At 35.6% G+C, this 288,358-nt stretch overlaps 4 protein-coding genes across 10 annotated transcripts; 2 read left to right on the top strand and 2 right to left on the bottom strand.

The window, feature by feature from the left end:
* Nucleotides 1-6,461: 6,461 nt before the first annotated feature.
* LOC148954599 (small integral membrane protein 14) lies at nt 6,462-64,600 on the bottom strand. Of its 3 annotated transcripts, none has more exons than XM_089086633.1 (4): nt 64,576-64,600; nt 27,775-27,867; nt 23,044-23,235; nt 6,462-6,661 (listed from the first exon to the last, which is right to left on the bottom strand). In XM_089086633.1, exons 2-4 carry the CDS (start codon nt 27,859-27,861, stop codon nt 6,620-6,622), a joined length of 321 nt encoding a protein of 106 aa, XP_088942759.1. In that variant the 5' UTR covers nt 27,862-27,867; nt 64,576-64,600; the 3' UTR covers nt 6,462-6,619. The 3 variants fall into 3 exon arrangements, with proteins under 3 accessions (XP_088942759.1, XP_088942760.1, XP_088942761.1); XM_089086634.1 differs by lacking the exon at nt 64,576-64,600 and adding an exon at nt 64,246-64,378; XM_089086635.1 differs by lacking the exon at nt 64,576-64,600 and adding an exon at nt 64,242-64,373.
* A 16,697-nt stretch (nt 64,601-81,297) lies between these two features.
* On the top strand, nt 81,298-100,989 carry NdufA3 (NADH:ubiquinone oxidoreductase subunit A3). The gene is made up of 4 exons (XM_089086631.1): nt 81,298-81,382; nt 87,888-87,959; nt 92,919-92,996; nt 100,856-100,989. Exons 1-4 carry the CDS (start codon nt 81,364-81,366, stop codon nt 100,927-100,929), a joined length of 243 nt encoding a protein of 80 aa, XP_088942757.1. The 5' UTR covers nt 81,298-81,363; the 3' UTR covers nt 100,930-100,989.
* Alr (Evr1_Alr domain-containing protein Alr) lies at nt 100,921-261,304 on the bottom strand. Of its 5 annotated transcripts, none has more exons than XM_089086627.1 (5): nt 190,645-190,667; nt 177,447-177,540; nt 158,115-158,381; nt 105,706-105,853; nt 100,921-101,148 (listed from the first exon to the last, which is right to left on the bottom strand). In XM_089086627.1, coding segments are annotated over exons 2-5 (582 nt in total). In that variant the 5' UTR covers nt 177,448-177,540; nt 190,645-190,667; the 3' UTR covers nt 100,921-100,982. The 5 variants fall into 5 exon arrangements, with proteins under 5 accessions (XP_088942753.1, XP_088942754.1, XP_088942751.1 ...); XM_089086628.1 differs by lacking the exon at nt 190,645-190,667 and adding an exon at nt 190,585-190,603; XM_089086625.1 differs by lacking the exons at nt 177,447-177,540; nt 190,645-190,667 and adding an exon at nt 261,178-261,304.
* Nucleotides 203,299-247,273, top strand: LOC148954597 (developmentally-regulated GTP-binding protein 2). The gene is made up of 7 exons (XM_089086632.1): nt 203,299-203,418; nt 227,161-227,492; nt 230,097-230,240; nt 236,282-236,392; nt 239,153-239,301; nt 242,312-242,522; nt 247,132-247,273. Exons 1-7 carry the CDS (start codon nt 203,355-203,357, stop codon nt 247,216-247,218), a joined length of 1,098 nt encoding a protein of 365 aa, XP_088942758.1. The 5' UTR covers nt 203,299-203,354; the 3' UTR covers nt 247,219-247,273.
* Nucleotides 261,305-288,358: the final 27,054 nt, after the last annotated feature.

Raw genomic sequence — 288,358 nt, 5'->3', positions numbered from 1 at the left:
GTAGAGGGAGTGCATCATTCTCGTGCCGATCATCGCTGGAGATAATTGTTGTCACTGGATACAGAGTAGCCTATAACATTTACAAATGTACCCAAATGAGCAAAGACCAACCGAGTACACCGTCTGAGTAAAATTGCTCATTTTTGTGAAAATGGTCCTATATAAAATTAGGTTTCGAGTGCGAAAACATTCACGCTGTAATGTAATTTTATACTTCTCTTAACAGTTGGTGTTGTTGTTGTTGGAGCGAATTTTCCCAAATCAAGTGAAAATTACAGTAAAAACTGAAGAATGAGCCATATAGTACCATGATGGTAAAGATACACTGAAGAAAACAGACCCTTTTCTGCGGATGCTTGAATTATATAGGCTTATCTTAGTTTTGACAAGATTTTTAAAGAAACCAAAATTCAGCTGAAGGTAAGGGGCAAACTGAGGTCTGGGAAGGACTGTTGCCCCCTGCCCCATAGCAAATTACGCCCCTGTATAAAAGTAATGTTTATTCTTTTCTTGACAAATATCGATATATAAACGCAACTTGTATGATTCTCTAAATTTTTTAATGTCTTGATTTTTCATGTTTAATTTTTTTTATTATTATTTTTTTTTGGAGGGGGGGGAGTGGCTCTAGCCTGGGTTGGAAAAGTTTGTTGTGAGGGGTACTGAGTTTGTCTAATATTTTTTGTGGCTTGGTTTCAATTATATTTTTGGAATTTAGTTTAATTTATAGGATTGTCCTCTCCTTTCTTTTTATTTTATTTTTTTGTTCGGGGGTGGGGTCTCATAAAAATCGCTTTCTGTTTGGGTCTTTTAATTATTGTTTTTTCTCTTTTTTGTTTTGTTTTGTGTGTGTGTGTTGAGTCTTTGAAAGGTTGAAATTACCTTTTTTTTTTTTTTTTTTTTTTTTTTTTTTAGTATTTATGCTATTTCTGTTTTTTTTTTTCCTGGCCATAGAACCTTACGGGGTTCTATATTGAAGTGTTTGTCGTAAATTTATTGGTTGAATAAATTGATTGATTGATTGATCATAGGGTAGTCCACACGGAATAAATTGATTGCTTGGTAGTCCCCTGTTTAGTTTTTGATTTTTTTTTCTCTCTCTACTTTTTTTATGTGAATCTTTGTATTTTATGATTTTTTTTTCTTGTTTTTTTTTTTTTTTGTTTATTTTTTTTTCTTGTTTTGAGTCTCTTAAAGGTGTGAATGTATGATGCTGAAAATGTTTTTGTTTTTTTATGTATTTGCTTCATTTTGTTTCTCCCCTGTTTTTTTTTCCTGGCCATAGAGCCTTACGGGGGAGTTTATATTGAAGTGTATTTTGTTAAGTTTATTGATTGAATAAATTGATTGATTGATTAATGAATATCGATATACAAATGTAATTTTTATGCTTCTCTTGATGAATTTATATTTTTCTCTTGATGAATATATATTTTTCTTTTATGAATATCATATTCATATAATCATATTTACTTTTCTCAATGAATATCAATATATAAAGTAATTTCTATTCTTCTCTCAACGAATCTCAATAATTAAATGTAAATACGAGGGAACTGAGAGCTGCATCCAAGTGAATAAGAAGCGGAGTATGTCATTTACCATCAATTGGCGAGCGTCGAGGGTGTGCTGTCACTTCAGAGCTGTTTAATTGTGTCATAGGCCGCGTCATGACTAGAACGATCGATAGATAGTCCTTTAATTTGGAGATCGAGTACTGATCGACGCCGACGACCTTGCGTTTGTTACAGACACCATACAACAGCTGATAGATGCTCTGAATATCCTGTAGGAAGAAGCTGTAAAAGTCGGGCTAAAAGTAGATTGGCAAAAAAGATATAACGGTAGTTGAACCGCCAAGTCCAGTTAGGCCCCCGGAATTCATTACAGCTTGTGGAGCCCACTTTGAAGTTGTGACTAACATCACCTATCTTGGCTCCGTGATTTCAAATGATGGCTCCATGGACACAGAACTGGGCTGCTGAATCACAGAAGCTACCTTTGTCATGGGGAGACTAAATGTCATTTGGATATAACCCCATATGTATAGGCGCATGAAGATGCGCATACATAGCTCAGCCGTGAGCTCAGTCCTGCTCTACGGGGCTGAGACATGGCTTCTAAAATCTATCATCTTGAGTACGATAGACCACCTGCCAGACGAAACAACTCTGTCGAATCGAGGGGCTCCGATGGAATGATTTTGTGAGTTATAAAAGGCTCCTTGCCCTTACTCACCAGGTTCAATTCTCAACTCAAATTGCCCAACAAAATCTTAGATGGTTTGGGCGTATCGGATGCCACAACCAGGCCCTGCTAGAATCCTATATGACTTTAACCCCAGATCCCATGGTTGGTTGCACCCGAGGGGTAAATCTCAGGCCAGGTGGAAGCACAGTCTAAAGAAATTTCTCAAGATGGCCAACATTGCTGCTGACGAGCCCCCCCCCCCTCATTGCAGCAGAGCGTTCCACAAGGGGGAGCAAAGTTGCCACACTCTCTACGCCACATATCATGCGGCAGAAGCCTGAAGTCAAGTAAATGAAGAGATCACAATAAGGGGCGTCAGTTCACAGAACTGTAGGTGGTAGGGCAAGGATTTTTTCGGTCTTTTTCTAACAAAATACAAAAACAAACCTTTTTCAAAATCTAGGAGGACAATTTTGTTCCTTTTGCACTTTTTTTTTCAATGAAAATGTCAAAAATTGTTTTTCAAAAGCTAGAAGGGAGGGGGGGGAATATAAATTAAGGGAGGACAATTGTCCTCCCTCCTCAAACTGGGGACCTTGTTTAAAACTATCTCAAGTTAATGAATTCAAAAATTTCATTTTCGTTTACTTACTGCTGATCGGCTTGCGGCAAAAAAAGAAAAAACTACTCACCCAAAATTCATCACTTTTTTGTTGGGAAATGTTACTGATATGTTGCCAAAACATGTTTTATGTGCAGAAAAAAGCATTACCATAATCTTACGGTCAGTTTCAACCTTATTTCAGTCATCCGGCTTTCCTATATACTTTGTCGGTTTCCCTATACACTAAGCCTAATAATATATCCTGAGACTTTACCTACTAAACGTTTCCAACACTAACAACAAAACTTGAACAATTCACCGAAACATTAATTTATTGAATCCCGTATATATAAAATCCAAAATCACGTGCGAAAAATAAATCATATTAGGATAAATAGTACCTTACAGACAAAAAAAAAAAAAAAAAAAAAAAAAAAAAAAAAAAAAAAAAAAAAAAATACCAGCAGAAACATAACCATATATTAAACTATCTAATACTTGTAAAAGCCTGGTCAAGAACAAATGGCTTATTTTAACTCAGTTAGCAAAACTAGAAATATTATAATTAGTTATACTGATTCTGAATTAGAAAAACCCCTAGCAGTTGAACCCGAATAATAATAATATTAGAGTTAGATTCTAAAATTGAAAACAAATGATATATGGACGCAACACGACGCGATTATATTCATTACTTAAGGTTTAAGTCCAGACTATTCGTTATTAACCTTCGACGTCACAGAACCAGTTGACGTTTTTTTTAAGAATCAAACTGAGCAGGAGATAAATTTTATTAATATAGAATATTACTGGAATTGCTCGTTTACAACATTGTTATGAAGTTACCATGCCACCATTTTTAGAGTATGAGGTAACTAATCTACTAAGAATGATTTTGGGAATTTCCAGGGCAGACAGGGTTGTGAGTACGAAAGTGCCTGGAAGTGATTTTCCTTAATTCCTTGAAGATAGAAATTATTTTAGAGATGTCACTTCAATCTCTTATTAAACTTAATTGATCTACAGTTAACGGAGAATAAATCAACATTCTTTCCCTATTTTTTTTCCTGATTATGAAAAAAAATCAAAGCCATTTTACTCAGATTCACACGGTAAAACAAATGATATATACATGGTTAGAGGGAAAACTAATGTGCAAACCAGTAAAAACAAAATTAGACAAAACCGAGGAAATTAAGGCAAATACATAGCCAAGCTCTACTTCTGATAGACATGTAAAAAAAAATCCTTCTGCCGTGTGCAAGTGACATTTTTATGCGGAACCTTGAGAAGAGCCTAACAAACCCTGGCTATGTATTAATATAGCACTTAAAAGCTATTTATTCTCCTTTTATTTTTGCATGCACAATCATTTTAACCTTTATAGTTACTTGCAAAATCAGGAAAAAGATCTGTAAAACCAGTCACGAAACCAACAACACATTTTCACCCTTATTCAAGTCGACTTTTATAAATAAATGAGCTTCAAACGAAGAAGTGATTGCTTGCAAAAAAAAAAAAAAAAAAAAAAAACTGACCAGGTTTGAAAAGTTTAACTTGTTTCAGGAGTTTAATAAAAAATGCCCCATTCCATAGCTGGAAATACTAATACTAAAATTAGCGTTTTGTGTTTTGATTTTTTACACGAGAAAGAGATGAAAATGTTTTTTATATAGGTATCCCACATTGTAACTTTACTCATTGTCTAGCCCATTCTTTGGAAATTGGCCCCTAGTCCTAAGGATTCCAGCTAGTTACGCTAATACACACGCTTATATTTGTAGCTAGACTTAAATTGTGCAGGCACATTGAAATAGAACAAAAGAAAATGATACAATACGGATTGGAATGACTCCGCCAATACTCAAATCACGACCTAAAATAACAAACTAATAAATGAAAAACAGCCGCAACTTAAAAATAATACAATTCTGAAAAATAGGTCCTTTTAATCCAACGAATATCCACATATCAGTAATATTACTCCCCTCTGAATCCATCACTGAATTCCAGAATACATGGTATACACTGATGCAATTCATGTTCAATGTATATCATTTTATATCTATCTACTTTGTAAAGGTTATCATCCGCATAGAACAAGTGCCTCAGTACGCTTTACCTCAAAGATAATTTCAAAATTTTTTTAAGGAAAAGACATTCCTTTAGTAACTTTGAAATACCAAACATAACTGAAGATAATTCTTATGTAAACCATTTAAAAAGAAATTTCAAAATTTTAATTCTTTAAAATTATTACAATTTAAATTAATGTCAACGAGGCCTTAATGGTTCAAGCGGATTTCAGTACCTACTTTTCAAATACTTTGCTTCCAAATTGAAATTAGCAAGGTCTATCAATTTTCCATCTCAAACAGCATCACTTAATTAAATCTAGTAAGCCCAAATCGGTTCATATTTAGCCTCCCCATACAACATAGAATCGATTATGTCTTCCCTTTTGTGAATAACTTCCTATGAATCACCCCAAACTCTAAAAAATCACCAAACTATGTCTTACCGCGACAAAGTAATCACAGACATATCAACGGATCAATTTACTGAATCAAAATTATTTACAAAATCAAACGCTGATCCTCGCTTAGAAATGAGGAATCCTAACTAATAAAATGCTAACATAATGCAGCATTCAACCATTTGGAGAAATATTAGAATTCAAGGTTGATGTGTATGTCAAAGAGTATGGGTAACTTACAAGGGTGAAAACTGGCGCTACTGTGGACGAAAAAAAACTATCAACACCATCTAGCATATGGTGACACTTGGCATTTTTTCATTGTAATGAAAAAAGATTAGCTTTCTTAGTGTAATTAGTAAGATTAAGGTAGTAACAAGTGTCTGATCTCAGTTTATGAGACAAAAATGGTTACACAGCTTGAACAAATGCCAAGTATCGCCAAACACTAGATGGCGCCAACAGTAACGCCAGTTTCTAATCTTATAAGCTACCCATACTTTTTGGCATGTTACCAAAGTTCTCATTTGCCCATAGCTCAACCACCTAAGATAAAGGGACATTCATAAAAAAATTGAATTTGAGCAAGTACTATATAAAAGCTGAACGACAACAGCCTCTTTTTCATTCGGCCATTCATAAGGCTGAACAGAAAAATTACTACAAACGTTATCTTTAAAACAAAAATAACACACTGGTGATTTTCAAACATAACCAATCAATACAGTAGGGAAACAACAATGAATAAAACACCTAATGTTGGAAGTGTGTTAGGGTTTCGGAGAGGCTATCAACTGACACTGTCTCCATATTCACAAGAAAATTCTGTTCCTCTACACCTTATTTAAAATCTAGGAGCCTCTTTGTTGGAAATCATACGTTTTTTTCTTTCTCAGCATCAATGCCGGTAAAAAAGACTAAGAAATTTTCTTACATAAAAACAATTATCGCCATCTACAAAAAAAGAACAGCAGGCGTTTTACAATTGTAATTCACACACATGCACAGCTAGATATCAGTGCTTATCCAAAGTCATTTTTGACTAATCACAATTTGTTTCCTTATGTATAAGCAGTCTCCATTGACTCAAAAATGTTTTGTATTAAGAGAAGGGGCTTAAGAGAAGAGCTCACCGAAAGTATATATATATATTTGTTATTACACTAAGAAAAGATGAAGTGTTTGAGATGGAATATAGTTATGGTAAAAAATAAAAATAAAATAATAATCGACCACATAATTTAAAGGTACTATTATCAAAGGCAACACATTTTTTTTCTTTTTATAATTAATCACCACGTTCCAACAACACAAAGGAAAGACTGGTTCGCCACTAGATGAAACGTCTTCTAGTTAATCATCGGAGGAGGAGGTGGGCTCGGTCCATTTCCCTGAAAAATAAGATCAATTAACACAAAGATCAGTGACCGTCACTTGTCTACAAAAAATATAGCCACGAGACAAAAGTTGAGCTTTTGAGCTGAAGTTCCCAATCTTCAAGCAAAATCCAACGTTGTTAATGTTATTACTTGGGAATTTGATTCTTGGGGAGCGGGGGTGCAAGTTTTGGGCAACATTCAAATTTGCCAACGCAATAGTAAGAAGCAAATTCAATCGGAACTAAAGGGACAATATGAGGACAGTCACAAGATTGCATGTTCAGTAGCCACAATGTGTCATACACACGGACAAACTAAGTATTTGAATGACCAAGACTTCACTGGCTAGATATTAGTTAAAGAGCCATGCTGGCTAAACAAACCAATAAAAGTCAATGCTGTGACTCTGTAGGCTCAGCCAGAGTTGACCCAGCTCTAAATAGGTACCTGGAAAAATACAGGAAGCTTTGGATGATTTACCCCTAACCACATTGCACTCCCGGCCGAAGGTATCAAATCAGGAGATCGGTACCTGCGCAACGCAGACCATTGGTCAGCATACGAAAAAAGTTTCTTTTAAAGTAAGTAGCTTTACCCAGCTTTAAGGTAGCCTTTGTTATGGTATTAAAAACGAGCTGAAATTAAAAAACAACAACATATTTTTCGAAAGAAAGTAAAGAACGACACTAAAACTTGAAACAAATAGAAATCATTCCGGGTACGAGGGGGCTATCTTTCCTTAGCCTTCCACTGTTTACGCTAAAGTTTGATTTTCTGTCCTTATTAAGAATTACTATTGATAATGTGTTGTTAGGCCGTCGGCGGGGTATATTGTTTTGTTTTTGTTTATTTATATAGAAATATGTGTTGGAAGTTGGAGTTGGCCTAACAAACCGAGGGTTCCCTGGCACTTATTTTTGTAAATTTGTTAGTAAATAAAATGATACTCCTAAAAAAAGAAAAGATTACTCGGGAATAAGGGCCAAAGGAATGGTGTGTTTTTATTTAGAAATATCATAATCCAACAGATTCCTTATTAGTTTCCAAAATCGTACTAATTGTGATGCAGGCGAGACACTTTGGTTTAGTCTTTTTTCCTCCTATGATGCCGATTTAGCTTTGTTGCGAGAAAATGATAAGGGTCTAACCCAGCAGTTTTGGGCCTGCCCCACATAGGCCTTTCTGAAATCCTGATGCCCCCCTCGTGGTATTTAAATTTTAATATTCGAAATTGTACGTCTATTCACGTGAAGGAAGCTTAAAAGGTCACAAACTTATATCTCTTTTTTGTGTCGTCCTCGTGTCATACAATACTCATGAAAAATATTGTCTGAATACAAAACCTTTTATACAATGTATAACGTCTTGGCAATACTATCGTGCATCAATTTTTGCTCTTTAAATTTCATTGAATGTGACGTCATTCATGTGATATTTTTTTTTCTTCAAAATTAACGCTCTGAAGTATAGTCAGCCGATGGGTGAACGTCCTGTCCATGATCCACCAAAACATTGCCATGCCCCCCCGGTGGGGCTTACACCCAACTTTGGGAATGGCGGGACTAACCTTTGCAGTTTTTAAAGTGTTTACCTCATGCTGGATTAATGAATACATTACATTTAAGCTGCGAATAAAAAGCTACGGTGCGTGAGCTGAAGCGGAGTTTGAGGTCTATATTGGAGTTTCCCATAGCTTTCGTTTATTCAAACCATTTTTCTGCTATCGGATGGAAAGCCATTCTAGAAGGTAAGAAAAGTAAGCACAAGGTCCAAATTGGCGTTGGACTAAATAAATAAAAGTTCAAATAGGGATAAAATCCTTTTAATAGACAATGATGATGATAACAATGATAGAAATTCATAAAAATACCAGATATTTCGGTCACATATGCAGTGACCGTCATCAGTAGTAAAACTTACTCACGTTTTCAGGAGGGAATTTTTTCTGGTAGTGGGGGGGGGGGGTGATCGGAGGTTCAGTGGGAGGATCTTTCCACGGAGGAAGTTGTCATGGGGGGAGGGACATTGCTATAAAGGGGGCGCCGGATTTCCCAGCATTATTTAAAAAAAAAAACGATCAGAAATTAAATGAAAAAAAAAACACGTTTTAAACTGAAAACTTTTCAACGCAAAACTTTTCAACATCAAAACTTAAAACGAACATAAACTATTACGTATGTGATTAAGAAACTATTACGTAGGTGATAAAGACCTATTTATTCTAATTAACCGCCTTTGTGATTAAGGGGTCATTCTTAAAGAATAGGAAAAAAAATAATTAAAACTCTAGTGTAAAGAGCGAGGTATTGACTAGAGGGGAAAACCCCCCTAATATACGTAATAAAAATATACGAATATAGAAGTTCGTTAGGTAAGTTAATTCTTTAGTTATGTATATTTATTACTAATAAAAACGTTCGTAAATAAAATTAAACAACTTTCGAGAAAGCCATTTATCCAAAGAGAAGTTAAATTAATATGCAAATTTTTTTAATTATTCATGTACGGTGAGCCAGAATCAAAACCTGCATTAATTTAGAGACGTTCAGAAATTAACTAAAAAACTAGTTTTTTTTAACTGAAAGTAAGGAGCGACATAAAACTTAAACGAACAGAAATTTTTCCGTATATGAACGGGGTGTCCCCTCCTCAACGCCTCGCTCTTTACGCTAAAGTTTTTTATTGTTTTAAAAAATATAGTTGTCAGAACGAGAGAAACTTTAGCGTAAAGATACACAATATTACACAAGCCTGTTTGCAAGTGAAAAGAAAATAGGGCATGAAATTTGCAACATTCCAATTCTTGCCAGAAAAATTCGTATCAGTTTTCAGCCTTTATAACGACAAATCTTTTTTTTTCATTTAAAAAAAAAAAAAAAGACAATGAAACACAAAAATAAGAAAATCCAATTAATGTACTTCCCCATCTGTTTGAGGACATTAAACACTTTTATCTGGCACGAATACGTTTATTTCCAGAACAGTTTTCTTTAACGGAAAAACGATATAAATTTGCTCAATTATTTAGAATTAATCAAAGAGTTCGTGGTAACAAAATGTAAGCAAGGACCGAGTCGGCCCAATAGTAATCGAAACTATAAAAAAAACGAATTGGATAACTACTATTACATTAAAAAATTGCGTTTTATGCTGATTCTAAATATATAAAATTCATTGAACATAATAATACCCATCAAAAGCTTCGAGCCTTAGAAAATTTGCAATGATTTCCAAAAAAGGGGAGAAATACCCCCAAAAAGTCAAGTGATCTTAATGAAAATCATACCATTAGACTCATCATACCAGAAAATCTTACAGTACAGGTTTCAAGATCGATCTAAAACATGCTGAATTTTGCATATTATTTTTTGGCCAGAAGAAAGATCATGGATGCGTGTTTATTTATCCCAGGGGTAATCGTATCAAATCAATAGTCCTAGAAGATCCGAAGAGGGTTCATTCGAACAAAATTGTTTTCGAACGAAAATCAATTATATAGCCCTTTTTAAGCGACCAAAAAGATTGGAGGGCTGACAGTCCCCCTCCTACTCCTGGAAAGTTTTCGGGGGGAATTTTCTAAATTGAGAATTTTCCTTGGGATAGAAAGTCTCCGGGAGGAACTTCCATGGGATTTTTACACAGAGGAGAGGGAGATTTTCTGGTATGATTTGAAAGAATGCCAGGAATTACATAAGGAAAAAACAAGCTTTTTTCAATTGAAAGTAAAGAGTAACATTAAAGCTTAAAACAAACAAAGATTATTCCGAATGTGAGGGGTCCCGCCTCTTCCTCGCCCCTTATTTTTTGTGCCAATTTTATATTTATGTCTCAATTCTTTAAGAAAAACTGCTCAAATACAAGGCCCGTTGAATTTGAATGAGAAGTATTTTAAAGAACTTCAAGACTTTAGAGTAAAGAGCGAGGGTTAAGGAATGGGCAGCTCCCCTCATATACGGAATAATTTCTGTTCGTCAAGTTTTAATACTGCTCCTTACTTTCAGTTAAAAAAAAAACTTGTTTTTTTCTAATTTAATCTGAAAGACGGACTGTTTTTTCAAGATTAGAGCGAAGGAACTATAAGAAGTAGATGTCGAGAAGTCTGCTCTCACTTGATAGCAGGCTAAGAAAACCATGGCTCCCCAAGTTCACGAATCAGTAAAACATTTATTTTTTAATGGAAAATTAATAATAACTGGTAAAAATTGCTGTGTACATTAGACCCTTTTTCAGAGTTTTTTTTTCGTTTTTGCCCTTCCCCATAGAAAAAATGTATTGACTCCTCTACATACAAGAGAAAAGTTATAACTTTTCAGGTATCAGTAAAACATTTATTTGTTAATGGAAAAATTAATTGTAACTGGTAAAAATTACTGTGCACATCACGGGCGCCCATATGGGGGTGAGGGGGGCTCTAACCCCCCCCCCCTGGTTGATTGATGCTGCCTTATAATTTTGTTTTGATTTCTTATACAGCATTGGAAGTGCCGATAAGACCAGGTAAGACCCCCCCCCTAAAATTACGCTTATGGGCATCCGTGGTGTACATTAGACCCTTCTTCAGTGTTTTTTTTTCGTTTTGCCCCTCCCCATAGAAAAATTGTAATGACTCCTCTATATACAAGACATTTTTATAAGTTATAAATAGGGAGCACAATAGCACTACCTAAATAAAGAGCGATGTGGGCACACGTATTATTTAATTAATTTTTTTTTCTTTTAGACCACGGCACTTCGTATCGAATAAGTTGTCGTAGAAACTTCGAAAAGGGCTCATTTGATTGGAAATTGGAAGGGCTTGTGCCCTTTTTAACAGTCGAAAGTGATTGGAGGGCAACTAACACCCCTTCCACGCCCAACATTTTCCCAAAGACATCCAATGAAAATTATGAGATAGCCATTTTGTTCAACTTAGTTGAAGGGTCTGGAAATTATGTCTTTGAGGATGACACCCCCCCCCCTAGAGCACTCAAAGGCGAGGGTTGTAAGTTATGTCTTGGAGTCGTATAAGACTTATAAAGAAAGGGTGATCGTATAAACTTCGGAAGAGGCAGATTGGATTGTTAATCAGAATTTTAAGTACGCTTTTTGAGATTCAGTGATGGGAGGGTGGATACCCCCCCCCCCGCCGTCCCTCGTATTTTCCCAAAATACACATGACTGAAATTTTTAGACGGCTATTTTTTGTCGTAGAAACTTCGGAAAAGGCTTATTCGATTGGAAATTGAAAGGACTAGTGCCCTTTTTAATAGTCGAAGGTGATTGGAGGGCAACTAACCCCACTCCCACGCCCACCTTTTCCCCAAACACATAATCAAAATTTTGAGATACCCAAATTTTGAGATAGCATTTTGTTCAACATAGTTGAAAGGTCCGGAAATTATGTCTTTAAGGATGACCCACCAGAGCCCTCAGGGCAAGGGTTGTACTTGTTCCCTGGGGGCATATAAGGTATATATAGAAAGGGTGATCGCATAAACTTCGGAGGGGGCATTGTATTGGTAATCAGAAGTTCTAGTGCCCTATTTAAGATTCAGAGTGATCAAAGAGTGGATACTCCCCCCCCATCCTCGACACCAGGTATTTTCCTAAAAGGTATCTGATGGAAATTTTGAGATGGTCATTTGTAGCCTAGTTGTAGAAACTTCGAAAAAGGTTCATTTGATGGGAAATTGAAAAAGCTATTTTTAATAATCGAAAGTGATTGGAGGGCGACTAACCCCCCTCCCGCACCCACCATTTCCCCAAACACATCCAATCAAAATTTTGCGATAGCAATTTTGTTCAACGTACATGGAAGGTCCAAAAAGCATGTCTTTGAGGATGCCCCCCCCCCCCGGAGCCCGCAGGGCAAGGGTTCCCGAAATGCATCTGATAGGAATTTGAGATGGCTATCTGTTGTCGTAGAAACATCCAAAAAGGCTCATTCGATTAGAAATTGAATGAGATAGTGCCCTTTTTAATGGTCGAAAGTGATTGGAGGGCAACTAATCACTCCTCCATGTCCACCATTTCCCCAAACACATCTAGTCAACATTTTGAAATAACCATTTTGTTCGACGTAATTGAGAGGTCCAGAAATTATGTCTTTGAGGATGACAAACCCCCCAAAGCCCTTAGGGCAAGGGTTATAAGTTAAGCTCTGGGGCGTATAAGGTATCAGAGGCAGCATAATAGCGCTGCCTAAGTAAAGAGCAATGTGGGCACTATGTATTATTATTATTTTTTTTTAGACCAGGACACTTCGTATGGAAGGAGTTATCGTAGCAACTTCGAAAAGGGCTCATTCACTTGGAAATTAAAAGGGCTAATGCTCTTTTTAATAGCCGAAAGGGATTGGAGGGAAACTAACCCCCCTCCCACGCCCACCATTTTCCAAAACGCATTCAACAAAAGTTTTGAAATAGCCATTTTGTTCAACGTAATTAAAAGGTCCACAAATTATGTCTTTGAGGATGGCAACCCCCCACAGCCCTCAGGGTAGAGTTGTTCGTGGCATAAAAAGTGCGTGGCAAAGTACTTTTTATGCCCTGGGGGCATAAAAAGTATATATACAAAGGGTGATCGTACACATTTCGGAGGGTGCTTATTGGATTCGTAAACAGAAGTTCTACTGCCCTTTTTAAGATTCAGAGTGATCGGAGGGTGGATACACCCCCCCCCCACACTTCGTATTTTACGGAGATGCATCTGATAGAAAATTTTGAGAGGGCCATTTGTTGTCGTAGAAACTTCGAAAACAGCTTATTCAATTAGAAATTGAACGGGCTAGTGCCCTTTTTAACTTCAAAAAGGGCTCATTCAATTGGAAATTGAAAGGGCTACTGCCCTTTTTAACAGTCGAAAGTGATTGGCAGGCAGCTAACCCCCCTCTCACGCCCACCATTTCCCCAAACACATCCAATCAAAATTTTAAGGTAGCCATTTTGTTCAACGTAATTGAAAGGTCCGAAAATTATGTCTTTGGTGATGACAACCCCCCAGAGCCTTCGGGGCAAGGGTTGTAAGTTATGCCCTGGGGGCATAAAATGTATATATAGAAAGGGCGATCATTTAAACTTCGGAGGGGACTCGTTGGATTGATAATCAGAAGTTCTAGTGCCCTTTGTAAGATTCAAAGTGATGGGAGGGTGGATAACCCCCACCCCTCCAAACCTCGTATTTTCCCGTAATGCATCTGATAGAAATTGATGGCCATTTGTTGTCGTAGACATTTTGAAAACAGCTTATTCAATTAGACATTGAATGGGCTAGTGCCCTTTTTAATAATCGAAAGTGATGAGGTCAACTAACCCTTCCTCCCACGCCCACCATTTCCCCAAACACATCCAATCAAAATTTTGAGATAAAATATAAATGTTTTTACTTTTATAACATTAATAAATCAAATAATATTAACATTTTGATTACTAAATACCAGTATATGTATATTAAACTGACAATGCACATTCATCTGTATTTTTTTCAGTGAAGTGCAAATTATGCTCTGACCTTGGGAAGGAATAGGGGTTTTGAGCCCAACTTATGTTAATTTCTGCTCGTTTTGAGTTTGAATCGGTTATCTATTCTAATTTCTGTTCGTTTTGGGTTTCATTTATTTATCGATGCTTATTTGTGGTAGTTTTACGCTTGGTAGATAATTTGATTTTATTTTTGCTCTTTTTTGTTTAATGGAGTTCTTTACTTTTCCTTGAAAAACTTATTTTGTGGAATTTTTTTTTTAATTATTTTCTGTTCGTTTTATATTGACATAGTCTTTTCAGGGAAAAAGAGAATAATACTTTAAATCTTTTCGTTTTTTAAGAATTTATATAATGGCCTGCTTTTTAAAGAATTTATAGTTTGGCCTGCTATTTGTATGCTGGAGAAAAATTTTCAGCAATTTTTAACAACATACACCTTTTTAAAAATATGGACACAAATATTAGTGCTTAACTTTGTTTTATACATCCTGTAGTCGAATTTAAATGGAAAGATGTTATTCGCAAAAAAATCTTTTCACTTTCTTAGATAGGTTGGGCAAATTTGTGCTATTTTGATTTGATTCCAAATAAAAAGAAGAATTAGCCTCGAAATTTTTAACACAATACCCTCAGCCGTTCTTAGAATACTGCTGAGATGCCTTATTGGGAATTAACATTAACACTGTGCATTTTGATTGAATCTTAAGGCAACATTTATTTTTTAAACATAATGGTAAATGGGAGGGTGGGCGTGGGAGAGGGATTAGTTTCCCTCCAATCACTTTCGACTATAAAATGGCATCAGCCCTTTCTATTTCCAATCGAAAGAGCCCTTTTCGAAGTTCCTACGACAACTCCTTCGATACGAAGTGCCCTGGTATAAACAACAACAACAACAACAAAAAAATAATAATACATTATACCCACTTCGATCTTTACTATAAATTAATTTAAAAAACTTTTTCCACAAAATAAGTTTTTCAAAGAAAAGTAAAGAACTCCATTAAACAAAAATGAGCAAATATAAAATCAAATAATCTACCAAGCACGAAACTACCACAAATCAGCATCGATAAATAAATGAAACCCAAAACGAACAGAAATTACAATAAATAACCGAGTCAAACTCAAAACAAGAAGAAATTAACAGAAGTTGGGTTCAAAACTTCTTTGCCGTACCATTGCCGGAACATAATTGGCCCTTTACTGAAAAAAATATAAATGTTTTCAATTCTATAATTTTATTAAATCAAATAATATTAACATTTTGATTACTAAATATCAGTATACTGACAATGCACATTCATTTGTATTTTTTTTTAGTAAAGTGCAAATTATGTTCTGGCCTTTGGAAGGCATAGGGGTTTTGAGCCCAACTTATGTTAATTTCTGCTCGTTTTGAATACGCGTTCTATAAAAATCTTATATGCCCCAAGGGCATAACTTATAACCCTTGCCCTGAGGGATGGGGGGGGGGGAGGTATCATCCTAAGAGACCTAATTTCCAGAACTTTCAACTACGTTGAAGAAAATGGCTATCTTAAAATTTTGATTGGATAGGTATGTGGAAATAGGGGGCGTGAGAGTGGGGTTAGTTGCCCTCCAATCGCTGTCTATTATTAAAAAGGGAACTAGCCTTTTCGATTTCAAATTGAACAAGCCCTTTTGTGAATTTTTTACTACAGTGCGTTGTACAAAATCCTTATATGCCCCCAGAATATAACTTACAATACTTCCCCTGAGGGCTCTGGGGGAGTGTCCTCCTCAAAAATATAATTTCTATCTGGAAATCAACTTCGCTGAACAAAATTGCTATCTAAAAACTTTGATTGGATGTGTTTGGGGGAAAGGTGGGCGTGAGAGGGGGTTAGTTGCCCTCAAATCACTTTCGACTATTAAAAAGGGCACTAGACCTTTGAATTTCCAATCGAATGAGCCCTTTTTCAAAATTCTACGACACAGATTTCAATAAAAACTCATATACCCCCAGGCCGTAACTTATAACCGTTGCCCTGAAGACTGTGGAGGGGAGTGCCCTGCTCAAAGGTATAATATCCTGAACTTTAAACTGTGCGGAACAAAAAGGCTATCTCATAAGTTTGATTGGATGAGTTTGGGGAAATGGTGGGCGTGGAAGGGGTGTTAGTTGCCTTCCAATCACTTTTGACTATTAAAAAGGGCACTAGCCATTTCAATTTCCAATCGAATGAGCACTTTTTGAAGTTTCTACGACAACACGTTCTATAAAAAACCTTAAGTGCCACCAGGGCATAACTTACAACCCTTGCTCTGAGGGCTATGGGGGGGGGGGTGTCATCCTCTTAGACCTAGTTTCCAGGACTTTCAACTACGTTGAACAATATGGCTATCTTAAAATTCTTATATGATATGTTAGGGGAAATGGTGGGCGGGAGAGGAGGGTTTGTTGCCCTCCAATCACTTTCGACTATTAAAAAGGACCCTAGCTATTTGAATTTCAAGTCGAATGAACCTTTTTTTAAGTTTCTAAGACAAAGCTTTCTATAAAAACCTTATTTGCCCCCAGGGTATAACTTACAACCCTTACCGTGAAGGTTGTTGGGGAGTGTCCTCCTCAAAAACATAATTTCTATCTGGAAATCAACGAAGCTGAAAAAAAATGGCTATCTTAGAATTTTGATTGGATGTGTTCCGGGAAATGGTGGGCGTGGAAGGGGTGTTAGTTGCCTTCAATTCACTTTCGACTATTAAAAAGCGCACTAGCCACTCTAATTTCCAATCGAATGAGCCCTTTCTGACGTTTCTACGACAACTCCTTCGATACTAAGTGCCCTGGTCTAAGACCAAGAAAAAAAAAAAAAAAACATTGTGCCAACATCGTTCTTTACTTAGGCAGCGCTATTGCGCTGCCTATGAAAAAATGTCAACCCTACCAATCACTTTCGACTATTAAAAAGGGCACTAGGCCTTTCGATTTCCAATCGAATGAGCCCTTTTTGAGTTTCTACGACAACGCTTTCTATAAACCCCTTATATGCCCCCAGGGCGTAAATTACAACCCATACCCTAAGGGCTGTGATGGTGGTTGTCATCCTCTAAGACCTAATTTCCAGAACTTTCCACTACGTTAAACAAAATGGCTATCTCGAAATTTTGATTGGATGTGTCTGGGAAAATGGTGGCAGTGAGAGGAATATTAGTCACTCTCCAATCACTTTCAACTTTTAAAAAAGGCACTAGCCCTTTCAATTTCCAATCAAATGAGCCCTTTTGAAGTTTCTACGACAACGCTTTCAATAAAAACCTTATATCCCCCCAGGGCATAACTTATAACCCTTGCCCTGAGGGCTGGGAGGGGGGTTGTTATCCTCAAATATCTAATTTCCGGAATTTTCTGCAACGTTAAACAAATTGGCTATCTGAAAATTTTGATTGGTTGTGTTTTGGGGAATGGTGGGCGTGAGAGGGGGGTTAGTTACCCTCCAATCACTTTCAACTATTAAAAAGGGCACTAGCCCTCTCAATTTCCAATTGAATGAGTCCCTTTTGAAGTTTTTACGACAACTCTATCTATAAAAACCTTATATGCCCCGAACTAACTTGCAACCTTTGCCCTGGGGGCTCAGGGGGGTGTGTCATCCTTAAATCGATAATTTCCAGAAATTTCAGCTACGTTGAACAAAATGGCTATCTCTTAACTGTAATTGCATGTTTTTGGGGAAAAGGTGGGCGTGAGAGGGGGGTCAATTACTCTGCACTCACTTTCGACTATTAAAAAGGGCCACTTCAATTTCCAATCACATGAGCCCTTTTTGAAATTTCTACAACAACTTTCTATGTAAACCTTATATTCCCCCAGGACATAACTTACAACCCTTGCCCTGAGGGCTGTGGGGAAGGTTCCTCCTCAAAAACATAATTTCTATCTGGAAATCAACTACGCTGAACGAAATGGCTATCTCAAAATTTCGATTGGATGTGTTTGGGGGAAAGGTCGGCGTGAGAGGGGGGTTAGTTGCCCTCGAATCACTTTCGACTAGTAAAAAGGGCACTAGCCACTCTTGAATTTCCAATCGAATGAGCCTTTTTTGAAGTTTCTACGACAACGCTTTCTGTAAAAACCTTATATGCCCCTAGGGCATAACTTACAACCCTTAGTCCTTTGAATTTCCAATCGAATGAGCCTTTTTTGAAGAGAAAAGGTGGGCGTAAAAGGGGGGTTAGTTGCCCTCGAATCACTTTCGACTATTAAAAAGGGCACTAGCCACTCCAATTTCCAATCGAATGAGCCTTTTTTGAAGTTTCTACGACAACGCTTTCTGTAAAAACCTTATATGCCCCTAGGGCATAACTTACAACCCTTACCCTGAGGGCTGTGGGAGAGTGTCCTCCACAAAAACATAATTTCTATCTGGAAATCAACTATGTTGAAAAATTTCATGTTGAAAAATCTCAAAATTTTGATTGAATGTGTTTCGGAAATGGTGGGCGTGGAAGGGGTGTTAGTTGCCTTCCATTCACTTTCGACTATTAAAAAGGGCACAAGCCACTCTGATTTTCGTTTCTACGACGACTTCTTCGATACGAAGTGCCCTGGTCTAAAGAAAAAAAAATAATAAATAATACATTGTGCCAACATCGTTCTCATATGCCCCCAGGGCATAACTTAAAACCCTTGCCTGAGGGTTGTGGATGAGTGACCTCCTCAGAAACATATTTTATATCTGGAAATCAACTACGCTGAGCAAAATGGCTATTTCAAAATTTTGATTGGATGTGTTTTGGGAAATGGTGGGCGTGGAAGGGGTGTTAGTCGCCCTCCAATCACTTTTGACTATTAAAAAGGGCACAAGCCACTCCAATTTCCAATTGAATGAGCCCTTTTCGAAGTTTCTACGACAACTTCTTCGATATGAAGTGCCCTGGTCTAAAGGGAAAAAATAATAAATAATACTCTGTGCCAACATCGTTCTTATATGCCCCTAGGGCATAACTTAAAACCCTTGCCCTGAGTGTTGTGGGGGAGTGTCCTCCTCAAAAACATGTTTTCTATCTGGAAACCAACTACGCTGAACAAAATGGGTATCTTAAAATTTTGATTGGATGTGTTTGGGGGAATGATGGACGTTGGAGGGGGGGGGGGGCTAGTTTCCCTCCAATCACTTTCGACTATTAAAAAGGGCACTAACCACTCCAATTTTCAATCAAATGAGCCCTTTTCGATGTTTCAACGACAATTCCTTCGATACGAAGTGCCCTGGTCTAAAACCAAGAAAAAAAAAAATTAATAATACTTCGTGCCAACACACTTCTTTACTTAGGCAGCGCTATTGCGCTGCCTGTGATAATCCTCTTGTTATCTATTCTTGAAGCAATTCTTGTTGGTCTAGTAGGTAATCTCGTCCCCTGGTTATTATGTAAAATCAAAAAGAATTTCTTCAAGAATAGCTAACAACAGGATTATTTCGCAACAGAATAATTAACTTCATTTCAATTTTTACACTTTTTTACTTAGTTGCTTTGGTGTTCCGATTGAGGTAACCCTAATAGCATCTGTTCCCTACGTGGACCGGTTGTGACAATTGTATTTTATTAATATTGGTAGGGGTTTTATTATTTTTGTTTTATCTATGTTTTTTCTTGTGCTGATGACGCCTAGTTTACATACAGGCGAAATTTCCGCGTTGTTTTAGTCTTTCATCTTTTCACTCTACTGGCCGCAGTCTCGTTTGTTGCTTTTCATTGAGTTTTACCACTCTTTGTTGTTGTCATGGCTGGCCAGTTCGGCTCAAGAACTATCATTTTCTAGAGAAAAAAGATGATGGGTGCGTGTTTATTTGCCCCCCCCCCCCTAGGGGTTATCGCATCGAAACAACGGTCTTAGCAAATTGGAAAAGCGCTCATTAGAACAGAAATCAGAAGTCCTAGTGCCCATTTAAGTAGCAAAAGACTGCGCCCCAGAAAAGTAGCAGTTTTGCCATTTTGTCACTCAAAACAATTATTTTGGCCCAATGGTTGATAAAAACCCATCAAGTGAAAATTCTGGGGTAGAAAAATTGATTCAAATTTTATTGAAAAATACTTGTTGAGCTTTCCAGTTTTTAAGTCAGTTATGTCGCGCGGTGGCACATTCGTACCTAAAGATACATTTAGTTCAAGCAAAACAAATGGTTCACATAGGCAAGTACTTTAAAGCTTCATTTAACTAATATGATGCATTTGAGGTTTGATAAGTTTATGCGCATTGATGCATAATTGTACATCGGTCACGAGGACATTATGGAGGAGGGCTCATGGATCTTTGTGTAGGTGGAAGAAGTGGGCTTGGATTTCAAAAAGTGCGATTTTATACCCAAATTTCTTGTCTCGTCGTGAACTTTCAATCAAATACATAAGAACATTTGTGTGTGTGTGTAGCGGGGGAGGAAGGGTAAAATTGATCTCTAATACCCTTGATTCCCAGGGACATTCATAGGCTACACCTCTAATATGGATGTTGCACGTTGATAACGCCTTCCTTACTGCAGACAATCCGTTTCAGTGCAATATTGCATTTACAGACTTGCCAGTAAATAAGGTGGAAGAGACAGGTATTTTGAGCATCACCAGAAAATTTCCCGAGGGGGAGGAGGTTTTGAAGAACTTGCCTTGGAAACCTGGAAATGATGACCCTGTAATTTATTTTTGACAATTCAGCCGCACCCTCAAATATATGTTTGGAAGGGTACATTTTTTCAAGGACAAATATTATTCTTGAAGCATTGTTTTACAAATGTTAGATCTGAATATAAAGAACCGGGGTTAAAGGAGCGATTAATAGCCTCCTTCAAATTCATAAACAGCCATGGATCAAACAGCTGTTAGTAAAAATGTAAGTAAAGAGCGGCTGTTGTCAATAGAAATCGAAAAACGAAAGGCAACATTTTGACTACAATATATATATACATATATATATATATATATATATATATATATATATATATATATATATATATATATATATATATATATATGCAAGGGTGTATCCGGGATTTTTGTCAGGGAGAGGGGAGGTTGAAGGCGGTTAAAAAAGAACTTTAAAAAGACATGAAAATTTGTTTATATGTATTTTTGTTACGTTTTTACGAGTCGGACAAAAACTTGGGAGGATTCAAACGCCGTGTCTCCCCCCCCCTGGATACGACCTTGTATATATATATATATAATGTGGTAACCGTAAAAGCATGAATGTGTTAGTATAGCTTGTCAAAACTTACAACAAGGAACTAAGAGTTAGCAAATATGAAGACCTCAACAGACTATAAACACACAAAAAAAAATTGTAGCCCCTCACAGTGGATTCAATTTAAAATTATATGAACAAATATCTACTACATTATTGTGACAACGTTAACCTAGGTTTGAGCTGAACCACAACCCCAGTATGATCATTTTTGTTAAAAATTAGTATATTATGGATTTAAAAAAGCATACATATAAAAACAAGTAGGATTAGCCCACTAACGCGAAAAGTTGTACAAAGCCTATGTCTCGAATCATATGCGCACATAACCAACGTTTTAAAGGAACAGGGAAGGAGGTTTATTTCGAGGGGAGGAAAAAGTGTCAAATAAGTGCATTTCTTGACAATTTTTCAAACTAAACACATTTCTCGATTGTGATTGTAGTTTGTGTTTTAACGTCCACTTAACGTCTTTAACGTCTTAACGTCTGCTCTTAACGGTGTTGTTTAACGGTGTTTTAACGTCTGCTCTTAATCAAAAATATTTAAAAATGGTTGTTCTTTATTAATCAAGAATCAAAGATTACCAAATACTATCAGGAATTTGTTCCACAGGGTAAAGGATTTTATGCTATTGATGCTCTTATTATATAGAAACGAGGTTCTGTTCGCATTCTGGCTCCATTTTTTGGACAAAAATTTATCACACTATGCACTGGGTCAGTTTCAAATAGATCAAAGACCTGTGATCTCAATGATCAATAACTGATCTGGTTCTTTGTTCTCTCCCCAAGGTGAAATCTACCACGAAAGAAGAATGTTTTTCTTACAGTGATGAACGCAAAAAAGCTTGACTCAGAGGCTAAACAACGTACTTCGGTTGGATCTTTTACTAGTATTTTTATCTTTATTATCAATTTAGCACCAAATTGAGTTCAGGAGGACTAGCTTCAGCTAATACAAATTAATAATTCCTGATGTAATCGGTTGCCATTCTTAATAGTTTCATTACTAATCAGATACACTGTGTGCATGTACTTCATAATTTCACTTATTCTTACAAGCATGCTCGAATTTCCAAATAACAAACTGAAAATAGCACACAGGTGATCACTCCTTCTATGTCCCATCCTGATTTAGTAATCCACAAGGGAATATATTTAAATTCTAGGTTATCTTTTATTGTTTCATTCTACCTGCTCGAATTTCCAAATAACCAACTGAAAATAGCACACAGGTGATCACTCCTTCTATGTCCCATCCTGATTTAGTAATCCACAAGGGAATATATTTCAATTCTAGGTTATCTTTTATTGTTTCATTCTACCTTAAATTGGGCTGTCCAACTTTTTAAGTGCCCCTCCCCTGCTTCATGTATGGTAAAACTACTCTAATAACACAGTCTTTGTGCATCCCGAGGAGATGTAAAAGCACTCTTACCACTCGTTCATGCTATACGTCCTGATGGCACATCAAATCGCCTTCTTTGTTTGGCACCTCATTACTAAAATGTGTGCATAAACATTGATCTCAAAAATACTATCAAGACGCTTAGTATGTTGTTCTCACCATAGAGAAAGTGGGGCAGGAGGGATTTAAAACCCAGACGACTAAATTTTTGCAAATCAAGCACTAAAATTTTCTATAACTTGAGAAAAAATTTATCATGTTGTCGGGAGGGGGGGGGGGAAGAATACACCTACCGATATATGCAGCAATAAGACAAAACTAACCTGAGCATCATCTGGTTCCTTTTGTTGTTCAGGTTGTCGACGAGGACGAGCAAAGAACAAAGCCAAAGCGAGCAGAAGCCATACACAAATAATTCCCATAAAGCCTGTATCACTGGTTTCGGAAGGTGGTCGTTGCAACGGAAGGCTATCAAAACATTCAGTATCTGTACACGCTGACTGCGAATCACGGAGCTACAAAACAGGATAATAAGTTGCCAATCATCTGATAATTTTGTTACACATATGCACATAAGTACAAGAAGCGAGAACGAAACACAAATCAGTGGCGACTAGAGCAGGAATCGGTATTTTTAGGTGTCTTCTATAATTCCCTGTATTCTTCAAATAGCTCACCAGGTTTTTCTACTGCTTTCGAATTCCCCCGAAATAAACTTTTAGGCCCGAGAGAGCTGGGTATCCTGAGATGCTTTCAGTCAATATCTCCATAACGGCTAAATTTAAATAACTTTAGTAGCAGGTTTCAAACTCAACTATTGTTCTTCCTCTAGGAGAGTTCCTAGATTTTTTGGACTCAACTTTTCTCTTATAATATACAGTTCCTGACCCCCTCACTTTGTCAAAATCATCCCAAGTACTGGGTACTCTGGAAGACAGTCATTTAATTAAAAAAAAGCTGTCGGTCACTAAATAGGAGTTGATTTCAGGAACGAAACAAATCTGAAAAAACGTAAAACCTGGGATTATGAAAAACCCGGTTTGTCACTTGAAAAACCGTCCAAATATTAAAATTTTTGGTACTTCAGACCCAAAGCCGCAGCCCTCCATGTTTTTTATTGCTCCTACCAACTAGTAGATAGTCTAAAATTCGAATAGCATCTATGAAGTAACACTTTCAACATTACCTATTTGTACGCTCCCAAAATACACACCAACTGATTTTCTAGAAATTGCTAATAAAATGACAACACATCATAACACTTAGTTATAAATTTATATAAACTTTGTCTTAATAATTTACTTACAATTCATTAATGGTAATACATAAAACCAAGAATATTTAAAAAATCTATCTTATTAAACGAGCAATAATTGTAAAGATGAATATATTTTTTTTTCAAAAAAGGGGGTGATTTTTTTTTCTGAAAATTAGCATACTTCTATTTTCTGGTGTGAAAAAACGATCTAGATTGATCACGACTTTGGAAAAACACGTTTACCAGTCCCAGTTCCCTTACTATTTTTCATAAATCGTCCGCCGACAGAGATTAAAGACTGCTGAAATCGTGCTGGGCTGATAATCAGGGGCACCAATTGATGAATATATACAGGATTTTAATTTTAGGGGGCAGTTATCCCTCCCCCCTATTGACGTTCCTAGCTTTGTTCCTAGCTTTTGAAGAAAGCTCCTTCCCTTCGTATGTACCCGATTAAGGATTAATAAGTCAATCTCTTTTTACTGACCAATCAACCAAAGAAGAGAGTAAGCAATTATTAACGTAACTTTGATTTTCAGATTCCATAAGTTCTTTATTTTTATATAAGTTGTTCTACAGAAATGAAAATTTGTATTTTGGGTTTGGTTCTATTTTTATCGGTTGTAAAACCCAATGACATTTATTATGTCAGCGACCCAGCATCAGAGTAAGATATTCCGGGGTCGTCACTTACCAGGGATGCCAATTGACTCCTAGATTTTTGAAAATACCTTCCCCTTTGTATCTTCATAAAAAAAACACTGTTCTTAGCTTATATTCTACAAGCATGAAATTAAAGTTGTTTTGTGAAAGGATCTAACCTATAGGGCTACGAGAAAAATTATTTCTTTTGAATTCATGAGGAAAGATATAAGATAAATTTAAAAATATTAATGGTGAAGTAACCATGATGCTTCTACTTGGACATCATTCACACATTTTCAAAAATCTTTTTGAATCATATAGGCAAGTCTTAACCGGACACACACACCAGGAAAGAGGAGACGGCCATACACCCCCCCATCCCAATCCACTAAAAATATAGCTGTTCTCCCAAGTTTCCTACATTTTGGGTTTATTTTTAAGTTCCTTACATTTATGTCACAACCCCCCCCCCCTCCCTAAATTTCTTCGTAGGTGCATGGGTCATTGATGCCATTGTTTGTTTGAAACCCTGGCTAAACATATGATATCTTTGAATGAAAAATTATTTAAGAACAGCTTAAAAGAGTGGCACCTTCAAGCATCAAGAGTGACTGATTCAGGCATCATATTTCACACAATATGACTTGCCATTACAGGATTGGAATCTGACCTTACAGAAGAAGTAAATAGAATTTGAACTACGTTTTTTTGTATTGCAAAGATGATATTTATTTTGATCAGAGGTACAAGAAGGTGGAACACCTAGGGTCAGGGGAGAGGGCAGGGGGATCACACTGAAGCTGAAAAAAATAAAACATGTCCATAAAAGAATGCATAGCGATCCAAGATCAAGTTTCTTGAATGAGGTTTCTAGCTTTATTGTAAGCCTTAGAAAGCGACTTTAAAGGAGAAGGCATAGTTGATTTCGTATTTTTGGACACTAAAAAACATAAGATTCGATCATGCAGTTAAAAAGGACTTTCAAATCTGATCCAGGAGAAGTGTGTTTAAGCTTTCTTAAAATACCAAGACTACTGCATATCTTCATTTTAATCAAATCAAGGTGACGTTTGAAAGACAGGTTTTCATGAATAAAAATGCAAACACAAACAAACTTGCTGATCTTTAGATATACTGATGGTCCCATTTGGCAGATGAATATTAGGTAACTGAGGAGGAGCCTGAGAAATGCGCGAGAAAATGAAAAACTTGACTTAGAGAAAATTTAGTGTGAGATGGTAAACATCAAAGCATAGAATTACTCTAACGAACAAATTTGCTAGCTTTGACCAAATCTCTGATTCGAAAAGCCCCAAAATACCAAGTGTGCTATCATCAGCGAAAAAACAAGGACGTAAGAAGAAAGCAAACTATAGTTACAAGTATGGACATGAGAAGGTTTAGGATGACCAAGTCCATCTACAGCAATTAATAGGTTTCAGTTCTTTACCACTTAAAAATAATCCTTTACATAAATCAAAAATAGCAGACCCTAAACCTGATCTTCAGGAGATGCCAGAATTCACTTATGAGGGTGACAAGAAAAGTGAATTAATCTACCATTCAGGTAAGACTTAAAGAAAGAAAATATGTTCCTCCCTTGTACCAAAATGAGATATCTTCAACAAAAGAATTTCATGGGATAAGGAATCAAATGTCTTATGATTGTCCAGGATTGTAGCAACATGAATTAATCTTGAATATAACACAAAATATATAAAATTCAAAACAGTCATATATAGATGTTCAGTTGAGTGCTTCTTTTAGAAACCACACTGAAAATCAGAAGAAAATATTTAGAAACTAGAAAATTAATGGGATGAGATTGCAGAGCCTTTTCAAAGATTTTACTATATATTCATAACATTGAAATTGGTCGATAGTTTGCTGGGTCATTTTTTGTCCACTTCTAGGTAAAACAATAACCTGACCAAGCTTCAGAGCATTTGGAAAAACTCCACATTCAAGTGAAAGATTAACAAGTTTTATTAGAGGCAATATTATTGAATAGATTTAACTATCTGAGTAGGAATGGAACCTGGGACCTGGGCCAGATGACGAGTTTTTTAAGCCATTAACAATCTAAGTAACTTCACTTACTGATACCAGCTCTAAAAACATGGACTTAAAGCCAGGTGGCCCGAGATAAGATCTAAAATCGGGTTTGGACGAAGACACAGTAACGCTAAGAGCAATATTCATACCAATATTAGTGAAAAATGAAGTTAATGCCTCTTGAACATTAAGCTTAACCTCCACAGCTTTGTCATCAGTGACCAGACTCATAGGAACAGAACTAGACCAAGAAATGGGCTTAAGTACAGAATTTATTACCTCCCTAGTTTTATAAATATGATTGTCATATCAGAAAAATTATTAAGATAATAAGATAGACTTGGCCTGCCTTCAAAAGGAACTATGTATGTTCCAGTAAATTTTGAATCAACACAGATAAATGGCATTTGCTGAAATTTTAGTGGATTCATAAGCCCTCCAGAGATCATTTTTCCTTCTTCAGCATTTGAGAAGGCCAGATGTTCTGTCTGGGTTCAGAGGAACAATCCTTTTAGATCTAAGGTTAAAAGGCAGCACAATTCCTTTGCTGCAAGTCACTGACATTTATGAAAATAGGCAGAAAATTCAATGCAAGGATCTTAGTGGTCAAGAAGCATCATTAATCCACTACATACATATATAAACATAGAGTTCTAGGTACTAGAACTGGGAATCTACATCAGGTTTGATCTTTTTTGGTAAAACTGAAAAATGACCAGCATGCAAGGGCTCAACACTCAAGCGAAGGATGCATGACATGATAAAAAGTGTTCAGGAGCCAAAGGGCCAAGCTTGTTTGCGAGGGGCGAAAGGCCAAGTAAGCAGAGGGAGGCAACAAAAATGAAGGTGTTAGTAGATATATATCACCAGTCCTAAAAAATGGCATTTTCAGTAAAAAGACTTACTGATGAAGAGTCATCTAGTGATTTAAGATTACAGAAAAAAATGGTAGCTTGGTATCAGCTGCTTGCCAATATATGCACTACTTTACTTTGTAACTGTCACTATCTCTTAAGTAACTATGGCCTTTTCTCTTAACTGCTACCAGCTTGCAGAGAAAATTAAAAAGACAAGATTAAACAGCCTATGAACATACCATATTGATAAGCCTCCTCATTGCCATTTCATGGCTCCACACACATTCACAAGGATCATAGCCTCCTGGGCCTCCACTTGGATCCATTTTAACCTATAAAAGAATACAATAGGCTAAAGAAAAAATCAATAAATATGCTTCAAATTCAATAAGAAGAAATGACATTAGGATAGCTATTCATAATGCTTGGTTCTCAGTGAATCAAACATAAATTTGTGTCCAAATTATCAGATTTTTTTTTACTATTTCCGAGCCAAATACGTTGAAGGTAAAAAATGTATGCTTGATTTCTTGCAAAACTTTGCAGCACTTGCAATGCGATTTTACAAAGATAGCAGCATTTTTATAGTAAAGTGTAACGCAAAGGGAACATTATAACTGCAAATTTAGTTTTTGGTGGAAAACAAACACAAGATTGCTGCCAATAAGCAGTAGTGGCTATTCCCTTCTTTAGAGTGTTAAGATGGAAAAAGAAAAGAAGAAAAATAATATATATATAAAACAAGGCATAAATAAACTTAAGCGATTATCTAAACCAGAAAAAAATAACTCATAGAGAAAATAGGACAAATAAATTGCGAATAAACCTTCACTTTGGACCAAAAAAAAAAAATAAATAAATAAAACATATAATTCTAAACTTTTTAAACGAAACCAAGCTTAGCCAAAAATCTGCAATTTCAGCATTGCAAATTTAAATTTATTTTCCAAATTAGCCTATAAAGTAGATATTCTTATTTGAGAAATTTAAAAATTGCACATAAACTAAAATTTCCCAAGATATGGGACAAAAAAATAAATAAAAGTACCATAGAAATGAGCAAGCTGTCAATAGAAATCAGACAATCTTCAATCTTGATTCATTATTGTTTTTTAATTTTTTACATTCATCATACACATTTCTTAGCAACTAATAGAATATTCTTAAAAAATTACACAAACACAAACAAATTCGTAACTTTGGCGAAAATTTCCAACATTCAGAAAGTATATCAACAATTTTTTGCTCAAAAATAGTCCAAGATGCATATTAAACTTTAGTTTCGTAATTGCTTTGTGTTTTTAGTTAGAACTAAAAGGGAAAAACTTGGAAAATAGTAACTTGCAAAAATATTTATTCTTTTTAAACCAAACAAAGCCATTAAAATAATTTTGCAAGTTAAAAGGGGATTGAGTGGAGAGTGTAGTCAGTTCATTGTAAATTAAACATTGCAGATTATTATATTGAAAATTTCGCATCTACAAAACTTCAACCTTTTTGCTTACTGTGCCATGAAAACTGAAATTTGGGGGTAAAGAGGCATAAAAAATATACATGGGACCTTTTTTCAAAGGTAGATAGATAGATAGATTTATTCAGACAAAAGCCCAATTGGGCAATGGTGACATACACAAAACAAGCGAAAAAATACATCAACAAAACATAAACTGAAAAGACACTAAAACTGATTATTTAAGAAAATCATCACAATACCTCATACCTACCCAGATAAACTTTCCAAGTTAGCTAAAATTATTGAAAATTAGCTAAAAAGTGGACAAACTAAATAGTGAACACTTCTTGTAATCCATGTCACACAAATAAGGAAAAAGAAAGTAATTGATATTCTTAACCAAATTATACTATTCTGTTCTTTCGTTTTTTTTGTAAATTAATTAAAAAACTTATCCATAAAATAAGTTTTTCAAAAAAATGTAAAGAACGCCATTAAACAAAAATGAACAAAAAAAGAATCAAATAATCTACCAAACATACAAATACCACTAACCAGTATCAATAAATAAATGAAACCCAAAACAAACAGAAATTAAAATAAATAACAGAGTCAAACTCAAAACAAGCAGAAATTAATACGAGTAGGGATTTAGACCCATATGCTTTCTAAAAGCCAGAATACAATTAGAACAAAACTAAAAAAAAATTCAAATGAGTTTACTGAAAAAAATGTGCATTGTCAGTTTAATACACATATGCTGATATTTATTCATTAAAACTTCAATTAACTTTTGATTTCTTAAAGTAATAAAAGTGAAAACATTTAAAAGAATTTTTTCCAGTAAAATACAAATCATATTCTGGCTTTTAGAAATCATAGGGGTTTTGAACAATCATATTAATCTCTGCTCGTTTTGAGTTTGACTCTGTAATTTATATTAGCTTCTGTTTGCTTTTGGTTTCATTTATTTATTGATACTGATTTGTGGTAGTAGTAGGCTTGGTAGATTATTTAATTTTTTTTTTTTTTTGGTTTAATGAAGTTCTTTACTTTTTTGAAAAAACTTATTTTGTGGAAAGTTTGTTTTTAATTAATTTCTGTTCGTTTTATATTGAAATAGTCTTTTGAGGGAAAAAGACCCAGCCTCTTCTAAAGTTAAACAACCATCCCTTCCATAAAAACCTTAAGTACCCCCTGAGCATAACTTAAAACCATTGCCCCTAATCTCTGGGGTTTGTTTCAATCCCAAAGCCTTGTTACATGATATTTAGACTATTTTGAATAGAATGATTGTCTCAAAATTTCTATTAGAAGCATTTCGGAACAATACAACGTGTGTGTGTGGGGGGGGGGGGGATAGCCATTTTGTTCAGCCTAGTTGATTACCAGATAGAAAATATGTTTTTGAGGAGGAAAATCCCCCACAGCCCTCAGGGCAAGGGTTTTAAGTTATGCCCTGGGGTCATATAAGGTTTTTAAAGAAGGTGTTGTCGTACAAACTTCAAAAAAAAGCTCATTCGATTGGAAATTCAAAGGACTAGTGCCCTTTTTAATAGTCGAAAGTGAAGTGATTGGAGGGCAACTTGCCCCCCCCCCCACGCCCATCATTCCCCCAAACACATCCAATAAAAATTTTGAGATAGCCATTTTGTTCAGCGTAGTTGATTTCCAGACAGAAAATATGTTTTTGAGGGGGACACTCCCCCAAACCCTCGGGGCAAGGGTTTTAAGTTATGCCCTGAGGGCATATAGGACAATGTTGGCACAATGTACTATGTATTATTTATACATAGAAAATATGTTTTTGAGGAGGACACTCCCCCACAACCCTCAGGGCGAGGGTTTTAAGTTATGCCCTGGGGGCATATAAGGTTTTTTATAGAAGGCGTTATCGTAGAAACTTCGAAAAGGGTTCATTTGATTGGAAATTGGAGTGTCTAGTGCCCCCCACGTCCATCATTCCCCCAAACACATCCAATCAAAATTTTGAGATAGTCATTTTGTTCAGTGTAGTTGATTTCCAGATAGAAAATATGTTTTTGAGGAGAAGTCTTCCTCATAACTCTCAGGACTTGGGTTTTAATTTACGCCGTTAAGGCATATAAGAACAATGTTGGCACAATGTACTATGTATTATTTTTCTCCTTTAGAGAAGGGCACTTCATATGGAAGGGGTCACCGTAGAAACTTCAAAAGGGGCTCATTCGATTGGAAATTGAGAGTTCTAGCGCCCTTTTTATTAGTCGAAAGTGATTGGAGGGCAACTAGCCCCCCCCCCCCGCCCATCATTCCCCCAAACTCATCCAATCAAAATTTTGAGATAACCATTTTCTTCAGCTTGATTTCCAGATAGAAAATATGTTTTTGAGGAGGACACTCCCCCACAAACCTCAGGGCAAGGGCTTTAAGTTATGCCCGGGGGCATATCAGGTTTTTTATAGTAGGAGTTTTTGTAGAAACTTCAGAACTGGCTCATTCGATTGGAAATTCGATGGGCTAGTGCCCTTTTTAATAGTCGAAAGTGATTGGAGGGCAACTAGCCCCCCCCACGCCCCTTCAGTAAAGATCGATGTGGCCACAATTTTTTTTTTCTCTTCTTCTTCTTAGTCAGGCACTTCGTATCGAAGGAGTTGTCGTAGAAGCTTCGAAAAGGGCTCATTCGATTGGAAATTTGAATGGCTAGTGCCCTTTTTAATAGTCGAAAGTAATGGGATGTCAACTAGCCCCCCCCCACGCCCCTCATTCCCCCACACACAGCCAATCAAAATTTTGAGATAACCATTTTCTTCAGCTTGATTTCCAGATAGAAAATATGTTTTTGAGAAGGACAATCCCCCACAAACCTCAGGGCAAGGGTTTTAAGTTATGCCCTGGGGGCATATAAGGTTTTTATTGAAGGTGTTGTCGTAGAAACTTCAAAACATGCTCATTCGATTGGAAATTCGATGGGCTAGTGCCCTTTTTAATATTCGAAAGTGATTGGCGGGCAACTAGCCCCCCCCCACGCCCCGTCAGTAAAGATCGATGTGGCCACAATTTTTTTTTCTCTTCTTCTTCTTCAGTCAGGCACTTCGTATCGAAGGAGTCGTCATAGAAACTTCGAAAAGGGCTCATTCGATTGAAAATTGGAGTGGCTAGTGCCCTTTTTAATAGTCGAAAGTGATTGGAGGGCAACTATCCCCCCACTCGCGCCCATCATTCCCCCAAGGCCAGAACAAAACTAGCACTTTACTGAAAAAAATACAAATGAATGTGCATTGTCAGTTTAATATACATATATTGATATTTAGTAATCAAAATGTTTATATTATTTGATTTATTAAAGTTATAAAAGTAAAAACATTTATATTTTTTCAGTAAAGTGCAAATTTTGTTTTAAGGTTTTTATGGAAGGGATGGTTGTTTGCCATTAGAAGGAGCTTTGTCTTTCTCCCTGAAAAAGACTATGTCAATATAAAAGAAACAGGAATTAATTAAAAAAAACTTTTTCCACAAAAAAAAGTTTTTCAAAAAAAAAGTTAAGAACCCTATTAAACCAAAAATCAAATAAAATAGAATCAAATTATGTACCAAGCATACAACTACCACAAATCAGTATCAATAAATAAATATAATCCGAAACAAACAGAAATTAAAATAAGTCAAACTCAAAACAAGCAGAAATTAATATGAATAGGGTTCTAAACCCCATGCGTTCTAAAAGCTAGGATATAATTTGTATTTTACTGAAAAAAATTCAAAAGAATTTAGGGAAAAAAATGTGTATGGTCAGTTTAATGAACAAAATAGAATCACATAATCTACCAAGCATACAACTACCACAAATCAGTCTCAATAAAAAAATGAAACCCAAAACAAACAGAAATTAAAATATATCTAACTCAAAACGAGCAGAAATTAATCTTAGTAGGGTTCTAAACCCTATGCTTTCTAAAAGCTAGAATATAATTTTGTACTTCATTCAAATTTTTTTTTTAATGTTTTCACTTATATAACCTTAAGAAATTAAAAATTAATTAAGATTTTATGGAATAAATATCAGCATATTTACATTAAACTGACAATGCATATTTTTTTCAGTAAATTCATTTGAAATTTTTTCAGTTCTTTACTGAAAACGTTTGAGACTAAGTGCTCCAAATCCTATTCTATGGCCAAAAAAATATATTCTTTTTCTTTTTAATTCTTATATAGTAATTCTTTAAAAAATTCTTTTAATGTTGTCACTTTTATTACTTTAGGAAATCAAAAATTAATTAAGATTTTAAGGAATAAATATCAGTATACGTATATTAAACTGACAATGCAAATTTTTTTCCGTAAATTCAATTGAATTTTTTTCAGTAGTGTACAAATTATATTCTGGCTTTTAGAAAGCATAATGTTTAGAACCCTATTCAGATTAAGTCTTGGTTACATCATGTGTTGGTTAAGCCTGGGAATGAATTAAAAAAAAAAAAAATCAAAATTAAATTTAAAAAATTATTTTCAACTATGACTGGGGGAGGGGGTAATTTTCCTCAGGGAGTATACTTAATGGGGTTTGAGAATTTTCCTAGAGAAAACACCTAAACCTATAGATAATAGCCTAAACAATTAAAGTATTTCTGAAGGATAGATTGTCTTTGGACTCATCAAATTATTAATGTCTAAGCTGTTAAAGACGAAAAACCCGCTGAATCTATTGAACTAGCTTTGCTTATTTTTTGCACCGTAGTAATTTAAACGAAAATAGAACATTTCCCTTGAAAATTTTGAATGAAAATTCTGTGAATGTGGAATAATTTCAAGGGAAATGCTACATTTTCGTTTAAATTACTACCGTGCAAAAAAATAAGCAAAGCTAGTTCATTAGATTCGGTGCGTTTTTCGTCTATAAAAGCTTAGACATTAATAATTTGATGAGTCCAAAGACAATCTATCCTTCAGAAATACTTTAATTGCTTAGGCTATTATCTATAGGTTTAGGTGTTTTCTCTTGGAAAATTCTCAAACTCCATTAAGAATACTCCCTGAGGAAAATACTCCCTGAGTATCAAACGTTTTCAGTCAAGAACTGAAAAAAAATTCAAATGAATTTACTGAAAAAATATACATTGTCAGTTAAATGTACATATGATGATATTTATTCCATAGAATCTTAATTAATTTTTTATTTCTTAAGGTTATAAAAGTCAAAACATTAAAAAAAAATTTTATGAATAAAGTACAAAATTATATTCTAGCTTTTAGAAAGCATAGGGTTTAGAACCCTATCCAGATTAAGTCTTGGTTACATCATGTCTTGGTTAAGCCTTGGCATGAATATAAAAAAAAAATTAAAATTAAATTAAAAAAAATATATTTTCAACTATGACTGGGGGAGGGGGTAATTTTCCTCAGGGAGTATTCTTAATGGGGTTTGAGAATTTTTCAAGAGAAAACACCTAAACCTATAGATAATAGCCTAAGCAATTAAAGTATTTCTGAAGGATAGATTGTCTTTGGACTCATCAAATTATTAATGTCTAAGCTTTTATAGACGAAAAACGCACCGAATCTAATGAACTAGCTTTGCTTATTTTTTTGCACCGTAGTAATTTAGACGAAAATGTAGCATTTCCCTTGAAAATTTTGAATGAAAATTCTGTAAATGTGGAATAAAAACACAATTGAAAAATTAAAATGAAACAAAATAATACCTTTTTTGACACATTTTTTGATTAAATATAGATGCATACATATGTGGGCATCTAGTTAGAACTTAAGCTCGAAAGATTACTGACTTGTAATAATATTTCTTCTCATGTTAAAAAATAACCTTATTAGCAGTCATGTTAAAATTACTGAGAATTCCAAAGTTGAATCGGAGCTCTCAAGCAGGGATGTAGCTACAACACTTTATTGGGGGGGGAGGGGGCAAGATGGATCTCCATCCGACAGTGGTGGATCCAGGGTTTCAAGGGGGCACGCGCCCCCCTAGCGTAGTCTAAAGTAGTGTAATTTACTTAAATAATCCAAGTTTGCGTTAATTAAACTTGCTTTTAACGCAAGTTTATCGGATCAATCTATTTTGTGCCCCCTAAATTATTTTTATAGGATCAATCAATTTTGTGCCCCCCCTTAAAAATCCTGGATCTGCCCCTGCCATCCGAAAAGTCAAGAGCATGGGCTATAGAATCATTTTTTCTCCAAATCATTGCCCGCCTAAAACAACACTATTGCTCTCAAAGTTATTTTTAGAGATATAATTAATTATGAATAAATTTTTTTGGCCATAGAATAGGATTTTGAGCTCTTAGTGTCAAACGTTTTCAGTCAAGAACTGAAAAAAATTCAAATGAACTTACTGAAAAAAATATACATTGTCAGTTAAATGTACATATGATTATATTTATTCCATAGAATCTTAATTAATTTTTGATTTCTTAAGGTTATAAAAGTCAAAACATTTAGAAAATTTTTTTTGAATAGAGTACAAAATCATATTCTAGCTTTTAGAAAGCATAGGGTTTACAACCCTAATCATATTAATTTCTGCTCGTTTTGAGTTTGACTGTAATTTATATTAGCTTCTGTTTGTTTTCATTTATTTATTGATACTGATTTGTGGTATTTGTATGCTTGGTAGATTATTTGATTTTTTTTGTTTTTGCTTTAATGGAGTTCTTTACTTTTTTTGAAAAACTTATTTTGTGGAAAGTAAGTTTTTAATTAATTCCTGTTCGTTTTATATTGATATAGTTTTTTGAGGAAAAAAGACCCAGCCACTTCTAAAGTTAAACAACCCTCCCTTCCCATAAAAACCTTAAGTACCCCCTGGGCATAACTTAAAACCCTTGCCCCTAATCTCTGGGGTTTGCTTCAACCCCAAAAGCCTTGTTACATGATATTTAGACTATTTTGAATAGAATGAAAAATTTCTATTAGAAGCATTTTGGGACAATACGACGTGTGTGTGTGTGAGTGGGGGGGGGTAGCTGCCCTCTGATCACTTTGACTCTTACAATAAGAACTAGAGCGTCTGATAACTGATCTAACGAGCCCCCTCCGAAGTTTAAATAAATGATCATGCTTTCTTTAAATACCTTATTTGCCACCAGGGCATCTTACAACCCTCTCCCTGAGGGTTGTGGAGGGTTGTCATCCCCAAAGACCTAATTTCTAGAACTTTCAGCTACATTGAACAAAAAGTATATCTCAAAATTTTGACTGGATGTGCTTGGGGAAATGATGGGCGTGAGAGGGGGGGGGGGTAATTGCCCTCCCATCACTTTCAACTATTAAAAAGGGCACTAGCCCTTTGAATTTTCAATCAAATGAGCCCTTTCTGAAGTTTTTACAACAACGCTTTCCATAAAAAAAACCTTATATGCCCCCAGGGCATAACTTACAACCCTTGCCCTGAAGGCTGTGGGAGGAGTGTCCTCCTCAAAGACACAATTTCCAGATCTTTAAACTACGTTGAACAAAATGGCTATCTAAAAATTTTGATTGGATGTGTATGGGGAAATGGTGGGCGTAAAAGGGGTGTTAGTTGCCATCCAATCACTTTTGGCTATTAAAAAGGGCACAAGCCTTTCCAATTTCCAATCAACTGAGCCCTTTTCGAAGTTTCTATGACAACTCCTTTGATACAAAGTGCCCTGGTCTAAAACAAATAAATAAATAATACATTGTGACAACATTGTTCTTTACTTAGGCAGCACTATTGCACTGCCTATGATGATTAAAGAAATATTTTTGGTAAGAACTTACTGAAAGACACTGAAAAATACTGAAAGATTACATTTGGGTTTCTTTTTCAATTCTTACTGCTTCTATTTTGAGATCTCAGCATTTACTTCTAGTAGGCTAAAATTACCAGAACTAATATTGTACCATCCATGACATGTTAATGAATGGAAGGAAAATAAACTGTTATCTGCCTCCAACCCACCTTGACCAAGAAAGTACACTATGGACAGAAGGATATGAACTCCACAGAAAAGAGAGATCATGACCACAGAAGATATGAACAACTGAACCCACACTAATCAACCCTCCAATGGAGCCTATTGAGATTCATAGTTTGAATGTCATCAATTAACTTAAATTGCTAGGTGTCAACAAATCAGATGGGCCAGATAGGTTACATCCATATCTTCACCCAATTCACCACTCTCCCAATTATTCAAACTTTCCCTATGTACCAAAGAAGTGTCAACAAATTAGAAAACAACACTGGTCAACTCTTTTTCAAAAGAGGAAATAAAGCCAGAGCAGAAAACTACTCTCCCATAAATATAACTTCTGTTGTTGCTAAAATCCTGAAAAGATTGGTAAATGGCTCTGCCATGAAGCATCTTGAACTTAATGGAATACTATTACCCAGTCAACATAGATTTCAACCAGGAAGGTAAGTAGAAAAAAATTTCTGGAGACTTATGATGTAATAACGGACCTGATTGATCAGGTCCTACCTGTGGATGTCCTGTTGCTTGATCTGTCAAAAGCATTGGTCAAAGTTTCACACATGGACCTGAAAATAAAACTTATCTCAAGTGAAAGTAATGGAATGGATCTCGGCTTTTCTTACAAGTAGAGCACAGAGAGAGGTTTTTTACTAATGAAGGAGAATCAATTCTCTCTGAGAGATGTGGAGTCACCAGTGGTGTCCTGCAGGGTAGTGTCTTAGGACCTACCCTGTTCAATATCTATGTAAATTATATTTTCCAATTAGCTACAAATTATCTCACTCTATGCTGATGACCCAAAATTGTTTGGTGCAGTCAATCATGAGTCACTATAAGCAGATCTCAACCATATTCAAAACTGGGGAACAACATGAAATATGGGTTTCAATATTGACAAATGTTATGTTATACATTTTGGCAAGTGCAACCCAGGTTTTAACTATACTATAGTCCATCCAACTATAAACAACACACAAGAGCTCTAAAATGCGGATGAAGAAAGGGATCTTGGGATTGTTGTTGACAACCACTCTAAATTCCATTCAAACTGCAAGAAGACTTTGTCTCTTGCAAACTCTGTCCTTGCACTCTTGAAAAAAAAAAAACTATTTCCAGTAGGTTTCTTTATATTTTTGTGAGGTTGTACAAGACCCTTATAAGGAATGTGCATAGCATCAGCCAGATACAGGGGTGATGTGCAGCTTCTGGAAGGGGTGCAGAGGAGACCTACTAAGGCAGTAACAAAGATAAGAGACAAGCCTTATGATGAATATTTGAAGGGGTTGAAATTATCTACACTTGTTTACTGATGACAAAGAGCTGATATGCTTACGACATATAAGCTTACTTCACCCCCCCTCCAATTCATTTATCACTTTCCAAAATATTTTCACTGACAAGAGAGGGCATTTAAAGAAGCTTTTCAAGCCATCTGTCAAAACTCAACATGGACAACAGTTTATCTCCTGCTATGTAGTAAACCACTAGAATAGTTTCTCAGATACAACAGTCTCAACATGCAATGATAAAACTTTCAAGGAATTACTAAACGTAGAATGGAATGGTGTTCCCTGAAAGTGCCTGTGGGATGCATTTGATTTTTGATCATCCACATCATCAAGCCTCGATTGGATCAATTCTGATTCAGTCTTGAATCAGACAGTGATGAGGATAGCTGAGCAGTGATTATTAATAACATAAACAGACTTAACTGAATAGCCAATTCCAACCAAATTCCCATGAGACGTTTTTTATTTATAACCAACTTAACTGACCAGCTGATTCCAACCAAATTCCTTTTAAACTTTCATATAACCAGTTTATCTTAAGCCTGTGATGATTCTGTGTGATAAATTCAGTGAACTTGACCTAATAGGCAAATTTTAAATCATTGATTGTTTGGAATTTTGTATCAATAATACTATATTTTATAATGAGTACTAATTGCATGACCACAGTTGCTGTTAAATAAGTGAGAATAAAAATTTCATGGATTGGGTTGATTCTTTTGCTTTTCCACTCACTGTTTCTTGTTTACGAACCTTCTCTCGTCTATGATATAAATTCGCCTCGCACCCACTCTGTGATATGTCAAAACCAAAGAATTATTGTCCCAAGTGCTGACTGCTGGTAACCACAAAATCTGTCCAATGCGTGTCACGATGCGGCTGCTGGTACCACGTAGGCGTTAATAAATGTGCCCAAATCGGGCTAAAGGACCATACTGGTTAATAGTTATTCTTGGACGGTCATACAAAAAAATACCCGTAACTCCAAAGTCGCAAGCACCTCAACCCCCACAAAAGCCTAGTGCAAACAGATCTGTAAGAGGAAGCAGAATCGGCACCTCTTCGCCAAAAACTACTACGGGGCCTAAAACCACCCAAAGCTACCAAAAGGTACTGGCCGTCTGCAGTAAGTGTAGACATTCTTAGCTATGAATCCAAAACAATTTGTCTAAGAGAGAAAATTAAGACCCTGGAAGCCAGTTTATCAGTATCTCAAGCAGAAAATCCAGAAATCCAGACAAGGCACTCAACATTTCTGTCAGAAATGGAGGAAAAGAACAATCAAATTAAATTGTTGACAGGTCATTTGGAGGTTAAAGACTTTCTTATAGCCCAGCTACAAGAACTCTTAGTGGCTATCAAAACCTACCCTTGTGACCCTTTGCAAACTTCCTGGGACCAAGTTACAATGTAAATGCAAATGAACAATGATATCACTGTTGCTAACCAAATACCACCGCCTGATAATGAAATACAAAATATAACATTTAGCCCAAGCATAGCCCACAACTGCGTGATCTTATCAGACAAAATGAATCCTGGTGATACATCATCAGCTAGTGCAAGTGCACCCATTCCAACTCTCACAAAGAAGCTTGACATAAGAATGTATGATGGTAAAATGGACAGTGCTACTTGTAGTATGCTGTAGTGCTGTACTGCTTGTACGCTGTACTGCTTGTAGTACGCTTTGCCGGTTCTTTGAACAAGGGTTTTGTAGATAGAAGAAAGTGTTGGTTTTTACATATATACTAAAAATTTTAGATCAAAATGTTACAACAGAAATGATTACAATTTAGACTATGTAGATTTGTTTAGTGTTTTAACTTGTACTGACATAGAATGCGTTTTTGCTCATGTCAATCCTGACTTTTGGAAAATAAGAGGGCATGTGCCAACAAGCCTGCCATTATCACTGCCTGATGGTTGTGCTTGCTGGTGTCAGCGACAACCTTGCGAATGTCAGACAAAAATAGTTTCGAATCTCTGCAAAACTTTCAATAACCAAAATTCAATCCCTAACCCCCCCTCCCTGAATACCCCCTACTTTAGTATCCCCTTTCACTCTTCCTCCCCCTCACATATGCACTTCTCTCCCACCTCTTCCCACCATGCCCTGGCATAACCATTTTTGGAATTCTCAGATAGCAGGCTCCATGCAGTTTCTAAAACTTCAAATAGTGAGACAAACACTAATATATTTTCTGCTCCTTGGTTACCGTTTCCATCTCGTAATCGTTTTGCAGCTCTTCATGATGAATCAGATAGCCTGGTTATTGAATTAGATGAGCCTGAAGTTACTCTCCCGCCTAAATAGATTTTCCCAAAACAGACAAAAGTAAACAAATGTAAACTTGTTGAAAAAGAAGTCCCTCAATCACATTTTCATTTTCCCTTCTTTTTTAACTTTAAATGCGGAAAGTCTCAAAACTGATAAAATGGGGGAACTTAAGGGTTATGTTCATGTAACAGGAGCTGATATTATTACAGTTACAGAAGTACATAAACTAAGTCCTGAATATCTTACAATACAAGGTTACAAACAATTTATTAAACTAAGATATAATAATAATATTTTATTACCCATCAAAATCAAACAAAAGAGACGGAGTACATAAAAATACAAGAAAAAGATAAATAAGACAAACAAAGCCTACACAACAAAAACAAAATACACAAAAGTACAAGTTTTACACACTAATGTAATACTCACTAGCAAGAAAAGACTGGTTAAACCATAGAGAAAACAAAAACACACTGAGTTCAACCGGTGGAGGATTTCAAACCACAAATGGCTTTTAACATTATTATTGAACTGATTTATAATGGCTGAAGTTGGGTCTGCTATATTATAATTCCTAATAAGAAAAAGAATTTCGCGACCAAAGCGGGAGACGAAGCATACTTAAACTTAGCATACTTAAAGAAAACAGATCGAAGTTTATGTTTATTGCACTTGGGAAAAATTCTCCAAAAAGGACTCAAATACAAAAAATGGGGGAGTGCAATTGCATTATAAAGGCAAAAAAAAACTTTTCTGTTGAACCTCAACTTCTTTGAAGCAATTTTACTATATGCAAAACCAATTTGCTTCTGTAGATGGTTGATAAGCAATGGTCAATGGGTTGTTTTTCGAGTTGAACCGACAGGAAGGCCAAGGTAAGTAATGAACTGGACAGGCTTAACATTTTTATTTCCAAGAGCAATCGTAAAACCTTCGGGGATTGATTTCCAATTAAAAAGCAGAATTTCCGTCTTTTCAGCATTAAATTCTAATCCAAAGCGCTTATAATCATTCTGGAGGATGTTAAAGTTTTGCTCTATACCCGAAACAGTGCGACTCCAATTAAATACATCATCCACACATGATATTAACAAAATATCAATACATTGCAAGACACAAGTTGTTTTAAATCTCTCTTGCCCTCGGATTATTGTATTATTAAAACAGTGAGTGAAGTTATTGCCCCTTTTCGAGCCCCTTTTTTAACTGGGACAATAGGATTATTTTTTATTTTATGATCTGGATGCTGATGCGAGAGCTTAAGTTTGGCTTTCATATTTGCATACATATCTTTTAAAGGAAGAAGGGTTCCTTTTTTAACACCGCGCTTTCCCATATCCAATATCAACTCATCATGAATCAGAGTCAAAAGGCACGTTGAACATCATACACCATGAGAGCCATACTTTCTCCAGTTTTCTTGGCATCAGCGAGAATAGATGCTACGGCAGACAACGTATGGCAACAACCCAGACGCGGCTGGAACCCAAACTGTGAGTCCGGGCTATAACACTCATTTTGGACCTCATTAATTATCAAAAGCTCAAATATTTTACAAAAAGTTGTCAAAACCATGATCGACCAAAAAGACGAACATTCCCAATGAGGTTTACCTTTCTTAGGGATTGGAGTTAAAGCCCCAATACAAAAAGATGACAGAACTATTCTGGTGACAAAAATCATTTGAAATAACAGAGTAATATGATGAAGGAATAATTGACTACATATTTTGACATGGAACACAGAAATATGATCTGAACCCTGGCTGGTTTTATCTTTGTCGTTGTTAAAAAAGTTCTGTGTAATATTTGAATTTTTAAAGGCGATGCTAAGTTTATGTTTTTTAAGGATTCTTTTCAATTTGTTACTCAATTTTGGAATGTAGGGTAGAACAGTGAAAAGTTTCTTATCAACCACCAATGGGACGGTATCTGTTGGGGCTTGTGGACCTGATGCACTCCCCTCTACCTTTTTTCGTCTTCTGTCTATAATGGTCTCAAGTAATTTTATAGGGTAGCCATTGCAAAATAAAATTTCCTTAATATAGTTCAATTATGAGTCTATGTGAGGCTCTGAGCATATTCTTATTACTCGGTCAACCAAAGAAATAACAACTCCTCTTTTTGTGCAGGGAGAGTGGTTGGAGGAAAAATGCAAATACCTATCGTGATGCGTAGGCTTTCTATAAATAGAAAATTCAAGGCCAGGAGACTTATTGAAAATTAAAACATCTAGGAAAGGAAGTTTGTGGTTATGTTCTAGTTCTAAAGTGAACTGAAGGTTAGAGTCCAAAGTGTTTAGATGAGTTAAGAAGGAGTTAAGTGACTCTCCTCCATGCTCCCAAGAGAAATAACATCATCCACAAACCGACCCCAGAAACGGTGTTTCATCGGAAAATTTTCCAGAGCAGAGATTTCTATGAATTCCATATAAAAAGTTGCCAAAAATGGTGAAAGACTTGTACCAATGGGTAAACCCCTAATTTGGGTGAAAAATTGATTATTGTATCGGAAATATGAGGAGGAACTATTGCAAAGACGGACGAGACGCATAATAGTCTCTATATCCAGTGTTTTGTAGTCTATTTGATCAATATTATCTTCTAATTTCCTTTGAAGAGCTAGTTCACATTTTTTAATGTCGCAAGACGTATACATAGAAATGGCATCGAAACTGGCCAAAATTTTATCTTTTTTTATTTCAATGTCTTAATTTTTCAACAAGGTGAATTGAGTTTCTTTTGAATGAAGTTTGCGTTTGCATAAGGGGGCAAAAAAGTGTTGACAACCATTTCCCCAATCTGGCAGTCGGAGAGCTATAAGAAGCCACAATTGGGTGTAGAGGGACTCCATCTTTGTGGATTTTTGGGAGCCTGTAAAATTTCCGATATAATAATCAATTTTTCACCCAAATTAGGGGTTTACCCATGGGTACAAGTCTTTCACCATTTTTGGCAACTTTTTATATGGAATTCATTGAAATCTCTGCTCTGGAAAATTTTCCGATGAAACACCGGTTCTGGGGTAAGTTTGTGGATGATGTTATTTCTCTTGGGAGCATGGAGGAGAGTCACTTAAGTCCTTCTTAACTCATCTAAACACTTTGGACTCTAACCTTCAGTTCACTTTAGAACTAGAACATAACCACAAACTTCCTTTCCTAGATGTTTTAATTTTCAATAAGTCTCCTGGCCTTGAATTTTCTATTTATAGAAAGCCTACGCATCACGATAGGTATTTGCATTTTTCCTCCAACCACTCTCCCTGCACAAAAAGAAGAGTTGTTATTTCTTTGGTTGACCGAGTAATAAGAATATGCTCAGAGCCTCAAATAGACTCAGAATTGAACTATATTAAGGACATTTTATTTTGCAATGGCTACCCTATAAAATTACTTGAGACCATTATAGACAGAAGACGAAAAAAGGCAGAGGGGAGTGTATCAGGTCCACAAGCCCCAACAGATACCGTCCCATTGGTGGTTGATAAGAAACTTTTCACTGTTCTACCCTACATTCCAAAATTGAGTGACAAATTGAAAAGAATCCTTAAAAAACATAAACTTAGCATTGCCTTTAAAAATTCAAATTTTACACAGAACTTTTTTAACAACGGAAAAGATAAAACCAGCCCCATTCTGGGTAGTGGTGTTTATAGAATTCCTTGTTCTTGTGGCTGTTTTTATGTTGGTAGAACCCAACAGCAATTGGGGGAGAGGTTATCTGAGCACAAGTCCTCAATCGACAAGGCAATGAGGTTACGCCAAAGGCCTGAGGTTTTTGATTCCGCCTTGGCACAACATGTGTACGAGAATCCACACCATTTCATTTTGTTTGACGAGGCCTCCATCGTTGCCTCCGTTAAAGGTCTCACGCAAGTTTTCAGGGAGGCAGTTGAAATAAAAAAGCACATTCACCAAAAGGTAGCTCTCAATAGGGACACTGGAGAAATTTTTCTAAGTCCCATTTATGACAAAATTATTAATTCTGATCGTTTTTTACATACATCCACAAAGTTACATTGTGCAATCGAATAGAGTCTCCAACAACAATCAAACTGGAAATCGATCAGCCTTTAAAAGTGCTTTACGCAAAATGCAATTCTGAAATGCCATTTAGACTTGTGTTTTTATTCAGTTACCCTTTCGTTGTTACTGTGAAAGGGTCGTCCAATTTTAGTTTTGTGTTTTTATTTTAAGGTTTTGTTTTAATAATTTTATCAGTTTTATTCTGAACTGATGACGGTCAATCAGATGTCTTGACCGAAATATTTGCATAATTTTTCAATTTTTTCACTGGCTGTTAATTTGTCCTCGTTTTCTTCCTTTCTTCGCGTTTTTTTGGTTTAACAAGTTTATGCCCTGCTCCATAGTAAAATGCTCTAGCAGGCATATTATGTTGCACTCACAAAGAAAATCAAGGACAAAAGTGGATTGGTTTATAAAGTTCCCATTGATATTCCAAGATATCAGACTGTGTGATGTTGGGGGTTGCTCAGTCATGGCCTAGCAGAGGTCAGATTCTGTTTAGCAAGAGGACAATTTACGCTGTAGCATGTGTGACCGCTTTTCTTACATACTACACAAAACATATCACCAGTGCATGGATTGGATTTGCTGGACATGTGGTCAGCTGCTCCACAGCAACCACAAATGGCGGCATTATTACAATTGGCTGCAAGATGGCCTTCAGCGTGACAAGAGAAGCATCTTCTTGGCAAAAACTTATATTCGTCAACAGGAAGTACTTCGTAATCAATTTTGGCTCCGTGTTTAAGGAAGGAGTCCAAGTCAGCGCGGGTGTCAAAGTAAACTTTGTAAGAACGTGAGCTTCCGATCCTGACTGCTTTGCAAGCTCTGGGGATAAGTTGCAACACATCTTGTTCTTCTATTTCGACAGGAATTCTTTTCACTACCCCAATAAAGTTTAGAGCCCTTAGTAATGCATTTATTGTTGGTTGTTTGCCTTTTATGTGGTCAACGATAGCTTCAGCAGTATCTCTAGACTTAACTATAAGTTTCCAGTTGGCTTTAATCTTACGTAGTTCACTGATTTGAGAAGGATTTGAACACACTGAATCAACAAAGGACTTACAACAACTGGGGGTGTTGATTGGCTATTCAATAATATCCAATAAAAGGATTATTTCGCAACAGAATAGTTAAAATAATTTCCATTTTTTTATTTTTCCTCAGTTGCTCTGGTGTTCTCACTAAAGTAACTCCATAATAGCATCTTTTCCCTACGTGGATCAGTTTGCGCCAATTCTAGAATATTTTTTTTTTTTTTTTTGGTGGGGGTTTTATTGTTTTTTTTTTATCTTGTTCTTCTTCTGTCTTTCGTGCTGAAGACGCCTTGTTTGTGATAAAGGCGAAATATCCGCGTTGTTTTGCATTTGTCTTTTCTTTTCTCTCCACTGGCCGCAGTCATGTTTGTTGTTTTTTTTTTTCATTGAGATTTTTCTCTTTGTTGTTTTTTTTGGGGGTGTTGAGTGATCCAGGTAAGTTATTGAGTACAACTGCATAAGATGGAGCCTTGAACTCCAATGCATTGAATTTCGAGGGCCAAGAAATAGATTTGTTATTGTTTGATTCTACTAAATTATCGATTTTCCAGCCTAGTTCGTCTACTTTCACAGCCAGAGTAGCCACTATTGCATTGCCTAAAGTGGGAACAGAGCAAGGATTCTCAATTACGAATTTTGGCATTGGCTTCTTTTCTTTATCCCAAGCATGTAACCATTTACAAATTTCTGTAACATTGTCTTCGCATTTCACATTTCTAACAAACCTGCTTGTAAACTGGAACTTATTGTGCAACATTTCTTTTGCTGTAATTATGTTGTCTTTACTGTTTTACCAACAGCTTGCTTGTTTTACCAAGCTTGTTGTTTTACCAACAATTAACTCAATGTTTGCACCCTCTGTCATTGATCAATAAATAAAGTTCAGAACAGGGCTTAATATTAATCCCATCATGATACTAGAAACTTGTCTACCTGGACTTATCACCTAGCGATCAAACTCCAAATCACTGTCAAAATATCCAGGGCAAAAGTCCATTCATTTCACTAGGTAAAATAAATTCATAAAAAACTTGCCAAACAGCTTCTTAATAGGAATTCTTTTCACTACCCCAATACAGTTTGGAGCCCTTAGTGATGCATTTATCGTTGGTTGCTTGCTTTTTATGTGGTCAACAATAGCTTCAGCAGTATCTCTAGACTTAACTATAAGTTTCTAGTCAGCTTTAATCTTACATAGTTCATTGATTTGAAAAGGATTTGAACACACTGAATCAACAAATGACTTACAAGCACTGGGGGTGTTGAGTGATCCAGGTAAGTTCTTGAGTACAACTGCATAAGATGGAGCCTTGGATTCCAATGCATTGAATTTCGAGGGCCAAGAAATAGATTTGTTATTGTTGGATTCCACTAAATAATCAATTTTCTGGCCTAATTTGTTTACTTTCACAGCAAGAGTAGCCACTACTGCTGTGAAGCCACTCTTCCAGAGCAAGGATTCTCAATTACGAATTTTGGCATTGGCTTCTTTTCTTTATCCCAAGCTTGTAACCATTTACAAATTTCTGTAACATTGTCTTTGCATTTCACATTTCTAACAAACCTGCTTGTAAACTGAAACTTATTGTGCAACATTTCTTTTGCTGTAATTACATTGTGTTTAATAATGAAGCTTGCTGTTTTACCAACAATTAACTCATTCTTTGCACCCTCTGTCATTGATCAATAAATAAAGTTCAAAACAGGGCTTAATAGTAATCCCATCATGGTACCAGAAACTTGTCTAACTGGATTTATCACCTGGCAATCAAACTCCAAATCACTGTAAAAATATCCAGTCTAATATCCAGGGCAAAAGTCCGTTCATTTCGCTAGGTAAAATAAGTTCATAAAAAACTTGCCAAACAGCTTCTTAATATCCAGAAAATTGCTATTTTTTGTTTGTCCACATTGAATGAAAGCTAGTTGAAGATTCCTTTTTTTTCCAATCCTGACTGCTTTGCAAGCTCTGGGGGTAAGGTGCAACACGTCTTGTTCCTCCATCTTGATGGGAATTCTTTTCACAACCCCAATAAAGTTTGGGGCCCTTAGTGACGCATTTATCGTCAGTTGCTTGCCTTTTATGTGGTCAACAATAGCTTCAGCAGTATCTCTATACTTAACTATAAGTTTCCAGTCCGCTTTACTCGTACATAGTTCACTGATTTGAAAAGGATTTGAACACACTGAATTGACAAAGGACTTACAAGCACTGGGAGTGTTGAGTGATCCAGGTAAGTTCTTGAGTACAACTGCATAAGATGGAGCCTTGGATTCCAATGCATTGAATTTCGAGGGCCAAGAAATAGATTTGTTATTGTTTGATTCCACTAAATAATCGATTTTCTGGCCTAGTTTGTTTACTTTCACAGCCAGAGTAGCCACTACTGCATCACCTAAAGTGGGAACAATGCAAGGATTCTCAATTACGAATTTTGGCATTGGCTTCTTTTCTTTATCCCAAGCTTGTAACCATTTACAAATTTCTGTAACATTATCTTTGTATTTTACATTTCTAACAAACCTGCTTGTAAACTGGAACTTATTGTGCAACATTTCTTTTGCTGTAATTATGTCATCTTTACTAAAGAAGCTTGTTGTTTCACCAACAATTATCTCAATCTTTGCACCCTCTGTCATTGATCAATAAATAAAGTTCAGAACAGGGCTTAATATTAATCCCGTCATGATACCAGAAACTTGTCTAACTGGACTTATCACCTGGCAATCAAACTCCAAATCACTGTCAAAATAAGTTCATAAAAACCTTGCCAAACAGCTTCTTAATATCCAGAAAATTGCTATTTTTGTTTGACCACACTGAATGAAAGCTAGTTGAAGATTCCTTTTTTTTTAATAATAATAATATTTTCATCAGAAAATATAATCAGAACCATCTGTTAGGTAAGAAAGGTGGCAGTGTAGCATGTTTCATATGTGAGCAGTTGGTGCTGCAGCTTCTGCAGATTCCCCATACTGATGACAATGACTTGGATTATGATTTGACCAAAAAAGCTTCTGAGATATGTAACTGGTATTGTTATTGGAGTGTTTTATTGCTCACCTAGTATGGCATCTTTCCAAAAAAAGGTCTTTTCTGAAAAGTTAGATTTTTGAGTTGATTTGATTACTTCTAAGTACCTGAATGTTGGAATTTGCACTACTAGTGAAAAGAATGATCTAAGAATTGAAAGTTTCCTCAGAAGTCAAGGACTCAAGCAAATAGTAAAGTTTCCGGCTACTAAAGGTAATACTAAACTCAACATAATTTGCACAAATTTGTAAGAATATTATAATGAGCCTATTATATGAACATAATAAAGTGGGCTCTGCTGCCTTCACATAAAGTAAAATATGTCATTGAGAAAGTTTCCTACCAACCTCTTTCAGACAGGGGTCTCTTAGAATTTGGAAATTGGATTACATCCAAGCCCTGGGATGAGGTAGCAATTTTAGAGTCCTCTGATGAAAAAGCTAAATTTTTGCAAGATAAATTAAGAAACAAATATGACAAATGCTTTCCTGAGAAAACATTCAAGTGGTGCAACACAGATTGTCCTTACATAACCCAAGAAATTAAAGATTTGATTCAGTATAATATTAAACTAAGAAAAGAAGGGAAAATAGGAAATGCTAATATGCTTGCAAAACAAAGTATGTAAAATGACAAGAAAAGCTGCAGCTGAGTATTACCACAACAAAATTGATAACCTTTTTGAATCAAAGCCTCGCATGTGGTATAAGGAAATAAAATTAATTTGTGGAAAATCCCCTAGTGGTGTTGATTTTTTGTTCAGATTCTAATAATGAAACAGTTCGTAACCAGTTAAATGGTCATTTGGCCAGAATAATCCAGTCTTTGTTGCCTCTTGATGTAAATAAAACAAACCATGAGTATCAGAAAATTCCACATGATGGCATACCTGTACCTACTATTTCTAAGGATCAAGTTTTAGTAAAATAAAGAAATTTAAAGAAACTAGTATAACTCCCACAGATATTCCAATTGAACTTATAAAAGCATTTCCTGACAAACTGATTAAGCCACTAACACAAATTTTTAATTGCATTTCAACTTCTTCAGTTTACCCACAGGTATAATTTCAATGGTGTGAGGCCAATCACTTTGACCCCCTTATTCAGCAAAATGTACAAAATTTTTGTAGCAAATTGGCTAAAAGCTGTAGTTGAATCCCTCTTTGATCCTTATCAGTACAGTAACAGAAAGAATACATCAACATTCCATTATCTAGTCAGTCTTCTATATTTTATTTCTAAGCATGTTGATGAGCCTGGTAAATGGCTAAACTTAATAACAATTGATTTTAAAAAGGGTTTCAATTTGATTGATCATAATATTTTCATTTCTAAAATTTAACTGATTTTAGAGTAAATCCTGCTGTTGTAAAAATGATCCAAAGTTTTTTAATAAATAGGTTCCAAATTTTAAAATATAAGAAGTCTTTCTCTGAACCTGAGCCAGCTTTTTTGTGGCATACTTTAAGGCACCATTCTGGGCCCTATTCTTTTTCTAGTTATGATCAATGATATTGCTAATGATTCTGAAGACTGCTGGAAATATGCTGACAACCTTACCCTTGGAGAAATTTGTGAGGCAAATGAATGTGGCAAAGCCCAAATTTTAATTGATAATGTGAAGACTTAGCTCCCAGTTCAAATATGACAGTAAATCTCCAATTTTAACTATTTCATTTTTAAATTCTTCTGAACCAAATTTTATACCAACTATCTCTGATTCTCTTAAAGCCAGGAAGATTAAACTCTTGGGAGTTATTATTATCAGTTATCAGTTATGCTTTTGGTACTGCAACAGCAACTGTGAGGTGTGAAATTGAATAAAGGATTGTTGACCAAATTTGTGAGAAAGAACATTTATTTCTACCCATTTTTTACCATATCTCCTTATACTTGATATTAAGTTTCTTTTTAAGTGGTTTTCCCTGGTGTTTCACTTTATTTACCTGATTTTTGATGTTAGAAAATTTTTATTTTCTATTCCCAAAGGACTTGTCCTTTGTCTGCTAATAAACAGCTGATTATCTGTTTGTAAATAAAGCCAGGCTGAATTCAGTGTCCTTCTTCTTCTTCTGAATTTGTAGCCAGTAATAAAGTGCAGTTGCCAAACGCTAAATACTAAAATACCATTGCTTACGTTGGCTCGTCCGTTTTTGCGTATTTTTGGTGGATAATTTGTGCAGAAGGACGCAATAGCAAACAAACAAGAGGCCGAACTGGTACCAGCGGGATTTGAATCCTTAAACTGCTGTGAATAGGCGATTTGAGTATTGCACTTCCCACATTCTGTCTACCTTAAATATTGTCAAGTGAAAATTTAACACGGATGAAGTGAGCCTACTCCATCAAAAAGTGACATTCAAGGATAGACTAAGGTTAATTTAAAAGTTAAACTCACCATCAAAGTATTTCTGGACATTTTAACCATTATAAATATCTAGCTTGCGTGAAGCAGTGTTGCCGACTCAAAACAAATTAGAACAGCATTGCCAGCATAATGCGGCCAAAGAAACATTTCGAGAGCCCAAAAAAAGGGACCAATAAGTGTGCGACATGTGATGAGAACTTGCATGAGGATTCATGTGCTATGAACTGTGATGGCTGTGGCCTCTGGATATGCATTGACTGTCTAGAAATGTCAGAGGCAGAGTACTCAATACTGACTAAAATGACGCGACGAGTTGGCTGTGAGTGGAAATGCCCACTTTGCAAAAGTAACCCTCAAGTGGCGAGTGGGGCATCTTTGAACAATATTCAGAAGATTATGGATAAGAATCTCGAACCATTCCGGTCTGCTCTTAGTGCTGTAAAGGAACTGGACACTAAAGTTAAGGATGCAGTGAAAGAAGCGTTTGCCGAACTAAGAGACCAGCTAACCACTGATATTGATAACCCCTTTAGTGGGGTTGAAAGTCGGTTGGCTACTATCAAACAGTGCACCTCATTTGACCAGGCAGCAGTTCAGAGATTGGTCGAGTCGGAGATTTAGACATTGAAAAATGATCTTGAGGTGCAGCTTGAAACTAAAGTTAGACACATGATTGCAGACGAAAGGGACCGGCAGCGCCGAAAGCTTAATATTGTCGTCTTCGGTGTCCCCCCTCAGACAAGTGATGAACTGTACATCAAGAGGTACCTTGCGAGTGATTATGGGCTGCCAAATGTGAGCATCTCAAAAGTCCGTCGTCTGAGTAATCTGCAAACCCAAGGACAAGCTGCAACCACCAGCACCGGAAACAAGCCTGTTCCTATAATGTTCTCGGTCCCTCAATTTAAGACTAATAAACAAATCCTTCAAAAGTCTTACGAAAGAAAAGGGTCAGATACGATCCAGTTCCGTAATGATGTCTCAAAGACTGACCGCGAGAAAAGAGCAAAATTATATAAGGAGTTGCAGGCTAAACGAGCACAAGGCGAAACCAATTTGGTTATCTGAGGCAACGCTATAGTTCCAAAAAACTTGCTGACTCGTATAGTCCCGCCGGCTGCACTGGAACTCTAGAAGATATACCAAGTGAAGTAACTTATGTAAATAGTCAGTTAGATGGTAGTGATTTTCAAAGTACAGTGTATGCAAGTGATAATTATAGTGATGCAAACCCAGAGACTTCTATGTCTTCTTATGGACTTAGTACAGATGCAGGCAACAGTCATTGCAAGAAAATTACTGGACTTAGTGTGGTGTTTAGCAATGTTGATTGCCTAACCTCGAAATTTCAGGAGGTCAGATGTGTCCTCTCCGCAAATGAGGCTGATATTTATGCGTTCTGTGAGATTAAACCAAAGTGAACCTCCCTACCCCTGATAGAATCCCAGATACAGATTTCCGGATACAGACTGATGACAAACTTACTAACGGATGGTGGCAGAAGAATAGCCATATATGTACGAGAAATGATTCAGGTAGGCACTGTTGATATCAAGTCAGAATATGAGCCATGTGTAGAACAAATTTTGATATCTATTAACCTACCTGGGGGTCCCAGTATACTTGGTTGTTTTTATAGAAGTCCCACCTCAACGAGTCTGGAGAACTCACTCTTGGCTATATGCCGGTCTATTCATGGTGCTGCTCGGAAGTGTAAGAATCTAGTCACAGTTAGCGACTTTAACTCACCTATGATTGAGTGGACTGAGGGGTACTGCCACACAAGTAATGCAGTTACGCAGTCTTTTCTTGACTGCTTAGAGGCACACTCGCTGTTCCAGGCGGTGACATTCCCGACCAGATATTAAGATGGACAGAATCCTTCACTCCTTGATCTTGTTTTGGTAAATGATCCTGAGTCACTCATTGATATAGAATTGCAACCCCCATTTGGAAATAGTAATCACATAGCTATAAAATGCAGATTTCGATTGTACCCACAGACATCTAATCTAACCAGACATGTGTATACAAACTACAATCAAATCAGGCATGAACTCTGTCAGTGCAATTGGTCATTTGTCGAAACGATGGAGGCAGAGGACACATGGGAAAAAATGAACAATATGTTGTTAGACACCGTCAGTAGAAATACAACTCCCACATGGAGATCAAAATCAGAAACTCTTCTCTTTATGACCAGAGAAATGAAGTGTGCAAGGAACAAGAAGAAGAAACTGTCGAAGCTCACAAATCAGGACCCCCACAGAACGGACTACCTGGTAAAGTTCAAAGCAGCAAGGAACAAAGTTCGAGCCCTGTCCAGAGAACTGATAGATAAATACGAGGAGGCCATCGCAGCAACCTCAAAAACCAATCCCAAGAAGTTCTGGAATTATGCCTCAGCACATAAGCCTGGTAGACACACAGTTTCGGAGCTGGTTTGTAATGGAGCCCAGTCAAATGACCCCCAAGAAATTGCTGATGCCTTGAACCACCAGTTTACATCAGTCTTCACACCCGCAGACAAAGCCTCCCTGCCAACCCCACCATGTTACAAAATCACCACTCAAAGGTTACCATTAAGAGTGTATCAGGCTGAGCTCGAATCTCGGCTTAAAAAGCTTAATCCAAATAAGTCTGTTGGGCCTGATGGCATACATCCATGACTCTTAAAGGAAGCTCATTCCCAACTAGCAATACCCCTCTCAAGACTCTTCCAGAAATCTATTGACACTAAAGTCATACCAATGGACTGGAAAGTAGCCAATATCTCGCCAATACATAAAGGAGGAGACAAGAGTAAAGCTTGCAGTTATCGGCCAATCAGTATTACGTCTGCTGTTGGGAAAATCCTAGAAGGTATTGTCAACACTGCCGTTCTTAGACATTTGATCACAAATAACCTTCTATCAAAACAACAACCTGGTTTCCAACCAGGCAGATCAGTCAAAACCAATCTGATTGACTTATATAATTACATAACTGAGCTCCTCGACCAAGGTCTCCCAGTGGATATGGTCTTCCTAGACTTTGCTAAAGCCTTTAATAAAGTCTGCCATCAAAGGCTTCATTTGAAACTTAAGGCAATTGGAATTCAAGAGGGAGTGGTGGACTGGATCACGTCTTTCCTAAAGAGAAGAAAGCAGCAGGTCAGAGTTTTTGGTGAAGGTGGCAGAGCTTACTACTCCAAAATAGCTGAGGTCTTAAGCGGGGTTCCCCAAGGACCAGTTTTGGGACCTACACTCTTCAATGTACATATTAATGACACTCCAAGAACTGTTATAAGCAAACTTAGCCTGTGCAACAACAACTTAAAGCTCATTGGTCCTGTTGGAACTCAGCACGGTATGACGTCAATACAGTCAGATCTTGACAGCTTTGGCGAATGGGCCAAGATATGGAGGCTCAAGTTTAATGTTGAAAAGTGCAAGGTTCTCCATTTTGGAAGAAATAACCCACGATGGCAATACTCGATGTCAGCAAATGCGGTGTGAGACAGCCACTCTCTGAGAGTCCCTCTGAAAGAGATCTGGGGGTCGTTGTAGACAAAGACCTTAATTTCAACTGCCACACCCGAGCTGCAGCAGCAAAGGCGAACCAAACTCTCGGTCTCATCAAATGTACAATGACGAGTAGATCCCCTGCAATAATCACAAAACTTTACAAGAGCCTGGTGAGACCGAGATTAGAATTTGGAATGTGTGTCGCCACGCCAATTAATAAAACAGACCAGATGGCTCTCGAGTCTGTCCAAAGACGGGTGTCAAAATGAGTAAAGGGGCTCAGAGACAAAGAGTATGAATGCCGACTGCAGAGCCTCAAGCTACCAACTCTGACATACCGTCGGCGAAGAGGTGATATGATAATGACCTAAAAACTGCTCAAGTCTGACGACAAGTACCTCTTTCAGCCTGCCCAGTTGTCAAGAACCAGGGGTCATTCAGCGAAGCTTTTTCGGAAGCGTGCTAATACAAGAAAGAGGAACCATTTCTTCTCCAACCGCATCCTAAGCCTCTGGAACGATCTGAGCAAAACGACAGTGAGTTCACCATCCGTTGACAGTTTCAAAGCCCATCTTGATAAGGAATGGGAAACCAAACTATGGCTCACGCAATGGGATGAAGCTGATGTCCCGCGGCCCTATCATCACTAACTGGTATACACTGGACTCGTCCATATCGCAAGCAAGTGCGATTTAAGGTAAATTTAAGGTAATTTAAAATGGGAAGCAAATACATCTAGTCTAGTAAAAGATAGCAAAACAAGGAGGAAAAAGCCAAATGGAACCAGGGAAACCTATCACTATAAAGGATGTTACTAGATTACAAGTGAAAACATAACATAGATTAAGGCCACCAAACTTACCCCTCTTTCCAACCTGGATGAAATCAGTCTAGTTCCATTGCCTCTGTACAAAAACAGCTAACTTCAACCACCATTCCTTTTCATATAAAATAAAGCAGCCAAATAAAGAAGTTACCAATAGCCCACTTTGCAAGTATTGTAGGCACAAAGAAGAAACCCCTGAGCACTTATTATTTTAAGTGCCAATCTCTTCAATTTGCCAACTTAACTATGACCAAAACTAAACAAACTGACAGATGTAAAAACTTGAACCCATTTTTCAAAAAGATATTTTTCATACATACTGTATACCTTTTAATGGATTTAAACCTACAACACTATATACTGTAGGTCAATATAGGCTGAATATATAATGAGAAGGGTAAACCCTACTATAATGTTATCATACATTTTTACCTAATTTACTAATTTTACATATTCATCAATATTTTGATATTTATTTTAATAAGCAGTGTTTATAACAATAGCATTGTCTATAATATAAACACAAATTTTATTATGCAACAGCAACTACACAGCATGGCAACATCAGATTCAGTTTTTAGTCATCAGCCACAATAGGATTGTCCCAAGAAGATGCTTATGAACTTATTGCAAGAAAAGAAGAATAAGTTCCTAGACTCAAAAGCGCTACTGCAAGATATATAATCAGAACTGAGACACTGCAAGACAAACAACTAACAACCACGTGCAGTAGTCCAACTCATTTTATATATAGAATCAAAAGGAAAAGGACTGAATAGTCTCAACTGAAAAGCCTATTCAACCCCTTACAGATGAAGAAGGTTAAACTAAAGATTGGGATATTGTCAGACAATATCCCAATTGATAGACAATTGAGGATGCATGCTTCAATTGTCTAAAGTTGATTGATTGAAGCAGAGTCTAATCATACCACAGGTAGCACTACTAATTATCTATCCCCATTTCTACTGTGTTCAAAATTGATGAAGCTTATGCTTTTAAGACATGAGGCAGCAAAAGATTAGGCATGATAAAATAATCATGAAGACCATGTTAGAAAACAATAGCAATGAAGAAACTGATCCAGACTTCCAGCAGCAAAAAAAAGATGTCAAGAAGTAGACAACAAGCATAACATCAGTTTTGGCTCCCCAGAAGGCCATAATCTTTGGGTGAATTATTATATTTAGGCCTAACATAAACATTAGAAGAGATCTCAAGTAGAGTGTACACCTTGTCCATGTCAGTTATGGAATCTTGTATGTGTTTACCAAAATATTTAGGCATGTTTCCAGAGTCTAAATACAGGTTCTGGTGAAAATACTGTTGATCAACAATTGTAAGAATAAATTTTTTATTGATGGGATACCAAAAGCAGGGTTATTCCTAGGGTTTGTGGCACCCATGGCAAAATTAATAACAGCACCCCCTCCTAATTCAAACATAAACAAAAAAAAACTTCACAAGAGCACCTGTGGCAGCTTGCCTGGTCCCCTTTGAATAACCCTAACCACAAGAAAAGAGTGGCTCTTAGGGAAACACAATAAAACAAAAGGAAGCTAAAAATAAATTCAGAAGAAGCTTAATTTCACCTTTGGCAGTTTAAATTTAGAAAAATATTTAGTGGTTGGCCTCTTCTGAAGGAAGCATGCTAATAAAATTAGTACCCTTAAACTAGGTATAGGCCTAGAGAAGGAAACATGTTAAGGAAACATTTTATACTTCATATTATGCAGAATAAATTTGCATTTTACATGCAGCCCTGCTAAACTTTACCCCCCCCTAGAATGCAAATATACAGACCAAATTGTATATATCTAATACATTCTGTCACCCATCACCTGTTTATCTCATTCTTGTATAGTCACAGTTGATTCAATTTTCAGGTAGATGTGTTGAAACAAAGGAGACTAATTGGGACAATAGATGGGAAATATATAATTTTGAGTATAGACCTAGATAGGTTACTAGACATAAGGAAACATGTTAAGAAAACAATTCTTACTTTGTAATATACAGAATAAGCAAAGTTGTCACATTTTGAAAGGAGAGAACCTTTATATTCACTTCTTTCATAATTGTACAATTTTTTAAACAAACCTCTGAAAAAAGCATGGATTTGACATGCATTTCCTCTATTTTCAAATACAAATTAAATGCCATCAATCCATCATATTACACATAAATAGAAAAATAAGGTTAGATGGTGATTAGGTGTTTGTTTGACCACAACTTTCAAGGCTTAGAGAATAGACATGAAAATTTTAGAAATGTAGTAGTGAAAGTACAAAACAATGAAAAAAGTGAAGATAGAGGTTCTACCTCTGCATAATATGTTAAATATGATCAGTGGTGTAATTTCATCAAAATCCTGGGGGGAGGGGGCAAAGTTGGAGCCAATTTTCCTGAATCAAGTGAAAATGACAGTGAAAACTGAAAAATGATACATATATTACCATAAAGGCAAAGATAGACTAAAGAAAACTGACCTGTTTCTCTGGATACTTGAATTATGCAGGCCTATCTTAGTCTTAACAAGATTTTTTGCAGAAACTAAATTTCAGCTGGGGGGGGGGGGCAAATTGAGGTTATGGGGGGGGGCTTAGGTCTGGAGGGGGCAGTTGCCCCTCCCCTTTGCCCCATAGAAAATTACACTCCTGACTATCATTATTTTGCATATTATGAAGTAAGAATTGTTGTCTTAACATGTTTTCTTGTGTCTAGTAATCTATCTAGGCCTATACTGCTGTAACTATTCTGCACATTATGGAGTATGAACAGTTTTCTTAACATAATTCCTTCTGTACAGGTCCTTTTCTAGGCATATACTTTAATTTCTTTATTTTATATTTTTTCCAGATATCATTGTCCTCTTTTTGCCCTCTCCCTCTGATTGGATGAATTTTCTGCAGTTCATATTATTGACTTACAATAAAGTAAACACACAACATGATGCCTTTTTTTATGTTCTTTACAAATATAATAATCATTTTTGTTGGAAATGAACTTTACCCCCACCTTTATATATACCAATTCAGGGCATATATACCCTGAATTGGTATGTATAAGGGCGGGGTAAAATTCATTTCTGACAAAATGACTGTTATCATAGGCAGTGGGCTAGCGCTGCCTAAGTAAAGAACAATGTGGGCACAATATATATTTTTTTTTTTGGTTTTTTCTCCATACCTAGGCACTTTGTGTTGAAGGAGTTGTTGTAGAAACTTTAAAAAGGGCTCATTTCATTAGAAATTGGAGTGGCTAGTGCCCTTTTTAATAGTTGAAAGTGATTTGAGGGCAACTAGCCCCCCCCCCATGCCCATCATTCCCCTAAACACATCCAATCAAAACTTTGAGATAGCCATTTGGTTCAGCATAGTTGATTTCCAGATGGAAAATATGTTTTTGAGGAGGACACTCCCCCACAACCCTCAGGTCAAGGGTTTTAAGTTATGCCCTAGGGGCATATAAAGTTTTTATAGAAGGCATTGTTGTAGAAACTTCAAAACAGGCTCATTCAATTGGAAATTCAAAGGGCTAGTAACCTTTTAAATGGTCAAACTTGATTGGAGGGCAACTAGCCCCTCCCCCATGCCCATCAATTCCCCCCAAAACATCCAATCAAAATTTTGAGATAGCCATTTTGTTCAGCATAGTTGATTTCCAGATAGAAAATATGTTTTTGAGGAGGACAATCCCCCACAGCCCCCACAGCTAATTCGATTGGAAATTCAAAGGGATAGTGCCCTTTTTAATAGTCAAAAGTGATTTGAGGGCAACTAGCCCCCCCCCCCACGTCCATAATTCCCCAAACACATCTAATCAAAATTTCGAGATAGCCATTTTGTTCAGCGTAGTTGATTTCTGTATAGAAAACATATTTTTGAGGAGGACATTCTCCTACAACCCTCAGGGCAAGGGTTATAAGTTATGCCCTGGGGGCATATAAGGTTTTTATTGAAATATTTGTTGTAGAAACTTGAAAAAGGGCTCATTTGATTTGAAATTCAAAGGGCTAGTACCCTTTTTAATAGTCAAAAGTGATTTGAGAGCAACTAATCCCCCTCTCACACCCACCTTTTCCCCAAACACATCCAATCAAATTTTTTAGATAGCCATTTTATTCAACATGGATTAAAGTTTTGGAAATTGGGTCCTTAAGAGAGAAAACCCCTCCCCCCACAGACCTCAGGGCAAGGGTTGTAAGTTATGCCCTGGGGGCATATAAAGTTTTTATTGAAAGCATTATCACAGAAACTTCAAAAGGGCTCATTCAATTGGAAATTGAATGAAACTTTGAAAAGGGCTCATTCAATTGGAAATTGGAGTGGCTTGTGTTGAAAGTGATTGGAATGCAACTAACACCCCTTCAATGCCCACCATTTCCCAGAACACATCCAATCAAAATTTTGAGATACCTATTTTGTTCAGCATAGTTGATTTCCAGATAGAAATTGTTTTTGAGGACAGTCCCCCACAGCCCTTAGGGCAAGGATTGTAAGTTATGCCCTGGGGGCATATATGGTTTTTTATAGAAGGCATTGTTGTAGAAACTTCAAAAAAGGCTCATTCAATTTTAAATTCAAAGGGCTAGTGCCCTTTTTAATAGTCAAAAGTGATTGGAGGGCAATTAACCCACCTCTCAAGCACACCTTTTCCCCAAACACATCTAATCAAAACTTTGAGATAGCCATTTTATTCAACATAGTTTTAAGTTTTGGAAATTAGGTCTTTGAGGATGACAACATCCCCACAGCCCTCAGGGCAAGGGCTGTAAATTATGCCCAGGGGGCATATAAGGTTTTTATATAATGCATTGTCATAGAAACTTCAAAAAGGGTTCATTCAATTGGAAATTGAAATGGCTAGTGCTCTTTTTAGTAGTCAAAAGTGATTGGAAAGCAACTAACACCCCTTCCACACCCACAATTTTCAGGTTCATGAAATTATACCTCTGAGCAGGACACTCCCCCCACAGTCTTCAGGACAAGGGTTATAAGTATGCCCTGGGGGCATATAAGGTTTTCATTGAAATCTTTGATGTAGAAACATGAAAAAGGGCTCATTCAATTCAAATTCAATTCAAAGGGCTAGAATTTCAAATTCAAAAAAAAATCAAAGGGCTAGTGCCCTTTTTAATAGTTGAAAGTGATTTGAGGGCAACTAACCCCCCTCTCACTCCCATCTTTGCTCCAAACACATCCAATCAATATTTTAGATAACCATTTTATTCAACATAGTTGAAAGTTTTGGAAACTAGGTCTTTAAGGATGACAACCCCTCCCTCCCCACAGCCCTCAGGGCAAGGGTTGTAAGTTATATCCTGGGGGCATATGAGGTTTTTATTGAAAGCATAGAAACTTCAAAAGGACTCATTCAATTGGAAATTGAAAGGGTTAGTGCCTTTTTTCATAGTCGAAAGTGAGTGGAGAGTAATTAACCCCCCTCTTATGCCCACCATTTCCCCAAAAACATTCAATCAAAGTTTAGAGATAGCCATTTTGTTCAACATAGCTGAAAGTTCTGGAAATTATTTATTTAAGCATGACAAACCCCCAAGAGCCCCAAAGGCAAAGGTGGCAAGTTCTGCCATGGGGGCAGATAAGGTTTTTATAGATAAAATTGTCGCAAAACTTCAAAAGCGGTTTATTCAATTCAAAATTAAGATGGCAAGTGCCCGTTGTAATAGTCGAAAGTGAATGGAGAGTAACTAACCCCCCTCTCACACCCACCATTCCTCCAAACACATCCAATCAAAATTTTCAGATAGCCATTTTATTCAATGTAGTAGAAAGTTCAGGAAATTAGGTCTTTGAGAATGACACCCCCCCCCCCCCCCTGCACCCAGGGCAAGGGTTGTAACTTATAACATGGGGGCATATAAGATTTTTATTGAAAGTTTTGTTGTAGAAACTTCAAAAGGGCTCATTTGATTGGAAATTGAAAGGGCTAGGACCATTTTTAATGGATGAATGTGATTGGAGAGCAACTACCACCTCTCTCAAGCCCACCATTTCCCCAAACACATCCAATGAAAATTTTGAGATAGCCATTTTGTTTAACACAGTTGAAAGTTCTGGAAATTTGGTCTTAGAGGATGGCAACCACCATAACAGACCTTAGGGTAGGGGTTGTAATTTTTGCCCTGGGGGCATATAAAGTGTTTATAGAAAGCGTTGTCATTTCAAAAAGGGCTCTTTCGATTGGAAATCAAAAGGCCTAGTGCCCTTTTGAATAGTCAAAAGCGATTGGAAGGCTTGACATTTTTATAGTAAAGATCAACATGGGTATAATGTATTTTTTTTTTGTTGTTGTTGTTTGACCAGGGCACTTTGTATCAAAGGAGTTAATGAGGGAACTTTCAAAAGATTCAATTGAAAATAGAAAGGGTTGATGCCCTTTTTAATAGTTGAATGTTATTGGAGGGCAACTAATCCCCCTTCCACTCCCACCCTCCCATTTTCCCATTATGTTTAAAAACTAAATGTTGCCTTAAGATTAAGTCAAAATGCACAGTGATAATACTAATTCCCAAAAAGGCATCTCAGCAGTATCCCAAAAACAACTGAGGGTATTATGTTCAAACTTTTGGGGCTACTTCTGCTCTTACAATTTAACCAAATCAAAACAGTGTAAGTGTATCCAAGCTATCAAAGAAAGTAAACAGATTTTTTTGCAAATGGTATCAAGTTTTCCATTTCAGGTCAACTAGAGAAGGTATAAAACTAAATTAAACAGTACCATTTGTGTCCAGATTTTTAAAAGGGTGTATGTTGTTAAAAATTGCTGAATTTTTTTTTTCCAGCATACAAATAGCAGGCCAAACTATAAAGTCTTAAAAACAAGAAGATCTTAAGTATTATTTTCTTTTTCCCTGAAAAGACTATGTCAATATAAAATGCACAGAAATTAATTAAAAAACTTTTTTCCACAAAATAAGTTTTTCAAAGAAAAGTAAAGAACTCTATTTAACAAAAAATGAGCAAAAATAAAATCAAATAATCTACCAAGTGTGAAACTACCACAAATCAGTATTGATAAATAAATGAAACCCAAAACAAACAGAAATTACAATAATTAACCAAGTCAAACTCAAAACAAGCAGAAATTAACATAGTTGAGCGCAAAACCCCTATGCCTTCCTAAGCCCAGAACAAAATTTGCACTTTACTGAAAAATACAAATGAATATGCCTTGTCAGTTTAATATACATATACTGAAATTTAGTAATTAAAATGTTAATATTATTTGATTTATTAAAGTTATAAAAGTAAAAACATTTATATTTTTTCAGTATAGTGCAAATTTTGTTCTGGGCTTGGGAAGGCATAGGGGTTTAGCACCCAACTTATGTTGGTAAATATCTACCAAATCATATTATTGACTTACGCATAAAGTGAATATACCACTTGATGCCTTTTTTATGCTGATTACAAATATAATAATCATTTCTATCGGAAATGAATTTCAGTCCCCTATATATGCCAATTCAGGGTATATATTTCTACATTAGGGGGGGGGGGTAAAGTTTAAAGTTACCTCTCATTTACATCAGAAACAAAATTTGCACTCACCCCCCCCTAATGTAGAAATATATACCCTGAATTGGCATATATAGGAGGGGGAGGGCTGAAATTCATTTCCGATAGAAATGATTATTATATTCCTAATCAGCATAAGAAAAGGCATCAAGTGGTATATTCACTTTATGCATAAGTCAATAATATGATTTGGTAGATATTTACCCTTATGTTAATTTCTGCTTGTTGTGAGTTTGACTTGGTTAATTATTGTAATTTCTGTTTGTTTTGGGTTTAATTTATTTATTGATACTGATTTGTGGCAGTTTCACACTTGGTAGATTATTTGATTTGATTTTTGCTCATTTTGGTAAAATTCTACTTTAGCTACTTTTGGCCATCTTGGAATGGGTTTAGGTTAGGAAAATGAAACTTTCAGGTATGGGTTTACAGGCCAAAGAATGTCCTGGGAAGGTATTTTGAAGCACCTACCTCTACTCCTTCTCCCTCTAGAGGGTCCTGAAATTTGCCTACATGATAGGTCTATACCCATTGAAATTTTGACAAAACAACATTTTACCTTAATTTTCAGTTATCAGTTTCTTTCTCTCTGGCTTTAGCTCTGAAAATGCAATTTTAGTTATTGGAGCAGAATTTTAAGCCATATCAATGTTTTCATTCCAAAATTTAGGAAAAGTATTTGCATATCTTTAAAACCTTATAAATTGAGATTGAGCAAAGTTGTGCAGCTGAAAACAATTTTGTTATGCTTCATTTAATCAGAAGATCTATTTTGCAAGGTTTCACTTCTATAACTCACAGATTTTTAAAGGTCATCAAAGGTCAGGACCCTCTAGAGGGAGAAGGAGTGGAGGTCAGTACTTCAAAATACCTTCCCGGGACATACTTTAGCCTGTAGACTCATCCCTGAAAGTTTCATTTTCTTAACCTAACCCCTTTCTAAGATAGTCAAAAGTAGCTAAAGTAGAATTTTACCCTCATTTTTTGTTAAATGGAGTTCTTTAGGCCTACTTTTCTTTGAAAAACTTATTTTGTGGAAAGTTTTTTAAATTAATATTTGGAAAGAGCATAGGGTAAAACAGGCACCAAGTGGTGTGTCAATAATATAAACTGCCAAAAACTTACCTCTGATTGTACTAGATGTAGCTTAGCCCTGGTAATATATTTCGTTATGTTGAATCTTGTGCTGAAACACTTGTTTATTAAAATGGGTTGCTAGGCCTATGTTATCAAGCTGGTGAAATTTAGTTTTACCAAAGTGAGAACAATAGCAGGTTGAATTTCAAAACCTACTCTTTGAAACTAGTAATCTAACAATGTCTTTTTGTTCTAGAATTTCTTGTTCTTTAGTTGAGAAAGAAACAAATAAGTTGAGAAAGAAAAAAATTATACTTCAATATTACCTACCAGTATAGGCAAAAGAAAAGTACTGTAATTTCTAAAGTTACTGAAATCAGGCAATTTCTACGCAATGTTCGTCTTTCAAAACTATTACTAGCTCTGTATATCTTAGCCTATTTACTTTTCCTTCAATGAATCAGACAAATATTGATGATTTTGAAGTACTGCACAGGGTTGCGCCAAGAAAATAAACGTAAGAGTTTAGTCTATAGTGTGCTACAGGTAATTACTTGGTAAAAAAAAAAGAAAAGACAGAAAAAACTGTCATCCTAATTTAGTAACTGAGATAAATGAGCACTTGAACAAGGTCTAGACCTTAATCATCCATCCAATCACCTTGGACAAAACAGTAAATCCAAACAAATAGTCAAAAATCATGTCCAAATAGAGCAAATTCAACATTAATAAATGTAAAAGCCAGTCTCCATTTGGCAGATTTTGCCATTCTGCCATCTTGCAGAAAAAGAAACGTCAAAGGTTGCAGCATCTGCAAACTGCCAATACGGAGCCGGAAAAGAAGTCTCCATTGAAATAAAATTTGCAGATTGGCGGTACAGATTTGCAGAATCTGCCAAATAGAGACTGTCATTTAGAAAAAAAAACAAGCCAAAGCGCCTTAAGTCTACAAAATTTAATCTAAACCAAAATTTAAAACAAAGATAATTTTTTCAACCACATTGGCCTGACATCACATAAAGAAAGAAAAACGAGCAAAAAGGGGTTTTTTAAAGGCCAAATTAAAATACTGAAAAAACACAACAAAGCGAATATTTCGAGAGTACAAACGCCTCTCTTTTTCAGCGCGAAACGAAATAATACATCCAAGGAAAATGCCGAAGAAAAAAACAACAAAAAACAAACGCGGAAAGTCAATGTGAAAAAAACCAAACAAAAAACCAAAAACTTAAAAGATGAATAAAATTCAATAAAAGCCGAAAAATTATAAGAATTAAAACTAAATACCTAACAATCAAAAAGCTGAGTTATTCGCCAATATCCGCGATCTGAACAAAATCCAAAAAATTATGAACTGCCACCGACAGATACTAGCGAACAACTGAGAAATAAAACAAAAGAAAACAATTCATTCACTCAAAAACAAAACGAACCAGGAATTAAATAAGTTGGAGAACTATGTCATCTGATTTCGTATTTTAATTATTGCATTTCTTGCAGACACCATTTGAGACCTAAGGGGCTGTTCACGTGTTTGATTATATGACTGGGAAAGTGGTTCAAGGTTTATTTAAGGAATTACTAAAGTATCGGCTTCTCTTTTGAGAAAAACGAAACATGACTCGTTTATTCTTAAATTACCGGAATCTCTGTTTAAAGCTAGACCTAAATGTTGGTATTTATAAATTTCAACAGCTTCTCTGTAGTGCTGTACAATACCTTTGTCATGCGAAATTAGGCTAGCTTGATTAAACAAAATAGTATGGTCTGGAGTCAAAATTTAGAGTCAAAATTTTCTGTTTTTTTTCGCTTTTTAAGTGTATTATTAATTGAACTAGGCTGCTGAGTTAATCTATCCGTTAGTCGCTGATCAGTTCTTCCGATATACCAAAGACCACACTAACAAGGAATTCTGTAGACACCGGAGTTTTCAAATATCGGATAAGGTCTTTACCTTGATAAATTTGGGAACTGATAGTTTTTCTGGGTCAATAATAAGTGTACATGTTATTTTTTCTTAGATTTTTTTAAATGTGGTCTGAAACCCCTATAAGGTATGGGAGACCAAAATAAACTGAATTTTCCCTTTGATTTGTGTTTTCTGTGTAACTGTCTGATAATCTTTTAATGCATTTTGCAATTACAGAATTTATTAAATAATTGGATAACCATTCCCAAATAAAATATCTCTAAGGTGGTTGAGCTCTAAATCCAAGAAGTGTCTTGAACAAACTTTCAATGCTCTATCAACTAGAGATGTGACAACTTCTCTTTTCACAGCAGGAGAATGATTAGACGAATAATTTAAGTAACGGTCATTATGTGTGGGTTTTCTATAGACACTAAACTCGAAATATGTATCATTTCGGTACACCAGAACCTCTAAGAAAGGAAGACGCCTCTCTATCTCTGATTCCTGAGTAAATTTAAGTTTTGGATCCAAGGAGTTGAGCAAGTGAAGAAAAGAACCCAGAGACTCGTCACCATGCTCCCACAAACAAAAATATCATCTTTAAAACGAACCCAAAATTCAAGTTAACAAAGACTTTGCAAAATAGCCCTTTCTTCAAGGTCTTCCATGAAGATATCAGCCTGTATTGGAGAAAGGGGGGCACCCATGGAAAGCTCATATTTGTGTCTATAAAAACTGTCTCTATGATGGAAATAAAAAGAAGTTTTGTTACAAAGGACTGTAAGTGAAAGAAATTTCTGATTCGAAAAAGTCGATTTTCTGATATAGATGGGTTAGAATTAATTTTATTCTCCAAAATCAGTTCAGCCTTTTGAGGATCACAATTGGTATACAATGAATCTGCATCAAAACTACCAATTCTTGTATTTGGTTTAACCGAAACTTGCTTTACCTTGGAAACGAAATCAGCGGAATTTTTAGCATAGGATTTTTGAGCCTGAATTAGTGGGCGAAATACAACTGATAAGAATTTCCCTATTTTTACTGTAGGAGAATTAAAGGAAGAAACAATGGGTCGAAGTGGATTACTGGGCTTATGAACTTTAGGAAGACCATAAAAGCAAGGGGACGGGCACCCGCGTGGGTAAAACCTTTTGTACAATTGGTCTGTGATTTTTCCTTTTCCTTTTAGATAAGACAGCTCTTTTCGGACTTCCTGGACAAATTTTTCTGTGGGATCGGTAGCTAATTTTTCATATGTGTTAGAATCATTTAAAATTTCTCTAACTTTTTTTTCGTAATCATCTGAATCTAATACTACAACAGTATTGCGTTTATCGGCTTTCGTAATAATCCTGGAATTATCTTTATGTAGTGCGTGTAAGACCAAGTGCTCATTTTTACTGAAATTTTTTAAATTTTGATTATTAACAGAAAATAAATCCAACAAGGTTTCAACAAATTGTGCTCTAACCTCAGCAATCTCTCCAATCTCCGCACAAGAGTCATGAAATGCCACCTCTGTATTCGCGATAATTTCACTATAAGGTATTTTCGAAGGGGCTATCGAAAATTTCAATCCTTTCGACAGAACCTGATTTTGCTCTGTTGTAAAGGGCTTGGAGCTGAGATTTATCACAGCAGGACCAAGATACGCTTTTGGGACAAAAGGTAGATTATTAGAGAGTTTGTCCAATTTTAAACGGTGTAATTTCTCAGAAAGTCTTTGTCTAGAAATCCTAAAATCATGCTGAAAAGAATTTTCAGCAATAGCCTTAATTTGATGAAAATCAGCATAAGAAAGCGTACATAAAATTTCTCACTCTGGATTTTGTGAAAATCGCGGATATTGGCGAATAACTCAATTTTATGGTTGCTAGGTTTTTTGTTTTAATTCTTATAATTTTTTGGCATTTATTGAATTTTATTCATCTTTTAAGTTTTTGGTCTTTGTTTTTTTGGTTCTTTTCATATTGACTTTCCGCGTTTGTTTTGTGTTGTTTTTTTCATCGGCACTTTCCTTGGATACATTATTTCGTTTCGCGGTGAAGAAGAGAGGCGTTTGTCCTCTCGAAATATTCGCTTTGTTGTGTTTTTTTCAGTATTTTCATTTGGCCTTTGAACACCCCATTTTTGCTCGTTTTTAAAAAAAAAAATTTAAAAAATTTTTAAACCGAGCCAAAGCACCTTAAGTCTACAAAATTTAATATTCCCAAAGTAATCACTACATATCAGGGTTCCTAGGAGGAAAACTCACTTGCCATTACGGGTTTCGGGGCTTAAATATCCTGACCCAGGCACATGATCGCACCTGCGCCTGCCCTAGAAACCACATGGCATCCACTTATGTAGTGTCACTTGTGGAATATCTACGTCTATTTGTATTTTCGCCTTTTTTAGTTGAATTAATGTAAGTTTATTTGTAGAAAATAAGGCCCAGTTGTATTCATTACACGGCCGATCATTATTTCAGCAAAACAATGTATTTCATCATCTAGCTAATGATAAATACCAAAAACAAAAATTCATCTGAACCAGACTCTTAACTGGCGCATAAGTTAACATGATATTCAAATGATGGAAAAACAGATAATCTTATTGATTATGTTATTGTATACCAGAGACTGTCAGGATTGATACAAGATACAAGGTATATATGAGTGTCGTTATATATGTTCAAAGTAAAAATCGCCATCAAATACTGTCTGGGGTTAATTTAAAGCTGAAGTTTAGGCCTGAGGTTAATTTACCGCTGGGAAGCTATGACGTTGGTAGACTCCAGGTTGAGAATTAAGTCTCGTCTGACCATTTATTTTTTATTAGACCTGCTAAAAATACTACTGGCCGTCCATCTGGTGGCTTATTAGTTGCAGTAAATAAGAAGTTTAAATGTAGTTGAATCTGGAGATCTATACCTCGCAGTTGATTTAGGCAGTATTGTTCTTGTATGTGTTTATGTGCCAACTAATTATCGAAATTCTACATCTAGCCAACAAGATGCTTTAGCTTGTGCGTCCCTGTCAAAGTGACTTCAACCCAGACCTCAAAGATGCTGCTGCACCTTTTACACAATTGCTCCTTTCTTCAATGCCAAGCGAAATATTTTTGCTTTCAAAGTTCAAATCTTTCTCTTACGTTCACCATTCTGGTTCCACTTCCGATCTTGATTTTGTTCCCTCGAATATCCCGGAACTCCAGAGCGTCATTGTTGACGTTTCTGATAATATGTTAACAAGTGACCAAGTATGTTAACAAGTGTTAACATGAGATAATATGTTAACAAGTATGAATTTGTTTGTTCCAAAAATCAGTCAACAGCCTCAGTGGTTTTGGAAGATGAATTGGGATAATGTATATATATCACTATATCTAAGCGTTTTGGATTTTATGCTGTCTAAAATCAAAATTCCTTTTCACCTTCTATCGACAACGCTGAAGGGCGGCAGCCTTGATCTAGATTGTCATCTTACTGAGATTGCTCATTCGTTTAAAGTAGCCGCCTCAGCGGCAGTATCATCTGAGAGAATTAGGATTGGTACACGGAAAAAGAGCTGGAGTGATGACCCAGAGCTACAACTTGCAAAGAACCGTAACAAGTTTTGGTTTAAGATCTGAGGGGATTGTGATCGCCCCAGATCTGGTTTAATTTTTAGGATCCTTAAATCGACTATAAGAGAGTACCGGAAAGCTTTACAGGTCTTCAAAAGAAGGCAAGTATCTATTCTATCTCGTGATATCCGAAATCATCCGCAGATACTAAGGAACAAAGTATCAAAGTTCACTTCATCGTCATTCTCGAGTTCTAACCCTATTGATGTAACTTCCTGGGAAAAACACTTCTCCTCGGTATTCTCTGACAGCCACCCACCACTGGACACCACTTTTTGGCAGATTCTCTTACACCATTTTTCTCAACTAGATCATAGCCGAAATATTGTATCCATCACGCCATCGTCAGTTCTTACGGTAATTCGTCTCCTTAAAAAAGGCAAAGCTCCTGGTTCTGACGGACTCCATTCAGAACATTTGATTTATGGTAGTGCGAAACTAGTTGAGCATATGACGCTACTTTTCCAAGCTTGCATTGCGCAGCAATTCGTACCGACTGTACTCTGTGAGGGTATTGTGACGTGCATCCCAAAAAAGAATAAGGACTCTCAAACTTGTGACTCTTATCGTCCAATTACAGTCTGTTCAGTTATTGCAAAATTATTTGAAAAGATTCTTCTTTAAAAAATTTCGAATAGGTGTGACCATGAGAGGTTTCAACACCTCTCTAAGTTCAAAGCTACAGTGATTGTGACCTTTGTCCAAATGGCAAAACAAAAACGAAACTGTCCAGAATGCAGATTACGAGTTACTTCTAACTCAATCAAATGTGCAAATTGTGACTCTTGGTTCCACGCAGGGGCCGAAAAGTGTGCCAGGATAGACATTACTAATTGAAGTAACTCCTGGATGTGCCTTGACTGCTCCACTAAATCCAAGGTAAACCTTACTTCTTCTCCGGGTCTTCCTGTACCCCGTTCTGGCTTCCCTCGAACGCCTCGTACCCCAGTTGAAAGAAAAAGAATTCTTAGCATCCTAAGTGACCTAAGCAGTCCTACTCCTTATCCTGACCCTCCACACAGCCAGCTTTCTGTTTCAACAGATAACTCAAACGAGCCCCAGGAGGCTAGTTCAGTTGGTCCAACAATTTTACCTGCCCCACCCCAGTGCCAAGTTCTTGAAGTCCTTCCCAAAGATCCAACGCATGTATTATGCCAAACCACTGAATGCAGCATGGATAAATATGTTCAAACGGACAGCGTCACAACATCCCCCCCATCACAAGCATAGTTTACAAAAATTTTGACTTTAAAAGAAAAGCTAGCGGATGTGTTAATGCTAATTAGAGATTCTTTGTCATTTTATGAAAATGATTCAAGAAGTCAACTTACAAATTATTCCATCACAAACAAGGTAAATAACACCTTAGATTTACATCATCAAAACAGTGTATTGTCCCCAAGCTCAATGAATATTAATGAAGGAAGCAGAGGATTAAGTTCATCAACTTTAGCATTGTCCCCAAGCTCAATGAGTATTAATGTAGGAAGCAGAGGATTAAGTTCATCAACTTTAGCCACTACGAGTGACATTAACCCAAGTTCAGAAATTGTACCTGGCCCCAATATACCCTCTATTCAACCTAATTATAATCCTGACCTTGAGAACTCAATCAGAGGTGCCCGAATTTGCTTTGAAAGTACTGAAGTGATTCTGACTAATAATAAAAACTTATCTGCAAATAAGCGCAAATGTGCAAATACTATTTTAGCACGTATTTGCAAATTAGATAATAAATGTCATTTTAAACATTATCGTGCTCCAAGCAAGCTGCAGGAAAAAAGTATTCCTGATAATAGTGTTATAAAAAATTGTAAGTTTTTTAAGCAAGGCTATTGTAAATTAGGTTCAAAGTGCCCCTATAATCATGGATATATTACCCGTAACTTCAAAAAACAAAATGAAGCTAGTTCAAGAGTTTGTTCTCAATTTTTATATAACAAGTGCGAGCAAAAGAAGTGCTCGTTGTTGCATTTATGCAATAACGAGCAAAAGAAGTGCTCGTTATTGCATTTATGTCGTTTTTACCTCACTGGCAAGTGTACTAAAACAAAGTGTAATTTTGACCACGTTCCTTTATGTAAGTTAGCATCAAGTGGGCGTTGTTTTGGGTGTGATAGCCTGCATATTTATGTCCCCCCTTCCTTTTTACGAAATAAATCGAGCTGCAAAAAAAAAACAAGTGCACAAACTTGGGCAGTCCCAGCTGTTACCAGTCAAGGTAACAAGGTAACCCAACGTTTTTTAGGGCGACTCCAAAAGTATTCACGACCCCCCCCTCCTCCCCTAGGTCGTGTTCCATTCGACTTTCAGTCTTATCCCGCTGTATACCCGATACAGCGCAGTATACCTCAGGAATCTATCCCTCAAAACAATCCTCTGCCCCGTGTACTTACGCCTGCCCAGTCTGTCCCACCCCCACCCACACTTGACTCCATTCGGACCATCCCCAAACCCTCCCTCACTCATTTTCTTCCCAAAAATCCACTTCCTTTCGACTCCGTTCTTCTCCGTGCGTCCAAGAAGTTGCCGACCGGTTCTGGACTCCACCCGTTATTTGCCGAAACAAACCCAACCCCTCCCCTCTCAGACTCCCCCCACCGTACTTCCCTCCCTCAGCATCATCTTGCCTCCCCCCCCAACTCCCATATAAAGAACACTCCCAATTTGAATTATTCTTAGGTAACTAGGAAACTTTTCTCTCTTCCCTTGCAATTTATCCCCCCTGGCTACCCTACCAGTATGTCACAGGTTTAAGAGTAAGCTGGCAGAACGATCCACAAGTAGCACCTCCGAGCAGAGTTTCTAAAACTTCAAGTAGTAAGACGAATTCCACCGTAGTTCCATCCCAAATTAATAATATTCCCATAATTTGTTCGCTGTCCTCCTTTTCTCTCAAGCCCGGTCCAGTCCCGTCTTTTAATAATGCCTCAAAACCACACCCTTACCCACAGCATCCTTCTCATAAACTTCAACCCCAAATAACTCCCTCCTGAATTGAAAAAAATCCCAATACCCAAATCGGTTTAAATTTCCAACTTTCCTACTTACCAATGCTGAGAGCCTGAATTTTGACAAAATTACCGAACTCGAGGGTATCTCTGAAATTCATAAAATTAATATTATTGCTGTGACAGAGGTTCAGTCCCAGAACCCAGATTTTCTAAAAATTAGCAATTATACTCAGTTTATAAAACTTCGCCCTCCCGATCACCCTCTCGGGAAAAAAGGGGGTGGTATATTATTTTTTGTCCAGGATAACCTCCAACCCAAACTCATCCCCACCCCCAACTTATCAGATTACGTTGAAATTCTATGGCTGAGCCTTCGACCGAAAGTACTTCCCCGCCCTTTCAATTTAATTGTCACCACCGTCTTTTATCATTCCCCTAACCAAAGTATTGACCAGAAACGCAAATGTATCCAACAATTTCTTATAAGTGCTGACTTTGTGTTATCAAAGTATCCGAACGCCGGTATTTGCTTACTTGGCGATGCGAATGACCTGAGGATAGACTCTATCTGTAACTCTCTTAATATTAAACAACTGGTTAAAATATCTACAACAAAAGGTAACACCTCTCTGGATGTTATTTGTTCAAACATGAGTAAGTATTACAACTCCCCGCAAGCACTGCCACCACTAGGAGGCAGTTACCACTATTGTCTTCTTTTTTCTCCCTCCTCAGCCATTGAACATTCCTTTACTACCTCCATTGGGGTTTGCCGTCCCCTCAGTTTTGGATCATGGCTGACCAGTGAAAGTTGGTCAGACCTTTATAATTCTAATAACCTTGATGACAAAATTATGATTTTTCACAAAAAACTAATTGATTCCTACTCATTATGTTTCCCAGAAAAAAAAATCAGAAAGTGCTCCAGTGATAAACCTTACATAAATAATCACAAAAAATTTTAATCCGCAAAAAAATAAGCTTATTTAACAGGGGTAATTTAGCTGAAGCAAATAAGTTAAGAAAGGAATTAAAATGTCAAATTAGAAAAGCTGCCCGAGCCTATTATAAAAATAAAATTAAATACTTGTGCCTTGATAAACCAAAGAACTGGTACTCTGAAATTAAAAAAACTTACCGGCAAGAGTCAAGAACGACTAAATTTTAATATCAATGAACCTCCAAAGACCACAGATAATAACCTCAATAAGTTTCTGGCTTCTATTGTCCAGAGTCTCCCACCACTATCTTACGAATTTCCAGATATTCCTGTTCCTTTTTCACTCCCACATATTTCTTCACTTGATGTTGTAAAAAAATTGAAAAACTAAAACGATCAAGCATTTGCCCTTTAGATATTCCTGTTCCTCTGATTTAAGCTTTCAGTGATTACCTCTCAAAACCCCTATCCACCCTGTTCAATGAAATTACCGAATCTGGACAGTTCCCTCAATATTGGAAACAAGGCTTTATTACCCCAATCAAAAAGAAAAATTGGAAGCCTGGCTTTGATGGCATTCGTCCTATTACCCTCACCTCGATTTTTTCAAAATTGTATGAAAGTTTTCTCGCAGACTGGCATAAGATGAAAGTCCTCCCCCTCATTGTTCTTAGACAGTTTGGTAATCTTAAATCCACGTCAACCTCTCATTACCTGATCTATCTTGTTGATACCATGGGTAAACTAATTGAAAAACCTAACACATGGCTTAATCTAATTTCTATTGATCTTCAAAAAGCCTTTGATTTGATTAACCACAATTTACTCATAGATAAACTTATAAATTAATTCCACATTGAAACTTTCCTTGTTAAGCTCGTTGTCTCTTTTCTTTCTAATAGATCTCAAGCAGTTAAATGTCTAAATTGTTTCTCAGATCACCTCCCCATATTTAATGGAAGTCCTCAGGGGACTATTCTAGGCCCTCTCCTTTTTTCTCTTATGGTTAACAGCCTTTCAACCCTTTATGACAATAGGTGGAAATTTGTCAATGACTTGAGAGTTTTAGAGATATGTCATAAAAACATCTTTAGCAACCCAATGGGCATACTCCAAGATATTGCCAGGGAGGCCTCTTCCTTTGACATGACAGTTAACCCTTCTAAATCCGCAATAGTCTCAGTAAGTTTCCTTCAATCCCCTCCCCTTTTTCTTGCTCCTATTCCTCCTGAAACCTCTGTCACATCTCTTAAACTCCTTGGTGTTACAATTTCTTCCAATTTGAAATGGGATATCCATATAAATAATATCCTACGACAAGCAAACTCCTCGCTTTCCCTCCTTAAACTTTTAAACAAATTCAGTTGCCCCCAATCACATTTACTACAAGTATACATTTCTTTTGTGCGTCCCATATTAGAGTACGCTTGTCCTGTGTGGCACCCTGGCCTCTCTAATGAAGCAACACAAAAAATTGAAAATGTCCAAAAGAGAGCTCTAAGAATTATTTTTAAAGAGGGCAAGATACCCTCTTTGTATTTGTTAAATATTTCAAAACTAGAGACCCTCGAGAGAAGAAGAAATAATTTGTGCCTCCGTTTTGGTAAGTTCGCACTTTTGAACCCCTGTACTGCGAACCTTTTCCCTGAATACCATGTACCTGATAGAAATTGTCCTCCATGAACTGTGTCCCAGCCTATCCCCACCTTATCTCCCAATCTTTGTACTACCTTGCGGTATAAGAAATCTTTTATCCCTTTTTGTACTGATTTAATAAATAGTGGTTAATTTGTGCATAAATTTTGTCGTTTCTCTTATATAATAAAAGAAACAGCTCGGTTTTATCTATACTCTTTTTTTTGTTCCATATCCCCGTTTTATGTTGTTTTTTAAAAATTTTTTAATGTGTATATTATTTTTTTTTTTTCAGTTTTATTAGTTTTTATATTATTAACTAGTTGCTATTTTGAAGTTTTTTAATATAAGTGACAAAGGAATCATACAGCATTCCGATATTTGATTATTTATTTATTTTAATTTTTTTTTTTTAATTGGTTGCCAATCTTTAAATTGTTGTGATTTTGTTATGATTTTCTTGCTTGTTTGTTTTTTTATGGACTTCGAAATTCGAATTCGGCCCTTCAGGGCTTGTGATAGTAATTTCTCGAAATAAATATCTTATCTTATCTTATCTATCATCAGTTTGGTTTTTGTGCGGGTCTTGGTGTTGGGAATGCACACGCAGTTTTCGTGTCTGTTTTGGAGAGGTATGAGAGAGTGAATAAACCTTTATATGTTTGTGCAATAGATATTTCTAAGGCATTTGATTCAATCCTACACTCCCAAGCTGTTTTAGCACTTTTGAGGAGTGGAGTAAACCCATTCATTTTTGTCTCCTTGTGGCACTGGTACCAAAACTCTTCTATACGTGTCCGCGTGCAAAATCTTTATAGCAACCGAATTTCTGTATGTCGTGGAGCAAAACAGGGCTCAGTGTTAAGTCCTGCAATATTTAACAATGCCATCCGCTGCGCAACCTGCAGAATACTGCATTTTCTTATCGAGCCATCCATTGACGCAGGTCACCCTTCATACGCAGATGACATTCTTCTGCTGTCTGATAATTTGTAATCACTAGAGGCTGCCGTGAACAGCCTTTATGCCGGGTTGTCTGACATCGGGCTGTCAGTCGCTTCTGCTAAAACTTAATTTCCCGTTTTTGTTGTCATCACCCTCCCGATTCAAAAATTCAGGTTGGTCATGATTCAATTTCTGCCCCTGCTTCCCTCAAGTACCTTGGACTTGCATTCGGGACCTCAATTCGAACAACAAGGTTATTAACAATAAATGTGTTGAGAGAAAAGTTGACAAAGTCCTATGGACGTTTTTCTAGAGTTAAAGGTCGATTTGACAAAAAAACGCTTGGTCAGCTTAATAGCTCGTTTTTGCTCCCCATGCATTTTTTCTGGTGCCATTATGGAAATGTTTTACCACGTCTGAACGTCAACAAATTCGGTCTGTCCTTTTCAAATTTTCTAAGTATTTTCTTCGTGTTCCTATTTGGTCTCGTAACAGTTATATCTCCAAACGTTACGGTGTTTTTGAGATATGTGATAAGATGGATGTTTTAGAAGAAGATTCAGACAGCAATCTGAGTCAGTCATAGATTTTCCGTTGGGATGCATTAATCAGTTTGTGAGTCATTGTTAGTGTATCTTTTTTTTGCTAAGCGTTTATACTTTGTTTATTTAACGCTTGTTAATATTTATAAATCTCTTTTTCCATAATCCTCCAAACACATTTTTGTATGTATAGAAGGTTCAAATAGATTATTACTATTCTTATTATGTTTGGTATTCAAGTCTAATGGATTTATCACCAAAGTAAGGAATGACGTTTCGGAAATTCTTCTCAAATTCCTAAGTTGTGAAACAACTGCTAACACTGTGATTTATCTTCAGATATTCTGAAGATAAATCATCGTAGTGAAAAGGAAATTTAGACTACGCTCAAGCATTGAGGCTGGTGAAGTCATTTGTTTTAAGACTAAAATCTCTACGAAACAATTCGAAGAAACACTGGCTGCAGCCAAAACATTTGACATTTGTAGAAAAAATTAAGCCTCGTAAAAAAAAACTGCATTTTTAAAGATGTGCCCATTGTAACAGATATCAGAAAAAAGCAAATATGGAAAGGCAAAAGACGGCAGGAGAAGAATCTGATGATAAGCGAATTCGATCATCTCCTGAGGATTTGTTTAGAGCCAATATATTTAACTTTATTGTTGATTCAATTACACAACGACTGAAAACCAATTTCTAAAACAAACATTGACTGCAGTTAGACATGGTATTGTTTGACCCGAAAAATTTTACTGAGTTCAAAGATAGATTTCAAGAAAATGCATTTGACATAATTTGTGCATTGACACTACTATTAATAAAGGCGAATTTAGAGAAGAAATTACATCATTTATTTGTATTTGGCCCAGAATAAGCAAGAAGTATTGTTATTGACGAGCGCCAGCGACCCGAGATAATAACATAATGAATCATCTTCTTTGTCTGGCCGTCGTTACTATACCAAGTGTATATGTCGTCTCTGAAAGAGCGTTTTAATATGACCAAGCCATGCATATTGCATGGCCTGGAGAAGTCTTTTGCCGTTAATATTCAGTGAATCCGGAGTCACATGGCCGAGAACATTTCTCCACACGCCCTCTCTGTCATTTATTGTCGCGTTAAGGTCTCCCAGTAGAGTGAAAATGTCGGGGGGGGGGGGAGGACTCTAGAAAGGGTCGATGAGAGCTCTGCGCAGAACTGATCCTTCACTTCTGCAGGGCTCGGATTGGTGGGAGCATAGCACATAATAATTGTCCACTTTCCATTCTTTTGCAGGAGCTGGACCGTCAGTATTCTATCTGAAATTCGTTTGTAGAAGACAAGGCATCTCTTGGCTCTGGCGTTCAGCACAAGGCCTACACCATTTGTCTTGCTTTTTGGGTCACCAGACCAGATCAGGTAATATCCTTCACCAATATCCTAGGACCCTCTTTCGACAAGGCGGGTTTCCGTAAACCCAACCACAGCTACACTGAAGCGTTTTGGCTCGAAGGAAAGCATTGATTTAGCTCCAGGAAATTTGAGTATGAGTACGTTTCAAGGTGTGAGATGTATTTAACATTAGGCAAGAAGGTTCATTCGATGGTCTAAAATCGGTCCAGGTACATGATGGGGTCTTGGAAGGTAAAAGAGGGATAGGTCATCCAAGGCAGTATCATCGTTTTTTGTTGCAGTAAAATTTTGGGGTGGAGGGCTGCAAGCCCAACCGACCCTAGGCCTGGGATCTAATTCGAGCTAGGACTTGCCTAGATACTGAGAGTCCCTAGGGTGGGCTCCACCCACCTCATCAGGTTGAGGCTGCCTACTAACATGGAGCGTTTAGTTAGAGGAAACCCCATATCCAGAGGCACGTGGTCACCAGACATAGTCTGCCTCATTCCGTACGAACTCCATCCGCCTCCAAAATATAGGGACTTACAGGTCGGCCCAGCGTGGAAACACAGAACATAGGATGGTAATTGCCACGCTTAGCCTACGCCTGAGAGGGCAAAGACAAGAAAGACAGCCTCCCAAATTCAATCTGAGTAGTCTGGCTACATATGAGATGCAACAGAAGAATGCTCTCGATATCTTTAGCCGGTTCTGCTACCTCCAAGGTTTGGACGATTCTGAAGTAGCATGGAAGTCTTTCAAAAATAACATACACTGCTCGATTCTGCTGGCAATACTATTGGCCGCAGCAGACACAAGAATAAACCTTGGGTATCCCAGGAGACTCTGTCCGTGATCAAGCTGCGCCGGAAGATCCGCTTAGCAAAGAATATGCCAGAGTACAGACGACTCAATGGCCTGCGCAATAACCTAATGCAAAGAGATAGGAAGGCCTCTGTCGACAAGAAAGCCAGTGATCTTGAAGATGCTGCAAGGAAAGGAGACAACTGCTCCCTGTACAAACACATCCGCGAGCTGTTTACTTTGGCTGATACTGAGAACTACAGGCCTATACCAGAAATATTGCTCACTTTTTGAAAAGCTGTATGACGATACGGAGAGCTGCGTGCAAGTCAATGAAAGACGCAGCCCCACATTCTCGGTGAAGACTGGTGTCCGGCAAGGTTGCGCCGTCGCTCTCGAGCTCTTCAACTGCATCATAGACCATGTTATGACCAGTACGATAAATCGCCTTCAGTTAGGTCTTCAGTTCGGAGACCGACTACTCTCCTATGCTTACTTTGCCGACGACATAGCTCTAGCTGTGGAAACCGTCGAAAAGGGTCTCCAAAGCTCTCCAGGTGCTCTCAGAAGAAGCCTCGAAAGTTGGACTGAAGATCAACTGGCAGAAGACCAAAGTTATGCTCCTTGAGCCTACTACATCCCGTTCTCTTGTAAAGGAAGTCAACATCGGAAGCAACCGAGTAGATGTGGTTGAAGACTTCACTTACCAGGGATCTATTCTGTCGAGGGATGGTTTGATCACAAAAGAGCTTATATCTCGAATAGCAAAGCGTTGGCACGGCAAAATGCGCATTTACAATGTGTCAGTCAGCACCGTGCTGCTGTATGGAGCGGAGACGTGGCCAGCTGCAAAATCTATCGTCAGTGCCGATGATGTTGCACAGATGAAACATCTTCGAAGAATCGAGGGACTTCACTGGACTGACTTCGTTAGTAACCAGACCCTCTTGTCACGTACGGCACAAACTCCTTTCTCGACGCAGCTCACATAGCGTACTGTTCGGTGGTACGGCCACCTCCTTCGCATGTCAAGCGACGCCCCAGCGCGGGCTCCATTCAAATTTGACCCACCCTACGCGGATGGAAGTGACCCAGAGGATGCCTCCCCACTAGATGAAAAGACAAAGCCGATGAATTCCTCGCCTAAGCCCACATCCCAGTGAAAGAAGCTGTGAGCTTTGCAAGTGATAGGTCAACCTGAAGGCACCTGGTCTCATTGTTCTCTACGCCGAACACTTGGCAGGAGCCTTAAGTCAAGTAAGTCATATGAACCAAGATTATACCGCTAACGTTTTTGAGGGTGAGGTCTTTGTTACTTATGAGTGCATGGAGAACAACAAACCTGAATGAAATGAGAACAAACGGAGAGAACAAATGTTTTTTCTGTGGTATGAACTAAGCATAAACCACAATTATGCTCTCTTTTACTGCCATCAGGATTCAGGAACGGGATGATTTCCCTCTCGCTGTACAGCCCAGGGGACTTCAGTGGCTATCTAATCTTCACTTCTTATTCTTCAAGCACGTATAAAGTCTCTTCTTTATGAACTGCTTTCAAATGTTCATAATTCTTCCACTTTTCTTCAAAAACTCTATTACAAGACGTGCTATCACACAATTTTCTTTTTCACTTTCTAATCCACGGAGTAGTAAATTTAGACTTGGCTGCCTTCTCTTAAGTTTAAAAAATTCTACTATTTCTCGTCTTTCTACTTCACTCTCACGGCACTTTATTAACAAGTGTTCAATCATCTTTAAGCTCCCACATTTGGGACAACTGTCAGTTTCTCCGCAAAATCTTGTTCTGTAATATCCGACTCCTGCATGGTTTGATTGAAGGCAGAATATTTTCTTTGCTTCAAATCTATTTAATTCTTTATGCAATTTAGTTTCCATTTTCCTTTGATTTTTCTTAGTAACGAACAAATTTCCCTGTTTGACAGAGAGCCTTCTTGGTTCAATTCTTGAATTACTTTCTCGAGCATCATATATTTTTGAGGGGTGTCCAATTCATTCAATCTTATTCCAACTTCAACTGCAGACTTAGCATACGTGTCTGCAATTTCATTCCCTATGATTCCAGCGTGAGTGGGAATCCACTGAAGGAAAATCTTCTTCTTCTCCGTTGCTGCATGTAGCTTAATGTAGCACTTTATGACTTCTCTACTTGGTTTTGGCATGATGTTAGTATTTGTAATAACTTGAAAAGCGCTCTTTGAATCGGAACATATTACAAATTTTTCTTCTTGAAATTATTCAGTAAATTCTAAGGCCTTTGTAATAGCATAAAGGCCATTCTTTTACTCATCTTTGGGCTACGATTTTACATCTTTTGACAAAGAACGCTTAAAACTGAAATCTTAGCACTTAGATCTTACATCTTATAGCGTTCTTTTGCAACCGTGTTTTATCTGCTCTGATCAGCGGTCTGAGAACAATGATGAGTATAGCATCAAAGTTCTCTCATCATTGTTCTATATGACAGAAATATAGCGTCTTTCACACTTTTTGCCAACATCAGTGAGCTGTAAGATCTTAGAACAAAGATGAGTTAAAAGAACAGAAATCTTTGCAGAAAGATGTAAGATCTTGGTGCAAAAGAACGGGCCAATATACTTCTGCCGGAAATACACTGCATTCGGGGGGCAACAATTTTAATTTTCTTGATACTTATACTGCCATCTGATATTTTATTTAGACTTTAAATAGAAAATTTTATTTAGAAATATTTAAAATATGAGTCTGGTAAACAGAGGTAAAACAGTTCTTTGTTCTCTACTTTTTAATGGTTGAAAAGAAGCAGAGACGGTAAAATTCTACTTTAGCTACTTTTGGCTATCTTGGAAAGGGGTTAGGTTAGGAAAATGAAACTTTCAGGGATGGGTCTACAGGCTAAAGTATGTCCTGGGAAGGTATTTTGAAGTACCTACCTCCACTCCTTCTCCCTCTAGAGGGTCATGATTCTCTCTAGAGATCATGATACCCTCTAGAGGGTAAAATTCTACTTTAGCTACTTTTGGCTATCTTGGAAAAGCATTAGGTTAGGAAAATGAAACTTTCAGGGATGGGTCTACAGGCTAAATTATGTTGTGATAGGCCTAAGGTATTTTGAAGTACCTACATCAACTCCTTCTCCCTCTAGAGGGTCCTGGTCATTGATGACCTTATAAATCTGTGTGTTATAAAAGTGAAACATTGCAAAATAGATCTTCTGCTTAAATGAAGTACAACACAATTGTTTTCAGCTTCACAACTTTGCTCAATTCTAATTATAAGGTTTTAAAGATATGCAAATACATTTCCTGAATTTTGAAAAAACAACAACATTGATATGGCTTAAAATTCTTCCCAGATAAGAGGAATTGTATTTTCAGAACTAAAGCCAGAGAAAAAGAAACCAATAACTGATAATTAAGGCAAATTGTTGTTTTGCCAAATTTCAATAGCTATAGGCCTAGACCTATCATGTAGGCAAATTTCAGGACCTTCTAGAGAAAGAAAGAGTGAAGGTAGGTACTTCAAAAAACCTTCCCAGGACATAATTTAGCCTGAAGTTTCATTTTCCTAACCTAACCCCTTTCCAAAATAGCCAAAAGTAGCTAAAGTAAAATTTTACCATTTATATCAACAGACTATTCAGGTAGAAAAGGAAAAAGCTTACCTATATAGTCAGAATTGCATCCTGAATCCAAATTTAACATTAATTTGTGTTGGAAATGAATTTTACCTTCAATTCTATGGTAAATTTCCACTAGCTAAGATGAAAGTGAAAATATCATTTGATGCAGTTTTTTATGCTCTTTAATAATTCAATATTGCTTATGGTGCTAATTGCATCCCAGCCCCTTAAATGGGCCCAGGAGGTATTTTATATGAATTATTAAAGAGCACAAAAAAAAGCATCAAATGATGTTTTCACTTTCATCCTAGCTAAATTATATGGCCAACTGCAAATTTACCATGAACTTTACCCCCCCCCCCCCCCCTAATGTGCAAATATATACTTTCAATTAGAATATAACCTGAATAGTCAATGACAAAGTTTCAAATTGTAAAATTCAGTGCTATTTTTGTTAATGGCATTTGAAAAACTTGAAACAGTAGGAAAATGGTTTATATTTGAGTTTCCAAGTAAATGAGGTTTGAATTGTTATAAATAAGTATTTTTGGAATATGTTACTCTTGAACAACTTATTTACAAACTAGTTATATGGTTTTAACCATTTTTCAATTACTTAACAAGTGTTGATAACTTCTGTGTGTGGTTAAAAAAATGAAATACCTTTGGGGCCCCTCTAAGGGCTCAAAATGAAATTAGCCCCAGAAGTGATTATTGAACTATGAAATAACATAAAAAAGGCATCAAATGAGGTTTTTTCCTTTCATCTTAGCTGAATTATATGACCCACTAGAAATTACCCACTCCTATATATGCCAATTCAGGGTATATTCCAGTCCATGGTATATATTTCTACATTATGGGGAGGGGCAAGGGTAAAGCTCATTTCTGATGCAAACAAATGTTAAATTTGGATTCAGGGTGCAATTCTGACTATACAGGTAATTTTGAACTTTACCCAAACCCCCCACCCCCTAATGTGCAAATATATACCCTGAATTGGCATAAATATGGGTGGGAGTAAAGTTCATTTCCAATGCAAATACATGCTGGATTTTGATTCAAGATGCAATTCAGACTATAGAGGTAAGTTTATTTCTTAGCTACCTAAATAGTGTGTTAATATAAACATTACCCAAGGAAACATGTTAATAAAACAATCCTTACTTCATAATATAGAGAATAATCATAGTTAACACATTTTGTATGCAGCATTGCTATACTTTACCCCCCCCCCCCCTCTAATGTGCAAATATATAGCCCAAATTATTTTTTTTCAATGCATTATGAACCTTTAACTTGTTTTTCCAGTTATTGTTTTGTCATAGTTGATTCAACTTACAGGTACATGGGTTGATAAAACAACTGAGACACATTCTGAGAATAGATAAGAAATATATATTTTTGGTTTCATCTTTGTACATTAGGGGGGGAAGTAAAGTATTGTGGGGGTATATGCAAAATGTGCTAACTATAATTATTCTGCATATTGTGAAGTAAGAATTGTTTTCAAACATAATTTGGACTATATATTTTCACATTAGGAGAGTTATGGGTAAAGTATAGTGAGGCTGCATGCAAAATGTGTTAACTATGATGATTCTGCATATTATGAAGTAAGAATTGTTTTCTTAACATATTTTGTTTTCTGCAGGTAGCTATCTAGGTAAATATACCAAAATTACCATTTGCTGCAGATGCAGGAATGGTAATTATTATTCTCATTAGTCTCATATTTTTTCTATTGAAGGGCTTCTAATTTTTAATAATATTATTTCATTTGTTTCACCTGAAACTCAGATATCATATTTGAAAAATAATGCTATATGCCCTGCAGAATTGCTATCTTAGAGAAATATTATAATCCAAAAAAGTTTTGGCCAACCTGTTTCCTCTATAGCCTATTTACCAATATTAGTATAGCATTCCATTCTTTAGAAGGAAATACTATAAAATTCTGGAAGCTACTTTGAAACAGTCTAAAATGCTTACTTATATCATTGGTCAGTGTGTTCAAGACTGTAGAACTGACATAGAGAACATGCTGCTTCTCTTTTTTATTTCTCTTTCCAAATATAATAATTTTTTCACTTGCAAATAGTGAAATATATAGCCCATAACAGTGATAGTAAAATATATAGCTTGTGGAATATGTAGGAACTAAAAGAAAACAATGAATAATTCTACAGTATTTCCTTATGAAGAATTGATCCATTGAATATATACCATTGAGGTTAATTTGCTAGCTAAAAGTGTACTCATTCTAATCACAGGACCTTTGAGTGAGTCCTATATTGTTATTTTTTGTCATTACCTCCCCATGCTTGGAGTGGGTAATTTGCATGTGTGCCTTCCTTTGATGTGGTAGCTTTTTCTCAGGTTCCCTCTCTGGAATTAAACCCCAATTTCCCATTATGTATTGCTACCATGGTAAGTACATATCCTACCATCAAAAGTTGATAAGGCAGAAATTTGAAAGACATGTTGCTGGTGCAAGACTATGTGATTGCCTATAGTTATTCAGAGTCATGAAGAGACAAGCCAAAGCCAATTCTACCAGATAGAAAGTGGATTGTTTCACAATCAAATGTATCTAAATTTTCTTAATAAGTATGTGATTAGCTTACTAAATTTAACACTTACTATTTAAAATGTTCTTTTAGACAAAATTAGAGCCTAATAATATGTACACATTTTAAGCTTGAATTGAATCTTGTAAAGTGCTGCTCAATCTTGGAAGTGGAATCTCAAAGTTAAAACAAAGTATCCAGATCATAGACAGACTTGGCAATGCATACATTCAAGCCAAGGCTGGTGCTGCAAAGTGGAACAATTGCATTTGAAAAGGCTAGGATGTAAGGACAACTTCTTTTTAGGCTTAAATGTCAAGTAAAATATGTTTTATAGATTGTAGTCAGTCAATCCTAACTAATACAGTCCCAACCATTAGGTATCTCAATCCCAAGTATCTCCAGTGCATCCAAAATTAGAAACCTAATGTCCATGTTTGTGCAAGATACATTCTAATAAAAATTGTGTTTGTTAGGTCTATAAGGTATTGCATATTTTTTTTTTTTTTCAGCTCATAGTGCCAAAACAAAGCCAATTTAAAAAGAACAATAATATCTGCAAACATTTGCATATAGCCAAGGGGTATATCAAGCCCCATTAGGGGAGGACTAGGACACTATTGTGACAGTAATGATTATTATATTTGGAGAGAATATTCAATAAGAAAACAAATGACATTTTCTTCTTTTTCCTACCTGATGTCTGTCTTACAAATTAATTTTTCTGTCAAGGCTCATTTTCTCTCAATTTAGTTAATTAGAAGCAACTTGGGATTTGTCTCATTTGTGCCCCTGTGATTTATTGACAATAGTAAAAGTTTTGAGATTTCTCAGTTGTGAAGTTTATTGTATTTTTTTGTTAAAAGTATATTCATTTTTAATAGATGATTGAGAAAACATCAATCTACCATTGCAGTTTGAATCAAATTGTATATGTTTGTCTTTATCCTACAAGCAAAAAACGAACAAGGTGTCACTTTGAAGGTCCTTCTAAAGGCTAAAAACCAAAATGTAATGGTAATGATTGACACATTTGGAAAGACCTTTGAAAGGTGTATAATTGAGTGATATGCTCATCTGTGAGCTACCAAACTGAAGAAAAGATCCTTAAATTTTCAAAATTTCATGCTGTAATCTTGAAGAATTTTCAATTTTTAAATTACAAATGTATATCTAATTGAGCTGTTGTCATGCATATTTTTTATTTTATCCACAAGTGTGATTATAATATAACCTGGAATTTAAATAATACACCTTTTACTGGTATAGTGCCTTCTCAAGAGCACTTTTTTTCATGCTAGGCCTATATATCACCTGAATGCTAAGTTGTATCTTTTAAAATTTCTTACAGGAATGCTAAGCAGTACTGTTAATCTGGTAATATGCACTGTCTGGTAAAAAGTACTGTTAAAAGTAAAATCTACTGTTAAATTAAGTTTTTTTTTAAATATTTATTCACTTCCTAAAAGATGAATATGCTCATCAATGCTTTTTCAAAATATACTAATCACACATGATAAAGTAATCCCCCCTCCTATTAGGGCTGGGTATACCCCTAGGCCATTCAGAATAGCTTACTGATTCTGTGAGCTTGTATTATTGTGTATGGTTATATCTTGCCAATAGTTGGTTCATAACACCAAATAAAGCCATTTTGAAAAATAATTAGCAAACTGTTGTAAACAGCCAAGGGCCACATCCTGGCCCATTTGGGGAATATTTTTATAACTGTGACAGTTAGTATATTTACAATAAAATTAAAAGGTGCATCCAAGAATATGTTTGTGTTTTATCTAGAAAACTGATGCAGAATTTTTCAATGTTGCTGAAACGAAGTTTCAGCAACAAAAGCTATTTTTTAGCTACAAACAGTCTATCCAGACCATTTTTTTCAGTTTCATGTAAAATATCCTGTGTACTGTCCATGGCTTGTTTCCCAGTTTGCTGATGATAGCCTTGAAATGACTCCTTTACTTCAACTTTCCCTTTTTGTGTGAACATAACGAATGACTTCACTCATTTGACCAATGCACGAGGCATCATGTGTGCTGTAAAAAAAGATGCTATAATACTTTGCCTTTTAATATTATTGACAATTTTATTCTGTATCATGCCACTGAGTAGTAGGTTAAACACAGTTTATGTCACAGGGAACAAAGAACTTTTTAATGCTTTATGTGAGTTTGATTGCTTCAAAATCTGTATTTTGCTTAAGTGCTTTCTCAATACAGGTTCAAAATTTCATAACCTATTGAGAAAAAAATAAAAAAAAAAACATGAAAAATTCACAGAGTGAGATCACTCACCGCTCTGGTCAGCTTTAAGGACTAGACTGGCACTGGTGCCGAAATGACCAAGAATTGAAAGGGTCCCCCCCAGCCTTGTAGATTTCTCTGAAAGGGCACAAGATGTAGGATACTCTAGTATTCATATGTATGTTAGCCTACCATGGCTTCTTAAAATCGTGTATCCACGTTTTGTACAAAATATCTCAATCAAAATTTAGGTCCTATAATATGGTGGTTATGGGTTAGGTGAGCAGCAGAAAAGGTCACAAAAGCAACACTTTATCCTCAAATTCCTTTCTGCTCTTAAAAAAGGGCACTGAGACTATTTACTATTAGTTTGATTGTGATGGTCTATCTTTGTTTCATACTGTTCTTAAATAGATCTTATGTGCAAGTTAGGAACTATATGGGTGAAATATGATTGGCCCATGAATAAAAACACATAGAAAGAAGTTGGATATTTGGACTTTTTGAACTTCATCATATAAGCAGCATAATCTTATTCTTGGAAAAAAAAATGTTTTTAAAAGGGGAGTCTGATACTGTAACTGGTACGGAATAGATCCCGTGGCGTCAGTTCATGAAAATTTTTCTAATATATTTTCTGAATCTGATGGGAGGGGTGCGATTTTTTTTTCAACTTTCCCAATGAAAATTGATGCCATTCAATATATCGTCATTTTTCTGTAGTTCCTTGTATATTTTTGAAGTTACAAGGTTCTTCTGGTTTTAATAAAGAAATATTTATTGTGTCCAATAAATCAGAGATATGTTTTTTTGCAGGAGTGACTCTTTTTAAAAAAGGATGGCATGAAATACCAGAAGTTGTTGGAGCTGGTTTTATGTTTCTCTTTGGTATGTTAAATCGTTCGTATTGATTTTCGCCAGGTGATTTTTTCTCTTTCCTCTCTCCTTTTCTGTTTTCATTTTTTGTTCATGTCTGTAGGATGGATGTCTCTGAGCAATGTTGGACAGTCATGCTGGTAATATTCATTGCGCATGTTTCTTCACACGCGCTTTGCTTAGATTAACTGGTGAGCAATGGACAGCACTTGGTCATGTTTTTGTTTTATGGGGAATAGGCGAATATAATGATGAATTTGTCCTTCTTTGCTGGATAAATTAACTCTTAACTTTGTTTTTTTTTTTCATGCTAATCTAGTCATGTTTGGACCTACTAATCGTGAGCCAAGTAATTGTAATTGAAAAACGGTAAAATTTCATAAATCAGGAGAATTTTTTAATTTTTTAAATGATTCTACACTGCAGCTTTGCTTTATCAATTTAAGGAGAAGTAATCTTTTTTATATACATTTGCAATTCCTATCTTTATAATGTAACATCTTCAGTATATTTTGGAGTGAACGCTTTCTGCAAACCTAAAGCTCAGTAGATTTTGAATTGTGGCTTTGAATAATCAAACATAAAAAATTGAATAGGGTGTATAGAATTTTGAATGGCATGTCTCCTTAAGAATTAAAAATGGAATTCCGTTTCTAAGCTATATATGCAAGTTACAATTAGTTTAACAAGTTTTTTTTTGCTAAAAAAGGAAAATTATTCAAAAAAATAACTGCAGGAGGTATAGATTTGCTTCCCACAAAAGGCATATATTTTTAGCCAGAAGAGCGTCTTTGAACATACATTACACTTTTGTTTGCAATAATTACATTATGTGAACATACATTATTTTTTTGTGTAGAAGGAGCGATTTGTTAGAAAAAAAGGGACAAATTACTGGGAAACGGATAAAACCTTTAACTTTGGCTGTATTTGTAATTTCTGTTTTCTTTGAGAATGACTTTTTATAGTTGTGTCCACATTGTCTGAGCTCTTTTGTGGAAAAGCTTTGCTGCTTTAAATACGTTTCTGTTTGTTTTTTTTGCAATAGTTTGTTTATGTAAATGGTACCAGGCATGCCCCCTCGGAAAATCCCCCCGCGGAAGCTTCCCCTCACCAGTGTAAAATTGAGCAGCGACATACAAAATATGGCAAATAAAAAAAAAGAAGGAATTTTGGATTGTTCTACCAATATAATATTTGTATTCTACAAATTATCTTTTCATGTTTTGGGGGTTGAATTGTCATAGCAGTATAAACAAATCTTAACATTGGGGCTATAGGGGCGGGATATTGACCCCAAAGACAAAATTATTAGACATTTTGAAGTTTTTGAACAAAACAGATGTCTCAAACTTTGATATCCTAGAGTTAGAAAAGGACCGGATAGCAGAAACCGAACCGAGAGGGAGGCTGATTGCCCTCCAGTAGCTTTCGGCCCATAAAAAGGATTCAAGAGCTTTCAATTTTCAATTGGTTTAATCCCTCGCTAGTTTTTGAAATAACACCTTCAATTTGAAGTGGGTAGGCAAAACATTTTTTTTTACTTTCCTGGCCCCTTTTTTGGGCTGCATTTTGAGGGAAGCAGCATTTTTTTCCCTTTTGCATTGCGGTCCTCTTAGCCCAAGGTTTCAAATACGCAATTTTTCGCCAGTCATTCGAAAAAATTCGTTTTTTTTATTCATCTCCCTTTGTTAGAGGAGTTACCAGTCATTTGAATTATTGTTTGTAACATAGATCTCTTTGGTCCAAGGCTGGAAGTCTAAGGCTGGAAGTTTCGAATTGATCAGGTAGAATAGTTTTTGTAACTCCTTTCCTGGCCACTGGTTCCTCCCTCTTCCCACAGCAAAATGTTGATCTTTTTGACCAAGAAAATAATCTATGAAAATTTCGAGCCACTGGATACCCAAGATCGAATATGCCCCCTTTTTCCGTTCTAAAATATATCTGTAAAGAATTGACAGTTGCCATAATTTACTTCCCATACCCATAATGTGGGGGATTATGCCATCCTTGGATGCATATCTATTGATATTTTGAATAAATATTTCAACTATTCTGAACAAAATGGCTTCCTCGAAATGTTTATCAGATGTCCTGAGAGATTACAGAAGGACCAGATCTCAAAAACGGTTCTAGGATGAGGCTGCTTGCTCTCTGATTTCGCTTTTGATTTTAAAAAAAGATTCTCACTTTTGATTTTAAAAAAAAGGCACTAGAACTCTCAATTTTCGATCAAATGAGCAGCCTCCAAAATTTCACCGACGAGATGAGAGGAGGAGAATAAAGCTCGCCTCATTTGTTTTAGGGTTTACTGTTGCTCTTTTCTTTTATCTGATAATACTTGTTACTTTTTGTTTAATAGCAGAAAATGTGGTCATGTTTTGCCTTGGTCGTCTTGTCAGCTAGGAGCTCCTAGGGATCATTTGCTAAGCCAAGATATCAAAATTTTGCTATGTGTATTTTCTAGAAACGGCATGCGGGACTGAGGATATCAAAAGACGCTATGTACAGTCGCCATCTCCCATGAACTGCTTGAGAGATTGACCTGAAAATTTTCAAGGAGTGTTGGATGTTAATTGGACCTTAAGTTCTTTAAGGGAGGTAAACCGAAAGGGTAAAGGTTAACAGAAAGGTCACGTGTATCCAGTCATCGAAATCAGAAGGACGCAATTACTTACTTGTAAAACTATACTAACGTTGTGATTTTATTATGTTTTAATTTAAATAAAATGGAGTAAACTGTATATGAAAGCCAAGCAAATTTAAAGCTGAAAGAACTCTGTTCACAAAAAAGTATTGGGAATCGTCTATTCGGCGTATATCAGAAGATTTTCTGTCCGAAGTTGTCCTTTAAATGGCGTTTTCCCATTTTCCTCTTTCAGTTTCCCGTGGACTTGGTCTGATAACCGCAACTAGAGTATATGCTACAGTTCACCCGTTGGGATCGTTACGCGTCCGCTAGGTGTACATGAGATGGTTTTTCTATTTCAATTACCTTTAAGGGATTTTTTTTTAATATTATGAATTCAACTCAAGGAAGTCAGATCCAAGTAAATATATATTGATATTTATAAATCAATCTCAACTGCAAAATCTGAAGCATGTCATTTTACTTAAATGAAGCTTTAAAATAAATGTCAGAAAAATCTTTCTGCAATAAAAGGGGAGGTTTCACCACACATCATCCTAATTCAGGTCTAGTTTAAATGAAGGGAGATTAATTAAATACCCCCCCCCCCCCCCGTACCCCTTCCTACATTTATCTGAAGGCTCATGGAGATTTGGACATTGAAATGCGCTCTTTTATACATCTGGCACCCCTCCTGCCTACACAATGGGCCACCACCCCTCCTTCATTATAGCTGATGTACAATTACATGGTTTTCTTCATTCTTCTTATTTGTCTTGATTTCTCTTTGGCTGCTCGGTTTTATGTTTGGGGACGATTATCCAGGCAGAACAGAGGATACGTGATTGAACTTGAAATTAGGGAGGTAAATCTAATTACCATGAATAAAAGAGGTTTGAAACTTCCCTGTTTTTTCTTACGTTCTTCACTATTACATTGTTATGATACTTTTTTTCACACGCCCTTGTATTCCCATTAACAGGAAACGACGGAGTCAAGACACTTTACAAGGAAATTTGACCCTAGAAGATTTAACTAGTTTTGTACCATAAAATTAAAGATTCTAAAACTTGTTGGGTCGACTTTTTTAATGTATTGCTGATTCCACGGTACCGCTTATAAGTCGATCTATTGGTTGCTCTGGATGTCGCGAGCGTTGAAATATTTTACTTTTGTAGCTCAGTGCTAAGATTATCATATTTTATCTTTAATACCATATTTTACTTTCAAGGTTGGGTTTGTGCAACGCATTTTTCATTAACCTCTTTTGCCTCAAAAAGCAAAAACAAATTCGTTTTTCTCACATCTGCTATAATTTTTTTAGGTATCTTTTAGATATTACTTAGTTTTTTGTTTTTATTCTTAGTTACTGTTTCAAGCTTTGAATAAAGGTTATCATTGTTTCGCAAAAACGTTTTTCTGATAATTTATTAAAGACTCCAGTCATGATCTGAAAAAGCATATAATACAGAAAAAAAAAAAAAAAACAGAAAAGATGCAAGAGTGTATAAGAAATTACAAAAAAAAGACTTATTTCAGACTTGACTTAAACAGTGGTGTGACGGCTTTTGAATATCCAACATGGCAATGAAAGGTCTAATGCCGAATTAAAAGAAAGTGAGCTTCAAAGAATTAAAAGAAAAAAGGTATGTCTTGATCTGAGGGTTCTAGCCATTGAAATTCACATGCTATCACCAAACCATCTAGTTAGCTAGCCGTCCAGAGGGAAAGCCCACGTCAGGTTTTACGTGGAAGTTTTTCGTGTAATTTCCTGTAAAACACTAGCATCATAGGTATGACATAACCATGTTTATAATAGTAGTGGTAATGGCTTACTGTTGTTGTGTTGTAATTCGGTCAAATCGAAAATTGCTTACAACGTATGGCACCAAGAACATAATATTTTGGTTTGTAACGTTTGTGGGACAAGTGTTTCTTCCTTAGAACAACTTTTTTGTGACTCACAGTCATTTGTAACATTTTATCCTTTCGGAAAGCCGGTGTACAGGGCAGGTTTTTACACAGAGGTAGGACACTTGCTTACAGGACAAACCTCCGTCTAATTCCAGTTGATAGCCAATAACATGTTTTTAGAGCCTGCTCTCGGGATTTTTTAAATCTGGTTTAATTTGGATGAAAATTCTACAGATGCTAGATTTTGACTGTGTAAAGATAAAATATAGACTCAAATATTTAGAGTTATATGATATAGTCTGTTGGCAGCGTCTAATTACATTATTAGTATCATTGCTAGGAGATTAGTGACAAAAATACAGGTTGTGAAAGAATTTAGGACGAGTTTTATCATGTTGAAAGTGAAAGTCCAATTCTTTGTGTTGCAGGTTGTGCACTCTCCATATATGTAACCTCCAAACAAGCCAAGTTGACGGGAAAGAAACCGTTTAAAAGGGAATATATTGGTAAGTTTATATATATATATATATATATATATATAATCATACAGGCTTTGTTTTGAAGGTAAAATCCACTACCATTTATTACGGTTGCAGCAATAGCGGACCTAGTAGAAAGCAAGCCATAGGGCATAGCTGTTGTAATAAAAAAAAACGCATTTTCAAAAAAACTATCTAGTGGAAAAATATTCACAATTGAGGTTTAGGTAACTTTTAACTAGACTGAACTGACAGTAATCCTTAACTATGAAAAAATTGAATTCCGAAAATAAGAGCATAAAACCTCAGTTATGACTTTGACCGAAAAGAAAACACTATAAATTGTCATTACTGAAACACCCCTAATGGATATTTAGTCTCTCGCCTTGAAAATGAGCAAAAATTGCGTTTTTGCATGGATAGCACTGATGTATCTACCCTTTTCCCTTGGTCATCATATAGAACAGATAGTCGTTGAGAAACGTATAAACTAAACAAATGCTATATGTAAACAATAGGCAAATTGCATAACTTACAGCCCTTTCCCCAGAGACTGAGAGGGCACGTCATTTCTAAGGGTTATTTCAGATTTTGATTCGATGTCTTAGGGGGAAAAGTGGTATGGGAGGGGGGCTAGTTGCCCCACAACATTTTAGGTCTCTTGAAAAGGACATTATAATTTTTGTTTTCCGTTCTAATGTACCCTCTCCCTATTTTCTTGGACCAATGATTCGATACGATCATCCCTGAAGAGAAAAACACTCATCTGTGATCTTTTATTGGAAAAAAAATAATAAATTCATTACTCTTATAATACGAGCTTGAATTATCCTGAATCTGATGGTGTGATTTTCATTAAGATTGCTTTGCTTTTTGGGGGTGTTTCCTCCTTTTTCGAAAATCAGGCAAGTTGTCTCAGACTCGTAGCTTTTGGTGGGCAACTTCAAAGTTAATGAGTTTTATGTATTTGGAATCAGCATAAAAAGCAAAGTCTTTTAATGTATTAATTGTTATCAACATTTCTTTTTTAGAGTTTCGGTCACTATTGGGCCGAGTGGCTCTTTACCAATATTTCGTTATAAAGAACTGTTTGAAACGTATTAAGGCGAATTGCATAAATAAGTATAAACTTGATAGTATGCAGAGGAGAAGCGCAAGGTGAGGTATTCCCACTCGGAACTATGACTTAATATCATGCTAAAGTCATAGAGAGACGAATTAGGGCTTGTACAAAAACTATTGTTGAATTCCATGTACTCTTAGTGAATCTGTACTGATAGAGCCACGTTTGGGTGCCGTATGACCTTGAAAAGTACCACTCCTGGGTGTCCTTTATGGAGTGGAAAGGGGTTAGAAAACTGGTTAGCCTCTTCTAAAAAATGTATTGTTAGGGGATTTGATGAAACAGGTTTAAGTTCGATTAGATACCCAGAGAAAGCACCACCTGAGGTAATGTCACGTGTAACTGACTTCGTATCGTCTAATCTTACAATGGAACAGTAATACATTATAACTTGGCTCTGACTGTAGAGCGTTTGTTTAGCATGTAATTTGTACCGTGATTGATACACCTCATCTCCATTTTCAAACAGTTCGTGGTAACGAACTGTAAGTAAGGAGCGACCCGGCTCAATGGTAACCGAAACTCTAGAAAACGGTATTTTGATACAAATAGATACATCAAAAAAATCAAATTTTAATGCTGATGTCAAATATATAAGTTTCATTAAGTTTAATTGTACCCATCAAAAGTTAGGCGCCTGAGAAAATTTGGCTGATTTTCGAAAAAAGGAGGGAAGACCCCCTAAAAGCTATAGAACCTTAATGAAAATCACACCATCATATTCAGCGTATCAGAGAACCCTACTGTAGAGGTTTTAAGCTCCTATCTACAAAAATATGGAATTTTCCATTTTTTGCCAGAAGAAATATCACGGTTGCGTGTTTATTTGTTTGTTTGTTTTTTTTTTTGTTTTTTTTTCCCCAGGGGTAAGTGTATAGATCCAGTTGTCCTAGAATATCTTAGGAGGACTCAGTGGAACGGAAATTAAAAGTTATTGTGACCTTTTCAAGTGACGCAAAAACATGGAGGGCAACTAGGCCCCCTCCTATGCTCATTGTTTTCCCAAAGTCACCTGATCAAAATTTTGAGATAGCCATTTTGTTCAGCATGTTCAAAAATATAATAAGTATGTCTTTTAGGATGACTTAATCCCCCTAAATTCCCGGGGGGAGGGCTGAAACTTATGAATTTTACCCAATGTTAACATATAATATTGGTTATTTGGAAGTATACAGACGTTTTCAGGGGAGATTTTTCCTGGTAGGGGGGGAGAGGGGTGGGTGGGGGGTTATATGGGAGGATCTTTCCATGAAGGAAGTTTTCATGGGGGAAGGGACATTGCTATAAAGGGGACGCCGGACTTCCCAGCATTATTTAAAAAAGATCAGAAATTTAATATAAAAAAACAAGTATTTCAACTGCAATAGCAGCAAAATCGAAACTTCAAACGAACAGAAAATATTACATATATTATTGGGTTCACCCCGTAGTCAATACCTCGCTCTTTAAGTCAAAGATTTTTCATAAGAGCTATTTATTCCAATTAACGGCCTTTGTGATTAAGCGGTCATTTTTAAATTGGAACAAAATTCGAATTTTCGCTTAAAGAGCAAGGTATTGACTAGGGGGCGAACCCCCTAATAAACAAATTAAAAATATATGAATATAGAAGTTCGTTACGTAAGTTAATTCGTAAGTTACGTATATTTATTACTAATAAAAACGTTCGTAAATAAAATTAAACAAGTTTCGAGAAAGCCATTTAACTAAATAAAAGTAAATTAATATGAAAATTTTGTTTTAATTATTCATGTACGGTGAGCCAAGATCAAAACCTGCATTTATTCAAAAACGTTCAAAAATTTAATAAAAACAAACAAGTTTTTTAAACTGAAAGTAAGGAGCGACATTAAAACTTAAAACGAACAGAAATTATTCCGTATATGAAAGGGACTGTCCCCTCCTCAACGCCTCGCTCTTTACGCTAAAGTTTGACTCTGTCTCACAACTTTATTTTTTAAAACAATAAAAAACTTTAGCGTAAAGAGCGAGGCGTTGAGGAGGGGACAGTCCCTTTCATATACGTATATTTATTACTAATAAAAACGTTCGTAAATAAAATTAAACAAGTTTCGAGAAAGCCATTTAACTAAATAAAAGTAAATTAATATCAAATTTTTTTTTTAATTATTCATGTACGGTGAGCCAAGATCAAAACCTGCATTTATTCAAAAACGTTCAAAAATTAAATAAAAAAAACAAGTTTTTTTAACTGAAAGTAAGGAGCGCCAATAAAACTTAAAACGAACAGAAATTATTCCGTATATGAAAGGGGCTGTCCTTTCCTCAACGCCTCGCTCTTTGCTCTAAATTTTGACTTGGTCTCACAACTTTATTTTTTTAAACAATAAAAAACTTTAGCGTAAAGAGCAAGGCGTTGAGGAGAGGACAGTCCCTTTCATATACGGAATAATTTCTGTTCGTTTTAAGTTTTAATGTCGCTCCTTACTTTCAGTTAAAAAAACTTGTTTTTTTTTATTTAATCATCTAAAAAGAACAACAGGAAACCGAAATACCGTGGCACGTATTAATAGGTAATAAACAAATTTGTATTTTACTTATTTGGATTGACGCATAATAATTTTTTTTCCTCTTAAAAGGAATTTAAATAGTCATTCACTAAAATGTATCTTTAATCAGAAACTATGATTCTTTTTGACAAATTTTGTGTCAGTCAAACGGTTACCCAAAACGATTCGTAGACAAGTCCTCTGTTAAACATCTGACAAATCCCCCTCTGTCTTCCGTAGTACCCACGTTTCAGAACCATACTTGACCACTGCCATTACTGTAGCTTCCAATATTCTAATCTTGTTTCCTATACTTATTTTCTATTCTTCCAAACTTTTTTTCAATCATGAAAGAACATCCTGGGCCTTCGCTATTCTAGTTTTCACTGCATCCATCATCTTTACTAATAGTAATACCCAGGTAAGTGAAGCTATGCACTTGATAAAGCCTGGGAGAGTTTAATAACAATAAAAACATATCTTCCTTTAATCGAATTATGAACTGATTTTAATATCACGGATAAAGAAGCAAAATTCTATTTGCTGTACAAAAATTCTATTCTTTTTTGTGTTTTCAGTAAAGCGATGGTTTTACATAGTCCCATAATATTGTCCGAAATGTGGCGCTGCCTAAAAAACTTCACAATCTTTAATCGCCCAAAACGCAAATTTTATGAAATGGAGATTTTCAGGTATGAATAAACCCATTATTCGTCCAGATGGAAAAAAAAAAGTTTGACTTAGATGTACTAGGCAATATAAATAGCTTTATGCTTTCTGTTCTGGGCCAAATTTTCCCACAAATATACGATTTTATTTGTTTTAATAGCCGTTCCCGCTTTAGATCTGGAAATTGCTTCTCTCCCTTATTCTATTTCAGTATATTGACTGGGAACATCGCCTTTTGGCCCTCTTTCTTCTACATGTTTCTGATAAAAAAGCGGTTAAAAATTTGAAGATAGCGTATGGGAAAATTTAGCCCAATAAAGGAAGACAGAAGAAAAACAGACCAAGTAATATTTATCACAGTTATTCTTTTCCGTTTCTGCACTAAAAACACTAGAGCTGGTGAGAAAATGGATGTTTCAAAATTTTCTTTTTTGTGGAGAAAATTTCCTGTGTTCCAAGACCAAATGACCAAGTCTGACTTTTTTTCCGTAGAGAAAATATAAAGATATTAGCCGTTGTTATCCCTTTTATACGCTTAAATGGAAGCATCAATTTGCACCCTTTACCATTGCTACCAGATACCAGGTATAATATACTTGAACTTGTATGTTTTTTTTTCACTTGTAGTAACCATTGCTCTGCAAATAAGAGACAGATAATATTTCTGAATGCACAAAGTATACATAAAAAAAGCGTTTATTTTTTATTTTATTTTTTATGTCTTGTCCAAGTTTCAATGTCTTCCAATACTAATTTTTTTCTGTTTTTATTTCGATTCCTTTTTATGGTCACTTATCTACGAGATGTGTTGTTCTTCACGATTTTTCTTTAACCATGTATTATCATTGTTTTTTAATTGTAATTATTTATATATATATATATATATATATATATATATATATATATATATAAACTTACGAGCATGTTTTAACAGGGGATTTGTCCATTATAAAGCATCTTGATCTTCAAAATATAATGAAAATGTGGTCTAAATTCCGTCTTTCTTACGGGATAAAGCCAGCAGATATTCTTAGGTGATTAAAGAATGATTTAAATTTATTTATTGATATATTGTGCACGAATGAGAAAAATACTAAGGACAGATTTCAGAATTGGATAAGTTTTATTTTGACTAATCTAGAAAATAGCAAGCATAGATTCGATCAAACAAGTTCTGTGATTAGATTATTATTTTATATTGCTAATATGAAACAATCGCTAGCTAATATACATAATGAATTTGTAATTGTACCAATTGATAAAGCTAGTAATCATTTTGCCGTAATTTTGTCAGAAACTCTATTGTGATATTTTATCAAAAGAGTTAAACACAACAAATACATACGAAAAGGCTGATACAAAGGAGAATGCTCTAATATAAAATTTAGAACAAAGAATTAACAAAACATTTAATATTGAAATTAACGATGATGATAGAAAGTTTCCTTTCTTATATTGGACGATCATATCCCTTAAAAATCCACCAAAACCACGTTTTATTTCTGGGGCAGCGAGGTGTCTAACCGGAATTGCGGCCACTGACCTATCTTTAATTTTAGGAGAAATTAGAAATAAATTTAAAGCATATTGCTCAGGAATTAAAAAAAATTTCTAACTTTAACCCATATTGGAGTGTTAATAACTCGTTACAAGTGATAGATTCTTTGGCTGATGTTTCAGCTAAAAGAGTCGAGTCATTTGATTTTACTAATCTTTATACGAATTTGTCACTTGATTTAGTATTCGAAAAATTGAAAATGGTCATAAAGAAATCTTTTCTTTTGTCTAATATCGGATTTTTGAAAATTGATACTTTTAATAAAAAAGCCCGATGGACGAATTTCTTTAAAAGTACTATTAATTCAAGATGTTATAGCTTGGATATGGTATGTGATTTATTGGAATTTATTCTATTTAATACTTTTATAAGATTTATTGGTAATTTATATAAACAAACTTTTGGCATTCCTATGGGTGGAAATGCGAGTCCACTCATAGCGGACCTGTTTTTAAGTCAATTAGAATACGAATATATGATAAACAAAAATAGCCCAAGCAATGTAAAGTATAACCTTTCAAATAGTAAAAGATATCGGGACGATATCTTAGTAATAAATTGTGCAGAGTTTATTGAGATTTCAAAAAATATTTATCCACAAGAGTTAATTCTGGAGCCTAGCTATGGGATAGGACCCTCTGACCATTTCTTAGATTTAAATATTAATATTTTAGATAATAATAAATTAGCTTTTAAAATATATAATAAAACGGATGATTTTAATTTTGAAGAAATTAATTTTCCATTCCTTGAAAGTAATATTCATTCAAATATCACTTATTCATCTTATTATTCCCAATTATTTAGGTTTGCAAAAATTTGCAGTAATTACACAGATTTTAAAAATATATATAAAAGGCTGAGCGAAAAACTTAACTTAAGAGGTTTTTCTGCAAAAAAACTAGTTGGCAATTCAAAAAATTTAGTTTTATACATCACGAACTTTTAGGTAAATATACAAAAAATTATAAAGAAATACTTAATGATATTTTAATATAATTTCTCTTTCGCTTGTCTTTTTTGGAACTTTGAATTTGTCGACTGTTATCAAACAAGCTTGAAGAACTCTTAATCTGTAACTGGTTCTGGAATTTCTGGATATCAATAAAAGACTTTTTTTATAACTCACATCTGGACGAATGTTCATTCGATCCAGAATTGTTTTTGCTCAGTCATCTCTGGGACTTTATTAAGGAAAGAATGAAACTCACTTGGTATGTAATTCTTTATTGCTTCACTAGTGTGCATGTATTTCACAAGTTTTGCCGAACATAGGAATACCATATAGATCTTAAGGTAGAGGCTCCACTGTGCCGGGTAAAGAAAGTAAAGCCTTTAAACCCGTTAAGGCAGGTGGTATTTCTTCTGATGAGCCCTAATGGAAGGTTCTACTTGGAAATATTTCGCTTGGTTTAAGGTGCTTTTGCTTGTAAATTTACAGCGACTTACATTTATTGATGACGACTTTGCATGGATTTGGACATTTCTATTTGGTTGATGGTTCGGTTATACTGTTTGGTCCTAGGTAGTTGGACAGATGAGTAAGGTTAAAACCTCGTTCAAGTGCACATCTGTCTCAATTGCTGGATTAGGATGACAGTTTTTTTTTTTTTTTTTTTTTTTTTTTTTTTTTTTTTTTTTTTGCCAAGTAATTACCTCTAAAACATAATATATATATATATATATATATATATATATATATATATATATATATATATATATATATGTATATGTATACACATTTCAATTCATGTCTTTATGCCTTCCCAATTAAGGATGAGAAGGCCAGCACGATAGCGAATATTTTAGTAAATAGACTATTTTTAGAACACGGAAATTTCCCCAAAATCCTTCTCGAAAAAGAAGGGTAGGATAAAGAAAGTGCGGGAGGGCAACTGTATTAAAAAGAACCTAAAATATCACGATGATAGATACCACGAAGCCGTATACATATTCTACCTTTTGTTTTTATTGCGCATCCTATAGTTTGGTCTACCCTCTCTCTTTTATTGAACTTTATTTTCAGTGTACCGTGACGATGATCCCATTGCGAAGGAAGTTCCAAAATGGAGAGAAAACGCCGAATTCAAATGGTTTTAAAAATTCTTAGCCACTAATGTTGTGTAAACATTTATAATAAACACATGAAACTACTAAAAATCACAATAACCATTTTTGGGACCCGTTAGCCATCTTTCATCAACTTTGCTGCAGTCAAAAATCGGTTTTCCTACTTTCTCGTTGACAATGTTGTGGATCTGACATAACCACTGAGAAAATGCATGTCTATTTTCCGTTACTGGTGGAAGGACTTCAAGACTAAAAAAAAGAAAGTGAATTTTCTTCTGATATGTATCCCATTTGTTTCTTGGCTGCGTGTTTTGTTGCTGGTCATTAGACTGTTAGCATGTCTGCCAGAGAGTGCCAGATCCTGGGTCTGACTTAAAGAATCACATTTTTGAATTTGGTGAACAGTAGTCCATAGAAAATAGCCTGTACGAAAGATTTTTAGAGGAACAAAGATTATAGATAATTAGCAGATTGATAGATAGTACCTACAAAAGGGAAGATTGGGGGAGGGGGGTAGTTATGTTATAAAACCATGACATAAAAGTGTCTCCCCCCGCCGCCGAGAAATCTTCTGATCCCCTTCCTCATAAGGGCTAGACATATTTGCACCTCTTTGGGGCGAACTTGTAAAGGGAAATTATAAGATAGTTTACAGTAAAAAAGGAATTAAACTGGGTATCATATGACAAATCCCAACTATTTTATTTTTTGGCTTTTTTTAAGCTTTTTGAGCATTTTTTCCAATGTCAGTCAACAAGAACATTATTCTATAGCAAATTGACTCGTGAGCTGAGCAGAGCGTCAAACGAAAGCTGCAAAGAATTAGGTTGAATATTTATCATTCTGTTTGCTTTAGCGTCAATAAAAATGCTAGAGAGAAATTTTTCCCCAATAAAATTGTTTTTATATGAAAGTTTTTATGAAAATATGTGAACAAGACCTCTAGAAAAAATTTGAATTCCTGATTAAGAACTTGGAATATGTTTCCAATGAAAGAAGTTCTCAATATATCAAAATCTTCTAATTTGGTTTAGAATCTGACTCGAATTATAGTTGTTTTAACAGAAGTAGAATCTTAAACCCAGCTAAAAAAAAAACGTTTTATCAACTTAAGATACGCATAGAAACTTGCCTGTTGTCGCATACTGTTCCGGGTCTTACCGGAACGGAAGAGCAGAAGTAGAAACTTGAAAATGGCTTCCTGGGCCGTGATATGAGCTGTAGATTCATTGCACAAAGGGTTTTATTCACAAAACACAACAAATTTCTGTCGTAAGTTTTAAAACTGCTCTCTACATTCGTTTGATGTTTTCTTGTCTTCGATTAATGTCTGTTTTTAATATCCTATTCGGAGTTACCCAAAATGAGGGGACTGTTGTCCCCATTGACCTCACCCTATTTATGATTGATTTAAGATTTTCCCCTGACTATGCCTCGAGATTCGAATTTGGGCTAGATAACCACCCTCCTCAATTCTTCCCTTTTGTCATTGGGGAGTTGAGGCAAGTCAAGATGGAATATATTCATCACAAGATTAGATTCATATTTGCTTTTTATACAGCTAAAGATTAAGTTCCAAAAATGATAAGATAAACTTTGAAATTCAGAAATCTTTCAGTTTTTAAACTCGAAGTGGTATTTCTAAAATCGACTCAAACTACTCGTTGGAAACTTATACTCGTTTTGAATCAACGAATTTGCCACGTGATAAACCACACATGTAGTACCAGGGGCAGGTCTATTCATACTTGAATAATACTTTTTTTTTTGTTTTTTTTTCAAAATTATGAAGCTTTTAGGGAAGTAAAACTACCAGTTTTTTTTTTATTTTTATTGTTGCAAAGTTGAACCATGAAAATAAATAAGCATAACCAATTAGCTAAATTTCACATCGCTTTTCGTCCTTACAAATTCAAACATCAACTATCTATTAATCCCCGAAGACAACTTCCCCTTCCAAGAACAGCTACATCTTAAGATATTTTGTACTGTGCGTTTTAGCTTTTTTTTGTACTTAAATTTCTTCTTCTTTTTTAAAATTTGGAACCTGCGCTAGAACACAAGCGACGTTAAGGCATACAGAGAAAATTTTCTTTTTAGTTTTCTAAGCCGTATATAATTGCGTAAGCTTCCACTTAGCCAATTCAAATAAATTCAATTTCACTGTCCTTGGTACTTGAAGTGATACAAGTTTCTAGCCTTTGCTTATATCTTTCAAGAATCAACTCCATCAAACTTTGTCAGAAACTGTGATACACATATATAGGCTACAATATTAAGCAGCTTTCTGATTATCAAAAATTTGTATTATGCCCTTAGACCGCTTGCGTCCGCTCCCGTTGTTACAGGTTCTTTGAAATTTACAAACGCAGGCATATAGCATAAATTTAATTTGGAGTGTGTTGACGTTAAAAAAAAAACGTAGAAAATGTAGGATATTACAGACAAATTTGTTGTCACCTTGTTTTTTCTTTTCTTATTTTTTACACACGCTGTATGTCTGGACATATTGTTATTTTTTTCGTCACCCAGAACGTAAGAGTCAGCCTCTTATTTCAAGAACAAGCTAATTGTCAATTAGTATGTTTAAATTTAGTGCCTAAAAACAGGAGAATACGTCTCCTCCAGGTTTCTCCCAAGAACCTTTGAAAAATTACGTTCTAAAACTGTTGTTCTTGGTGATCCCAAGCAATTCTCTGCTAACCCCTACCCCCCTCTGAAAGCCAGATTTTGCAAAGGGACACGGTCAATTTTTAATTTCGATATCCAGTAAAAGACATTTAATGATCAATTACATGGTGATAAGGTTTGTGGTAGGAAAATGCATGATTACAGGGTTTCTAGGACCTGGCTGAACTAGCTCAATTAGATGACAAGTAGAACTGGGGAAAGGTTAAGGTTTTTTATCCATTATTTCCAAACCCAAAATTACGAACAGGGAATAGAGTGAAAACAAAATGCACTTTAAATGTGCTAAAAATTAGATCCGGGAATCGTATCGGAGTCAAGACTGAGAAATGGAATCGAAAAAAAAAAAAAAAACGGCTTCGTCCTATCACCATTATTAACCAATAATTGAACACAGCTTTTTAATGCTGTTCTTGTTCCATTAAAAGCCAGAGGATAAAATACATTGAAAAATCATTAAACAAAACAAGCAAAATCTTAAATACAGGAATGCGAGAAAGAGTGCCAAAAGGATTATGGTTAATCAGGTTTCGAAACATTCTTGAGATTCGAGTAAAAATAAGTAAAGTTTCAAAAAGGTGCAAATTCTCTAAAATTTGGTGATTTTTGAGCAGTTTATTTTTGTATAAATATGTTTGACGCTATTTATTTTTGTTTTTTAATTGTGTTTTCTTCTGTTTTTCTTTTGTCCGTGCTCCGTCCTTTTTTTTTTTTTTTTTTTTTTAGGACGGGTTTTCAAAAAAATAATTAATTCAGTCTTGGCCCCTTTCTCATAAGAAACTACGACGATGCCTATAAAACAAAACGAATTTACGAAGTTCATAAAAATCACACATTGTTTTTACTTATCCAAATGAATTTGCAACGGAAATAGTAACTGAATATAATAATTTTGCTTGATTTGTGTAATGTATACAAACAAGCTATTACTTAAGATCAAGGAGGGGGAGTTTGCCGCATTCAACTGATGCTCCTGGCTCATTCAACCTTACCCTCGAAAATACATGAGAGGTGCTACCAAAAAGCTATAGGGTTTACTATGTGCATGCTACTGAGAAGATCAATAGCGCTTGATACAATTATTCAGTTGGCATCCGTCTACCTCAGTATACGATATTTTTATCTTGAAACAAGCACAAATAAGCGATACACATTTTCCTGATAGAATCTTGACACTCTAAAGGGTCAGGATTGACACCATCATTTGCAACAATTTTGTTAAGAGCTAAAAGGTGCATCATTTGATGGATGGTATATGCAGGGGCACTGTTAAAGCACACGTTTTCAGCGAATGTGCTTCCTCAGTTCCGGTTTCTTCGTATTTAGGCGTTGTTTCTGTAGTGACCAGGGCACAAATGGGCGTGTGTGTGTGTAAATTTTGAAAATCACCTTTTTTTTGTACCTTTATTTAAAGAAAAGGCCCTATATTTTGCCGCATTAAAGCCCCTGATGGCGTCTCAAAACGTCGCCGAGAAAGACATAATTTAGCAAATAACACACTTGAACAGAATTGCGATAGTCCTCGGAGGTCAGTTTTCTTGGCATTTTTTTTTTTATTTTTGCCAATGGATATCCTCCTGGATTCTCACCAGCCTTTAAAATGGATGCCAGTTAAAAGGTATGTCTTAACTAAAGAGTTTTCTCGAAAAGATGCTTTCCCAGTCATAAAAATAGCACATGTTATCAGGTAGATTACACAAGGAAAGATGCGGACTGAATAAAGTTTCAGGTCCCCTGATTGGATGGATCTAAATCTTTGTACCCCAAAACTAATCGATTTAAGCAGGCAGACCTTTTCATATAGCAACTCATGAGTGACATTCTGTACACTTGTATGGTTTTCGACTTATTGTTCAGAAACCATTGCAACTTAGCATTCAAGGATTCCCCTTCTGCGTCACTTAGCTATTGACCAAACCGGACATCAGTTACGAAGAAGATTGCAAATATTGTGACAAAATATCTTCGTTTCAACCTTCACAAGGTAAGTAGTCTTGGATGATTTTGCTGAATGCTGAGTTCAAAACGATAGTTTTCAATGAATTCAGAGGGGATACAGACACCTCTGTAAAAACTAGTATGGTACCTCTACTGAAATAATTTAAAAGTTATACTCACTCTCGTTTGAAATCTTCAGCGCAATAAGAACAAGGATAGAACCTCGAAAAAATGCGTAAAAAATTTTTCATATCATTTTGGTCTTGCTCAGAAGGTCTTTCCGGGTAGTATGCGGCCATAGTATGAAGGAAATTCCATGTACTCCGACCTGAAAATTTAGACAGACAAAGGTGAGGGGTAACTTGGCAAAACAATAAGACTGAAAAAATGGTTTCACTTAAGCTCTACTTGTATGCTTAATATGAAAGAAAAGTGCCAATTTGATTTTATAGTAATCGTCATTTCAGCAAAATCATTTATTTTGTTTGATAGGATATGCTTTATTAGTAATTCTCTCACTATCCATATTAGGTACAGCTTTTCTAAAAGTAAGAAGATCGATTAGCTCCTCAACTGCCCTCCCAAGCAAGGAAGTTGTACTCCAAGAAACCTTAGCCTATTCGTAATGCGTCTTGTTAACAGAAGCTGATTTATCAATAGTTCGTTTTTCGCCTCTGAACAATGGAATTGCTCAAATGGCTCTTATTTAATAGCCTTTGATGAATTGTTAACCTGGTTTATCTGTGAATTGCAGTACAAATACAAAGATTTTGTTTGTTCATGGCAAGAATCATATAAAATGCGAAACATATTTCGCACCTTAATGTGAAATGGATTTATTGGTTGTATTGAATATGCGACAAACCCCTTTATAAGAAAGATGGCAAGAGTAAGTATGGTAATCATAGAGGTATTGGCTTGGAACAAATTAATTAGCATGATGATGCTTATTAGACTAAGAGATGATGTAGGCAAATTCTTACATGAAGAACAGTGCAATTTTAGGAAAGGGAGAGGATGCATTGACCTAATTTTCACTCTTAGATTATTAACTGAGAAGTATCTGAGACATTAGAACCCTTTAGTACTGAATTTTATAGATTATGAACAGGCGTTTGATTCAAACCATAGTAACAGCTTTATTGAAGGTCCGATCCTTAAATAGTAGACCAGATAAGTCCACATTAAAGTGATTAGTACTATTTACGAGAACAATATTGCTGCGGTCAAGGTCGAAAGTAGAGTTAGTGGCTGGTTTGGTGTCGAATAATAAGTTAAGCACAGTTGTATACTATCCCCGTTTATACGGATTCTTTGGCAAACTCTGTCCTAATGACAACGGTAAAGGCTATGGGAGAGCATGGAATCGACTGGGAAGGTAAATATCTCCCAGACTTAAATTATGCAGACGTTAGCCAAATGGATGATTTGCAGGAATTTTTGCGAGTTGAGGGTGCAAGAATACGTTTGAAAATATACGTTAAGAAGACAAAGTCGCTTAGACTAGGGATAAATGAAGCTGAAGAGGTGATGTTGCACAACGAAAAGGTCAATCATATGGATATGTTCACTTAGCTAGGTAGTATTATTGACAAAGATGGCGGATGCAGTTAAAATGGAAAGCGTAGAATAGCCAAGGATCAGTGTATTCTTTTATGTCAAAAAAAAAAGCTTGAAAGAATAGGAAGGCAAGTCTGTGAACCAAGAGTAGTATATTGAAAGCTACGATAGTGACAGCGGTCAAGTACGGTTCTGAGACGTGGGCGGTTCGGAAGGCAGAGGACAATTTTCTAGAGTTTGTTGTTTTTAGAGGAATTGCGTACCGACAGCTTTAGGTACCCGATTGACTGGACTAACCGTATGTCAAATAACACGGCCGTCCAAAAGTAAAAACGCGTATATACACTTTTCATTATTCCGAGAAAATCGTCATCAAAGTTTCTCAAGTTTTGCGGCACTTTTCCCACCCATTGCGCCACACTAAACACAGGATTGAAGTGAAAAGTTGTTAGGATTAGTTTTAGACAGTATTTTTTCATATTATGCAATTAAAATAGATGCCGAAGTTTGCTGACACTGCTAAATGTCGATTTTTCAACTTTGGCAAAAGGGGCGAAATGCTGCAGATACATGTTTTTACCAGAAAAATCTTTGCAGGGGATGTTATTAGGACATTCTTGCATGCACCATTCGATTAACTGTTTTGAACTGAATTCAGTGGTATATCTAACTCGAAAAGTGACTTTTAACGTATATACGCGTTTTTACCTTTGGACGGACAAACAACCTGTACGAAAAATGTGGCGTTATCCAATTTCTAGAGCTATCGTTAAAGGAAGCTTTGCTTTTGGGTAGGGCACATTTTAATTTACTGATGAAGGATGACAGATTGTCACTCGTGTGTCCTCTCAATGTATAAAGACAAGCTATATCTCTTTCAAATCAGAATAATTCAAAGGTCGCTTCCTTAATTATCCGAAGGAGAGGTTAACTCAGGGGCGTCAATTCGTGAAACTGCAATAGAGTCAAAGGATCTTTTCATCTTTTTATAATAATTATACAAAAAAAGTTGTTTTTCAATATCTAGGAGGGGTTGGTGCCTTTTGTGCTTTTTTTCAACGAAAACATAATTTTTTTTATCAAAACCTAGGAAGGCAATTAGCAGCCCCCTCCTTCAAGCAGAGCCCGCTGAATTAGACCCACAGAAGATTTTATCCTCCGTAAATCCCACTCAAAGATGGCCACGCGCTAAAAAAAAAAGTGACACTGAGCTAACTGCAATAGTATACTGCGTGTTGAATATGCGATAATATAATAATGATGAGTTTTCACGATTAGAGTCAGAGAATGGAAATTTTTCTTAGTTACAGTTATGCAAACTCAGTCGTCGCTCAGCCTTTTTAAGTCTATTCACGAGCTATTTTTTTTTTTATCAAAACCTAGGAAGGCAATTAGCAGCCCCCTCCTTCAAGCAGAGCCCGCTGAATTAGACCCACAGAAGATTTTATCCTCCGTAAATCCCACTCAAAGATGGCCACGCGCTAAAAAAAAAAGTGACACTGAGCTAACTGCAATAGTATACTGCGTGTTGAATATGCGATAATATAATAATGATGAGTTTTCACGATTAGAGTCAGAGAATTGAAATTTTTCTTAGTTACAGTTATGCAAACTCAGTCGTCGCTCAGCCTTTTTAAGTCTATTCACGAGCTATTTTTTTTTTATCAAAACCTAGGAAGGCAATTGTCAGTCCCCTCCTTCAAGCAGGACCCGCTGGATTAGACCCACGCAAGATTTTATCCTCGGTAAATCGCACTCGAACATGTCCACGCGCTAAAACAAAAGTGACAGTGAGCTAAGTGCAATAGTATACTACGTACTAAATATGCGATAATATACTAATGATGAGTTTTCATGATTAGATTCAGAGAAGGGAAATTTTTCTTAGTTACAGTTATGCAAACTCAGTCGTCGCTCAGCCTTTTAAAGTCTATTCATGAGCTATATCATAATTCATGGGCTGGCTGATATGAAGACCCGAAGGTACTGAACATTGCACATTCCGACAACAGCAGGTTGCAACCATGGAAAAATAACTTTACCTGCAGAATGTTGCACCCGTCTAAATGTTTGTGGGGAATGATACAGTGATGTCAATTTACATAAATTTAGGGGGTGAGGGACAAATTTGTCATTTTTTCAATCCTCTTAATGAAAATACCAAAAAAGGCATTTCCGAGGAAAAAGCCACCAAAAGAGGCATTTAGAAACGGGGGGGGGGAGGGATACCACCTGAATTAACGTCACTGGAATGATGTCAAATTAAATAATGTAACTTACTCGTTAATACAGTCTGGGGGGCTTTTGTTTAAACGAATTCCCACGAAACGTCTGTACTTCAGATGCCATGTGAGGCAGAAAATTGCTGACCCTTCTGCAAGTACACGTTAAAAGTAATTACTTGCTAATAAGATAAACAAAGTCCATCACATTCCCGAACAAAGAAAAAAAAGGTAGAGTTGCTAATTGCCCCCGCTCTAGATTTCGAAAGTAGTTTTTTTTTTGCATTTTCGTTAAAACCGCGAATTGACGTCCCAAAGGGGAGGGAGAGGTTCCAATATTGCTATTGGCTAAGAGTGTAGCCAAGATCAAGCAAACAAGATTCTGCATCGCGTTATGAAATCTAAAAAAACTTTTGCATCTACGACTTTTGTAGACAAAAAAGGGATCCGTTCCGAATACCCCCTGTACTATCTTTAAAACAATTTCCCCGCCTCTTAAACTTCCAACTTCACTCTAACTAAACCACCAACATTACTGAGCATGCAAATGTATGAGCAAGATATTATTTTTGGATATCAAGACCAGCAGGAATCAAACGGAAAGTAAGAAGTCCTCTAATGGGTAGGATAGAGGTCAAACAAACAATAGCTTCATTGAGGGGGAGCAAGGAGGCATTGACCCCCGCAAGATCTCCTTAGATTTTGGAAAAAAAAATCTTTTTTCGTTATTTTAATAGAAAAATGGCATTTTTGGTACTTTTATTGAAAAACTTGAGACATCAACAAGATTCTCTCCACTCTAGATTTGAATAATACATTTTTGCCCCTCCCCCTAATTTCTGTGAATTGATGCTACGGAAGTTTCACAGAAGGAAATAAAGAGTGGAGTTCCGAGTAAGGAGAGGTGGATGAAGATCAACCAGAGAAATCTTGGTCTTGGCCTCAGACCAGGGACGCACACAGGGATTCTCACCCACCCCCAGAAATCCTAGATTTTTTCGAGTTTTTTTTCATTTAACCCCTTTTTTATTCTCCCCCCCCCCATAAAAATCCTGGGGCTGGCGCTTCCTCCCGGAAAATTCCTCACAAGCAGAATTGAGCACCCATGGAGAAAGTACAAAATAGGTACCTCAACATGTCGATAAGATGTCCTAAGTGGCAATAAAAGGACCAGATATCGAAAAAGGTTACAGGACAGGGGCTGATTAGTCTCCGATCACTTTCGACTCTAAAAAAACAAACTAGAACTGTCAAGTTCTTATCGAATGACCATTCTTGGAAGTTTCTATGACCACGAGGGGGAAAATGGGGATGAGTGGGGGGAAGGCTCCCTCCTATACGAAATAAATTCTGCTCGTTTCGGGGTTTACTTTCACAGTAACGACGTAGACCAGAAATATTCCCGGAAATCAAGAGGGATTATTATCAATCTCTACCGCCACTCCCCTTTCTTAGAACTAATTCCGCATTCATCTGAAAGCTAAATGAGAGTTAGGATATTTTGGCATTAATATGCATCCTTTGAGGCATATACCCCCCCCCTCCGCCTAACCACAGAACGATCAGAGAACCCGATTGTAAAGGTTTCAGGCTCTCATCCACAAAAATTAAAAATTTTGTATTTTCTGCCAAAGAAACATCATGGATGTTTTTTTTTTCCAGGGATGATCGTATAGAGCCAAGAATCCTAGAAGATCAGGAGAAGGCTCATTCGAAACAAAAATTTAAAAGTTTTAGTGTCCTTTTAAGTGACCAAGCAGATTGGAGGGCGACTAGCCCCCTTCCAATGCCCATTTTCCCCAGACATCCGACTGAAATTTTGAGATAGCCATTTGGTTCGGCATAATTGAAAGGCGAGGGCCAATAAATATGCCTCTGGGGATGATATGACCCCCCAGAGCATGTAGGGCTGTATGTTCTATAATTTATCCATTGTTTACATATACAGTGGTATTGGTTATTGGGAAACATACGGACATCTTTCACAGGGGGGGGGGCAGCAATAGAGCCAAAGAAGGGAAGGGTTTATTTTTGTTTATTTAAACTATTGCTTGCTTATTTGGAATAAGGAGTTCTGTTCGTTTTAAATTTGCTTGGTTCTGTCTAATGGATTGACTCCGAGTTATATTCATTTTTTCTGTTGTTAGTTTTTCCACTGTTAGCTTTTTAAATTCTTCTAATTAAGGTTTTTATTTATTTTTAATTTCCGTGTTGTCTGTTTTGTCTTTTTATTGTTATCCGGTTTGCTTCGTTCCTATTTTCGCAAAGAAAATCTGAACATGTTTTCTTGAGACTTTCTCAAGGATTTCTTCTTAGGAAAAGTCCCTTTTTATTCTCAAGAAGACTTAGACTTTTTAATTCTTTTGATTAGTTTTATTCCTTTTTAGTTTCTGCGTTGTCTGTTTTTGTCTTGTCATTTTTACTCGGTTTGTTTCGTTCACATTTTGATCGGTAAATATTATGAACTGTTTGAGTCCATTTTTTTTTTATTTTGTTACTGAAACAGGCATATTAAATTTCATTAAAAAGGCAGACATCTGGTTCTTTTATTACCCCTTAAGTCACATGATCGACATTTCGAGGTACCTATTTTTGCGGCTACTCAACTTTGAATGTGGGGGAATTTTCTGGGGGGAGGGTGGTGAATTTTCCAGGGGAAAACTCCTAACACCAAAAAATCATGTGTATGTGCCTGTATTTCCAGCTTTATGTAGTAATGAGCTGTTAGTGGTAGTAGCAGTAAAGTTAACTACATCATCTAACAGTGAGAATTTGTTTCTTTAATCTTCCATTGAGTACTATTGTCCATTGTACAATGTTCCATGGTTGCAATTTTCAATTAGTGCCATCGCCTTGGGATTCAACTTTCAAATAAGTATAAGGTGAAAGTGATTGTAGGTGTTAGGGATTATATTCTGAATTGGCTCTGATTTCAGAGAGAAACACTTTGTCTATATAGACGAATTAACCTTGGAGGTTAGAAACTAAGGATATCTGGAGCCATAACGCTAGACAATCCTATGCTACTTACTTCTTCCGTGGATACAATGTAATAAGGGTATAACTCCCAACGATCATGTTGGGAGCAATCGTTTTTAGGGTACAATCAGTCTGGGTTAACCCGTCATGTTTAATTATCCTTGATTTGGCTTAAAGCTCTTGCTCGGCAGTGTCGCAGGCATCGATGGAACCAGATGTCAGCAAATTTAGTCGTCTCTAGAGTGGTCAGCTATGGAAGAGAATCGGAGCATGTTGGGGTTAAAGCTTCGGGTAGTGAGTAGCCCGCGAATGATGTAAGTCCATTTTGTGCGTGGTCTACATGTGGGGCGTTTCCAGTTCGATCAAAGTCGAAGGTGAGTCGGGCGGGTGTTTGAGTGAGCAGGCAAAGTAGATGGCCATGCGGACGCAATGAGCAAGATTCGGTTTGTTCAGACAAAGGTGGTTCGATAAACTACCGGAGGATCTCCAAGTCCTGTACCCTGTCAATAAAGTTAGAATATATCGCTTGCCTCATGCTTATGAAAACAACCATGTACAAGATGAGAATAGCAATAGAAAACTTGAAGAAGAGGAGATCAACATCATCGACGCAATCGAGATTATTGAAGCTATGAAGAAACTTTTCGAATGAATATCGGGGGAAGAAATGAGCGATTTTTCATTGACAGTGCAAAAGGATTTGCCAGAATAAGATAAGTCGATCCAGACGCAAATTTCGTCAGACATCATTGTCGGCGACTTGGACCATCTCGTTTTGACCGCCGAGCTCAAGCCAAGCCAAGATCTCAATGTGTCCTTTCTATAGACAACATTTTAGAATCCTCCCTGAAAGGTTGACTATAATGATGAGAGACAGTCTCAGAGCTTGTCTTTTCAATTTTCAGCCATTTTAGTTCTTACTCTTGCTTTTTAAGTGGACTTTGACGTTCAGCTTAAGCAAGCCAATCGGCTTTGTAAATTAGCTGCGTCAGCCCCTGTTGCAGTTGCTGCTGCCGAAAGAACATTTAGCAAGGTCAAGTTTGTTAAAAATTTGCTGAGAACTGCCATGGTTGATTTTGACTAGATTCCCTCATGTTGTTGGCGAATGAGAAAGACCTCACCGATGCCATTGACTTGAACAAGATTGCCCAGAGATGGTTCACTTTGAAGAAAAGGTCTTTCAATATAATCATACAAATGTAGCTGCTCATAGTTATGCATTTAAACATAAGGCATTCCGTTTTAGCTACTTGTTTGTCTCCGTAGATAAGTATAAGTGATAAAGGATCAATGTATAATAAATTTTGACGAGTCGTATACTGTGATCTAGGAGTCATTTAAATGAAGGGATCTCCCCCCCACTCTGACCTGGGTGCTTCGAACCAACCCTGACAGTGGATTGATTCTGTTCGTGGCAATATAGAACCCAGGGATGGATCACTGCTGCAGTAAGGCTATATACCAAGCACGGATCCAGAGCCTTAATTTGGGAGGGGGGGGGGAGAGGCTGCAGCACCAAAAGGAGAAACTGTAACATCCCTCCTCTACAATTTTGTTTAAAATAATTGAATTAAGGCCGGGTTTGCTATTGACGTAATGTAGCGCAAAGGAAGATCAACTGGCTCAATTTGAGCCAGTTTGATTTTTTGTCCAAATTTGTTTTTTTTTTCTATCAGACTAGAAGAGAACTTAATCAAGTTCAGAACATGATGTCAAGAAAAAAAAGGACAAATGAGTAAAGGGGGTTATAAATGGTGCTAGTATACCTAGCCTAGTAGCAGGAAATTCACCCTCCAAAGAATGTTACTGCTCAAAGAACCTCGTTGAGGTGCGCCAGAAAGGGTAGTTAGCCTTATGATGCCTTACAGCGGGTTCTACGTGTGAAAATAAGAATAGCCAGGTTTCAAGTCAAGGGAGATGTGAAATATGCTCACTTAACTATTGACATAACTTGGTGGAAAAAATTGAGGAGCGAAATTTGCGACTCCCGATTGGTATGAGGCGACACATTGTTCTTAAATCTCTTTACAGTAGGATGTAAAACCATTCGGCATAAACAAAGATACAACCTTGACCCTTATAATAGATGACAAGCTGGTATCTTCATCACAACTCTAAGCTATTTCAGTACCACCAAATGAGGCAGACATTAGATTGCTGGCAGATAAAATTGGCATCATTGTCAGGGTACTTCATATGACGTTGTATGGCTGCTAGCAATGAGGCAAACAATTATAGCGTTGGTGAAGCAGTCTTGATTTTTGTTAAGCTCAGTGATGGAAATAAAATCATCCCATTTGGACGTATGTATTACGTACACTTCATCTGTGTCTCTGTCTCCGGAGATCTTGGATAAATGATGCCAACCTTTGCATGCTTAAACAGGCCACAACACTGTCACTGTCCAACCTTCTTGTCTTGGGTCTGCACTCCCTTGGGCTCTCCCTAACAACACAGGAACGTTTCAGTCTTGCGTTTATAACACATACCGTCTTTGAACAATTTTAATGCGTTGTTATGTTTCATTGTTTTTATTCATTGTTTGTATTCATTGTTTTAATTTCGGTAATTTCCCATTATATGGGCCTTTACATGGAAACTAGTCACGAAAAGCCCGGTTTTGACGGGTTAATTCAAGAGATTGCTATAGAGTAATGCAATATATAGCGTGGTTTTCCTTGCGTAAACGATATTTAAACTGTTGTTTTTTGGGGTTTAGGGGGGGAAATGGTACCTAGGTAGGGTTACGTATTTAATATATGCTACGCTTTACCCCCCCCCCCTAATTTGCAAATATATAGCCCATATTTGTTTCTAAACTATAATATTTTTATTCTATTGTATTTAATTTCATTATCATTAACCAAACTTAACTTCTTAGAAAAGCCCATATAATGGGAAAGTACCCGTATTTAATACATGCAATGCTTTGCCCCCCCCCTAATGTGCAAATATATAGCCCAAATTTGCTTATTAACTATTATATATTCATCCTATTTTATTTTATTTCATTAGCATTAACCAAACCTGACTTTTTAGAAAGGCCCATATAATAGGAAAGTACCAAGAAAATGACCCGTTTCCCTGGGTGATTTAATTTTGCAGACTTATCTTAGTTTTGACAAGATTTTTTAAGAAACTAGGTTTAAGATGGGGGGGGGCAAATTGGGGTTTGGGAGCAGTTGCCCCTTCCACCTGCTCCATAGAAAATTAAACTCCTTTTTGTGATTGAATTGATCAGTATATTTGGAAAGAGCATAGTAAAGGAAGAGAATATTCACCTTGTCCCTATCTCAGATATGGAATCTCAATTATGGTAGGCTATAATTTAACCCAATTTCACAGAAAAATAGCCTCCCGTTGCTTATCTAACTTATGTATAATGTGGCTTTTATTTGCTGCTTTGACGAGCCTGGACTCCCCTTAAATAATATCTCCCTTTCAATTTGAAAGAAGAAGCAAGCAATTTCTACACCAACAACAATAAAGATACAAGATTTTCTTGGCCGAGTCACGACGTAGGCAATAATGCTCCTACACTAATGAATCAAATAAAGAAATTTATCACCGAAATCGTGGCTTGTGCCTTTTTGCAAATTTCACAATACGCCCGCGATCAAACATTTTTCAGTCTTGACGTAATATCTTTTGGATAAAACTTTGTTTGTTTTTGATTATTATCTTTCTTTTGTTTGAAATAAATATGCTAGTCGATTCGATTCCCACTGGAAACACTTTTTTTTTATATTTACACATCCGGAAAAATGCTTTATTTTTTAACTTCGCATCTAGAATTTCAAGGGATCAATTTTGGTCTTTAAATTTGAAATTTCATTATAATTAATATTTGGCCAGCAGTTTCCATTGAAATTCGAGATATGCTAATTTACGAATAAAAGATATTATTGGCATTGGACCGGGAAAAATATCACAATTCCCGCTGAAATATTGATCACTCCAAAAAAAAGGATATTTAGCACTAACAAAAATTAACATTGAAATTCGAGAAGGGCTAATTTATAAATAAAATAGAAACAACAGCTTTTCGGCAACAAGAGGCAAAAAAGGGAATTTTTCTATTAAGAAGAGCGATATACTTTATTAAAATTATTACGGTTTAAATAATTTTAAATCTATTTATAAAAAGACAGTAATTAGTGGTAAACTATAAAAGAAAAATCTTTTCAACCTGACACAAATCAACCTGCAAAGCAACAATCGAGACGTATTTATGATCCTATAAAAATATAATATCAATCTGTAGAATGATAAGACTGGCAAATACTACAATTTCCACAAAAATATTGATCATTTCGAAAAAAGTGAAAAAAAGGATATTTAGCACTAACAGAAATAACTTAACTACCAATATACAAACTTACAACTCCCTCATCACTTATACAATTTTTCATGGGATTCAGCTAAAAGTACAAATTGGTAGTTAAGTTATTTTGAATTATGATAAATTCACAGTTATGAAGATATACAGCTTTTGATACCCGACCGACGATATGGCCCATTTTTCAGTTTTCAAGTTACGCCAAAAATTATGACAAAATTACGCCACAGCTTACAAATGCGGCCAGACCCCCCCCTCCCACCTCCGCACCCAATGGTCCCATGTATAGCCCTGATAATGCATTTCATCGTTACATCAAAGCTTCTATATTAAACCGGCTGTCTTCTCAATTTGCAATTTATCTCCGTGTGGGATTGACTGCTTAATTTACCAGAATATTATTTGAAATGATTTAAAGAATGTATAATAATGGAAGGCAACATGAAATTCTGATTAGTTGAAATATTCTTGATAATATAAATTAAGAATTTCGTTTTTTTGGCGTTTCATTTTAATTTTTATATACTCTTTGGGATATTTAAGAAACCACCAGGAGGGAGGGGGAGGGCATTCGCGAGTTAATTAATTATTATAATATTTGAAAGGAGCATACGGTAAGGAATTGAGCAGTATTTTACCCTTGTCTGTATCTCCAGTTATGGAATCTCGTATAATTATATTAACCTAACATTGCACCTATATCAACGCAAATCTCGAAGTTGAATTAGAAAATTTAATTCATTTCATTCAGGAAATTTGTATCTACTGGATTTTAAGAGTCGTTTCCAGTTAGACCGCATCTCAGTCCCTTTCTCCCTTCCCCCCTCCTCCCCCCGTTCCTGGCAGAGCCGTTACAAGGGTTGGTGGCGCCCGGGGAAAAATTAATTACAGCGCCTCTCTCCCGACTCAATATGAGCAAAAATAGCCAAATTAAAGTGAAAAATTGGATCAAAGTAGACGATTCCCTAGACGCCCCCCCCAAGCCACGGCTCTCGGGGCAACTGCCCCCCCCTAGGAGCGGCTCTGATACCTGGATATAACCATAGGTTACATCTAAGAGCTGAATTGTTTTCTCGGTTTCTCGGTATATGCTGTACTTGTTTCTCATAAACAATTGATCCAATGCCAATTATACCAATTGTCGATAAAAATTAAAACCGAAATTTTTAATATAGCCTTTGATTTCGACTTAATATACAGTTCGTTACCACGAAGTGTTTGATTTCGGTCTTTTTACAGGGGCAAGTAGCAAGCACGGATGCAAGGGGGAGACGATGGGGGAGATCCCCCCAAACGTATTTTTTAAGAATCCTTCCTAAATTATACTATTGAGTACTATATAAGACAAATAAGGACTGAAAAATCGATCGTTTTCTGAAATAAAAACAATGAAACATATCAACGAAAACCGCAATGAAAACCACGCTATGTATTGCATTACTCTATAACAGTCTTTTGAATTAACCCGTCAAAAACGGGTTTTTCGTGACTGGTTTCCTTGTAAAGGCCCATATAATGGGAAAGTACCGAAATTAAAACAATGAATACAAACAATGAATAAAAACAATGAAACATATCAACACATTAAAATTGTTCAGCATTTATAAATTGTGAAGGAGTCCGGCATTTAGAGAGATAGTTTTACCCAGAGTCTGCTTAAAACAACAATCAAATTTAGTTTCTAGTCCTAAGTTAGGGCAATCTTACAGCTTGAATATTCCACTTTCGTGACGGGCTTTTCGTGACTGTTTTCCTTGTAAAGGCCCATAATGGAAAAATACCGAAATTAAAACAATGACTACAAACAATGAATAAAAACAATGAAACATATCAACGCATTAAAATTGTTCAAAGACGGTATGTACTATAAACGCGAGACTGAAAGGTTCTTTTGCTGTTAGGGAGAGCCCAAGGGAGTGCATACCCAAGACAAGAAGGTTGGACAGTGACAGTGCTGTGGCCTGTATAAACATTCAAAGGTTGGCATCACCTATCACTGTTCCCCGGAGACAGAGACACAAATGAAGTGTACGCCATACATACGTCCAAATGGAATAATTTTATTTCCATCACTGAACTTAAAAAAATTCAAGACTCCTTCACCAACGCTGTAAATGTTTGCCTCATTGGTAGCAGCCACACAACATTGTATCATTTATATGAAGTACCCTGACAATGATGCCAATTCATCTGCCAGCACTCTAATGTCTGCCTCATTTGGTGGTACTGAAATAGCTTATAGTTGTGATGAAGATACCGGCTTGTCATCAAACAGTTCGTGGTATCGAACTGTAAGTAAGGAGCAACCCGGCTCAATAGTAACCAAAACTCTAAAAAACGGAATTTTGATACATCAGATACATCAGAAAAATCAGATTTTTATGCTGATTTCAAATATATAAGTTTCATCAAGTTTAGTCTTACCCATCAAAAGTTACGTCTTATTCTCGAAAAAGGGGGAAAACAACCCCTAAAAGTCATATAACTTTAATGAAAATCACACCATCAGATTCAACGTATCAGAGAACCCTACTGAGAGGGAGAGGTTTCAAGCTCCTATCTGCAAAAATGTGGAATTTTGTATTTTTGCCAGAAGAAAGATCACGGATGCGTGTTTATTTGTTTTTTTTTTTTTGTGTGTGTTTTTTGTTTCCAGGGGTGATCGTATCGATCCAGTAGTCCTAGAATATCGTGAGAGGGCTCATTCAAACTGAAATTAAAAGTTCTAGTGCCCTTTTTAAGTGACCAAAAAGATTAGAGGGCAAATGGGCCCCTTACCACGCCCATTTTTTTTCCTGAAGTCACCCAATCTAAATTTTGAGATAGCCATTTTGTTCAGCATAGTCTAAAATCTAATTAATATGTCTTCTAGGATGACTTAATCCCTCACAGTTCCCGGGAGAAAGGTTGCAAGTTATAAACTTTGCTCATTGTTTACATATAGTATTGGTTATTGGGAAGTATACAGGCCTTTTCAGGAGGAATTTTTTTACTAATGAGAGGTCGGGGTCGGAGTAAGGGTTACGGAGGAGGATATTTCCTTGGGGGAAGGAACATTTCTATGAAGGGGGCGTCAAATTTCCCAGGATTATTTAAAAAAACGATCAGAAATTAAATAAAAAAATCAGTTTTTTTCAACTGAAAGTAAGGAGCAAGATTAAAACTAAAAACGAACAGAAATTATCACGTATATGAGGGGTTTTGCCCCTAGTCAATACCTTGTTCTTTACACTAAAGTTATTTTTAAGTGCTTTCAAAAGAGCTATCTATTCTGATTATCCAACCTTTGTGATTCAGGGGGTTTGTGATTCGAACAAATTCGAACTTTAGCGTAAAGAGCGAGGTATTGACTAGGTAGCGAACTCCCTAATATACGTAATAAAAACATACGAATATAGAAATTCGTTACGTAAGTTAATTCGTAAGTTACGTCAGAACAAAATGTCGAGAAAGCCAATTAGCCAAAAAAAAGGGAAATTAATATGCGAATTTCATTTTAATTATTCATGTACGGTGAGCCAAAATCAAAGCTGCATTAATTCAAAAACCTTCAGAAATTAACTAAAAAAAAAGTTTTTTTTTAACTTGTACAAGTAACAAGTTTTCTAACAAGTTTTTTGTAACAAGTTTTTTTAGCGTTTCAGTCTTGCGTTTATAACACATACCGTCTTTGGTATGTTTCATTGTTTTTATTTCAGAAAACGATCAATTTTTCAGTCCTTATTTCTCGTATATAGCACTCAATAGTATAATTTAGGAAGGATTCTTAAACAATCCGTTGAGGGGGGGGGGAGTTTTAATTTTTTTCCGACAATTGGTAAGATAAGATTTGTATTCATTATCAATACACATACAAATCAATACACATGCTAGTCCCCCCAAAGGCTCCTTGGCCTGTAATTAGGGGAGTATATACGGACAACAAACTCAGAGAACAATAGCCAATTAATTACTGAGATAAAAAAAAAGAAGAAAAAAATAGTACAAAAAAACAAACAAAAAAAACAAACCAAACATCAATAAAGCATAACATAATTCATTTCTCTGCATATTATTCTCAAATCAAAAAGGTGATCTTCATACCCTTCAACAATTAAATGAAAAACTATTGCCAACCATTCAAAACACAAAAATAAGCCACGAGCAAAGCTGTGCATAAGAAAAAAAAAAAAAAAAAAAAAAAACACTTATAAATTTTTACTACAATTCTTTTTACTAGTCTTTTGAAGGTGCCAAACGAGTGGCATTCTCGAGCCGAATCGGGAAGGTGTCCCATGTCAAATGACACGCAACAAAAGGATTAAAATCGGATATTATTGTTGGTGTATGGGGAATTTGGATATTTAGAGAACTACGGAGTTGATAATTTGACCGATCAGATACAAAAGAAGACGTAAATCTAAGGGACCTAGGATTATCACCATGGAGCTGAAGAAAATCGAAAGACGCACAGGGAAGAATATAAAGTTTTTTAATATCAAGTAATGGTTTGGTTGCCGAACGATTTACATCCTGGAAAAGATTAATAGCTTTATCGTAAGTATTCGAAAGCGGTTTGAGAGAAGAAGGGAAAGTAGACATCCATATGACTCGACAATAGGAAACATAAGAATGAATTAAGCTATGAAATACGATTCTTAGAATTGGTCCTGGAAAAATGTTTGAGTTTTCTTAGAATACCGAGGTTTCTGCATACCTTCATTTTAATCAAATCAATATGAGGTTTAAAAGATAAATTTTCATCTAGGAGTATACCTAGGAAACGGACATGGCCATCCTTTGGTCTACTAATAAAGCCTTTGGATATATGAATTTCAGATAATTGAGGACAAGCCTGAGATATACGAGAAAAACTAGTTTTAGAAACATTTAAGGCAAGAGAGTTAGCATCAAACTAAATTGAAACTCTCTCGAAGAGGTACACTAACTTTGTACGAACCTCATGCTCTGTTCTCCCAGAAGTAATAAGGGCGGTATCATCAGCAAAAGTAACAAGAGAATCCGAGGTATGCAAACTATATTTATGGGTACGGGAGAATGTTGGACGACATAGACGACAGTAATAAACAGGATTTTTATTTCTAACTGCAAAAATTAGGTCATTTACATAAATTAAAAACAGTACCGGCCCCAAAAATTGACCCTTGAGGGACCTCCTGGTCAACACTTGATAGTGAGCGAAAAAGCGGACCAACAGAAATTATTCTACCAGACATGACAGACTTGAACCAATAAAACGCACTACCTCTTACGCCAAAATGAGAAAGTTTAAATCAAAGAACACTGTAGGTTAAAGAATCAAAGGCTTTACAAATATCCACAAGCAAAGCAGCAAGAATCTAAAGGGTGTCTAGGGCAGAGTGAAGATTATTCAGTACAAATGCACAAGCACGCTCACTCGAATGATTTGCTCAAAATCCAACTTGAAAATCGTGAAAAAAAATCTTAAGAAGTAAGAAAATTCTTAAGACGAGAAAGCATCGCCTTCTCAAATTTTTTGCTAAACACAGACAACAAAGAAATTGGATGGATCATTTCGTGTCCTCCCCTTATATAATATGATGACTCTAGCACGCTTGACACTACCCGGCAAAATACCATGCTGAAAGGAGAAGCTAATAAGTTTCGTTAAGGGAGAAATAATGTAAGGAGGCATGAACTTAATTACTTTACTAGGAATATTATCAGGGCAAGACGAAGAATTTTTCAATCCCATAACAATTTTAATAACCTCTTTCTCCGTCGCTGGTTCCAAAAACATTGACTTCATACAAGATAAGACCTGAAGTTGGATCTTGAAGGAGAAGAACTAACAACCGAAGCGGTCCTTTTACCAATATTCGCAAAATATAAAGTAAATGCATCTTGAACATTCAGTTCACCTTCGATGATTTTGCCATCGAGATCCAAAAAAGAAGGGACTGATGCACACTGAAAAGACGGCCTAAGCACAGAATTTATAACCTGCCAAGTTTTTCGTATATCTTTACCACAATCTGAAAAACAATTAAAATGATACTGGGACTTGGCCTTTCAACATACAGAATTGTAAATATTCCTATAAATTTTAAATCGCTGAAAGCAAATAGCTTTCATCGAGGAGCTAGCAGACTTAAAGGCCCTCCAGAGATTATTTTTGTCTCCTACAACTCCTAAGGAGATCAGGGGTCATCCAAGGATTTAGAGGAAAAGCATTCTTAGACTTACGATTAGACGGTGAAACAGAAGAAACGTCAAGAACAGCTTCTTTAATAGACTCATAAAAAGTATCAAATAAATTACCCAAATCAGAATAACTCTCAAAAGTACCCCAAGAAATTTCTGCCAATCTTGACCTAAGAAGCGTCAATTCCACTTCATCAAATCTAAAAGGCCTCTTACCAGACTCACCAATCCTCTCAATAGTCAGTTTATCAAAACAGTGTCTAGAGTAAACAGGGAGATGGTCAGAAAGGTCACACACTAAAACAAAATTTTGGATCAAGGTAGCCGTATATATCCATTAAATTTATATTAAAATGTCCCATAATAATTAACTCAGTCGGCTGTTTGAGGATGGTATCCAGTAGATCATAAAGGGTGTGTAGAAACAGTGGAATAGAGCCACTAGGAGATCGACAAATAATACCAACAATTAAATCTTAACCTCCACATTTAATATCTACGAAAAGTGACTGAAAGACACCTTCGATATTTCTGGATAAATCCATTCTAAGAGAATATAGGAGATTATTAGAAATATATAAAGCAAGACCACCTATGGCCATCTTTTGTCGATTCAATCGCTCCATTTTATAACCTGGCATAGTATTATTGGCATTGGACCAATTGTTTATGAGAAATAGGTACAGCGTATATTGCAAACACGATTACACTCCATATGATCATCCATATATATATATATATATATATATATATATATATATATATATATATATATATATATATATATATATATATATATATATATACATACATATATATATATATATATATATATATATATATACATATATATATATATATATATATATATATATATATATATATATATATATATATATATATATATATATATTAGCAATGTGATTCTTTACAAACTCCAGATTTACTATATATGTAGCCCAAATTTGTTTATAAACTATTATATATTCATCCTATTTTATTTTATTTCATTAGCATTAACCAAACTTGACTTTTTAGAAAAGCCCATATAATGGGAAAGTACCCGTATTTAATACATGCAATGCTTTACCCCCCCCCCCCTAATGTGCAAATATATAGCCCAAATTTGCTTATTAACTATTATATATTAATACTATTTTATTTTATTTCATTAGCATTAACCAAACCTGACTTTTTAGAAAGGCCCATATAATAGGAAAGTACCAAGAAAATGACCCGTTTCCCTGGGTGATTGAATTATGCAGACTTATCTTAGTTTTGACAAGATTTTTTAAGAAACTAGGTTTAAGCTGGGGGGGGGGAAATTGGGGTTTGGGAGCAGTTGCCCCTTCCACCTGCTCCATAGAAAATTAAACTCCTTTTTGTGATTGAATTGATCAGTATATTTGGAAAGAGCATAGTAAAGGAAGAGAATATTCACCTTGTCCCTATCTCAGATATGGAATCTCAATTATGGTAGGCTATAATTTAACCCAATTTCACAGAAAAATAGCCTCCCGTTGCTTATCTAACTTATGTATAATGTGGCTTTTATTTGCTGCTTTGACGAGCCTGGACTCCCCTTAAATAATATCTCCCTTTCAGTTTGAAAGAAGAAGCAAGTAATTTCTACACCAACAACAATATAGATACAGGATTATATCGGCCGAGTCACGACGTAGGCAATAATGCTCCTAAACTAATGAATCAAATAAAGAAATTTATCACCGAAATCGTGGCTTGTGCCTTTTTGCAAATTTCACAATACGCCCGCGATCAAACATTTTTCATTCTTGACGTAATATCTTTTGGATAAAACTTTGTTTGTTTTTGATTATTATCTTTCTTTTGTTTGAAATAAATATGCTAGTCGATTCGATTCCCACTGGAAACACTTTTTTTTATATTTACACATCCGGAAAAATGCTTTATTTTTTAACTTCGCATCTAGAATTTCAAGGGATCAATTTTGGTCTTTAAATTTGAAATTTCATTATAATTAATATTTGGCCAGCAGTTTCCATTGAAATTCGAGATATGCTAATTTACGAATAAAAGATATTATTGGCATTGGACCGGGAAAAATATCACAATTCCCGCTGAAATATTGATCATTCCAAAAAAAAGGATATTTAGCACTAACAAAAATTAACATTGAAATTCGAGAAGGGCTAATTTATAAATAAAATAGAAAAAACAGCTTTTCGGCAACAAGAGGCAAAAAAGTGAATTTTTCTATTAAGAAGAGCGATATACTTTATTAAAATTATTACGGTTTAAATAATTTTAAATCTATTTATAAAAAGACAGTAATTAGTGGTAAACTATAAAAGAAAAATCTTTTCAACCTGACACAAATCAACCTGCAAAGCAACAATCGAGACGTATTTATGATCCTATAAAAATATAATATCAATCTGTAGAATGATAAGACTGGCAAATACTACAATTTCCACAAAAATATTGATCATTTCGAAAAAAGTGAAAAAAAGGATATTTAGCACTAACAGAAATAACTTAACTACCAATATACAAACTTACAACTCCCTCATCACTTATACAATTTTTCATGGGATTCAGCTAAAAGTACATATTGGTAGTTGTTATTTTGAATTATGATAAATTCACAGTTATGAAGATATACAGCTTTTGATACCCGACCGACGATATGGCCCATTTTTCAGTTTTCAAGTTACGCCAAAAATTATGACAAAATTACGCCACAGCTTACAAATGCGGCCCGACCCCCCCCCCCTTCCCACCTCCGCACCCAATGGTCCCATGTATAGCCCTGATAATGCATTTCATCGTTACATCAAAGCTTCTATATTAAACCGGTTGTCTTCTCAATTTGCAATTTATCTCCGTGTGGGATTGACTGCTTAATTTACCAGAATATTATTTGAAATGATTTAAAGAATGTATAATAATGGAAGGAAAGATGAAATTCTGATTAGTTGAAATATTCTTGATATTATAAAGTAAGAATTTCGTTGTTTTGGCGTTTCATTTTAATTTTTAGATACTCTTTGGGCTATGTAAGAAACCACCAGGAGGGAGGGGGAGGGCCTTCGCGAGTTAATTAATTATTATAATATTTGAAAGGAGCATACGGTAAGGAATTGAGCAGTATTTTACCCTTGTCTGTATCTCCAGTTATTGAATCTCGTATAATTATATTAACCTAACATTGCACCTATATCAACGCAAATCTCGAAGTTGAATTAGAAAATTTAATTCATTTCATTCAGGAAATTTGTATCTACTGGATTTTAAGAGTCGTTTCCAGTTTGACCGCAACTCAGTACCTTTCTCCCTTCCTCCCTCCTCCCCCCGTTCCTGGCAGAGCCGTTCCAAGGGTTGGTGGCGCCCGGGGAAAAATTAATTACAGCGCCTCTCTCCCGACTCAATATGAGCAAAAATAGCCAAATCAAAGTGAAAAATTGGATCAAAGTGGACGATTCCCTAGACGCCCCCCCAAGCCACGGCACTCGGGGCAACTCCCCCCCCCTAGGAGCGGCTCTGATACCTGGATATAACCATAGGTTATATCCAAGAGCTGAATAGTTTTCTCGGTTTCTCGGTATATGCTGTACTTGTTTCTCATAAACAATTGATCCAATACCAATTATACCAATTGTCGATAAAAATTAAAACCGAAATTTTTAATATAGCCTTTGATTTCGACTTACTATACAGTTCGTTACCACGAAGTGTTTGATTTCGGTCTTTTTACAGGGGCAAGTAGCAAGCACGGATGCAAGGGGGAGACGATGGGGGAGATCCCCCCAAACGGATTTTTTAAGAATCCTTCCTAAATTATACTACTGAGTACTATATACGACAAATAAGGACTGAAAAATCTATCGTTTTCTGAAATAAAGACAATGAAACATATCAACGAAAACCGCAATGAAAACCACGCTATGTATTGCATTACTCTATAACAGTCTTTTGAATTAACCCGTCAAAAACGGGTTTTTCGTGACTGGTTTCCTTGTAAAGGCCCATATAATGGGAAAGTACCGAAATTAAAACAATGAATACAAACAATGAATAAAAACAATGAAACATATCAACGCATTAAAATTGTTCAAAGACGGTATGTACTATAAACGCGAGACTGAAAGGTTCTTTTGCTGTTAGGGAGAGCCCAAGGGGGTGCAGACCCAAGACAAGAAGGTTGGACAGTGACAGCGCTGTGGCATGTATAATCATGCAAAGGTTGGCATCACTTATTACTGCTCTCCGGAGACAGAGACACAGATGAAGTGTACGCCACACATACGTTCAAGTGAAATAATTCTATTTCCATCACTGAACTTGAAAAAAAAAAATCAAGAGTCCTTCACCAACGCTATAAATGTTTGCCTCATTGCTAGCAGCCACACAACATTGTATCATTTATATGAAGTACCCTGACAATGGTGCCAATTCATCAGCCAGCAATCTAATGTCTGCCTCATTTGGTGGCACTGAAATAGCTTAGAGTTGTGATGAAGATACCGGCTTGTCATCAAACAGTTCGTGGTATCGAACTGTAAGTAAGGAGCGACCCGGCTCAATAGTAACCGAAACTCTAAAAAACGGAATTTTGATACATCAGATACATCAGAAAAATCAGATTTTTATGCTGATTTCAAATATATAAGTTTCATCAAGTTTAGTCTTACCCATCAAAAGTTACGCCTTATTCTCGAAAAAGGGGGAAAACAACCCCTAAAAGTCATATAACTTTAATGAAAATCACACCATCAGATTCAACGTATCAGAGAACCCTACTGAGAGGGAGAGGTTTCAAGCTCCTATCTGCAAAAATGTGGAATTTTGTATTTTTGCCAGAAGAAAGATCACGGATGCGTGTTTATTTGTGTGTGTTTTTTGTTTCCAGGGGTGATCGTATCGATCCAGTAGTCCTAAAATATCGTGAGAGGGCTCATTCAAACTGAAATTAAAAGTTCTAGTGCCCTTTCTGAGTGACCCAAAAAATTGGAGGGCAACTTGGCCCCTCCCACGCTCATTGTTTTTCCCGAAGTCACCCAATTAAAATTTTGAGATAGCCATTTTGTTCAGCATAGTCGAAAATCTAATTAATATGTCTTCTAGGATGACTTAATCCCCCACAGTTCCCGGGGGAAGGGCTGCAAGTTATAAACTTTGCCCATTGTTTACATATAGTATTGGTTATTGGGAAGTATACAGGCGTTTTCAGGAGGAATTTTTTTACTAATGAGAGGTCGGGGTCGGAGTAAGGGTTACGGAGGAGTATATTTCCTTGGGGCAAGGGACATTTCTATGAAGGGGGCGTCAAATTTCCCAGGATTATTTAAAAAAGATCAGAAATTAAATACAAAAATAAGTTTTTTTCAACTGAAAGTAAGGAGCAAGATTAAAACTTAAAACGAACAAAAATTATTATGTATATGAGGGGGTTTGCCCCCTAGTCAATAGCTCGCTCTTTACACTAAAGTTTTTTTTAGTACTTTCAAAAGAGCTAATTAACCAACCTTTGTGATTCAGGGGTTTGTGATTTGGACAAATTCGAACTTTAGCGTAAAGAGCGAGGTATTGACTAGGTAGCGAAATCCCTAATATACGTAATAAAAACATACGAATATAGAAATTCGTTACGTAAGTTAATTCGTAAGTTACGTCAGAACAAAATTTCGAGAAAGCAAATTAGCCAAAAAAAAGGAAAATTAATATGCGAATTTCAGTAGAAAGGGGGGTTCTACTCCGACGAGTACCACGTGGTTTATGGTTTTCTCAGTGAGAATGAAAAAACAGGATTTTTCTCACTTAAAAAAACAGGAATTTTCACACATTTATAGATGTTTTCTTGGACTGTTATTTTTGTTGGTCAATTTATTTGATGTTTTTCAAGGATGTGAACAGTAGTTTATGTCTATCTTATTTTTTTTGTCAGTCAGAATGAAAAAACAGGAAATTTCTCAATTTGATTGATGCCAAAAGCAATTTATGTCTGTTTTATAGTTTTTGTCAGTGAGAATGAAAAACAGGAAATTTCTAACTTTTATGGATGTCAAGAGCAATTTATGTCTGTTTTATGTCTTTAGGCGAACCTAACCTGAGATATTGATTTATATAATCGGAGGGGGAATTATTGATTCACGAAGGGGAATTAAGAAACAAACATGGCTTCTTTGATCTTTAGGCTAACCTAACCTGAGAAATTGATTTACATAATCGCTAGGGGAATGTATTGATTCACGAAGGGTGAATTAAGAAACATTATGGCTTTCTTTAATCTTAGGTCTGAGGGATAAACGTTCTTTAGGTCAGAGAGAAAAATTAATATTCTATTTTTAAATAGGGCTTCTTTGATCTTTACTGGCAGGAATTAGAAATGATATCACTTGTTATCTTGGAATTATGCGGGAGGCTAAAGAGATAGAAATTCTATTTTTAAATACGGCTTCACTGAGCTTTAAGTCGGAGAGATAAATTGATATTCTAACGAAACCATAATAGTGTAGCTAGGAACATTTATGAGATGAAGAGATTAACGTAGGAAAGGGTTTCCTAGAAATTTGAAATGTGAAAGCACAGAGATGCCAAAAACAAAAGGAACACGCTGAGATTACTTTTAGGGGATTATTTGGGTGAAACGGTTTTAGATATTTTAGGGAATTATTTCGGCGAAACAGTTAGAGACATTTTAAAAGATGATTTTAGAAAAGATTTTAGAAGAGGTTTTGAGTGTGGTCGCTATAGTAAACAAGTTCTATTTGAACACTGTCGTGAGGTCCTCTACCCCAACCCCAAAGGGCCCCGATCGCCCTACCCCGATCCAAAGGGCTCCAATCCCCATACCCCAATTCCGAAGGAACCCCCCGTTCCCCAAAGGTTCCCCGGGCTCCCCCCCGGCCCCCAAGACCCCCCAAGGCCCTCCCCCGGCCCCGTCGTTCGGTGATGTATGTTGTCTGTAACCGATGATTTGGGGTGTATGGGTTGCTATTTTTGACTTTTCTGAGTTGGATTTCTTAGTCATTCATAGGTATGTGTTGTCTGAAACCTATGATTTGGGATGGGTGGTTTGCTATTTTTGACTTTTCTGAGCTGGATTTCTTAGCCTTTCATAGGTGTGTGTTGTCAGAAAATTATGATTTGGGATGTGTAGTTTGCTATTTGGACTTTTCAGAGCTAGGATTCTTAGTCTCTCATATGTGTTTGTTGTCTGAAACTTCTAGTTTAGGATGAGTAGTTTGCTATTTCAGACTTTTATGAGCTAGGCTTTCCTAGTATATCGTAGGTGAATGTTGTCAGAAAATTATGATTTGGGATATGTAAATTAATATTTCGGGCTTTTCTGAGCTAGATTTCTTAGTCCCTCATAGGTGTTTGTTGTCTCAAACCTATAGTTTGGGATGAATAGTTTGCTATTTTTGACTTTTCTGAGCTAGGTTTCTTAGCCTTTCATAGGTGTATGTTGTCAGAAACTCATGATTTGGGATATGTAAATTACTATTTTTGACTTTTCTGAGCTAGATTTCTTAGCCTTTCATAGGTGTTTGTTGTCTGAAACCTATAGTTTGGGATGAGTAGTTTGCTTTTGGACTTTTCAGAGCTGGATTTCTTAGCCTTTCGTGGGTGTGTGTTGATTGAAACTTATGATTTGGGATATGTAAATTACTATTTCGGGCTTTTCTAAGCTAGATTTCTTATTCTTTCGTTGGTGTGTGTTGTCTGAAACCTACGATTTTGGATTTGTAGTTTTGCTTTTTGGACTTTTCAGAGCTAGGATTCTTAGTCCCTCATAGGTGTTTGTTGTCTGAAACCTATAGTTTGGGATGAGTAGTTTGCTATTTCAGGCTTTTCTGAGCTAAGTTTTCTTAGTATTTTGTAGGTGTGTGTTGTCTGAAACTTATGACTTGAGGTGTCTAATTTTATATTTCAGGCCTTTCTCAGCTAAGGTTTCATAGTATTTCGTAGGTGAATGTTGTCTGAAACTTATGATTTGAGATATGTAAATTACTATTTCGGGCTTTTCTAAGCTAGATTTCTTAGTCTTTCGTTGTTATATGTTGACTGAAACCTATGATTTGGGATATAAGGTTCTTAGTCTTTCGTTGGTGTGTGTTGTCTGAAACCTACGATTTGGGATTTGTAGTTTGCTTTTTGGACTTTTCAGAGCTAGGATTCATAGTCCCTCATAGATGTTTGTTGTCTGAAACCTATAGTTTGGGATGAGTAGTTTGCTATTTCAGGCTTTTCTGAGCTAAGGTTTCCTAGTATTTCATAGGTGTTTGTTGTCCGAAACTTATGATTTGAGGTGTGTAATTTGCTATTTTATACTTTTCTGAGCTAAGGTTTCATAGTATTTCTTAGGTGAATGTTGTCTGAAACTTATGATTTGGGATATGTAAATTACTATTTCGGGCTTTTCTAAGCTAGATTTCTTAGTCTTTCGTTGATGTGTGTTGTCTGAAACCAATGATTTGGGATGAGTGGGTTGCTATTTTTGACCTTTCTGAGCTGGATTTCTTAGCCTTTCATAGGTATGTGTTGTCTGAAACCTATGATTTGGGATGGTTAATTTGCTATTTCTGACTTTTATTAGCTAGGTTTCTTAGCATTTCCTAGGTGAGTGCTGTCAGAAAACTATGATTTGGAATTTGTAGTTTGCTTTATAGACTTTTCAGAGCTAGGATTCTTAGTCCCTCATAGGTGTTTGTTGTCTGAAACCTATAGTTTGGGATGAATAGTTTGCTATTTCAAGCTTTTCTGAGCTAAGGTTTCTTAGTATTTCATAGGCGTGTGTTGTCTGAAACTTATGATTTGAGGTATGCAATTTGCTATTTCCGACATCTCATAACCAGATTTCTTAGTCTTTCGTAGGTATGTGTTGTCTGAAACCTATGATTTGGGATGCGTGGACTGCTATTTTTTTACTTTTCTGCGCTGTGTCTTTTAGCCTTTCGTAGGTTTGTGTTGACTGAAACCTATGATTTGGGAATGAATGTTTTGCCATTTTTGACTTTTATAAGATAGATTTCTTAAGATTTCATAGGTGTGCTTTCAGAAAATTATGATTTGGGAGGTGTAGTTTGCTTTTTGGACTTTTCAGAGCTAGGATTCTGAGTCCCTCATAGGTGTTTGTTGTCTGAAACTTCTAGTTTGGGATGAGTAGTTGGATATTTCAGGCTTTTCTGAGCTAAGGTTTCTTAGTATTTCGTAGGTGAAGCTTCCACGTCAGTTTTAAGTTCACCAAGACATAAAAAATTTAAAGTTCAGTTCTAAATTTTTCCATATAAGATAGGAAAAGTTATACTATGATTGTGATTATTTTCTATGAAGATAGAAAAAGTAATACCATACTTGTGAATATTTTCACGGAAGATAAAAAGTTCTAGTTCAATTTAAAATTTTCTCAACGAAGTGAAGAAAAGTTCGTAGGCAAAGTTCGCGCGTACGTAGGCTAGGTTAGCCTACGTACGCGCGCGTACGTAGGCTAACCTAGCCTAACCTAACTTAATCTAACCTAACCTAATCATACACCTAACTTTTTGCCTGCCTCTCACCTAACCTAAGCTAACCTAAGTGAAGCGTACGTAGGCTAACCTAACCTAACCTAACCTAACCTAACCTAACTTAATCTAGCCTAACCTAACCTAACCATACTCGCCAGAAAAGGTTAGGTTAACTTATCATGAGCGCTCATGATAAGTTAACCTAACCTAACTTAAACATGTAAAAATATTTCTATTTATTTATTAATATTTATTTATACCTAACCTAACCTATTGTTTTGGAGGTTAGATGAACGAGTTTGAACGATTGTCTTTAATAATAGAACGAGTCACTCATTTTCTAATTTAAAAATTTGAGGGGTAAATCCATAAGACAAAGGAGCTAAAATTTAATTTAAAATTAGAATAGAACTTTAAATTTTTCATCTCTTTGAGAAAAAACCAGAACTGAAGGGGAACCTTTTTATTTTCTTGGAAAAATTAGAAGAGAACTTTGAATTTTTTATGTCTTTGAGAAATTAAGAACTGAAGTGGAAGCTTTTTTCATTTTCATTGGTAAAATTCAGAATTGAGCTAACTTTTTTCACTTCTTTAAGAAAATTCAGAAGAGAACTTGAACATTTTGCACTTCTTCGAGAAAACTCAGAATTAAAGTGATGCACCTTATCTTCATGTCGAAGATTCAAAATCAATGTATAACTTTTTCTATCTTCCACCGAAAAATTTAGAATTGAACTTTAAATTTCTTTATGTCCTTGTGAAATAAAGAACTTAAGTGGAAGATTTTCATTTTCTCTGGTGAAAATACAATTGAATTGTGTTCTTTTGTAAAATTCAGAAGAGAACTTGAACTTTTCTTCACTTCGTTGAGAAAATTGTAAATTGAACTAGAACTTTTTATCTTCCGGGAAAATATTCACAAGTATGGTATTACTTTTTCTATCTTCCACCGAAAAATTTATAATTGAACTTTAAATTTCTTTGTTTTTGTGAAATAAAGAACTTAAGTGGAAGATTTTGATTTTATCTGGTGAAATTAGAATTGAATGTGTTCTGTGGTAAAATTCAGTAGAGAACATGAACTGTCCTTCTCTTCGTTGATAAAATTTTGAATTGAACTAGAATTTTTTATATCTTCCGTGAAAATATTCACAAACATGGTAATTATTTTTCTATCTACTACGGAAATATTTAGAATGGAACTTTAAATTTCTGTATTTCTTTGTGAAATAAAGAACTTAAGTGGAAGATTTTTGTTTTCTCTAGAGAAATTAGAATTGAAGTGTTTTCTTTGGTAAAATTCAGAAGAGAACTTGAACTTTTCTTCACTTCGTTGAGAAAATTTTAAATTGAACTAGAACTTTTTATCTTCCGGGAAAATATTCACAAGTATGGTATTACTTTTTCTATCTTCCATCGAAAAATTTAGAATTGAACTTTAAATTTCTTTATGTCTTTGTGAAATAAAGAACTGAAGTGGAAGATTTTTATTTTCTCTGGAGAAATTATAATTGAATTGTGTTCTTTGGTAAAATTCCGAAGAGAACTTGAACTTTTTTATCTTCTGTGAAAAATTTGGAACAGTATTTAAAATTTTTCATCTCTTCGAGAAAATATTCACAAGTATGGTACTACTTTTTCTATCTTCCACCGAAAAATTTAGAATTGAACTTTAAATTTCTTTATGTCTTTGTGAAATAAAGAACTGAAGTGGAAGATTTTTATTTTCTCTGGTGAAATTAGAATTGAAATGTGTTCTTTGGTAAAATTCAGAAGAGAACTTGAATTTTTCTTCACTTCGTTGAGAAAATTTTAAATTGAACTAGAACTTTTTATCTTCAGGGAAAATATTCACAAGTATGGTATTACTTTTTCTATCTTCCACCGAAAAATTTAGAATTGAACTTTAAATTTCTTTATGTCTTTGTGAAATAAAGAACTGAAGTGGAAGATTTTTATTTTCTCTGGAGAAATTATAATTGAAGTTTGTTCTTTGATAAAATTCAGAAGAGAACTTGAACTTTTTTATCTTCTGTGAAAAATTTGGAACAGTATTTTAAATTTTTCATCTCTTCGAGAAAATATTCACAAGTATGGTACTACTTTTTCTATCTTCCACCGAAAAATTTAGAATTGAACTTTAAATTTCTTTATGTCTTTGTGAAATAAAGAACTGAAGTGGAAGATTTTTATTTTCTCTGGTGAAATTAGAATTGAAATGTGTTCTTTGGTAAAATTCAGAAGAGAACTTTAAGTTTTCTTCACTTCGTTGAGAAAACTGTAAATTGAACTAGAACTTTTTATCTTCCGGGAAAATATTCACAAGTATGGTATTACTTTTTCTATCTTCCACCGAAAAATTTAAAAATGTACTCTAAATTTCTTTATTTCTTTGTGAAATAAAGAACTGAAGTGGAAAATTTTTGTTTTTTCTGGAAAAATAAGAATTCAATTTTGTTCTTTCGTAAAATTCCGAAGAGAACTTGAAGTTTTTTATTTTCTTTGAAAAATTTGGAACAGTATTTTAAATTTCTCATCTCTTCGAGAAAATATTCACAAGTATGGTATTACTTTTTCAATATTCCACCGAAAAATTTAGAATTGAACTTTAAATTTCTTTATGTCTTTGTGAAATAAAGAACTTAAGTGGAAGATTTTTATTTTCTCTGGTGAAATTAGAAATGAATTGTGTTCTTTGGTAAAATTCAGAAGAGAACTTTAATTCTTCTTCACTTCGTTGACAAAATTTTGAATTGAACTAGAACTTTTTATCTTCCGGGAAAATATTCACAAGTATGGTATTACTTTTTCTATCTTCCACCGAAAAATTTAGAATTGAACTCTAAATTTCTTTATGTCTTTGTAAAATAAAGAACTTAAGTGGAAGATTTTTGTTTTCTCTGGAGAAATTAGAATTGAAATGTGTTCTTTGGTAAAATTCAGAAGGGAGCTTGAACTTTTCTTCACTTCGTTGAGAAAATTTTAAATTGAACTACAACTTTTTATCTTCCGTGAAAATATTCACAAGTATGGTATTACTTTTTCTATCTTCCACCGAAAAATTTAGAATTGAACTCTAAATTTCTTTATGTCCTTGTGAAATAAAGAACTGAAGTGGAAGATTTTTATTTTCTCTGGTTAAATTAGAATTGAATTGTGTTCTTTGTTAAAATTCAGAAGAGAACTTGAATTCTTCTTCACTTTGTTGAGACAATTTTAAATTGAACTAGAACCTCCTATCTTCCGGGAAAATATTCAAAAGTATGGTATTACTTTTTCTATCTTACACTGAAAAATTTTGAATTGAAATTTAAATTTCTTTATGTCTTTGTGAAATAAAGAACTTAAGTGGAAGATTTTTATTTTCTCTGGATAAATTAGAATTGAATTGTGTTCTTTGGTAAAATTCAGTAGAGAACTTGAACCTTCTTCACTTCGTTGAGAAAATTTAAAATTGAACTAGAACTTTTTATCTTCCGTGAAAATATTCACAAGTTTGGTATTACTTTTTCTATCTTCCACCGAAAAATTTACAATTGAACTCTAAATTTCTTTATGTCTTTGTGAAATAAAGAACTGAAGTGGAAGATTTTTGTTTTCTCTGGAGAAATTAGAATTGAACTGTGTTCTTCGATAAAATTCCGAAGAGAACTTGAACTTTCTTATCTTCTGTGACAAATTTAGAACAGTAATTAAAATTTTTTCTCTCTTCGAGACAGATCTGAACTAAAGTGGAAAATTTTTATATTATTTGGAAAAATAGAAATGATCAATGACTAATTTCTATTTCATTGAGAAAATTCAGAAGAGAACTTGAAGTTTCCTTGACTTCGTTGAGAAAATTTTAAATTGAACTAGAACTTTTTATCTTCTGTGAAAATATTCACAAGTATGGTATTACTTTTTCTATCTTCCACCGAAAAATTTAGAATTGAACTTTAAATTTCTTTATGTCTTTGTGAAATATAGAACTTAAGTGGCAGATTTTTATTTTCTCTGGAGAAATTAGAATTGAAGTGTGTTCTTTGGTAAAGTTCAGAAGAGAACTTGAACTTTTCTTCACTTCGTTGAGAAAATTTTAAATTGAACTAGAACTTTTTATCTTCCGTGCAAATATTCACAAGTATGGTATTACTTTTTCTATCTTCATAGAAAATAATCACAATCATAGTATAACTTTTCCTATCTTCTATGGAAAAATTTAGAGCTGAACTTTAAATTTTTTATGTCTTGGTGAACTTAAAACTGACGTGGAAGCTTCACCTACGAAATACTAAGAAACCTTAGCTCAGAAAAGCCTGAAATATCCAACTACTCATCCCAAACTAGAAGTTTCAGACAACAAACACCTATGAAGGACTAAGAATCCTAGCTCTGAAAAGTCCAAAAAGCAAACTACACCTCCCAAATCATAATTTTCTGAAAGGACACACCTATGAAATGTTAAGAAATCTAGCTCAGAAAAGTCAAAAATAGCAAACCACTCATTCCCAAATCATAGGTTTCAGTCAACACACACCTACGAAAGGCTAAGAAATCCAGCTCAGAAAAGTAAAAAAATAGCAACCCACACATCCCAAATCATAGGTTTCAGACACCACACACCTACGAAAGACTAATAAATCTGGTTATGAAAAGTCGTAAATAGCAAAGTGCATACCTCAAATCATAAGTTTCAGACAACACATACCTATTAAATACTAAGAAACCTTAGCTCAGAAAAGCTTGAAATAGCAAACTATTCATCCCAAACTATATGTTACAGACAACAAACACCTATGAGGGACTAAGAATCCTAGCTCTGAAAAGTCTATAAAGCAAACTACAAATCCCAAATCATAATTTTCTGACAGCACTCACCTATGAAAGTCTAAGAAACCTAGCTCAGAAAAGTCTAAAATAGCAAATTAACCATCCCAAATCATAGGTTTCAGACAACACATACCTATGAAAGGCTAAGAAATCCAGCTCAGACAAGTCAAAAATAGCAACCCACTCATCCCAAATCATTGGTTTCAGACAACACACATCAACGAAAGACTAAGAAATCTAGCTTAGAAAAGCCCTAAATAGTAATTTACATATCCCAAATCATAAGTTTCAGACAACATTCACCTAAGAGATACTATGAAACCTTAGCTCAGAAAAGCGTGAAATAGAAAATTACAAACCTCAAATCATAAGTTTCGGACAACGCAGACCTATGAAATACTAGGAAACCTTAGCTCAGAAAAGCCTGAAATAGCAAACTACTCATCCCAAACTATAGGTTTCAGACAACAAGCATCTATGAGAGACTATGAATCCTAGCTCTGAAAAGTCCAAAAAGCAAACTACAAATCCCAAATCGTAGGTTTCAGACAACACACACCAACGAAAGACTAAGAACCTTATATCCCAAATCATAGGTTTCAGTCAACATATAACAACGAAAGACTAAGAAATCTAACTTAGAAAAGCCCGAAATAGTAATTTACATATCTCAAATCATAAGTTTCAGACAACATTCACCTACGAAATACTATGAAACCTTAGCTCAGAAAGGCCTGAAATAGCAAATTAGACATCTCAAGTCATAAGTTTCAGACAACACACACCTACGAAATACTAAGAAACCTTAGCACAGAAAAGCCTGAAATAGCAAACTACTCATCCCAAACTATAGGTTTCAGACAACAAACACCTATGAGGGACTAAGAATCCTAGCTCTGAAAAGTCCAAAAAGCAAAACAACAAATCCCAAATCATAGGTTTCAGACAACACACACCAACGAAAGACTAAGAAATCTAGCTTAGAAAAGCCCGAAATAGTAATTTACATATCCCAAATCATAAGTTTCAGTCAACACACACCCAAGAAAGGCTAAGAAATCCAGCTCTGAAAAGTCCAAAAGCCAACTACTCATCCAAACCTATAGGTTTCAGACAAAAAACACCTATGAAAGGCTAAGAAATCTAGCTCATAAAAGTCAAAAATAGTAATTTACATATCCCAAATCATGAGTTTCTGACAACACACACATATGAAAGGCTAAGAAACCTAGCTCAGAAAAGTCAAAAATAACAAACTACTCATCCCAAACTATAGGTTTCAGACAACAAACACCTATGAGGGACTAAGAAATCTAGCTCAGAAAAGCCCGAAATAGTAAATTACATATCCCAAATCATAATTTTCTGACAACATTCACCTACGATATACTAGGAAAGCCTAGCTCATAAAAGTCTGAAATAGAAAACTACTCATCCCAAACTAGAAGTTTCAGACAACAAATACCTATGAGAGACTAAGAATTCTAGCTCTGAAGAGTCCAAATAGCAAACTACACATCCCAAATCATAATTTTCTGACAATACACACCTATGAAAGGCTATGAAATCCAGCTCAGAAAAGTCAAAAATAGCAAACCACCCATCCCAAATCATAGGTTTCAGACAACACATACCTATGAATGACTAAGAAATCCAACTCAGAGAAGTCAAAAATAGCAACCCATACACCCCAAATCATAGGTTTCAGACAACATACATCAACGAAAGACGGGGCCCGGGGAGGGCCTTTGGGGGACTGGGGGGGGGGCCAGGTGGGAGCCCGGGGAACCTTTGGGGACCGGGGGGATCCTTCGGGATTGGGGTATGGGGATGGGAGCCCTTTGGATCGGGGTAGGGCGATCGGGGCCCTTTGGGGTTGGGGTAGAGGACCTCACGACAGTGTTCAAATAGAACTTGTTTACTATAACGACCCCACTCAAAACCTCTTCTAAAATCTTTTCTAAAATCATCTTTTAAAATGTCTCTAACTGTTTCGCCGAAATAATTCCCTAAAATGTCTAAAACTGTTTCAGCCAAATAATCCCCTAAAAGTAATCTCAGCGTGTTCCTTTTGTTTTTGGCATCTCTGTGCTTTCACATTTCAAATTTCTAGGAAACCCTTTCCTACGTTAATCTCTTCATCTCATAAATGTTCCTAGCTACACTATTAAGGTTTCGTTAGAATATCAATTTATCTCTCCGACTTAAAGCTCAGTGAAGCCGTATTTAAAAATAGAATTTCTATCTCTTTAGCCTCCCGCATAATTCCAAGATAATAAGTGATATCATTTCTAATTCCTGACAGTACAGATCAAAGAAGCCCTATTTAAAAATAGAATATTAATTTTTCTCTCTGACCTAAAGAACGTTTATCCCTCAGACCTAAGATTAAAGAAAGCCATAATGTTTCTTAATTCCCCCTTCGTGAATCAACACATTCCCCTAGCGATTATGTAAATCAATTTCTCAGGTTAAGTTAGCCTAAAGATCAAAGAAGCCATGTTTGTTTCTTAATTCTCCTTCGTGAATCAATAATTCCCCCGCCGATTATGTAAATCAATTTCTCAGGTTAGGTTCGCCTAAAGACATAAAACAGAAATAAATTGCTGTTGACATCCATAAATGTGAGAAAGTTCCTGTTTTTTCATTCTCACTGACAAAACCATAAAACAGGCATAAATTGCTGTTGACATCCATAAATATGAGAAAGTTCCTGTTTTTCCATTATCACTGACAAGAACCATAAAACAGACATGAATTGCTGTTGACATCCAAGAAAAACATCAAATAAATTGACCAACACCCATAACCATCAAAGAAAACAACCATCAAAGTGAGAAAATTCCTGTTTTTTCAAGTGAGAAAATTCCTGTTTTTTCATTCTCACTGAGAAAACCATAAACCACGTGGTCCTCGTCGGAGTAGCACCCCCCTTTCTACTAATTTCATTTTAATTATTCATGTACGGTGAGCCAAAATCAAAGCTTCATTAATTCAAAAACATTCAGAAATTAACTAAAAAAAAGTTTTTTTTAACTTGTACAAGTAACAAGTTTTTTTAACAAATTTTTTGTAACAAGATTTTTTAGCGTTTCAGTCTTGCGTTTATAACACATACCGTCTTTGGTATGTTTCATTGTTTTTATTTCAGAAAACGATCAATTTTTCAGTCCTTATTTCTCGTATATAGCACTCAATAGTATAATTTAGGAAGGATTCTTAAACAATCCGTTGAGGGGGGGGGAGTTTTAATTTTTTTCCGACAATTTGTAAGATAATATTTTTATTCATTATCAATCAACATACATTAATAAACTGTGCTAGTCCCCCCAAAGGTTCCTTGGCCTGTAATTAGGAGAGTTTATACGGACCACACACTCGGATAACACTAGCAGATTACTTACTGATATAAAAAAAAAGAAGAAAAAAAATAGTACAAAAAAACAAACCAAATATCAATAAAGCCTGACATAATTCATTTCTGTGCATATTATTCTAGAATCAAAAAGGTTACTATCCTACCCTTCTACAATTAAATGAAAAACTATTGCCAGCCATTCAAAACACAAAAATAAGCCACGAGGCTGTGCATAAGGCAAAAAAAAAAAAAACACTTATAAATTTTTACTACAATTCTTTTTACTAGTCTTTTGAAGGTGCCAAACGAGTGGCATTCTCGAGCCGAATCGGGAAGGTGTCCCATGTCAAATGACACGCAACAAAAGGATTAAAATCGGATATTATTGTTGGTGTATGGGGAATTTGGATATTTAGAGAACTACGGAGTTGATAATTTGACCGATCAGATACAAAAGAAGACGTAAATCTAAGGAACCTAGGATTATCACCATGGAGCTGAAGAAAATCGAAAGACGCACAGGGAAGAATATAAAGTTTTTTAATATCAAGTAATGGTTTAGTTGCCGAACGATTTACATCCTGGAAAAGATTAATAGCTTTATCGTAAGTATTCGAAAGCGGTTTGAGAGAAGAAGGGAAAGTAGACATCCATATGACTCGACAATAGGAAACATAAGAATGAATTAAGCTATGAAATACGATTCTTAGAATTGGTCCTGGAAAAATGTTTGAGTTTTCTTAGAATACGGAGGTTTCTGCATACCTTCATTTTAATCAAATCAATGTGGTGTTTAAAAGATAAATTTTCGTCTAGGAGGATACCTAGGAAACGGACATGGCCATCCTTTGGTCTACAAATAAAGCCTTTGGATATATGAATTTCAGATAGTTGAGGAAAGCCCTGAGATATACGAAAAAAAACTAGTTTTAGAAAAATTTAAGGCAAGAGAGTTAGCATCAAACTTGAAACTCCCTCGAAGAGGTATACTAACTTTGTACGAACCTCATGCTCTGTTCTCCCAGAAGTAATAAGGGTGGTATCATCGGCAAAAGTAACAAGAGAATCCGAGGTATGCAAACTATATTTATGGGTACGGGAGAATGTTGGACGACATAGACGACAGTAATAAACAGGATTTTTATTTCTAACTGCAAAAATTAGGTCATTTACATAAATTAAAAACAGTACCGGCCCCAAAAATTGACCCTTGAGGGACCTCCTGGTCAACACTTGATAGTGAGCGAAAAAGCGGACCAACAGAAATTATTCTACCAGACATGACAGACTTGAACCAATAAAACGCACTACCTCTAACGCCAAACTGATAAAGTTTAAATCGATGAGCACTCTAAGTTAAAGAATCAAAGGCTTTATAAACATCCACAAGTAAAGCAGCAGGAATCAAAAGGGTGTCTAGGGCCGAGTGACGGTTATTAAGTAAAAAAACAAAAGCACGCTCACTCGAATGATTTGCTCAAAATCCAACTTGAAAATCGTGAAAAAAAATCTTAAGAAGTAAGAAAATTCTTAAGACGAGAAAGCATCGCCTTCTCAAATTTTTTGCTAAACACAGACAACAAAGAAATTGGATGGATCATTTCGTGTCCTCCCCTTATATAATATGATGACTCTAGCACGCTTGACACTACCCGGCAAAATACCATGCTGAAAGGAGAAGCTAATAAGTTTCGTTAAGGGAGAAATAATGTAAGGAGGCATGAACTTAATTACTTTACTAGGAATATTATCAGGGCAAGACGAAGAATTTTTCAATCCCATAACAATTTTAATAACCTCTTTCTCCGTCGCTGGTTCCAAAAACATTGACTTCATACAAGATAAGACCTGAAGTTGGATCTTGAAGGAGAAGAATTAACAGCCGAAGCGGTCCTTTTACCAATATTCGCAAAATATAAAGTAAATGCATCTTGAACATTCAGCTCACCTTCAATAATTTTGCCACCGAGATCCAAAAAAGAAGGGACTGATGCACACTGAAAAGAAGGCCTAAGCACAGAATTTATAACCTGCCAAGTTTTTTGTATATCTTTACCACAATATAAAAAACGATTAAAATAATACTGGGACTTGGCCTTTCAACATACAGAATTGTAAATATTCCTATAAATTTTAAATCGCTGAAAGCAAATAGCTTTCATCGAGGAGCTAGCAGACTTAAAGGCCCTCCAGAGATTATTTTTGTCTCCTACAACTCCTAAGGAGATCAGGGGTCATCCAAGGATTTAGAGGAAAAGCATTCTTAGACTTACGATTAGACGGTGAAACAGAAGAAACGTCAAGAACAGCTTCTTTAATAGACTCATAAAAAGTATCAAATAAATTACCCAAATCAGAATAACTCTCAAAAGTACCCCAAGAAATTTCTGCCAATCTTGACCTAAGAAGCGTCAATTCCACTTCATCAAATCTAAAAGGCCTCTTACCAGACTCACCAATCCTCTCAATAGTCAGTTTATCAAAACAGTGTCTAGAGTAAACAGGGAGATGGTCAGAAAGGTCACACACTAAAACAAAATTTTGGATCAAGGTAGCCGTATATATCCATTAAATTTATATTAAAATGTCCCATAATAATTAACTCAGTCGGCTGTTTGAGGATGGTATCCAGTAGATCATAAAGGGTGTGTAGAAACAGTGGAATAGAGCCACTAGGAGATCGACAAATAATACCAACAATTAAATCTTAACCTCCACATTTAATATCTACGAAAAGTGACTGAAAGACACCTTCGATATTTCTGGATAAATCCATTCTAAGAGAATATAGGAGATTATTAGAAATATATAAAGCAAGACCACCTATGGCCATCTTTTGTCGATTCAATCGCTCCATTTTATAACCTGGCATAGTATTATTGGCATTGGACCAATTGTTTATGAGAAATAGGTACAGCGTATATTGCAAACACGATTACACTCCATATGATCATCCATATATATATATATATATATATATATATATATATATATATATATATATATATATATATATATATATATATATATATATATATATATATATATATATATATATATATATATATATATATATATATATATATATATATATATATATATATATATATATATATATATATATATATATATATATATATATATATATATATATATATATATATATATATATATATATATATATATATATATATATATATATATATATATATATATATATATATATATATATATATATATTAGCAATGTGATTCTTTACAAACTCCAGATTTACTATATATATAGCCCAAATTTGTTTATAAACTATTATATATTCATCCTATTTTATTTTATTTCATTAGCATTAACCAACTTGACTTTTTAGAAAAGCCAATATAATGGGAAAGTACCCGTATTTAATACATGCACTGCTTTGCCCCCCCTAATGTGCAAATATATAGCCCAATTTTGATTATTAACTATTATATATTCATCCTATTTTATTTTATTTCATTAGCATTAACCAAACCTGACTTTTTAGAAAGGCCCATATAATAGTAAAGTACCAAGAAAATGACCCGTTTCCCTGGGTTATTTAATTATGAAGACTTATCTTAGTTTTGACAAGATTTTTTAAGAAACTTGGTTTATGATGGGGGGGGCAAATTGGGGTTTGGGAGCAGTTGCCCCTTCCACCTGCTCCATAGAAAATTAAACTCCTTTTTGTGATTGAATTGATCAGTATATTTGGAAAGAGCATAGTAAAGGAAGAGTATATTCACCTTGTCCCTATCTCAGATATGGAATCTCAATTATGGTAGGCTATAATTTAACCCAATTTCACAGAAAAATAGCCTCCCGTTGCTTATCTAACTTATGTGTAATGTGGCTTTTATTTGCTGCTTTGACGAGCCTGGACTCCCCTTAAATAATATCTCCCTTTCAATTTGAAAGAAGAAGCAAGCAATTTCTACACCAACAATAATAAAGATACAAGATTATATCGGCCGAGTCACGACGTAGGCAATAATTCTCCTACACTAATGAATCAAATAAAGAAATTTATCACCGAAATCGTGGCTTGTGCCTTTTTGCAAATTTCACAATACGCCCGCGATCAAACATTTTTCAGTCTTGACGTAATATCTTTTGGATAAAACTTTGTTTGTTTTTGATTATTATCTTTCTTTTGTTTGAAATAAATATGCTAGTCGATTCGATTCCCACTGGAAACACTTTTTTTTTATATTTACACATCCGGAAAAATGCTTTATTTTTTAACTTCGCATCTAGAATTTCAAGGGATCAATTTTGATCTTTAAATTTGAAATTTCATTATAATTAATATTTGGCCAGCAGTTTCCATTGAAATTCGAGATATGCTAATTTACGAATAAAAGATATTATTGGCATTGGACCTGGAAAAATATCACAATTCCCGCTGAAATATTGATCATTCCAAAAAAAAAGGATATTTAGCACTAACAAAAATTAACATTGAAATTCGAGAAGGGCTAATTTATAAATAAAATAGAAAAAACAGCTTTTCGGCAACAAGAGGCAAAAAAGGGAATTTTTCTATTAAGAAGAGCGATATACTTTATTAAAATTATTACGGTTTAAATAATTTTAAATCTATTTATAAAAAGACAGTAATTAGTGGTAAACTATAAAAGAAAAATCTTTTCAACCTGACACAAATCAACCTGCAAAGCAACAATCGAGACGTATTTATGATCCTATAAAAATATAATATCAATCTGTAGAATGATAAGACTGGCAAATACTACAATTTCCACAAAAATATTGATCATTTCGAAAAAAGTGAAAAAAAGGATATTTAGCACTAACAGAAATAACTTAACTACCAATATACAAACTTACAACTCCCTCATCACTTATACAATTTTTCATGGGATTCAGCTAAAAGTACATCTTGGTAGTTAAGTTATTTTGAATTATGATAAATTCACAGTTATGAAGATATACAGCTTTTGATACCCGACCGACGATATGGCCCATTTTTCAGTTTTCAAGTTACGCCAAAAATTATGACAAAATTACGCCACAGCTTACAAATGCGGCCCGACCCCCCCCCCCCTCTCCCACCTCCGCACCCAATGGTCCCATGTATAGCCCTGATAATGCATTTCATCGTTACATCAAAGCTTCTATATTAAACCGGTTGTCTTCTCAATTTGCAATTTATCTCCGTGTGGGATTGACTGCTTAATTTACCAGAATATTATTTGAAAGGATTTAAAGAATGTATATATATATATATATATATATATATATATATATATATATATATATATATATATATATATATATATATATATATACATAAACATATACATATATATACATATACATATACATATATATATATATATATATATATATATATATATATATATATATATATATATATATATATATATATACAAACTCCATATATATATATTTACATATATATATATATATATATATATATATAAATATATATATTTACAAACTCCAGATTTACTAATATCAGGTTTCTCTTTTTTTATGATACTCTTCATGGAGCCAGACTGCTCAAAAACTTAGGGTCTGATATTTCACTGGCCAACCAGTCAACCTCCAAGAGTTTATTTCAACTCAACTAGGTTTCCCCCAAGAGTTGTGTCTGTCAAACTTTCTTTCAAAGAAACAACCTCCCTGGAAGACCATTTCCAATAGAAGTAGATTGTCTAACAAAGCTACTCTACAAATACAATGTAGAGGAAAGTATTAACAAATTAGGAAGGTACTTTTGAAGGAATTAATAATAATAAAAAACATCTTCCAAAAAAAAGAAGTTTCTCAAAGTAAAGCCAAGAGCCATATTAAAATCTAATAGAAGCAAAAGCAAAGTCATATAATAATTCAAACTTAAACCGAACACAAATTACTATCAATGAATAAAATGAAAAATCACATCAAAGATAAAGATAACAGAATCTGCTGAATCAAAAAAACGAACAGAAACTAAAACGAACGATCAGGTCGAACTTAAAACAAACAGAAATTACAACAATTAGAAGTAGGGCAACCGTCCCACAAACCTTCTATGACCAGAGCATAATTTAAGATTTACTGAAAACCCTTTATATTTTGAGAACAGTATTTTTTTTATTATCATAAGATTGACGACAGAAAAAAAAACAAAAAAAAAACTAAAAAACAGAAGGCTAACCAAGGATTACAGTATGATAGGTGTCTCTCCTAACAGCTCTCTTAACAGCTTGAGTTTTACTTTGGTTTTACTAAAAACAGTAGGCTGTGGATTTTGAACCCTACGTTTTTTACTTGTCACAGTCTTGACAAAAACGAAAAAAAAGAAAATCCCAGAACGATCAAGATTACTAGAAAAATTAATAGAAGTAACCGATTGTCTACTATATAGTGATATTAATTCCTAGAAGCTTCAGCAATTTTAACCTTTCAATGTCACCATTAAAAACTGTCAAAACCTATTTCGTTTTCAGTGACACTCTGGCCTTTAAAAGGTTCGTGGGGCGATAACTCGAACTAAGGTTTTGCAGCAAGCAAAAGGCGAACAGGCAAATAGAAAAATTGTGAAAACAAAAATTGGACGTTGCAAAGACACCAGCGAGACAGGGAATTGGCTGAAGAAGAAGAAGAGATCTGAAGAAGAAAGCAGCAATTTGGTTCAAATTGTTCAACCTCCAGCAGGATATATGTAGCAGCTGTTGATACCCAAATACAAACCATACAAATTTATCTATTTACGCACAATTCTTCAGAACGAGTTCATTGACTTTCTTTCAGCAGAGGTCACAGAGAAGATCCTCGGCGAAGTTTTGGATTCAGAATTTTATTCTGTGATGGCGGATACGGTAATCGAGACCCAATGCTTCACTTTCTGATAAGCTTGCGGTCGTAACCGCAATATCAGCTAAGAAGGGACACCCAGAAAGGGGCTATTAGATGTTAGCGAAGCTAATGACAAAACCGATCAGGGTATAACAGAAAGCATAATAGGAACATTGTCAAGCAGAGGAATTCTTCTTGATAAACTAGCTTTGCAGTCTTAAGACTATGCAAGTGCAATATACAAACTTACAACCCTCATCTCTTATACAATTTGTCATGGGCTTCAGCTAAAAGTACATATTGGTAGTTAAGTTATTTCTGTTAGTGCTAAATATCCTTTTTTTTACTTTTTTTCGAAATGATCAATATTTTTGCAGAAATTGTAGTATTTGCCAGTCTTATCATTCTACAGATTGATATTATAAATACGGATCATAAATACGTCTCGATTGTTGCTTTGCAGGTTGATTTGTGTCAGGTTGAAAAGATTTTTCTTTTATTGTTTACTACTAATTACTGTCTTTTTATAAATAGATACAAAATAATTCAAATCGTAATAATTTTAATAAAATATATCGCTCTTCTTAATTGAAAAAATCTCTTTTTTGCCTCTTGTTGCCAAAAAGCTGTTTTTTCTATTTTATTTATAAATTAGCCCTTCTCGAATTTCAATGTTAATTTTGTTAGTGCTAAATATCAAGGGCGGATCCAAGATTATTTTTCGGGGGGGGGGGGGTTACTAATTTTTGACTCAGTTTTCGACTAATTTTACTGATTTTTACCTAGGTTTCACTAATTTTCGACTTATTTTCGACTCGGTCAAAATTTTTTTTTGGGGGGGGGGGGGGGTAAAAACCGGTTAACCCCCCCCCCCCTGGATACGGCCTTGCTAAATATCCTTTTTTTGAAATGATCAATATTTCAGCGGAAATTGTGATATTTCCCAGTCTTATTATTAAACAGACTAGTATTAATTTTTAATAGGATCATAAATACATCTTGATTCTTGGATGATTTGCAGGTTGATTTGCATCAGGTTGAAAGGATTTTTCTTTTATAGTTTGGCACTAACTACTGTCTTTTTATAAATAAATACAAAATAATTGAAATCGAAATAATTTTATGTATATTTCTTTGCCTCTTGTTGCTGAAAAGCTGGTTTTTTCTCTCTCTTTTATTCGTAAATTAGCACATCTCGAATTTCAATGGAAACTGCTGGTCAAATATTAATTATAATGATTCATATGATTCAACAATGATTCATAATTCAATCATACAGAGAAACGGGTCATTTTCTTTAGTATATCTTTGCCTATATGGTATACCCGACTATATAGTTAGTTGGGTATCAAAAGGTCGTGTCTTCATATTTGTAAATTTTTTAGAAGGGCAAAAGAAACCTCAAAACTTTTTAATTTCCCATCCGGTAACCTTAAAAACAAAAACGTATTGATTTTACTTTTGATTTTGAATTATGATAAATTTACAATTATGGAGATATATACCTTTTGATACTGGACCGACGAAATGGCCCATTTTTCAGTTTTCATTGTCATTTTCGCTTAATTTAGGAAAATTGGCTCCAACTTTGCCGCCCCCTAGGACTTTGACAAAATTACGCCACAGCTTACAAATGCGGCCCGACCCCCCCCCCCCCCTTCCCACCTCCGCACCCAATGGTCCCATGTATAGCCCTGATAATGCATTTCATCGTTACATCAAAGCTTCTATATTAAACCGGTTGTCTTCTCAATTTGCAATTTATCTCCGTGTGGGATTGACTGCTTAATTTACCAGAATATTATTTGAAAGGATTTAAAGAATGTATAATAATGGAAAGAAACATGAAATTCTGATTAGTTGAAATACTCTGTATATTATAAATTAATAATTTCTTTGTTTTGGCTTTTCATTTTAATTTTTAGATACTCTTTGGGCTATTTAAGAAACCACCGGGTGGGTGGGGGAGGGCATTCGCGAGTTAATTAATTATTATAATATTTGAAAGGAGCATACGATAAGGAATTGAGCAGTATTTTACCCTTGTCTGTATCTCCAGTTATGGAATCTCGTATAATTATATTAACCTAACATTGCACCTATATCAACGCAAATCTCGAAGTTGAATTAGAAAATTTAATTCATTTCATTCAGGAAATTTGTATCTACTGGATTTTAAGAGTCGTTTCCAGTTAGACCGCATCTCAGTCCCTTTCTCCCTTCCCCCCTCCTCCCCCCGTTCCTGGCAGAGCCGTTACAAGGGTTGGTGGCGCCCGGGGAAAAATTAATTACAGCGCCTCTCTCCCGACTCAATATGAGCAAAAATAGCCAAATTAAAGTGAAAAATTGGATCAAAGTAGACGATTCCCTAGACGCCCCCCCAAGCCACGGCACTCGGGGCAACTCCCCCCCCCCTAGGAGCGGCTCTGATACCTGGATATAACCATAGGTTATATCTAAGAGCTAAATAGTTTTCTCGGTTTCTCGGTATATGCTGTACTTGTTTCTCATAAACAATTGATCCAATACCAATTATACCAATTGTCGATAAAAATTAAAACCGAAATTTTTAATATAGCCTTTGATTTCGACTTACTATACAGTTCGTTACCACGAAGTGTTTGATTTCGGTCTTTTTACAGGGGCAAGTAGCAAGCACGGATGCAAGGGGGAGACGATGGGGGAGATCCCCCCAAACGGATTTTTTAAGAATCCTTCCTAAATTATACTACTGAGTACTATATACGAGAAATAAGGACTGAAAAATCGATCGTTTTCTGAAATAAAAACAATGAAACATATCAACGAAAACCGCAATGAAAATCAAGCTATGTATTGCATTACTCTAAAGCAGTCTCTTGAATTAACCCGCCAAAAACGAGTTTTTCGTAACTGGTTTCCTTGTAAAGGCCCATATAATGGGAAATTACCGAAATTAAAACAATGAATACAAACAATGAATAAAAACAATGAAACATATCAACACATTAAAATTGTTCAGCATTTATAAATTGTGAAGGAGTCCGGCATTTAGAGAGATAGTTTTACCCAGAGTCTGCTTAAAACAACAATCAAATTTAGTTTCTAGTCCTAAGTTAGGGCAATCTTACAGCTTGAATATTCCACTTTCGTGACGGGCTTTTCGTGACTGTTTTCCTTGTAAAGGCCCATATAATGGAAAAATACCGAAATTAAAACAATGAATACAAACAATGAATAAAAACAATGAAACATATCAACGCATTAAAATTGTTCAAAGACGGTATGTACTATAAACGCGAGACTGAAAGGTTCTTTTGCTGTTAGGGAGAGCCCAAGGGAGTGCATACCCAAGACAAGAAGGTTGTGGCCTGTTTAAGCATGCAAAGGTTGGCATCACTTACTTTCCCCGGAGACAGAGACACAGATGAAGTGTACGCCATACGTACGTCCAAATGGGATAATTTTATTTCCATTACTGAACTTAAAAATAATCAAGACTCCTACACCAATGCTATAATTGTTTGCCTAATTGCTAACAGCCATACAACATTGTATCATTTATATGAAGTACCCTGACAATGATGCCAATTCATCTGCCAGCACTCTAATGTCTGCCTCATTTGGTGGTACTGAAATAGCTTATAGTTGTGATGAAGATACCGGCTTGTCATCAAACAGTTCGTGGTATCGAACTGTAAGTAAGGAGCAACCCGGCTCAATAGTAACCAAAACTCTAAAAAACGGAATTTTGATACATCAGATACATCAGAAAAATCAGATTTTTATGCTGATTTCAAATATATAAGTTTCATCAAGTTTAGTCTTACCCATCAAAAGTTACGTCTTATTCTCGAAAAAGGGGGAAAACAACCCCTAAAAGTCATATAACTTTAATGAAAATCACACCATCAGATTCAACGTATCAGAGAACCCTACTGAGAGGGAGAGGTTTCAAGCTCCTATCTGCAAAAATGTGGAATTTTGTATTTTTGCCAGAAGAAAGATCACGGATGCGTGTTTATTTTTTTTTATTTTTTTTATTTTTTTGGGTTTTTTGTTTCCAGGGGTGATCGTATCGATCCAGTGCTCCTAGAATATCGTGAGAGGGCTCTTTCGAACTGAAATTAAAAATTCTAGCGCCTTTTCCAAGTGACCAAAAAATTGGATGGCAACTTGGCCCCCTCCCACGCTCATTTTTTCCTGAAGTCACCCAATTTAAATTTTGAGATAGCCATTTTGTTCAGCATAGTCAAAAATCTAATTAATATGTATTCTAGGATGACTTAATCCCCTACAGTTCCCGGGGGAAGGGCTGCGAGTTATAAACTTTGCTCATTGTTTACATATATTCGTAGTATCGGTTATTGGGAAGTATACAGGCGTTTTCAGGAAGTATTTTTTTAATAGTGGGGGGTCGGGGTCGGATTAGGGGTTACGGAGGAGGATATTTCCTTGGGGCAAGGGACATTTCTATGAAGGGGGCGTCAAATTTCCCAGGATTATTTAAAAAAGATCAGAAATTAAATAAAAAAATAAGTTTTTTTCAACTGTAAGTGAGAAGCAACATTAAAGCTCAAAACAGGTAGAAATTGTTGGGTAATTGAGGGCGTTCGCCCCCTAGTCAATAACTCACCCATTACGCTAAAGTTTTTTTTAGTACTTTCAAAAGAGCTATCTATTCTAATTAACCAACCTTTGTGATTCAGGGGTTTGTGATTCGAACAAAATTCGAACTTTAGCGTAAAGAGCGAGGTATTGACTAGGGAGTGAACTCACTAATATACGTAATAAAAACACACGAATATATAACTTCATTACGCAAGTAAATTCGTAAGTTACGTCAGAAAAAAATTTCGAGAAAGCCATTTAGCCAAAAAAAAGGAAAATTAATATGCGAATTTCGTCTTAATTATTCATGTACGGTGGGCCAAAATCAAAGCTGCATTAATTCAAAAACGTTCAGAAATTAACTAAAAAAAAGTTTTTTTTAACTTGTACAAGTAACAAGTTTTTTTAACAAATTTTTTGTAACAAGATTTTTTAGCGTTTCAGTCGTGCGTTTATAACACATACCGTCTTTGGTATGTTTCATTGTTTTTATTTCAGAAAACGATGAATTTTTCACTCCTTATTTCTCGTATATAGCACTCAATAGTATAATTTAGGAAGGATTCTTAAACAATCCGTTGAGGGGGGGGGGAGTTTTAATTTTTGTCCGACAATTTGTAAGATAATATTTTTATTCATAATTAATAAATATACAATAATAAACTGTGCTATTCCCCGCAAAGGCACATTGACCTGTAATTACGGGAGTATATATGGATCACAAACTCAGGGAACAATAGCCAATAACTTAATGATATAAAAAAAAAGAAGAAAAAAATAGTACAAAAAAACAAACAAAAAAAACAAACCAAACATCAATAAAGCATAACATAATTCATTTCTCTGCATATTATTCTCTTACAACCCTCATCTCTTATACAATTTGTCATGGGCTTCAGCTAAAAGTACATATTGGTAGTTAAGTTATTTCTGTTAGTGCTAAATATCCTTTTTTTTACTTTTTTTCGAAATGATCAATATTTTTGCAGAAATTGTAGTATTTGCCAGTCTTATCATTCTACAGATTGATATTATAAATACGGATCATAAATACGTCTCGATTGTTGCTTTGCAGGTTGATTTGTGTCAGGTTGAAAAGATTTTTCTTTTATTGTTTACTACTAATTACTGTCTTTTTATAAATAGATACAAAATAATTTAAATCGTAATAATTTTAATAAAATATATCGCTCTTCTTAATTGAAAAAATCTCTTTTTTGCCTCTTGTTGCCAAAAAGCTGTTTTTTCTATTTTATTTATAAATTAGCCCTTCTCGAATTTCAATGTTAATTTTGTTAGTGCTAAATATCAAGGGCGGATCCAAGATTATTTTTCGGGGGGGGGGTTTACTAATTTTTGACTCAGTTTTCGACTAATTTTACTGATTTTTACCTAGGTTTTACTAATTTTCGACTTATTTTTGACTCGGTCAAATTTTTTTTTTTTTTTTTGGGGGGGGGGGGGTTCAAACCGGGTAACCCCCCCCCCCTGGATACGGCCTTGCTAAATATCCTTTTTTTGAAATGATCAATATTTCAGCGGAAATTGTGATATTTCCCAGTCTTATTATTAAACAGACTAGTATTAATTTTTAATAGGATCATAAATACATCTTGATTCTTGGATGATTTGCAGGTTGATTTGCATCAGGTTGAAAGGGTTTTTCTTTTATAGTTTGGCACTAACTACTGTCTTTTTATAAATAAATACAAAATAATTGAAATCGAAATAATTTTATGTATATTTCTTTGCCTCTTGTTGCTGAAAAGCTGGTTTTTTTCTCTCTCTTTTATTCGTAAATTAGCACATCTCGAATTTCAATGGAAACTGCTGGTCAAATATTAATTATAATGAAATTTCAAATTTAAAGACCAAAATTGATCCCTTGAAATTCTAGATGCGAAGTTAAAAAATAAAGCATTTTTCCGGATGTGTAAATGTAAAAAAAAGTGTTTCCAGTGGGAATCGAATCGACTAGCATATTTCTTTCAAACAAAAGAAAGATAATAATCAAAAACAAACAAAGTTTTATCCAAAAGATATTACGTCAAGACTGAAAAATGCTTGATCGCGGGCGTATTGTGAAATTTGCAAAAAGGCACAAGCCACGATTTCGGAGATAAATTTCTTTATTTGATTCATTGGTTTAGGAGCATTATTGCCTACGTCGTGACTCGGCCGATATAATCTTGTATCTTTATTATTGTTGGTGTAGAAATTGCTTGCTTCTTCTTTCAAATTGAAAGGGAGATATTATTTAAGTGGAGTCCAAGCTCGTCAAAGCAGCAAATAAAAGCCACATTATACATAAGTTAGATAAGCAATGGGAGGCTATTTTTCTGTGAAATTGGGTTAAATTATAGCCTACCATAATTGAGATTCCATATCTGAGATAGGGACAAGATGAATATACTCTTCCTTTCAAAAGCTCTTTCCAAATATACTGATCAATTCAATCACAAAAAGGGGTTTAATTTTCTATGGAGCAGGTGGGAGGGGCAACTGTCGCAAAACCCCAATTCCCCCCCCCTGCTTAGATTTAGTTTCTTCAAAAATCTTGTCAAAAGTAAGATAATCCTGCATAATTCAATCATACAGAGAAACGGGTCATTTTCTTTAGTATATCTTTGCCTATATGGTATACCCGACTATATAGTTAGTTGGGTATCAAAAGGTCGTATCTTCATATTTGTAAATTTTTTAGAAGGGCAAAAGAAACCTCAAAACTTTTTAATTTCCCATCCGGTAACCTTAAAAACAAAAACGTATTGATTTTACTTTTGATTTTGAATTATGATAAATTTACAATTATGGAGATATATACCTTTTGATACTGGACCGACGAAATGGCCCATTTTTCAGTTTTCATTGTCATTTTCGCTTAATTTAGGAAAATTGGCTCCAACTTTGCCGCCCCCTAGGACTTTGACAAAATTACGCCACAGCTTACAAATGCGGCCCGACCCCCCCCCCCTTCCCACCTCCGCGCCCAATGGTCCCATGTATAGCCCTGATAATGCATTTCATCGTTACATCAAAGCTTCTATATTAAACCGGTTGTCTTCTCAGTTTGCAATTTATCTCCGTGTGGGATTGACTGCTTAATTTACCAGAATATTATTTGAAAGGATTTAAAGAATGTATAATAATGGAAAGAAACATGAAATTCTGATTAGTTGAAATATTCTTGATATTATAAAGTAAGAATTTCGTTGTTTTGGCGTTTCATTTTAATTTTTATATACTCTTTGGGCTATGTAAGAAACCACCAGGAGGGAGGGGGAGGGCATTCGCGAGTTAATTAATTATTATAATATTTGAAAGGAGCATACGATAAGGAATTGAGCAGTATTTTACCCTTGTCTGTATCTCCAGTTATTGAATCTCGTATAATGATATTAACCCAACATTGCACCTATATCAACGCAAATCTCAAAGTTGAATTAGGAAATTTAATTCATTTCATTCAGGAAATCTGTATCTACTGAATTTTAAGAGTCGTTTCCAGTTATGACCGCATCTCAGTCCCTCTCTCCCTTCCCCCTCCTCCCCCCGTTCCTGGCAGAGCCGTTACAAGGGTTGGTGGCGCCCGGGGAAAAATTAATTACAGCGCCTCTCTCCCGACTCAATTGGATCAAAGTGGGCGATTCCCTAGACACCTCCCCCCCCAAGCCACGGCACTCGGGGAACCCCCCCCCCCCTAGGAGCGGCTTTGATACCTGGATATAACCATAGGTTATTTCCAAGAGCTGAATAGTTTTCTCGGTTTCTCGGTATACGCTGTACTTGTTTCTCATAAACAATTGATCCAATGCCAATTATACCAATTGTCGATAAAAATTAAAACCAAAATTTTTAATATAGCCTTTGATTTCGACTTACTATACAGTTCGTTACCACTAACTATTTGATTTCGGTCTTTTTACAGGGGCAAGTAGCAAGCCTATAGCAAGCACGGATGCAAAAGGGGATGCGATGGGGGAGATCCCCCCCAAAAAAACGGATTTTTTAAGAATCCTTCCTAAATTATAATACTGAGTACTATATAAGAGAAATAAGGAATGAAAAATCGATCGTTTTCTGAAATAAAAACAATGAAACATATCAATGCATTAAAATTGTTCAAAAACGGTATGTGTTATAAACGCCAGACTGAAACGTTTCTGTGTTGTTAGAGAGAGCCCAAGGAAGCGCAGACCCAAGACAAGAAGGTTGGACAGTAACAGTGTTGTGGCCTATTTAAGCATACAAAGGTTGGCATTATTTACTTTCTCCGGAAACAGAGACGCAGATAAGGTATGCATAATATATACGTCCAAATGGGACAATTTTGTTTCCATCACTGAACATGAAAAAAATCAAGACTCCTTCACTAACGCTATAAATGTTTGCCTCATTGCTAGCAGCCACACAACATTAAATCATTTATATGAAGTACCCTGACAATGATGCCAATTCATCTGCCAGCACTCTAATGGCTGCCTCATTTGGTGGTACTGAAATAGCTTATAGTTGTGATGAAGATACCGGCTTGTCATCTATTCTGTAACCTAATCTGTGACGATGTTTTACCTGGAAAGCGTTTAGTTTTTAAAAATGCTCTGTATAAATTAAAAAATTAAAATCCCATTCAGTGCTGTATTTTTTTATTCAGTTACCCTTTCACCGTTACATGGAAAGGGTCTTCAAATTTTAGTTGTGCTTTGTTTTAAAGTTTGAAATTTTTATAGTATCCTCGGATTTGTATTAGTAATTTTTACTCTATTATCCTGCACAGAGGACGGTCAAGCGGAAGTCTTGACCTAAATATTTGCGCTGAATTCTACATTTTTCACTCGCTTTTGCTATACTCGTTTCTCTCTTCTTCAATATATTTTTCGTTTTATGAGGATATTTCTGGCGCGGAGGGGGGGGGGGGGTACGTGGGAGGATGTTTACATGGATAAATTTTTAGTGGAGGGGGCGACGGATTTCTCGGCATTTTCTAAAAAATGACCAGGAATTAAATAAAAAAAAACTTTTTCAAATGAAATAGAACCTTTGAAAAACCTCTTATTCTAATTAATCGGCCCTTATGCTTCAGGTGTCATTCGTAAATAATTGGAACAAAAGGTCAAACTAGCGTAAAGAGCAAGATATTGAGGAAGGCAACTCCCCTCATATACATAATGATTTTTTCTCGTTTTAAGTTTTAACGTTGCTCCTTACTTCCGGTCGAAAACACTCGTTTTTTTTTTATTTAATCTTGAATTTGGTTGGTCAGTTTAACCAAAAGTGAACATTACATATTCGTGGTCGTCTAGTTTTATATTTTCATGGTCTTCTAAAAGTGTATATCTCAGAAATAAAGTTTAAATTATTTTGTGTAAAACAGTAGGAAATTATTTTTGTCAATAATTAAACTCAATAGAAAGAAATTAAAATAATACCAATCCATATGATTTCTATAAGAGTAACGACGTTCGTGACATTTTGAGCCCCATAAGACCTTTTCTGAAGCAGAGATCCTATCTCTGTTCATTTGCAACAAACGGAAATTAACTTCTGTTTTGCATTTTGGAAAATGAACTCTTTTTGTCAGAGATCAGTGAGATCAGAGTATCAATGTTCTTCTTGATCAGCGTCGGAGGTTTCATTGAATAACAGGGTAACTCTATAATTTCATGTATCGTTCACTCTAACTGCCCCTTTTTAGCTACTTCAGAAAGTTATCATAGGCAGCGCAATCGCGCTGCCTAAGTAAAGAACGATGTTGTCGAATGTGCATTGTCAAGTGAAGCACATGAATGTGCAATGTCAGTTTAATATAATGATATTTAGTAATCAAAATTTTAATTTTATTTGATTTATTCAAGTTATAAAAGTAAAAACATTTATATTTTTCAGTAAAGTGCAAATTATTTTCCGGCTTTGGGAAGGCACAGGGGCTTTGAACCCCACTCATGTTAATTTCAGCTTGTTTTGAGTTTGAATCGGCTATTTATTGTATTTTATGTTCGTTTTGGGTTTCATTTATTTATCGATGCTGATTTGTGGTAGTTTCTCGCTTGGTAGATTATTTGATTTAATTTTTGTTCATTTTTGGTTTAATGGAGTTCTTTACTTTTCTTTGAAAAACTTATTTTGTTGAAATTTTTTTTAAAATTAATTTTCTAAATAGACGAATTTTACACTTTGAGGCAAGATAAAAACAATAATAATACTCAGTAAATCAAAAATAATCAATAACCCACCTAATTCATCCTTGTCAAGAGGACATTCCTTCCTTTTCTCTTGTTGGATATTGACTTCAACCATAGAATGCACCTCTGCTGTTGGAGAAGATTGAACTTGTTCAACTACCTTTACCTCTTCCACCCGTGTATTCCTTTTATTTGATTGCTCATCTACCAAAGGCTTAGACTTTTGTATATTGACCCAAGACTTGAAATCTGTACATGCTCGACAAGGTTTGGCTCCTTCTTGAGATGTTACTTCCCCAGCGTGTCTCTCCATCCTCACTAGAATTTTAAATGATTATAATGGTTTCTCTGGTAATCAATTGATTATACTCTTTACACATAAATCATGGCTAAATTAGTGACGGGATGATACAAGCATTTTCCATTATTCTGATACCAATTCCACCCCATGTTCCCAATTCCAATTCGTGGCAAACTGAAGTGAAAAATTCTGAACATACTATTCTGCCTTTCAAGCATAAGAGTTGCAGCTCAATGAAGTTTAACTTGTTAATTCAAAAATGAGAAATTCAGTGGGAGGATCACCGTTTTTTTTTTTTTTTTGCGGATGAGCTATTGAACCTTACTCGACAGCTGAGTGGGATTCAGGAAAATTTAGCACGTTTCAAGCTCAGAATGCACAGATCGGTCTGGAATTCAATGCTTCTAAGTCGGAAGTCTTACTATTCAATTGTCCAGAGGGACGTATGTCCCAGTCGATTCAACTCGGAAGTACAGCAGTAACACCAGCTGAACACATAACTTATCTAGGGCTCCCGATAGGTTGGACTCTAAAACACACAAAAACCCAGCTCACACAGCATTTTGAACGACGAGTATGCTTCGCTTCGCTTATAGCCGACTCGTTGCTAAAGAGTTTTGCCTTAACTGTTTCATCCTTGCGCGACTGTATAATGTACTTGTTCTTCCCCATTTCCTACCATAGTTCATTTTGTCGAATATTTTCTCAAACATCTAGGCAAAAACTCAGGTCAACTTTTTTCAAATATGCAAAATACCTATTAAGACTCCCTCCATGGACACGTATTTGCTACAATAGTAAATGTATTTACCGTAATATTGTTATCTGTTTTATTGCTTTATTGTGTTCTGTTTGTTTTTTTTTGCTACAATAGTAAATGTATTTACCGTAATATTGTTATCTGTTTTATTGCTTTATTGTTTTGTGTTGTTTTTTTTATTTTGCTACAATAGTAAATGTATTTACCGTAATATTGTTATCTGTTTTATTGCTTTATTGTTTTCTGTTGTTTTTTTTTTATTTTGCTAAAATAGTAAATGTGTTTACCGTAGTATAGTTTTCTGTTTTATTGTGTTCTGTTATATTGTTTTACCGTATATAGTTTTATTGAAGCTTGTGTAAATAGCAGTGTGTAGAAGTTTGTACCTCAGTTCTGTTTCCATAGAAGTTTACTTTTGTTTCTTTTTCTTTGTATACTCTGTCGCTTTTGTTTGTATTGATGGGTGAAAAATAAAATAAATAAATAAATAGGTGACTCTGTCAAAACTTCACTGAAGATGTAAAACAGATGAGAAACAACAATTTGTGGCGAAATTCAAGGGTCCTTTGAAGAAAACATAGTTGTCGAATTTACGGGTACTTTCTCAACAACGAGAGATTTTGATGATTATTATTTGCAATGATATTTCACATGATAAAAACATTTGTCTTTTTTTAATCGTAGTTTTGCTGATTTGATGCTATATATTTCCTTCATCTGAGGAACTGCTGCTTGGCCTCATGCTTTTTTCATATTTTTCAGCATTTGAATTGGTTGATCACAACACCGTAATTCATTTATCGCTGAATAAATTTGAAGTACATCCTCTCTTAGTAAATTTTATACATATTTTTTTTGTAGCGATGAATATTTTATGTGTGCTATAAAGAATATGGCTATAAAAGAAAGGGACTGGGCTTAATTGTGGTCATAAATATTGACCGCGTCAAATATAATATCGTACTTTAAAACTGCGAACTTACATCTTATAAGTTCTCCGATAGCGCCAGGGATTGTGCCATCAAGCCCTGCGCCATAACAATGGGCAGTGAAGTAAATTTATAACTGCGCCACTCTCAATTATTGAGAGAAAATAGCATGTTTAACCATAAAAATGTGACCTTTTTTCTTCGGGCTATCTGAGGATCAGAGTCCCTGGGAAATTCCTTAGAGATTTTGCGAACTAATTGCCTATTACTAGACTAGATGCAGACATACAAAATTAAATATACACTAGTAAAAAATAGTAGATTTATTGGGACTTACATATATATTTGCACAATAGTGAGTCACATCAAACGACAACAATGGTGACGGAGATATAACAATGAAAAAATTGCTCATGTCGTACGCCGAGTAATTCTGTTTGAGTGGTCCTGATTCTCCAATACGAATATTACCAAAAAGCAATTTTACCCCACTATCAAATGTAGTTTTTTTTTCTGCGCTGTGAGAACTGGTTCACAATTGGCTCAAGTGGCCCAAGGATGCGAACCCTTCGTCCAATAATCTGTCTTAAATATTTTTGATGATTCAAACGTTCACACGGTTCTTATCGTTTAAACTTCCTTAGAAATATTGTGCGTAGCACCTTTTTTATTGCTCACTGTCTTAGCGAAATCCAAAGCTTGGATAGCGCCGTTCTTTGTCTGAGGCTAACTGCAGTTTTTTTCTTTGCTGATTAAGGACTTTTCATTTTTGAAACTAGGTTTAACTTAATTATAATAAGTTTGAAGTATCTTTAGAAAGTAAAAACTTTATTTATTGATTTTTAATATATCGCAACCGACTCCCATTATATAATGTCCTTCCCATCAGTTAATGACCTCCTGTAATTATTACTCGCTTGCCTTTGGGCTTTTAAAATGTTCAAAATTTATTAACTATTTGTTCTATATCATTATTTCGTGTTTATGTTATGGCTTAATCTAGAGTGATAAAAGACTTCTCTATTACTTTTCTTATTTTATTCTACGTCCCTATCTAAAATTCATCTACCGGACTAAGATTATTCATGGTTCTAGGCTAGCTACCATACTAAAGATTTTTTTCTTCTACATCTAACACTGATTACTTTTACATTTCCAACCAGGTTGGGGCTATTCTACCTTCAATTTTTTTTTAATTCAATTTTTACAAGGTTTTTTTTTATTTTGCTGTCTATATAGCACACTACTCTCTATATATGCTTAATTAAAGGAATAGCTCGACAACACTAAACATAACTCTATCCGGATATCTAAAATTACATATAAGAACGATATACAACACACACTCTTGGGTTTACCATAGTCACTGGTAACATTAAAACACTTTCACTGGAGATGTTTGCTACGCAACGTTAATGATAGGACATTGGGATTTTTGAGTTATCAAAGTTGTTAAGAAGTAACATATATAAATTCACATCTATTTTATCACCATTCGAGTCTTTAGTGTACTCAATCCTTCTGTTGTAGATTATTGTCCTTCCTCTTTTCGTCTTGGCAAAATTTCTCAAAGTACTTACGTTATGGTTTCTTCATGGGACAGTTCAAGCACGATTGTGTTCACACGATGAGCTTTCTCTAATTGTCATCTGGGAAATGATGCTTCCAACTACAGGTGTGGGCATTTGCTATCAGGGTTCATTCTCACCTGTTTTTTGATAGTTCATAGGGTGCCTTATCATTAAGGGGTCGAACACTGGGACTGCGTTTATTTTCTTCTCAGCATATCATTTTTGGGATATTTTGAGGCACATAGAGAATGTATTCTCGCACAAAATTGTTCATTTGTGTCTCTTATAAAATTTTTAGCTCATGGCTTGCATCTATTAATCTTTGAGGTAATTTCTAGGTTAATCATGGGGGAATTGAAGTTTGGGTTTGGAACAGGTCAACATCAAACAATAGTGACTCCTTCAACATGTTGTCTTTTACTTGTGGGAGGGTTATAATTTCACTGAAGGGCTGGACATTAGGGTTAGTTTTGATTTCCAGGTCCATTGTTCAGAAATTATTTCTTAGTAATTATAGAACAACAGAGATATGAACTTTCCACACAGAGGGGATAGGATGGATTCCGAGAGATGGTCGAAAGGGATTCGACGCGTAAGTCTGTGACACATTAATAGTTTTTTGGGTCATCAAATATCATCACTATACAGTCAAATGGTTCTTGGGTCCATGATTATCAAAGGCGATATTTATGTATTTATATCTTGTACTGATCGATGGGGTTCTCAGATTTATGTGATTATATAGTTCGATAATGCGCTGGATACTGAGATTCAAATATAATGTTACCTGATACGTAATATGGTTCATGGTCGAAGAAACAATGATCGAAGGTAACTGTTGTTTTCGTAGACGAAGCTGGGATGAAAATTGCCTGGAGTGTATGGTGAGTACTCTTCGTTGGTTAAGGTATGATGAAAATAGATGCTACTTGGTTGTATCTGCACTGGGCAACTCATTGTAATGGTCCATATCCAATATGTCACTCCGCTTCCTGTAATAAAAATAACGAGGCAGGCTCACACGTTCTTTAAAGTAAATACTCATAGTACAAATAAGTCACGTATTGATTGGGTACATGAATTTTACGCTACGAGGCATAATTAAATAAATACACTGATATTAGTACACAAAACGAAATTTTTATCGTGTTGGTTATAATAAAACGACATAATTCCCATTGAGAAATTCAATACATAGAAGTTTCTTCTAAGTTGTTATGGCCTAACGACGTTATAAACTATTAATTCTTTAACTTTAAGTGTGGTCTCTTATTATACTTTCTAATATACACTACTACATACACTTTATTTTAACTTCTTTCAACACTTAGTTAATTTTACATTAGATTTAAAATAATCATTTAAACAGTTTATACTACATGATTAAATTTGAGGGCTAATTTTAGAACATATTTCATGCCTGCATTGTTCACGCACGTCCGTGCTGTTTAAGAAACGCATGTTGCAGCGTCATAACCACACGGTTTTACGTAACAACCTTACAATGAGGGAACAAGACATAGCAAGGATGAGTGGAGACCTCTATACCCACTTGTTTTCTAATGTCTTCCCTTTTTCTTGGCTTAGACGTTCTTAGGGGGTTTCGGGTTTAACCTCTGCATTTCAGCTATTTCCCCGTGTTCTTCTCTTGGTTTTCGCCTTCTTAGTCTCAGGATTTTTCCGTAATTAAAAGTAAATAGGATTCTTATGGTCAGGGAAGTCGCGAATACGAAACATACGGCCAATAGTATGTTCCACCAGAAATTGGTCGATTCTTTGAGTTCATTTGTGTTTCTTTCTAGTCTTGTTACTTGTTGAAACAAGGTCTCGAAGGGTTTGGGGTCCAATTTCAGAAAGATCTTTCATGCGTCATGGCTAGCTAGCAATGAATTATCCTGCTTGGATATTACTTAATGTTTTACAATATCTTTGGCCACTGTGTGAACAACGAGGATTATGATGATATTCTGAAGCTTCATCTAATTCTTTGTTTCTAGAATTAACTTACCATTAATTTTACCAATTTTTTGCAAAATTCTTTTGTTTACTGCTTTTTTATTGTTATATTTTTTTTCAAGGCACTTTAATTTTTACTTAAGTAATTTCTTAATTTGTAATAATTTTGTGGCATTGGCCAAAGAAAAGAGATTTGTGGGCTTAAAACATAATAAATATTTTATGACTAGATAGGTTAGGAAAGTAAAGTTAGGATTTCCGAGCTTAATTCTGTTTGTTATATACCTCTATGACTGGTTGAGATATAACTTTAAAGCGTACCTAATAATCGCTATACAATTTAATTTTGCATTATATTTCTCGAGTAAGAAACACATGAATAAGCAAACTTGTAGCACATAATTACACTGGTATCCTATTTTATGTGTAGGCTTAAAATAATTATAATCTGCACTAAGACAAAATATTTCATATAATTAGACGCTTCTGTACTGATAATATCTTGTTTTGGATAATATCCATCTTAGTTAGGAATTGGGTTGATTTTTCATAGAAAATACAAGGGCAAATATGCCCACAACAAGTTAAAATCTGCATGAGCTTTGACTTCCTTCCCAGGCCTCCCACAAAATGTGGTCCAACGTCACTTGTCATGCTCAGTCGACCATAAGCGTTCGACCTTTGGGTCGTTCTCTCTGATCAACAATGTCTTGACATCACTCGTATTATTTTTTTTTCATTAATATTTACTTGGTTAACTTTACTTGCACACAGTTAGATTTATTATGGTGGATCATAAGTTGATTTTTCATAAGGGATTTGAAATTTGTCTTTACATTAATTAGGGATATATCCATCTGTCAGGTTTTTTAACCGTTCTGCCTGACTGTGTCGTTATTTTCTCCTCTGTTTGTTGCGGTTTTTTGTTTCACGGTTTTTTTTTAGCGAAATAAGGTCAAACTTTTTATATTGTTTTTTCAAAAATTCTTGCCCTTTTAATTTCTTTTGTTTCCCGTGTGCGGCTGCTGAGGTCGGTCTTGATTTTCCTATTTCTTTAGCTACTATATGGTCTGATTCGTCGTCAGACTCTTCAGAACTAGTTTCCGACGAATCCAGATTAGAACTTTTAAAGGTGGCACTTTTTGAGGTATCACCTGCCCTTCCTTTGTAAATTTCTACTCCCCTGGAAGTAGAAGGTTTATTCCCTAAGTCCTCGTCTTGAGTTTTCAACTCGGGGGATTTGGAAGATTCTTGAGAGCTTTGGGAGGAATCAAAAGTTTTTGCGGGGTTCCTCCACTGTTTGAATGCCATGTTTCCAGGGGGATGGGGCATTTTTTGCACTAGGGTTTCCCTCCATGAAGTCCACTGTTTAGGTTTGACCTTGGACACAGTTATATCATTATATTTGACTTGCTGGTTATCTTGGGAGTTTTATTCTCGGTCAATTTACTTTGACTCTTTTTTATGAGGACATTTATTAGATCAATAGCCTCTCGCAGATTTGTTTTAGTTGAATCTTTGGGAGGAGTTTTCTTTACCGTAATACCGGGGGTTTCTACAGATCTGTTTAATTCTTCCTGCAATGACAGGGGCCTTTCTATCGGTGTTGCAGGGGAAACCATATCGTCTGGAAATCTTTTGGGGGGACATGGGGTCGCAATTCTATTGGGGAAAAATTAGGTTTTTGGAGATATTGTATAATCTAATTCTCCCGCGCTCTCTGCTGATGAACTTTTTGAGCTTTTTGGCGTTTTTATTCTTACTGGTATTAGGGATTTTTTCTTTGGAATAACTAGATTTTTCATAGCTAAAAATTCTTTCAAATTTTCCTCATCACTGTCATTCTGGAAATAGTCTTGCTTGAAATTAAAGGGTTTTAGCTCTGCCAATCTTGACCTAGGGGGCTCATTTTCTGCATCTGACGAATCAGTAGAGGAGGGATGTGGTACCCATCTCTCTGGAAATTTGGCTCTTTTTATTCAGCTAACATGTGCCTTGTAAGTTCTTCCACTATCGGGGTTTTCCATTTTAAAAGTATATTTGTTATCGTACTTTTTGACTATTCTGTACGGTCCAGAATATTTGTTGGAAATTTTTTGCCTTCCGTTTTTGCTTCGTTCTTTAGGTAGACGCAGTCTCCTACTTTGAAATCTATACTCCCCTTGACTATGGGTTAATTGCTTAGCTCTTGGCTTATTTTACATTTTTCCAACTCTTGCCTAACTATTTTATAAGTTTTCCTCATCCTATTTATAAATTCTTGTATATAATCTTCCGAGCTTTTATAATACTGCCAAGATTCAATAATCTCCTTATACGAGGTCCGTAAATCCCGACCAAAAGGTAAATAAAATGGTTCGTTTTGGGATCATTTTGAATAAGGAATGTTGATTACGTTAGTTAAAAAAGGTAACAATCGTCCCAGTCGTTCCTATTGTCTTTTTTATAAATACTTAGTACGTTCGAAAATATTTTATGCCTATTTTCTATTTTACCATTAGATTGTGGGTGGTACGGAGCTGTCACCATTTTCTCTATATTAAGAAAACTCATTAAATATTTTGTTACCTTTGAAACAAAATTGCTTCCGTTGTCACTCAAAATTTTATTTGGAACGCCAAATTGTAAAAATAATTTCGCTAACTCCTTACTGGTGACATAAACACCTTGATTTTTTAATGCTTTTGCAAAAGTAAATTCTTAAAAGTGGTCTTTAACTGAAAGAATACAAGCATGGCTTGTGCTGGAAAGAGGAAAAGTTGCACTTGTTCCGTATAAGTCAATTGAGATAATATCTAAGTGGAGCTTTGCTACATGGACCCTCTCCATTGGATGATTAGGATAAGATAGGAAGATTGTTCTCAAGTTACACGCTTCGCTTGTACTTACAAATTCTTTAAGTTTTGTCATTGCCGACGGCGAGTAAAAATATTGTTTTAATTTATGGAATGTTTTCATTACTCCTAAACGTCCACCTATATCTGAATGAAAATATTCAAATGCAGGCACTATTAAGTTTTGTGGTAATACATGTATTATTGAGGTTTGGTTTCTATTTGTCTCAGCAGTCACGATTCTACATAGTATTTCTTCGTCAAGATCATAGTAAAAATTATCTATCTCTTTTCTAAGAGTATTGAATTTATCCGGTAACGCATCGTCATTCACAAAATAATTAATAAGTGCCGAACACATATCATCCTTTTTTTGCTTTCTTTTTATATTTTCAAATGACAAGGGACCATGGTTAATCTTATTGTCTTTTACCGTGTCCTTGACTTTGTTTTTCTTACGTCCATGTTTGCTCTTAGAATTGATAGGGTTAACTTCATTTTCTTCAGCTTCCGACGGACTATTTTCTGGGTATCTAATCAAAAAGTCACAAGCTGCATTTTGTTTATCTTTTAAATGTTCAAATTCCTAATCTAGGTCTTGGATTTTCATAAGCCATCTAGCTAGAATGCCCGTGGGGTTTTTAAATGTGCGCAGGTACTGCAAGCTTTTATGGTCTGATCGTAGTATAAATTTTCTACCAATTAAATAGTGTAAATTTGTCCAAGTGGTGGACTATAGATAATAATTCTAAGTTTGTGGCGGAATAACAACTTTCGTCTTTTGATAAGGTTCAACTCGAATAGCCTATAACTTTTTCTATTTTTTTTTTTGATTAGAAGGTCCTTGGAAAGGAGCAGGATTTCCTATGGGAGTGACTTGCAAAAGAATAGCCCCAATGCCTTTTGAACTAGCATCGGTTGTGACCACAAATTCTGCGTTTTCTAAATCAGGTAGTGATAAAATTGGTTCAGAAGTGAGCTCCTTTTTGAGACGGTCTAGGGAGGAAGTTTGAGCTTCCTGGGACCATGTAACATTATGGGAGTTCCCTTTAGTTAATTCCGTGAGGGGTTTCGCAATTTGGGCGTAATTGCGCACGAATTTTCTAAAGTAGCCAGTAAGACCTAAAATTCCTCTTAATTCTTTCATAGTTCTTGGGGTTTGAGGTTTTCAACACATTTTATTTTATCTGGGTCTGGGATATCTCTCCTTGTGTCACTACTACTCCTAAAAATTCGATTTTAGGTTGAAATAAATTTACTTTCTCAGACCGGCATTTTAAATTGCCTTGTCTGAACTTCTCGAACACCTTAGCCAACGTCGCTAAGTGTTGTTCAGTGTTTTCACCCACGCATATGACATCGTCGACAAAATGAATGATATTCTTTAATCCCCTTAACAGGTGCAGTAGGGGTCTACATAGCGCGCTTGAACTTGTTTTCAGTCCAAATGGTACCCTTAAGTATTCACATGAACAACATTCAGGTGCTGAAAATCCAGTTTTATGGACATCTTTTTCGGCTATTTTCACTTGGTGGTTGCCTTCAGCAAGGTCCAAAGACGTAAAAATATTGTTTTTATTTAAAATTGAGTCAAGAATTTCATTTATTAACGGTAAAGTAAACTTATCGATAACTTGTTATATGTTATGGGATTTATGGTTTACCGCAAGTCTAAGATCACCATTCTTCTTGGTTTTGATGATCACTGGTGCACTATACGAGCTTATACTTGGGTGTATAATTTCATTTTTTTGTAATTAATGGATTCTATTTTTTTACCATTCTTTCTGCTTATACCGCACATGATATGGCTGTCTCGCTAAGGGATTACCAGTCATCAAAAATGAGCGTTAATAAAATTGCAGCAGTCCGATGTCATCTTAAGATGCCGAAAATACATCCTTAAAATTCTATAATAATTCGCATAATTTGTTCTTAAGTTCCTTGTCCGTAATATGATCCATATTAAATTTGTTTAAAAATTGCGATTTAGTTAGAGGGTACCTGTTATTTGAGGTTTTAATGCCGTTAACTAGGTTTCTTTTAGAATTTTCCCATATATTTAAATCATTCTGTGATAAAACTTGAATTTGAACTAAACACGTCCCCTTTTTTATTGTAATTGTATCATTTTCATGGTTATTAGCTACCCAAATAAAACCTTCTCCTTTGTTATAAGATATGATATGTTCCTCCCATAGCAGATTTTCGGGAATTTCAGATGGGGTCGAAAACCATATTTCGGATTTGCTAACCACTGGCTCAATCATCTGTGATATTTGAATTTTTTGCATCGTTTTGGGGGGGACTTTTGCTTTCCTTATCGCGAATCCGTAATATTTCTCTTTATTTTCATTGTTTATCAGATTCGTACTGGCGCTATGTTGCGCCATTGCGGCATCTTGCGGCGTCAAGTTGGGTTTCACTATGTTTTTCCATAATTCCGCTATTTTCTTAATTTCGTTTGACCTGTACTGTCCCACATCTCCTATTTTTATTTTCGCAGATTCAATACCCTTGTTTTTTAAATTTACTTCATCTCTGCAATGTCTTTCAGAATAATTGAACAAGTTTCTGATTATTCCTTTTCCTCCTTGCGAGACATGAAGTTCAAAAGATTGCGACATTATACCGTCAGAAATTTCGTTTACTGTTACGTTGTCTTCGTCTCCTCTGTTACGATTTCTCTGTTAGTATTCTATTGGACCTTAAAAAATTTGCGCCTATAATTGCTTCATACGGGAAGTTATCGCATATTATAAAATTTGTCTGGAAGATCCTATTGTCCCTTTTTACGTTTAGGCAAATTGAACCCCTTGCATCCAGATTATGCCCTGTCACACTACTTAAATTGGGATTATTAGGGTTCCTCTGTCGCCTAATATGCAGAGGCAACATATTAAATACGCATGAGTTTATGATACTAATCGTTGCACCGGAGTCAATCAAAGCCTTAAAATAAACATTTTCTACACAAAAATCATTAAATATAGGTAACTTGTTATTAATATCACTACAAGACGGCACTACCAGTGTTTTGGACGTATTAAATATTCTGGGCACCCTCTGGGTCCAATTTCTATTTCTGAGGGGCCTGAAATGTTTCCCTGAGGATTTATTTTATGTGTCGGTGCCTGTAATAGATATTCAGACGTATGAGTTTCCGTAGGTATATCTAATTGATTTACGTCTGTCTGCCTTCGCCATGTATTATTATGGTAACGTGGATGTCCTGTGTCAGTGCCGCTTGCTGGCACTGACTGCCAATGCCGTTGGCTTGCAAAATTTTCATTTCCCATCGGCAAATTTTCGTAATTTCTATTTAGCATTCTCGCATTATATTGGCTTTGGCGAGTATTTGGGTTTTCAAATCGGTAATTAATTTGTCTGTTGGGGGGAGGGTTATACAAGTTTGGTTGGTACGTGTTGTAAGGTACTAATTGGCGCAATCCTCCCTGGCTATAGCCTAGTGCACGACCGGTGCTAAAATTTGTTCTTCCGCACAAATGGTTGCCGTAATTTTGCGTGTTACCGACAGCAATTCTTGGTATGCGATTGGGGACATAACAACACTCTCTCGCGATATGTCCAACACAATAACAGTTATAGCACCTTATTATGGTGAGATAGACTCCATAATTGGATTGTTTGGCTGGTTAAATACGCACTCGTTTTTGCCTAAAGAGTTCTTGCGTTTGTTTCTTTGTGGTCCTAGGGATTTATCCCTTGAAAACAAGTTGAACGATATCTGATGGCTCTTGAAGTTTATGTTCGCATTTGAATCGCCTAGGCTATTTATTTTTGCTTTACTGTGCTTTGCGACCATAGTGTCGACTTCGATCAATCGCTCTACCTCCTGAACTGCGAGATCCAACGTCTGAATATTTTTGGATATTACCACTCTATATAGTTTTGGGGGTAGCCCTTGCAAAAAGGTATTTAGTATGACTTTTTCATACAGTTGCCCCAAACCACTTCCGTATTTTGCCTCTACAGAAATGCGTATATTATCAAGGTATTCTCTTATATTTTGTGAAAAGTCAAAGCTCACTGTTCCGTGTTAAAATTCATTTATGGAACTGGTTTCTATAAACCTATCTTTAAATGCTTTTAACAAGTTATCAACCGTATTTATTGGCAAGTTGGCGTTATTGCCTATGGTATGTTCAATCTGTTTTAGAAAGGTTAAGGCCTGGCCTTTTAATCGTAGTAGGAGCATGTCTTTTAACGCTCCTAGGTCTGTTTTTGTTAGTTGTACAAACTGGGCCAATTGGATATTGAATTCGTCAATATCTGATTGACCATTGTACTCTGGTATAGATTTCGCTATTTCTATATTTTTCGCGACCAATTTCTGTACCATTGAAGAATTATTTGCGGTAATAGCAAAAGGTTTGCTCGTGGCGATAGAGATTTCTCCTATAGCGCCACTTGGAGATCAGATTCCTTTGGGAGCATTTACCTTGGAGACTGGCGAACTAGTTACCTATTATCGGACTAGACTCAGACATACAAGAGAAACGAACACTTATGAAAGGACAATAGATTTATTAAACTTACATGCTTAGTTGTACAGCAATGGGTCACTTCAAAGACAAAAATGGTGACCACAATAATTTCGTACTAAACGTTTCAGGTCTAACTTCATATTCAAATTAAAAATACATTTTCCCTACTCCCAAACGCAGTTCTTTCGTCCTGCGCTCTAGGGACTGCCTGCCATTGGCTCACGGGCCCCAAGGACGCGACCCCTCGTCCAATAATACATCTTAAATATTTTGATGATTTAGGCGTTCACACGGTTCTTATCGTTTAAACTTCCCTTTGCTCATTAATTGTTCTTTTATAAATGCATTATTAATAACTCTTTAAGGTCGTCCGACATTTTTTTTTGCGTTTTAATCAACGTAAAATAAATTTATTTTTTCACTTAACCTATTTTGAGGGAGGCTATTATCTCCTATGAGATATTTTAAAGGGTTTCCTGTGGTAGCTTAGCGGTTATAGGCCTAATCACTTTACTTATATGTCTGTATCTCTCCAATAATTAAATTCAAATTACAAAGTTTTATAGCCTAATTAGTTCGCAAGTTTTCCTCCAATTTCCGACCGTGCCATTTGTAGCGATGAATGTTTTATTTGCTATAAGGAACGTGGCTATAAAAGAAAGGTACTGGGCTTAATTGTGGTCATAAATATTGACCGCGTCAAATATAATATCGTACTTTAAAACTGCAAACTTACACCTTATAAGTTCTCCGATAGCGCCGCTTATAGCGCCAGGGATTGTGCCATCGAGCCCTGCGCCATAACAATGGGCAGTGAAGTAAATTTATAACCGCGCCACCCTCAATTATTGAGAGAAAATAACATGTGTAGCCATATAAATGTGACCTCTTTTCTTCGAGCGATCTGGAGATCAGATTCCCTGGGAACTTCCTTGGAGATTTTGCAAACTAAATGCCTATTACCAGCCTAGATGCAGACATACAAAATGAAATAAACACTAGTAAAAATCAATAGATTTAATCAGACTTACATATTTAGGTTAACAGTAGTAAGTCACTTCAAACGACAACAATGGTGATAGAGATATAACAATCAAAGAATTGCACAGATCGTACGCCGAGAAATTCTGTCGAAGCAGTCCTGATTCTCAAATACGAATAATTCCAAAAAGCACTTTTACCCCACTATCAAATGTAGTTTTTTTTTCTGCGCTGTGAGAACTGGCTCACAATTGGCTCGAGTGGCCTAAGGATGCGAACCCTTCGTCCAATAATCTGTCTTAAATATTTTTGATGATTCAAACGTTCACACGGTTCTTATCATTTAAACTTCCTTAGAAACATTGTGCATAGCACCTTTTTTATTGCTCATTCCCTTAGGAAAATCCAAAGCTTGGATAGCGCCGTTCTTTTTCTGAGGCTAACATCTGTTTTTTTTTGTTTGCTGATCAATAACTTTTAATTTTTTAAAATATATTTAAATTAATTATAGGGAGTCGGAATTATCTTTAGAAAGAAGGAACTTTATTTTGGTATTTTAAATACATCGTGTTTTACTCACGGTACATTTTCAAATAGATCCCAAGCTCTAAAATACAAAAAATATACTATCTGAACTCCTCCCTAATTTGCGTGGAATTCCTATCCCACCCAAAATGCTAAAGAAACCTTTTAAACTCCTCGGTGTCGAAAACTTCTAATAATCTTAAGTAGGACAAGCATATTTCAAGAATTCTGGACTTACCAGACAAAAGAGTCAAAACTAAATTTTTTTAAGGTGGGTTAAATTGGTAGATTAACTTTGAAATGACCAAATGTTTACAACACTAACTAGACCCCGGCGCCGCGCCGGCAGATCGACCGAACGCCGCCGACGAGAGGCCCGGTTGACCGCCGCCAACGTGTCGCTAAGAAACCGGTGCGCCGGAGGCCCGCCGCCACCGGCAAAGGCGAAGGCATTTGGCTGACTTTAAATTAATTTTGCGGCAATTCTTTATTGCGTCAACCGCAAACTCGGAGCTTTTCTTTCTCGTGTGGTTTAGTATTTCGATTTTCCTGATTAGAAATCAAGCAGGGCTAGCTCTATCCCCGAATATTCGGGTATTTCCTCGAACATCTATGCGTCCCCCCGACAAAAAATTTGTTTCCTCGAATCCCCAAAAATCACGCAATCACGGTGCCACCCCTAGCGATTTATCACCAGTGACTTTCCCTGCCAAATATTACTATGCATACCATAATTCTTCAATACTCTCTTGTTCGTTAATTTTCGTCTCTTTTGTTTTTAAATTTAAATTAAAAGCCAGGTCATAATAAAAGCTTTCAATTTGGGAGGTTCAAGGAGGAGTCTTTGACAGTCTTATGACCTCAGGGTACTAGATGTTGCAACGTTCTTACGTATCTACAGTGGTTTAAAAAATTCGATCACCCCACAAATGATGACCAAAAATATGCACAAATATAACAAATGTAACATTTGGAATATTATAACACTTTTTTCAAAGCTTTGAAGAAAAGCAAAAAAGGCTAAATACTCCTAACTACTCTGGAAAGATATTTTAAAAAGAAACTCTTAAGAGATTTCCATGGACATGATTATACCACAAGATTTCAGCGAAGATAGGGATCAAAGAGGTGTCTTTGAGCATTGTGATCCGAGACGACCTATGTTTGTAAGCTTCTTAAATTTGGGCGTTGTTGTGAGCATTCGAGAATTAAACCCGAAACTCAACGACTGATAATATCTCTCCTAACGTCTAGTTTGGGTTCAAAGAAATGAACAAGGAATGAAAACTGAATATCTTCCTGGAGCTACTTCAGTTTGCATATTATTTCATTTAATTACATTTAGAACGGATGAGCTTTTCATTTTTTACCTAAGAAAATAGCTAGCACTTCCTTTTTCTTCATACCGAATTAACCATTAAGTGTTTTTGTTTCATTGTAATTGAAGTGTTCTTTTGTGAAGTGTTCATCATGTATTTTTCAATTCGATAAATTTACTCCTTTTAGATGCAGTTTATGATTTGGAATGAATCCTCAAAAGAAAAATGAATAATATCCCAAGCAGCAGTCAAAAGCAACAGAAAAAAACAACAGTTCAGCCTTAGCCTCCATTATATATATTCTATAAAAGAAGCCAAAAAAAAAACTTTAAAATGTATTTTTTTTAATTGTTATCAAAGACCGTTTTCTACAACATGAAAGGCTTTTTAGGAATCAAAAAGAGCAAAAAAAAGAAAAATCAATATAAAAGTCGCCCATTTCAACTGTTTTAAAGGTGACAAAACAGATATAGGCAAAGGGTATTATGAAAAAATTAAGCTTCTAAGTTCAAAGTGATATTCAAAGTTTTTACCCAGATAACTAGCGAATTTTATGATACGGTATTTGAAGTTTTGTATGCAGTAATGCTCGATGAAAAAAACCCACTAATTTTGATAATTATTTATGTTAAGAATGCATAGCTAATTGATACTTCAACTATTATGCAAGGGCTCTGAAACGCCACAGCCATTTCGTTTCTACCAGATTACTACTTCTCTTGATGAATAACGAAGAAGACCAGTTTCCAGCTAGCAAATTGTGAAGTTTTGAACTCATGAACAGGCTCGAATCTGTTGTAAATTTAAGCTGTGAATAGAGAAAGACTGATGAAAACATTAATGTTTGCGGTCAACATTGATCGCACCGGTGGCGCGCCGCGCTGTTTTTTGCCCCACCGCCGCCGGTCTTCCCTCATCGGCACGGCACCGGGGGTCTAACTTTAACTGTGAACAACAAAGAAATCTTTGCTGGATCATTAAAGCTGAGAGAAAGCGGGCCATTTCAGATAGCGTTTACAAAGAGACCTATATCACAAATTAAATTAAAGAGACCTAGGTCAGACGATTACACTCAATATGATCATCCATATATATATATATATATATATATATATATATATATATATATATATATATATATATATATATATATATATATATATATATATATATATATATATATATATATATATATATATATATATATATATATATATATATATATATATATATATATATATATATATATATATATATATATATATATATATATATATATATATATATATATATATATATATATATATATATATATATATATATATGGATGATCATATATATATATGGATGATGAATGTAATCGTGTTTGCAATATACGCTGTACCTATTTCTCATAAACAATTGGTCCAATGCCAATAATATCTTTTATTCATAAATTAGCACATCTCGAATTTCAATGGAAACTGCTGGCCAAATATTAATTATAATGAAATTTCAAATTTAAAGACCAAAATTGATCCCTTGAAATTCTAGATGCGAAGTTAAAAAATAAAGCATTTTTCCGGATGTGTAAATGTAAAAAAAAAGTGTTTCCAGTGGGAACCGAATCGACTAGCATATTTCTTTCAAACAAAAGAAAGATAATAATCAAAAACAAACAATGTTTTATCTAAACGATATTACGTCAAGACTGAAAAATGTTTGATCGCGGGCGTATTGTGAAATTTGCAAAAAGGCACAAGCCACGATTTCGGTGATAAATTTCTTTATTGTCAGCATTATTTTAGGAGCATTATTGCCTACGTCGTGACTCGGCCAATAAAATCTTGTATCTTTATTATTGTTGGTGTAGAAATTGCTTGCTTCTTCTTTCAAACTGAAAGGGAGATATTATTTAAGTGGAGTCCAGGCTCGTCAAAGCAGCAAATAAAAGCCACATATACATAAGTTAGATAAGCAACGGGAGGCTATTTTTCTATGAAATTCGGTTAAATTATAGCCTACCATAATTGAGATTCCATATCTGAGATAGGGACAAGGTGAATATACTCTTCCTTTCCTAAGCTCTTTCCAAATATACTGATCAATTCAATCACAAAAAGAGGTTTAATTTTCTATGGAGCAGGTGGGAGGGGCAACTGTCGCCAAACCCCAATTCCCCCCCCCCCCTGCTTAAATATAGTTTCTTCAAAAATCTTGTCAAAAGTAAGATAATCCTGCATAATTCAATCATACAGAGAAACGGGTCATTTTCTTTAGTATATCTTTGCCTATATGGTATACCCGACTATATAGTTAGTTGGGTATCAAAAGGTCGTATCTTCATATTTGTAAATTTTTTAGAAGAGCAACAGAAACCTCACAACTTTTTTATTTCCCATCCGGTAACCTTAAAAACAAAAACGGATTGATTTTACTTTTGATTTTGAATTATGATAAATTTACAATTATGGAGATATATACCTTTTGGTACCGGACCGACGATATGGCCCATTTTTCATTTTTCATTGTCATTTTCGCTTGATTTAGGAAAATTGGCTCCAACTTTGCCGCCCCCTAGGACTTTGACAAAATTACGCCACAGCTTACAAATGCGGCCCGGCCCCCCCCCCTCCGCACCCAATGGTCCCATGTATAGCCCTGATAATGCATTTCATCGTTACATCAAAGCTTCTATATTAAACCGGTTGTCTTCTCAATTTGCAATTTATCTCCGTGTGGGATTGACTGCTTAATTTACCAGAATATTATTTGAAATGATTTAAAGAATGTATAATAATGGAAAGAAACGTGAAATTCTGATTAGTTGAAATATTCTGGATATTATAAAGTAAGAATTTCGTTGTTTTGGCGTTTCATTTTGATTTTTAGATACTCTTTGGGCTATGTAAGAAACCACCAGGAGGGAGGGGGAGGGCATTCGCGAGTTAATTAATTATTATAATATTTGAAAGGAGCATACGGTAAGGAATTGAGCAGTATTTTACCCTTGTCTGTATCTCCAGTTATGGAATCTCGTATCATGATATTAACCTAACATTGCACCTATATCAACGCAAATCTCAAAGTTGAATTAGAAAATTTAATTCATTTCATTCAGGAAATCTGTATCTACTGGATTTTAAGAGTCATTTCCAGTTAGACTGCATCTCAGTCCCTTTCTCCCTTCCCCCTCCTCTCCCCGTTCCTGACAGAGCCGTTCCAAGGGTTGGTGGCGCCCGGGGAAAAATTAATTACAGCGCCTCTCTCCCGACTCAATATGAGCTAAAATAGCCGAATCAAAGTGAAAAATTGGATCAAAGTGGGCGATTCCCTAGACACCTCCCCCCCAAGCCACGGCACGGCACCCACCCCCCCTAGGAGCGGCTCTGATACCTGGATATAACCTTAGGTTGTATCCAAGAGCTGGATAGTTTTCTCGGTTTTTCGGTATACGCTGTACTTGTTTCTCATAAACAATTGATCCAATGCCAATTATACCAATTGTCGATAAATTGTCGATGTAGTGATGTCAATTTACATAAATTTAGGGGGTGAGGGACAAATTTGTTATTTTTTCAATCCTCTTAATGAAAATACCAAAAAAGGCATTTCCGAGGAAAATGCCACCAAAAGAGGCATTTAGAAACGGGGGGGGGGTAGGGATACCACCTGAATTAACGTCACTGGAATGATGTCAAATTAAATAATGTAACTTACTCGTTAATACAGTCTGGGGGGCTTTTGTTTAAACGAATTCCCACGAAACGTCTGTACTTCAGATGCCATGTGAGGCAGAAAATTGCTGACCCTTCTGCAAGTACACGTTAAAAGTAATTACTTGCTAATAAGATAAACAAAGTCCATCACATTCCCGAACAAAGAAAAAAAAGGTAGAGTTGCCAATTGCCCCCGCTCTATATTTCGAAAATAGTTTTATATATATATAAATATATATATATATATATATACACACACACACTAACATTATATATATATATATATATATATATATATATATATATATATATATATATATATATATATATAATTCCAATAAAACTTCCAATATCTAAACTAAAACTCTTAACTAAATTCTTAAGTAAAACTAAACTAGAGATATAAACTAAAGCTCCTAACTGAAACTAAACTAAAACTCTAAACTCTAACTAAGACTCTAAACTAAAACTCTAAATTATCAAATAAAACTAAACTAAACTATAAATAGAACTAAAACTCTAAGCTAAGACTCTAAATTAAAACTCTAAACTCTAACTAAAACTCTAACTAAGACTTTAAACTCTAAACAAAAACTCTTAACTAAAACTGTAAGCTAAGACTCTAAACTAAATCTCTTAACTACTATAACTCTAACTAAAACTGTAAGCTAATACCAAACTGAAACTCTAAACTAAAACTAAACTATCACTCTAAACTAAAAATCTTAACAAAAATTAAACTAAAATATAACTAACTAAAACTCTAAGCTAAGACTCTAAACTAAAACTCTAAGCTAAGACTAAACTCTAAACAAAAACTCTTAACTAAAACTAAACTAAACTATAACTCTAACTAAAACTCTAAGCGAAGACTCTAAAGTAAAACTCTAAACTCTAAACTAAAACTCTTAACCACTATAACTCTAACTAAAACTGTAAGCTAATACCAAACTGAAACTCTAAACTAAAACTCTTAACTAAAACTAAACTATAACTCTGAACTAAAACTCTGAACAAAAATTAAACTAAACCATAACTCTAACTAAAACTCTAAACTCTAAACTCTAAGGTCTAAACTAGGAATCTTTAAAAAAATTAAGCTAAACTATAGCAATAAATAAAACTCTAATCTAAGACTATAAGCTAAAACTCGAAGTTGAAAATATAACCTAAAACTAAACTATAACTCTAAACTAAAACATTTTTATATGACGAAACTAGAAGTCTAAATTAAAATTCTTAGCTAAAACTAAACTAAAATAAATGTGCAACGAAAAACTCTAAGATAAGACTCTAGGATAAAATTCTAAACTAAAATGTTTAGCTAAAACTAAACGACAAGTTCAAAACACTTAACTAAAACTAAAATAAAATATAACTTACTAAAACTCTAAGTGCTGAGAGTCTAACTTGAAACTCTAGACTCTGAACTATAACTAAACTAAACTATAAATCCAACTAAAACCGTAAGCTAATATCAAACTAAAACTCTAAACTAGGGAGGGAGCAACGGGGGCCCCTTTGGGGGCGCCGGGGCCCTTTGGGGGCCCGGAGGGCCTTTGGGGGCGCCGGGGGGCCTTTGGGGTTGGGCCCGGGGGCCCTCTGGGGTTGGGGTAGGGTTGCCCTTTGGGGTTGGGGTAAGGGACCTTACAACACTGTTAAAATGGAACTTGTGTATTATAACGACCACAGAGTTTCACCCCAAATCATCTTATAAAATATCTCAAACTGTTTCGCCCAAAAAATCCCCAAATGTTTCAAACTGTTTAGCCCAAATAATCCCCTAAAATGTCTCGAATGGTTTCGCCCAAATAATCCCTAAACGTAATTTCTGCGTGTTCCTTTTGTTTTGGCATCACTGCGCTGTCACATTTGATATTCTCCGGAAAAAATTCCCGCGTTAATCTCTTCATCTCTAAGATGTTCTTGGTTACTCTATTAAGGCTTCGATAGAATATTAATTTATCGCTAAGCCTAAAGATCAGAGAAGCCATATTTAAAAATGGAATATCAATTTATCTCTGTCACTAAAGACCATTTATCCCTCAGATCTGAAGATCAACGAAGCCATAATGTTTCCCTCTTGTCCTAGTCGATTATGCAAATCAATTTCTCAGAAATTCTCTCCCCTCGATTATGTAAATCAATTTCTCAGAAATCCATTTCCCCCTCTTGTCCTAGATCAATACATCTCTCCCCTTTAATGTGCATGTGCAAACTTCGCACCAGAGTCATTACACCTAGACAAACAACAACGAATAAATCGACCTTGCCCCATTAGACTCGATCGATAATCCTTGAATAAATTATGTCCCATCAGCGTTAGATTCAATTGTAGATGGTAGCACATGTGTTCGTCCCATAATTATTTATAGCTTTCTACTTAAGGAATTTTTTAAAACTTGAAACTATTTGCAATAAAACACGAACAAAAATTAATTAAAAAAAACTTTCCGAAAAATAAGTTTTTCAAAGAAAATTAAAGACCATTTCAAACTTAAGCTCAGCAGATAAAAATACCTGTTAAAATTCAAACTCAAAACGGCCAGTAATTACTATTAAAGAATAAATGAAACCCAAAACGAACAGAAATTAAATAAATAATAATAGGAAAAAACATATAACAAGTAATAATATAAATGAATAAATAGATCTTAAAGCGAGTAATGATTAGATTGAATATGAAAATCAAGCTTAAAATGGAAAATAATTTTGCTATTGAAGTATAAATGAAACTCAAAACAAATATAAATTAAATAAACAATCAATGCAAACAAACGTACAATAGATATTAATGTAAATAAATAAACAGACCTTAATACGAGTGAAACTTAATTTGAATATGCAAATCAAGCTTGAAAAGAACAAAAATCACTACAAACAAGAGTTTGGGTATCATCTCCTTCTCTTACTGTAAAAGTCTAAAACCCACTCCTTCATTGGCGCTTTACTGAAAACTATATACGTCTTGAACAGTCTTGGAAAGTATAAACAACATCAAACTGAATATTTTATATATAATGATATTAGTTGTTGAAAGATCCATCATTTCAAAAATTTATTTCACTCTATATTCTTTTTTTTGTTCAATGCTTTAAGAACTGGAAAAGAAAATATTTTTAATAAAATTTCTTTTCAGTTAAACGCCAGTCACGCAGTAATTTTTAGTTTTTCATTTACAGTTATGGAAGGGGGCAGCATCCAAACTCTTGTCTGTAGTGAAACTATATTTGTCTTGAACAACTTTAGAAAGAGCTAATAAATTAAATTGAATATTAGATGTATAATGATATTAATTGATGAAAGCTCATCAGTTCAAAATTTTACTATAATTTAATGTTTATTTTCAATATTAAGTACAAAAGACGATATTTGTAATAAAATTGATTTTCAGTAAAGCGCCAATGACGCAGTAGGTTTTAGACTTTTACAGTGAGAGAAGGAAGCGATAACCAAACTCTTGTTTGTATTGATTTTTGTTCGTTTCAAGCTGCATATTCAATTTAAGTTTCACTCGTTTAAAGATTTATTTATTCATTTGCATTAATATCTTTGGTATGTTTGTTTGCGTAGATTGTTTATCTAATTTCTGTTTGTTTTGAGTTTCATTTATACTTCGATAGCAAGATTTTTTTTTTCGTTTTAAGCTTGATTTCCATATTCAATTTATGCATTATTCACTTTAAGATCTATTTATTCATTTACATTATTACTTGTTGTATGTTTTTTCCTATGATTCTATATTTAATTTCTATTCGTTTTGGGTTTCATTTATTCTTTAACAGTAATTTCTGGTCGTTTTGAGTTTGAATTTTAAGAGTTATTTTTGTCTGCTGAGCTTAAGTTTAAAATGGCTGTTACTTTTCTTTGAAAAACTTTATATATATATATATATATATATATATATATATATATATATATATATATATATATATATATATATATATATATATATATATATATATATATATATATATATATATATATATATATATATATATATATATATATGGATGATCATATTGAGTGTAATCGTCAGACCTAGGTCTCTTTAATTTAATGTGTGATATAGGTCTCTTTGTAAAAGCTATCTGAAATGGCCCACTTTCTCTCAGTTTTAATGATCCAGCAAAGATTTCTTTGTTGTTCACAGTTAAAGCTAGACCCCCGGTGCCGCGCCGATGAGGGAAGACCGGCGGCGGCGGGGCAAAAACAGCGCGCCGCACCGCCGGTAGGATGTCGGCGGCGCGCTGCCGGTGCGATCAATGTTGACCGCAAACATTAATGTTTTCATCAGTCTTTCTCAAATCACAGCTTAAATTTACAACAGATTCGAGCCTCTTCATGAGTTCAAAACTTCACAATTTGCTAGCTGGAAACTGGTCTTCTTCGTTATTCATCAAGAGAAGTAAGAAATCTGGTAGAAACGAAATGGCTGTGGCGTTTTAGAGCCCTTGCATAATAGTTGAAGTATCAATTAGCTATGCATTCTTAACATAAATAATTATCAAAATTAGTGGGTTTTTTTCATCGAGCATTACTGCATACAAAACTTAAATACGGTATCATAAAATTCGCTAGTTATCTGGGTAAAAACTTTGAATATCACTTTGAACTTAGAAGCTTAATTTTTTCATAATACCCTTTGCCTATATCTGTTTTGTCACCTTTAAAACAGTTGAAATGGGCGACTTTTATATTGATTGTTCTTTTTTTTGCTCTTTTGGATTCCTAAAAAGCCCTCCTTGTATTAAAAACTGGTTTTTAATAATAATTTAAAAAAATACATTTAAAAGGTTGTTTCTGGCTTCTTTATAGAATATATGTCATGTAGGGTGAGGCTGAACTGTTGCTTTTTTTATTGCTTTCGGCTGCTGTTTTGGATATTATTCATTTTTCTTTTGAAGATTCATTCCAAATTATAAACTGCATCTAAAATCAGTAAATTTATCGAATTAAAAAATACATGATCAGCACTTTACGTGATAACATTTCAATTACAATGAAACAAAAACACTTAATGGTTAATTCGGCATGAAGAAAGATTAAGTGCCAGCTATTTTCTTCGGTAAAAAATGAAAAGCTCATCCGTTTTAAATGTAATTAAATGAAATAATATGCAGATCGAAGTAGCTCCAGGAAGATGTTGAGATTTTCTTCCTTGTTTATTTCTTTGAACCAAAACTAAACGTCAGGAGACATATTATCAGTCGTTGAGACTCGGGATTAATTCTCGAATGCTCGCACCAATTCCCTAATTTGAGAGGGTTACAACCATAAGTCATCAGTTATCACAATAATCAAAAGCCCATGTTTGACTCCTACCTTCGCTCAAAGCTTCAGTTACGATCATTTCCATTGAAATCTTTACAGAGATGCTTTTTAAAATAGCTTTCAAGAGTAGTTAGGGGTATTTACCCTTTTTTGCTTTTCTTCAAAGCTTTGAAAAGAGTGTTATAATATTCCAAAAGTTGCATTTGTTATATTTGTGCATATTTTTGGTCATCATTTTTGGGTTGATCAAATTTTTTAAACCACTGTAGATCCGTATGGACGTTGCAACATCTAGTACCCTGAGGTCATAAGACTGTCAAAGACTCCTCCTTGAACCTCCCAAATTGAAAGCTTTTATTATGACCTGGCTTTTAATTTAAATTTAAAAACAAAAGAGACGAAAATTAACGAACAAGAGAGTATTGAAGAATTATGGTATGCATAGTAATATTTGGCAGGGAAAGTCACTGGTGATAAATCGCTAGGGGTGGCACCGTGATTCTAAGGGATTCGAGGATACAAATTTTTTGTCGGGGGGACGCATAGATGTTCGAGGAAATACCCGAAAATTCGGGGATAGAGCAAGCCCTGCTTGATTTCTAATCAGGAAAATCGAAATACTAAACCACACGAGAAAGAAAAGCTTTATTAACTATTAGCTTAAAACAGTAAGCTAATATCAAACTAAAACTCTAAACTAGGGAGGGGGCGCCGGGACCCCTTTGGGGGCACCAAGAGGGCCCTTTGGGGGCACCGGGGGCCTTTGGGGGCGCTGGGGGCCCTTTGGGAAGCCGGGGCTCTTGGAGGCCCGGGGGGCCTTTGGGCTCGCCGAGGGGCCCTTTGGGGGTCCGGGGGCCTTTGGGGTTGGGCCCGGGGGGTCCTCTGGGGTTGGAGGTAGGGGGCCCTTTGGGGTTGGGGTAGGGGACCTTACAACACTGTTAAAATGGAACTTGTGTATTATAACAACCACAGAGTTTCACCCAAAATCATCTTAGAAAATGTCTCAAACTGTTTCGCCCAAAAAATCCCTAAATGTCTCAAACTGTTTCGCCCAAATAATCCCCTAAAATGTCTCAAACAGTTTCGCCCAAATAATCCCAAAACGTAATTTCTGCGTGTTCCTTTTGTTTTGGCATCCCTGCGCTGTCACATTTGAAATTCTCAGGAAAAAATTCCCGCGTTAATCTCTTCATCTCTTGGTTACTCTATTAAGGCTTCGATAGAACATTAATTTATTGCTAAGTCTAAAGATCAGAGAAGCCATATTTAAAAATAGAATATCAATTTATCTCTGTCACTAAAGACCTTTTATCTCTCAGACCTAAAGATCAAAGAAGCCATAATGTTTCCCCTCTTGTCCTAGTCGATTATGCAAATCAATTCCTCAGAAATTCTCTCCCTTCGATTATGTAAATCAATTTCTCAGAAATCCCGTTCCCCCTCTTGTCCTAGATCAATACATCTCTTCCCGTTAATGCGCATGTGCAAACTTCGCTCCGGAGTCATTACACCTAGACGAACAACAACAAATAAATCGACCTTGACCCCATTAGACTCGATCGATAATCCTTGAATAAATTATGTCCCATCAGCGTTAGATTCAATTGTAGATGGCAGCACATGTGTTCGTCCCATAATTATTGATAGCTTCCTACTTCCTTATTTAAAATCAAACTTAAAAGAAATGAAATCTTCATCAGGGTATCAAAACTGGTATCAAAGTAACAATATCAAAACGAGAAGAGCTTGCTCCTTTTAAAACCAGCCCACTTTGGAGTTTATCCAATGACCCCTTCTGTTATATGAAGTGCGTCTGGCACACAAATAAATGGATTGCGCGAGGATGGTAGTTTCCTTCCGATCTCTTTTTACTCTTGAAAAGTGAATTACAACTTTCAATTTCCAATCAAATGAGCCCTCTATGAAGTTTATACGAGCATCCCTTCCATAACAACCATATATGCCGCCAGGGCCTAAGGGCGTTACTTACGACGCCTGCCTCCGGGCCTTGGGGGTTGCATTGACACAGTTTTTCTTACCTGACCTTTGAATTATTTTTAATGAAATGGCTATTTTAAAAATTCTATTGGAATGACTTGAGGAAAAAAGGGTGGTTGGGGGGGGGGGGGGGGAGGCAGGGCTAGTTGCCAGCGGATCTTTTTTGACTCTGAAAAAGTGAAATAGGACTTTTAATTTCCAATCAAATGAACCTTCTCTGAAGTGTATATGAACATCCGGTTTACAATAACCATACACGCCCCCAGGACAAGACTTACAACGCCTACCCCCTGGGCCCTGGGGGGTGTGTTGACACCGGAGTTTTTGTTATCTAATTTTTGAACATTCTTTAATAAACTGACTATCTCAAAATTTGTAGAGGATGGGTTTGCGGGAAAAAGGGCATGGGGGAGGGGATAGTTACCCTTTAAAACTCTTGACTCTTAAAAAGTGAACTAGAACTTTCAATTTCCAATCAAATGAGATCTCTATGAAGTTTATACGAGCATCCCTTTCATAAGAACCATGCATGCCCTAGAGAGGCATAACTTAGAACGCCTTCTCTTGGGCCCTGGGGGGTTGTATTGACACCGGAATTTTTCTTATCTGACATTTGAACTGTTTTATTTTTAATAAAATGTCTAGCTCAAAATTTTATCAAATGGGTTTGGAGAAAGAAGGAGTGAAGGGGGGGGGGGGCTAGTTGCCCTTGGATCTCTTTTGACTATTAAAAAGTGAACTCGAACTTTCAATTTTTAACTAAATGAGCCCTCTCTGAAGTTTATACGAGTATCCCTCTCACAAGAACCTTATATGCCCCAGGGCCTAACTTACAACACCTGCCCCCGGGCCCTGGGGGGTTTTGTCGACACCTGAGTTTTTATTATCTGACTTTTGAACAATTTTTAACTGAATAGATATCTCAAAATTTTTATCGAATGCATTCGGGAAAAAAGGGGCGTGGGGGGGCTAGTTGCCTTCCAATCTCTTTTGACTCTCAAAAACTGAACTAGAACTTTCAATTTCCAATCAAATTAGCCCTCTCTAAAGTTTTTACCTGCAACCATTCCATAAGAACCATACATTCCCTAAGGCATAAATGACAACGCCTGCCTTCGGGCCCTGGGGGGGCTGTGTCGACCCCGGAGTTTTCGTTATATGGTCTTTGAATTTATTTTAAAAATGGCTATCTCAAAGTTCTTATCAAATAGGGTTGAGAAAAAAACGTAGTGGAGGGGGGGATGGGTGCCCTCCAATCTCTTTTAACTCTGAAAAAGTGAACTAGAACTTTCAATTTCCAATCGAATGAGCTCTCTTTGAATTTTATAGAAGCATTCCCCCCAAAAGAACCATATATGCCCCCAGGGTAAAACTTAAAACACCTACCCCAGGCCCTGGGGGTTTGTGTCGACACTGGCGTTTTTGTTATATGATCTTTTAAATATTTTTAACAAAACAGCTATCTCAAAATTTTAAGGACCATATATGCCCCCAGGGCATAACTAATAACCCTTGCCCTGAAGACCTTGGGAGGGAGTGTCAAGCTTAAAGATATTATTTCCAGAACTTTCAACTACGTTGAACAAAATGGCTATTTCAAAATTTGATTGGATGTATTTGGGGAAATGATGGACGTGGAAATGGTGTTAATTGTCTTCCAATCACTTTCGACTATTAAAAAGGGCACTAGCCATTTAAATTTCCAATCGAATGAGCCTTTTTCGAAGTTTCTACAACAACACTTTCTGTAAAAACCGTATATGCCCCAAGGGCATAATTTACTACCTTTTCCGTGAAGGCTGTGGGGGTTTGTCATCTTAAAGACCTAATTTCTAGAACTTTCAACTACATTGAAAAAAATTGAAATTTTGATTGGATGTGTTTGAGGAAAAGATGGGCATGAGAGGGGGTTAGTTGCCCTCCAATCCCTTTTGAGTATTAAACAGGGCACTAGCCCTTTGATTTTTCAATCGAATGAGCCCTTTTTGAAGTTTCTACGACAAAGCCTTCTATAAAAAGCTTATATGCCCCCAGGGCATAACTTAAAACCCTTATCCTGAGGGCTGTGGGGGAGTGTCCTCCTCAAAACATAATTTCTATCTAGAAATCAACTACGTAGAACAAAATGGCTATATCAAAATTTTGATTGGATGTGTTTGGGGAAATTGTAGGCGTAGAAGGGGTGTTCGTTGCCCTCCAATCACTTTTGACCCTTAAAAAAGGCACTAGAACTCTCAATTTACAATTGAATGAGCACCCTTTGAAGTTTTTACGACGACTCCTTCCATATGAAGTGCGTCTGGGAAAAAAATTAATAAATAATAAAACATTATAGCCGTATGGCCTTTACTATAGGCAACGCTATAGCATTGCCTCTGATAATCTTCATGGAGCCAGACTGCTCAAAAACTTAGGGTCTGATATTTCACTGGCTAACCGGTCAACCCCCAAGAGTTTATTCCAGCTCAATTAGGTTTCCCCAAGAGTTGTGTCTGTCAAAATTTCTTTCAAAGGAGTCAGGTTTTTAGAGACAACCTCCATGGGCAACCCTTTCAAGTGGGGGTAGATTATCTAACAAAGTTACTCTACAAATACAAAGTAATTACTATCAATGAATAAAATGAATAATCACATAAAACATAAAGATAACATAACCTGCTGAATCAAAAAAAGAACAGAAACTAAAACGAACGATCAGGTCGAACTTAAAACAAACAGAAATTACAACAATTAGAAGTAGGGCAACCGTCCCACAAACCTTCTATGACCAGAGCATCATTTAAGATTTACTGAAAACCCTTTATATTTTGAGAACAGTATTTTTTTATTTATCATAAGATTGACGACAGAAAAAAAAAGAAATAAAAAAACAGAAGGCTAACCAAGGATTACAATATGATTGGTGTCTCTCCTAACAGCTCTCTTAACAGCTTGAGTTTTATTTGCGCTTTATTAAAAACAGTAGGCTGTGGATTTTGGACCCTACAATTTTAACTTGTCACAGTCTTGACAAAAAATGAAAAAAAGAAAATCCCCAGGACGATCAAGATTACTAGAAACATTAATAGAAGTAACTGACTGTCTGCTATATAGTGATATTAATTCCTAAAAGCTTCAGCAATTTTGACATTTCAATGTCACCATTAAAAACAAGAAACTGTCAAAACCTATTTAGTCTTCAGAGGCGCTTTTTTGGCCTATAAAAAGTTTGTGGGGCAAAAGTCCTATTCCCGTCTGTGGTAATTTTGTTTATTTTAAGTTTGACTTGATTATTCACTTTAATTTCTGCTCGTTTTAGCATTCATTTATTCATCTATAGCAGAATCTTTTATGTTTATGTTAGTTAGAATTGTTCATTTTTATTTTTGTTTGTCTAAGTTTGATTTAAAGTACAACGTCATTTCTATTTGTCTTAGGTTTTAATGTGATTCTTTACTTTGTTTCAGAAAACTTTTTTTTTGTAAACGCACTCCAAATTTAGTTTCGTTCGTTTCTAATTTACACAGTTTTATTATTGGTCATCATTGGGATTTTTCTTCTTTTTTTGGTCTTTCTGCTTAACAATTAAAATGCTTGATTGTAATTTAAATTTTGCACAAAATTTCTACATTCAGCCAAAAATTTCCAATCAGCAGTAATTTTGTGCTATAAATTTTTAATAATAGTTTCACCAAGGAATTTCAAATAGGGAGGTAGGTTGTTATTTGTGTGGATTTAAAATCTGCATAATTTTTGCTATTCTACAGGGCTAAAGCCATCCTTACCCCCATCATTAAGGGTGGTTGTGGGAAACCACCCATGAATATACAAACATGCTAAGCTACTATTTTATTAAAGAACATTTTTATGCTATATTTTCCTGCAACAGTTTACTTGTTTGTTCAAATAAATGCGTAACTGGGTCATTCATTAAAAAAGCTCGGTATTTGTTTACAAAAATAGGGCTTCACGCATCAATACAGCAGTATTTGTTTCCTTAAATTTTAGTCATAAATGAGGCTCCTTTGGTCCTGGAATTTTAGGCCATCTACATGGCTTGTAATTTTAAAGCGGGTCAATTTAAAAAAGCTTTTACATGCTAAGAATTGATACAACCAACTTCTTAATCTCATTGTCCGCTTTGAGTTCCTCTTGGTCCAGCCTACCTACCCTAACAGTTCATGCCAATAACCAAAAATAATGCTTGATCCTTTTGGGGTTGCACGAATCAATATGACCCATTTTTAAACTTTTTTCCTAGTTTCATTTGTTCAGATACACATGCCTAGAAGTTGCTATACAATCAGATACAAACAAATTTGGACCTATTTTGGGTATCATGAATCAAGACAAAGATTTTTTCCCAGCACATTTTGTTTTAATTGAAATCCATTGTTTCTGTCTGCATTTCCTGTAATATTAAGAAAACAACATTTTAACTTAATTTTCAGTTATCAATTTTTTTTCTCTGGCTTTAGTTCTGAAAATGCAATTCATGTTATTTGAATAGAATTTTAAGCCATATCAATGATTTGTTTTTTAAATTTAGGAAATGTCTTTGCATATCTTTAAAACCTTATAAATTAGGATTGAGCAAAGTTGGGAAGCTGAAAACAATTTTGTTTTACTTCATTTAAGCAGAAGATCTATTTTGCAAAGTTTCACTTTTATAAAACACAGATGTTTGAAGGCCATCAAAGGTCAGAACCCTCTAGAGGGAGAAGGAGTGGATGTAGGTACTTCAAAATACCTTCCCAGGACATACTTTAGCCTGTACACCCAGTCCTGAAAGTTTCATTTTCCTAACCTAACCCCTTTCAGAGATGGCCAAAAGTACCTAAAGTAGAATTTTACCAAAACTTCATATGATGCTTTTTTTATGCTCTTTCATAATTCATATAAAATACCTTCAGGGCCCCTTAAGGGGCTCAAGATGCAATTTGAAAAAGAAGTGATGGTAAATATTTACCAAATCACATTATTGAGTGACAACTAAAGTGAATATACCACTAAATGCCTTATTTTATGCTCTTTACAAATATAATAATCATTTTTGTCAGAAATGAATTTTAGGCCCTACCCCTATATTTACCACTTCAGGGTACATATTTGCACATTAGGGGGGTGGGGGTAATTTTATTTCAGATGTAAATGAGAGGTAAGTTTAAACTTTCCCCCGCCCCTCTAATGTGCAGATATACCTAGGCCTACTCTGAATTTGTATATATAGGGGTGGGGCTAAAATTCATTTCTGACAAAAATAATTATTATATTTGTAGAGCATAAAAAAAGGCATCAAGTGGTAGGCTATATTCACTTTAGTTGTAAATCAATATAATATGATTTGGTAAATATTTACCAAAGTGATTATTCAATTATCAAAGAGTATAAAAAAGGCATCAAATGATATTTTCACTTTCATCCTAGCTAAATTATAGGGCCACCTAGAAATTTACCAGCAAATGTTATTTGCAATAGCCTAGGGGATTGTCACAGCAAAACTGACATTAGGCCTATTTTTGAGGAGTTTCAGGATCTTTTTAATTTTTTTTCAATAGCATTGTAACATGAAAGTAATAAATACTTTCATGTTACTTTACCATTTTTGAATAAGGTACAAATGCCATTTATTCTCATTAGACAGTTTTTTTAGAAATATGTTTTGTTCTAGCTTGCCTCCTACTGAAGAACCACTAATCTAAGCATCTATCAAAAGACCCTTGAGTTTCCTAGCTCAATTATCCTAGATATTCATCTAAAATAGCCAATTAAAAAAATAATAGCCTAGGCTGGGTCAAGCAATCGCTTATCCTCAGTGCAACAGGCCTATATAAAATAACAGTTATAGTAAAATTTTGACAAAAATAAATATGAGCTGAAATATTCACTAAGGGTTTTTGCAGTATTTTGTAAATCAATAGTAATTTTCACAAAATTTAATACTCAACCACGTTAAAAACCAAGTTTTTCCTACTTAAATTTACACCAGTGAAACAATCAGGGCTTCCGCTCTCGAATCTTAAAATTCGGGGTGTTTTCGGGGACAAGGGACAAGTCGAAGATTCGGGGAATTTTCGGGGAAAAACAAAATGGAATTTTGTTGCGAAAATTTGGGAGCCAAAATTGGTTTTAGCTTCGTTTTCAGACTCAATAGGGCTTGGATCCGCGCAGTAAATAAAGTCTTTAAACAGAGTCTTTAAATAAAGTCTTTAACAGAGTAAGTTTTAGAGTCAGAGCACGGGGTTGGAAACCATAGCTGAAAACACTTATTGCTTATATTGCGGCGAAAATTTTAAAATTGTCTTCAAAATAGTGAACTGTAAATACCAGTGGCAGTTTTTCATGAAGTCATTAATCTCAGTAATTCATTAATAATAATTAAAAAAAAATATTTTTTGCGGTTTCTAGATAGGTAAATAAACAAAATTCAACTTATAAGTAAGGGACAACATTAAAACTTAAAACAAACAGGAACTAAATTAAAAAAGAAAATTTTAACTTAAATTAAAAAGGGAATTTTTACCACAATTGTTGCATTACTGGTTTGTCATGCTGATTCTAAGGCTCTAGGTGTTTACACCCCCCAGAAAATCCTCCCGTGGAAAAAAACGGCAAATACCCCCCTCCCCCCCAAAAAAAAACACAGAAAATACTCCCCTGTTGGAAATACCCCCCCAAAAAAACACAGAAGTACCCTCTCCCCCTTTGGAAAATACCCCTCGGAACATACATTTTTTTCATTGTTTGTTTTTACTATGCTTTCCTTTCTTTTGGTTACCTAATAATTACTATATAGTCACCGATTAACCACCGTCCCTCCCTCCATCCCGACGGCTGTCAATATTCCAAATATAGTAGCCTACCTATTGCAGTCCCATAATGAGACCCTCATAAAAAAAAGAGACTCTCATTTTTCACGGTAAGAATATTGTATTTAGGGATAGTTATTAAGAAGAAATGCAGTTTTACCACCACCACCCCTGCCCCAAAAATCCCTCTCTCCCTCCGCAGAAAACACCACCAAAAATTACCCCCCTCCCCTGTGGAAAATAAGGTTTCCCAATTTAAGACTGTTATTTCATTTTTTTTTAGTTTCGTTGAAAAGTGCCAAGGAACAGGAAAAAGAGCAATTTACACACCAGAGGTTTATTACAAATTAAGAAAAAACGCAAATCCATTTGTGCTGAAAAGAATTTGGAAAGCCTTATTTTCCAAGGGGGAGGGGGGTATTTTTCGGGGAGGGGTATTTGCCGGGGGCATTTTCCACGGGGGGGGGTAATCACCGGGGGAGGGGGGTAAGCACCGACCACCAATTCTTACACACCGAATGAAACAAAAATTTAAACGGTTAGAATTCCTGGAAAAAAGATAAATTCCTTCAATGTATCACGTTTTCAAATGCCCACAACCAAAAATAGCAAGAGAAAACAAAAATTAACTTACGATTCGGCTTTTAAAACAATTCTTCTTCTCTAGAAGTTCAGTTTCAAAACCTTAATTCCAACTTCTAACTGAACGTTCCGTACTTCCGTTAAACCCCTTCAAGTATAATTCTTGACTAATCTTGTCAAGATTGTCTTTACCACGAATGATGTAAATGTGAAAATGTTATAGCATTCGAAACACTACATTCAGGTCGAAATGGTTTAAACTAAATTCAGGAAAATGATATTTTTATGAACATATGAAGAACCGGTTATATTTAGATTCTATCAGTCTGGTTCTTATGCAAAGTAACACAGAAGACGAAAATTAATGAACAAGAGAGTAGTTATAAACTATGGTATGTAAAATAATATTTTCTAGGGGTGACACCATGATTGAGTGATTTTCGGGGAAATTTTGGGGATTCGGGGAGAAAAAAAAATCGGGGAAACACATAAATTTTCGGGGAAATCCCCAAACAATACTCGTCGGCGGTAAAAAATAATTTTCTTTCCGTTTCAAATAATTTTCATTGAAAATTTCATTGTTATACGTTGAGCATGACAGGTCTGAACAAAAGCAATTACGGTAGGATTAACAGACAGTTCGCGGTAATAAACTATAATAAAGGAGCGATGCGGACCGAAACTCTAGTAAGAAACAGAGTCTTGATAACACTAGATACATAAAAATACGAATTTTGATGCTTACTCAAAATATATAAAATTCATCAAGTTTATTGTTACCGATCAAAAGTTACGAGCCTGAGAAAATTTGTCCAATTTTCAAAAATGGGGGGGGGCACCGCCAAAACATCATGTGATTAAAATCACACTATCAGATTCAGTATACCAGAGAACCCCGTTGTAGAGGTTTCAAGCTCCTATATACAAATTTGTGGAATTTAGCATTTTTTTTTTATAAAGGAGATATCAAAGATGCGTGTTTATTTATTATTAATTTTTTTTTCCCAGAGGTGATCGTATTGAATCGAAGCGGGAGGGTTTATTTGATTGGAAACCAAAAGTCTTTGGGCCATTTTTAAGCGACCAAAAATGCTGGAGGTCAGCTCCCCCCCCCTCCTCCTACGTTTTCCCCCTAAATCCACCTGCTCCAAATTTTGAGATAGCCATTTCGTTCAGAATAGTCAAAAGATCTAGTAACTTTGTTTTTTAGGATGATTTGACCCCGATCAGTTCCCAGCTAAGTTCCAAGCTATAAACTTTGCTCATTGTCAAGGGCGCCGGCAGAAATTTTTCCAGGGAGAGGGAGGGCAACGCCAATATATCAATGGTGGTTGGGTGACAGGGAATATATTACAGGATTTTTTCCTATGAATAAGTTTGTTTTTAAATACTTTTCGGAAAAAACTCTCAAATAAAAAGAGTAATTAAATTGCCTGCAAAATGAAACAAAATGCAGTAAATTTTAAGTCCGCAAGGAAACTGGCAAAGGGAACAATTTGTTTAATCAATAATATATTAAATTATAATGCATTTAATCTTAAAATAAAATCAAACTCAAACCATAATAACAGAAAGATTGCTTTTATAGATTATTACAGATGTAGACTTGTCCTTATGCAACTTCCTATGCCTTAGAATAGTTTACAGAAGGAGTAGAGATACTAAAAAATCATCCTTCCTGCATAGTTACCACATTTTGATTTTATAACGGTCATGTAAAATGTACCTCTTTCATAACATGACAATTCTTCTTTTCGAACTTAAGTCCCTTATATATTCAGACATTAAAAAAAATAGAATAGCGAAAGAAAAACAAAATTTAAAATTACGATCCAGCTGTCAAATTGACCCTCTTTCTTTTTATTGTCCTATTCAACTAAATAAAATGAACAGGTTCAAAACATATTTCGTCACAAGACTTATCCAATAGTTTGTAAAAAAAAAACTGGAAGTAAAAAGTGACTTGGACCAATATTCGCCCAAAACTAAAAATGGAATTCTCATGACAATTGCTACACGGGCAGTATTGGCTTTTTATGGTAATTAATTAAAAAAACTTAGATAAGTTTTTCAAAGAAAAGTAAAGAACTTCATTAAACAAAAATGAGCAGACATAAAATCAAATTATCCACCAAGCTTGAAACTACCACAAATCATCATCGATAAATAAAGAAACCCCGCCACAACCAACTATTGAGATAATCAATCAATTCGAACTCAAAACGAACAAATGTTGACATTAGTTGGGTACAAAACCCCTATGCTTATGCAGAACCTGTATAAAATTTGTCCATCGCTGAAAAAATACAAATGTCTTAACTTTTATAAATTTAATACATCAAATAATTTTTACATTTTGATAACTAAATATCAGTATATATATATATATATATATATATATATATATATATATATATATATACAATGCACATTCATTTGTATTTTTTCAGTAAAGTGCAAATTTTGTTCTGGGCTTGGGAAGGCATAGGGGTTTTGTGCCCAACTTATGTTAATTTCTGCTCGTTTTGAGTCCAATCACTTTCGACTATTAAAAAGGGCACTAGGTCTTTCGATTTACAATTGAGTGAATCATTTTGGAAACGACAACGCTTTCTATAAACACCTTATATGCCCCAAGAGCATAAATTACTACCCTTACCCTAAGGTCTGTTAGGGTGGTTGTGATCCTCTAAGACCGAATTTCCAGAACTTTCAACTACTTTAATCAAAATAGCTATCTCAAAATTTTGAGTGGATATGTTTGGGGAAATGGTGGGCGTGAGAGGAGTGGTAGTCGCTCTCCAATCACTTTCAACTATTAAAAATGGCACTAGCCCTTTCAATTTCCAATCAAATTAGCCCTTTTGAAGTTTCTACGACAAATCTTTCAATAAAAACCTTATATGCCCCCAGGGGATAACTTACAACCCTTGACCTGAGTGCGGGAGGGGGGGTGTGTGTCATTTTCAAAGAACTTTAAAGAGCACTATTACGAAGGGCACTAGCCCTCTCAATTTCCAATTGAATGAGCCCCATTTGAAGTTTTACGACAACTGTATCTATAAAAACCTTATATGCCCTCAGGGCAGAACTTATAACCTTTGCCCTTGGGGCTCTGGGGGAGTTTGTCATCCTTAAATACATAATTTCTAGTACTTTCAACTATGTTGAAAAAAATGGCTAAGAGGGGGGTTAATTACTCTCCAATCACTTTCTACTATAAAAAGGGCAATTTTAATTTCCAATCAAATGAGCCCTTTTTGAAATTTCTATCACAACTATCTATATAAACTTTATATGGCCCAGGGGCCTAACTTCCAACCCTTGCACTGAGGGCTCTGAGGGGGTTATCATCCTAAAAGGCCTAATTTCAAGAGCTTTCAACTACGTTGAACAAAATGGATATCTCAAAATTTTGATTGGATATGCTTGGGAAAATGGTTGGTGTGAGAGGGGCATTAGTGGCTATCCAATTACTTTCAACTATTAAAAAAGGCACTGGTCCTTTCGATTTCCAAATTAATGAGCCCTTTTGAAGTTTCTACGCTTTCAATAAAAACCTCATACGCCCCCAGGACATAACTTACAACCCTTGCCCTGAGGGCTGTGGGGGAGTGTCCTCCTTTTTACTTAGTTCCCGTTTCTTGTCTCGTTCTCGAGTGTCCCCGTTCTTTACTTAGGCAGCGCGATTACGCTACCTATGATTTATACAACAACTTTCTATATAAACCTTATATGCCTCCAGGGGATAACTTACAACCCTTGCACTGAGGGCTCTGATGGGATTATCATCCTAAAATAATTTATTTCCAGAATTTTCAACTACATAGAACAAAGTGGATCTCTCAAAATTTTGAGTGGATGTGTTTTGGAAAATGGTGTGTGTGAGAGGTGCGTTAGTCGCTATCCAATCACTTTCAACTATTAAAAAAGGCACTAGCCCTTTCCATTTCCAATTGAATGAGCCCTTTTGAAGTTTCGACAACAACACTTTCAATAAGAACCTTATATGCCCCCACGGTATAACTTACAACCCTTGCACTGAGGGCTCTGAGGGGGTTACCATTCTAAAATACTTAATTTCCAGAACTTTCCACTAAGTTGAACAAAATGGATATTTCAAAATTTTGAGTGGATGTCTTTTGGAAAATGATGGGCGTGAGAGGGGCGTTAGTCACTATCCAATCACTTTCAACTATTAAAAAAGGCACTAGCCTTTTCAATTTCCAATTGAATGAGCCCTTTTGAAGTTTCTCCGACAAAGCTTTCAATAAAAACTGTATATGCATCAGGGCATAACTTACAACCGTTGCCCTGAGGGCTCTGGGGGGAGGGGCTGTCATCCAGAGTGGCGTAATATCCAAAGCATCAAACTGCGTCGATCAGACCCGAGGTATAAAAATTTTGTTTTTATTTGCGAAGGAGAATAATGGCTTTGATAGGAGGGGTTGCTGTACAAGTATCCTTGTTAACCTTTAAAAAGGGGACTAGCCCTTTTAATTTCAAATCAAATGAGCCCTTTTTCAAGTTTCTTAAAACCCTTGCCCCGAGGGTTGTGGGGGAGTGTCCTCCTCAAAAAGATATTTTCTATCGAGAAATCCTCTACGCTGAACAAAATGACTATCTTAAAATTTTGATTGGATGTGTTTGGGGGAATGATGGGCGTGGGGGTGGGGGCTAGTTGCCCTTCAATCACTTTCGATTATTAAAAAGGGCGCTAACCACTCCAATTTCCAATCGAATGAGCCATTTTCGAAGTTTCTACGACAACTCCTTCGATACAAAGTGCCCGGGTATGGAGAAGAAAAAGAAGAAGAAAAAAAAAAATAAAACATTGTACCCACATCGTTCTTTACTTAGACAGCGTTATCGCGATGCCTATGATTCTAAATATTTAAAGTTCTTTCAGTTGATTGTTACCCACCCAAAACAAAGAATCTGAGAAAATTGGCCTTATTTTTAAAAACTGGGACCCCCCCCCCCAAAAAAAGCAAGTGATCTTATTGAAAGCCTCTTTATTAGATACATCATACAAGGGAACCCTACCGCAGAGGTTTCAAGCTCTAATATTCAAAATGTAGAATTTCGCTTTTTTTCAGAAGAAAAATCGTCGATGCATGTTTATTTGTTTTGTTTTTTCCTATGGGTGATTGTATTAAACCGAAGGTCCAAGATAATTCGGAGGGAGCTCATTCAAATGTAAATTAAAGCTATTTTTTAAGTGACTATACAGATTGGTCCAGGGGAAAGTCTTGTTTTCTTGCTACTTTAGGGCCCAAAACTACGACTTTACCCCGAAGAGGATGAATTTGCAATCAATTTAAAATTCTGAGAAGCTAATTGATTTAAAAGTATGAATAACTATATTTTAGGCTTTCCAGTTGTAAAAGAATAAATGCCACACGGTAGCAGTACTGGATTCAACCAAGTTGATTCGCTTTATTTGTAATGAAATTAGGCTACGTTTGGCGATCTGGAAATGCGAATCAGCTATAATGATGGGGGGGGGGGGTGAGTCATTGTCCAGGTAGGGGTAGGGTAGATTTCTAAAAAAGTACATTTTAATGGACAAACTGCTTACTCTTCACGAGGCTTCAGATAAATGTTGAAAGAGGTAGGGGGGAGTAGGAATTAATTAAATTGTTTCGATATGCAGCAAAAATGTTACATTCCCATTTCTACCAGCACAGGGATGGAAAAGGTAAGGCAGGTCATCATCAGGCCTCCAAGGAAGTTTCGTTGGGGTTGTAAATACTGCTAGGAACTTAGTTTTCAGCTATTTTGAAGGGTGCTATTTTCTTTTTCAATTTATACTAAGTACTTCAATGTATTTAAACAAATGTATCTAATATATTTATCGATAAAAAAATCCTATTGTAGAGGTTGTGATGGCTACATTTATGCAGAAGATCAAAAGTCTCACAGAATTTCCATCCACACAAACAATAATACTCCTTTTCATCCAACCGAAATTCTTTAGTTATAACATTAACAAAAACTTTTTATCAAAATTACTATTCATCGCCAATTTTTAAGTATATTCCAATTTAATCCAAAACCAAAATTGAAAATTTAAACGTAGGACGGTACTAATATACGTACAATTATTGATTTACACATTTTAAATGCTATTAACCAGGGATTTAAGGGGCAGGTACCTCAAATTATATCTTGGTTAGACCTGGGTATGATTTGGAAAACAATCAGAAATTAAATAAAAAAAGAGCTTTTCAACTGAAAGCAAGAAACAAATTTGAAACCTATCTGAAAAGATTATTCTTTATATGAAGTGGGCTGTCTCCTCCTTAGCTCTTTACGCTTTACTGTGAAGTTTTTTATTTTTTAATTTAAAAAAAAATTGCAATTGGAAAGATATGATTTTTCAAAGCACTAAAAATACTTTTGCTTAATGAGCAAGGTGTTGAGAAGGGGGAGGGTCCCCTAAAGTAATTCATATTTGTTTTAAGTTTTAAGCTTGCTCCTTACTTTAGTTGAAAACCCTTTTCTATTTGTTTAATTAAATGTCATAAAACAGTAAAGTTTCATGAATCAAATACTTTTGGTAATGCGGAAAAAATGAACAATATTTGAATGATCTCTGCTTGGATTTTGATGAGTAATCAAACAATTCGTGGTAATGAACTGTAAGTAGGGAGAGATCCTGCTCAATAGTAGCCGAAACTCTAAAAAAATGAATTTTAATACCAATTGATATATCAAAAGAATTGGCTTATTATGCTGCTTACAAATACATAAGTTTCATTAAGTTTTGTTTGACCCATCAAAAGCCTGGGAAAATTTGTCTGATTTCTAAAAAAAGGAGGAAAGGCCCCTTTCAAAGTCATAGAATTTTAATGAAAATCACACCATCAGATTAAGCGCATCAAAGAACCCTACTGTAGAGGTTTCAAGCTCATATTTGCAAAAATGTGGAATGTTGTAATTTTTGCCAGAAGAAAGATCACGGATGCGTGTTTATTAGTTTCTTTTTTCCCAGGGGTGATCATATCGACCCAGTGGGCCTAGACCGTTGAGAGAGGGCTCATTCTAATGGAAATGAAAGATTCTACTGCTCTATTGAAGTGACCAAAATAATTGGAGGGCAACTAGGCCCCCTACCCCGCCACCTTTTTCCAAAGTCGTCCGGTAAGAATTTTGAGATATCTGTTTTTCTTCAGCATAGTTGAAAGGCCCAATAACTATGTCCTTAGAGATAAAACGACCCCCTACAGCCACTGGGGAAAGGTTTTTGTGTTATAAATTTACCCATTGCTTTATTTGTTATTGGGAATGTGCATACAGTTTTCGGGTTGGGAGGAGAGGAATTTTCTGCTGGGAGGATTTTACACGGGGAGAATTTTCCATAGAGAGGGAATTTTCTAGGGGAGTGAACTTTTCAGGGGAAATTTTAGACTCGGTGAATTTTCCAGAATTACTATACCAAATCATAGGCAGCGTAATAGCGCTGCCTAAGTAAAGAACGATGTTGGCACAATGTATTGTTTTTTTTTTCTAGGTCTTAGACCAGGGCACTTCGTATCGAAGGAGTTGTCTTAGAAACTTCTAAAAGGGCTTATTCGATTGGAAATTTGGAGTGGCTAGTGCCCATCTTAATAGCCGAAAGTAATTGGAGGGCAACTAGCCCCCCCTCACGACCATCATTCCTCCAAAAACATCCAATCAAAATTTTGAGATAGCCATTTTGTTCAGCGTAGTTGATTTCCAGATAGAAAATATGTTTTTGAGGAGGACACTCCCCCACAACCCTCAGGGCAAGAGTGTTCAGTTATGCCCTGGGGGCATATAAGAACAATGTTGGAACAATGTATTATTTATTTTTTTTTTCCTTTAGACCAGGGCACTTCGTATCGAAGAAGTTGTCGTAAAAACTTCGAAAAGGGCTCATTCAATTGGAAATCGGAGTGGCTTGTGCCCTTTTTAATAGTCGAAAGTGAATAGAAAGCAACTAACACCCCTTCCACGCCCACCATTTACCGAAACACATCCAGTCAAAATTTTGAGATAGCCATTTTGTTCAGCGTAGTTGATTTCCAGATAGAAATTATGTTTTTGAGAAAGAAACTCCCCCACAGTCCTCAGCACAAGGGTTGTAAGTTATGCCGTGGGGGCATATAAGGTTTTTATAGAAGGCGTTGTGGTAGAAACTTCAAAAAAGCTTCATTCGATTGGAAATTCAAAGGGCCAGTGCCCCTTTTAATAGTATAAAGCAAATGGAGGGCAGCTAGCCCAGCTCTTATGCCAATCATTTCCCCCAACATATCCAATAAAAATTCTAGGATTGCCATTTTGCTCAACGTAGTTGAAAGTTCTGGAAACAAGGTCTTTGAGGAAGACAACCCCCACAGCCCTCAGGGCAAGAGTTGTAAGCTTTGCCTGGGGGAATATAAGGCTGATTTAGAAAGTGTTGGCGCATAAACTTAAAAAAGGGCTTATTCGACTGGAAATTCAAAGAGCTAATGCTCTTGTAATTAGTGGAAAGTAATGGGAAGCCAGCTAACAACCCTTCCACTCCAACCATTTCCCCAAACTCATCCAATCAAAATTTTGAGATAGCCTTTTTGTTCAACGCAGTTTAATGTTTAGGAAATTATACCTTTGAGCAGGACACTCCCCCACAGTTTTCAGGGCAAGGGTTATAAGTTATGCCCTGGGGGCATATAAGTTTTTATTGAAATCTTTGTCCTAGAAACTATGCCTTCCCAAAGCCAGAACATATTTTGCACTTTACTGGAAAAAATACAAATGAATGTGCATTGTTAGTTTAATATACATATACTGATATTTAGTAATTAGAATGTTAATATTATTTGATTTATTTAAGTTATAAAAGTAAAAACATTTATTTATTTTTCAGTAAAGTGTATATTATGTTCTGGCCTTGGAAAGGCATAGGGGTTTTGAGCCCAACTTATGTTAATTTCTGCTCGTTTTGAGTTTGACTCAATTATTTATTGTAATTTTTGTTCGTTGTGGGTTTCATTTATTTATCGATGCTGATTTGTGGTAGTTTCACGCTTGGTAGATTATTTGATTTTATTTTTGCTCATTTTCTTTTAATGGAGTTCTTTACTTTTCTTTGAAAAACTTATGTTGTGAAAAAAATTGATATTTAATTTCTTTTTAAGTCTTGCTTTTTCTTTACCGATTCAATTTTAGGCGTGGAGATGTCAAGGGTAGCTGTTCGGGGTAATTTTTCACCAGGATTAAATTTTCCAGAGGATATTTCTGTGGGGAGGGAGATTTTTCTATGGAGGGGGAACAAGGTATCCTGGTGTTATTAAAAAAAACGATCAGAAATTAAATTAAAAAAACAAGTTTTTCCAACTGAAAGTAAGGAGCAACATTAAAACTTAAAACGAACAGAAATTATTACATATAAAATGGGGGGGGGGAGGTTCCCCCTCCTCGACACCTCGCTTTTTACGCTAAAGTCTAAATTTTGTCCCAAAATTTAAAAACAGCTTCTGAAATACAAGGGTCGTTTAATTAGAACAATAAGTAACCTTTTTTTAAAGTGCCGAAAAACTGTATCTTGAAGAGCGAGGTATTGAGGAGGGGCAACCCCCTCCCCCCATATATGTAATAGTTTCTGTTTGTTTTAAGTTTTAATGTTGCTCCTAACTTTCAGTTGAAAAAACTTTTTTTGTTTAATGAAACTTCGAGACAAACATTTTTCTAAAGGCAATGAAAAAAGTATGTCAATTAAAGTAAAAGTATAGAAAAATAGAAAAAGTAATTAATTAAGAAAAATTACACAAAACAATAGCCTACTTACAAAAACTAAGATATAAACTCCCAGCGCTCAATTCTGTTGAGCAATGCCTAAGCGTTGGACGGATATTTTAAAACAATATTGACAGTTTTGAACTTAAAACTAAAATATTAAATGCTTTAAGACTCAATTGTTTATAAAAAGTAACGCATTATCAAAGTAGTTTTGTTCAAAGAAAAACATTAAAACTAAGATTAAGAAAACCAAATAAAAAATTTCAATTCAATATTTTTAATTAAATTTTGAATACCAAAAACCACTATATTTGACACCTTTATACTTCATAACAGTAAAAAATTAAAAGTTTTTTAAAGCAACAACTAGATAAATACAATCACTCCTGGAAAAATAAATAAATTATAATAAAACGCAAAAAAGGAATCCGTTCAGTGGGAAAATACAAAAACTTAACGTATTCCGTTCAGGGGAAATATTTTTGATTAAAGTGGCTTCATACATCAGTTCATTTTTACCGAAATTGGCCCATATTAAGTTATTTGCCTTGTGTTTTCATTAATTGGGCAAATTTTCTTGTGTACTAATAACTGCACTAATTACTAATAAACAAATACATATTTAGGATCACCATAAAAAGCTGATTCTTTGATTGAATGTTACCAATAATTAGGCTCTTACCCTTCAGTTATAGGGTTAAAATCTATTGGCAGGCAGTCAACAATGGGGCGACACACATTGAGGGGGAACCCTCATCATATACATAATAAGTTCTGTTCGTTTTAAATTTCTATATTGATTCTTACTTTCAGTTGACACAACAATTTTTTTAATTGATTACAAAACGGTATAAAACATGAAATACTTGTTAAGGGTTAAGCTCGTAGTATTTTCTAATTTAGTTTTAAATTATATATTGAATTTTAGGGAGTTTGCAGTTGCAACCCCCTCGAAATGTTTATCTTACTTTTAAAAACGTAACATAAAAGCACATAAACGAATTTTGATGTGTTTTAAGTTTTTTTTTTTTGTAAAACGGGATTAACTTAGTCTGAAAATGAAATGCTTGGACTTAACTTATGTTACTGTTTCCTGAAGGATAATATTAAGCTTTTCTCCTATCCAGAACAACTTGAAGAAGCTATGGTCCTTATTTGACTTTATTTTCCCTGGAAATTCGGCTCTCCCTCCATGGAAAATTCTTTTCCCCTAAGAATAATTCCTTCATGAAATGGTCCTCCCATAAAATCCCCACCAGAAACCCCCACCACAAAAAAAAAATACATTTATATATTTACCAATAACTGATACTATAGGTAAACCAGTGCTAATGAAAGATTTCCATGTTCTTCTAATTTAAGCTCAAACGCTATATTCCCAGACGGTAAATATGTCTAAAATCAATTCTCAAAACTGGAAAAAGTAAACTTTAGCCTGTTCAGGCAATCCTGCAAAATTTTTAGAATCGTTTGAATAAGAAAAGGAATATAAATAAATTGTTAGGCTCCTGCAATTTAAAATGGGCATACTTGAAAAAATATCTGAAATAGAAAAAGAAATCGCAAGAACACAGAAGAATAAAGGTACTAGTTCCCTGTAATTTCACAACTTGATTTGTTTAATTTTTTAATCAAGAGGCCTAGCATGTGTTGTTGTGTCACTGCAAGACCTAGCCAAGGATTCAAATAGGCCTACCCTAAATTGAATTATCCTTAGAAGTATCAGTAAATTTGCAGTTTAAAACGTGATCTATCTAGGATGAAACTGAAAATATCACTTGATGCCTCTTTCACAAGTCAATATTGCATCTAGGGCAAATTGTATCTCAAGCCCTTAAAACAATCCCAAATGTATTTTTTTTTTTTAACCATGCAAAGAAGTTAAGGTAAAATTCTACTTTTGGCTGTCTTGGACAGGGGTTATGTTAGGAAAATGAAACTTTCAGGGATGGGTCTATAGGCTAAAGTATGTGATGGGAAGGTATTTTGAAGTACCTACCTCCACTCCTTCTCCCTCCAGAGGGTCCTAACCTTTAGAAATCTGTGTGTCATAAAAGTGAAAACCTTGCAAAATAGCCTAGATCTTCTGCTTAAATGAAGTACAACAAATTTGTTTTCAGCTTTACAACTTTGCTCAATCCCAATTTATAAGGTTTTAAAGATATGCAAATAGACTTCCTAAATTTTGAAAAAAAAACATTGATATGGCTTAAAATTCTATTTAAATAACAGGAATTGCATTTTCAGAAATAAAGCCAGAGAAAAAGAAACTGATAACTGAAAACTAAGGTAAAATATTGTTTTGTCAAAATTTTAATAGGTAGAGACCTGTTTATGTAGACAGATTTAGGACCCTCTAGAGAGAGAGGGAATAGAGGCAAGTACTTGAAAATACCTTCCCAGGACATACTTTAAGCCTAGCATGTATACCCATCCCTGAAAGTTTCATTTTCCTAACCTCTTTCCAAGATAGCCAAAAGTAGCTAAAGTAGAATTTTACCTCAGATTTTCAAATGATGGCTGATTCAGGTCTAAAGTTTGATTGTTTATATTGATTTTTGCAAGGTATTTTACAAGGTTTTGATATCTTTGCTGGTGGAAAAATGTTGAAAGTATGGGATTTTATGTAGAAGCATGACTTGGATTACAGATTACCTAACTAATTGGCCACAGAAAGTGAAGGTTGGTGAGACACTATCTGAAGGGTGTAGAGTTCTAAGTGGGGTCCCTTAGGGTAGCTGCATGGGACCAGTTTTGTTCTGTTTATTAATAAATGACATGCTGCAGGTAATTCAACACAGCACCATTAAATTGTTTTCACACAATGTAACACTATACAGAGGTCACCTCCCTGGTTGATGTGTCACTTCTACTGGGAGGTTTAGAAGCATTGTTTGAGTGGTGTAATTTAAATTCTATGTTTCTTAACCAGAATAAATGTCATGTAATGCATTACTTTGCAAAAGATGTGACATACTGGTTCTTCATTGGGGACGTGTCAGTATGTCCTGTTAACTCTATCAGGGAGCTTGGTATTATTTTTGATGATCAGCTGAGGTTTGATAAGCAAGCATCAGCTGTTTTGCATAAAGCAAACTATGGTTTGCTTTGTGTCAAAAGAGCATTCAGAAGGTTTAATCAGCAAAGTTTTACCACATTGTATGAGATAATAGTGTGTCCTGTTGTTGAATAGTGCTCATCTGTGTGGTATCCAACTAGAAAATCTGATTCACAGTTGACTAAAAAAGACAAGTGTCCAAGCTCGTCCCCTATCTAAAATATCTACCTTATGAGTGGAGATTGAGTATCCTGAGCTTACCATCTCTGCAATTCAAAAGGGACAGAATGGACCTTGTCAGCTCTTTCCATATCATAAAGGGTATTGACCATGTGTCTTGCAAAGATTTCTTTGAGTTTAGTCATTGTCCATCTATGTGGCAGAACTCTTTAAAGTTGTACCAGCCAAGGGTATCAAGGAAAGTTGGACAGAACTCCAATGTAAATCATTCAGTAAAATCATGGAACATGTTACCCAACCATGTAGTTCTGGTGAATGATGTAGCAGCTTTCAAAACAGCATTAGTTGGGTCCTCTTTTTATGGAAGGCAGTACTTTGGACCATGAAGTGTAGGTTGTTGTAGGGTATCTTTTTCTTTTTTTTCTCTCTTTTTTTTTATTAGGAAGTTATATTTTTTGTTGTTTATAAGTGTTGCTCACAGTATGTAATTTGTGTTGTATGAGACAAGCCTATGGCCTATTCTATTTCTGATTAAAATAATACAAAATATACCCCATAAATACCTATTCATAATAATACAAATCCACATTTAATAAGCAAGTCTAATATAGAATGTTTCCATTTAAATCCACATTTTTTCCACTACAAAATTTGCCATCAAGTAGCAATAGCACTGAATTTGTTGGAAACTGTCTAAATTTGAGCTGTCATGGAGTTTACTTTTTATTCCCTAGCAATGACAAAGACAAATCTATGTTTTTCATTGAAGAAAATGCTTATGCTTTTACTTCAAACCAAATGCTAGATTACCTGGATATTTCTAATTGCCTAATTTATTTGCTGAAATACCTATAAAATTATCCACTTTTATCCTACATTTATACTTCACAAATAATAGTATTAGTAGAATTAATTATACAGGCTCATAACCACAACTTACAGAGTTTGACCTTTGTTTGAATGACATACAATCCATTCTAGTTCCATTGACATACCCCTCATAATGAATATTTTGCTTATCCTCTAGAAGTCTAAATTGTCCCTTTAAACGTGTTTATTTATTTTTATCTTAAAAAAACAAGAGTAAGCCATAGACTTGTCTTGTTACAAATAGACAATAAACAAAATACAAAAAACTAAAATTGTACCCCTGGGCATTTACTGGTACCACAACAATAAATAAATCCCATAGGCTGAACTCATTATGGAGATAAAACAAATACAACAGAATGCCCAAAGAGGCAAAATCTTGACACTCTTCTTAGGGGCACTGAGTAAAACAGCTTTTATAAATGCCAAAAATGTTATGGTTCTATATACTGCCTTTCACAAAAAGAGGTCCCAACCAAAGCTGTTTTAAAAGCTGTAACATTTATTCTTGAAACAACTTGGTCTAGTAACAACATGGTCAAGTTCCATGATTTAATGGACTAATTTACAAAAGAACACTGTCTAACCTTTCTCAAAACCCTTTTCTTGTACAATTTTAATGAGTTTTCCTGTGTGTGTGAATAATTGCTAAACTGAAAGAAATCCCTAGAAAATAAATTATTAATACTTTTAACCATTTAAAATGTATTACCTATGTCTAATCTATCCCTCCTGAATTGTAGATGATAGGCCCAAACACAGTAGCCTACACTTGTAAGGCAAGTACCTCAAATAAGGAACAAATTATGATGCCTGTTTTTGCACTTTTCTAATAAGCTGTGAATCAGATTTTCTTGTTAGATACCACACAGATGTGCATTATTCAACTATTGGTTGTGTCATTGTCTTATACAGCTTAGTAAAGCTTTGCAGGTTAAACCTTCTTAACATTCTTTTGATACAAAGCAAACTGTAGTTTACTTTACATATACAACTAATGCCTGTTTTTTAAAACTCAATTAGTTATCAAAAACAATACCAAGGTCCCTAATGGAATCAACCAAACTTATCACTACATCACCAATTAGTGTTGTAAAATTACCATAAAATAAAAACTTGGTAAGTAAAATTAGTAAGATTGGTAAAACAAGGTACTCCCTAAGAAATATAGGGTAAAATCGACATTTTAGAGCTGCCTTGTAGCTACAAGACCAGTTGAGCATTTCTTTTTAAGCATCACTTTCAGTATTTTATGAACATTTTTAATGATTCTCATTTACCTGGGCTTAAAAAGGGTATTGCTCCTTCATCTAGAGTTTCAATTTAATCAATTTAATTAACAGTCTAGTTTATTCCTTTGGTAATCTTTTGCCTAGGGTAATACCTCAGCACTTGGACAGTGCCTGATTTCAGACATATGTTTTGTAAAAAAAAATCAAATTTATTATTTTTTTCATATCGTATCCTCAGGATGCCCCTGCTTAAGAGTTACTTCAAAAGGGTAGTTTTCCTTCTTTTTTTTGAGCACTGAAGATGGCTGGATAGAAGTCCCTGACAAAATATTTGTTTCTGTTATTTTTGCTTCTTTTCTGTCCACTGTCTGACAATATCCTCATTTTCTCAGCTATTTAACTTTATTATATTTTTCTTGTTTGTCATATGTCAATCCTGCTTGTAGCCCTTTCTGTCTTTAACAGCTTATATAACTAATACAATTTTATTTCAGCCGATATTAGCCTGTTTCTGCCAGCCTCTTTGCACTTTTGTGCTGTGAAAATCACAAGCCCTTGTAACATATGTAAGATACCAGTAAATTGCATAAAATACTAGTAAAATGCGTTAATTACGTAAAATAGGTAAAACATAAATTTTACAGGGTTCTGTAAAATTATGGTAAAATATGTAAAATACCCAATTTTACTAGTTACAACACTATCACCAATGGAATACTAGTATGCTACTGCATTCAATAAAAAATTCACTACATAGCATTTTTCTTGATTAAAAAACATTGAATTTAAATTATACCAATTAACTAACATATTTAAATCATCCTGTAGAAGAGCCACATCAACTAGGGAAGACACGCCGCTATAAAGCTTTACATCATCTGCAAAAAATTGATTTTGCTATGTTCCATTACCTGTGACAAATCATTTGTAAATATGCAAAACAAAACTGATCCCAAGCAACTACCCTGAGGGACTCCACTCAAAACACTACACTGGTTAGATGAAACTTCACCTGTTCTAACATTCTGTGACTTATCTGTCAGGACATCTGTAATCCAAGCCATAGTTCTCAATCCAATCCAATCCGATTTTTTTTTTTTTTTTTTTTTTTTTTTTTACAGCAGTAGAGGTATTAAAACCTTGTCAAGTGCCTTAGAAAAATCAATGTAAACACAATCAAACTCTTGAGCTAAGTCAGTCATCATTTGAAAATCATTGATTACTTCTGTTAACTGAGTATTGCAAGACCTATTTTCTGTTAATTCTAAGCTATATGGCAAAGGTTATTTTTTTTAAAATAATTCTGGACCCAATCAACAACTCCTTTTTCCATTATCTTAGAAAATTTGAGATGTTTAAAATAGGACAGCAATTACTGAATCCACGCTTATGAACAGGTTTTACCACTGCTTTTTTCCATGCAACAGAACATTTATCAGAGTCTAAACAAAGGTAAAAGTTATTGAAAACAACAACCATGGGGAACTTTATGATTTGATGAATCAAGGTCTTGGCTCTTTTGTCAAGCTATTATATGGTTATTTAATTGTTGTGTATTCCTTGTAAAAGTTAACAATAAAAGATTACAACCTTCAGGATCAATTTGAAGGGCTATTGTGAAATCTAAAAATAAACGTACATACAGGGATTGACTGTTGTCACTTTTTTCACTTTTTTAGGACATGTCACTTTTTCACTGAATTTGTCACTAAAGTCACTTGTTTGTTGATGTTTTGAGCTCTTTTATTTTTCAGCAATTTAGGGAACTAACAGAATGTTGGACAGTCAAGCTCCTAGAAAAGGTAAGTTCACTCTTGATAAATAATCCTCCCATAGCTGCTCATAGACCTCTGTTCACTGAGCTTCCACCCAAATTGGTTGCTTAAAAGATGGTCATTTTGGCCAAAGCTCTTGTTATGTTTCCAGTACCTGCTTCTCTTTCTGTCTTTGGCTATTGCCCGTAGAGGGTACAAATTAAAACCCATAAGTTTAGGCGACATCAAAACATAAGAAGTAATAGGTGTCTTTAATTGAATTTATGACTTTATACTTGTTTGCATAAGCATATGAGATGGTGAGAAGGCTTTCTAAATCCATTCTAACACCTGTTTTTTTTTCAGGTCACTTTGAGTGATGGGTAAGACAAAATTTTTGGAAAACTGGTAGGGAAGACGGGACGGACGCATAGTGCAAGATTGGTGTGCCAAGAGTAGTGATGATGACAGTTCATTTTGCTGCAAAATACACAAAAAGATACTCAGCTGCCAAAAAGGGTTTTAAGCTCTTCTTCAACATGCCGCTAAAAGGGAAGACAAGATGAACGCGTGTCTATACTAAACCCACGCCAGCTCAGACTCACTGGATCAACTTCAACTGAAAACAAGTCACATGCTCGAAATGCTGTACCAGAGAAGAAGCTTCAGATGTTCTGCAAGAGACATTCAGCTTCAAGGGCAGAAAGAAAACAAGTCCTGGGGACCATAGCCTGTTCTTTTACTGGTTCTTCATGTAATTGTGTTGCCAATGTCTTTCAAACTATGTTCTTGGGTGCTGTCCCAGAAGGTTTCTATTTAAATGCTAAAAAATGACATACTTGTTGACACAGGTAATTTATCCTTTTTTAGGGAAATCGTGGTTAAAGAGCAATGGTCCAGCTGTCAATAAAAAAGTTTGGTCAATTGTTGACTTGAAAAAGAAAAAACAGCATTCAAAAGGTCTTTTAAATATTGGTACCTGCAACATCCACGCAGTGCATAATGCATTCCAAAAAAGACTAAAGGCACTCAGAGAGGAATGTTCTGATACAATAATTGCTGTTTACCATTCCTTCAGCGCATGGCCTGCTTGTTATGACGGTTTTAGCCAGAGATTACTAAAAGTTAAGGTTCTGCAACATAAGTTCCTTAAGCACATCCCCACTATGTGGCTGTAAACCGCTTGATTGCCTGCTCTGATTGAATATTTTCTGGAATTTGCGCCAAAGAAAAAAAGCTTAAACCACTTTATTTCAAATCTGAAGTATCTGAAAATTGTCAGTAGGCTAAGAAAGTCAACAATCAAACCTAAAATCGTGTTTGTTGTGAGTTCTGTAAGTACCTTCACTGTATTCACTGGAGTGTTTCAATGACAAGAGCTGTTGATTCATGTGCCGAATTTTGAGTTGCATCACTTATGCACAGTTCTTCTTAGACAGATTGTACATACCAATGATGTCAACCACCACCTTGCTGTGGGGTTTGAAAGCATAGATAGTGCTGCAGAAGTATATCTTGAGCAACCTTTATGTAATGAGCGGATCCTGACAGCTCTTGCTTCTTTAAAAGTGACTCAGAAAGATAAGGATTTTTTTCCCTAGAAGTTAGAAAGCATGTCATAGCTTCTGTACAGTATTTTTTGGCAAAATGTCCTGTGAACAACACGTTTTTCAAAAGCCTTAGCTGCGTCAGCCTTCCCAAGCCATATTCCCAGCTGATGGGCTGTAGGGATGTTCTCTACATTGCAAGAAAACTTGAGACGAACATAGGGAAAGTCCAGGGAGAATGGTTATTATTACAGTTGGACCCTGTGTCACCACCCACAAACAGCACAAGAATCAATAGCTATTGGCAAAAGATCCTAGAACTGAAGACACCAGGTGGTGGTGTGAAATATGAGGCCTTGGGTCGAGTAGTTAGAGCAGTTATTTTGCTCTCCCATGGAAGTGCAGACATGGAGTGAAGATTTCTTGTTCAGCTCAGTTAATGACTAGTTTGCTAGTCTGTACAGAAGAATGCTAATCACAAACAAGCTGCTGTGTTTGGCCAGATCAGCTTGAGCTAGCTATGAACTTTACCTGATTAGATGACAACAGGATGAATTGGAAAAAGAAAAGCTTGGAGCTGAAAAAAAAAGATGCTGAATTGGCAGTCAAGAACCTGGTCCAGAGGTAGCAGAAAGTAGTGGAACGAGAGTCAGACATTCGACGAAAAAAAGAGATGGCTAAACAAAAGAAAAAAATAGGTGATACTCTTCTGAAAGTAGCAGGAGAATGTCTGAAGAAAGCAATAGAAGAGAATGACTTTTGGAACATTGGTCTGGCTCAAAGCATGCTGTAAGCAGCACTAAAAGCTCATTCCGAAGAAAGGGAAAGGGTAAATGATGCTGAATCTGTGGAAATACTTGTTTTGAAAGAAAATCAGAACTGATCGATTGCCTTTCAAAAAAGCCTAAGAAGTGATGACGCTAATAATGTTAAATGTAATTCTACCAGTGATTTGTTCCACTTACTGATGGACACCAATCGTACGGTTTATTCCTGTCCATAAACATTCAAAAGTTCTGCTTTACTAAGGTTGTTTGTTCCTTGCACCTTAACTGAAGTCGTGCTTTTGTTAAAGTTCTCTTTTTATATGAGCAAATAAATTAATTGAAGGTAAAATAATACTTCCAGTCTTCTTTTCCATAACCTCACGGACGGGCTTTTAGAGGGCGAAGATGATCATAAGGCAATAACTGGTACTTGTTTAGTTCATCTGCTGTGCTCTGAGTGCCTCCAGGTAGTCACTTTTTCTTAGTTGTGAAATAAATAAAGTCACTTTTTTTGTAGCATCATTGCGGCCAATCCCTGTACATAGGTTAATTGAATACCCCACCCAACCAGTTAATTGTAAATCTCCATAAAAGTTCAGTAGGAGGGTCCCTGAATAAACTGAAGCTCTTAGCAGTGATACTAATTCAGGAGGTATACTTACATCATGAAGGTTGTAATCTTTTATCATTAACTTTTGCAATTTAATACACAGGAATCAAGTAAATCATGCAATAGCTCAATGACAGATATATTAAAGCCAAAACCTTGAATTGTCAAATCAAAAATGTTTCCAATGTCGTTTTTTTCGATAAGTTTATAGGGAAATTTTAGACATCTAGAGGGTACACAAAATATTTCTTGTGAGGGATATTTCAATGGAACCTGTGTGGATCATTCATTGTCAAAACAAAGGTCAAACTCTGTAAGTTGTTGTTACGACCTGCGGTTAAGGTAGGAAATGAGGTTAGCAGCTGGTTTTGTATTAAATCAGGAGTTAAGCAGGGTATTGTTCTATCCCCCTTCTTATAGATGATTTTGATGGACTTTGTCTTAAGGAGCACAGGAAAGGCAATGAGAGACCACGGAATCAAATGGTGAGGAAAAAGTTTCCTGGACTTAGATTATGCTGATGATTTAAGCATCCTAGATGAAAGTGTGAGCAAAATGATTGAAGTTTTGCGAGTTCAGGGTGCTAAAATAGGTTTGAAAATTAAGGTTAAAAAGTTACTAAGGCTAGGAATAAGTGAAGATAAAAAGCTGACGTTGTGTAATGAAAAGATTGATCAGGTGGGCAGCTTCATTTACCTTGGCAGTATTATTAGTAAAGATGGTGGGAGCTGTGAAGATGTTAAAAGTAGAATAGCCAGGACTCAAAGTGTTTTTTCACAGTTAAAAAGCTTGGAAGAATAGGAAGATAAGTCTGCAAACCAAGATTAGAATATTAGAAACTACAGTGATGACAGTGGTGAAATATGGCTCTGAAGCATCGATGCTCCGAAAAGCAGATGAAGATTTGCTAGATGTTTTTCAGAGAAATTGCTTAAGGATTGTTCTGGGTACCCGGCTGACTGACTGTATTTCAAACAATAGGCTGTACGAAAAATGTGGTTCAATACCGCTCTCTAGGGCCATAACGAAAAAAAGGTTGAGGTGGCTAGGGCACGTTGTGCGGATGAAGGATGATAGATTGCCGAAGATTGTTCTTTCCGAACAACCGTCTAGGGCTAAACGGAAAGCAGATCGTCCTCGTCTGGGGTGGGAGGACGTCATAAAGAACGATTTAAAGGAAAAGGGAACTTCGTGGGCGGGTGTAAAAAGGGAGGCTTTGAATAGACTGGGGGGGAGGAGGAGCTTGCGTAGCTGTGTTGGCCTCAGGCGGCTTGGTACTGCGGTGAGTCGTTAGTAGTAGTAGTAGTAATCTAGTACTTGGTTTGAAGTAGAAGCATAAGCATTTTCTGCAGCGATAAATATAGCTTTGTCTTTGTCATTGCTAGGGATTAAAAAGTAAACTTCATGACAGCCCAAATTCAGTTGGTTCCCAACAAATTCAGAACTATTGTTAGTGGATGGCAAAGTTTATTGTGGAAAAAAGCATGCTTAAATGGAAATGTCAACTTTGCTCTCATAACCAGCCCTTAGGTAAAAACGGAGGCTGAATATTGTTATCTTTATGCAATCATCGTTTCCCCAAATAATTCATACTCTCTACCTTTCAGATTATGATGAAATCATTTGGATGAGTGTAAGATCCAAAGTTTTACCACATCTTTGACCAGCAGTTACATAGAAGTGCCGACTTTGTCCTCTATAAATACCCAAATACGGGTATTTTTGGGGTGGGTTATGCTAATGATCTAAAATTAAACATCTTATGTAATTTAAGATAGACATTTAAAACAATTAAAATAGGTAATTCCTGTCGTGTTTAATTAAGGGGATTTTGTGAGCATTAATTCAATTTACAGATAGGCCTTTAAAGTTGAAATAAGAGTGACATATGGCAAGTATATAATTTGTGCTCTATATTTGCTCTTTAGGGGGGGGGGGTGAAGTATAGTGGAAGCAATGTTTCCTTCTCAAGAGCTGCAATTTTGCATTAATACCCAATCTATCCCCATCACTCCTCCCCATAACGGTCTCACACATACCCCTACGATATATAAAAAAGAGCATAAAAGATGACTAAATTTTTACTTTATATTATGCTGCATGTGTCAGCAAATCATAGAATTAATCAATTATTTATGTTAGTTTTTTTCTATATAGCATAGGATTGTAAGACTGTTAGGAGGAAGGGGCTGGGGATGAAATGTTAAAACTGTGAATAGAAGATATAATTAAAGAGATATGATCTAGCATATCTCTTCTTCTTCATATGATTTCAAGGTGTGTGACTGCTGAAAAGGTATCCATTGACCCTTTCAAATCCCCTGAAATACTTATTACCTTAAGCTGCAGCTAGGAGCAATCTAAGGCTTTCTTTCTTAGCTCCGGAATGATGACTTGAGTTGTATACAAAGTTCTTTAGTGACCAGGTGCTGTTCCATGATCAGATGCATCCAAAATGAGTTTACACTCTCTGGATGACCACTCAGCCTCCAGCCTTCGTTTGAAAACATCAACGGATTTAGCAGTAACTATTTCATTAGATAGTTTGTTCCAACTGTTGACAATTCGTGATGAAAATAATTGAGTGCGGACTCTAGATATTCTAGACTGCTTGACAAGTTTCAAGTGATGACCTCTAGTTATTGACTTGGTTCCAATGGTAGGGAATAATGCTGCGAGAGTATTAGCCCTCAATAACTTGTAGGTTAAAATGGCATCCCCTCTGTTTCTCCTGTAAACAAGTGTAGGGAGATTCAGCTTTGATAGTCTTAGAGCGTAGGAAAGCTCCCGCATGCCAGATATAATTTTGGTGGCAAGTCTCTGTACATCTTTAAGAACATTTGTCTTTTTTAAAATATGGGGAAGCAAGAGACATTCCAACTTCAAGCTTAGGGCGAACAAGTCCCTTATATAAAAGACTGATAGTACGCTTAATCAGTCCCATAGTTGAACTAGCCCCAGCAGCAGACCTCTTAGCATGAGTGCTGAATTGCAGTTCATTGTCAATAGTGACACCAAGACCCTGCTCACTATTTACAGAGGCGAGTGATGTGCCTAAGAAAAAATTAGAACAACAGTTTACCAAATTCAATTTGCCAAAGTGAATGATATGGCACTTGGCAACATTGAATTCAAGAAGCCAAGCCTCAGCCCATTGACCCAGCAGTTGAAGATTATTTTGTAGAAGGGCATGATCTTCACAGGACAAGGTTGGTTCAAGAAGCTCCAGGTCGTCTGCATAAAGAGTTAACTTACAGCTTATAATGGAAGGAGCATCATTGATGAACATATTAAATAGTGTAGGACTCAAAACACTTACCAGAGGAACTCCACAAAGAATATGTATAGAGTAAAAAAGAATAAAATTACCAGAGTCATCAAATGACTGGACACATTGAGATCACAAATAAAGAAAATTAAGGATCCTGAGTAGGGATTTCTCTTCAAGCTCAACTGCACGTAATTTAATTGCAAGTTGTTTGTGAGAAACATTGTCAAAAGCTTTAGAAAAGTCAAGCAGAATCATGTCAGCAGACACCCCCATATCAAGCAACTTGATGATGTGATCATACAATTCAAGGATCTGTTTGCTTACTGGATGTTCTTAACTATATGTCAAAAATATCTGCAAGCTGATTACAATCAGTACGATTCAGGATCTGTTTGCTTATTGGATGTCCCTAACTATATGTCAAAATATCTGCAAGCTGATTACAATCAACATAATACTATTAATGATGGCATCTCTTTAGGATCCTTATCATCAACCTATAAATTGAGGCTTCCAAACCATGTGAAAGGGACCAATTGATAAGAGCATCAAATGTTATAGGGATTGCAATTGGTGGCAGTAGCTTCTCAGTCTCCTAGAATCCTGTTCCATTGTAATACACTCAAGGAGAACATACTGAGTGTTTTCCAGTATCCAATGACACTTTCTGCAGGGGGAACTCTGGTCGCACTTAAGATCTGCATTAACTAAAATAGTTCCTGCTTTTTAGCTTGTAATAAAGCTTATTAAAATCCTTAGACTTGAAAGGAGGATGTACAATACCATGGTAAACAGTTCTTGTTCAAGTTCTATCAACATCTCCAATATTTTTGGTCCTAACATTTCTTAGAAGAGAGATGTCTGCTGCCTTATTTGAAATAGTGTCTGCCATTTCATTATAATTGATTTTTTTATGGCTAGGTATGAGAAGAAGTGGAATAAAACATCTGGTTGAAAACAGATAACCAATGTTTTTGGCACATACTTTTCAGGTCATGCTCACTAGCATGATAATTTGTTTGGCTTAATAGATGAATTGAGGAAATGGAAACTAAAAGGAATAGAATGTTCCTTGAAGAGGTCTCCTGACCAAGTGAAGCATAAATTGCAAGTCATACTGCAAATAATTCCGCAGAAAATACTGATGAATTACTTGGCTAAGGCCAACAATATTCACACAACAGCAACACTTTAAGAAATTTAAAAATAAATTTCTTGTGAATTATTGTCTCGATTTATCAGTAGTTGTACCGAACCAATCGTGCTCAAAATCCACCTCAGGGCCATACTGTGGTGTTTGTTTTGTGGATAGTAAAGTTTCCCCCACAGTAGAGTACAGCCGGTCTTGTATCATACTATTATTCTTTCCTGTTTAGATGAGAGCTAAGTCCAATAGGCAATGCAAAGAATTCCCCCTAAAAAAAAAGTCCCTCCGGATCCCACCCTAAATACTAATGAAATTGATCCATTTGCCCCATCTTGGCTGGTCAAGCTCTCTATCACAAAGCCCACATGAAAGCTCAAATTCTGAGAATAGGACAATGATCAGTGTTGGAGCTAATGTTCCAATATATTAGATTAAGTTTAAAGAGGTCCTTTATCGTAGCTCAAAATAATTGGAAAAAACGTCCCCAATCAAAAGTATATCCCCTCCCCCTGCCCAAGATTCTCCTTTCCAAAACTTAGAAATTTGCCTCAAAATTTTTCCTAATACCCCCTTTGAAATAACAAAGATTACTACAAATATGGTTGCAATTTTCAAATTGTTAAAATCAATGTTCTCTCTTAACATTCACTGTGATGGATCTTTGCTAATAGCTGTCCAAGATCAGAAATCAGCAGATATAATAATTAATATAAAATCTCTTCTGAATACCCCAATTAATTCATCTAAATGGAACCCAAAACAATCCCCAACAAAAATAGTAGTATATAATGTTCCCCCAGAAATACCAATTCAGGAGTTAAAATAAGGGCTCTCAGATAGGGCTGGTAACACAATCCCTGTAGCAGATGTAACTCAACTGGGTAAACCCAACTCTAATGGATTAAAAACAAGTGGATCTTTCTTTTTTACACTTATGGAGAAAAATTAACATCCCAGAAAAGTTATTCCTATTTGGGCAAATCAAACCACACAAGGAATACAAGCCAAAGCCTATCCAGTGTCAGAAGTGTCTGAAACTGGGACACACAACAAATAAATGCAATGAAATTCTCCTAGCCTGTAGTAATTGTAAATGCTCCCATCCTAAAGAGTTGACAACTTCCAACAACACTCAGCCTACATGTATCAATTGTAAGGCCCACATGAATCCACAAATAAATCACAATGCCCTGCATATAAGAAAAGAGCACTAACACTCCAAATAGCAACAGAGAAGGCCATTCCATACCCTTTTGCAGCTATGGAAGCAAATGCTGCCCAATCAAACCAAATAGAGCCTATATTGAAATCAAACAAAACTCCCAAGTCAAACATTCCCAATGCATCAAGTACCCCTTACAAAACACCATCCTTTAAGCCCCCTAGCTCACATCTCTATAAAAAAGAATCACCAAGCCAACAAAGCATCCTTGCCTAGTCAGATGAGGTCAGCCTGGCACCCCTTCCCAACAAGAAACAAACCAGAAACACTACCAGGAATTAATCCCTTGACTGACAAACTGGATGCACAGCCAAACATGCAAACCCCAAATATATGCTTATTCATTCTAAACTGCATTGCAGTTCAGGCCATGAATATACAACAACAACAGAAAACAAAAAACATTGCTGAATTGGCAAAAATCTACATCCCTAATCATCTGCTCATTCAAGCAAAAAAGATCTTGTTCTATTATTAACAAATCTGAACATTGATACCCAGTCATATAAAAATTAAGTTAACAACGCAACATATATCAATACTTCAGTGGAACATACGATCACTCTCCGAAACCAAGGAAAATGAAATAATATCTTTTATGAATAATAATTCCATTGAAATTGCTTGCCTCCAGGGAACTCATTTAAACCAAAATCAACAAATTAAGTCTCTGGAATATACTATCCTGAGAAAGGATAGATTATCAGAGAGAAAAGGAGGTGGAGTAGCCTTAATAATTAATAATAATCTAAAATTCGTTGGCATCAACTTTCCAGATTTTGTAAATGATATTGATGTAATTGGTATCAGTGTTTGACTGAATATCAAAAAAAATTACATAATAAGCTTGTATAAACCTAATGGCCAAACTACAGATGTCGTGGATTTCTTCAGTTATATGAATATTCATAATATGTTGAAAAATATCATTATTTGTGGAGACTTTAATGCCCACAGCCTTTTGTGGGGGAAAAAAACAGCAAATAAAGCTGGTAAGTTCATTGAGCGTATGACTTCAAATAATATTGATTTAGCTGTTGCTACCCCTCCAAACCTGAATACATATTTCAACCCCAAAAGTGGCAGTTTCTCCACAATTGACATACAAATTGTGTCATTAAATATTGTGAATAAAATATGTATAAATAAAATTGATAGTCTATGTACTGACCACTTTGCCATAGTTTGCTCTCTAAATGAACCTGCTGAAACTATCACATACCTCCAAATATATCAACACTACAGCGAATTGGCCTATGTTCCAAAATAAGCTAAATGATGAAATTACAAGTTTCACCTAAAATTCATGCATTTCAAACGCAACAGTTGACACACAAGCTGAACTCTTGGCATCTTTACTAATAAATACAGCTAATCATTTCCCTAAATTTTCCCAAAGCATGGTGGACAAATGAGTGCCAAAATAAATGGAGAACAAAAAAGGCAGCTAGGAGAACATTCCTAAAAAAAAAAAACATCACCTACTACACATTTAAAGAAATTACAAGCAGAATCTAATCTAAAAAGGACTATAATAAATGCCAAATATAACTACTGGAATAATTTTGCAAATAATCTCTCCAGAGAAACACATGAGCCAATTATCCATAAAGTTATAAGCCACATCTGTGGGAAAAAGACTTCCCCCAACCCACTCCTGTATGAGCTTATACATAATAATACCCACTATGACAATGATAATGATAATGATAACGCCCAGGATCTGAGTATATAACGAGTCCATTTTCAATCCAGGAAATGAATAATGGAATACATCATATTAGGACCAAGACTAGCGGTAGCTATGACAATATACATCCTACACGGATAAAGAATCTCACCCCTTCATACAAACAGGAACTTCTAAATTGTTATAATCATGCTTTGGCTTCATCTACGTTCCCCAATATCTGGAAATTTTCGTCCCTACTACACATCCTAAAGAAAAATAAACCCCAATAGACATCCGAGTCTTATAGGCCTATACTGATTACTCATGTAGCCGGGATTACAATCCAGAAAATGGTCTATCATCAACTCTTTTGATCTGTTGAAAATAATAATATGATCCGTCATATTCAAACGGGTTTCAGGCAACACCATGCCTCAACAGATGCTTTCATATTATTAACAAATGCAATAAATGATCATTCTCAAAAAATAATGTCCTGGTCGCAGCTTTCCTAGATTTTGAAGGGGCATATGACAATGTGAACCACCATATCCTCTTAAATAAACTTGCAAACCTTGGACTACCCCCCAAGCTAGTATCTTTTACAAATTCGTTCATAGAACTGCGAAGTTTCATTGTTTGTGCAGGTTCAGCCTCATCACCTCAAAAGACAATAACCACAAGGCCTTCCTCAGGGAGCAGTCCTCAGCTGCCTCCTCTTTGCCCTATATCTCTGGGAAATGAACCTCCCCCACACGAATCTACAATATGCTGATGATCTGGTACTATGGTCATCTGGCAACACCTTTGAGATTGCACAGTCAAAGCTGCATAAGTCACTATTCCAATGTGAAAAATTTTCTCAGTCTACAGATTTACTCATTGCACCTACAAAGTCAAAAATAACCCAGTTTCACCGAAAGCGAAAGCATTTTAATACAAGACTGACTCTAAATGGAACAACTATTCCTGAAAATAATCATATTAACTACCTAGGTCTCATGCTTGACCAAAAACTTAACTTCCACCTCCACATTTCAAACACAATAAAAAAATGCTATAGAAAAACAAGTATACTAAAAGACTTCTTTCCACACCCTGGAGCTGTAAGGAGAAAACCTTACTCCAATTTTATAAATCACATATAAGACCCCATATTGACTATGGGCTCATCGTCTATGGTGCATGTGCAAAGACCCTGATGCAAAAATTTGAAACAACACAAAATGATATAATGCATCTCATATTTGGTCTTAGGAAACCCACAATCACCAAGTTTCTGCTTATGGAGAATGGGTTAACAACAAGCAGGGAGAGATTTAGCTTTCTCTTGATGAAACATCTTACAACAATTGAGTCAAATAGCTCACACACTTTACATAATCGGTTAAGAAATCCAGCCATGTATAGAGATATTGCAGATGAGTACGCGAATATTCAGAAGAAGTTCCCTGTATCCGCAAAGTCTATTGCACCTACTTTCCCCCAATCCCCTCCATGGAATTGGTCAATCCCCATAATAAATACTGATTTCTCAAAGTGGAATAAAGATTTAACCCCCATCGCTTTTGTCCAGAAAAAATTTGCTGAACTTAATACAATTACTTATAAAAACCATTTCCAAATCTTTTTTGATGGGTCCAAAATGAATGAGAAGGTAGCAAGTGCTGCTTTCCTTCCTCACCTGAAAATTGCAATGAGTGAGAGATTGTATAATAATGTATATATAATGTCTGCAGATTTAAATGCCATAATCATGGTATTAGAACACCTTATGGAAAACCAACCTTTGATTGATAGTTCAAATTATATTGTAGTTTATTCTGACTCTTTATCAAGCCTTGAGTTGCTGTCTTCACCTCCTCAGTATAAGTTTGACGTCGATACTTATCATTCTCTTGGCACAATTGACAATCTTGCTTCAACTGGCATTAGATCTCATTTCCAGTATATTTCCAGCCACTCTGGTACGAGTGGTAATCATCAGTCTCATGAAATAGCAAAAAATGCTATAAATATTGACCAGCCAAGTGGGAGACCAATCCCCATTACAGATATTTATCGATGGAGACTATCAGATACTATGTTTAATAAAAATAATCCTATCATTTCCCCCTTTACCAAGTAGTATTTTTTAGAAATTTATCATAGAATTTGTTCTGGAATAAACGGCTTAAATTTTTTTGCATTCTTGTATCAGTTCCTTAATGCAAATGGTTCAGTTCCCCTGTCTCCTCTCTGCAGGCTTTGTAATATGAATAATAACATAATTGACCACTGTCTATTTGAATGTAAAATGCTGACGTCTGCACAACATACCTCGCTTTGTAAACTGTCAAATCGCTTCAAACACCAAACAAACTCACTATCAGCCAAGAGCCTAGCCATCTATACCTGCACACAGAGCATAGAAATCGACATTTATCACCTTATATTTGAACTCCTTGAGTCAAAAGATCTACTGAAAGATATCTGAGAATATCTAACAAATAAGAGACAACCAAGCCAGGAGCTCTGTAGCCCACAGAGTGAAGCAAAAGGAAAAGGGCTAAAGAGTATCGACTGAAAAGCCCACCTGCTGTGAAACAGAAGAAGAAGAGTCTTCATATTTATGTCCAAGATACAGGCAGCTACACCTGCTTGTGAATCCTCAACAGAACCATCTGTATGACCATGCATATAATAAGGAAAGCAAGTATGACGTAATTGCTCCTTAGCAAAACAGACTGTAGAGTTAAGTGATTTGATCCAGTTGTGTTATTTTGGAATTTAGAATAAGTCCCCAAACTTCACTGATTCTTCATAATTCAGTGGAGAGCTATTTAAAATAATACTTGGTCTGTATGCAGGTTTTTGTCTAGTAAATAGGGTTGCTTTGGTTTTGTAAGTAAAATGAGACAAACCTAGAAGCAGGAGATAATATAGACGTTTTGATGAATGTATTTGACCAATTCGAGGATATTTCTGACATACTTCAATATTACTTGGTCAGCATAAAGAAAAAATGATGTATACTGTACTTGAAAGTAAGAACTATATATATTGCCTCAAATGCATCAAAGCCCAGAGTATACGGTGTCATGAAAAAAAGAAATTAACTGTGCTAGGAATGAATTCTAACCATGAGCTTAGATCTAGAGCATTTTCTAATAATTTTGTTTTCTCTTAAGGACAACCAAAGTCAAGGCAAGAAAGGCCAAGTCTGTTCTAGAATGCATTTCACAAATCTTTCTCACCAGACACTGTACAACCCAAATCAAAAAATAACTTATAAATGAGTTTTGATCAAGATTAAAGCGTCGATTGAAGCATGATAGAAACACCATGTCAACTAATTTTACAGAAACACTTGATCAAGCTGCTTGACTGTCTAGGGCCTACTTTACAGCCAATACCATTTAAATAAAAGTATTTTGCCTCACAACACCTGTCTAGATTAAATTGGTCCATGATTTAGTTTGTCTGTCATTTTGATGCTTTCGGCTAATTTTAAGGTCCTGTGTCCAAGACAGAACATTCCAAGACTATGCTACAGCTTTATTAGTCTAGGATTGAGCTCCACTAGTGACTGTCAGTGCATTTAGAACATTGAAAATTGTATATAGTTAAAACATTCAAGCTAATGACATTCTTATTAAAAATATTTTGAAAAAGTCAGTGGCAAGACAACAAAATTTCTAGGTGGCGTAATATAGATTTTACAGTGATTGAACAGTATGGGACAAAATCACTTCTCAAAGAAGAAAAGACAAGGGTATTTCTAGCTAGTGAAACTGAAAATATAATGTAATTATTTCAGCCACGACCTCCGCTGAACCATCCGCAGTGTAAACAAAGGACTGTCCATCCACTGAGGAAGGTTGAGCAGAGTTCTTGGCCAAAGTATTTGCATTGTATATACATTGTCACTGGCTGGAAATATTCTTTTCTTTTCTTCTTTACATCTTGTCATATCCAGTATGGTATCAGAAACTAAAGTAATTTAACTGTTAAAGTGGTGATGAAATGTCCAACTGCTGGTTATCTTACCCTATTCTAAACAATAATCTGCACAACCTGTGTCTAACACTGTGCTGGATACAATGTGGGCTGAATGTTTAGTAATTTGGAAAAATGCATTTAAATCGTGCCTCACATTAAACAGAGTCTTTTGCAACTTATTGAATAAGTATGATTTTTGTGCTCTATCAAGTAAAGTTTGTGAAAATGGTATTTTCAGCCTCAGTGGATCACAACTTCTTAATGAAAATTGATAAATAAAAAACTTTATTATGTAGTACATTAGTTTCATTATTGTATACTATTGCTTTTCTTCCAACCCCCCCCCCCTCCCAAGAACCCTTAACGGCGGTCACAAGCAATGACAGTCATAAATAGTTGCACTAGCATTAAAGCTATAGTAGCATAAGTTGTATTGGCAGTAGTAGTAGTAACTCTGATAGTTTTTATTTAATAACCTCCACTTTTCCTGAGATATTGCTGATACTACCTTTTTGACAACATGCATGCATATGGTGTGCTATGATTTTGTTTAATATACACTCCAACATCCCTTGGGAGTTCCACCTCAATGCCCTTAGCTGTTCCAGAGATATTGCAGATATCCATTTTTAACATCCATATTTAGTTAGATATCCCTCTCAACATGACTTAAAAATTTCAACTTAATACCTTTATCTGCTCTTAAGATATCATAAATACACCCTTCTGACAAACTTGGATGACGTAGTGTCTTTTGATTTAGTTCAACACTCCCAATAACATGCTCTGAAAGTTCCTATGTAACACCCCTAGTTGTTCCTTGGATATTGCACATAAGAACTATGACAGTTTGGAGACACATACGTCCTTTTAATTTATTTATGCACCTGCCTGAACTCCCCTTGAAAAATAAAACTCAGTACCCTAGTCCGTTCCTGAGATATTGTGTCTATGCAACTTTGGCAACCTGGATCACTTGATAATTTTTATTTAGTTCAATAATAGTAGTAGCATTAGTAGTGTCAAAAGTAATAGTAGTATCCCTGAGAGTTTCAGCTTAATACCCTGAGCCACTCCTTGGGTACTTCTGATATGTCCTTTTGTCAACCAACATGCCTAAATTGCCTTTCAATTTAGTTTCATAGGAACATAATCGGTCCATAAAAGTTTCTACTTTAGACCCTATTCTAGTCCTAAGATATACTGCTTATGCCATTTTGACAACCTGTATGCACTTAAACTATTTTGACTTAGTTTAATATTAGCACTAGTAGTAGTATAGGTCGTAGCAAACAGGGTAGTAATATAAGTAGCCCTGAAAGTCTCAGATTAGTACTCTAAAGTGTTAACACTCTGAGCTGCTCCTGAGATACAGCCGATAGGCTCTTTTGAAAACCTGAATCCACATAGTCTGTTTTTATTTAGTTCAACATTCCCTGAAAGTTTCACCTTCAGACCCGTAGCGTCAGTAGTACTAGTAGTAGTAGGCCTAGTAGTAGCAGTTTTAGAGGTCGTAGTAGTGGTATGAACATTGTGCCTTTTCGGTAGATGAATATCACCCTTAACAAGACCTGAAAGTTTCAACTTAGCACCCTTAGCCTGAGTAGTAGTAATAGTAACAGTATGCACATAGTGGTTTTGAGTAGTTCAACATTCCCTGAAAGTTTCAACTTAAAGTTATTTTTGAGAAATTGATGATACATAATTTTGACAACCTTCACTAACATAGTGTGTGTTGGTTTAGTCAACATCCCCCTAAGCAGTCCCTGGAAATTTCACCTTAAGCCACTGAGACTCAGGAGTGGTAGGAGCCACAGTAGTATTAGTCACGAGTAGTAGTGATGCTCCTACTAGAATATATAGTGTGCCTTTGGTTTGTTCAACATCCCCCTTTGCATATCCTGAAAGTTTCAACTTATACTCTAACTAACCCTTTTCAGGAGTTCAACTTGTTCCTCAATATCCCTTGAAAGTGTTTCCAGAGATATTGCTGATAATTTCTAGTGACATCTTGCATATCAATTTTTTATTTTATTTAATTAAAATCAAACTCCCCTTTGGCAGACAAGTTATTCTTAATAGCCATACACTGAGGGGTGCCCTCATTTATTTAGGAGCATCATATCCTTAATATTAAATCGTAATGACAATCGCCACTGTAGTAGCCTTAGTATTAGTATATACATGGCACCTGTTGGTTAGTTCAGCATCCCATTGACAATATCTTAAAAGTATCAGCTTAACTCCATAAGCTGCGCCTGAGTTCTTTGTGATGCATCCTTTTGGCACTCTGCATGCATACTAGATCAACTTCTACCTCATGATCCCCTGAAAGCGTCTCCTTACGACCTTTATCAGTAGCAGTAACAAGGCATGTTCATCCCCCTGAGCAGACCTTGAAAGTTTCAACTTAATACTCTAAGCTGCTCCTGAGATATTACTGATGCACCCGGTTGACAACCTGCCTGCGCATAGTGTGTTTCGATTTAGTTCAACTTCTCTCTTCTTATTCACTGAAATTTTCACACCTTAATACCCTAGCTGTAGTAGTTGTAGGACTAGCAGTAGTAGTACTAGTAGCAGTTAATTTTTTGACATTTCCACCTTCATACCAATAGTCTTAGTAGTAGTTGCAGTAGATGTGGCAGTTGTAGTAGTAGTAGTAGTGGCATGCACATGCTGCCTTTTGGTCAATTGATAATCCCCCTCGTCATTCCCTGAAAGTCCCAACTAAACACAATAACCTGTTATTGGAACAGTTATTGGATGTCTTTGGAGGAAAATAGGGACGTAAGTGGGCAGCTTTACCTCCAATCACTTTTGGCTTTTAAAAATTGCACCAGAACTTTTAATTTCCAATCAAATTAGCCCCTCCAAATTTTCTACAACATTTCCTTCTATAAGAAGTGCCTTGATAAAAACAAAAATCATAGAGCCAACTTTGCTGATTACTTAGGCAGTGCTGTTGTGCTGCCTATGAAATATTAGTTTATAAATGTGTCACTTAATTCTATATTTATTTTTTCCTTGTGAAATTGGGTGCCTCCTTCTTATTAAGTAGGTCACACGTTGTTAAATATCTGGATCACTATTCTAACCCTCTCCCTGTCCACATTGAATCTCCTCAAGATACTCTCCTGGGTCTCCTCTTTGTTTCAGTTATGATAAATAGCCTTGCTAAGAAATTTTCTTACAGACTGACATTTGTTGATGACCTGTTGTCGATATCTGCCATAAAAATTTAATTAGCAACCCTATCTGAATCCTCAATGTCATTGCGCACAATGACTCATACTTAGGCTATAAAGTAAAGCCTTCTACACTTCCTGAAATTTATGGATACTTTAAATTATTTTGAATCACAAATAAATTTGGCATACTTCGTCAAATTATTTTAGGTTTTCTAAAAAATTTTATTTATTAGATTAATAAATTTTACATTTTTCTTGATATTTTTTTTTTCAAAGATAAATTATCCCTGTAAATCATTGTTGGCAGGCGAACCAGCCCTCTCTTGTAATATTTGTGTGTTAGCCCATGAATTGTCTAATTTTATTGACTAGTATAAAAGAGTGAAGCCACTTTTACAGGATTGTTCTTTTAAAAAAATTCTGAGCAAAGAGTACTCTTAAATTACTCAAGATGTTTCTATTTTCCACAATTCTGAATGCTCTAGTCTGGAACAAGTTTGGCTCCTCTCCCATTTCTATGGAGAGTTCAAGATACTGTCTTCTATAATATTACCATATTTATTTAAACTCATATTCATTGGTCTGTAATAAAGGATAGACTGTCCACAGATCAGGGAATGTGTTAGCCAGAGCGGCCTAGGGTGAATTATTGAGAGAACTTGTTTTGGTAATTTTTAAGGCCTGTTATTGTTGTGTTATCTTTCACATTAAGGGGGAGGAGGATTGGTAAAAATTGAACTTCTCTGGGCAAAATCTTTGTAAAGCTTTTGGAATTGTTATCATTTGATATCCTGAATTTTGTTAATCTAGTATATCCTTCACAGCTACGGAATATCATCTTGGTCTACTGAAAGCAAAACTAGCAAAATATAGATCTACGCTACTTGAGCCAGCCAAAAAAGGAGGTGAAAAAGGAGAAGGGTTTGATGTACTCAAGTCTGGAGATGCAAGAGTTGCATTAATTGGTTTCCCGTCAGTTGGCAAATCTACTATGTTGAGTACCTTGACAAAGACACAGTCTGAAGCAGCTGCTTATGAGTTTACAACATTAACATGTATTCCTGGGGTGATCGAATATAAGGGAGCTAATATTCAACTTTTGGATTTGCCTGGAATTATTGAAGGTGCTGCACAGGGCAAAGGTAGAGGAAGACAGGTAAGTTTAGTGTATAAATGAAAATTCATTATCACAATTGTCAGTTACTTTTATCAATATAATTTTATCTTTCATATAATAAAAGGCTCAACTTGACTGAGCAGCAGGAATCAAATCTTGCCATAAATCAAGTATTGAAATGCATATTTAAACTGCAAAATTCAAGAAAATGTCTTGATCAATTAACTAAATATTAGATCTGCTCTTCTTGACTAACGAACCGTAACTATAGACTTGACTAAAGTACTTTACGTCCTCGAAGGTCGTTTTGCGGCCTCTTCTTTCACCAGTATATTGATGTGACTCTTATAAGAGCTTGTACCTTCTGCCTGGTGGAGAAGGTACGGTGTGTTAAGGGATGGTAAATTGTCTTCCCATCTCTTTGGGGAAGGTGGTGCCCTCTAGGATGAGTCATATAAACGGCCTTCAATTGCTATTTTCAGGAGATGGGTGTTTTCATTATATTTTGTGTGTCCCGCCATCTAAATCTTTGTAGTTTGTTCTGTCGAGAATGGTATATTCAGCCTTGAAACTAAAAAAGCTTGGTGTTGAAGACTATTATGGTGAGTGATGCGTCACATTGGTAGAAATGCGTCGCATTGGTTTTGTTTCAAAGATAGCACTGACCATATTTTTCAAGAGTCCAAGTTTCATAGGCATAAATGGCAATATGGATGATTGAGCTTTTTGAATACTCTCAATTTAAGCGTTGCTGATAATTTCTTGTTCAACCCAATGGCCATCAAGGTCTTAATAGTGGAGTTTTCAAGTGCCATTCTTCTCGGTATGTCTTTGGAATGTTTATTGTCAAAGGTGAGTAATCTACCAAGGTAAGTAAATTCCTCAATCCACTGTATACTATACCCTCCAAATTGGAGGCTGGGATTTACCTCAGATTCATGTTTACGTGAGCAGCACATGGTTTTGTTTTGAGGCACAGAAGGACTCAGCAGCTGAATCTATACTTTCGAAATAAGCTAGTGTGCCTTGGCTGCCCTACCTGGGAGGGCACTGTATGGGCTGTCCATGAGTGATAGGACTGCAATTAAAAAAGATTGAAGAGCTGCAGTGACAGCAACCAACCTTGTAGAAAACCAGTCGATGTTTTAAAGAGTTCTTTGAGACCTTCTCTGGTCGTAACATGGGTGAACATCATGTACATGTCTCTGACAAGAGAAACCAAGTTTAGCGGAATGTAGAAGTAAAGAAGAATATAATCTCTTTTTCCTGAATTGATCCTACAAATATCTCCCCGCTGTAAAATTTGGGCCTGAAAATTTCCCATCTGCAGGGAAAATCAGGTGGACCATCTGCAACTTTATCTTCGTACACAAGTGTAGTCTAAAGATATTTGAAATGCCAAATTTATGTGAAGACTCTTAGAAAAATTAATGTTTCCTACAAATTTTAAAACGTTAGGTTGGCTAAATTTATGTTTTTTTTAAGAACTGGAAAATCTGCAAATACTGAGTTTTATGTCTAATATTGTATCTCATTTTTTAATTTTGCTGTGATTGTGAAATTTGCTGCTCTTAATTTGCCAATTAATGTAAATACTTGTGGATTTTTAGCCCACTCGCGCACATACGACTGCGCGTATATGCCATTCCAAGGGCTGTACATGTAAAAGGCTTCTAGTTTTAAAGCTTTTAGGCCGTTTTGTATCAAATGATAGGTCATATGTTATTGATAAGTGATCTATAGATACGTTAAAATTTTAATTTCAAACAAGGAAATGCAGGAAGTAGCTGCATTTTACGTTCTTTTCTTTTAAATAATCGTAATGTCAATTAAAAGTTACTAAAAAATCCCAAGTAAAAAGAATTGGACACAGAAAAGATATGGATCCTTTGCACTTGTTAAATTAAAAAAAAAAACAAGTTTTTTCAACTGAAAGGAAGGGGCAACATTAAAACTTTAAACGAACAGAAATTATTACGCATATAAGGGGGTTGCCCCTCCTACATAACACTCTAAGTAAGAGACTTTTTTTCGTTTTTTCTCTTTATTTAATACATTATATAAAACAACTTGCAATAGTTATATTAAAAAATTAAATAAAATAGGGAGGGAGTTAGGAGGGGCAACCCCTTCTCACTGGGTTTTGGCGGGGTGACTTTGCACCGGGGGGGGGGGGTTCCGGCCCCATTTGAAATATACACAGACCTGAAATTATATGTAAAGAGATAAATAATAATTGGTCAAGTAATATTTTTTAAAAGGTTTAAAAAATTTAGCGTAAAGAGGGAGTGTCTGAGGAGGGGGCAAACCCTCTTATATACGTAATAATTTATTTTCATTTTAAGTTTTGATGTTGTTTCTTACTTTCAGTTGATTTTTTTATTTATTTGTAAGTAAAAACAAGTTTACCACCACAGAAGCAATGTACATTATTTTCCAATACACTTGGGGCAGACTGTGGCCTGGCTTTAGTGCGCTGACTTCGACGACAATTGTATTTCTTGATTTTTTATTTATAATAAAATGAACTGCACATTTTTGTGGTGGTAAGAAGAAGAACAAGAGGGAATAGGGGACTAATCCTTATTTTTCATTTTCTTTTGCACTATTAAAGGGAAAATTGCTTCAAAGATTTATTTTTAGGTTATTGCTGTTGCAAGAACAGCTGATTTGATATTGATGATGTGTGATGCTACAAAAGGTGACCTTCAAAAAGGATTACTTGAAAAGGAATTAGAATCAGTAGGCATTCGCTTGAATAGAAGGAAACCAAATATATACTTTAAAGTAAGATCTTTTTATTATAACATGTTGTGCTTTCTTGGCTGTGCCTCAAGGTGTTCAAAATTTCGGATGCCTTGTTCCTCCTATAAAAGAGGAAATTTAAATACTTGGTCAGTTGGATTTAGTTAGTAGGATTTGGTCAGTAAATATTTGGTCATCAGTCAGTAGGATTGATTGTGTAAGTGATTTTTCATGCAGTAGCCAGAATAGAAAAGAAGAAAAGTCGATATTTAAGAAATTCAGAGGACTTGCTAGAAATTGTTGAAATCCCAAATTTCTTATATTTTAATAAAAAAATTAAATTCCCTATTATAAGTACTTTTGCTTGTTTTATGATTATTTTTTCTTTTTTTAATGATTTTTTTTTAATATTTTTTTTTTTTTATATAATTTATCATTTTTATTTTATTCTTTTTAATAATAAATTTTTAGTTAAAACTTCCATCTTCAAACATTAATTTATTATAGCCTAATAAATTTTAATTTTTATGTCTTGGTTTATTATTAAAGCAAGATATGTTGGCTCAAAATTATTTTGAGGAAAGAGAGGCTTCAACTGTACATACCCTTTTGCATTCTCTGTGCAACGGCCATATTATTGTGCCTCAGATTATCCGAATAATTGAATTATGCAATAACTTCTAATCAATGCTGTTGTAGTTTTTTTTTCTTTTAATAGCTAAAATATTATTAATATTATTAAAATAAAATATTATATAGACGATAGAGGCAGCAATGCATTACCTAAGGAGTAGTGTATCAGTGATTGCTATAGAATTGCTGAAACGTCACAAACATCTTAAAAAATTATTCAGTAAAGACTGTGGGTGTTAAAAATCTGATACAATTCCTGGGTTGAACATAACACTTCAGTTTAGGCAAAAAAGCCTAAACAGTTTTTTTTCAGGTCCAAATACGTCATTATCTTACAGAACAAGAATAAAAGTGTTCTCATAAAAAACACAGACATGATAGTTTTTCATGTATTTGTTTAGATTCAGCTTCCTTAAATACACACAATGAATGTTGAGTAATTAAAAGAAGGATTTGTTTTCTTTCGTTAGTGTGATTTGGCACCAACTTGTCACCAACTTGACCAATTTGTCACCAACCACAAAGAGCTAACTTCATTATAGTAAGTGAAAATAAGGTTTGTCCAACTGCACCCTCAGGTTTATACAAAGTATATTACAAATTTAAGGGGAAATTCTCCAGTAGCTGCTGCCAAACAACTATTTAATGAAAAATCTACAGTGTCAACTGAAATTCCCACCATAAATATAGCAATTTAATATGTTTAATCCTCAGGATATTCGGAATATGCCCCTTGTTTTCTGAGCCCTATGGGTATGCCTGGGGATCACCAAGTTGGTGAAACTGCAAACTTTGCAGTTGTCAATTGTTATTCTTGTAGGTGGCCCCTCCCCAAGCGATTTTTTGTTGAAAAATATATAAAGATTGTTCACAGAGTGTAGGAATTGGATCATCTAAAAATAAAAGTGTTCCAGTAAAGAGAGCTTCAGTTCATCGTGAACTGATGGCCTTTCTCTTTGTATTTGATAGACTAAATGAAGAAAGAGGGCAAAAAGAGGAAACAGGCGAAGATAGACATGATCGAAGGGACTAGAAAACGCTATGGCGAGAAACAAAACTGAAGGCTCAAAAACAAGGGGTTATAGAGGAAGACAGAAGACTATAGGGTCAGCAGCAAAGGCAGGTGGGAACAAGAACGATAGAAGAGGTTTTTAAAAGAAACACCTAAAAGCAAAGATCAGTGGAAACAAGAGCGTTAGAAGTGGGTAGAGAGAGAGAGAAGCACGAGGCTGTCGGCTCAATGATGAAAGCAAGTGGAAACAAGATTGTCATAGACAGAAGACTCGAGAATAAAAACATAGACAGGTAAAACAAGTCTGAAAAGGCTATGAAGAAAGATAGAAGACTATGGGCTTAATAACAAAATACGTTGGGAACAAAGCCATCAGAAGAGGTAATATAGAGAAGCAGAATATTTGAGGCTAAAAACAAACAAAAGTGAAAGTAAGAGCGTCTGCAAAGGTGATAATAAAAAAATATTTATGCGTATGTCACAAATGCTGAATTTGGTGGCATAATTTTGGTTAAGAATGTACCTGTTTTTGGGGATATGTTTCCCCTTGTCCTAAAACTATCTAAACTATTTTTTCTTGTCTTAATAACTTTTAGCATCTGTCTACTGAGAAAAAGAAAATTCTCATTTGTCGCTAATTTAGAAATATAGAACTATTAAACGGATTTAACAGAACAATATAGTTGCGAAAACAATTGTTTGAATTTTCGAAAAGAGACTGGTGCCCCTCGAATATGACGTGGCATCAAATCCAAATAAAAAGTGCACTATCGAACTCGCCCTCGTTAAAAACCCGTTGACTTGAGGTTTACTGTCCCAAAGGCTGACACTAGGTTATCCTAGTTTTGTATGGATTGAAATAAAATGCCCCCCGTTTTTCTCCAGCGCTAGCAGGCTACTGGAAATTTGTAGAAAGATGACTAAAGGCTTGTAGAAAGATAGCTTATATATTTATGTATATATATATATATATATATATATATATATATATATATATATATATATATATATATATATATAGTATGTATATATATATGTATATATATATATATATATATATATATATATATATATATATATATATATATATATATATATATATATATATATATATATATATATATATATATATATATATATATATATATATATATATATATATATATATATATATATATATATATATATATATATTTGCCGCACGATTGGTACGTTTCTGAAAAATTTAGCATGCAGTTTTTGCTAGGTAATACTTTTGTTTCCCCGGGATAACAGAAAAAACGAAAATTAGTATTAAAAAAGACTATATTAACCTCGAATTTCAAAATAAAATTAGTTTAGTATTCTTGACTAAGTTCCTGAAGCTATGTTCTCAGAACAACTTCTTTATGGGTTGTTGTCAACTGATTTGTAATTTATCTTTCAATTCCATTTTTGATTATATTAGTAACTAGAGATCTTGTCAACTTTTGTTGGTGGGTGGAGTGGGGAGGGGGGCATTTGCACTTTAGAAACAGGCTTGTCGTTTTAACAGACTTATGTTATCTTCAAGGAAAGAGCAGCCTAGTTGACTGCCGAATTTGCTCCTAAGCTTGTATTTTGCATTTTTTTTTTTTTTTGTTTTTCTTTCTTGTTAAATACATTTTTGAGAATTAGGCTAGCAGAAAATTTTTAGCTGACACTGTTAGTTAACACTTTGACGCTGTGAGAGAGCCTAAAGGTTTGCTCGTGTGTGCGCTTCGGACAATATATGAAAATGAAACGGCAAATAACCCGACCTTCAGCATAGAAACAAGTTTCGTGTTGGTTACTCTTATTCCTCTCAAGCTACTATAAATAGTTATTTTCAAGTTTATTATTCAAGCAATATAAATGTTTTTCTTTTCTTCTTTTTTTTCAACGAAAAAAAGAAGCAAAAGCCAATCGAACACGAACTATTGCTTCGAAGTCTGTGCAACATGAATCTATAAAACTAGTGGAAACAAACTGACTAATGATATTTCTTTATGTTGTTGTGATTATGAAACACCAGCGCTTTACTGAAAACTCAAAACCCACAAATTAAAAACAAGAATGCAGCATTTTATAAAACATGCGTCCAAAAGTAATGAGACTGAAGTAATAAATTGAAATTTATCCATAAGTTTTTAACAATACCTCAAGATTTTTCAAAATAGATTGTCCGGTTGCTGATGCCCGGCTGCCAACCTGACTCCCATTATTCATGCACTTACTGGAAGTTACCGTATGAAATGTCTTTGAAAAATTGTTTATGGCCGTCTGGATGGTGGCAGCGTCATCCAAAACGCCGTGTTTCAGAGTGGTTTCCAATTTGGAGAACACAAAAAAGTTTTTCAGGCTTAAATAAAGGCTACACGGAGGCTGTGGCCGTTACAACCCCTTACAGGCCAAGTACGACTTCAAATGGAAGACGGTATGGCTTGGAACATTGTTGCGGTGAAGTTACCACTGACTGGAAATATCTGATTGTTTCCTCTTCACTTTTCAGTGCAGTCGTGCAAGAAAAATTTGTAGAAAGTGGCGTTAAGGTCTGTCTTTGAGGCACAAATCTGTCATGTACTACCCCGCAGTTGTCAAAAAAGAAAATTAATATATTCTTTATCTTTGAATTCACCGTTCATGCCATCTTATGGCTCAAAGATTATTTGCGTACCACTCAGAACTCGGGTGTTTGGTCTAAAGGTCGTATTAGAAAACCTTTGTTCCTTCACATAGTTATTGCGGTGTCTAAACAGTTTGACACAACCTTCATCATTTTTAGGTACACGTCAATCCTTTACGATGTTACTTTCCCTTAACTTCTGCTTGATTAGTTTTGGCGCTATTAATTGGAGACTGTGTTGATTGTCAGACTTTAAGAGCTATATAACTTTGGTAAGTTTTCGCCTGAAAAACTTGCCGAAGATTGCCCAGATCTATTTTTGCTCCTCCACTGTCTACCCCTCGTCTTTGAAGTCTTTATGCCAGCCAAAAATCTATTATTTCGATATCGCATTGTCTCCTCGGGCCTTCTCAATTAAAGTAAGAGTCTCTGAAGCAGTTTAGCATAAGAAAACGCAGAATTTGATGGTAAATCACTTTTTTCCCGCCCTTTTTATCCTGTGACCAAAATGAAAAAACACAATTTGTGCAACTATCAATCCTCAGTCTCTCACTACTTAGAACCAACTGGTGCATGATCCAAAATGCTTAGGGAAAAGCCCCAATTCTGGTACGGCCCGTTTAGAGCGCTTCGATGGTGGCTAGAATGCAACACAATGGCCATTCTTGTTCATTTTTTAACCTACTCTGCAGCGTAAATAATATCATAATGTGCTTTATGTCTATTTTATAAAATTCCATACTGTTTTATTTTTGGTCAAGCAAGTTTTGCATAATCCTACAAACAGGGAAATATCACCAGACGGTTCGTTTGCACTAGTTTGATAGATATTAGTTGCATAGGCTGCAAAGTAATAACTGTTTGTTTAAGTTTCAACCTCACTCTTTATCTCCATCACAATTATTATTTTTTTAATTATTATTATTTTTACAAGAGCCAAATCCACCAAAAATATTACGACTGCTAATTTTACCACAACTAATTAATATACACAAAAAACCATGTCAATTAGAAAACCATCAAAATTAAAATAAAAAAAAATGTCTTCCAAAGAATGTTAAAAGTGAAATCAAAGCTTCAAATGAATATTAATTATTAAGAATAAAGAAATGGAAACTAAAACGACCAGGGGTTGCAACGAATAATCATCAGAAATCATCACAAAGAAGTGTCATGTGATCGCTCCCCTAAAAACTACCAGCGGCTAGTTTTATCTGTGCTTTACGAAGACAAAATATGTTTAAACAGTCATGTTTAAACAGTTTTTTATTGTAAAATGCGAAAAATTGAAATGCTGTTCAATCTTCAAGGATTTTTTCGCTGTTGATACTAGTAAATTTGTACCAATCTGAATATTTTCACTAGTCTAACATACACCTAATTTTCATCATTTTTTTCTCCTTTTAAATCTATTTCCTTCGGATGTATTGAAGAATAATTGGTTAAACAAAACTCTCAATTTAAGTAATGTATTTAGTTTCCAGTAAAGTGGAGATGACAATATGTGGCATTGTTGAAGGTTTGTCTTTTATTAAGGTTTAAACTGGTTTAAAACTACTGGCAAATAGATCCTTAAGTAGTATTGGTAGAATAAATTGTTTCATTAAAATATTAAGCACTTAATAACTAAATGTAGGGATACATCGTTCGCCTATAGCACACCGATATCGATTTTAAACATCTATATGTACTCGTTTTTTAGCCTTTTTATTTACAAGCGATGTTCTTTCATTTAGAAGTGCTCGTTTGTTTTTCATTAAATAAGGTATTGGAATTACTTGGTTTTGTCAATTTTAATTCTTCTTTTTCTTCTAGATTAAGAAAGGTGGTGGCATAGCATTCAATTCAACACTAACTCTCACAAAAGTTGACGAAAAACTAGTTCAAATGATTCTCCATGAATATAAAATTTTTAATAATACAGAGGTATGGTTTTAATTTGCTTGACAACTTTAAATTAGCTTAGATGATTTTAAAATACCTTGCCTTACTAACAAATCTCTATCATGGGATCTATTTACTGGGTTCTTAGCGTTTTTTATATCATGTTATAGTTTCAATTGTGTATCTTTTCGACCCCCGCCCCTTGAGTCTGGAACAGTGCTGAGATTAAAATCAAACTCACAATAAACGAGGAAAATTTTCAGCCAATTAATAAAGTAAACATCCACTCAGATGTTTCTGCCATAAACAAAATCTGTATCGAGGAAAACGAAGACTTGAAAAATTGAAGCTTGAAAATAAAAAGAAAAAAAACAGACAAATTACAAAATGAAAATACAACACTTTCTTTCCCTTTAATTCATGTTGATTTCAATTTTGAATCTTTCTTCTCTTTCTGATATTATTTTCTCCATGGTTTGAAATTTTCTTAAACCTTCGTATTGCAATCAAGACGGTCTAGCAGAGGTCTTTGCCGAAATATCTGTATTTGGGGAATTTCTTATTTTTTTACTGACTGAAAATTTCTTCGTTTTGCCTCTTTTTGTAATTAATTCAACACTCCCTGAAATTTTAACTTTACAGCCTTAGCCTTTCCTCAGATATTTCGGATAAGGTCTTTTGACAACCTGGATGCGCGATGCCATTTTGAGAAGCAGGATGCATGTGAACTCTTTTGATTCCAATTCAATAGTTCTAGTTGTAGTAGTAGAAGAAGCAGTAGTATTTGCGGTCGCACTAGTAGTAGCAGTAATAGCAGTCACAGTCGCAGTTACACTTTAATGCGCTTAGCGTTTTCGGAGACCTTTCCTTATGAAAATCCTGTATTTAAACAATGGGCCAATTGCAGAATTTATAACCCTTTCTCTGGGGGCTGTGGGGAGCATTGTATCCCTGGCGTAATAAGGATGAAATTTGGCGACGATTCTTACCCCGAGGGCCATGACCACCATCGACTCTGGGTTAAGCCGGGGGGGGATCTAAAAAGGACGAAGGTGTATCTAGAAGAGTAAGGGGAGGCGGTTGCCCTCGATCTCTTTTGGACATGCTCTGTCAGTTTTTACTTAATACCCTCTGCCCTTCCTGAGATATTGCTGATACGCTGTTTAGACAACCATCATGTATATATTGTATTTGATCTTGCTCATCCTCCTCGGTATTTTCTGTAAGTAGACATAGTCTCAGTAGCAAGTAGTCTATCTGTCTTGGCTTTATCTCCAATTAGCCATGGCTTGATAGCAGCTTCATTTTAATTCAAAAATCAACGGGCTCGGTCTCGGCCTTCGGTCTCGACCTCGTAGTCATAGTCACAGTCGCAAGTAGTCACAATCGCAGTTACAAGTAGTTGCTGTAGTAGTAGTAGAAGTTACCCTGCAAGTTTAAAATTATTATTTTTAGCCGTTTCTAAGATATTGTATATATGTCCTTTTGATAACCTGGATGCATATAGTGCCTTTTGATTTAGTTCCAAATCCCTGTCAACATTCCCTTGAGTGTCGCTATAATGTCCTTAGCCTTTTCAGACACATCCAGGATCAAACATTCCGCCCTTTCGCAATGATGACTCCGGCATGTAAACAATGGGCAGATTATATAATTTACAACCCCTGCTCGGGAGGCTGAGGGGGGGGGGGTGGAGGGGGAGCAAGGCATCCCCGGTGGGATAGTTATTAGACCTTTTGCCTATAGTGAATGTCTCCTTAATCGTCGTCGTTTAAGGATGAAAGCAAACAAAAAATAAAATAAATGTAGCTGGTAATTTTAATATCGTGATTTTTGAAAGGCACGTTTATCTGCATTTTTTTTGTTAATATTCTATTCATTGACTAGTATATTGTAATTTTGTTATGTTCCTTAAGAATCTGATTTAACTAAGTTGAAAGTGGAGAACAAAACCACTCTCTAATTCTAAAAGCTATCAAACTAGGCAGATAAGATTTCCAGGAATGAATCCACAACACGGATTAAGCCAGGGGATCAAGCTACCATTTGTAACCTTTTTTTTCTTCAAAATCACTGACTTCTTATTTTTTGCTAGATGCTAGTTTTTTATGCTAGATGAATGTTCAAGAATGGATCTGTAACCCAAATTAGGGTTCATAAAGTTATTTTAAAGTTTGCTTCCTCCATATTTTTGCGGCTTGAAAGGTTTTACGAAAATAGATCATAACTTAAAAAAAAATAACTCTGCTCCTGCGAACCGCATGGCAAGTAAAAAGGTTCTAAGCTAAACTTAAAAAATCTTCTGTCGAAGTTAAAACAGGTATGGATAGAACAGTGTTTGTAGAATCTTAAAAAGTGCGGGGGTGAAGAGGCAGAATAAGTTTTCTTCAAAACTGATTTTCTAACAATTGTTTCTTTCTTACTTTGCAGAAACAAAGTTTCGTTGTTTTTATTAGTATATGGTGCTGCTGTAAATAAATAGGTATAAATTTTACCTGTTTACTATCAGTTTACTGTTCCACTTGTGAAAGATGTAAATATAACCGTTAAAATTTTGACAGCCCTGCCAATCAGTATTAATCCGATAATTCCACTCTTTGTTACTTTTACGCATGAAATAAATGATATTTTACAATACCGTAAAAATCACTAGAGTTAATCCCTCTTGTAAGTTCAGTCAAACCTTATATTTCTCCATTTTGAGAAGCCATCACTCTTTACTTAAAAGATAGATAATTTGGCGTGAAGAGTGTAGCCTTATTCCGACAGCCTTGAAATAAAGTTTATCAGATTCAATTTTAGGTACTTTTCCGTGATGATTGTACTGCTGATGAGTTGATTGATGTTATTTCTGGTAACAGAGTATATCTACCTTGTTTATACGTTTATAATAAAATTGACCAAATTCCAATGGAAGAAGTGGACAGAATTGCAAGACAGCCTTTTTCTGTTTTTTTTATTTACTTTTTTTATTCTCAACTTTTCATCTTTTTGGTGTTTTTGAGTTTGAAACAGTTATTGGGGAAAGGGATGGTATGCCGTAAAACTATTAATTAAAAAAATTCAACATATTCTTCTTTAGAAAAAAAAAATCTGTTCTGGTAAAAGATTGAAAGAAGGTTACTGTGCACGTTTTTTTAGCAGTATAAGGCGCCTGACACTTGATGTGTAATCTATGCTATTATATTTTGGAAAATATTATTTTTTCAGAAGGAGGAGAAACTAATTTAAGTTTCTTATTTTAATAAATTTATTTTAATAGTTTCTTATAATAAAACTAATTAGGGAAACTATATAGTGAAACTGCATACGCTCCTCCTTCATCCCAATCTATTCACAGCCTCCCTCTTTACACCCTCTCAGGAAGTTCCCATTTCCTTTAAATCTTTCTTTATGTCATCCTCCCACCCCAGACAAGGATGACCGATAGTTATCCTAAATATCGTTGAAAGCCATTTCTGTTGTTTATTCGTATTTTTGACAAACAGAATCTTTATGTTGGTTACGAATAGAAATAAAATGAAACATGATAATGTTTTTGAAATTCATCATTGCAAAATGTGATTCAACAGGTAGAGTGTTGAGAGTAAACGAATGATGTTTTTGTTGGACTTGAAGAAATGTGACAAATTTTGTTCAAATCTTTGTTGGGGTTGCTTCAATCCCCATGAATTGAAAATCCGCTTATATAGAATCCCTTAAATAAATTTCAGTAGTTTTCAACACGATGTCTTCCCATGATTGCATATTAGTTATGGTTCAAGTATTACTGATGGTAGGTTTTTCATTACGAATTAATTTTATTGTTTTATCCACAGTGTCTAGTGATTACTAGTTGACTTATAATTCTGGGGATGTCTGACGCTAATTGATCATCATTAATTTAGGTACGAGTGGGAGCTACATGACCTATTCAAAATAATCTTTTATACCTGGGTACTTGGAATGAAAAAAATAAACTATCAAATCCATCTTGAATGGGCTTTTTTTTAGTTTTTTTAGTATTCCACCTGAACCACGGGAAATTGTTCATATATCAGCTCGTCGAAAGGGTGTTAGCGCACCACTTATGTTTGCTAATCTCTGTTTGTTTTAAGTTCGACTTTTTTTTTATTTATGTTTATTCTTTCCGGTTTAGGTTTGACTGTCTAGATTAATTTTTTTTATTTATAATATTGATCTTTATTAAAAAAAAAAACAAATTATAGAAAAACTTTTTAGGTTTCATTTCTTTTCTGACAGATATACAGACGAGTTTAACTGAATAAAAAATAGCAGCGCCGATTTGTGTTTGTTGTACCACAGATAATCCACACAACGCCCGAGGCATCGTAAATTCAGTGAAAAAACATATAACTGAGGAAGATTATGAACAGCAGAAATTGTCCGGAATCTGTTAAAACGGCATGCGAAACTATAAGGTGCACAGCCTTACTAGTTATAGTAAGATGAACACCCGTTTAACCTTCAAGGTCGGTGAAGATTATGGGGATTTCCTTGGGAGGTTGCTGTCACAGAAGACCATTTTTTGGCCGTCACATCAATGCTTCCAGGAGGTTCTTTGGATTGGACTACTGGGCCCCTCCCCCCCCCCCTCCTCTCTCACTGTGGGTTGATAATAAAATACTGTGTAAAAAGCCGAAATTTCTTTTTTTTTTAAAACTCTGAATGATATTGAAGTTTTAACATCTAAAAATATAATACTTTATTCAAGTGATGCAAGCTCTTAAATTAAGGGTTAATCGTCAACAGGTATAGATCGAGGGTCTTTGGGCCCGGTCCTTCTGGAAGTTCGTTACTTTTACGATTTAGCCCATATGTTCCGCTACTTACCGTACAACGTCACTGTTTTGTTTCTCTTCAAAAAACTGTTTCGCCTTCTCCTTTCCAATCAGTAATCATCATTAGGCTACCAAATGAAACTCAGAGAGGAAATAAAATAACAAAATGAAAAATAAAATAAAAAAAAGGTGAAAAAACGAGGATTTTGCTAGCCAGTGGTGAACAATTAAAAAGACTACATAAGCAAATATTTTAACAAGGACCTCCGCCAAATCATCCTCAGTGCTAAACAAAAAAAGGAAGAAAAGAAAAACTAACCACCGAACATCGAACCTTTCGAAGTTTACTTGACAACGACAGAATGTATTTACATGTATTGGTAAATATACATGTCAACGACCTTCTGTCAACGACAGAAGGTCGTAGAATGTATTTACATTAGGCTACCATTTAATCTTTGGGGCAAATCAACCAATCCAATATTTACACAAAGATAAATTCATGTATATGGATATTAACAAAGCCTCTAAATTGGTTGTTTAGCTTACTTTTCATTTTTCTGGTATTTTAATATTTTCCAGTTACACGCTCATTTTTGTTACCTTTCTTAGGTAATTTTGTTACCTTTTTGTTACCACTAAGGGGGTGGGATAGGGTAGATGTGAAAAGTGGTGGAATTAATTGTATTATAAAAGATAAGAAGATATAAAAAGAAATAACGATTTAGAAAACCAACTATTAAGACAACTTTTATCTTGTGACGTAAAAATCGATGGTTTTGAACGAAAATATATCTTATGTGACCATGGCCTTCATCAACTAAAGATAACCGACCCATTGGTCTATTTTATATCTGTTTTCCATCGTCTCTTTGGCTCTATAGATCGTTCTCTGAGAGCATGATGTCTTTTTTTTACATGTAAAACTTGGTAAATCCCATTGCTTACAGTGGTGGTACTAAATGCACCTTGCAGTTTTACTTTCTTGTTGAAGCAATGGGTCATTGACAACACTTTTTTTTTTCTGTCGGTTATTTGCTCTCATGTGGAGTTTGTTTCTTTTCATAATTGCTCTTGAAATATCCCAGCCATTTCCATGTAACATTAAAAGTATTTGGTTAGTAAAGAAGGGCTGTGTTTATAGATCCAACTAAAAACAATGCCAATAATTTCCTCCTTCTATCTTTAGTTGCAATATGGAGTTGAACTTAGACTACATGCTTGAAAAGATATGGGAATATTTGTCTCTTATTCGTGTTTATACAAAGAAACCTGGTCAACCCCCTGACTTTGATGATTGTCTTATTCTGCGACGAGGGTGCTCCGTAGAACATGTATGTCATACAATTCACAGAACTTTGGCTGCTGTTTTCAAATATGCTATAGTTTGGGTAAGACATTTAACAATTTTCATTTCATTTTTACTAGAATATTGACATCGGAATATCGATAAAATGTTCTTATGTCTCTATTGGCACAAACCACTAATCAGTATTATAGACTAGAAAATAGGTGTTTTTTAACAGTTTGATTTGTCTATAGTTTGACTACGGTACTTCTTATTACTTTTTTTTCCATCATCATGCAAATTGTCATTAATTTTACTTGTTGTGTTTCTTTATTTTGTGCAATAGATTCGCTGTTTGTGTGCCATCGGAGGAAGTATCGTTGTTTCTGAAATTTTTTCTTGTCATTGGACTAAGGACTTGCATTGTTGTGGTCCCAATTGGTACCTTCAGTCGTAAAAATCAAAATTTCATGCTGTGTTCTCATTTTAACAAGATGCAGCCTACCTACCCTTTACACTAAAAAGTATCGGTCAAGACTGGGCCATTTCTGTAGTTCTTGGCCCATTCCCCTGGTTGTGCGTGGGTCATGCTCTTCCCTCCCTTGATGCTTACTTTTTGAACCTTTAGAATATTGTGAGTGAATTGGCTGTATGAGAATTTTGATCTGGTGCTATTGAGGTTTGTAGGGATGCCCATCGCAAAAAGAACCCCTGTATGGGGGCTGTTTAGCCTTTGAGATCATTTTTAAGCCTTACAAATAGCACTAGAAATTTCTATTTCAAACCAAATGGTTCCCATCTTTTCAACAACAACAGACACATAAAAAACAAAAATCATCAAATAAATACAATGCACAAATCCACACAAATGCCCATAGGCCTGAAAAAGAAGGGGAAAATCCAACCACTATTCAAACTCATAACCAACACATAGAAAAAAAAAAATTAAAAAAAGAGATATATGAACCGAGAGAAAGTTAATGTGAGTGAGGGAGAGAGAGGGGGGACAGATTTCAGAAGTTAAACGAATTTATTCTGATCTGTCAGAAAAAGGTGGACCGGTAATCAATGGCCAAAATAAGTTGTATCTAAAACAAACTCTCAAGTCTTTTGAAGGTGCCAAACAAGTGGCATTCTTGAGCCGAATCAGGAAGGATATTTCATATAATATGATACGCTACTAAGGGATTGAAACTAGATCTTACTGTTGGAGCATGCGGAATTAGAATAATCCGAGAGCTATGGAGCTGATAATCTGACTGATAAAATAAAAAGGATGAAGTACATCTAAGTGACCTTGGAAGATCACCGTCGAGCTGAAGGCAAGTGAAGGATGTACTGGAAAGATTTTTAAGCTTTTCAACATCCAGCAACGGTTTAGTTGCTGAACGATTTGCTGCCTGAATTAGATTTGTGGCTTTGTTTTAAGTGTCAGAAAGGGGTTTCAGGCAAGAAGGAAAATCAAACCTCCACGTAACTGAGTAATAGGAAACATATGACTGAATTAAACGGTGAAAGAGCTTTCTTAAAATGTTAGAGCAATCTTAAGATACCAAGGCTTCTGCATACCTTCATTTTAATCAAATCAGTATGCCTCTTAAATGATAAATTTTCATCAAGAAGGATGGCTAAGAAACGGACATGGCCATCCTTTGATCTATTAATATACCATTTGGACATAGGAATTTCAGATAGTTTAGGGCAAAACTGAGATACACGAGAAAACCCCCCCAAAAAAAACTAGATTTAGAAACATTTAGGGCAAGACAGTTAGCATCAAACCAAGGTAAAACTCAGTCGAAAAAGTCCACTAGCCTGTTCTCCCTGAATTAATAAGGGTGCTATTATCAGGAAAGGCAGCAAGAAAATCCAAAGAAAGCAAACTAAAATTTTGGGCACGGGAAAATGTAGGATGTCACAGGTAAGAACCATATAAAGGATTTTCCTTTCTGACCGCGAAAATTAGGTCATTCACACAAGTTAAATTAATACTGGCCCCAAAATTGACCCTTGAGGGACACCCTTGTCTACTTTGGTGAATGGACAAGTGGATCAAGAGAGATTGTTCTTCCAACAAATAAGACTTAAATCAAAGAACTGCGCACTACCTGTTACGCCAAAATGAGAAAGTTTAGAGAGAAGACCACTGTGGATTAGTGAACCACAGGCTTTACAAACATCTAAGAATAAAGCAGCAGGAATCTAATTGGAGCATAGTGCAGAATAAAGATAATTCAATAGAAATGCGGAAGCATGCTCGGTTGAACGATTTCTACGAAAACCAAGTTAAAATCTTGAAAAACCTTCAGAAATAAGAAAATTATATATGAACACCCGTATGATACAAACGGGTATGGCAACCCGTTTTATATGGAGTGGGGTAGGGAAAATAATATGTGGGGGACACGTAGTGTCCCTCTTTACTTAGTAAATACTAGTCCATTGACTCTTATACTATGTTATAAAGGTAAGATCTAAGGAAGTACTTTTTTCAGGTAATTTAATGTTTACTGTAACACTCCCGTGCCTGAAACTTCAATGATAATTCACAAATAGCACATAGATGACACATTATGCTTTTACGAAGTTAGTGTAATCGTGTTGACTTAGAAAACGTTTGTTTGAATCTTGCTGTTATATATGTTGTTTGCATGATTTGGAGCCTTTACCCTTGAAATTGTGTTTATAATGTGGCCACAGATGCACACGTTTTAAACTTTTTAACCGTCCCGACTAAAATGACGATCTTCAAATTTTGATCCGGTGCCATTTGAGGCTTTTATAGTGCTTGGGAGTGCATGGCCTGTAACGTCAAGTTGCGTCTCATCAGTTTTATTTTATCCCTCAGTAAGGTATTAGAACTTCTAGCTTACGACGAATGAAACCTCTCCATATTTCATTTACAGAAATATGACGTTTTACAAAAATGACACTTCGAAATGTGACAGAAAAGGATATTGTTACCTTGTTCATTGACAGAAATGATATTGACACCTTCTTGAAATGACAGATAGAGGTACTTACACCCGCAAAAGAAGACACCCGTGGAAATTTTTTGTTCCTCGGCTAATTATTCTAACTAGTGGCCAGTTTTTTATGAGTCTTTAACATCTCATTCATGAATTCCCTTCAAAACACTATTGCTAGAGAAGACAATATTCACGATAAATTTCGCAAACATGAGTGCAAGTTCCCTTGTTTAAAATCTCTTATACTTAAAAGTTATTCCCTGGGTACCATTGTTGGTGGGTTTAACCTTCTGTTGATGCCATATTCTGCCAGCTTCCATAGCTACCATTTTCACAGGGTTCAGTTGTGGAAAACCAATATTCAAGGGTTATAGGAAATTGTTGACTCAATTCTCTGTTGTTACAACGTTCCATGGTTTTTATTTTCCTTAAACAGCGTAATTAAAAACTTCGTGCTCAATAGAATAATAGGTAACTGTATTAAAAGTTTTTGTGAACAATAAACGGATGTCTACCTATGATTAGTTAGGTTATATTACGCTGAAAACTAACTATAAAGGGTGGGTAGGCTTTGACTTCAAATTGCCTTTCTTTATCTGCGGTAAACTTTGCTATAATAGCTTTTTGTAACGATTTTAAACATAGCCTAGTATAATCATGGTTAGCCTAGGGCTCTAAATTAAATGGCATTGGATACCACACTGACCAATTACTCTAGTATTTGTGAAAACTAAGGGGAAGAGTAAGAAATAGTATTATATACCACCTCCCATACAGTACGCGTTCTTATTGGGGTATTTCCAGGCATTAACCCAAATTGTTTGAAAAAAAAACTTTCCCACCCTCACCTGGGGGGGGGGATTTAGGTAGTTAAAATTAAAGCCTAAAAATGTAAGTGTTTCGCCTTTTAACCCCTTCCTCTGCTCCTTGGAAATCTCCCTGATTCCTCTCCCTTGGATTGTTGGATGTGTTTGCACATACGGTGTGTATACAGAGTATGCTACTATGTTTGGCGTAGAAAACATATACTTCACTAAACAGTAATATTTAGTAATATATCTACTGCGTATTTAAGTAGTTACTTCGACTTCTATTATATATAATGCAACCTGTTTGTCTACTCGTACCGATTAAATCAGTGATTGATGGCTTTGTTTTACTTTGTGCTACATGTAAAAATGGACTAAAAACTTTTTATAACCAATTTATATTAGATACACCCAATATGCTAAAAAGAAAAATCAATATGTTGTTTAGAAGCCCAAAGGTTATTTTCAGTTTTTTTACGTTTTATATCTTTAATACCTTTTTTAGTTTACTGCAGTCGAAATTCTCGTTTTTCTCTGAGTAGCTAAGGGCAATTAAGGGCTTTTTGGCCACCACTGGTACCGGTTAGATCTTCGATTTCTCCGTGTATGTCAGAAACGTATTTGTATGCTTGGCGTACATGGTCTGTGTATCTCTTCAAAATAACTGTTTTTTTTCTGCTAGTTAATGGGATACCGGGTTGATAGATCAGTGGTATTATATTGTAAATCAAACAATTTAGGGATTAGTATTGTTTTATTGGGTAGTTAGAGGTTTCAAGTACTGGTAGTATGTGTTTTTTCTTAGTACTTTTTACGAGGGTCATATTTCGGGAAAATCTGGAACTTAAATTTATCCGTCATAAAAGGGATATGCTACCCTATTGTATTATTCCGCTGAAAATTTTTACAACTGCTTAAAAGCTTATTTTTACAGGGCACTAGCACCAAATATTCACCCCAAAGAGTTGGTATCAGTCATATAATGAACGACGAAGATGTTATTCAGGTTATCAAAAAGTGATAGCTTCTGTTTTTGTTTTGGAACGAAAATAAAATTTACAAATGTCAAAACATGACACTTTATAGTTTTTATTGTATATTTTCTAGTTGGCTTAAGGATTTTAGGAAAGTTGTTCGTCTTACTTAGCCATACGAAGATAAAAGGCATGACTTCCTTGAAAATCACCCTAAGAGAGCAAACCTGTAGGTTTGTTTTCCTCTTTTTGTTTGCATTCATTGCAAGCCTCTGCCATGGTTTAGAAGCTTAGTTTTGAAAGAAAAATTGTTTGAAGGCTCATGAAATCTTGCATGCCTTCTTTTATTTTTCACTAAAATTCTTACCGCCGAGCTGTAACATTTGACTCACCGAAAGTGTCAGTCACTCCTCACCTCATCCTCTGCGATGAATAACAGTGCGTTTGAGCCAAATTATAAATCGTTTTCATGACATAAACCTAATCTCCTTGCAGAATGGAAGAAGTATAAATCTCAGTTTATCCAGATTTTAATGGGAATATTAAAATTACTTGATTTTAATATTAAGTTGACAAAGAATCTTAAAATAATATTACGATCTCCATTCAGAGCGCAAGTACTTAAATGACAATCTTCGTTTCAGCTTCTTGGTTAATTCCTTGAACAGTGAGAAATGGTCAACTCTGGCTTATTTGGGCCAAAGGATATAGGAACACGTATGTTTTCCTCTTTTATCCCTTCCTACTTTCCCCCTCTGTATGTAAATTTTCGAATAATTTATAAGATAAGAAGGCCAATAACGTAGTGTCAAGAACTTATAATCCACCTATAGGATAAGTAATGAGCGCCAGAAGCTACAAACAAAACATATCAGCAATCACGCCATGAAAATGGCTAACACCACAGACTCCCATGGGTCCACGGACTAGGCTACCCACCGGCGTTACGCGTTGACCACATAATTCACTGGTCATCCTACATAAGTTCTTGGTCGATTCTACTAATCAGAACTAAATAAATTTAACAGAAGTATTTCGACTGTATTGCACGAGAAATTAGGTTGAACCCTACACAGGTAATAAAACTGTAACATTTGAAAAAAAAGAAAATTTTTGCTAATTGGTAATTTTTTCTGCTGTTTCTTCTTGTAGCCCACCTTTTTCATATCCCCTTCCACAATTATTCTACATTGGATGCAGAACCATTTTTAAGGGTGGTTTCCAATTCTTTGAGACGATCCGTTTTGCACTGAGAAGCCCGTTCAAGGTGGTGAAACCGAGATGATTTCTAATGCTGGTTTTGTTCAGATTGACAGCTGAGAAAGTTCGCTCAGTAGCCGCGGAAGCGTCTGGGAGAACAAGAAGGCTTAAAGTGAAACGCCCGAGCAGAGGAAAATGCTTTGACCCATTAACATCTTTTTGCCTATAAACTCGAGTCCAAAACACGGCTGGATATAAGTCAATCGAAGCACCAAGCTCAGAACAAAGGGGTAATCTCTTCCACTCTTGGACGATATCTTCCAGGTCATTGTCACTCAGTAAAATTGGAAATTGAGCCAAAAGCGGTGCCAGGATTGGCTGATTAGACTTTACTCCCATAGCATAGCGTGGATGAAGCCTATCGAATTTTCTTACTGATGAATTCCTGGAGTTGAAAAAACGCTTTCTCATCTCATCACAGAGCAAGAACAAAAATTTCCTACACTCTTTTTTAAACTCAACTGCAGCAGATAGAGATACCTTTTCTTTGGTAAATATCACTTCCAGTCGACCCCCACAAGCCATATCCTTGACGTCGATGTAGTAGTTGGTGTCCTGAAATTGCTTGTTTAGGTCTTTGATATACTTCAAAATATGCACCAGGAAGGCAAAGTAAGCCTTGAACACCGGTGACAGCAGATCTTTTAGTATTTCAGTGGCCTTTCCCGGCTTATTGGCCTCTTTAAGATTTTCCGCACGGAAGAATAAAGTCAAGCAATCCCATTGCTCCAAATATCGAGCTACAACGGCTTGTCCAGACAACCATCAAGTTGCAATATGTCTCAAAATTCGATGTTCTTTAAATTCCATAAACTTTTGCAATCCTAAAATCTCACTGACCCGTTTGGATTGCGATAAATATAGCCATATACATCCTAAGAAAAATCTTCAACTTCTTTTGGCAATTGTTTGCCGACAGCACTAGCACATAGGTGAATGGAATGGCACGAACAACCAAGTACAAATAAACTTGCAGACCTCTGCTATGTCTAAATTTATCCTTTGATTACTTTGAAAGAATCTATGCACAACCTGACTGGGTTTGCAAATCCTGAGAATGAAAACCATACGGAAGTGATTGGCGCGGGAGTGGCCTGAAAGCTGACAGATATGGCGAAGATTCTTACGTTTAGTGCACCACTGGCACCCTTCAAAGACAAAACCCATTGTAACATGTATCGGTGCTTCTTCGTCTGTAATTGCGGACGGTGCCAAATGTGCTGGAGAAAATATGTTATACGATATGAAAAGGAAAGCCACTGGAAAACACATTTTCTAAAATAAAAGAAGGCTATATTTAATAGCTGACCAGGCCTCCGTTGTGGTCGACAACGGCAGAATTACATTTGATCCAATTCTAATTTTTCAATGTCTTGCAGCAGTCATAAGCGCGAGTGGATCTGGTGTAATGGTGTAAACAAGGTACTTTCCATTGAGCTTTGAACTTTTCTACTGTGACTTTTTTTTTTTGTAAAGGTCTTTTTATTGGCATAAATGTTCACTGGGGCAACCCCTTGGGTTAAAACGGCCGGGGTGAACGGAGCTACAAAACCATCTACTTCTTGGACCATTGTGGACATAGTTCACAAACTTGCGTGGACTACCACTTCCACACATTCTCAAGTGGTGGAATCATGTATTCTCTGTGTTAACCAGGCTTTTGGCGGTTAACTGGTTAAGAACTCTATCCGTATATAGAGGCATTGCACATGAGTTTGCTAATACCCAAATGAAATTTCCAGTCCCATCCAGGACTATCGCCCCCGCTGTACCCCAAACCCCTTCCTGGACTTGGACCCTTCCCATAATAAATACTAAGTTCTCACACTGAACAAAAGAACTTACCCCCATCCCCATCCAATATATCTAGAAAAAGATTACTGAAAATAATAATTTACATACAATGACCATTTCCCGATTTTTGTTGATGGGTCTAGAATAAATGAAAAGATTTCGAGTGGAACTTATCTCCGATCCCTCAATGTTGCAATGAGTGAGAGAGTATCTGATAATGTTTCTATAATGCCAGTAGCGTTAAACGCCATAATCATGGTATTGGAGTATGCTATGAATAATAAGTCATTGAGCCATAATATGCACAATATTATAGTATATTCTGATTCCATGTCGAGCCTGGAGCTCCTGAATATGGCATTTCAATATAAGATGGATATAGATACATTCCATTGTCTTACTCTCACAAATGCACTTCCTTCAAGAGGCATAATAACGTACTTAAATGTGTTCCAAGCCACTCAGGGATTATAGGTAATCGTCATGCTGATGAAATTGCAAAAAAGTCCCCAATATTGACCAGCCTTAAGAGATATTTATCGGTGGATATTATCAGAGGCCCATCTGATTAACACTAAACCAAATTTATCTCTTTTCCCCAATAAGTACCGATAAAAAATTTACCATAGAATCTGTTCATACTCAAATGGGCTAAACCTTCAGGCTTTTTCCTATCAGTTCTCAAATTTTACTGGTTTAACCCCCTCCTCCCCAGTTGGCAGACATTGCAATATAAAAATAAAACAATTGGCCTTTGCCTATTCGACTGTAATATGCTGGCGTCTGCGCAACCTGTCCTTCAAAGTAAAGGGTTAAAATGTTTCAAACGCAACAAAATCTCACCATCAGTCAAGAGCCTAGCTGACCTAACGTGCACACAGAGTATTGAACTTGAAATATATGCCCTGATATTTCAGTTCCTAGGATCAAAAGAGCTAATACAAAACATATAATCAAAATCGAGCCATCGAAAGATAAACAACTAGCAACCACTCGCAGCAGTCTAACTTATCTTATATAGAGTCAAAGGGAAAAGAGCTCAATAGCTTCTACTGAAAATCCCATTCAACACCCAACAGAAGACGAAGAAAAGAAACAATTTGAGCGTGGTCTAGTGAAGAAATAACAAGGAATAAACAATCCAGAGCGATCAAATGTTGAGCGTAAGCCTGAATTTGCATTGTGAATAAACTCAGGCAATCAAAAAGTTAGCCACCCCAGGTCAGAAGTGACCAGAAACTAAAACCTTAAAAGTACCTTAATATTTATTTCTACATTCATAAAACAAAGATTCATTGTAAAGCTACCTGAATACTCCCCTTCAGAAGTATGTGTTTGTTTACATAAATATTACAATTGTCGCTTTACGCTTTTCAAGTGACTAAAACTGAGTGTCAGTATGTTATGAACTCGTTGGATGAATTATTAATTTTTAGTTTGTTTTCCATTAAATTCGAAGCTGCTGTGATTTTGTATTTGAAAGCAAATTTTGTTCCTTTTATTTCATGCTCAGTTGTTCGACATCTTAAGGTGCAAGAACGAAACTGTGCCGTGCCCAGGTCTTCTAATATGTTTTAGAATCACATGTGCAGTTGGGGTCACGTTGTATGCGCACCGGGTCGATTAAAAAAGAGATGGATTAGTGCATTTGGGATGGTTTCATAGCGGTCTCTTTATGCTAGCTTGGGAATTGCACCTTTTAATCTTGCCCAATATAGATTATATCGTATCAACATTTTGACTAATGAATGCAAACGCTCGAACTAGCCTTGTTACGAATTTCATGAAATCATATCCTAGGGGTAGGAAACATGATATTAGATGATTTAAAATTTACTTACTCAGGCAAGAAGGAAGGGGTACATAGACATGTAGTAGGGCTCGTGATGAATAAGGAAGCTGCTAAGTCTTGTTGAGGTCGGGAAGGTATTAATAATAGAATGCTTGTTGCTCATTCTATGACTAAATAGTGCATGGTATCAGTCATATTAGTATATGCCCCATTAGAACCAACTGATGGAGAGAGGAGTGACTGGCCCATAAATGGCCCATAAGTTAGCATGATATTCACATGATGGTAAGATAACTAACCGTGATGATTATGTTATTGTAAACCGAAAATTGGCAAGATCAATTTCAGATACTAGGTCATATAGGAGCGTTGTTACTGATGTTAAAAGTAAAGAGCATGACCTAGTTGTGTCTAGGGTTAATTTAAAGCTGAAATTCCGGCAAGTTACGGCATTGGTTGACTCCAGGATGATAATTTGAGAAAAAAATTCCAGGAACAGTTGAATACTAAATTCGAGAGTTTAAAATTTGATAATGTAGAAGATGGAAGTAATAATTTTAAGAAAATAGTTTGTGAAGTCGCTGATAGTTTCTTAAGAAAGAAAGTTAGAAACGCAGCTAGGAATATTAGTGAAAATGGTTTGTGGTTATATAGAGGAGGGGAGGCAGAAAACATAAAATTGCGAAGAAAGGAAGAACACGAGGACAATTAAAAGAACGAGATTATAATGATGAGAAATTATTATAACGGTTGGTATCATAAATTATGTAAAAATCTCTTTCGGGTCTCGTTTTACCGATTCTTTTTTTATTTTTTACCGGTATTTTAATTGTCCTCGTTTTCTTCCTTTCTTCGCAATTTTATGTTTTATCATGATTATAAAGTGTGGTCTCAGAAATTATTTAGGAGGGGAGGGGGTTTGCACAAGAACTATCTGAATGTTGGATAATATGAAAATAAGAGGAATATAAAGAAAGTGGAGAAAACATAGATAAAATTACCAAAGACCAGGAAGGTGTAGCTAGAAGGCATAATAGTAAAATATTATACTAGCATGTTAATAAATTAAGAGGGAGTAGGCAATCTGTACTTGTTCCAGGCGAAAATAGAAAAAAAATAAAGGCTACAATTAGTAATAAGAAAAGAATTAAAGAGAGATGGGCAGAGCAGTTTGAAAATGTGCTAAAACAGGATAGTTACAAGAAAAGATATTGAGGAGAATGAAAAAGTTTTGGACATCTTGGATGTGAAGGAAGAGATATGTTGTGAAGAAAATTTAGTGACAGTACTAAAAGGATTAAAAATTAATAAGGTCCCAGGTGCTGCTAGTGTGGTAAATGAGTTGGTCATTAGATAAGGTGGTGGTCTTAGTTTAGAAATAAGTTACTAAAGATTATGGATTTAATTTTTGAAAAAGTGGAAGGAACTAGCGGCTTTAGGAAAACCAAAATTAAAGCCCATATACACAAGGTCCAGCAATTGACACCTCGCTTGGACGCCCTATGCGCGAGGAATGGCTCTGGAGGATTTTTATCCATATTTTTTTTTATGAGAAAGAGGATAAAATGAGTATGGTAATTATAGAGGCATTAGCCTGGTTTCTGTAGGTAGCAAATTACTTAGTATGATGATACTTTTTAGACTTGAAGATGCTGAAGACAAAGTTTTAATAGAAGAACAGTTGGCTTGATTTTTCATTTGATTTTGTTGTCATTTTAGGATTTACTTTTTCATCTTCGGCAGTAGCTTTTGTCCTTGTTTTTGATGACATACTTCATTTTAATTTCGGTTTATTTTAGGTTTAATTTGTTCATTCTTCGCGAGGCCCGGTCGTGTTTAACTTTTATTTTTAAATTAATTTATTATGCTCGTCATAATTTGTAATAATGGTCTTTACTTTTCTTCGGAAAAACAATTTTTTTAATGTTTTTTTTTTTTAAATTAATAATACAACGTAGGAAGGTAAGGTTTTCCTTTATTTTGCCCGTCAATTGAAGTGGGCCATCCGACCAAATAAAAACTATTTTTTGACTTCATTTTTAAACTCGTTGTGTTTTACGAAACGAAAACAACGAAATAAAAAAAAAGTCGAATATTTCATCCGTATTCAAATTGAGAGTGACATTCGAAAACTTTTAAAGAGGGACTGGGGGCATTTCTGCATTTATTTCTAGACTTCTGAGCATTTTTGTATAATTTTTTTTTTTTGCGAAATCTTCAAGGTCAAGCCACGTATTTTCCTCATTTAAACTTGTACACAACAGTGCAGTAGAAAATTTTGTATTATTGCCTTAGCATTTGGTCTTAGCTGATAATTAAAAGTATTTTCTGAAAAGGCTTTAGGATTCTCATGCATGCTGAATTCTATTGCTCAGTTTGTATCAAGACCATAACCCTTTTTGGAGAGTTCAATTCCTATTTTTAAGATTATTTAAATTTTTATGTATCAATAGGCTTTGATGTGCAACTTTCAAATTATAGTTTCCGATGAAAAAGTTTCAAATTAATACAATTTTCATACGTAGAACCATCATAAATGATTGATTTTGTTGCTGCAAATATTTCAATTAAAACATCGTCTTTTAAATTTTGGGTGTCTGTTGGCAAGGGTCGTTAGTCACTTGCAGTTTGTTACTATATTCAACTGTTTGATTCAAGACTCACTTGAATGAGGGAGGCTAGGGGAGGATACTTCTCCATGCTTTTACCTGTTTTTTAATTCAAGTTTAGTATTCATTTAAAAATGTTTACTGGATAATAATCATCTCTGAAAAATTTCACTCTTTCAAATATCATTCAGAGGAGCGGGGGTGGGGGGAGGGGTCTGAAATTTTCAAAATTGACTAGAAGATCATCATTTCGGCGGATTTAAAATGCTTTCTTTAAATAAGCCTCTTTAGGTAGGGATATCTCCCATGGAAGAGGCAGTCAATGCCCCCCGCGACACAAGAAGACATTAAGAATCTATATACCTAGGAAAATGAAACCTATTCTTGATCCTATATCGAGGGACACCCCGGTCCGGTTCGCAAGAGCCGCCCCACTCATACGTCTAGGACGTTTCTGGGTGGTGCTCATGATGGCGACGACCCAGAGCGCCAAGAGGTGTGGCGGTGAACCAGGGCGTGTACTGTTGTCTGCTGGTCAGAGGGATTTATTTTTTTGCTGTCACCCGTCAAAATTCAAATGACATAACTATTTAATAAGTCTATTCACACAATGTTATTTGGTTTTAATGACTATTTAAGTTTCCTTTATGTCCCCCCCCCCCAAAGAAAAAAGTAAGAAACCATTGGATAATGTATATAAAAATTGAAATGAAAAATATTCCCATTTAAGTCTTGGTAAAAACAAACTTTTGGTAACACTTCCCTTGGAAATTTTCTTGGTGACGTTAATAATCCCCCCCCCTTCCCCTACCTCTCCACCTTTTGTCTCATTAAGCATATGATGTAATAATTTGTGTTAAAAAAATCTGCCTTAAGAGGGACGGTATCCCCCTAGAGCCCTCATACTACAGGCATACATGCAAGCCCTCATACATACAAGTCCTAAAATACTCACAGGAAAGATGGGAGATTAGAGATTAGTTTTAACTTTCCAGCTTACACAAAGATCTATCAGCCTCCCTTCCTAATAGCTGATGCGCAAGTATACATCAGTTTATGTAACTTTATCAAGTCTTGAATGAATCAACTTAGTTAAATGGAGCTTAGATAAATATCTAAATTAACCGTTTATTTGTGTATTTTTTTGTTATTTAACAAAAAGATCTTTTATATAAAAGATTTTCATTATAATAAAATTATATAAAAATATATAATTTATGTAATATATACTATCATAAATGAATTATGTATATAATATAATTTATATAAAAATATACAACTACCTTATGTACATTATATATATTATTTTAAATGCAAATATTTTTCCGTAAAATTACGTAAAAGTAAAATTATTTTATTTATTATAAAAAAAAACAATTTTATTTATAATTTATTTTTTATTTTGGTTCTAATGAACTTCTTTTCTGATTCCCTAGTGACATTGGTTCGATACAATCACCCCTGCAAAAAGTAAAAAGAAAATAAAATGAACACGCAACCATGACCTTTCATCTCGAAAAAAAAATGCAAAATTCCACATATCTGTTGATAGGAGCTTTAAAACTCTGCAACGGGGTTCTCTGGTATATTGAATTTGATGGTTTTACTTCTATTAAGATTAATTTCACTTTTGGGGGTGTTTTGCTACTTTTGCGAAAAGCAGGCGTATTTTTACAGGCTTTAACTTTTGGTGCGTTGCTTTTAATTCAACAAACTTTACATATTTAGAATCACGTTATAAAGCCAATTCCTTTGATGTATCCATTGTCATCATGAAGTGTTTGATACCAGGGTTTCATGACTTTTGTCTAGTTTTAAATAATAAAAAAAAACTTGACAAATTCTCGGGTGTTCTTAAAAGAAATATCGGGACCGTTTGATGTAACAGCTAACACTTTGTCCACTCTCCTTTAATTCACGAGACCTAAGGCAGTATTCGATCGTTTTTTTGATTGCAGAGTTGAAATATTTCCTGGTGGCTAAAATTTTAATGCTCTCTGACTTTATACCACGCATTAATGCGCTCGCATTAATTCTATGGGGGCAGGGTGGAACTCCAGTCTGATCTTAACCCCCTTCTCAGCTGGAACCCATACTAGCAAAAGTTGAAGTCAATTAAAGAAAAATGAAAAACAGCGAGTTTCAAAATCAGCACTTAGGTACTTTTTAAAAACGTGGAATGAAATACTTCAAAGCTTCATTCATTGTTCCTTTTAAAATTGTCAGAAGGCCGGATTCGCAAACTTTTATGTGCTTCCCGTTGGAGGCATATTGGCTAAACAATTGTGGATACTGGGATTATACTTGTTCAAGAAAGCAGTGTAACCGACGCCCCCGTACCCAGTGGGAGGGGGGTTAGGGGGTTTGAAACCATACCTAACTTTTTTTTTTAAGCTTTAATGCTTAACAAAAATTGATATAAACAAATTTTGTTGTATGCATTTTTGTTTTTTTTGTGTAACCCTCCCCCCCCAAAAAAAAATATTTGAGTAAACCCCCTCCGAAAAAATCCTGGATACGGCCTTGCCTACGCCTAAAGTAAGGGGGCGCATGATGACAATGATAAGGGCCATTAGGCTAGACAACATTTCAAAAACTAGGCGCTGTATATGCTGGACCCATTGACCTAAAAAGATCTTTAATCCAGGATCATCTTAGTATCAAATTATTTGAAAAAAACTACGTTTTCTAAAGAGTTAAAGAGGCTGAGTTACAAGGTCGAACCTTAAAACGTACAGGAATTAGGCGGCACCGTTGGGGGGCTACCGCCCCCCAAAGCCCCCACTTTCGCAGCCTTTAAATAAAAAAAAAATTTCATTAAACTGAAAGTAAGGAGCGAGATTAAAACTTAAAACGAACAGAAATTATTCCGTACATGAAAGAGGCTGTGCCCTCCTCAACACCTCGCTCTTTACGCTAAAGTTTGACTTTCTGACAACTCTTTTTTTAAACAATAAAAACTTTAGCGTAAAGAGCGAGGCGTTGAGGAGGGCACAGCCTCTTTCATGTACGGAATAATTTCTGTTCGTTTTAAGTTTTAATGTCGCTCCTTACTTTCAGTTTAAAGAATTTTTTTTTTATATTTAAAGGCTGCGAAAGCGGGGGTTGGGGGTGGTAGCCCCCCAACTGTGCCTCCTAATCCCTGTACGTTTTAAGGTTCGACCTTGTAACTCAGCCTCTTTAACTCTTTAGAAAACGTAGTTTTTTTCAAATAATTTCTGCACGTTTTTGTACAGTTTATTACTTATTATTGCTTGACTAACTGTTAGCTGATCGTGTCAGGAGATAAAGTTGGGGGGCTGCCGCCCCCAAACCCCCCGCTCTTGAACATTCTTGTGTTAAGGCTTTTAATTCCTGAATACTCGAATCACGTCGTACAGGGTGCCTCCTAATCCCTGTACGTTTTAAGGTTCGAACTTGTGACTCAGCCTCTTTAAAAGCCCCCCAACTGTGCCTCCTAATCCCTGTACGTTTTAAGGGTCGACCTTGTAACTCAGCCTCTTTAACTCTTTAGAAAACGTAATTTTTTTCAAATAATTTAAAAAAGAAACTGAGTTTCTTTTCAAAGTATATAAAAAAGTTGCTCTGATGGTGAATCGAACCTGGGTTGTCCTTCTGAAAGTCTGGATTATCAGCCGCTGGACCACACAAACACAATAGTAATAGTTGTTTAGCAAATTGGAGCTATTTTCGACGCAAGCAAATTCCCAAAAATCTTGATATGTGGTTTTTGGAAAACAGGGAAGGAGTGATCAAATTGAGCTGAAATGTCGAGGATAAGCTCCCAGGCCCCAGTAAAGCTTATCCTCTAAATTTCAGCCCGATCAGACAATGCTAAAGGGGGGTTGTGGTCGGAAAAATTAACATGGGCTAATATAGGAAAACAAGGTTTTTTGTAAATATAAATTCGGTGGATAATTTTTTCGGTATGAAAATATCAAAAGGCCCTAACAGGTCAAATTCTTCTTCAAAAGAGTACTCATTCACCCGGATCCGTTGCCAACTGTGGCATGTAGGCGTGGCTAAGAAAAAAAAAGAAATGAATTTTAAGTGGCTATATTTGGTTTTTTGAAAACAGGGAATGAGTGATCAGATTGAGCTGAAATTTCGAGGATAAGCTCCCGGGCCCTAGGAAAGCTTAACCTCTAAATTTCAGCCCAATCGGACAACGTTAAAGGGGGTCTGTGGTGGGAGGGTCCAAACTTCCGACCCAGTTTACCCCATGAAGATAAAGTCGGAGGAGGATGAAATTTTGCAAGTTTCTTAGTTTGAGCTTGGGCTACAAAATGCGATTGCCGCCGTCTCTCTGCGACCTCTAGGACCTAAAATCGCTTAACATTGTGGTGGGTCGCCTCTTTATAGAGGCACAAGTGTGCCTCCTTGAAAGGTAGATTTTGCTCTACAAACTAAACGTGACCAAGTTGATGCTTTGGATGGAAGTACATTAATGAGATGATATGCTTCAACCAAGAGGAAAGGGGGTCTTGCAATAGTATATCTCTCGTCACCTTTTAAGAGGTAATCAAACAGTTCGTAGTAACGAACCGTAAGTAAGGAGCGACTCGGCTCAATAGTAACCGAAACTCTGAAAAACGGAATTTTAATATCAATAGATACATAAAAAGAATCAACTTATTGTTCTGATTCCAAATTTGTATTGTTATGGGGGGATTATTCAAGTCTAGTGTTACCAATCAAAAGTTACGAGCCTGAGAAAATTTGCCCGCTTTTTGAATTAAGGAGGGAATACCCCCTAAAATTAAAGGAATCTTATTGAAAATCATATCATCAGCTTCAGCGTACTAGAGAACCCTAATGTAGAAGTTTCAAGCTCCTATCTGCAAAAATGTGGACGTTTTGTATTTTTGCCAGAAGACAGATCACGGATGCGTGTTTATTTCTCTTTTTTTCCAGGGGTGATTATATCATAATAATGGTCCTAGAAGATCGGGAGAGGGTGCATTCGAACGAAAATTAAAAGTTCTAGCGCCCTTTTTAAGTGACCAAAAAGACTGGAGGGCAATTTGGCCCCCTCCCATGCCCATTTTCCATCAAGGTTATCTGATCAAAAAATCCAGATGGCCATGATGTTCAGTAGAGTTGAAAGATCAAATAACTATGTATTGAGGTGTAAAATGATGGCCCCCCGGCGGGGGGGCTAGGCCGTTACTTTTTTATATGCGCCCTTTTTTGGCTTTTAGACTTTTTTAGTGGTAAGTGTCCCCACAGTTTTTTTGGTGGGGGGGGAGATTGTGCTTGGGGTGGATTTCTATAGGGAAAATCTTCCTTAGGGAGGGAAATTTCTGGGGGGGGGGTGAATAGGCCTGGGGAAATTGGACATTAGGGAGATTTGACAGAATTACTATATGAAATTCTTTTTAATTGTTTTACTTTGTCTTTGCCAAATTTTTCATGTGGAGACGTTCAGGGGGAATTATCCATTGCCTTTTTTTCGCGTGTTTTGATATCCAGGAAATAATTTCCACAGAAGGGGTTATTTCTGGAATGATCGAGAAACCGATTAGAGATTAGCCTTTTTTCAAATCAAAGAATGCTAAGGAGAATTTTTCTGGCTGAATCGTCTGCAAGCAATATTAAAGGGAGGAGGGATTTTCAGCGAGGATGGAACTATCTGTAGGGTATTTGACAGCGGGCGGAGGTTTACGTTGGATGACATTTCCATGGAGTTTTCCATGAGGGGGAGGGGTATATTTCATAGAGGGTGAACCAGATTTGCCGGCAATATTTGAAAAATGAACAGAAATGGGTCCGTATATGAAGGGTTGCCCCCTCCTCAATACCTTACTCTTTACGCCAAAGTTTGACTGTTCGTCCCAATTTTCCAAGAGCGTCTACTAAAACACAGGGGCCGTTTAATTAGAATAGGAAGCTTTTTTAAAAGTCCTTACAGCTTTAGCGTAAAGAGCCTTCATATACGGAATAAATCTGCCAAAAAAATACACAAATTTTGTTTTTATTTTGTATGTACGGTGATCCAAATTCGAACCTCCATTAGTTGAAAAACGTTCAGAAATTAAATATTTTTTTTTAACTGAAAGTAAGGAGCCACATTAAAATTTAAAACTCACCTAAATTATTCTGTACATGAAAGGGGCTGTCCCCTCCTCCAAGAGGCCCACTTTAAAAACAAGTTTTTTTTTTAATTTAGTGTTGTTACAGGGTCAAACTTTAGCGTAAAGAGCGGGGAGGAGGGCCCAGCCCCGGTCAAATACGGAATAATTTCTGTTCGTTTTAAGGGTAAAATTCTACTTTAGTTATTTTTGGCTATCTTGGAAAGGGGTTGGGTTAGGAAAATGAAAGAGAAAAGGCCGTCCCTTGTAAGGGAAGTGAGCTTAGATAAAAGCCAATTTTGATTCAGGAATGGTAAATAAGGATTTCATGAAACAACATGACTCTGAAGACAACCAAGCTTCGGAAGTGACTGTCAGAGGCAAAAAAAGAAGAAGAGAATAGTCTGTTATTCCATCGATACATTTTGCATCGACTTAAAACTGCTTCTTTATAGCAAACTATAGCAAAGGATATTTTACCTGGATTTTCGTGAGTGTTCGAGACTAAGAAAATCAAAATCCACAAAATTATCATATTTGACACCGAATGTCTATTTGAAATGGTATTTCGTAAATCGGGGTTAGACAAAGGAAAGTAAAAGTAATTTAGACGTTGTTCTAACGTTTTAATAAATCTCACTGACAAGAAAGATACATTTTTAGCTTATCAGGGGGCAGGGTTGCCACCGCCATGGATTTATCCATGAAAACATGGATTTTTCAACCCCTGACATGAACTGTGTAAGTACCATCGATTACCATCGATTTTTCAATAAAATACATGTATTTTTCAAGAAAACATGGATTTTTTCTGCATCGTATGGGCGTGGTAGCGATCAGACATCCAATATTTACGGTGAGCCAAAATGGGGTCGTGGACCCGTTGTCTCACTCCTCGTACATCTGTGGCCACAGATGACGCTCCAGCTCAGTTGACGTGCTCAAGAAGTCTGTTAAATTCAAAACGTCCGGACTGTGATTTGTTTTGACCAGTTTTAACGTTTTATCCATGCCCAAAACAAAAAATCTGCCCCTGCTTTGCCCTCCACCTAGGTATGTTGGAAACGGCTGTACAGGAGAGCTATGTGCGATATAGATATCCCTTTATTCAACCTCATTGGTTTTGCGTCTGATAATGCAAGTGTGATGCTCTGTAAGCAGTCGGGTCTGGCAGCACTTTTAAAAAAAGATGTGCCGTGTGTTCGCTCTGTGTTCTTTCGCTCTGTGTTCGGCCGCTGCTTGTGATGTTCTAGATCCTGAAATACTACAATTTGCTCATAACGTGTACAATTTTGTCGCTTATAGCCCCAAAAGGAAAAGTGATTTTGCCGAGTTCAGAAGTTCGTAGAAGTTGCCGAACACGGAATACTTTACCCGTCGAAGGCACGCTGGCTAGCAATGAAGCAAGTTATGAAGAAGTTTGCTCGAGCAGTGAGATGCTCTGAAAATTCATTTTCAGAGTATGCTCGCTGATAACATTTCCACAGCCTTGAGCATTCATGAGGGACTCGGGAATGTCAAGCTTCATCTTTTTTACCTTTTTCTGGGGTATGTATTGCTTGTCGTGAACGAGTTAAACCTTGAGTGTCAAAGTGAAAGTGTCAGAGTTCACCAAATCCTGAAGAAAGTCCGGGAAACATTTTTGGTGCACCAGCGAAGAGAGGACATGCACATTCCATTACAGGTGTGATGCAGGAAATGAATAGTGGCAGAATAGACTCATCAGGGAGGAGACTTTTGTATCTTAGGATAACTCCTAGCTTTTTGGAGCAAGAGGATATAATTTTACTGAGATGCTCAGTCCATGAGAGATCCGAAGAGAACTTAACTCCAAGTAAGCGCAGTGTATCAACTCGTGTTATCACCTCTCCTTTGAAAAAGAAATCAGGATGAGCCCTCATATTAAGCACCTTAGAAGTTAGGAGCTCTTTCGTTTTCGATGCATTAAAACTGACAAGCCTCGCATTTGCACCATGCCTGAATTCTCTCCAGGTTAGCCTGAAGTCTTTGTGTGGTTTGCTGGGATCTTCTTCCTTTGCAATTGATGTTTTTATTATCTTGTGATTAGCAAAGTGGTGAGGTTTCTTCACAAGGTTGTCCCCTAGGTCGTTTAGGTACAACAAGAAAAGAGTTGGCCCAAAAAAAATTTCTTGGAGTAAAACTTATAGGACTGGGTGTTCTTTTTATATGAAGCCGTCGAAGACAAATTGTAATGAATGTTGACGAAAAGAGTCATCAAGCACCTCAAATAGTCAACCATCAACTCCATAGGCTTTCAGTTTACAAAGAAGTGTCTTGCGTCATACACGATCAAAGGCTGTTGCGATGTCAAAGCAGAAAAGGAAAATATCGTGCCACTGAGAAAGGAGCTCGACTCCACCTCGGCACCGCACAGATAAGGGAAGACCGGTGGTGACACGGCCAAAAATAGCAGCGGCAGCGTGCCACCGGTGCACCGCCGATGATTTTTTCGTGCCGCCGCCGGTGAGATGTCGGCGGTGCGCCGCCGGAGCGATCAATGTTGACTGCTTCATCAGTCTCTCAAATCTCAGCTTGAATTTACAACAGTGTCGGGCCTATTCATGAGTTAAAAACTTCGCAAGTCACTGGCTGGACGCTGGTCTTTTTCGTTATTAATCAAGAGAAGTAGAAATCTGGTAGAAACGAAGTGGCTGTGGCGTTTCAGAACCGTTGCATAATAGTTGAAATAATAGATTTTAGATTCGCCGTGATATTCAATAAGATCCAAGGAATCTAATTAAAAAGGAGCACATACAAAAGCCAAATTAGGCCAGTAGCCTATAAGAAATCCAAAAATACACAAGACAATGAACAAGTCCTAATGGGGGGCTCTGGGTCGATCAAAATATTTCTATGGTTTCCCAGGAAATTTGATATCATTTTCTTCCGCCTCCGCTTTAGATAATAAGAATAATTAGATTTTTGGCATCCCTGCTTTCAATTAAAAAAAAATGAGGTACTATACCTTTAAAATGATAGTCCCCTATCCCCCTTCCCTCTATAGGCAATAACATACAATTTTCTTATAGATCATATTTTTGGGGTCACTTCCGTTTCAATCTTCAATTCCCCAACCTTGTACATAATCTATTCCTAAATTTGGTCTCTGTAAAAGGTTGTTTTTTTTTGGGGGGGGGGGTTCCAAAGGTAATACATAATTTTTTTTTGTTGTTTATATATAAGGCTTTAAATCAATTTTTTTTGACAAGTAATAAAATGTATCTAAAAATAGTAAAAGAAAACAAAATTCTACAAACTTACGATTGAGCTGTCGCAATATTCTTTTGACTATCAATTACAAAATCCAACTGAACCTGAATAGTGTATGCGTTCCGTTCAATTTAAAAATAAAGTTCTTGACTACGAATGATGTATGAATCTTATAGCAATTGGAAAACTGCATTCGAAATGGTTTAATCACATCAAACAGTTCGTGGTAAGGAACTGTAAGTAAGGAGTGACCCGGCTTATTAGTAACCGAAACTCTAAGAATTGAATACCAATTGGATACTAAATTGGAATACCAATTGTAATACTAAAAATTGGATACCAATTTTTATACCAATAGATCCATCAAAAGAATCGGATTTCTATGCTGACTTCAAATATATAAATTTCATCAAGTTTAGCGCTACCCATCACAAGTTACAAGCTTGAGAAAATTTGTCTTATTTTCGAAAAATGGAGAAAACACCCCATAGAAGTCATAGAATCTCAATGAAAATCACACCATCAGATTCAGTGTATCAGCTAACCCTAATGTAGAGATTTAAGGCTCCTATATGCAGAAATGTGGAATTTTGTTTTTTTTTCTTCCAAAAGAAAAGTCACGGATGCATGTTTATTTGTTTGTTTGTTTTTTCTTCCCAGTCGTGATCGTATCGACTCAGTGGTCCTGAAATATCACGAGAGGGCTCATTCGAACGGAAATCAAAAGTTCTAGTGCACTTTTTAAGGGACCAAAAAATTTGAGGGCAACTAGGCCCCCTCCCACACTCATTTTTTCCCAAAGTCACCGGATCAAAATTTTGAGATAGGCATTTTATTCAGCATAGTCGAAAAATCGTATAACTATGTCTTTAGGTGTAAAATGACTCGCCACAGTCCCCGGGGGACGGGCTGCAAGTTGTGAACTTTGCCCATTGTTTTTCCATCTATGATTGGGACGTGTCAAGTATCCCGACCGTTCGGAGGGGGCGGGGGGTTGTGTTTGGGGCGGATTTCTAAGAGGAGAATCTTCCTTTGGGAGGGAAATTTCTGATGAGTCAATATTCTAGGGGAAATCAATTACTATACGAAACTCTTTTTATTTATCTTACACTGTCTCTGCCAAATTTTTTATATTGAAATGTTCTGGGGGAATTATCCGGTTTTTTTTTTTCGCTGTTTGTTTTCTGGGAAATAATTTCCACGGAAGGGTGCATTTCTGGAGTGATCGAGAAACCGATTAGAGATTAAAGTCTTATTCAAATGAAAAATTGCTAAGGAGAATTTTTCAGGGTGACTCGTTCACAAGCAATTTTACAGAGAGAGGAGGAGATTCTTAGCGAGGAAAGAACTGTCTGGTGGAATTTGACGAGGAGAGAGGGTGCACTTTATGTTGGATGAAATTTCCACGGAGAAGTTTTCCATGAGGAGGAGGGGTATATTTCATAGAGGGTGAGCCAGATTTAAGTAGGAACCTATCAGAAGGTACTGAATATGCATCTATATATGGGCATTGAAGAGATGTAATGTCCTTGGTAAAAGCCTGGACGAGATTTAATGTCCTTGGTAAAAACTTGGGATGATATTTAATGTCCTTGGTAAAAGTGTTATTTCTAGACCAATCAGAGACCTAGAACCCCTGTACATACAAGACCACACCTCTTTCTAGACCTGTTTGTTATATGGTGTGATGTTGTTTCATAGTTCTGTTCTGTTTGTTGGTCAACTTGTTTGATGTTTCTATGTCTAATGGATACAGACAAAAGTTTACATCATTGTCAGATAAGAGCTTGTCTAACGGGATAAGATCACATGTCTCTTTCTCGGCCAATCATAGGAGTTGGAGACACTAACGGAACAATATCATTGACACCTATTTCTAGGTTAATCGATTTACATTCAGTTTCCGTTACATCGCAATCCAGCCTTGAGATTTTGTTTATAATGAACATGCTTTGTTATTATAGTAACATATCGTTTTAAGACGAACTGGAGAAAACATCGAATACTCTGGAGTTAGTGGTTTTCGCTAAACAACTTTATAATTTGAGTCCGTTTTAGTACATGTTATTTTGTTTTTACAAACAATATAAGTTGTGTGTATTCCCCCGTTTTTACCCCCTTCAAAAAAATCTCATATACTAGGTTTTTAGATTAATTAGACATATTAAAGACGGTATTTTGAATGTTTAAAAACCCAACCGGTGAAGATTTATGCTTTAAAAGGAAATGATTCACTTTTGCCAACCATGTTCTATTTTTAAGTTTTCTTTCGTCTATCTAAAAGTGTCCACTAAGATCTGTCAACTCTTTTCCTTAAGTATATAGCTGTCCTAGGACGCTAGAACGCTCATACTTCAGGGTGGCTTAATCAGCTCAATCCACAGGTTAAAACTTTAATTATCGCACCCTCTCAAACGCAAAGCCGGCCTGCTAAATCTTATAAATTTGCGCTTAAGCATAGCAATGCGTTCAAAGAAGATGTTTTTTCAGGTCAAATTAGAGAATTATATTTATACAGTAAATAGTATGCCTATAACGAGGCTGCATGTTTTGTTTATGATAAAATTGTTCATATAATAAATTTATGTGCTTTCTGGTTGAGTACTAATTGTTTATATGGGAGGAGGTAGGTGGCTAAGAAAAAGATACAGCCCTGACATGAGAATGTTTATTGAAGCGCGGGTCCATTTAAAAGATCTAAATTGATAGATCTTTTGACCCTAGAGGAATAATGATAGTTGTTAAGCTTTAAAATAGAGCTCAGTTTGCTTTAAATGCGTTGCATCTCTAAGTATTTATTTAATTTGTTTCTAAATGGTAAAAATAGGAACAGTTATGTATAACACATGACTATTTTTTGACGGATTTTTTTCATGCATGGGGTATATTTAAATTTTTTTCTAAATGGTAAAAATAAGAGCATTTCTACCATAGAGATACTGACTGTCGTGGTCTATTTCTTGCAAATTTTGCTTTTTGCTTTGTTGAAAATGGGGGGACTTATTTAAAAGCGGGAGGGACTTTTTTGGGCAATGGCAGATGTTTTCTAGACAAAATTATGCCTTCCAATAAATTCTGTTTTTCTTCTGTAGAAGGGGGTACTAATTTTTATTCTGTAAAAGGGGGACGTAATTTTATACTAAATTTCCTCTTCTTTTCAAGGACAATTTTGAGCAATGTCCCCCACCAGACTAGAAGGCTAGGGTCCAAGAAAAAACCCCTGTGAGGGAGCCAGTTCTCCAGTAGGGCCGTTGGACAACACACTCAGCTGTACACTGCGAGGTACCTTCAGTGTACCTCGCATATACAAGCCCATGATTTCGCTGGTCCGTGCAACCCACCTATACTTGCATTGCGGGGGCCTTCGAGACCAAGGCCCTCTATACAAGGCGAGAATGTGCCTCCTTCAACCCTCAAATTGCAAGCTGCAAATCTTAATGTAAGTTTTTTAATTTTATTTCCGCTAATGAATTTTCTCCCAAGTCAATTTGAAGGACAGGGAATTGCACCGTTAGACTTTAAAATAAGTCCAGATTCTAATTTGCGTAATAATGTGTTCGATAAAAGATGCGAGACATAACGGTCTCATTTTATCAGATGTTCTTGACAATATTGAAAATAGAAGTCGTGCAATAACGAATGTCCGGTCAAAGTAGGGTGGTTTAGACACATTTAAAATAAGCTATTTTCAGGAGATGATCTGAAGAGTAGACTGCCCCCTTTCAAACCAAGTAAATAACCCGTTTTTTTCCAAAGTATATCAAGAGTATTAAAATGAAAATTTTGGTGGTTGCTTGAACGAGATCGAAACTTACTATGTCTCGCTTAGATTGTGAATATGATTTTCCCCTTCTAGGGTCAAGTTTAAGAGTACCTTTAGGGTCACAGGGAGGGGCTGGGTATATCGAAATATGTCCTGAAAGGCTCTAAAAGATCAAAAGTACGTATAAATACGAAAATTGTGTCATACTAAAAGAGGGACATTTCTGGCAAGTGTATTTTTCAGACCTTTGCTTGCCCTATCTTGAAAATTTTGACTTGCTATTGCTCCCAACCTAAACGTATGTGCGTATGCATTATTTTTTTCTAGCTGTCATCATCTCACAGCAAAAATTCTACAGGTAATTGTACTTGATAGTGTACAAAGAGTATGGGTAACTTATAAGAATGGAAAATGGCGCTAGTGTCGGAAAAAGGAACGATTAACGGCATCTAGCGTTTGGCAACACTTGGCATTTTTTTTAACTTTGTAATTTTTTTTGTCAGGAACTGAGATCATGCTCTTATTAATGTTCTGTTTTTACCAACCACACAAATTAAATTAATTGTTCTTATTGTTACACGCAAAAAAATCCCAAGTGTCAGCAAAGACTAGATCGCGTTGATTGTTTTTAGTCAATGCTTCCACTCTTATAAGTCACCCATACTCTTTGGTAGCCTACGGCAGAGGTGGCCAGGCATTGTTCAAAAAATGTAAGAAATTCAACTTTGTTCTTATGATTTTATTAACATGATATACTTATCAACGTGATTCAAATTAAGGATTTAATTGTTTTCTTTTAATTGCTATGTGTTCATTTTTGTAGTCGTTTCAAATATTTTTGCACGTAAATATTAAATAATATGGGCAAAAGAAAGTTCTTCAGTAATGTTCCACGACTAGAAGCTCAATATTTTACTCTATAAAAGTTTACATTTTCAATTGATCACGATAGAATTTGCAGTGAAAGAAAATTGGAATAACACTTTTGGTTTTAATTCAAATTTTAAAAGCAATCATATTGGACCAGGGAACCTGTTACTTTGTATCCTTCGACAAAAATAGATAGGGATAAGGGAATTTGCTTTGTTTACACATAGACGTTTGAAAACAATGTAAACTTTATATAAAATTTTTATAAACAGCTGAAAAAATATTTGTTGATCTAAATGTCATGAAAATTAGTTTGTAATTATAAAAATTAAATACGGTTTAAAACTACGCAACAGCGTTAACTGAAATTAATTTAAAACTAATTTCACAAAACCAGTTTTTCAAAAAGAAGTAAAGAGCTCCACTAAGAAAAAAATGAGCAAAAAAAAGTCAAATAGAATTCCAAGATTAAAACTCCCCAAAATACAAATAAATAAATAAATGAAACTCAAAATGAACAATAAATTACAATAAATAACCGACTCAAACTCAAAAGAAACAAAAATTAGCATGAGTAAGGCCGACAAACCCCCCTGACTTCTCAAGACTAGAACATAATTTGTACTTTACTGAAAACAAAACAACAAATGACCGTGGATTGTCAGTAATATACACATACTGATATTTATTTCTTAAAGTTTTAATATTTTTTTTATTTATTAAAATAAAAAAATGAAAACATTTAAGTATTTTTCCGAATAAATTAAACCAAAAACACACAGAAATTCTAGAAAACAAGAGTGGTGATGACCCCCTAAAGTGTCACTTTTGACTAGAGTGTCATTTAGAATTCAACGGAAACGATAGGCTTTGAGCAGTTTGTTTTTGCGTCAGAAAACCAAAGATAAGATCAAAACTATCAAGTTTTGAGGAAAACACGATCAATTTCTTAAAGTAAATAGATTTATAGCTTCTAATTTAATTTTACTATTTTAGAAGGATATTTTCTTAGTGCCTTTTCTTATAAATCCACTTCATTCAAAAGTATTGAAGATTGGTATTTAACTGAAAATTTAAAAATGAAATGGTATTTTTGGAGTAATGTCCTGAAATTTCAGCAAACTCAAGCCCTTAGAAGGTTTGAAGGTAATGAAGTCCATTAAAGGGAAAAGTTTGTTTTTATAAAGGAAATCAAGATAATAAACAATTTTACAGGAAAAAACAAATAACTTTTAATTTTGATTACTTTGTGAATGCTTCCTGGTTGATTGAAGATTCTTATTGTCATATGCTTTTTAAAGACACACCTAGTCGTGGATAATTTTCGTCACCAAGTTATTGTAATTCTCACTGTCGCTTGTATTCTAACCGTATTTTTTATTGTATATAATTTTAGTTTTGGATTTAATTTGTAATTAGTTTTCATGCAAGTTTCTAAATATCTTCTAGTCGTAGATTTTGTTGTGCTTCATTTTCGTTCATCATCACCTCAAACACTTTTTCCATGTCTTTTCCTTTAGCTGTTGGGGTTCATTAATCCTTATAAACCTTATAAATCTTTAACATTACCATAAGCCCTTATTGACTGGAGTCCTTTGATAAGGGGCCTTGACACTGGTGATCTCAATTATGTGACTGCAATTCTGATTTTACTGTATTTGAGGGGTTTATGCAGCTTGTTTCGGAATAAGACAATAAAATCTATTTTACTCATTAATTATGAATATTCAAAATTTATTAATTTTGAAGTTGGTCATTAAAAGCTATTAGCACATAATTTTTTCTTATAATTTAATAAGCATGAAAAAATTCTCACAAAAAGGAATGCGATTTTGACGGAAATTATGCCATAAATTTCAACTTGTATGAAAAACTGAAGGCACAATCTACAAAGTGTGTAATTTCTCATCATTGTAGTTTTTTTCCAATAATTTTAAGTTGCGTTGAAAACCAAATATACTAAATTGATTGTTTTTCCCAAAGTATTGCCGTGTGAAAAAAAGAAGTTAAATTGTCACTTAAACAGGCGGGTTTTAAGGGCTGTAACCCTCCTTATATTTAAGTTAAATCAGTTTCAGCTGCAATAACAAACATAAATTATTCTGCACATGAGGGAAGCAATTTCTCCTTAACCACCCGCTCTTTACACTGAAGTTTGACTTTTTGTCCTAATCATGAAGAACGACTGCTCAAACCCAGTGGCCGTTAAAATGGAATAAGAACTGCTTGAAATGTATTATAAAGCTTCAGTGTGAATAGTGGGGAATTGAGTAGAGTCATTCGACCTGAAATAGACAACAATCACTCCTATAGAAAAATCTACTTTACTTTATATATAGAAAAATCTACTTTACTTTCATATAGAAACTTGTTTTATTTTTTTTGTTTTTTTTTTTAATTTAATAATTATTGAGTTTCATTACATTATAGTCTCTGAATAATCATTTGTTGAAAATTGTAAATCATATCTATGCCTCAGCAGCTGAATTGAGGAAGGTTAAGGAGTTAGCAGTAATAATATCAGTAGTATCAGTAGCATGTATATGTTGCCTTTTAGTCAGTTGAACATGCCGCTCATGATGCCATGGAATTTTCATCTTGATACGTTAAGCCGCTCCGAAAATATTGTTGATATCATCCTTTGATAATCTGTATGCTTTTAGTACGTTTTGGTTTAGTTTGAATATCCCCTCAACTTTTCCTCAGATGTTCACTTCAATACTTTCAGTCTGGGTATAATTGCTGGAAAAGCAGTAATTTAGTGTTAGTAATAGAGGTTATAGTGGAATCAGCAGTATTACTGGTAGTTGTAGCAGTAGTATAAGTATTAGCACTGTGCAAGTATTGCGTTTTTGGCCTTTTTTTAGTTATGCTTGTTTCACAACCCATATGCACATAACGTGTTTTGATTTACCTCAACACTTCCCTCAATATTCTTTGAAAGGCGCACCTGAATGCCCTTCGTCTTTTTGGAAAGTAAAATTCAAACATGCCCACCTTTCTCATAACATATTATACTACACTTATAAACAATGAAGAATTGCCTAACTTTCAGTCTTTGCCTCGTGGGCCTTGGAATGTGTAGATGACATCACGAAGACATAATTATTGTACCTTTCAACTATGTTGAACAAAATGGCTATCTTAAAATTTTGATTGGATGTGTTTGGGGAAATAATGGGTAAAAGGGGGTCTGATTGCCCTCAAATCACTTTTGACTCTTAAAAGGGGCACTAGGACTCTCAATTTCCAATCAAATGAGTTCTTTTTGAAGTTTCTACAACTTCTTATATAGGAATTTGCTTTGTAAAAAAAGAAGTAAATAATAATTTTTGTCTACTTCGTTCTTTACTTGGGCAGTATTATTGCATTGCCTTTGATGAGATACAGCTTAATGAATATTTAAATTATATCAGATCTCAAAGATCTAGGTGAAACACAAATAATTGCAGTACCCTTATGTTTTTCGATTATTAAAAGCATCTCAAAGATGACAATTTTGGGAAACTCTTTAAATGGCACTAAATCAGAATCTTGACCGAGAAAGTCATGTCCAAAAACGGCGGCAACAGTGTTCAATACTCTAAGACAAATATTTGAAAGTTATGCATGGAGCTGGTCCTATAACAGGTTAGAAAAAATTTCAAATTTCTGCAACATCAGAGGAGCACATTAAGTTCTGGTGGGAAGAAAAGATTAAACCGGTTGGATAAAAGATCTTTTTCTTCAAGTTACAATTTTCTTGTGAGTATTGGTGATTGTTTGGATTTTATTAAAAAATTTTGGACTATTTAATAGGCATAAATAAAAATTGACATTTGTGATTTTAGCTGAATGTTTCAGCTACCTGACCAGGTTTTACCTGGTCCCACCCAAAAATTTCACCCCCCTTGCACTCAACCTACACTTGGTATCCTCCCCGATGGACACAGAATAAGAATTTTTAATCCAGCTGATATTCAATGGAGCTCAACTCAAACAAGTGCAAGTACAAGTCATATCCCTAGCTCTGCCCCTCATAGTTATGTTTTACCTCCCACTTATCCTAACTACACCATCCCAACAACAAACAAATATTCTGTGCTCAATGAAGAGTGCTATCCAGCTTTACCCTCTAATGACAGTGATGAAGAGCTCAGAACAGCTGGTAATCCATTGGAAATAGAAGGAATTGCTGTGCATGAAAATGGATTAGTATTACCAAGACTAGGGCAGAATCCAAACATTGGCACAAAAAGGAGAGACTTGTCCCCAGACAGTGAAACAGGTCTAGCTGCAAAGTGTAAGCAAAGGAAATCTGCAACACCTCAAGAAAATTACATCAACAAAGATACACAGAGCATCATCCCAGAACAAGAACCTTATAAAGTGTTATTAGAAATTATCATAGAGGAAAGTGGAAAAATCTTCCCTCCTGATTATGAAATTGCAAAATCAATCCAAACAATATTGAAGAATTCCAAATTTGAGCTTGAAGTTAAGAAAGAAAGAAGGAACATGCTTTTATATCTACAAGGTGAAGATGAGGCTGAAAAGATTTTATCTAGCCTACCAGCACACTCTGCAACATCACCGTAAAGACAAAAAGAATTCAACCTATAGTAAGAGGAATAATTAAAGGTATCCCTCTTAACTTATCCATAGAGGAAATCAAAGAGAGCTTACAAACCCCAACAACTGTGAAAGATGCTATAAGACAGAAAAGATACAATAAGGAATCAAAAAACTTGAAGATAGCCTTGCAGTATTAATTATTTTTGAGGGTAGGACCCTACCACCAAATATCTGGTGCTTTGGAAGAAAAAGGGAGGTATACCAATACTATCGCAGAGTCCTCCAGTGTCACAAGTGCCAGAAATATGGACACACACAAAAAGAATGTAGAGCTAAAGAGTCAATATGTTTGAGGTGCTCAGAGAAACACCCGTCAAACCAGTGCCCACTTAAAACAATAGACCCTGAAATCAGACCAAAAGCATACATGTGTGCCAGTTGTAATGGAAGTCACTCATCAACATCCAATTGGTGCCCAGTAAGGCAGCAAAACCAAGGAATCCTCCAAGTAGCTGAAAAATATCAAATTGGGTTCCGTATGGCACAGGTAGCTTATAAAAGCTATGCTGATGTGCTAAACAAGAGGAGGCTACATCTCAATCAGATCAATCAGACCTCGCAAAGCCAGATCACTGACAGACTTGTAAAATCATCCAAAACAGAAGCAGCTGAAAAGTTAGTAATTGGCCTATTATGCAGCCCAGATCTTATGAATTTATCAAGTCTTAGCCTACCAGTTCGTATTGAAAAGCTCTGTAAGTTGGTAGAAGAATTAAATTTAGGCTCCCTTAATCAACAAAAGATTTCAAGTGTTTGTCTGCTTAATAATGCTTCATTGGATATGCATCATGGTCCCTAAAATAATGTCATATTATTCTTGACCACTGCCAGGAAAATACTATTGATATAATCTGTATCCAGGAAACTTGGCTACAACCACATATAAGAATGTGGATGACAATTTTGATGACAAAATTTAATAAACAAATTTGTAGACTTGCAGTGCAGTTTTTACAAGACATAGGAGCAGATAAGAAGATATAGTCCAGTTTGTTACTTAAATTTGGTGCATCTTGAATATAAGTGCAGTGTAAAATTATAGTGACAATTCACCCCTTACTTCCCTTTTCAACTTTATAAAGTGATATTTTGAGAAACCATTGAATGAGGACCTAAGTGACATTTACTGTCAAGAAAGGTCCGAAATCCTGCTGCTGCTGCTGCTGCTGCTGCCTATAACATGTTAATTTTAGAATTTCAACTGATTATTGATTACATGTTTGGAAGCTTCAAATTTTTAAATACTGTAAAATAAGATCAGAACTTAGACGAGGGGATATCGGTTGTTTTAGAAAGTAGTTGACTTTTCAGAATGAAAATTTTAAGGCCCTGTTGAACAGTCATTTGTAGGCTTTATTCATCACTTCCTAGTGGAATTAAAGGTGAGGAGCTTATTGTAAACGTTTAACTGCTTTCCTCTATCTTGGAAAGGGATTAGGCTAGGAAAATTAAAGTTTCAGGGATGGATCTAGGCTATAGACTAAAGTAGGCTATGCCCCAGGAAGGTAGGCTATTTGAAGTTCCTATCTCCAATCAGGGGTAAATATATACCAAATCATATTATTGAGTTAGGAATAAAGTGAATACACCATTCAATGCCTTTTTTTATGCTGATTACAAATATAATAGGCCTAATCATTTCTATTGGAAATGAATTTTAGCCCCCTCCCCTCTATATATGGCAATTCAGGGTATATATTTTGGTAAATTTCTATAAAATCATATTATTGAGTTAGGACAAGAGTGAACACACCATTCAATGCCTTTTTTATGCTGATTACAAATATAATAGGCTAATCATTTCTATTGGAAATGAATTTCAGCTCCCCCTATATATGCCAATTCAGGGTTAGGTTAGGTTTATATAGGGGGGGGGGGCTGAAAATTCATTTCCAATAGAAATGATTATTATATTTGTTATAAACATAAAAAAAGGCATTGAATAGTGTATTCACTTTATTTCTAAGTCAATAATATGATTTGGTAGAAATTTACCATATATTTCTGCATTAGGGGGGGGGGGTGGGGGCAAATTTTGTTAATGGGAGGTAATTTAAAACTGTACCCCCCCCCCCAAAATGTAGAAATATATACTCTGAAATGGCAAATACAGGGGGGGGGGCTAAAATAAATGTCCGAAGGAAATGATTAGGCCTAGTATATTCTTAATAATCATAAAAAAGGCACCGAGTAGTATATTCTAATTATTCATAACTAAATAATATTATTGGTAGTTGTTTGCCCAATCAGGGTTGTCACAGGACCAAAAAATTTTGTAACATCCAAAGTATTAAAACATAAATTTCTTGTAGGCTAAATCTTGATAGGAAAATCTTTTCAATGCAGGGTGCCTTTATTTTGCAATCAAGAGCAGCACTTAGAAGGAGGATAAAGTTTTAACTTGTATTTTTTGACTAATATCTGCTTATGTAGTCTCATTGAAAAATCTCCCTCCAAATATTAAGAGGTACCTTTTTGTATTTTAATTAAAAAATTTGAAAACCCCCTCCTCTTTTTTAAATTTTAATGAATTGGAACACTGTTTTTGCTTTTGTAGCTTTAATAGCCCTATATTAACAAAAATCAAGTTGATTTGGGTGCAATTTGGCTTTTTTTTCTTGAGCAATTTTAAATGACACTGTGCTCAAGCAAGAAAAATAAAAATAGACATTAAAATTTACCTTTTCAGACAAAAATCTCATAGAAAATGGAGTAATGAAACAAATCAGATCCATATTATGCATAGAGTACATAAAATGCACCATACTCCCTATTTGCTCAAATTGTGCCTTAGTTTGTTTTCAATTTATGATAGATATTGATGTAAATTAGGGTACTTTAAAGAAAAAGACAAGTAAAAATAGCATTTTTATTTAGCAAAATCTAGATAAACAAGTCAGAATGTATTCATTTTGGACTTAAATTACTACTTATTTTTTATCTAGATATAAGACACAACATATTAGATACTTATGCAGCAAAGGAAACATAATCAATATGAGAACATGATAGACTTGAGAGTTTAGTCTTTCCACTTTCTTGCTTTCCTTACAAGGATATCCAAGTTTCCACAAGAACTTTGGTCAGGAATCACTCTTTTGACATGCATTAGATCAGAAACAGTTTTTTGATTGAGTCTAACTCACAACACTGACACTCTGCTTCAGCACTAGTATAGGGTAGACACATCAATGTCAGCATAAAATTCAGTAAAAATTGTAAGGAATCTTATAACTTGCCAACATACTTCCAAAAATTAACTTCAGTCTGATTAACATCTAAACCTACCTTATTTATTATAAAAGAAAGAATAAAATTCTACTTTAGCTACTTTTAGCTATCTTGGAAAGGGGTAAGGTTTAGAAAATGAAACTTTGAGGGATGGGTCTACAACCCAAAAAATGTCACAGAAAGGTATTTTGAAGTACCTACCTCCACTCCTCCTTCTAGAGGGTTCTGAAATTTGCCTACATGACAGGTCTCATTTCTATACCTATTGAAAATTTGACAAAACAACATTTTACCTTAATTTTTGGTTATCAGTTTCTTTTTCTCTGGCTTTAGTTCTGAAAATACAATTCCTGTTATTTGAGTAGAATTTTAAGTCCTATCATTGTTTTTTTTCAAAATTTAGAAATGTATTTGCATATCTTGAAAACTTTATAAGTTAGGATTGAGCAAAGCTGTGCAGCTGAAAACAATTTTTTTGTTCTTCATTTAAGCAGAAGATATATTTTGCCAGGTTTCACTTTTATAACACACATATTTTTAAGGTATCAAAGGTCAGGACCTCTAGAGGGAGAAGGAGTTGCAGTAGGTACTTTAAAATACCTCTCCTGGACATACTTTAGCCTGTAGACCCATCCTTGGGAGTTCCATTTTCCTAACCCAATCCCTTTCCAAGATAGCCAAAAGTAGCTAAAGTAAAATTTTACCAAAGAAAAAAGTCTCTAATTTGTGTTCAGCAATCAACATGATGGAAACATTCTTTAACATCTTAAATGGAGGAGACTCTGCAACACTTGGGGAAAGACTTTTTATTAATTCCAGTAATGGGTCTTTTGAGTTGATTCTCAATTTGTATTTTGGTCTGGAGCTTGATATTAAATGCAAAGCTGCTTTTTATTAATTCTTGTAATTAGTGCTCCTAGACCATACCATTCTCTATGCTTTTCAGCTCTTGTAGATGAATCTCTGCAAAATGATGCATATCTTGTATACTCCTGAAGTATACAAGGCCTTGTTAACCACAATATTTTAGTTGAGAAACTTATAACTTATTTCAATATTGATTCTTTCCTGGTTAAATTGGTTGCCTCCTTTTTGTCAAATAGATCACAATTAGTCAAATATCAGAATCATTATTCCAGTTCCCATCCTGTCTACAATGGGGTACCTCAAGGTACTCTCCTAGGGCCCCTCCTGTTTTCTGTTATGATAAATAACCTTGCTAAGGAATTTCCCAACAGATGGAAATTTGTGGATGACCTAATAGTTGTTGAAATCTGCTACAGAAACTTAGTAAGCAACCCAATGAGCATCCTCAATGATATTGCAGATGATGCTGCAAACTTAGACATGAGAGTAAACCCCTCTAAATCTATAATAGTGCCAATATGTTTCCTTGAAACCTCACCCGTTTTCCTCAATCCCTCAGATATTTCTGTGTCTTCCTATAAATTACTTGGTGTTACAATTTCCTTTAATTTAAAGTAGGATATCCATGTTAAAGGTATTTTTCATAGAGCTAATGCATCCATGTCTCTCCTTAAGCTATTGAATAAATTTAACATCCCCCCATCCCATTCTTTAAGGATCTATACTTCTGTTGTCCACCCACATCTTGAATATGCTTGTCCAGTTTGGCATCCTGGCACCTCCCATGATGAATTAGAAAAAAATGAATCCATTCAAAAAAGAGCCCTGAGAATAATTTTCAATTAAGGTAAAATACCATACTCACTAATTCTGAAAAAAGCCACTCTGGAAATCTTGAGCACAGGAGAGGAATATTGTGCCTCTGTTTTGCAAAAAAGCAATAATAAACCTTTGCATGGAAAACATTTTTCCCAAAAGACACTCCCCATCCAGACACTGTCTGCCACATGCTGTTTCTGAACCTGTTCCTATCTTGTCCCCTATCTGCTGCTTGACCTCCAGGTATGGAAAAATCTTTGTACCCTTCATTACTGATAAAATAAACTGCTAGTTTTCCTTCTTTTTCTCTCTTTGGTAGTGGTGATACACAAGTTTTATGTTTGTTTGATCTCTTTTGTTTCCTCCCCCTTTTTATGTGTTATCTTTTAAAGATTTTGAATGCTAATTTTATTTCACTCTCGTTTAATTTTTACCTTTTTAACTTTCTGACATTTGGCCATTTAATTTTTTTTTAACTAATGAATAGTTTTGCCATTCTGATATTGCTGTTTTTTGCATTGTGTTGCCAGTTTTTTAGTTGTTGTGCATTTTTATGATTTTTAGTTTTATGACTCCAAAATGCAAAGTTGGTCCTTTGGGGCTTGTGATAGACATTTGTGAAATAAATGTCTTATCTTATCTCCTAAATTCCAAAGGTCTGAAAAATTGATTGCAAATGAACAGGTTTTCTAGGCCTCAGCTGAATTTTGCTAAAGAAATTGGATCCTGTTTCTTAAGGAAGACACAGAAGAATAAACTTTGATCCAACTTCGCACCAGATCCTACTTTGGAGTATAAATATGAATCCGAACTTGATGAATTTCTATCTATTTATCCGGAGTCCCACTATGTTGCTACAATGCAATCAATAATAACGGAAGCCCCTAAGCTCAAACGGGAAGCTTCACCAGGTATAGATAATATTAGTGCATTTCATGTTATTCATTGAACCCCTTTGCTTATGTTGCACCTAGGATTGCTCATGCAGATGATTTTTGGTACTTTTACTTTACCATTGTCTTTTGCATTGGTGATCTCATTCCTATCCCCAAGAAAGATCAATCTAACATTCAGTTCTTAACCTTTAGGCCTATAACAATCTCTACTACATTCTGTAAACTATTTAAACTGCTTTTTGTTGTTGAGTTAAAGGAGAAATGTTACATTCTGCCATAGCAGTTTGGTTTTCAGAATAAAATAGGGTGCTTTGATGCCCTTAGTGTTGTAGCTAATGTCCTAATAGAGGCTGAACTGGCCCAAGAGGGTTTCGTTCTAGCAGCAACGATGTTAGGCGTACTTTTGACTCATTGGTACACATACCTATGCTCCTTCATACTGCAAAAAGAGGTGTTCAACCCTCTATTATTTGTACCTTGAGAGGTTTATATTTGCAGCTTAAAGCACACCTTAAAATTACAAATCCATTTAACTTGCCAGTTTCCAATTCATCTAATCTAATATATGCTCCACAAGATAGCCTTTTTTGTCCCAGTAATCCACCAAATGATCTGAATGGTTTTGTCTCTGTTTATATAGGTACGCGTCAAGGTGCTATCACTTCACCTACTCTTTTTAGCAACATTGTCCTACATGCTGAATCAAAATTCATATCATAGGGCATCGAGGCAGCAACAAATGGATACTTGTCTGTTATGTGGATAATGTCCTTAATCTTAGCTGGTCACTACAGCGTATTGAAGAAAACTTCAGCATACTTCCGAGTGAATATTTTAAATTGGGGTTGGAATTTAACTCTGAGAAATCTGAGATTGTTCTATATAATTGCGGTAATTTGGATCCCACACTGTCAGTCCAACTGGGAAATTCTTTAGGAAAGCCAGTTGAGGATATGAGGAACTTGTTTTTCTTGGTCTACCAATTGGGCTATCCTAAAGAAAACCTGTTTGCTGCTGATTTACCTCTTTGAAAGTAAATGTGGTGCATCTTATGCTTCAGTTGTCTGAAATAAAAAATGTTTCAATCAAATAATCCTTGCTAAACTGTATAATTCTACAACACTACCACGTTTTCTATACACAGCACCATTTTGGAAGATTTTCTCTTTAACAGATAAATGCAAACTGTGTTCAGTGTATTTCAAGTTGGAAAAATATTTACTTCATTTACCCCTGTGGACCCAAAATTCAGCATCCCCTTCTTAAACAGTGATATTTAAAGTTGTATGTATGTAAAAGTTGTTTAGTGCTTTATAGACGTCCTTTATTATTTGTTCTGATAGTTGTGATGTCTCTTTTTTCTTTCTATTATTCCTTTTTTTTATTTTTCTCTATCTACTCCATCTCTGTGTACTTTTGTTTTGTATAGGTTAAAAATAAATAAATATTTGCAGTTTGGAGAAACGTTTTCAACAATTTTTTACAATATAAACCCTTCTGAAAATCTTGGCATACAAAGTATTGTTTAATTTAGTTTTGAACAATCTTAAGACAAACTGGCCAACCATGACAAAGAAACAAAGGAAAGAAAAATCAATGAAGAAAACAGACAAAACGAGACTATGGCCAGTAGCGAAAAGAAAAAAAACAAACACGACGCGAATATTTTGCCTGTATAAAAACGAGGTGTCTTCAGCGTAAAAAAAAACCAAGACTAAAAAAATAAAATAAACCAAAAACACATAAAGTAAACTACAATTGTCGTAGCCGACCACTTGGGTTACCATTACTAATAGAGTTACATCATAGTAGACGCTCAATAAAGAAAGTGAAGAAATCTGATGGCACAGAAACTATTGACCTATAAGAAATTGCTGAATTACTCAACAAGCAATTTGCATCAGTGTTTACTAATGAACCTGACGGTCCTCTCCCCAAGAGTCCAGCGTATGGTGTACCGAATCTTATGCCACCTATCATGATTACTCCAGGGTCTGTCACAAAGCAACTTGAAGTGCTAGATGTTAATAAGTCAGCAGGGCTGGATAACATTCACCCAAGGCTCCTAAAAGAACTGGCTAATGAGATATCAACTCCATTATGTCAAATGTTTCAGAAGTCCCTCAACTCAAAGACTGCACCTTCAGATTGGAAGAAATCTTACATTACACCAATATTCAAGAAAGGTGACAAGACAAATGCAGAGAATTATTGGCCAATCAGCTTAACCTCAACTGTAGCAAAAACCCTGGAACACATTGTGAATGCCGAAATTCTAGCACATCTTCTGTCCAACAGTATACTGTTTCTAGACCAGCACGGCTCCCTTCCCAGAAAGTCAGTTGAGACCAAATAACTTGAAACCTACTGTATAACGACTGACCTTCTTCTGGAGAGGGGATTACCTGTTGACCTTATTTTCCTTGACCTTGCCAAAGCATTTGACAAGGTTCCCCACAGATGCCTTATGCCCAAATTATTGACAGTTGGCATCCACGATGATGTAGTAGCATGGGTAATGAATTTCCTGACAGACCAAGAGCAGTAGGTCCAATTTTTCACCAATGATAGCGATAAAGTATTCTCCAAACCGTGTGGCGTTGTCAGTGGAGTTCTTCAGGATACCGCCCTAGGCCCCACCCTTTTACTCATTTACATAAATGATATGACAAAGGAAGCCACAAATAACATCACACTTAATGCTGATGACTCCAAGCTTTTTGGACCAGCCGTTCAACAAAGCCTGCAATCAGACTCCCAGAGAATCTAGAAGTGGACCACTGAATGGCTGCTCAAGTTTAACATTAATAAATGCAGTGTCCTCCATTTTGGCAATAAGAATCCTCACCACCAGTATACCATGCGTGACCACAAGTTGCAGTCTGATATTCAGCTACAAACCAGTCGTGAAGAACAAGAATTGGGAGTACTTGTTGATGAGCAACTGAAGTTTCATTGGCATTGGCAACAAGTTGTGTTGAAAGCTAATTCGAGTCTAGGCCTGCTGAAATGCACTATCACTAGCCTCTCCTGTTCTGTCTCCCTGAGACTTTACAAGGCTATTGTTAGGCCATTCTTGGACTTTGGAACATGCCTGACCTCCCCCTCCTACAAGCATGACACCAGAATAACTGAAGGAATTCAAAGACGTGCCACCAAATGCATCACGGGTCTGCAAAATATGCTGTATGATAAGAGACTGGAGCACCGAAAAATACCAACGCTGGTCTTCAGACGTTGCAGATGTGATATGATGCTGACCTACAAATATAATAGTCAACCAAACAACACCATCCTCACAAAACATAGAGGTCAACACAACACTAGAGGACACTCGCAGAAGATAGCAAAGCTAAGAGTGAAGACCAGAATACGCCAAAACTTTGTTACCGAACGTATTTCAAACAACTGGAACAACCTCCAAGACAAAACCGTGACTGCACCCACTAGTGCCTCCTTCAAGTCAAGACTTGACAAATGGAAAAACAAGCCATCGAAATATAAATGGGACTGTCCATCCCTCTCAGCTGCCAATTAATGCAACATCACTGGGCCCATTTCACAGTGACATTCCAAGTTAACATCATTGACGTGGAGCAGAACAGATCCAGCATGGACCTTATTTCGCTCCAAAGTGCGAATTAAAGTAATCAGAGGCAATGCTATAGCGTTGCCTATAGTAAAGGTCATACGGCTCCACTGTTTTATTATTATTTATTATTTTGTTTTCCCAGAGGCACTTCATATGGAAGGGGTCGTCGTAGAAACTTCAAAGGGGGCTCATTCGATTGGAAATCGAGAGTTCTAGTGCCCTTTTTAATAGTCGACAGTGATTGGAGGGCAACTAGCCCCCCCCATGTCCATCATTCCCCCCAACACATCCAATCAAAATTTTGAGATAGCCATTTTGTTTAGCGTAGTCGATTTCTAGATAGAAAATATGTTTTTTAGGAGGATGCTCCCCCACAACCCTCAGGGCAAGGGTTTTAAGTTATGCCCTGTGGGCTTATAAGGTTTTTACGGAAGGTATTGTCGTAGAAACTTCAAAACAGGTTCATTCAACTGGAAATTCAAAGGGCTATTGCCCTTTTTAATAGTCGAAAGTGCTTGGAGGGCAACTCGCCCCCCCCACGCCCATCCTTTCCCCAAACACCTCCAGTCAAAATTTTGAGATAGCCATTTTGTTCAGCGTAGTTGATTTTCAAATGGAAAATAAGTTTTTGAGGAAGACACTCCCCCATAACCCTCAGGGCAAGGGTTTTAAGTTATGCCCTGTGGGCATATAAGGTTTTTATAGAAAGTGTTGTCATAGAAACTTCAAGAAAGGCTCATTTGATTAGAAATTCAAAGGGCTAGTGCCCTTTTTAATAGTCCAAAGTGATTGGAGGGCAACTAGCCCCATCCCCCCTCCCCCCCCCCCCAAGCACATCATTCCCCCAAAAACATCCAATCAAAATTTTGAGATAGCCATTTTGTTCAGCGTAGTTGGTTTCCAGATAGCAAATATGTTTTTGAGGAGAACACTCCCCAACAATTCTCAGGGCAAGGTTGTTAAGTTATGCCCATGGCGCATATAAGGTTTTCATAGAAGGCGTTGTCGCAGAAACTTCAAAAAAGGCTCATTCGATTGGAAATTCAAAGCGCTAGTGCCCTTTTTAATAGTCGAAAGTGATTGGAGGGTAACTAGCCCCCCCCCCTCAGCGCCGATCATTTACCCAAACACGTCCAATCAATACTTTGAGATAGCCATTTTGTTCAGCGTAGTTGATTTCCAGATAGAAAATATGTTTTTGAGGAGGAAACTCCCCCATAACCCCCAGGGCAAGGGTTTTAAGTTATGCCCTGGGGGCATATAAGGTTTTTATATATAAGGCGTTGTCATAGAAACTTCAAAAAAGGCTCATTCGATTGGAAATTAAAAGGGCTAGTGCCCTTTTTAATAGTTGAAAGTTATTGGAGGACAACTAACCTCCATCTCACGCCCACCTTTTCCCCAAACACATCCAATCAAAATTTTGAGATAACAATTTTATTTAACGTAGTTATAAGTTCTGGAAATTAGGTCTTTCAGGATGACAACTCCCCCACGGTCCTCAGGGCAAGGGTTTTAAGTTTTGCCCTGGGGGCATATAAGGTTTTGTATAGACAACGTTGTCGTAGAAACTTCAGAAAGGGCTCATTCGATTGGAAATTTAAATGGCTATTTCCCTTTTTAATAGTCGAAAGTGATTCTAAGGCAGCTGACACCCCTTCCACACCCATAATTTCCCCAAACACATCCAACCAAATTCTGACACTGACATTTTGTTCAATTTAGTTGAAATTTCTGGAAATTATATGTTTGAGCAGGACATTCACCCCACAGGCTTCAGGGGCAAGGGTTATAAGTTATACCCTGGGGGCATATATAGTTCTGATGGAAGGAATGCTCGCATAAACTCCAGAGAGGGCTCATTTGATTCGAAATTGAAAGTTCTAGTTCACGTTTTAAGCGTCAAAAGATATTGGAGGTAACCAGCTCCCCCCCAACTCTTTTTTCCCAAATGTATCCAATAAAATTTAAAGATAGCTATTTTGTTAAAAATAGTTCAAAGATCATGCAAAAAAAAATTCCGGTGTCAACACAACCCACCGGGGCCCGGGGGCAGGCGTTGTAAGTTATGCCCTGGGGGCATATGTGGGTCTTATGGAAGGGATGCTTGTATTAACTTCAAAGAGGGATCATTCGATAGGAAATTGAAAGTTCTAGTTCACTTTTTAAGTGTCAAAAGAGATTGGAGGGCACCTAGCCCCCACCCCTCCCCCTTCCACTTCCTTTTTTCCTAAAACCCATCCGAAAAGAAAATTGAGATAGCTTTTTTTTTAAAATAGTTCAAAGACCACAGAACGAAAAAACAGGGGCCAACACACCCCCCCTCGGCCCGGGGGAAGGTGTTGTAAGTTATGCCCTGGGGTACTATACGGTTCTTATTGAAGGGATGCTCGTAAAAAATTCAGAGATGGCTCATTTGATTGGAAATTGAAAGGTCTAGTTAAGTTTTTTAGAGTCAAAAGAGACTGGAGGGCAACTAGCCCCCGACACCCCTTTTTCCCCAAATGCATCCAATAAAAATTTTGAGTCAGATAATAAAAACTCAGGTGTCGTCACAACCCCCCAGGGCCCGGGGGTAGGCGTTGTAAGTTATGCCCTGGGGCCGAGATTGTTTGTATGGCAGGGAGTCTCGTATAAACTTCAGAGAGGACTCATGTGAGTGGAAATTGAAGGTTCGAGCTCACTTTTTAATAGTCAAAAGAGATCCGAGGGACGCTAGCCCTCCACCGACTTATTTTAAAAAAACAATCTGATGAAAATTTTGAGATATATATATTGTTAAAAAAAATTTTTAAAATGTCGGATAAGAAAAACTACGGTGTCAAAACAACCCCCAGGGCACAGGGGAAGGCGTTCTAAGTTAAGCCCTAAGGACATGTATGGTTCTTATGAAAGGGATGCTCGTATAAACTTCATAGAGGGCTCATTTGATTGGAAATTGCAAGTTCTGGGTTAATTTTTAAGAGTCAAGAGAGTTAAACTAGCCCCCCACGCTCTTTTTTCCCCAAACCCCGACCTATAAAATTTTTGCTATCTCCTGTTTTTTTTAATTTTTTAAAAAATTATATAAACAACACGCCCCCAAGAGCCCGTGGGGAGAGGCGTTATAAGTGTTGTCCTGGGGGCGTATATGTTTATTATACAAGGGTTGCTCGTATAAACTTCTGTGGGTGGCTCATTTGATTGGACATTTAAAGTTCTGGTTCAAATTTTAAGATTCAAAAGATATCCGAGGGCAACTAGCCCCCCCCCCACACACACATTTTTTTCCCCAAGCCCCGCCGATAAAATTTTATACGAGCCCGGTCATTAAAAATAGTTCAAAGGCCAGATAAGTAAAATTCCTGTGTCAAAGGAACCCGCCAGGCCCCGGAGGCCGGCGTTATTAGTAATGTTCTAGGGTCATATATAGATATTATGGACGGTATGCTCATGTAAACTTCGGAGAGGGCTAATTTTAGTTTAAATTTAAATTACTTGGTCAATTTTTAAGTGTAAAATTATATCCGAGGGCCAATCGCCCCCCCCCCCTCCTCCACGCCAGAACTGCATCCGATATAAATTTTTTTAGTGTACTTTTGTTTAACATATTTCAATGGTCGTCTAAAAAAAAAATACCGGTGTTACCCAGCCCCCCCGGTCCCGGGGGGGGCGGGGTAAGTTATGGCATGGGGGGCATATATGGTTGTTATGGAAGGGATGCTCGTATAAAATTCTTAGAGGGCTCATTTGATTAGAAATCGAGATTTATATTGCCCTTTTTAAGAGTCAAAAGTGATCATAGGGCAACTGCCCCCCCAAGCCCTTTTTTCCCAAATACATCTGATAAAAATTTGAGGTAGCCGTTTTGCTAAAAATAGTTCAAAGATCATATAACAAAAACTCCTTTACGTATGGTCATTTCGTTAAAAATCTTTCAAAGATCAGATAAGAAAAACTCCTGTGTCGACACCCTCCCCCCTCCCGGACCGGGGCAGGCGTTGTAAGTATTGCTCAGGGGGCCTATATGGTTCCTATGGAAGGTATGCTCGTATAAACTTCAGAGAGGGTTCATTTGAATGGAAATTAAAAGCTGTAGTTCATTTTCAGATCAGAGGGCAACTAGCCCCTCCCGCCCTCCACGCCTTTGGGTGTATCGGATGGATAAACCCATCCGATAAAATTTCAGGTGACCATTTTGTTAAAAATAGTTCAACCATCAGATATTAAAACTCCAGGGTCGACTAAACCCCCCAGGACCCATGGATAGGCGTTGTAAGGTATACTCTGGGGATATATATATATATGGTTCTTATAGAAGTGATACTCGTATAAACCTCAGAGAGGGCTCATTTGATTGAAAATAGAAAGTTCTAGTTCACTTTTAAAGAGTCAAAACTGACCGAAGCTTAATCTAGTCCCCCCACGCCCTTTTTCCCCAAACCCATCCGATAAAAATTTTGAGATAGCAATTTTGTTAAAAGTAGTTCAAACATCAGATAATAAAAACTCCGAGGTTGACACAAACCCATTTTTTGACTTTGATATTGCTACTTTGATATCAGTTTTGTTACTTTGATGAATATTTGATTTTTTTAAGTTTTATTTTGAAATAAGGTATTTTTAAAAACTTTAAATTTTTTGAAATCAAAAACGAACAAAAATTAATTAAAAAAAACTTTCATAAAAATAAGTTTTTCAAAGAAAATTAAATGCAATTTTAAACTTAAGCTCAGCATATATAAATACCTTTTAAAATTCAATCTCAAAACAACCAGAAATAACTATTAAAGAATAAATGAAACCCACAACGAACAGAAATTAAATAAACACTCATATCAAAAAAATCCAGCTATTAATAATACAAATGAATAGATAGATATCACAGAGAGTAATCATTGACTTGGATATGACTTTAAAGCTTAAAGCGAAAAAAAATATTTTCATATTGAAGCATTGCTGAAAATTAAAAACGATCATAAATTAAATAAAACAATCAATGCAAACAAATATAAATAGATATTAATGTAAATTAATAAATAAATCTTAAAACGAATGAAACTTAAATTAAATATGCAAATCAAGGTTGAAACGAACAAAAATCACCACAAACAAGAGTTTGGGTAACCTCCTTCTCTCTCTGTAAAAGTCTAAAACCTTCTGCGTCAGTGGCGCTTTACTGTAAAATATCTTAGTATTGAAAAGTATTTGAAAGTATAAAAAAACAAAAAATTAATATTTTATTTATAATTATATTTATTTTTTAAATATAAATAATTTCAAGGATTTATTTCACTGTAATTTTAATTTTATTTTAAATACTTTAATAACTGTAAAATAAAATTTTTTTAATATAATCCTTTTTCAGTTAAGCGCCAATGACGCAGTAGGCTTTTGTTTTTTATTTACAGTTATGAAAGGAGGCATTATCAAAACACTTGTGTGTAGTTAAACTATATTCGTATTTAAAAAATTTAAAAAGAGCTAATAAATTAAACTGAATATTTCATGCATAATGATATTAATTGCTGAAAGATCATCAGTTCACAATGTTTATATTATTTTAATTTTTATTTTCAGTCTCAAGTACAAAATAAAATATTTGTAATATAATTTTTTTACAGTTTAGCGCCAATGACTCAGTAGGCTTTAGACTTTTACAGAGAGAGATGGAGGTCATACCCAAACTCTTGGTGTGGTTAATGTTGTTGGTTTCAAGCTTGATTTGCATATTCAATTTAAGTTTCACTTTTTTTAATGTTTATTCATTAATTTACATTAGTATCTACTGTATGTTTT

The sequence above is a fragment of the Artemia sp. Qi Xiang Cuo genome, chromosome 3, assembly GCF_049724085.1.
Source record: "Artemia sp. Qi Xiang Cuo chromosome 3, ASM4972408v1, whole genome shotgun sequence".
In the NCBI taxonomy this organism is placed as follows: domain Eukaryota; kingdom Metazoa; phylum Arthropoda; class Branchiopoda; order Anostraca; family Artemiidae; genus Artemia; species Artemia sp. Qi Xiang Cuo.
This window is presented reverse-complemented; position numbering and strand designations above follow the sequence as displayed.

Coding starts and splice junctions, on each gene's coding strand:
- LOC148954599 (XM_089086633.1), bottom strand. CDS start 27,861: ATGGATCCAAGTGGAGGCCCAGGAGGCTATGATCCTTGTGAATGTGTG. Junction 23,236..27,774: donor TGAGGAGGCTTATCAATATG/GTATGTTCATAG, acceptor CCTGTTTTGTAG/CTCCGTGATTCGCAGTCAGC. Junction 6,662..23,043: donor AGGAACCAGATGATGCTCAG/GTTAGTTTTGTC, acceptor CTTATTTTTCAG/GGAAATGGACCGAGCCCACC.
- NdufA3 (XM_089086631.1), top strand. Junction 87,960..92,918: donor TGGTTTTATGTTTCTCTTTG/GTATGTTAAATC, acceptor TTTGTGTTGCAG/GTTGTGCACTCTCCATATAT. Junction 92,997..100,855: donor GTTTAAAAGGGAATATATTG/GTAAGTTTATAT, acceptor CTTTATTTTCAG/TGTACCGTGACGATGATCCC.
- LOC148954597 (XM_089086632.1), top strand. CDS start 203,355: ATGGGCATACTTGAAAAAATATCTGAAATAGAAAAAGAAATCGCAAGA. Junction 227,493..230,096: donor GCAAAGGTAGAGGAAGACAG/GTAAGTTTAGTG, acceptor ATTTATTTTTAG/GTTATTGCTGTTGCAAGAAC. Junction 236,393..239,152: donor AAATTTTTAATAATACAGAG/GTATGGTTTTAA, acceptor ATTCAATTTTAG/GTACTTTTCCGTGATGATTG.
- Alr (XM_089086625.1), bottom strand. CDS start 261,232: ATGATAATTTTGTGGATTTTGATTTTCTTAGTCTCGAACACTCACGAA. Junction 105,854..158,114: donor TCTTGACAAGGATGAATTAG/GTGGGTTATTGA, acceptor CTAAATTTTCAG/GTCGGAGTACATGGAATTTC. Junction 101,149..105,705: donor GCTGAAGATTTCAAACGAGA/GTGAGTATAACT, acceptor TCTTTTTTTTAG/TCTTGAAGTCCTTCCACCAG.